This window comes from Macaca mulatta, chromosome 1 (genome assembly GCF_049350105.2).
Source record: "Macaca mulatta isolate MMU2019108-1 chromosome 1, T2T-MMU8v2.0, whole genome shotgun sequence".
NCBI lineage: Eukaryota > Metazoa > Chordata > Mammalia > Primates > Cercopithecidae > Macaca > Macaca mulatta.
In genome coordinates this window covers 91,500,541-91,788,898 of record NC_133406.1, presented here as the reverse complement: position 1 = coordinate 91,788,898, position 288,358 = coordinate 91,500,541, and positions in this window count along the sequence as shown.

The window sequence follows — 288,358 nt, the reverse complement described above, 5'->3', positions numbered from 1 at the left end:
TCTTTCTCTTTGTTATCGCAGGATATTTCCTTTGGCCCTATAGTCTTCAAAGGGATCCGAAATATCTGTTCTCAGATTCCACAGAAATAAGGTTAGCAAAGTGATCCACGAAATACAGATGTAACTCTGTGAGATGAATTAACAGAACACTAAGCAGTTTCTCAGAAAGCTTCTTTCCAGATTTCATCTGAGGATATTTCGTTTTTCACCATAGCCCTCTATGGGCTTCCAAATATCACTTTGCCAATTCCACAAGAACTGTCTTAGCGAAAGGCTTTTTGAGGGGAAAGCTGTAACTCTGTGAGACGATTTCACAGAAAACAAAGAAGTTTCTCAGAAAGCTTCTTTCTCTTTGTTATCGGAGGATATTTCCTTTGGCCCTATAGTCTTCAAAGGGATCCGAAATATCTGTTCCCAGATTCCACAGAAATAAGGCTAGCAAAGAGATACACGAAATACACATGTAACTCTGTGAGATGAATTCACAGAACACTAAGCAGTTTCTCAGAAAGCTTCTTTCCAGATTTCATCTGAGGATATTTCCTTTTTCACCATAGCCCTCTATGGGCTTCCAAATATCACTTTGCCAATTCCACAAGAACTGTCTTAGCGAAAGACTTCTTGAGCGGAAAGCTGTAACTCTGTGAGATGATTTCACAGAACACAAAGAAGTATCTCAGAAAGCTTCTTTCTCTTTGTTATTGGAGGATATTTCCTTCGACCCTATAGTCTTCGAAGGGATCCGAAATATCTGTTCTCTGATTCCACAGAAATAAGGCTAGCAAAGAGATCTACGAAATACAGATGTAAATCTGTGAGATGAATTCACAGAACACTAGGCAGTTTTTCAGAAAACTTCTTTCCAGATTTCATCTCAGGATATTTCCTTTTTCACCATAGCCCTCTATGGGCTTCCAAATATCACTTTGCCAATTCCACAAGAACTGTCTTAGCGAAAGGCTTCTTGAGGGGAAAGCTGTAACTCTGTGAGATGATTTCACAGAACACAAAGAAGTTTCTCAGAAAGCTTCTTTCTCTTTGTTATCGGAGGATATTTCCTTTGGCCCTATAGTCTTCAAAGGGATCCGAAATATCTGTTCTCAGATTCCACAGAAATAAGGCTAGCAAAGAGATACACGAAATACACATGTAACTCTGTGAGATGAATTCACAGAACACTAAGCAGTTTCTCAGAAAGCTTCTTTCCAGATTTCATCTGAGGATATTTCCTTTTTCACCATAGCCCTCTATGGGCTTGCAAATATCACTTTGCCAATTCCACAAGAACTGTCTTAGCGAAAGGCTTCTTGAGGGGAAAGCTGTAAATCTGTGAGATGATTTCACAGAACACAAAGAAGTTTCTCTGAAAGCTTCTTTCTCTTTGTTATTGGAGGATATGTCCTTTGGCCCTATAGTCTTCAAAGGGATCCGAAATATCTGTTCTCTGATTCCACAGAAATAAGGCTAGCAAAGAGATCCACGAAATACAGATGTAACTCTGTGAGATGAATTCACAGAACACTAGGCAGTTTCTCAGAAAGCTTCTTTCCAGATTTCATCTGAGGATATTTCCTTTTTCACTATAGCCTTCTATGGGCTTCCAAATATCACTTTGCCAATTCCACAAGAACTGTCTTAGCGAAAGGCTTCTTGAGGGGAAAGCTGTAACTCTGTGAGATGATTTCACAGAACACAAGGAAGTTTCTCAGAAAGCTTCTTTCTGTTTGTTATCGCAGGATATTTCCTTTAGCCCTATAGTCTTCAAAGGGATCCGAAATATCTGTTCTCAGATTCCACAGAAATAAGGCTAGCAAAGAGATCCACGGAATACAGATGTAACTCTGTGAGATAAATTCACAGAACACTAAGCAGTTTCTCAGAAAGCTTCTTTCCAGATTTCATCTGAGGATATTTCCTTTTTCACCATAGCCCTCTATGGGCTTCCAAATATCACTTTGCCAATTCCACAAGAACTGTCTTAGCGAAAGGCTTCTTGAGGGGAAAGCTGTAAGTCTGTGAGATGATATCACAGAACACAAAGAAGTTTCTCAGAAAGCTTCTTTCTCTTTGTTATCACAGGATATTTCCTTTGGCCCTATAGTCTTCAAAGGGATCCGAAATATCTGTTCTCAGATTCCACAGAAATAAGGCTAGCAAAGAGATCCACGAAATACAGATGTAACTCTGTGAGATGAATTAACAGAACACTAAGCAGTTTCTCAGAAAGCTTCTTTCCAGATTTCATCTGAGGATATTCCCTTTTTCACAATAGCCCTCTATGGGCTTCCAAATATCACTTTGCCAATTCCACAAGAACTGTCTTAGCGAAAGGCTTCTTGAGGGGAAAGCTGTAACTCTGTGAGATGATTTCACAGAACACAAAGAAGTTTCTCAGAAAGCTTCTTTCTCCTTGTTATCGGAGGATATTTCCTTTGGCCCTATAGTCTTGAAAGGGATCCGAAATATCTGTTCTCAGATTCCACAGAAATAAGGCTAGCAAAGACATCCACGAAATACAGAGGTAACTCTGAGAGATGAATTCACAGAACACTAAGCAGTTTCTCAGAAAGCTTCTTTCCAGATTTCATCTGAGGATATTTCCTTTTTCACCATAGCCCTCAATGGGCTTCCAAATATCACTTTGCCAATTCCACAAGAACTGTCTTAGCGAAAGGCTTCTTGAGGGGAAAGCTGTAACTCTGTGAGATGATTTCACAGAACACAAAGAAGTTTCTCAGAAAGCTTCTTTCTCTTTGTTATCGGAGGATATTTCCTTTGGCCCTATAATCTTCAAAGGGATCCGAAATATCTGTTCTCAGATTCCACAAAAATAAGGCTAGCAAAGAGATGCACGAAATACAGATGTAACTCTGTGAGATGAATTCACAGAACACTAAGCAGTTTCTCAGAAAGCTTCTTTCCAGATTTCATCTGAGGATATTTCCTTTTTCACCATAGCCCTCTATGGGCTTCCAAATATCACTTTGCCAATTCCACAAGAACTGTCTTAGCGATAGGCTTCTTGAGGGGAAAGCGTTAACTCTGTGAGATGATTTCACAGAACACAAAGAAGTTTCTCAGAAAGCTTCTTTCTCTTTGTTATCGCAGGATATTTCCTTTGGCCCTATAGTCTTCAAAGGGATCCGAAATATCTGTACTCAGATTCCACAGAAATAAGGCTAGCAAAGAGATCCACGAAATACAGATGTAACTCTGTGAGATGAATTAACAGAACACTAAGCAGTTTCTCAGAAAGCTTCTTTCCAGATTTCATCTGAGGATATTTCCTTTTTCACCGTAGCCCTCTATGGGCTTCCAAATATCACTTTGCCAATTCCACAAGAACTGTCTTAGAGAAAGGCTTCTTGAGAGGAAAGCTGTAATTCTGTGAGATGATTTCACAGAAGACAAAGAAGTTTCTCAGAAAGCTTCTTTCTCTTTTTTATCGCAGGATATTTCCTTTGGCCCTATAGTCTTCAAAGGGATCCGAAATATCTGTACTCAGATTCCACAGAAATAAGGCTAGCAAAGAGATCCACGAAATACAGATGTAACTCTGTGAGATGAATTCACAGAACACTAAGCAGTTTCTCAGAAAGCTTCTTTCCAGATGTCATCTGAGGATATTTCCTTTTTCACCATAGCCCTCTATGGGCTTCCAAATATCACTTTGCCAATTCCACAAGAACTGTCTTAGCGAAAGGCTTCTTGAGGGGAAAGCTGTAAGTCTGTGAGATGATTTCACAGAACACAAAGAAGTTTCTCAGAAAGCTTCTTTCTCTTTGTTATCACAGGATATTTCCTTTGGCCCTATAGTCTTCAAAGGGATCCGAAATATCTGTTCTCAGATTCCACAGAAATAAGGCTAGCAAAGAGATCCACGAAATACAGATGTAACTCTGTGAGATGAATTAACAGAACACTAAGCAGTTTCTCAGAAAGCTTCTTTCCAGATTTCATCTGAGGATATTTCCTTTTTCACCGTAGCCCTCTATGGGGTTCAAAGTATCACTTTGCCAATTCCACAAGAACTGTCTTAGCGAAAGGCTTCTTGAGGGGAAAGCTGTAACTCTGTGAGATGATTTCACAGAACACAAAGAAGTTTCTCAGAAAGCTTCTTTCTCTTTGTTATCGCAGGATATTTCCTTTGGCCCTATAGTCTTCAAAGGGATCCGAAATATCTGTTCTCAGATTCCACAGAAATAAGGCTAGCAAAGAGATCCACGAAATACAGATGTAACTCTGAGAGATGAATTCACAGAACACTAAGCAGTTTCTCAGAAAGCTTCTTTCCAGATTTCATCTGAGGATATTTCCTTTTTCACCATAGCCCTCAATGGGCTTCCAAATATCACTTTGCCAATTCCACAAGAACTGTCTCAGCGAAAGGCTTCTTGAGGGGAAAGCTGTAACTCTGTGAGATGATTTCACAGAACACAAAGAAGTTTCTCAGAAAGCTTCTTTCTCTTTGTTATCGGAGGATATTTCCTTTGGCCCTATAGTCTTCAAAGGGATCCGAAATATCTGTTCTCAGATTCCACAGAAATAAGGCTAGCAAAGAGATCCACGAAATACAGATGTAACTCTGTGAGATGAATTCACAGAACACTAAGCAGTTTCTCAGAAAGCTTCTTTCCAGATTTCATCTGAGGATATTTCCTTTTTCACCGTAGCCCTCTATGGGCTTCCAAATATCACTTTGCCAATTCCACAAGAACTGTCTTAGCGATAGGCTTCTTGAGGGGAAAGCTGTAACTCTGTGAGATGATTTCACAGAACACAAAGAAGTTTCTCAGAAAGCTTCTTTCTCTTTGTTATCGCAGGATATTTCCTTTGGCCCTATAGTCTTCAAAGGGATCCGAAATATCTGTTCTCAGATTCCACAGAAATAAGGCTAGCAAAGAGATCCACGAAATACAGATGTAACTCTCTGAGATGAATTCACAGAACACTAAGCAGTTTCTCAGAAAGCTTCTTTCCAGATTTCATCTGAGGATATTTCCTTTTTCACCATAGCCCTCTATGGGCTTCCAAATATCACTTTGCCAATTCCACAAGAACTGTCTTAGCGAAAGGCTTCTTGAGGGGAAAGCTGTAACTCTGTGAGATGATTTCACAGAACACAAAGAAGTATCTCAGAAAGCTTCTTTCTCTTTGTTATTGGAGGATATTTCCTTCGGCCCTATAGTCTTCGAAGGGATCCGAAATATCTGTTCTCTGATTCCACAGAAATAAGGCTAGCAAAGAGATCCACGAAATACAGATGTAAATCTGTGAGATGAATTCACAGAACACTAGGCAGTTTTTCAGAAAGCTTCTTTCCAGATTTCATCTCAGGATATTTCCTTTTTCACCATAGCCCTCTATGGGCTTCCAAATATCACTTTGCCAATTCCACAAGAACTGTCTTAGCGAAAGTCTTCTTGAGGGGAAAGCTGTAACTCTGTGAGATGATTTCACAGAACACAAAGAAGTTTCTCAGAAAGCTTCTTTCTCTTTGTTATCGCAGGATATTTCCTTTGGCCCTATAGTCTTCAAAGGGATCCGAAATATCTGTTCTCAGATTCCACAGAAATAAGGCTAGCAAAGAGATCCACGAAATACAGATGTAACTCTGAGAGATGAATTAACAGAACACTAAGCAGTTTCTCAGAAAGCTTCTTTCCAGATTTCATCTGAGGATATTTCCTTTTTCACTATAGCCCTCAATGGGCTTCCAAATATCACTTTGCCAATTCCACAAGAACTGTCTTAGCGAAAGGCTTCTTGAGGGGAAAGCTGTAACTCTGTGAGATGATTTCACAGAACACAAAGAAGTTTCTCAGAAAGCTTCTTTCTCTTTGTTATCGGAGGATATTTCCTTTGGCCCTATAGTCTTCAAAGGGATCCGAAATATCTGTTCTCTGATTCCACAGAAATAAGGCTAGCAAAGAGATCACGAAATACAGATGTAACTCTGCGAGATGAATTAACAGAACACTAAGCAGTTTCTCAGAAAGCTTCTTTCCAGATTTCATCTCAGGATATTTCCTTTTTCACCATAGCCCTCTATGGGCTTCCAAATATCACTTTGCCAATTCCACAAGAACTGTCTTAGCGAAAGGCTTCTTGAGGGGAAAGCTGTAACTCTGTGAGATGATTTCACAGAACACAAAGAAGTTTCTCAGCAAGCTTCTTTCTCTTTGTTATCGCAGGATATTTCCTTTGGCCCTATAGTCTTCAAAGGGATCCGAAATATCTGTACTCAGATTCCACAGAAATAAGGCTAGCAAAGAGATCCACGAAATACAGATGTAACTCTGTGAGATGAATTCACAGAACACTAAGCAGTTTCTCAGAAAGCTTCTTTCCAGATTTCATCTGAGGATATTTCCTTTTTCACCGTAGCCCTCTATGGGCTTCCAAATATCACTTTGCCAATTCCACAAGAACTGTCTTAGAGAAAGGCTTCTTGAGAGGAAAGCTGTAATTCTGTGAGATGATTTCACAGAAGACAAAGAAGTTTCTCAGAAAGCTTCTTTCTCTTTGTTATCGCAGGATATTTCCTTTGGCCCTATAGTCTTCAAAGGGATCCGAAATATCTGTACTCAGATTCCACAGAAATAAGGCTAGCAAAGAGATCCACGAAATACAGATGTAACTCTGTGAGATGAATTCACAGAACACTAAGCAGTTTCTCAGAAAGCTTCTTTCCAGATGTCATCTGAGGATATTTCCTTTTTCACCATAGCCCTCTATGGGCTTCCAAATATCACTTTGCCAATTCCACAAGAACTGTCTTAGCGAAAGGCTTCTTGAGGGGAAAGCTGTAACTCTGTGAGATGATTTCACAGAACACAAAGAAGTTTCTCAGAAAGCTTCTTTCTCTTTGTTATCACAGGATATTTCCTTTGGCCCTATAGTCTTCAAAGGGATCCGAAATATCTGTTCTCAGATTCCACAGAAATAAGGCTAGCAAAGAGATCCACGAAATACAGATGTAACTCTGTGAGATGAATTAACAGAACACTAAGCAGTTTCTCAGAAAGCTTCTTTCCAGATTTCATCTGAGGATATTTCCTTTTTCACCGTAGCCCTCTATGGGGTTCCAAGTATCACTTTGCCAATTCCACAAGAACTGTCTTAGCGAAAGGCTTCTTGAGGGGAAAGCTGTAACTCTGTGAGATGATTTCACAGAACACAAAGAAGTTTCTCAGAAAGCTTCTTTCTCTTTGTTATCGCAGGATATTTCCTTTGGCCCTATAGTCTTCAAAGGGATCCGAAATATCTGTTCTCAGATTCCACAGAAATAAGGCTAGCAAAGAGATCCACGAAATACAGATGTAACTCTGAGAGATGAATTCACAGAACACTAAGCAGTTTCTCAGAAAGCTTCTTTCCAGATTTCATCTGAGGATATTTCCTTTTTCACCATAGCCCTCAATGGGCTTCCAAATATCACTTTGCCAATTCCACAAGAACTGTCTCAGCGAAAGGCTTCTTGAGGGGAAAGCTGTAACTCTGTGAGATGATTTCACAGAACACAAAGAAGTTTCTCAGAAAGCTTCTTTCTCTTTGTTATCGGAGGATATTTCCTTTGGCCCTATAGTCTTCAAAGGGATCCGAAATATCTGTTCTCAGATTCCACAGAAATAAGGCTAGCAAAGAGATCCACGAAATACAGATGTAACTCTGTGAGATGAATTCACAGAACACTAAGCAGTTTCTCAGAAAGCTTCTTTCCAGATTTCATCTGAGGATATTTCCTTTTTCACCGTAGCCCTCTATGGGCTTCCAAATATCACTTTGCCAATTCCACAAGAACTGTCTTAGCGATAGGCTTCTTGAGGGGAAAGCTGTAACTCTGTGAGATGATTTCACAGAACACAAAGAAGTTTCTCAGAAAGCTTCTTTCTCTTTGTTATCGCAGGATATTTCCTTTGGCCCTATAGTCTTCAAAGGGATCCGAAATATCTGTTCTCAGATTCCACAGAAATAAGGCTAGCAAAGAGATCCACGAAATACAGATGTAACACTCTGAGATGAATTCACAGAACACTAAGCAGTTTCTCAGAAAGCTTCTTTCCAGATTTCATCTGAGGATATTTCCTTTTTCACCATAGCCCTCTATGGGCTTCCAAATATCACTTTGCCAATTCCACAAGAACTGTCTTAGCGAAAGGCTTCTTGAGCGGAAAGCTGTAACTCTGTGAGATGATTTCACAGAACACAAAGAAGTTTCTCAGAAAGCTTCTTTCTCTTTGTTATCGGAGGATATTTCCTTTGGCCCTATAGTCTTCAAAGGGATCCGAAATATCTGTTCTCTGATTCCACAGAAATAAGGCTAGCAAAGAGATCACGAAATACAGATGTAACTCTGCGAGATGAATTCACAGAACACTCAGCAGTTTCTCAGAAAGCTTCTTTCCAGATTTCATCTCAGGATATTTCCTTTTTCACCATAGCCCTCTATGGGCTTCCAAATATCACTTTGCCAATTCCACAAGAACTGTCTTAGCGAAAGGCTTCTTGAGGGGAAAGCTGTAACTCTGTGAGATGATTTCACAGAACACAAAGAAGTTTCTCAGCAAGCTTCTTTCTCTTTGTTATCGCAGGATATTTCCTTTGGCCCTATAGTCTTCAAAGGGATCCGAAATATCTGTACTCAGATTCCACAGAAATAAGGCTAGCAAAGAGATCCACGAAATACAGATGTAACTCTGTGAGATGAATTAACAGAACACTAAGCAGTTTCTGAGAAAGCTTCTTTCCAGATTTCATCTGAGGATATTCCCTTTCTCACAATAGCCCTCTATGGGCTTCCAAATATCACTTTGCCAATTCCACAAGAACTGTCTTAGCGAAAGGCTTCTTGAGGGGAAAGCTGTAACTCTGTGAGATGATTTCACAGAACACAAAGAAGTTTCTCAGAAAGCTTCTTTCTCCTTGTTATCGGAGGATATTTCCTTTGGCCCTATAGTCTTGAAAGGGATCCGAAATATCTGTTCTCAGATTCCACAGAAATAAGGCTAGCAAAGACATCCACGAAATACAGAGGTAACTCTGAGAGATGAATTCACAGAACACTAAGCAGTTTCTCAGAAAGCTTCTTTCCAGATTTCATCTGAGGATATTTCCTTTTTCACCATAGCCCTCAATGGGCTTCCAAATATCACTTTGCCAATTCCACAAGAACTGTCTTAGCGAAAGGCTTCTTGAGGGGAAAGCTGTAACTCTGTGAGATGATTTCACAGAACACAAAGAAGTTTCTCAGAAAGCTTCTTTCTCTTTGTTATCGGAGGATATTTCCTTTGGCCCTATAGTCTTCAAAGGGATCCGAAATATCTGTTCTCAGATTCCACAAAAATAAGGCTAGCAAAGAGATCCACGACATACAGATGTAACTCTGTGAGATGAATTCACAGAACACTAAGCAGTTTCTCAGAAAGCTTCTTTCCAGATTTCATCTCAGGATATTTCCTTTTTCACCATAGCCCTCTATGGGCTTCCAAATATCACTTTGCCAATTCCACAAGAACTGTCTTAGCGATAGGCTTCTTGAGGGGAAAGCTTTAACTCTGTGAGATGATTTCACAGAACACAAAGAAGTTTCTCAGAAAGCTTCTTTCTCTTTGTTATCGCAGGATATTTCCTTTGGCCCTATAGTCTTCAAAGGGATCCGAAATATCTGTACTCAGATTCCACAGAAATAAGGCTAGCAAAGAGATCCACGAAATACAGATGTAACTCTGTGAGATGAATTCACAGAACACTAAGCAGTTTCTCACAAAGCTTCTTTCCAGATTTCATCTGAGGATATTTCCTTTTTCACCGTAGCCCTCTATGGGCTTCCAAATATCACTTTGCCAATTCCACAAGAACTGTCTTAGAGAAAGGCTTCTTGAGAGGAAAGCTGTAATTCTGTGAGATGATTTCACAGAAGACAAAGAAGTTTCTCAGAAAGCTTCTTTCTCTTTGTTATCGCAGGATATTTCCTTTGGCCCTATAGTCTTCAAAGGGATCCGAAATATCTGTACTCAGATTCCACAGAAATAAGGCTAGCAAAGAGATCCACGAAATACAGATGTAACTCTGTGAGATGAATTCACAGAACACTAAGCAGTTTCTCAGAAAGCTTCTTTCCAGATGTCATCTGAGGATATTTCCTTTTTCACCATAGCCCTCTATGGGCTTCCAAATATCACTTTGCCAATTCCACAAGAACTGTCTTAGCGAAAGGCTTCTTGAGGGGAAAGCTGTAAGTCTGTGAGATGATTTCACAGAACACAAAGAAGTTTCTCAGAAAGCTTCTTTCTCTTTGTTATCACAGGATATTTCCTTTGGCCCTATAGTCTTCAAAGGGATCCGAAATATCTGTTCTCAGATTCCACAGAAATAAGGCTAGCAAAGAGATCCACGAAATACAGATGTAACTCTGTGAGATGAATTAACAGAACACTAAGCAGTTTCTCAGAAAGCTTCTTTCCAAATTTCATCTGAGGATATTTCCTTTTTCACCGTAGCCCTCTATGGGGTTCAAAGTATCACTTTGCCAATTCCACAAGAACTGTCTTAGCGAAAGGCTTCTTGAGGGGAAAGCTGTAACTCTGTGAGATGATTTCACAGAACACAAAGAAGTTTCTCAGAAAGCTTCTTTCTCTTTGTTATCGCAGGATATTTCCTTTGGCCCTATAGTCTTCAAAGGGATCCGAAATATCTGTTCTCAGATTCCACAGAAATAAGGCTAGCAAAGAGATCCACGAAATACAGATGTAACTCTGAGAGATGAATTCACAGAACACTAAGCAGTTTCTCAGAAAGCTTCTTTCCAGATTTCATCTGAGGATATTTCCTTTTTCACCATAGCCCTCAATGGGCTTCCAAATATCACTTTGCCAATTCCACAAGAACTGTCTCAGCGAAAGGCTTCTTGAGGGGAAAGCTGTAACTCTGTGAGATGATTTCACAGAACACAAAGAAGTTTCTCAGAAAGCTTCTTTCTCTTTGTTATCGGAGGATATTTCCTTTGGCCCTATAGTCTTCAAAGGGATCCGAAATATCTGTTCTCAGATTCCACAGAAATAAGGCTAGCAAAGAGATCCACGAAATACAGATGTAACTCTGTGAGATGAATTCACAGAACACTAAGCAGTTTCTCAGAAAGCTTCTTTCCAGATTTCATCTGAGGATATTTCCTTTTTCACCGTAGCCCTCTATGGGCTTCCAAATATCACTTTGCCAATTCCACAAGAACTGTCTTAGCGATAGGCTTCTTGAGGGGAAAGCTGTAACTCTGTGAGATGATTTCACAGAACACAAAGAAGTTTCTCAGAAAGCTTCTTTCTCTTTGTTATCGCAGGATATTTCCTTTGGCCCTATAGTCTTCAAAGTGATCCGAAATATCTGTTCTCAGATTCCACAGAAATAAGGCTAGCAAAGAGATCCACGAAATACAGATGTAACTCTCTGAGATGAATTCACAGATCACTAAGCAGTTTCTCAGAATGCTTCTTTCCAGATTTCATCTGAGGATATTTCCTTTTTCACCATAGCCCTCTATGGGCTTCCAAATATCACTTTGCCAATTCCACAAGAACTGTCTTAGCGAAAGGCTTCTTGAGCGGAAAGCTGTAACTCTGTGAGATGATTTCACAGAACACAAAGAAGTATCTCAGAAACCTTCTTTCTCTTTGTTATTGGAGGATATTTCCTTCGGCCCTATAGTCTTCGAAGGGATCCGAAATATCTGTTCTCTGATTCCACAGAAATAAGGCTAGCAAAGAGATCCACGAAATACAGATGTAAATCTGTGAGATGAATTCACAGAACACTAGGCAGTTTTTCAGAAAGCTTCTTTCCAGATTTCATCTCAGGATATTTCCTTTTTCACCATAGCCCTCTATGGGCTTCCAAATATCACTTTGCCAATTCCACAAGAACTGTCTCAGCGAAAGGCTTCTTGAGGGGAAAGCTGTAACTCTGTGAGATGATTTCACAGAACACAAAGAAGTTTCTCAGAAAGCTTCTTTCTCTTTGTTATAGGAGGATATTTCCTTTGGCCCTATAGTCTTCAAAGGGATCCGAAATATCTGTTCTCAGATTCCACAGAAATAAGGCTAGCAAAGAGATCCACGAAATACAGATGTAACTCTGTGAGATGAATTCACAGAACACTAAGCAGTTTCTCAGAAAGCTTCTTTCCAGATTTCATCTGAGGATATTTCCTTTTTCACCGTAGCCCTCTATGGGCTTCCAAATATCACTTTGCCAATTCCACAAGAACTGTCTTAGCGATAGGCTTCTTGAGGGGAAAGCTGTAACTCTGTGAGATGATTTCAGAGAACACAAAGAAGTTTCTCAGAAAGCTTCTTTCTCTTTGTTATCGCAGGATATTTCCTTTGGCCCTATAGTCTTCAAAGGGATCCGAAATATCTGTTCTCAGATTCCACAGAAATAAGGCTAGCAAAGAGATCCACGAAATACAGATGTAACTCTCTGAGATGAATTCACAGAACACTAAGCAGTTTCTCAGAAAGCTTCTTTCCAGATTTCATCTGAGGATATTTCCTTTTTCACCATAGCCCTCTATGGGCTTCCAAATATCACTTTGCCAATTCCACAAGAACTGTCTTAGCGAAAGGCTTCTTGAGCGGAAAGCTGTAACTCTGTGAGATGATTTCACAGAACACAAAGAAGTATCTCAGAAAGCTTCTTTCTCTTTGTTATTGGAGGATATTTCCTTCGGCCCTATAGTCTTCGAAGGGATCTGAAATATCTGTTCTCTGATTCCACAGAAATAAGGCTAGCAAAGAGATCCACGAAATACAGATGTAAATCTGTGAGATGAATTCACAGAACACTAGGCAGTTTTTCAGAAAGCTTCTTTCCAGATTTCATCTCAGGATATTTCCTTTTTCACCATAGCCCTCTATGGGCTTCCAAATATCACTTTGCCAATTCCACAAGAAATGTCTTAGCGAAAGGCTTCTTGAGGGGAAAGCTGTAACTCTGTGAGATGATTTCACAGAACACAAAGAAGTTTCTCAGAAAGCTTCTTTCTCTTTGTTATCGCAGGATATTTCCTTTGGCCCTATAGTCTTCAAAGGGATCCGAAATATCTGTTCTCAGATTCCACAGAAATAAGGCTAGCAAAGAGATCCACGAAATACAGATGTAACTCTGAGAGATGAATTAACACAACACTAAGCAGTTTCTCAGAAAGCTTCTTTCCAGATTTCATCTGAGGATATTTCCTTTTTCACTATAGCCCTCAATGGGCTTCCAAATATCACTTTGCCAATTCCACAAGAACTGTCTTAGCGAAAGGCTTCTTGAGGGGAAAGCTGTAACTCTGTGAGATGATTTCACAGAATACAAAGAAGTTTCTCAGAAAGCTTCTTTCTCTTTGTTATCGCAGGATATTTCCTTTGGCCCTATAGTCTTCAAAGGGATCCGAAATATCTGTTCTCAGATTCCACAGAAATAAGGCTAGCAAAGAGATCCACGAAATACAGATGTAACTCTGAGAGATGAATTCACAGAACACTAAGCAGTTTCTCAGAAAGCTTCTTTCCAGATTTCATCTGAGGATATTTCCTTTTTCACCATAGCCCTCAATGGGCTTCCAAATATCACTTTGCCAATTCCACAAGAACTGTCTCAGCGAAAGGCTTCTTGAGGGGAAAGCTGTAACTCTGTGAGATGATTTCACAGAACACAAAGAAGTTTCTCAGAAAGCTTCTTTCTCTTTGTTATCGCAGGATATTTCCTTTGGCCCTATAGTCTTCAAAGGGATCCGAAATATCTGTTCTCAGATTCCACAGAAATAAGGCTAGCAAAGAGATCCACGAAATACAGATGTAACTCTCTGAGATGAATTCACAGAACACTAAGCAGTTTCTCAGAAAGCTTCTTTCCAGATTTCATCTGAGGATATTTCCTTTTTCACCATAGCCCTCTATGGGCTTCGAAATATCACTTTGCCAATTCCAGAAGAACTGTCTTAGAGAAAGGCTTCTTGAGGGGAAAGCTGTAACTCTGTGAGATGATTTCACAGAACACAAAGAAGTTTCTCAGAAAGCTTCTTTCTCTTTGTTATGGCAGGATATTTCCTTTGGCCCTATAGTCTTCAAAGGGATCCGAAATATCTGTACTCAGATTCCACAGAAATAAGGCTAGCAAAGAGATCCACGAAATACAGATGTAACTCTGTGAGATTAATTCACAGAACACTAAGCAGTTTCTCAGAAAGCTTCTTTCCAGATTTCATCTGAGGATATTTCCTTTTTCACCATAGCCCTCTATGGGCTTCCAAATATCACTTTGCCAATTCCACAAGAACTGTCTTAGAGAAAGGCTTCTTGAGGGGAAAGCTGTAACTCTGTGAGATGATTTCACAGAACACAAAGAAGTTTCTCAGAAAGCTTCTTTCTCTTTGTTATCACAGGATATTTCCTTTGGCCCTATAGTCTTCAAAGGGATCCGAAATATCTGTTCTCAGATTCCACAGAAATAAGGCTAGCAAAGAGATCCACGAAATACAGATGTAACTCTGTGAGATGAATTCACAGAACACTAAGCAGTTTCTCAGAAAGCTTCTTTCCAGATTTCATCTGAGGATATTTCCTTTTTCACAATAGCCCACTATGGGCTTCCAAATATCACTTTGCCAATTCCACAAGAACTGTCTTAGCGAAAGGCTTCTTGAGGGGAAAGCTGTAACTCTGTGAGATGATTTCACAGAAAACAAAGAAGTTTCTCAGAAAGCTTCTTTCTCTTTGTTATCGGAGGATATTTCCTTTGGCCCTATAGTCTTCATAGGGATCCGAAATATCTTTTCTCAGATTCCACAGAAATAAGGTTAGCAAAGAGATCTACGAAATACAGATGTAACTCTGTGAGATGAATTCACAGAACACTAAGCAGTTTCTCAGAAAGCTTCTTTCCAGATTTCATCTGAGGATATTTCCTTTTTCACCATAGCCCTCTATGGGCTTCCAAATATCACTTTGCCAATTCCACAAGAACTGTCTTAGCGAAAGGCTTCTTGAGGGGAAAGCTGTAACTCTGTGAGATGATTTCACAGAACACAAAGAAGTTTCTCAGAAAGCTTCTTTCTCTTTGTTATCGCAGGATATTTCCTTTGGCCCTATAGTCTTCAAAGGGATCCGAAATATCTGTTCTCAGATTCCACAGATATAAGGCTAGCAAAGATATCCACGAAATACATATGTAACTCTGAGAGATGAATTCACAGAACACTAAGCAGTTTCTCAGAAAGCTTCTTTCCAGATTTCATCTGAGGATATTTCCTTTTTCACCATAGCCCTCTATGGGCTTCCAAATATCACTTTGCCAATTCCACAAGAACTGTCTTAGAGAAAGGCTTCTTGAGGGGAAAGCTCTAACTCTGTGAGATGATTTCACAGAACACAAAGAAGTTTCTCAGAAAGCTTCTTTCTCTTTGTTATCGCAGGATATTTCCTTTGGCCCTATAGTCTTCAAAGGGATCCGAAATATCTGTACTCAGATTCCACAGAAATAAGGCTAGCAAAGAGATCCACGAAATACAGATGTAACTCTGTGAGATGAATTCACAGAACACTAAGCAGTTTCTCAGAAAGCTTCTTTCCAGATTTCATCTGAGGATATTTCCTTTTTCACCATAGCCCTCTATGGGCTTCCAAATATCACTTTGCCAATTCCACAAGAACTGTCTTAGCGAAAGGCTTTTTGAGGGGAAAGCTGTAACTCTGTGAGACGATTTCACAGAAAACAAAGAAGTTTCTCATAAAGCTTCTTTCTCTTTGTTATTGGAGGATATTTCCTTCGGCCCTATAGTCTTCGAAGGGATCCGAAATATCTGTTCTCTGATTCCACAGAAATAAGGCTAGCAAAGAGATCACGAAATACAGATGTAACTCTGCGAGATGAATTCACAGAACACTAAGCAGTTTCTCAGAAAGCTTCTTTCCAGATTTCATCTCAGGATATTTCCTTTTTCACCATAGCCCTCTATGGGCTTCCAAATATCACTTTGCCAATTCCACAAGAACTGTCTTAGCGAAAGGCTTCTTGAGGGGAAAGCTGTAACTCTGTGAGATGATTTCACAGAACACAAAGAAGTTTCTCAGCAAGCTTCTTTCTCTTTGTTATCGCAGGATATTTCCTTTGGCCCTATAGTCTTCAAAGGGATCCGAAATATCTGTACTCAGATTCCACAGAAATAAGGCTAGCAAAGAGATCCACGAAATACAGATGTAACTCTGTGAGATGAATTAACAGAACACTAAGCAGTTTCTCAGAAAGCTTCTTTCAAGATTTCATCTGAGGATATTTCCTTTTTCACCATAGCCCTCTATGGGGTTCCAAATATCACTTTGCCAATTCCACAAGAACTGTCTTAGCGAAAGGCTTCTTGAGGGGAAAGCTGTAACTCTGTGAGATGATTTCACAGAATACAAAGAAGTTTCTCAGAAAGCTTCTTTCTCTTTGTTATCGCAGGATATTTCCTTTGGCCCTATATTCTTCAAAGGGATCCGAAATATCTGTTCTCAGATTCCACAGAAATAAGGCTAGCAAAGAGATCCACGAAATACAGATGTAACTCTGAGAGATGAATTCACAGAACACTAAGCAGTTTCTCAGAAAGCTTCTTTCCAGATTTCATCTGAGGATATTTGTTTTTCACCATAGCCCTCAATGGGCTTCCAAATATCACTTTGCCAATTCCACAAGAACTGTCTCAGCGAAAGGCTTCTTGAGGGGAAAGCTGTAACTCTGTGAGATGATTTCACAGAACACAAAGAAGTTTCTCAGAAAGCTTCTTTCTCTTTGTTATCGCAGGATATTTCCTTTGGCCCTATAGTCTTCAAAGGGATCCGAAATATCTGTTCTCAGATTCCACAGAAATAAGGCTAGCAAAGAGATCCACGAAATACAGATGTAACTCTCTGAGATGAATTAACAGAACACTAAGCAGTTTCTCAGAAAGCTTCTTTCCAGATTTCATCTGAGGATATTTCCTTTTTCACCATAGCCCTCTATGGGCCTCCAAATATCACTTTGCCAATTCCAGAAGAACTGTCTTAGAGAAAGGCTTCTTGAGGGGAAAGCTGTAACTCTGTGAGATGATTTCACAGAACACAAAGAAGTTTCTCAGAAAGCTTCTTTCTCTTTGTTATGGCAGGATATTTCCTTTGGCCCTATAGTCTTCAAAGGGATCCGAAATATCTGTACTCAGATTCCACAGAAATAAGGCTAGCAAAGAGATCCACGAAATACAGATGTAACTCTGTGAGATTAATTCACAGAACACTAAGCAGTTTCTCAGAAAGCTTCTTTCCAGATTTCATCTGAGGATATTTCCTTTTTCACCATAGCCCTCTATGGGCTTCCAAATATCACTTTGCCAATTCCACAAGAACTGTCTTAGCGAAAGGCTTCTTGAGGGGAAAGCTGTAACTCTGTGAGATGATTTCACAGAACACAAAGAAGTTTCTCAGAAAGCTTCTTTCTCTTTGTTATCACAGGATATTTCCTTTGGCCCTATAGTCTTCAAAGGGATCCGAAATATCTGTTCTCAGATTCCACAGAAATAAGGCTAGCAAAGAGATCCACGAAATACAGATGTAACTCTGTGAGATGAATTCACAGAACACTAAGCAGTTTCTCAGAAAGCTTCTTTCCAGATTTCATCTGAGGATATTTCCTTTTTCACCATAGCCCTCTATGGGCTTCCAAATATCACTTTGCCAATTCCACAAGAACTGTCTTAGCGAAAGGCTTTTTGAGGGGAAAGCTGTAACTCTGTGAGACGATTTCACAGAAAACAAAGAAGTTTCTCAGAAAGCTTCTTTCTCTTTGTTATCGGAGGATATTTCCTTTGGCCCTATAGTCTTCAAAGGGATCCGAAATATCTGTTCTCAGATTCCACAGAAATAAGGCTAGCAAAGAGATCCACGAAATACACATGTAACTCTGTGAGATGAATTCACAGAACACTAAGCAGTTTCTCAGAAAGCTTCTTTCCAGATTTCATCTGAGGATATTTCCTTTTTCACCATAGCCCTCTATGGGCTTCCAAATATCACTTTGCCAGTTCCACAAGAACTGTCTTAGCGAAAGGCTTCTTGAGGGGAAAGCTGTAACTCCGTGAGATGATTTCACAGAACACAAAGAAGTTTCTCAGAAAGCTTCTTTCTCTTTGTTATTGGAGGATAATTCCTTCGGCCCTATAGTCTTCAAAGGGATCCGAAATATCTGTTCTCTGATTCCACAGAAATAAGGCTAGCAAAGAGATCCACGAAATACAGATGTAAATCTGTGAGATGAATTCACAGAACACTAGGCAGTTTCTCAGAAAGCTTCTTTCCAGATTTCATCTCGGGATATTTCCTTTTTCACCGTAGCCCTCTATGGGCTTCCAAATATCACTTTGCCAATTCCACAAGAACTGTCTTAGCGATAGGCTTCTTGAGGGGAAAGCTGTAACTCTGTGAGATGATTTCACAGAACACAAAGAAGTTTCTCAGAAAGCTTCTTTCTCTTTGTTATCGCAGGATATTTCCTTTGGCCCTATAGTCTTCAAAGGGATCCGAAATATCTGTTCTCAGATTCCACAGAAATAAGGCTAGCAAAGAGATCCACGAAATACAGATGTAACTCTCTGAGATGAATTCACAGAACACTAAGCAGTTTCTCAGAAAGCTTCTTTCCAGATTTCATCTGAGGATATTTCCTTTTTCACCATAGCCCTCTATGGGCTTCCAAATATCACTTTGCCAATTCCACAAGAACTGTCTTAGCGAAAGGCTTCTTGAGCGGAAAGCTGTAACTCTGTGAGATGATTTCACAGAACACAAAGAAGTATCTCAGAAAGCTTCTTTCTCTTTGTTATTGGAGGATATTTCCTTCGGCCCTATAGTCTTCGAAGGGATCCGAAATATCTGTTCTCTGATTCCACAGAAATAAGGCTAGCAAAGAGATCCACGAAATACAGATGTAAATCTGTGAGATGAATTCACAGAACACTAGGCAGTTTTTCAGAAAGCTTCTTTCCAGATTTCATCTCAGGATATTTCCTTTTTCACCATAGCCCTCTATGGGCTTCCAAATATCACTTTGCCAATTCCACAAGAACTGTCTTAGCGAAAGGCTTCTTGAGGGGAAAGCTGTAACTCTGTGAGATGATTTCACAGAACACAAAGAAGTTTCTCAGAAAGCTTCTTTCTCTTTGTTATCGCAGGATATTTCCTTTGGCCCTATAGTCTTCAAAGGGATCCGAAATATCTGTTCTCAGATTCCACAGAAATAAGGCTAGCAAAGAGATCCACGAAATACAGATGTAACTCTGAGAGATGAATTAACAGAACACTAAGCAGTTTCTCAGAAAGCTTCTTTCCAGATTTCATCTGAGGATATTTCCTTTTTCACTATAGCCCTCAATGGTCTTCCAAATATCCCTTTGCCAATTCCACAAGAACTGTCTTAGCGAAAGGCTTCTTGAGGGGAAAGCTGTAACTCTGTGAGATGATTTCACAGAACACAAAGAAGTTTCTCAGAAAGCTTCTTTCTCTTTGTTATCGGAGGATATTTCCTTTGGCCCTATAGTGTTCAAAGGGATCCGAAATATCTGTTCTCTGATTCCACAGAAATAAGGCTAGCAAAGAGATCACGAAATACAGATGTAACTCTGTGAGATGAATTCACAGAACACTAAGCAGTTTCTCAGAAAGCTTCTTTCCAGATTTCATCTCAGGGTATTTCCTTTTTCACCATAGCCCTCTATGGGCTTCCAAATATCACTTTGCCAATTCCACAAGAACTGTCTTAGCGAAAGGCTTCTTGAGGGGAAAGCTGTAACTCTGTGAGATGATTTCACAGAACACAAAGAAGTTTCTCAGCAAGCTTCTTTCTCTTTGTTATCGCAGGATATTTCCTTTGGCCCTATAGTCTTCAAAGGGATCCGAAATATCTGTACTCAGATTCCACAGAAATAAGGCTAGCAAAGAGATCCACGAAATACAGATGTAACTCTGTGAGATGAATTAACAGAACACTAAGCAGTTTCTCAGAAAGCTTCTTTCAAGATTTCATCTGAGGATATTTCCTTTTTCACCATAGCCCTCTATGGGGTTCCAAATATCACTTTGCCAATTCCACAAGAACTGTCTTAGCGAAAGGCTTCTTGAGGGGAAAGCTGTAACTCTGTGAGATGATTTCACAGAATACAAAGAAGTTTCTCAGAAAGCTTCTTTCTCTTTGTTATCGCAGGATATTTCCTTTGGCCCTATAGTCTTCAAAGGGATCCGAAATATCTGTTCTCAGATTCCACAGAAATAAGGCTAGCAAAGAGATCCACGAAATACAGATGTAACTCTGAGAGATGAATTCACAGAACACTAAGCAGTTTCTCAGAAAGCTTCTTTCCAGATTTCATCTGAGGATATTTCCTTTTTCACCATAGCCCTCAATGGGCTTCCAAATATCACTTTGCCAATTCCACAAGAACTGTCTCAGCGAAAGGCTTCTTGAGGGGAAAGCTGTAACTCTGTGAGATGATTTCACAGAACACAAAGAAGTTTCTCAGAAAGCTTCTTTCTCTTTGTTATCGCAGGATATTTCCTTTGGCCCTATAGTCTTCAAAGGGATCCGAAATATCTGTTCTCAGATTCCACAGAAATAAGGCTAGCAAAGAGATCCACGAAATACAGATGTAACTCTCTGAGATGAATTCACAGAACACTAAGCAGTTTCTCAGAAAGCTTCTTTCCAGATTTCATCTGAGGATATTTCCTTTTTCACCATAGCCCTCTATGGGCTTCGAAATATCACTTTGCCAATTCCAGAAGAACTGTCTTAGAGAAAGGCTTCTTGAGGGGAAAGCTGTAACTCTGTGAGATGATTTCACAGAACACAAAGAAGTTTCTCAGAAAGCTTCTTTCTCTTTGTTATGGCAGGATATTTCCTTTGGCCCTATAGTCTTCAAAGGGATCCGAAATATCTGTACTCAGATTCCACAGAAATAAGGCTAGCAAAGAGATCCACGAAATACAGATGTAACTCTGTGAGATTAATTCACAGAACACTAAGCAGTTTCTCAGAAAGCTTCTTTCCAGATTTCATCTGAGGATATTTCCTTTTTCACCATAGCCCTCTATGGGCTTCCAAATATCACTTTGCCAATTCCACAAGAACTGTCTTAGCGAACGGCTTCTTGAGGGGAAAGCTGTAACTCTGTGAGATGATTTCACAGAACACAAAGAAGTTTCTCAGAAAGCTTCTTTCTCTTTGTTATCACAGGATATTTCCTTTGGCCCTATAGTCTTCAAAGGGATCCGAAATATCTGTTCTCAGATTCCACAGAAATAAGGCTAGCAAAGAGATCCACGAAATACAGATGTAACTCTCTGAGATGAATTCACAGAACACTAAGCAGTTTCTCAGAAAGCTTCTTTCCAGATTTCATCTGAGGATATTTCCTTTTTCACCATAGCCCTCTATGGGCTTCCAAATATCACTTTGCCAATTCCACAAGAACTGTCTTAGCGAAAGGCTTCTTGAGGGGAAAGCTGTAACTCTGTGAGATGATTTCACAGAACACAAAGAAGTTTCTCAGAAAGCTTCTTTCTCTTTGTTATCGGAGGATATTTCCTTTGGCCCTATAGTCTTCATAGGGATCCGAAATATCTTTTCTCAGATTCCACAGAAATAAGGTTAGCAAAGAGATCTACGAAATACAGATGTAACTCTGTGAGATGAATTCACAGAACACTAAGCAGTTTCTCAGAAAGCTTCTTTCCAGATTTCATCTGAGGATATTTCCTTTTTCACCATAGCCCTCTATGGGCTTCCAAATATCACTTTGCCAATTCCACAAGAACTGTCTTAGCGAAAGGCTTCTTGAGGGGAAAGCTGTAACTCTGTGAGATGATTTCACAGAACACAAAGAAGTTTCTCAGAAAGCTTCTTTCTCTTTGTTATCGCAGGATATTTCCTTTGGCCCTATAGTCTTCAAAGGGATCCGAAATATCTGTTCTCAGATTCCACAGATATAAGGCTAGCAAAGATATCCACGAAATACATATGTAACTCTGAGAGATGAATTCACAGAACACTAAGCAGTTTCTCAGAAAGCATCTTTCCAGATTTCATCTGAGGATATTTCCTTTTTCACCATAGCCCTCTATGGGCTTCCAAATATCACTTTGCCAATTCCACAAGAACTGTCTTAGAGAAAGGCTTCTTGAGGGGAAAGCTCTAACTCTGTGAGATGATTTCACAGAACACAAAGAAGTTTCTCAGAAAGCTTCTTTCTCTTTGTTATCGCAGGATATTTCCTTTGGCCCTATAGTCTTCAAAGGGATCCGAAATATCTGTACTCAGATTCCACAGAAATAAGGCTAGCAAAGAGATCCACGAAATACAGATGTAACTCTGTGAGATGAATTCACAGAACACTAAGCAGTTTCTCAGAAAGCTTCTTTCCAGATTTCATCTTCGGATATTTCCTTTTTCACCATAGCCCTCTATGGGCTTCCAAATATCACTTTGCCAATTCCACAAGAACTGTCTTAGCGAAAGGCTTTTTGAGGGGAAAGCTGTAACTCTGTGAGACGATTTCACAGAAAACAAAGAAGGTTCTCAGAAAGCTTCTTTCTCTTTGTTATCGGAGGATATTTCCTTTGGCCCTATAGTCTTCAAAGGGATCCGAAATATCTGTTCTCAGATTCCACAGAAATAAGGCTAGCAAAGAGATCCACGAAATACACATGTAACTCTGTGAGATGAATTCACAGAACACTAAGCAGTTTCTCAGAAAGCTTCTTTCCAGATTTCATCTGAGGATATTTCCTTTTTCACCATAGCCCTCTATGGGCTTCCAAATATCACTTTGCCAGTTCCACAAGAACTGTCTTAGCGAAAGGCTTCTTGAGGGGAAAGCTGTAACTCTGTGAGATGATTTCACAGAACACAAAGAAGTTTCTCAGAAAGCTTCTTTCTCTTTGTTATTGGAGGATAATTCCTTCGGCCCTATAGTCTTCAAAGGGATCCGAAATATCTGTTCTCTGATTCCACAGAAATAAGGCTAGCAAAGAGATCCACGAAATACAGATGTAAATCTGTGAGATGAATTCACAGAACACTAGGCAGTTTCTCAGAAAGCTTCTTTCCAGATTTCATCTCAGGATATTTCCTTTTTCACCATAGCCCTCTACGGGCTTCCAAATATCACTTTGCCAATTCCACAAGAACTGTCTTAGCGAACGGCTTCTTGAGGGGAAAGCTGAACTCTGTGAGATGATTTCACAGAACACAAAGAAGTTTCTCAGAAAGCTTCTTTCTCTTTGTTATCGCAGGATATTTCCTTTGGCCCTATAGTCTTCAAAGGGATCCGAAATATCTGTTCTCAGATTCCACAGAAATAAGGCTAGCAAAGAGATCCACGAAATACAGATGAAACTCTGAGAGATGAATTCACAGAACACTAAGCAGTTTCTCAGAAAGCTTCTTTCCAGATTTCATCTGAGGATATTTCCTTTTTCACCATAGCCCTCAATGGGCTTCCAAATATCACTTTGCCAATTCCACAAGAACTGTCTTAGAGAAAGGCTTCTTGAGGGGAAAGCTGTAACTCTGTGAGATGATTTCACAGAACACAAAGAAGTTTCTCAGAAAGCTTCTTTCTCTTTGTTATCGGAGGATATTTCCTTTGGCCCTATAGTCTTCATAGGGATCCGAAATATCTTTTCTCAGATTCCACAGAAATAAGGTTAGCAAAGAGATCTACGAAATACAGATGTAACTCTGTGAGATAAATTCACAGAACACTAAGCAGTTTCTCAGAATGCTTCTTTCCAGATTTCATCTGAGGATATTTCCTTTTTCACCATAGCCCTCTATGGGCTTCCAAATATCTCTTTGCCAATTACACAAGAACTGTCTTAGCGAAAGGCTTTTTGAGGGGAAAGCTGTAACTCTGTGAGACGATTTCACAGAAAACAAAGAAGTTTCTCAGAAAGCTTCTTTCTCTTTGTTATCGGAGGATATTTCCTTTGGCCCTATAGTCTTCAAAGGGATCCGAAATATCTGTTCTCAGATTCCACAGAAATAAGGCTAGCAAAGAGATACACGAAATACACATGTAACTCTGTGAGATGAATTCACAGAACACTAAGCAGTTTCTCAGAAAGCTTCTTTCCAGATTTCATCTGAGGATATTTCCTTTTTCACCATAGCCCTCTATGGGCTTCCAAATATCACTTTGCCAATTCCACAAGAACTGTCTTAGCGAAAGGCTTCTTGAGGGGAAAGCTGTAAATCTGTGAGATGATTTCACAGAACACAAAGAAGTTTCTCTGAAATCTTCTTTCTCTTTGTTATTGGAGGATATGTCCTTTGGCCCTATAGTCTTCAAAGGGATCCGAAATATCTGTTCTCTGATTCCACAGAAATAAGGCTAGCAAAGAGATCCACGAAATACAGATATAACTCTGTGAGATGAATTCACAGAACACTAGGCAGTTTCTCAGAAAGCTTCTTTCCAGATTTCATCTGAGGATATTTCCTTTTTCACCATAGCCCTCAATGGGCTTCCAAATATCACTTTGCCAATTCCACAAGAACTGTCTCAGCGAAAGGCTTCTTGAGGGGAAAGCTGTAACTCTGTGAGATGATTTCACAGAACACAAAGAAGTTTCTCAGAAAGCTTCTTTCTCTTTGTTATCGCAGGATATTTCCTTTGGCCCTATAGTCTTCAAAGGGATCCGAAATATCTGTTCTCAGATTCCACAGAAATAAGGCTAGCAAAGAGATCCACGAAATACAGATGTAACTCTCTGAGATGAATTCACAGAACACTAAGCAGTTTCTCAGAAAGCTTCTTTCCAGATTTCATCTGAGGATATTTCCTTTTTCACCATAGCCCTCTATGGGCTTCGAAATATCACTTTGCCAATTCCAGAAGAACTGTCTTAGAGAAAGGCTTCTTGAGGGGAAAGCTGTAACTCTGTGAGATGATTTCACAGAACACAAAGAAGTTTCTCAGAAAGCTTCTTTCTCTTTGTTATGGCAGGATATTTCCTTTGGCCCTATAGTCTTCAAAGGGATCCGAAATATCTGTACTCAGATTCCACAGAAATAAGGCTAGCAAAGAGATCCACGAAATACAGATGTAACTCTGTGAGATTAATTCACAGAACACTAAGCAGTTTCTCAGAAAGCTTCTTTCCAGATTTCATCTGAGGATATTTCCTTTTTCACCATAGCCTTCTATGGGCTTCCAAATATCACTTTGCCAATTCCACAAGAACTGTCTTAGCGAAAGGCTTCTTGAGGGGAAAGCTGTAACTCTGTGAGATGATTTCACAGAACACAAAGAAGTTTCTCAGAAAGCTTCTTTCTCTTTGTTATCACAGGATATTTCCTTTGGCCCTATAGTCTTCAAAGGGATCCGAAATATCTGTTCTCAGATTCCACAGAAATAAGGCTAGCAAAGAGATCCACGAAATACAGATGTAACTCTGTGAGATGAATTCACAGAACACTAAGCAGTTTCTCAGAAAGCTTCTTTCCAGATTTCATCTGAGGATATTTCCTTTTTCACCATAGCCCTCTATGGGCTTCCAAATATCACTTTGCCAATTCCACAAGAACTGTCTTAGCGAAAGGCTTCTTGAGGGGAAAGCTGTAACTCTGTGAGATGATTTCACAGAACACAAAGAAGTTTCTCAGAAAGCTTCTTTCTCTTTGTTATCGGAGGATATTTCCTTTGGCCCTATAGTCTTCATAGGGATCCGAAATATCTTTTCTCAGATTCCACAGAAATAAGGTTAGCAAAGAGATCTACGAAATACAGATGTAACTCTGTGAGATGAATTCACAGAACACTAAGCAGTTTCTCAGAAAGCTTCTTTCCAGATTTCATCTGAGGATATTTCCTTTTTCACCATAGCCCTCTATGGGCTTCCAAATATCACTTTGCCAATTCCACAAGAACTGTCTTAGCGAAAGGCTTCTTGAGGGGAAAGCTGTAACTCTGTGAGATGATTTCACAGAACACAAAGAAGTTTCTCAGAAAGCTTCTTTCTCTTTGTTATCGCAGGATATTTCCTTTGGCCCTATAGTCTTCAAAGGGATCCGAAATATCTGTTCTCAGATTCCACAGATATAAGGCTAGCAAAGAGATCCACGAAATACAGATGTAACTCTGAGAGATGAATTCACAGAACACTAAGCAGTTTCTCAGAAAGCTTCTTTCCAGATTTCATCTGAGGATATTTCCTTTTTCACCATAGCCCTCTATGGGCTTCCAAATATCACTTTGCCAATTCCACAAGAACTGTCTTAGAGAAAGGCTTCTTGAGGGGAAAGCTCTAACTCTGTGAGATGATTTCACAGAACACAAAGAAGTTTCTCAGAAAGCTTCTTTCTCTTTGTTATCGCAGGATATTTCCTTTGGCCCTATAGTCTTCAAAGGGATCCGAAATATCTGTACTCAGATTCCACAGAAATAAGGCTGGCAAAGAGATCCACGAAATACAGATGTAACTCTGTGAGATGAATTCACAGAACACTAAGCAGTTTCTCAGAAAGCTTCTTTCCAGATTTCATCTGAGGATATTTCCTTTTTCACCATAGCCCTCTATGGGCTTCCAAATATCACTTTGCCAATTCCACAAGAACTGTCTTAGCGAAAGGCTTTTTGAGGGGAAAGCTGTAACTCTGTGAGACGATTTCACAGAAAACAAAGAAGTTTCTCAGAAAGCTTCTTTCTCTTTGTTATCGGAGGATATTTCCTTTGGCCCTATAGTCTTCAAAGGGATCCAAAATATCTGTTCTCAGATTCCACAGAAATAAGGCTAGCAAAGAGATCCACGAAATACACATGTAACTCTGTGAGATGAATACACAGAACACTAAGCAGTTTCTCAGAAAGCTTCTTTCCAGATTTCATCTGAGGATATTTCCTTTTTCACCATAGCCCTCTATGGGCTTCCAAATATCACTTTGCCAGTTCCACAAGAACTGTCTTAGCGAAAGGCTTCTTGAGGGGAAAGCTGTAACTCTGTGAGATGATTTCACAGAACACAAAGAAGTTTCTCAGAAAGCTTCTTTCTCTTTGTTATTGGAGGATAATTCCTTCGGCCCTATAGTCTTCAAAGGGATCCGAAATATCTGTTCTCTGATTCCACAGAAATAAGGCTAGCAAAGAGATCCACGAAATACAGATGTAAATCTGTGAGATGAATTCACAGAACACTAGGCAGTTTCTCAGAAAGCTTCTTTCCAGATTTCATCTCAGGATATTTCCTTTTTCACCATAGCCCTCTACGGGCTTCCAAATATCACTTTGCCAATTCCACAAGAACTCTCTTAGCGAACGGCTTCTTGAGGGGAAAGCTGAACTCTGTGAGATGATTTCACAGAACACAAAGAAGTTTCTCAGAAAGCTTCTTTCTCTTTGTTATCGCAGGATATTTCCTTTGGCCCTATAGTCTTCAAAGGGATCCGAAATATCTGTTCTCAGATTCCACAGAAATAAGGCTAGCAAAGAGATCCACGAAATACAGATGTAACTCTGAGAGATGAATTCACAGAACACTAAGCAGTTTCTCAGAAAGCTTCTTTCCAGATTTCATCTGAGGATATTTCCTTTTTCACCATAGCCCTCAATGGGCTTCCAAATATCACTTTGCCAATTCCACAAGAACTGTCTTAGAGAAAGGCTTCTTGAGGGGAAAGCTGTAACTCTGTGAGATGATTTCACAGAACACAAAGAAGTTTCTCAGAAAGCTTCTTTCTCTTTGTTATCGGAGGATATTTCCTTTGGCCCTATAGTCTTCATAGGGATCCGAAATATCTTTTCTCAGATTCCACAGAAATAAGGTTAGCAAAGAGATCTACGAAATGCAGATGTAACTCTGTGAGATAAATTCACAGAACACTAAGCAGTTTCTCAGAATGCTTCTTTCCAGATTTCATCTGAGGATATTTCCTTTTTCACCATAGCCCTCTATGGGCTTCCAAATATCTCTTTGCCAATTACACAAGAACTGTCTTAGCGAAAGGCTTTTTGAGGGGAAAGCTGTAACTCTGTGAGACGATTTCACAGAAAACAAAGAAGTTTCTCAGAAAGCTTCTTTCTCTTTGTTATCGGAGGATATTTCCTTTGGCCCTATAGTCTTCAAAGGGATCCGAAATATCTGTTCTCAGATTCCACAGAAATAAGGCTAGCAAAGAGATACACGAAATACACATGTAACTCTGTGAGATGAATTCACAGAACACTAAGCAGTTTCTCAGAAAGCTTCTTTCCAGATTTCATCTCAGGATATTTCCTTTTTCACCATAGCCCTCTATGGGATTCCAAATATCACTTTGCCAATTCCACAAGAACTGTCTTAGCGAAAGGCTTCTTGAGGGGAAAGCTGTAACTCTGTGAGATGATTTCACAGAACACAAAGAAGTTTCTCAGAAAGCTTCTTTCTCTTTGTTATCGCAGGATATTTCCTTTGGCCCTATAGTCTTCAAAGGTATCCGAAATATCTGTACTCAGATTCCACAGAAATAAGGCTAGCAAAGAGATCCACGAAATACAGATGTAACTCTGTGAGATGAATTCACAGAACACTAAGCAGTTTCTCAGAAAGCTTCTTTCCAGATTTCATCTGAGGATATTTCCTTTTTCACCCTAGCCCTCTATGGGCTTCCAAATATCACTTTGCCAATTCCACAAGAACTGTCTTAGCGAAAGGCTTCTTGAGGGGAAAGCTGTAACTCTGTGAGATGATTTCACAGAACACAAAGAAGTTTCTCCGAAAGCCTCTTTCTCTTTGTTATCGGAGGATATTTCCTTTGTCCCTATAGTCTTCATAGGGTTCCGAAATATCTTTTCTCAGATTCCACAGAAATAAGGTTAGCAAAGTGATCCACGAAATACAGATGTAACTCTGTGAGATGAATTCACAGAACACTAAGCAGTTTCTCAGAAAGCTTCTTTCCAGATTTCATCTGAGGATATTTCCTTTTTCACCATAGCCCTCTATGGGCTTCCAAATATCACTTTGCCAATTCCACAAGAACTGTCTTAGCGAAAGGCTTTTTGAGGGGAAAGTTGTAACTCTGTGAGACGATTTCACAGAAAACAAAGAAGTTTCTCAGAAAACTTCTTTCTCTTTGTTATCGGAGGATATTTCATTTGGCCCTATAGTCTTCAAAGGGATCCGAAATATCTGTTCTCAGATTCCACAGAAATAAGGCTAGCAAAGAGATCCACGAAATACACATGTAACTCTGTGAGATGAATTCACAGAACACTAAGCAGTTTCTCAGAAAGCTTCTTTCCAGATTTCATCTGAGGATATTTCCTTTTTCACCATAGCCCTCTATGGGCTTCCAAATATCACTTTGCCAATTCCACAAGAACTGTCTTAGCGAAAGGCTTCTTGAGCGGAAAGCTGTAACTCTGTGAGATGATTTCACAGAACACAAAGAAGTATCTCAGAAAGCTTCTTTCTCTTTGTTATTGGAGGATATTTCCTTAGGCCCTATAGTCTTCGAAGGGATCCGAAATATCTGTTCTCTGATTCCACAGAAATAAGGCTAGCAAGGAGATCCACGAAATACAGATGTAAATCTGTGAGATGAATTCACAGAACACTAGGCAGTTTTTCAGAAAGCTTCTTTCCAGATTTCATCTCAGGATATTTCCTTTTTCACCATAGCCCTCTATGGGCTTCCAAATATCACTTTGCCAATTCCACAAGAACTGTCTTAGCGAAAGGCTTCTTGAGGGGAAAGCTGTAACTTGTGAGATGATTTCACAGAACACAAAGAAGTTTCTCAGAAAGCTTCTTTCTCTTTGTTATCGCAGGATATTTCCTTTGGCCCTATAGTCTTCAAAGGGATCCGAAATATCTGTTCTCAGATTCCACAGAAATAAGGTTAGCAAAGTGATCCATGAAATACAGATGTAACTCTGTGAGATGAATTCACAGAACACTAAGCAGTTTCTCAGAAAGCTTCTTTCCAGATTTCATCTGAGGATATTTCCTTTTTCACCATAGCCCTCTATGGGCTTCCAAATATCACTTTGCCAATTCCACAAGAACTGTCTTAGCGAAAGGCTTTTTGAGGGGAAAGCTGTAACTCTGTGAGACGATTTCACAGAAAACAAAGAAGTTTCTCAGAAAGCTTCTTTCTCTTTGTTATCGGAGGATATTTCCTTTGGCCCTATAGTCTTCAAAGGGATCCGAAATATCTGTTCTCAGATTCCACAGAAATAAGGCTAGCAAAGAGATACACGAAATAAACATGTAACTCTGTGAGATGAATTCACAGAACACAAAGCAGTTTCTCAGAAAGCTTCTTTCCAGATTTCATCTGAGGATATTTCCTTTTTCACCATAGCCCTCTATGGGCTTCCAAATATCACTTTGCCAATTCCACAAGAACTGTCTTAGCGAAAGGCTTCTTGAGCGGAAAGCTGTAACTCTGTGAGTTGATTTCACAGAACACAAAGAAGTATCTCAGAAAGCTTCTTTCTCTTTGTTATTGGAGGATATTTCCTTCGGCCCTATAGTCTTCGAAGGGATCCGAAATATCTGTTCTCTGATTCCACAGAAATAAGGCTAGCAAAGAGATCCACGAAATACAGATGTAAATCTGTGAGATGAATTCACAGAACACTAGGCAGTTTTTCAGAAAGCTTCTTTCCAGATTTCATCTCAGGATATTTCCTTTTTCACCATAGCCCTCTATGGGCTTCCAAATATCACTTTGCCAATTCCACAAGAACTGTCTTAGCGAAAGGCTTCTTGAGGGGAAAGCTGTAACTCTGTGAGATGATTTCACAGAACACAAAGAAGTTTCTCAGAAAGCTTCTTTCTCTTTGTTATCGCAGGATATTTCCTTTGGCCCTATAGTCTTCAAAGGGATCCGAAATATCTGTTCTCAGATTCCACAGAAATAAGGCTAGCAAAGAGATCCACGAAATACACATGTAACTCTGTGAGATGAATTCACAGAACACTAAGCAGTTTCTCAGAAAGCTTCTTTCCAGATTTCATCTGAGGATATTTCCTTTTTCACCATAGCCCTCTATGGGCTTCCAAATATCACTTTGCCAATTCCACAAGAACTGTCTTAGCGAAAGGCTTCTTGAGGGGAAAGCTGTAAATCTGTGAGATGATTTCACAGAACACAAAGAAGTTTCTCTGAAAGCTTCTTTCTCTTTGTTATTGGAGGATATGTCCTTTGGCCCTATAGTCTTCAAAGGGATCCGAAATATCTGTTCTCTGATTCCACAGAAATAAGGCTAGCAAAGAGATCCACGAAATACAGATGTAACTCTGTGAGATGAATTCACAGAACACTAGGCAGTTTCTCAGAAAGCTTCTTTCCAGATTTCATCTGAGGATATTTCCTTTTTCACTATAGCCTTCTATGGGCTTCCAAATATCACTTTGCCAATTCCACAAGAACTGTCTTAGCGAAAGGCTTCTTGAGGGGAAAGCTGTAACTCTGTGAGATGATTTCACAGAACACAAGGAAGTTTCTCAGAAAGCTTCTTTCTCTTTGTTATCGCAGGATATTTCCTTTGGCCCTATAGTCTTCAAAGGGATCCGAAATATATGTTCTCAGATTCCACAGAAATAAGGCTAGCAAAGAGATCCACGAACTACAGATGTAACTCTGTGAGATGAATTCACAGAACACTAAGCAGTTTCTCAGAAAGCTTCTTTCCAGATTTCATCTCAGGATATTTCCTTTTTCACCGTAGCCCTCTATGGGCTTCCAAATATCACTTTGCCAATTCCAGAAGAACTGTCTTAGCGAAAGGCTTCTTGAGGAGAAAGCTGTAACTCTGTGAGATGATTTCACAGAACACAAAGAAGTTTCTCAGAAAGCTTCTTTCTCTTTGTTATCGGAGGATATTTCCTTTGGCCCTATAGTCTTCAAAGGGATCCGAAATATCTGTTCTCAGATTCCACAGAAATAAGGCTAGCAAAGAGATCCACGGAATACAGATGTAACTCTGTGAGATAAATTCACAGAACACTAAGCAGTTTCTCAGAAAGCTTCTTTCCAGATTTCATCTGAGGATATTTCCTTTTTCACCATAGCCCTCTATGGGCTTCCAAATATCACTTTGCCAATTACACAAGAACTGTCTTAGCGAAAGGCTTCTTGAGGGGAAAGCTGTAAGTCTGTGAGATGATATCACAGAACACAAAGAAGTTTCTCAGAAAGCTTCTTTCTCTTTGTTATCACAGGATATTTCCTTTGGCCCTATAGTCTTCAAAGGGATCCGAAATATCTGTTCTCAGATTCCACAGAAATAAGGCTAGCAAAGAGATCCACGAAATACAGATGTAACTCTGTGAGATGAATTAACAGAACACTAAGCAGTTTCTCAGAAAGCTTCTTTCCAGATTTCATCTGAGGATATATCCTTTTTCACTATAGCCCTCTATGGGCTTCCAAATATCACTTTGCCAATTCCACAGGAACTGTCTTAGCGAAAGGCTTCTTGAGGGGAAAGCTGTAAGTCTGTGAGATGATTTCACAGAACACAAAGAAGTTTCTCAGAAAGCTTCTTTCTCTTTGTTATCGGAGGATATTTCCTTTGGCCCTATAGTCTTCAAAGGGATCCGAAATATCTGTTCTCTGATTCCACAGAAATAAGGCTAGCAAAGAGATCCACGAAATACAGATGTAACTCTGTGAGATGAATTCACAGAACACTAGGCAGTTTCTCAGAAAGCTTCTTTCCAGATTTCATCTCAGGATATTTCCTTTTTCACCATAGCCCTCTATGGGCTTCCAAATATCACTTTGCCAATTCCACAAGAACTGTCTTAGCGAAAGGCTTCTTGAGGGGAAAGCTGTAACTCTGTGAGATGATTTCACAGAACACAAAGAAGTTTCTCAGCAAGCTTCTTTCTCTTTGTTATCGCAGGATATTTCCTTTGGCCCTATAGTCTTCAAAGGTATCCGAAATATCTGTACTCAGATTCCACAGAAATAAGGCTAGCAAAGAGATCCACGAAATACAGATGTAACTCTGTGAGATGAATTAACAGAACACTAAGCAGTTTCTCAGAAAGCTTCTTTCCAGATTTCATCTGAGGATATTTCCTTTTTCAACATAGCCCTCTATGGGGTTCCAAATATCACTTTGCCAATTCCACAAGAACTGTCTTAGCGAAAGGCTTCTTGAGGGGAAAGCTGTAACTCTGTGAGATGATTTCACAGAACACAAAGAAGTTTCTCAGAAAGCCTCTTTCTCTTTGTTATCGGAGGATATTTCCTTTGTCCCTATAGTCTTCATAGGGTTCCGAAATATCTTTTCTCAGATTCCACAGAAATAATGTTGGCAAAGTGACCCACGAAATACAGATGTAACTCTGTGAGATGAATTCACAGAACACTAAGCAGTTTCTCAGAAAGCTTCTTTCCAGATTTCATCTGAGGATATTTCCTTTTTCACCATAGCCCTCTATGGGCTTCCAAATATCACTTTGCCAATTACACAAGAACTGTCTTAGCGAAAGGCTTTTTGAGGGGAAAGCTGTAACTCTGTGAGACGATTTCACAGAAAACAAAGAAGTTTCTCAGAAAGCTTCTTTCTCTTTGTTATCGGAGGATATTTCCTTTGGCCCTATAGTCTTCAAAGGGATCCGAAATATCTGTTCTCAGATTCCACAGAAATAAGGCTAGCAAAGAGATACACGAAATACACATGTAACTCTGTGAGATGAATTCACAGAACACTAAGCAGTTTCTCAGAAAGCTTCTTTCCAGATTTCATCTGAGGATATTTCCTTTTTCACCATAGCCCTCTATGGGCTTCCAAATATCACTTTGCCAATTCCACAAGAACTGTCTTAGCGAAAGGCTTCTTGAGCGGAAAGCTGTAACTCTGTGAGATGATTTCACAGAACACAAAGAAGTATCTCAGAAAGCTTCTTTCTCTTTGTTATTGGAGGATATTTCCTTCGGCCCTATAGTCTTCGAAGGGATCCGAAATATCTGTTCTCTGATTCCACAGAAATAAGGCTAGCAAAGAGATCCACGAAATACAGATGTAAATCTGTGAGATGAATTCACAGAACACTAGGCAGTTTTTCAGAAAGCTTCTTTCCAGATTTCATCTCAGGATATTTCCTTTTTCACCATAGCCCTCTATGGGCTTCCAAATATCACTTTGCCAATTCCACAAGAACTGTCTTAGCGAAAGGCTTCTTGAGGGGAAAGCTGTAACTCTGTGAGATGATTTCACAGAACACAAAGAAGTTTCTCAGAAAGCTTCTTTCTCTTTGTTATCGCAGGATATTTCCTTTGGCCCTATAGTCTTCAAAGGGATCCGAAATATCTGTTCTCAGATTCCACAGAAATAAGGCTAGCAAAGAGATCCACGAAATACAGATGTAACTCTGAGAGATGAATTAACAGAACACTAAGCAGTTTCTCAGAAAGCTTCTTTCCAGATTTCATCTGAGGATATTTCCTTTTTCACTATAGCCCTCAATGGGCTTCCAAATATCACTTTGCCAATTCCACAAGAACTGTCTTAGCGAAAGGCTTCTTGAGGGGAAAGCTGTAACTCTGTGAGATGATTTCACAGAACACAAAGAAGTTTCTCTGAAAGCTTCTTTCTCTCTGTTATTGGAGGATATGTCCTTTGGCCCTATAGTCTTCAAAGGGATCCGAAATATCTGTTCTCTGATTCCACAGAAATAAGGCTAGCAAAGAGATCCACGAAATACAGATGTAACTCTGTGAGATGAATTCACAGAACACTAGGCAGTTTCTCAGAAAGCTTCTTTCCAGATTTCATCTGAGGATATTTCCTTTTTCACTATAGCCTTCTATGGGCTTCCGAATATCACTTTGCCAATTCCACAAGAACTGTCTTAGCGAAAGGCTTCTTGAGGGGAAAGCTGTAACTCTGTGAGATGATTTCACAGAACAGAAGGAAGTTTCTCAGAAAGCTTCTTTCTCTTTGTTATCGCAGGATATTTCCTTTGGCCCTATAGTCTTCAAAGGGATCCGAAATATATGTTCTCAGATTCCACAGAAATAAGGCTAGCAAAGAGATCCACGAAATACAGATGTAACTCTGTGAGATGAATTCACAGAACACTAAGCAGTTTCTCAGAAAGCTTCTTTCCAGATTTCATCTCAGGATATTTCCTTTTTCAACATAGCCCTCTATGGGCTTCCAAATATCACTTTGCCAATTCCACAAGAAATGTCTTAGCGAAAGGCTTCTTGAGGAGAAAGCTGTAACTCTGTGAGATGATTTCACAGAACACAAAGAAGTTTCTCAGAAAGCTTCTTTCTCTTTGTTATCGGAGGATATTTCCTTTGGCCCTATAGTCTTCAAAGGGATCCGAAATATCTGTTCTCAGATTCCACAGAAATAAGGCTAGCAAAGAGATCCACGGAATACAGATGTAACTCTGTGAGATAAATTCACAGAACACTAAGCAGTTTCTCAGAAAGCTTCTTTCCAGATTTCATCTGAGGATATTTCCTTTTTCACCATAGCCCTCTATGGGCTTCCAAATATCACTTTGCCAATTCCACAAGAACTGTCTTAGCGAAAGGCTTCTTGAGGGGAAAGCTGTAAGTCTGTGAGATGATATCACAGAACACAAAGAAGTTTCTCAGAAAGCTTCTTTCTCTTTGTTATCACAGGATATTTCCTTTGGCCCTATAGTCTTCAAAGGGATCCGAAATATCTGTTCTCAGATTCCACAGAAATAAGGCTAGCAAAGAGATCCACGAAATACAGATGTAACTCTGTGAGATGAATTAACAGAACACTAAGCAGTTTCTCAGAAAGCTTCTTTCCAGATTTCATCTGAGGATATATCCTTTTTCACTATAGCCCTCTATGGGCTTCCAAATATCACTTTGCCAATTCCACAAGAACTGTCTTAGCGAAAGGCTTCTTGAGGGGAAAGCTGTAAGTCTGTGAGATGATTTCACAGAACACAAAGAAGTTTCTCAGAAAGCTTCTTTCTCTTTGTTATTGGAGGATATTTCCTTTGGCCCTATAGTCTTCAAAGGGATCCGAAATATCTGTTCTCTGATTCCACAGAAATAAGGCTAGCAAAGAGATCCACGAAATACAGATGTAACTCTGTGAGATGAATTCACAGAACACTAGGCAGTTTCTCAGAAAGCTTCTTTCCAGATTTCATCTCAGGATATTTCCTTTTTCACCATAGCCCTCTAAGGGCTTCCAAATATCACTTTGCCAATTCCACAAGAACTGTCTTAGCGAAAGGCTTCTTGAGGGGAAAGCTGTAACTCTGTGAGATGATTTCACAGAACACAAAGAAGTTTCTCAGCAAGCTTCTTTCTCTTTGTTATCGCAGGATATTTCCTTTGGCCCTATAGTCTTCAAAGGTATCCGAAATATCTGTACTCAGATTCCACAGAAATAAGGCTAGCAAAGAGATCCACGAAATACAGATGTAACTCTGTGAGATGAATTAACAGAACACTAAGCAGTTTCTCAGAAAGCTTCTTTCCAGATTTCATCTGAGGATATTTCCTTTTTCACCATAGCCCTCTATGGGCTTCCAAATATCACTTTGCCAATTCCACAAGAACTGTCTTAGCGAAAGGCTTCTTGAGGGGAAAGCTGTAACTCTGTGAGATGATTTCACAGAACACAAAGAAGTTTCTCAGAAAGCCTCTTTCTCTTTGTTATCGGAGGATATTTCCTTTGTCCCTATAGTCTTCATAGGGTTCCGAAATATCTTTTCTCAGATTCCACAGAAATAAGGTTGGCAAAGTGATCCACGAAATACAGATGTAACTCTGTGAGATGAATTCACAGAACACTAAGCAGTTTCTCAGAAAGCTTCTTTCCAGATTTCATCTGAGGATATTTCCTTTTTCACCATAGCCCTCTATGGGCTTCCAAATATCACTTTGCCAATTCCACAAGAACTGTCTTAGCGAAAGGCTTCTTGAGCGGAAAGCTGTAACTCTGTGAGATGATTTCACAGAACACAAAGAAGTATCTCAGAAAGCTTCTTTCTCTTTGTTATTGGAGGATATTTCCTTCGGCCCTATAGTCTTCGAAGGGATCCGAAATATCTGTTCTCTGATTCCACAGAAATAAGGCTAGCAAAGAGATCCACGAAATACAGATGTAAATCTGTGAGATGAATTCACAGAACACTAGGCAGTTTTTCAGAAAGCTTCTTTCCAGATTTCATCTCAGGATATTTCCTTTTTCACCATAGCCCTCTATGGGCTTCCAAATATCACTTTGCCAATTCCACAAGAACTGTCTTAGCGAAAGGCTTCTTGAGGGGAAAGCTGTAACTCTGTGAGATGATTTCACAGAACACAAAGAAGTTTCTCAGAAAGCTTCTTTCTCTTTGTTATCGCAGGATATTTCCTTTGGCCCTATAGTCTTCAAAGGGATCCGAAATATCTGTTCTCAGATTCCACGGAAATAAGGCTAGCAAAGAGATCCACGAAATACAGATGTAACTCTGAGAGATGAATTAACAGAACACTAAGCAGTTTCTCAGAAAGCTTCTTTCCAGATTTCATCTGAGGATATTTCCTTTTTCACTATAGCCCTCAATGGGCTTCCAAATATCACTTTGCCAATTCCACAAGAACTGTCTTAGCGAAAGGCTTCTTGAGGGGAAAGCTGTAACTCTGTGAGATGATTTCACAGAACACAAAGAAGTTTCTCAGAAAGCTTCTTTCTCTTTGTTATCGGAGGATATTTCCTTTGGCCCTATAGTCTTCAAAGGGATCCGAAATATCTGTTCTCTGATTCCACAGAAATAAGGCTAGCAAAGAGATCACGAAATACAGATGTAACTCTGCGAGATGAATTCACAGAACACTAAGCAGTTTCTCAGAAAGCTTCTTTCCAGATTTCATCTCAGGATATTTCCTTTTTCACCGTAGCCCTCTATGGGCTTCCAAATATCACTTTGCCAATTCCACAAGAACTGTCTTAGCGAAAGGCTTCTTGAGGGGAAAGCTGTAACTCTGTGAGATGATTTCACAGAACACAAAGAAGTTTCTCAGCAAGCTTCTTTCTCTTTGTTATCGCAGGATATTTCCTTTGGCCCTATAGTCTTCAAAGGGATCCGAAATATCTGTACTCAGATTCCACAGAAATAAGGCTAGCAAAGAGATCCACGAAATACAGATGTAACTCTGTGAGATGAATTAACAGAACACTAAGCAGTTTCCAGAAAGCTTCTTTCCAGATTTCATCTGAGGATATTCCCTTTCTCACAATAGCCCTCTATGGGCTTCTAAATATCACTTTGCCAATTCCACAAGAACTGTCTTAGCGAAAGGCTTCTTGAGGGGAAAGCTGTAACTCTGTGAGATGATTTCACAGAACACAAAGAAGTTTCTCAGAAAGCTTCTTTCTCCTTGTTATCGGAGGATATTTCCTTTGGCCCTATAGTCTTGAAAGGGATCCGAAATATCTGTTCTCAGATTCCACAGAAATAAGGCTAGCAAAGACATCCACGAAATACAGAGGTAACTCTGAGAGATGAATTCACAGAACACTAAGCAGTTTCTCAGAAAGCTTCTTTCCAGATTTCATCTGAGGATATTTCCTTTTTCACCATAACCCTCAATGGGCTTCCAAATATCACTTTGCCAATTCCACAAGAACTGTATTAGCGAAAGGCTTCTTGAGGGGAAAGCTGTAACTCTGTGAGATGATTTCACAGAACACAAAGAAGTTTCTCAGAAAGCTTCTTTCTCTTTGTTATCGGAGGATATTTCCTTTGGCCCTATAGTATTCAAAGGGATCCGAAATATCTGTTCTCAGATTCCACAGAAATAAGGCTAGCAAAGAGATCCACGAAATACAGATGTAACTCTGTGAGATGAATTCACAGAACACTAAGCAGTTTCTCAGAAAGCTTCTTTCCAGATTTCATCTGAGGATATTTCCTTTTTCACCATAGCCCTCTATGGGTTTCCAAATATCACTTTGCCAATTCCACAAGAACTGTCTTAGCGATAGGCTTCTTGAGGGGAAAGCTTTAACTCTGTGAGATGATTTCACAGAACACAAAGAAGTTTCTCAGAAAGCTTCTTTCTCTTTGTTATCGCAGGATATTTCCTTTGGCCCTATAGTCTTCAAAGGGATCCGAAATATCTGTACTCAGATTCCACAGAAATAAGGCTAGCAAAGAGATCCACGAAATACAGATGTAACTCTGTGAGATGAATTCACAGAACACTAAGCAGTTTCTCAGAAAGCTTCTTTCCAGATTTCATCTGAGGATATTTCCTTTTTCACCGTAGCCCTCTATGGGCTTCCAAATATCACTTTGCCAATTCCACAAGAACTGTCTTAGAGAAAGGCTTCTTGAGAGGAAAGCTGTAACTCTATGAGATGATTTCACAGAAGACAAAGAAGTTTCTCAGAAAGCTTCTTTCTCTTTGTTATCACAGGATATTTCCTTTTGCCCTATAGTCTTCAAAGGGATCCGAAATATCTGTACTCAGATTCCACAGAAATAAGGCTAGCAAAGAGATCCACGAAATACAGATGTAACTCTGTGAGATGAATTCACAGAACACTAAGCAGTTTCTCAGAAAGCTTCTTTCCAGATGTCATCTGAGGATATTTCCTTTTTCACCATAGCCCTCTATGGGCTTCCAAATATCACTTTGCCAATTCCACAAGAACTGTCTTAGAGAAAGGCTTCTTGAGAGGAAAGCTGTAACTCTGTGAGATGAATTAACAGAACACTAAGCAGTTTCTCAGAAAGCTTCTTTCCAGATTTCATCTGAGGATATTTCCTTTTTCACCGTAGCCCTCTAAGGGGTTCCAAGTATCACTTTGCCAATTCCACAAGAACTGTCTTAGCGAAAGGCTTCTTGAGGGGAAAGCTGTAACTCTGTGAGATGATTTCACAGAACACAAAGAAGTTTCTCAGAAAGCTTCTTTCTCTTTGTTATCGCAGGATATTTCCTTTGGCCCTATAGTCTTCAAAGGGATCCGAAATATCTGTTCTCAGATTCCACAGAAATAAGGCTAGCAAAGAGATCCACGAAATACAGATGTAACTCTGAGAGATGAATTCACAGAACACTAAGCAGTTTCTCAGAAAGCTTCTTTCCAGATTTCATCTGAGGATATTTCCTTTTTCACCATAGCCCTCAATGGGCTTCCAAATATCACTTTGCCAATTCCACAAGAACTGTCTTAGCGAAAGGCTTCTTGAGGGGAAAGCTGTAACTCTGTGAGATGATTTCACAGAACACAAAGAAGTTTCTCAGAAAGCTTCTTTCTCTTTGTTATTGGAGGATAATTCCTTCGGCCCTATAGTCTTCAAAGGGATCCGAAATATCTGTTCTCTTATTCCACAGAAATAAGGCTAGCAAAGAGATCCAGGAAATACAGATATAAATCTGTGAGATGAATTCACAGAACACTAGGCAGTTTCTCAGAAAGCTTCTTTCCAGATTTCATCTCAGGATATTTCCTTTTTCACCATAGCCCTCTATGGGCTTCCAAATATCACTTTGCCAATTCCACAAGAACTGTCTTAGCGAAAGGCTTCTTGAGGGGATAGCTGTAACTCTGTGAGATGATTTCGCAGAACACAAAGAAGTTTCTCAGAAAGCTTCTTTCTCTTTGAATCGCAGGATATTTCCTTTGGCCCTATAGTCTTCAAAGGGATCCGAAATATCTGTTCTCATATTCCACAGAAATAAGGCCAGCAAAGAGATCCACGAAATACAGATGTAACTCTGAGAGATGAATTCACAGAACACTAAGCAGTTTCTCAGAAAGCTTCTTTCCAGATTTCATCTGAGCATATTTCCTTTTTCACCATAGCCCTCTATGGGCTTCCAAATATCACTTTGCCAATTCCACAAGAACTGTCTTAGCGAAAGGCTTCTTGAGGGGAAAGCTGTAACTCTGTGAGATGATTTCACAGAACACAAAGAAGTTTCTCAGAAAGCTTCTTTCTCTTTGTTATCGCAGGATATTTCCTTTGGCCCTATAGTCTTCAAAAGGATCCGAAATATCTGTACTCAGATTCCACAGAAATAAGGCTAGCAAAGAGATCCACGAAATACAGATGTAACTCTGTGAGATGAATTCCCAGAACACTAAGCAGTTTCTCAGAAAGCTTCTTTCCAGATTTCATCTGAGGATATTTCCTTTTTCACCATAGCCCTCTATGGGCTTCCAAATATCACTTTGCCAATTCCACAAGAACTGTCTTAGAGAAAGGCTTCTTGAGGGGAAAGCTGTAACTCTGTGAGATGATTTCACAGAACACAAAGAAGTTTCTCAGAAAGCTTCTTTCTCTTTGTTATTGGAGGATATTTCCTTTGGCCCTATAGTCTTCGTTGGGATCCGAAATATCTTTTCTCAGATTCCACAGAAATAAGGCTAGCAAAGAGATCCACGAAATACACATGTAACTCTGTGAGATGAATTCACAGAACACTAAGCAGTTTCTCAGAAAGCTTCTTTCCAGATTTCATCTGAGGATATTTCCTTTTTCACCATAGCCCTCTATGGGCTTCCAAATACCTCTTTGCCAATTACACAAGAACTGTCTTAGCGAAAGGCTTCTTGAGGGGAAAGCTGTAACTCTGTGAGATGATTTCACAGAACACAAAGAAGTTTCTCAGAAAGCTTCTTTCTCTTTGTTATCGGAGGATATTTCCTTTGGCCCTATAGTCTTCAAAGGGATCCGAAATATCTGTTCTCAGATTCCACAGAAGTAAGGCTAGCAAAGAGATTCACGAAATACAGATGTAACTCTGTGAGATGAATTCACAGAACACTAAGCAGTTTCTCAGAAAGCTTCTTTCCAGATTTCATCTGAGGATATTTCCTTTTTCACCATAGCCCTCTATGGGCTTCCAAATATCACTTTGCCAATTCCACAAGAACTGTCTTAGCGAAAGGCTTCTTGAGGGGAAAGCTGTAACTCTGTGAGATGATTTCACAGAACACAAAGAAGTTTCTCAGAAAGCTTCTTTCTCTTTGTTATTGGAGGATATTTCCTTTGGCCCTATAGTCTTCAAAGGGAATCGAAATATCTGTTCTCTGATTCCACAGAAATAAGGCTAGCAAAGAGATCCATGAAATACAGATGTAACTCTGTGAGATGAATTCACAGAACACTAGGCAGTTTCTCAGAAAGCTTCTTTCCAGATTTCATCTGAGGATATTTCCTTTTTCACCATAGCCCTCTATGGGCTTCCAAATATCACTTTGCCAATTCCACAAGAACTGTCTTAGCGAAAGGCTTCTTGAGGGGAAAGCTGTAACTCTGTGAGATGATTTCACAGAACACAAAGAAGTTTCTCAGAAAGCTTCTTTCTCTTTGTTATCGGAGGATATTTCCTTTGGCCCTATAGTCTTCAAAGGGATCCGAAATATCTGTTCTCAGATTCCACAGAAATAAGGCTAGCAAGGAGATCCACGAAATACACATGTAACTCTGTGAGATGAATTCACAGAACACTAAGCAGTTTCTCCGAAAGCTTCTTTCCAGATTTCATCTGAGGATATTTCCTTTTTCACCATAGCCCTCTAAGGGCTTCAAAATATCTCTTTGCAAGTTCCACAAGAACTGTCTTAGCGAAAGGCTTCTTGAGGTGAAAGCTGTAACTCTGTGAGATGATTTCACAGAACACAAAGAAGTTTCTCCGAAAGCTTCTTTCTCTTTGTTATCGCAGGATATTTCCTTTGGCCCTATAGTCTTCAAAGGGATCCGAAATATCTGTTCTCAGATTCCACAGAAATAAGGCTAGCAAAGAGATCCACGAAATACAGATGTAATTCTGTGAGATGAATTCACAGAACACTAAGCAGTTTCTCAGAAAGCTTCTTTCCAGATTTCATCTGAGGATATTTCCTTTTAAACCATAGCCCTCTATGGGCTTCCAAATATCACTTTGCCAATTCCACAAGAACTGTCTTAGCGAAAGGCTTCTTGAGGGGATAGCTGTAACTCTGTGAGATGATTTCGCAGAACACAAAGAAGTTTCTCAGAAAGCTTCTTTCTCTTTGAATCGCAGGATATTTCCTTTGGCCCTATAGTCTTCAAAGGGATCCGAAATATCTGTTCTCATATTCCACAGAAATAAGGCCAGCAAAGAGATCCACGAAATACAGATGTAACTCTGAGAGATGAATTCACAGAACACTAAGCAGTTTCTCAGAAAGCTTCTTTCCAGATTTCATCTGAGCATATTTCCTTTTTCACCATAGCCCTCTATGGGCTTCCAAATATCACTTTGCCAATTCCACAAGAACTGTCTTAGCGAAAGGCTTCTTGAGGGGAAAGCTGTAACTCTGTGAGATGATTTCACAGAACACAAAGAAGTTTCTCAGAAAGCTTCTTTCTCTTTGTTATCGCAGGATATTTCCTTTGGCCCTATAGTCTTCAAAAGGATCCGAAATATCTGTACTCAGATTCCACAGAAATAAGGCTAGCAAAGAGATCCACGAAATACAGATGTAACTCTGTGAGATGAATTCCCAGAACACTAAGCAGTTTCTCAGAAAGCTTCTTTCCAGATTTCATCTGAGGATATTTCCTTTTTCACCATAGCCCTCTATGGGCTTCCAAATATCACTTTGCCAATTCCACAAGAACTGTCTTAGAGAAAGGCTTCTTGAGGGGAAAGCTGTAACTCTGTGAGATGATTTCACAGAACACAAAGAAGTTTCTCAGAAAGCTTCTTTCTCTTTGTTATTGGAGGATATTTCCTTTGGCCCTATAGTCTTCGTTGGGATCCGAAATATCTTTTCTCAGATTCCACAGAAATAAGGCTAGCAAAGAGATCCACGAAATACACATGTAACTCTGTGAGATGAATTCACAGAACACTAAGCAGTTTCTCAGAAAGCTTCTTTCCAGATTTCATCTGAGGATATTTCCTTTTTCACCATAGCCCTCTATGGGCTTCCAAATACCTCTTTGCCAATTACACAAGAACTGTCTTAGCGAAAGGCTTCTTGAGGGGAAAGCTGTAACTCTGTGAGATGATTTCACAGAACACAAAGAAGTTTCTCAGAAAGCTTCTTTCTCTTTGTTATCGGAGGATATTTCCTTTGGCCCTATAGTCTTCAAAGGGATCCGAAATATCTGTTCTCAGATTCCACAGAAGTAAGGCTAGCAAAGAGATTCACGAAATACAGATGTAACTCTGTGAGATGAATTCACAGAACACTAAGCAGTTTCTCAGAAAGCTTCTTTCCAGATTTCATCTGAGGATATTTCCTTTTTCCCCATAGCCCTCTATGGGCTTCCAAATATCACTTTGCCAATTCCACAAGAACTGTCTTAGCGAAAGGCTTCTTGAGGGGAAAGCTGTAACTCTGTGAGATGATTTCACAGAACACAAAGAAGTTTCTCAGAAAGCTTCTTTCTCTTTGTTATTGGAGGATATTTCCTTTGGCCCTATAGTCTTCAAAGGGAATCGAAATATCTGTTCTCTGATTCCACAGAAATAAGGCTAGCAAAGAGATCCATGAAATACAGATGTAACTCTGTGAGATGAATTCACAGAACACTAGGCAGTTTCTCAGAAAGCTTCTTTCCAGATTTCATCTGAGGATATTTCCTTTTTCACCATAGCCCTCTATGGGCTTCCAAATATCACTTTGCCAATTCCACAAGAACTGTCTTAGCGAAAGGCTTCTTGAGGGGAAAGCTGTAACTCTGTGAGATGATTTCACAGAACACAAAGAAGTTTCTCAGAAAGCTTCTTTCTCTTTGTTATCGGAGGATATTTCCTTTGGCCCTATAGTCTTCAAAGGGATCCGAAATATCTGTTCTCAGATTCCACAGAAATAAGGCTAGCAAGGAGATCCACGAAATACACATGTAACTCTGTGAGATGAATTCACAGAACACTAAGCAGTTTCTCCGAAAGCTTCTTTCCAGATTTCATCTGAGGATATTTCCTTTTTCACCATAGCCCTCTAAGGGCTTCAAAATATCTCTTTGCAAGTTCCACAAGAACTGTCTTAGCGAAAGGCTTCTTGAGGTGAAAGCTGTAACTCTGTGAGATGATTTCACAGAACACAAAGAAGTTTCTCCGAAAGCTTCTTTCTCTTTGTTATCGCAGGATATTTCCTTTGGCCCTATAGTCTTCAAAGGGATCCGAAATATCTGTTCTCAGATTCCACAGAAATAAGGCTAGCAAAGAGATCCACGAAATACAGATGTAATTCTGTGAGATGAATTCACAGAACACTAAGCAGTTTCTCAGAAAGCTTCTTTCCAGATTTCATCTGAGGATATTTCCTTTTAAACCATAGCCCTCTATGGGCTTCCAAATATCACTTTGCCAATTCCACAAGAACTGTCTTAGCGAAAGGCTTCTTGAGGGGAAAGCTGTAACTCTGTGAGATGATTTCACAGAACACAGAGAAGTTTCTCAGAAAGCTTCTTTCTCTTTGTTATCGGAGGATATTTCCTTTGGCCCTATAATCTTCAAAGGGATCCGAAATATCTGTTCTCAGATTCCACAGAAATAAGGCTAGCAAAGAGATCCACGAAATACAGATGTAACTCTGTGAGATGAATTAACAGAACACTAAGCAGTTTCTCAGAAAGCTTCTTTCCAGATTTCATCTGAGGATATTTCCTTTTTCACCATAGCCCTCTAGGGGCTTCCAAATATCACTTTGCCAATTCCACAAGAACTGTCTTAGCGAAAGGCTTCTGGAGGGGAAAGCTGTAACTCTGTGAGATGATTTCACAGAACACAAAGAAGTTTCTCAGAAAGCTTCTTTCTCTTTGTTATCGGAGGATATTTCCTTTGGCCCTATAGTCTTCAAAGGGATCCGAAATATCTGTTCTCAGATTCCACAGAAATAAGGCTATCAAAGAGATCCACGAAATACCCATGTAACTCTGTGAGATGAATTCCCAGAACACTAAGCAGTTTCTCAGAAAGCTTCTTTCCAGATTTCATCTGAGGATATTTCCTTTTTCACCATAGCCCTCTATGGGCTTCCAAATATCACTTTGCCAATTACACAAGAACTGTCTTAGCGAAAGGCTTGTTGAGGGGAAAGCTGTAACTCTGTGAGATGATTTCACAGAACACAAAGAAGTTTCTCAGAAAGCTTCTTTCTCTTTGTTATCGCAGGATATTTCCTTTGGCCCTATAGTCTTCAACGGGATCCGAAATATCTGTTCTCAGATTCCACAGAAATAAGGCTAGCAAAGAGATCCACGAAATACAGATGTAACTCTGTGAGATGAATTCACAGAACACTAAGCAGTTTTTCAGAAAGCTTCTTTCCAGATTTCATCTGAGGATATTTCCTTTTTCACCATAGCCCTCTATGGGCTTGCAAATATCACTTTGCCAATTCCACAAGAACTGTCTTAGCCGAAGGCTTCCTGAGGGGAAAGCTGTAACTCTGTGAGATGATTTCACAGAACACAAAGAAGTTTCTCAGAAAGCTTCTTTCTCTTTGTTATCGCAGGATATTTCCTTTGGCCCTGTAGTCTTCAAAGGGATCCGAAATATCTGTTCTCAGATTCCACAGAAATAAGGCTAGCAAAGAGATCCACGAAATACAGATGTAACTCTGTGAGATGAATTAACAGAACACTAAGCAGTTTCTCAGAAAGCTTCTTTCCAGATTTCATCTGAGGATATTTCCTTTTTCACCATAGCCCTCTATGGGCTTCCAAATATCACTTTGCCGATTCCACAAGAACTGTCTTAGCGAAAGGCTTCTTGAGGGGAAAGCTGTAACTCTGTGAGATGATTTCACAGAACACAAAGAAGTTTCTCAGAAAGCTTCTTTCTCTTTGTTATCGGAGGATATTTCCTTTCGCCCTATAGTCTTCAAAGGGATCCGAAATATCTGTTCTCAGATTCCACAGAAATAAGGCTAGCAAAGAGATCCACGAAATACAGATGTAACTCTGTGAGATGAATTCACAGAACACTAAGCCGTTTCTCAGAAAGATTCTTTCCAGATTTCATCTGAGGATATTTCCTTTTTCACCATAGCCCTCTATGGGCTTCCAAATATCACTTTGCCAATTCCACAAGAACTGTCTTAGCGAAAGGCTTCTTGAGGGGAAAGCTGTAACTCTGTGAGATGATTTCACAGAACACATAGAAGTTTCTCAGAAAGCTTCTTTCTCTTTGTTATCGCAGGAAATTTCCTTTGGCCCTATAGTCTTCAAAGGGAGCCGAAATATCTGTTCTCAGATTCCACAGAAATAAGGCTAGCAAAGAGATTCACTAAATACAGATGTAACTCTGTGAGTTGAATTAACAGAACACTAAGCAGTTTCTCAGAAAACTTCTTTCCAGATTTCATCTTCGGATATTTCCTTTTTCACCATAGCCCTCTATGGGCTTCCAAATATCACTTTGCCAATTCCACAAGAACTGTCTTAGCGAAAGGCTTCTTGAGGGGAAAGCTGTAACTCTGTGAGATGATTTCACAGAACACAAAGAAGTTTCTCAGAAAGCTTCTTTCTCTTTGTTATCGGAGGATATTTCCTTTGGCCCTATAGTCTTCAAAGGGATCCGAAATATCTGTTCTCAGATTCCACAGAAATAAGGCTAGCAAAGAGATCCACGAAATACAGATGTAACTCTGTGAGATGAATTCACAGAACACTAAGCAGTTTCTCAGAAAGCTTCTTTCCAGATGTCATCTGAGGATATTTCCTTTTTCACCATAGCCCTCTATGGGCTTCCAAATATCACTTTGCCAATTCCACAAGAACTGTCTTAGCGAAAGGCTTCTTGAGGGGAAAGCTGTAAGTCTGTGAGATGATTTCACAGAACACAAAGAAGTTTCTCAGAAAGCTTCTTTCTCTTTGTTATCACAGGATATTTCCTTTGGCCCTATAGTCTTCAAAGGGATCCGAAATATCTGTTCTCAGATTCCACAGAAATAAGGCTAGCAAAGAGATCCACGAAATACAGATGTAACTCTGTGAGATGAATTAACAGAACACTAAGCAGTTTCTCAGAAAGCTTCTTTCCAGATTTCATCTGAGGATATTTCCTTTTTCACCGTAGCCCTCTATGGGGTTCCAAGTATCACTTTGCCAATTCCACAAGAACTGTCTTAGCGAAAGGCTTCTTGAGGGGAAAGCTGTAACTCTGTGAGATGATTTCACAGAACACAAAGAAGTTTCTCAGAAAGCTTCTTTCTCTTTGTTATCGCAGGATATTTCCTTTGGCCCTATAGTCTTCAAAGGGATCCGAAATATCTGTTCTCAGATTCCACAGAAATAAGGCTAGCAAAGAGATCCACGAAATACAGATGTAACTCTGAGAGATGAATTCACAGAACACTAAGCAGTTTCTCAGAAAGCTTCTTTCCAGATTTCATCTGAGGATATTTCCTTTTTCACCATAGCCCTCAATGGGCTTCCAAATATCACTTTGCCAATTCCACAAGAACTGTCTTAGCGAAAGGCTTCTTGAGGGGAAAGCTGTAACTCTGTGAGATGATTTCACAGAACACAAAGAAGTTTCTCAGAAAGCTTCTTTCTCTTTGTTATTGGAGGATAATTCCTTCGGCCCTATAGTCTTCAAAGGGATCCGAAATATCTGTTCTCTTATTCCACAGAAATAAGGCTAGCAAAGAGATCCACGAAATACAGATGTAAATCTGTGAGATGAATTCACAGAACACTAGGCAGTTTCTCAGAAAGCTTCTTTCCAGATTTCATCTCAGGATATTTCCTTTTTCACCATAGCCCTCTATGGGCTTCCAAATATCACTTTGCCAATTCCACAAGAACTGTCTTAGCGAAAGGCTTCTTGAGGGGATAGCTGTAACTCTGTGAGATGATTTCGCAGAACACAAAGAAGTTTCTCAGAAAGCTTCTTTCTCTTTGTTATCGCAGGATATTTCCTTTGGCCCTATAGTCTTCAAAGGGATCCGAAATATCTGTTCTCATATTCCACAGAAATAAGGCCAGCAAAGAGATCCACGAAATACAGATGTAACTCTTAGAGATGAATTCACAGAACACTAAGCAGTTTCTCAGAAAGCTTCTTTCCAGATTTCATCTGAGCATATTTCCTTTTTCACCATAGCCCTCTATGGGCTTCCAAATATCACTTTGCCAATTCCACAAGAACTGTCTTAGCGAAAGGCTTCTTGAGGGGAAAGCTGTAACTCTGTGAGATGATTTCACAGAACACAAAGAAGTTTCTCAGAAAGCTTCTTTCTCTTTGTTATCGCAGGATATTTCCTTTGGCCCTATAGTCTTCAAAAGGATCCGAAATATCTGTACTCAGATTCCACAGAAATAAGGATAGCAAAGAGATCCACGAAATACAGATGTAACTCTGTGAGATGAATTCACAGAACACTAAGCAGTTTCTCAGAAAGCTTCTTTCCAGATTTCATCTGAGGATATTTCCTTTTTCACCATAGCCCTCTATGGGCTTCCAAATATCACTTTGCCAATTCCACAAGAACTGTCTTAGAGAAAGGCTTCTTGAGGGGAAAGCTGTAACTCTGTGAGATGATTTCACAGAACACAAAGAAGTTTCTCAGAAAGCTTCTTTCTCTTTGTTATTGGAGGATATTTCCTTTGGCCCTATAGTCTTCGTTGGGATCCGAAATATCTTTTCTCAGATTCCACAGAAATAAGGCTAGCAAAGAGATCCACGAAATACACATGTAACTCTGTGAGATGAATTCACAGAACACTAAGCAGTTTCTCAGAAAGCTTCTTTCCAGATTTCATCTGAGGATATTTCCTTTTTCACCATAGCCCTCTATGGGCTTCCAAATATCTCTTTGCCAATTACACAAGAACTGTCTTAGCGAAAGGCTTCTTGAGGGGAAAGCTGTAACTCTGTGAGATGATTTCACAGAACACAAAGAAGTTTCTCAGAAAGCTTCTTTCTCTTTGTTATCGGAGGATATTTCCTTTGGCCCTATAGTCTTCAAAGGGATCCGAAATATCTGTTCTCAGATTCCACAGAAATAAGGCTAGCAAGGAGATCCACGAAATACACATGTAACTCTGTGAGATGAATTCACAGAACACTAAGCAGTTTCTCCGAAAGCTTCTTTCCAGATTTCATCTGAGGATATTTCATTTTTCACCATAGCCCTCTAAGGGCTTCAAAATATCTCTTTGCAAGTTCCACAAGAACTGTATTAGCGAAAGGCTTCTTGAGGTGAAAGCTGTAACTCTGTGAGATGATTTCACAGAACACAAAGAAGTTTCTCCGAAAGCTTCTTTCTCTTTGTTATCGCAGGATATTTCCTTTGGCCCTATAGTCTTCAAAGGGATCCGAAATATCTGTTCTCAGATTCCACAGAAATAAGGCTAGCAAAGAGATCCACGAAATACAGATGTAATTCTGTGAGATGAATTCACAGAACACTAAGCAGTTTCTCAGAAAGCTTCTTTCCAGATTTCATCTGAGGATATTTCCTTTTAAACCATAGCCCTCTATGGGCTTCCAAATATCACTTTGCCAATTCCACAAGAACTGTCTTAGCGAAAGGCTTCTTGAGGGGAAAGCTGTAACTCTGTGAGATGATTTCACAGAACACAGAGAAGTTTCTCAGAAAGCTTCTTTCTCTTTGTTATCGGAGGATATTTCCTTTGGCCCTATAATCTTCAAAGGGATCCGAAATATCTGTTCTCAGATTCCACAGAAATAAGGCTAGCAAAGAGATCCACGAAATACAGATGTAACTCTGTGAGATGAATTAACAGAACACTAAGCAGTTTCTCAGAAAGCTTCTTTCCAGATTTCATCCGAGGATATTTCCTTTTTCACCATAGCCCTCTAGGGGCTTCCAAATATCACTTTGCCAATTCCACAAGAACTGTCTTAGCGAAAGGCTTCTGGAGGGGAAAGCTGTAACTCTGTGAGATGATTTCACAGAACACAAAGAAGTTTCTCAGAAAGCTTCTTTCTCTTTGTTATCGGAGGATATTTCCTTTGGCCCTATAGTCTTCAAAGGGATCCGAAATATCTGTTCTCAGATTCCACAGAAATAAGGCTATCAAAGAGATCCACGAAATACCCATGTAACTCTGTGAGATGAATTCACAGAACACTAAGCAGTTTCTCAGAAAGTTTCTTTCCAGATTTCATCTGAGGATATTTCCTTTTTCACCATAGCCCTCTATGGGCTTCCAAATATCACTTTGCCAATTACACAAGAACTGTCTTAGCGAAAGGCTTGTTGAGGGGAAAGCTGTAACTCTGTGAGATGATTTCACAGAACGCAAAGAAGTTTCTCAGAAAGCTTCTTTCTCTTTGTTATCGCAGGATATTTCCTTTGGCCCTATAGTCTTCAACGGGATCCGAAATATCTGTTCTCAGATTCCACAGAAATAAGGCTAGCAAAGAGATCCACGAAATACAGATGTAACTCTGTGAGATGAATTCACAGAACACTAAGCAGTTTTTCAGAAAGCTTCTTTCCAGATTTCATCTGAGGATATTTCCTTTTTCACCATAGCCCTCTATGGGCTTGCAAATATCACTTTGCCAATTCCACAAGAACTGTCTTAGCCGAAGGCTTCCTGAGGGGAAAGCTGTAACTCTGTGAGATGATTTCACAGAACACAAAGAAGTTTCTCAGAAAGCTTCTTTCTCTTTGTTATCGCAGGATATTTCCTTTGGCCCTATAGTCTTCAAAGGGATCCGAAATATCTGTTCTCAGATTCCACAGAAATAAGGCTAGCAAAGAGATCCACGAAATACAGATGTAACTCTGTGAGATGAATTAACAGAACACTAAGCAGTTTCTCAGAAAGCTTCTTTCCAGATTTCATCTGAGGATATTTCCTTTTTCACCATAGCCCTCTATGGGCTTCCAAATATCACTTTGCCAATTCCACAAGAACTGTCTTAGCGAAAGGCTTCTTGAGGGGAAAGCTCTAACTCTGTGAGATGATTTCACAGAACACATAGAAGTTTCTCAGAAAGCTTCTTTCTCTTTGTTATCGCAGGAAATTTCCTTTGGCCCTATAGTCTTCAAAGGGAGCCGAAATATCTGTTCTCAGATTCCACAGAAATAAGGCTAGCAAAGAGATTCACTAAATACAGATGTAACTCTGTGAGTTGAATTAACAGAACACTAAGCAGTTTCTCAGAAAACTTCTTTCCAGATTTCATCTTCGGATATTTCCTTTTTCACCATAGCCCTCTATGGGCTTCCAAATATCACTTTGCCAATTCCACAAGAACTGTCTTAGCGAAAGGCTTCTTGAGGGGAAAGCTGTAACTCTGTGAGATGATTTCACAGAACACAAAGAAGTTTCTCAGAAAGCTTCTTTCTCTTTGTTATCGGAGGATATTTCCTTTGGCCCTATAGTCTTCAAAGGGATCCGAAATATCTGTTCTCAGATTCCACAGAAATAAGGCTAGCAAAGAGATCCACGAAATACAGATGTAACTCTGTGAGATGAATTCACAGAACACTAAGCAGTTTCTCAGAAAGCTTCTTTCCAGATGTCATCTGAGGATATTTCCTTTTTCACCATAGCCCTCTATGGGCTTCCAAATATCACTTTGCCAATTCCACAAGAACTGTCTTAGCGAAAGGCTTCTTGAGGGGAAAGCTGTAAGTCTGTGAGATGATTTCACAGAACACAAAGAAGTTTCTCAGAAAGCTTCTTTCTCTTTGTTATCACAGGATATTTCCTTTGGCCCTATAGTCTTCAAAGGGATCCGAAATATCTGTTCTCAGATTCCACAGAAATAAGGCTAGCAAAGAGATCCACGAAATACAGATGTAACTCTGTGAGATGAATTCACAGAACACTAAGCAGTTTCTCAGAAAGCTTCTTTCCAGATTTCATCTGAGGATATTTCCTTTTTCACCGTAGCCCTCTATGGGGTTCCAAGTATCACTTTGCCAATTCCACAAGAACTGTCTTAGCGAAAGGCTTCTTGAGGGGAAAGCTGTAACTCTGTGAGATGATTTCACAGAACACAAAGAAGTTTCTCAGAAAGCTTCTTTCTCTTTGTTATCGCAGGATATTTCCTTTGGCCCTATAGTCTTCAAAGGGATCCGAAATATCTGTTCTCAGATTCCACAGAAATAAGGCTAGCAAAGAGATCCACGAAATACAGATGTAACTCTGAGAGATGAATTCACAGAACACTAAGCAGTTTCTCAGAAAGCTTCTTTCCAGATTTCATCTGAGGATATTTCCTTTTTCACCATAGCCCTCAATGGGCTTCCAAATATCACTTTGCCAATTCCACAAGAACTGTCTTAGCGAAAGGCTTCTTGAGGGGAAAGCTGTAACTCTGTGAGATGATTTCACAGAACACAAAGAAGTTTCTCAGAAAGCTTCTTTCTCTTTGTTATTGGAGGATAATTCCTTCGGCCCTATAGTCTTCAAAGGGATCCGAAATATCTGTTCTCTTATTCCACAGAAATAAGGCTAGCAAAGAGATCCACGAAATACAGATGTAAATCTGTGAGATGAATTCACAGAACACTAGGCAGTTTCTCAGAAAGCTTCTTTCCAGATTTCATCTCAGGATATTTCCTTTTTCACCATAGCCCTCTATGGGCTTCCAAATATCACTTTGCCAATTCCACAAGAACTGTCTTAGCGAAAGGCTTCTTGAGGGGATAGCTGTAACTCTGTGAGATGATTTCGCAGAACACAAAGAAGTTTCTCAGAAAGCTTCTTTCTCTTTGTTATCGCAGGATATTTCCTTTGGCCCTATACTCTTCAAAAGGATCCGAAATATCTGTACTCAGATTCCACAGAAATAAGGCTAGCAAAGAGATCCACGAAATACAGATGTAACTCTGTGAGATGAATTCACAGAACACTAAGCAGTTTCTCAGAAAGCTTCTTTCCAGATTTCATCTGAGGATATTTCGTTTTTCACCATAGCCCTCTATGGGCTTCCAAATATCACTTTGCCAATTCCACAAGAACTGTCTTAGAGAAAGGCTTCTTGAGGGGAAAGCTGTAACTCTGTGAGATGATTTCACAGAACACAAAGAAGTTTCTCAGAAAGCTTCTTTCTCTTTGTTATTGGAGGATATTTCCTTCGGCCCTATAGTCTTCGTTGGGATCCGAAATATCTTTTCTCAGATTCCACAGAAATAAGGCTAGCAAAGAGATCCACGAAATACACATGTAACTCTGTGAGATGAATTCACAGAACACTAAGCAGTTTCTCAGAAAGCTTCTTTCCAGATTTCATCTGAGGATATTTCCTTTTTCACCATAGCCCTCTAAGGGCTTCAAAATATCTCTTTGCCAATTACACAAGAACTGTCTTAGCGAAAGGCTTCTTGAGGGGAAAGCTGTAACTCTGTGAGATGATTTCACAGAACACAAAGAAGTTTCTCAGAAAGCTTCTTTCTCTTTGTTATCGGAGGATATTTCCTTTGGCCCTATAGTCTTCAAAGGGATCCGAAATATCTGTTCTCAGATTCCACAGAAGTAAGGCTAGCAAAGAGATTCACGAAATACACATGTAACTCTGTGAGATGAATTCACAGAACACTAAGCAGTTTCTCAGAAAGCTTCTTTCCAGATTTCATCTGAGGATATTTCCTTTTTCACCATAGCCCTCTATGGGCTTCCAAATATCACTTTGCCAATTCCACAAGAACTGTCTTAGCGAAAGGCTTCTTGAGGGGAAAGCTGTAACTCTGTGAGATGATTTCACAGAACACAAAGAAGTTTCTCAGAAAGCTTCTTTCTCTTTGTTATTGGAGGATATTTCCTTTGGCCCTATAGTCTTCAAAGGGAATCGAAATATCTGTTCTCTGATTCCACAGAAATAAGGCTAGCAAAGAGATCCATGAAATACAGATGTAACTCTGTGAGATGAATTCACAGAACACTAGGCAGTTTCTCAGAAAGCTTCTTTCCAGATTTCATCTGAGGATATTTCCTTTTTCACCATAGCCCTCTATGGGCTTCCAAATATCACTTTGCCAATTCCACAAGAACTGTCTTAGCGAAAGGCTTCTTGAGGGGAAAGCTGTAACTCTGTGAGATGATTTCACAGAACACAAAGAAGTTTCTCAGAAAGCTTCTTTCTCTTTGTTATCGGAGGATATTTCCTTTGGCCCTATAGTCTTCAAAGGGATCCGAAATATCTGTTCTCAGATTCCACAGAAATAAGGCTAGCAAGGAGATCCACGAAATACACATGTAACTCTGTGAGATGAATTCACAGAACACTAAGCAGTTTCTCCGAAAGCTTCTTTCCAGATTTCATCTGAGGATATTTCCTTTTTCACCATAGCCCTCTAAGGGCTTCAAAATATCTCTTTGCAAGTTCCACAAGAACTGTCTTAGCGAAAGGCTTCTTGAGGTGAAAGCTGTAACTCTGTGAGATGATTTCACAGAACACAAAGAAGTTTCTCCGAAAGCTTCTTTCTCTTTGTTATCGCAGGATATTTCCTTTGGCCCTATAGTCTTCAAAGGGATCCGAAATATCTGTTCTCAGATTCCACAGAAATAAGGCTAGCAAAGAGATCCACGAAATACAGATGTAATTCTGTGAGATGAATTCACAGAACACTAAGCAGTTTCTCAGAAAGCTTCTTTCCAGATTTCATCTGAGGATATTTCCTTTTAAACCATAGCCCTCTATGGGCTTCCAAATATCACTTTGCCAATTCCACAAGAACTGTCTTAGCGAAAGGCTTCTTGAGGGGAAAGCTGTAACTCTGTGAGATGATTTCACAGAACACAGAGAAGTTTCTCAGAAAGCTTCTTTCTCTTTGTTATCGGAGGATATTTCCTTTGGCCCTATAATCTTCAAAGGGATCCGAAATATCTGTTCTCAGATTCCTCAGAAAGAAGGCTAGCAAAGAGATCCACGAAATACAGATGTAACTCTGTGAGATGAATTAAGAGAACACTAAGCAGTTTCTCAGAAAGCTTCTTTCCAGATTTCATCTGAGGATATTTCCTTTTTCACCATAGCCCTCTAGGGGCTTCCAAATATCACTTTGCCAATTCCACAAGAACTGTCTTAGCGAAAGGCTTCTGGAGGGGAAAGCTGTAACTCTGTGAGATGATTTCACAGAACACAAAGAAGTTTCTCAGAAAGCTTCTTTCTCTTTGTTATCGGAGGATATTTCCTTTGGCCCTATAGTCTTCAAAGGGATCCGAAATATCTGTTCTCAGATTCCACAGAAATAAGGCTATCAAAGAGATCCACGAAATACCCATGTAACTCTGTGAGATGAATTCACAGAACACTAAGCAGTTTCTCAGAAAGCTTCTTTCCAGATTTCATCTGAGGATATTTCCTTTTTCACCATAGCCCTCTATGGGCTTCCAAATATCACTTTGCCAATTACACAAGAACTGTCTTAGCGAAAGGCTTTTTGAGGGGAAAGCTGTAACTCTGTGAGATGATTTCACAGAACACAAAGAAGTTTCTCAGAAAGCTTCTTTCTCTTTGTTATCGCAGGATATTTCCTTTGGCCCTATAGTCTTCAACGGGATCCGAAATATCTGTTCTCAGATTCCACAGAAATAAGGCTAGCAAAGAGATCCACGAAATACAGATGTAACTCTGTGAGATGAATTCACAGAACACTAAGCAGTTTCTCAGAAAGCTTCTTTCCAGATTTCATCTGAGGATATTTCCTTTTTCACCATAGCCCTCTATGGGCTTGCAAATATCACTTTGCCAATTCCACAAGAACTGTCTTAGCCGAAGGCTTCTTGAGGGGAAAGCTGTAACTCTGTGAGATGATTTCACAGAACACAAAGAAGTTTCTCAGAAAGCTTCTTTCTCTTTGTTATCGCAGGATATTTCCTTTGGCCCTATAGTCTTCAAAGGGATCCGAAATATCTGTTCTCAGATTCCACAGAAATAAGGCTAGCAAAGAGATCCACGAAATACAGATGTAACTCTGTGAGATGAATTAACAGAACACTAAGCAGTTTCTCAGAAAGCTTCTTTCCAGATTTCATCTGAGGATATTTCCTTTTTCACCATAGCCCTCTATGGGCTTCCAAATATCACTTTGACAATTCCACAAGAACTGTCTTAGCGAAAGGCTTCTTGAGGGGAAAGCTCTAACTCTGTGAGATGATTTCACAGAACACAAAGAAGTTTCTCAGAAAGCTTCTTTCTCTTTGTTATCGGAGGATATTTCCTTTCGCCCTATAGTCTTCAAAGGGATCCGAAATATCTGTTCTCAGATTCCACAGAAATAAGGCTAGCAAAGAGATCCACGAAATACAGATGTAACTCTGTGAGAGAGTTACAGAACACTAAGCCGTTTCTCAGAAAGCTTCTTTCCAGATTTCATCTGAGGATATTTCCTTTTTCACCATAGCCCTCTATGGGCTTCCAAATATCACTTTGCCAATTCCACAAGAACTGTCTTAGCGAAAGGCTTCTTGAGGGGAAAGCTGTAACTCTGTGAGATGATTTCACAGAACACATAGAAGTTTCTCAGAAAGCTTCTTTCTCTTTGTTATCGCAGGAAATTTCCTTTGGCCCTATAGTCTTCAAAGGGAGCCGAAATATCTGTTCTCAGATTCCACAGAAATAAGGCTAGCAAAGAGATTCACTAAATACAGATGTAACTCTGTGAGTTGAATTAACAGAACACTAAGCAGTTTCTCAGAAAACTTCTTTCCAGATTTCATCTTCGGATATTTCCTTTTTCACCATAGCCCTCTATGGGCTTCCAAATATCACTTTGCCAATTCCACAAGAACTGTCTTAGCGAAAGGCTTCTTGAGGGGAAAGCTGTAACTCTGTGAGATGATTTCACAGAACACAAAGAAGTTTCTCAGAAAGCTTCTTTCTCTTTGTTATCGGAGGATATTTCCTTTGGCCCTATAGTCTTCAAAGGGATCCGAAATATCTGTTCTCAGATTCCACAGAAATAAGGCTAGCAAAGAGATCCACGAAATACAGATGTAACTCTGTGAGATGAATTCACAGAACACTAAGCACTTTCTCAGAAAGCTTCTTTCCAGATTTCATCTGAGGATATTTCCTTTTTCACCATAGCCCTCTATGGGCTTCCAAATATCACTTTGCCAATTCCACAAGAAATGTCTTAGCGAAAGGCTTCTTGAGGGGAAAGCTGTAACTCTGTGAGATGATTTCACAGAACACAAAGAAGTTTCTCAGAAAGCTTCTTTCTCTTTGTTATCGCAGGATATTTCCTTTGGCCCTATAGTCTTCAAAGGGATCCGAAATATCTGTTCTCAGATTCCACAGAAATAAGGCTAGCAAAGAGATCCACGAAATACAGATGTAACTCTGTGAGATGAATTCACAGAACACTAAGCAGTTACTCAGAAACCTTCTTTCCAGATTTCATCTGAGGATATTTCCTTTTTCACCATAGCCCTCTATGGGCTTCCAAATATCACTTTGCCAATTCCACAAGAACTGTCTTAGCGAAAGGCTTCTTGAGGGGAAAGCTGTAACTCTGTGAGATGATTTCACAGAACACATAGAAGTTTCTCAGAAAGCTTCTTTCTCTTTGTTATCGCAGGAAATTTCCTTTGGCCCTATAGTCTTCAAAGGGAGCCGAAATATCTGTTCTCAGATTCCACAGAAATAAGGCTAGTAAAGAGATCCACGAAATACAGATGTAACTCTGTGAGATGAATTAACAGAACACTAAGCAGTTTCTCAGAAAGCTTCTTTCCAGATTTCATCTGAGGATATTTCCTTTTTCACCGTAGCCCTCTATGGGGTTCCAAGTATCACTTTGCCAATTCCACAAGAACTGTCTTAGCGAAAGGCTTCTTGAGGGGAAAGCTGTAACTCTGTGAGATGATTTCACAGAACACAAAGAAGTTTCTCAGAAAGCTTCTTTCTCTTTGTTATCGCAGGATATTTCCTTTGGCCCTATAGTCTTCAAAGGGATCCGAAATATCTGTTCTCAGATTCCACAGAAATAAGGCTAGCAAAGAGATCCACGAAATACAGATGTAACTCTGAGAGATGAATTCACAGAACACTAAGCAGTTTCTCAGAAAGCTTCTTTCCAGATTTCATCTGAGGATATTTCCTTTTTCACCATAGCCCTCAATGGGCTTCCAAATATCACTTTGCCAATTCCACAAGAACTGTCTCAGCGAAAGGCTTCTTGAGGGGAAAGCTGTAACTCTGTGAGATGATTTCACAGAACACAAAGAAGTTTCTCAGAAAGCTTCTTTCTCTTTGTTATCGGAGGATATTTCCTTTGGCCCTATAGTCTTCAAAGGGATCCGAAATATCTGTTCTCAGATTCCACAGAAATAAGGCTAGCAAAGAGATCCACGAAATACAGATGTAACTCTGTGAGATGAATTAACAGAACACTAAGCAGTTTCTCAGAAAGCTTCTTTCCAGATTTCATCTGAGGATATTTCCTTTTTCACCATAGCCCTCTATGGGCTTCCAAATATCACTTTGCCAATTCCACAAGAACTGTCTTAGAGAAAGGCTTCTTGAGGGGAAAGCTGTAACTCTGTGAGATGATTTCACAGAACACAAAGAAGTTTCTCAGAAAGCTTCTTTCTCTTTGTTATCGCAGGATATTTCCTTTGGCCCTATAGTCTTCAAAGGGATCCGAAATATCTGTACTCAGATTCCACAGAAATAAGGCTAGCAAAGAGATCCACGAAATACAGATGTAACTCTGTGAGATGAATTCACAGAACACTAAGCAGTTTCTCAGAAAGCTTCTTTCCAGATTTTATCTGAGGATATTTCCTTATTCACCATAGCCCTCTATGGGCTTCCAAATATCACTTTGCCAATTCCACAAGAACTGTCTTAGCGAAAGGCTTCTTGAGGGGAAAGCTGTAACTCTGTGAGATGATTTCACAGAACACAAAGAAGTTTCTCAGAAAGCTTCTTTCTCTTTGTTATCACAGGATATTTCCTTTGGCCCTATAGTCTTCAAAGGGATCCGAAATATCTGTTCTCAGATTCCACAGAAATAAGGCTAGCAAAGAGATCCACGAAATACAGATGTAACTCTGTGAGATGAATTAACAGAACACTAAGCAGTTTCTCAGAAAGCTTCTTTCCTGATTTCATCTGAGGATATTTCCTTTTTCACCATAGCCCTCTATGGGCTTCCAAATATCACTTTGCCAATTCCACAAGAACTGTCTTAGCGAAAGGCTTCTTGAGGGGAAAGCTGTAACTCTGTGAGATGATTTCACAGAACACAAAGAAGTTTCTCAGAAAGCTTCTTTCTCTTTGTTATCGGAGGATATTTCCTTTGGCCCTATAGTCTTCATAGGGATCCGAAATATCTTTTCTCAGATTCCACAGAAATAAGGTTAGCAAAGAGATCTACGAAATACAGATGTAACTCTGTGAGATGAATTCACAGAACACTAAGCAGTTTCTCAGAAAGCTTCTTTCCAGATTTCATCTGAGGATATTTCCTTTTTCACCATAGCCCTCTATGGGCTTCCAAATATCACTTTGCCAATTCCACAAGAACTGTCTTAGCGAAAGGCTTCTTGAGGGGAAAGCTGTAACTCTGTGAGATGATTTCACAGAACACAAAGAAGTTTCTCAGAAAGCTTCTTTCTCTTTGTTATCGCAGGATATTTCCTTTGGCCCTATAGTCTTCAAAGGGATCCGAAATATCTGTTCTCAGATTCCACAGATATAAGGCTAGCAAAGATATCCACGAAATACAGATGTAACTCTGAGAGATGAATTCACAGAACACTAAGCAGTTTCTCAGAAAGCTTCTTTCCAGATTTCATCTGAGGATATTTCCTTTTTCACCATAGCCCTCTATGGGCTTCCAAATATCACTTTGCCAATTCCAGAAGAACTGTCTTAGCGAAAGGCTTTTTGAGGGGAAAGCTGTAACTCTGTGAGACGATTTCACAGAAAACAAAGAAGTTTCTCAGAAAGCTTCTTTCTCTTTGTTATCGGAGGATATTTCCTTTGGCCCTATAGTCTTCAAAGGGATCCGAAATATCTGTTCTCAGATTCCACAGAAATAAGGCTAGCAAAGAGATCCACGAAATACACATGTAACTCTGTGAGATGAATTCACAGAACACTAAGCAGTTTCTCAGAAAGCTTCTTTCCAGATTTCATCTGAGGATATTTCCTTTTTCACCATAGCCCTCTATGGGCTTCCAAATATCACTTTGCCAATTCCACAAGAACTGTCTTAGCGAAAGGCTTCTTGAGGGGAAAGCTGTAACTCTGTGAGATGATTTCACAGAACACAAAGAAGTTTCTCAGAAAGCTTCTTTCTCTTTGTTATTGGAGGATAATTCCTTCGGCCCTATTGTCTTCAAAGGGATCCGAAATATCTGTTCTCTGATTCCACAGAAATAAGGCTAGCAAAGAGATCCACGAAATACAGATGTAAATCTGTGAGTTGAATTCACAGAACACTAGGCAGTTTCTCAGAAAGCTTCTTTCCAGATTTCATCTCAGGATATTTCCTTTTTCACCATAGCCCTCTACGGGCTTCCAAATATCACTTTGCCAATTCCACAAGAACTGTCTTAGCGAACGGCTTCTTGAGGGGAAAGCTGTAACTCTGTGAGATGATTTCACAGAACACAAAGAAGTTTCTCAGAAAGCTTCTTTCTCTTTGTTATCGCAGGATATTTCCTTTGGCCCTATAGTCTTCATAGGGATCCGAAATATCTGTTCTCAGATTCCACAGAAATAAGGCTAGCAAAGAGATCCACGAAATACAGATGTAACTCTGAGAGATGAATTCACAGAACACTAAGCAGTTTCTCAGAAAGCTTCTTTCCAGATTTCATCTGAGGATATTTCCTTTTTCACCATAGCCCTCGTTGGGCTTCCAAATATCACTTTGCCAATTCCACAAGAACTGTCTTAGAGAAAGGCTTCTTGAGGGGAAAGCTGTAACTCTGTGAGATGATTTCACAGAACACAAAGAAGTTTCTCAGAAAGCTTCTTTCTCTTTGTTATCGGAGGATATTTCCTTTGGCCCTATAGTCATCATTGGGATCCGAAATATCTGTTCTCAGATTCCACAGAAATAAGGTTAGCAAAAAGATCTACGAAATACAGATGTAACTCTGTGAGATAAATTCACAGAACACTAAGCAGTTTCTCAGAATGCTTCTTTCCAGATTTCATCTGAGGATATTTCCTTTTTCACCATAGCCCTCTATGGGCTTCCAAATATCTCTTTGCCAATTACACAAGAACTGTCTTAGCGAAAGGCTTTTTGAGGGGAAAGCTGTAACTCTGTGAGACGATTTCACAGAAAACAAAGAAGTTTCTCAGAAAGCTTCTTTCTCTTTGTTATCGGAGGATATTTCCTTTGGCCCTATAGTCTTCAAAGGGATCCGAAATATCTGTTCTCAGATTCCACAGAAATAAGGCTAGCAAAGAGATACACGAAATACACATGTAACTCAGTGAGATGAATTCACAGAACACTAAGCAGTTTCTCAGAAAGCTTCTTTCCAGATTTCATCTGAGGATATTTCCTTTTTCACCATAGCCCTCTATGGGCTTCCAAATATCACTTTGCCAATTCCACAAGAACTGTCTTAGCGAAAGGCTTCTTGAGGGGAAAGCTGTAACTCTGTGAGATGATTTCACAGAACACAAAGAAGTTTCTCAGAAAGCTTCTTTCTCTTTGTTATTGGAGGATAATTCCTTCGGCCCTACAGTCTTCAAAGGGATCCGAAATATCTGTTCTCTGATTCCACAGAAATAAGGCTAGCAAAGAGATCCACGAAATACAGATGTAAATCTGTGAGATGAATTCACAGAACACTAGGCAGTTTCTCAGAAAGCTTCTTTCCAGATTTCATCTCAGGATATTTCCTTTTTCACCATAGCCCTCTATGGGCTTCCAAATATCACTTTGCCAATTCCACAAGAACTGTCTTAGCGAAAGGCTTCTTGAGGGGAAAGCTGTAACTCTGTGAGATGATTTCGCAGAACACAAAGAAGTTTCTCAGAAAGCTTCTTTCTCTTTGTTATCCCAGGATATTTCCTTTGGCCCTATAGTCTTCAAAGGGATCCGAAATATCTGTTCTCATATTCCACAGAAATAAGGCCAGCAAAGAGATCCACGAAATACAGATGTAACTCTGAGAGATGAATTCACAGAACACTAAGCAGTTTCTCAGAAAGCTTCTTTCCAGATTTCATCTGAGCATATTTCCTTTTTCACCATAGCCCTCTATGGGCTTCCAAATATCACTTTGCCAATTCCACAAGAACTGTCTTAGCGAAAGGCTTCTTGAGGGGAAAGCTGTAACTCTGTGAGATGATTTCACAGAACACAAAGAAGTTTCTCAGAAAGCTTCTTTCTCTTTGTTATCGCAGGATATTTCCTTTGGCCCTATAGTCTTCAAAAGGATCCGAAATATCTGTACTCAGATTCCACAGAAATAAGGCTAGCAAAGAGATCCACGAAATACAGATGTAACTCTGTGAGATGAATTCACAGAACACTAAGCAGTTTCTCAGAAAGCTTCTTTCCAGATTTCATCTGAGGATATTTCCTTTTTCACCATAGCCCTCTATGGACTTCCAAATATCACTTTGCCAATTCCACAAGAACTGTCTTAGAGAAAGGCTTCTTGAGGGGAAAGCTGTAACTCTGTGAGATGATTTCACAGAACACAAAGAAGTTTCTCAGAAAGCTTCTTTCTCTTTGTTATCGCAGGATATTTCCTTTGGCCCTAAGTCTTCAAAGGGATCCGAAATATCTGTTCTCAGATTCCACAGAAATAAGGCTAGCAAAGAGATCCACGAAATACAGATGTAACTCTGTGAGATGAATTCACAGAACACTAAGCAGTTTCTCAGAAAGCTTCTTTCCAGATTTCATCTGAGGATATTTCCTTTTTCACCATAGCCCTCTATGGGCTTCCAAATATCAGTTTGCCAATTCCACAAGAACTGTCTTAGCGAAAGGCTTCTTGAGGGGAAAGCTGTAACTCTGTGAGATGATTTCACAGAACACAAAGAAGTTTCTCAGAAAGCTTCTTTCTCTTTGTTATTGGAGGATATTTCCTTTGGCCCTATAGTCTTCGTAGGGATCCGAAATATCTTTTCTCAGATTCCACAGAAATAAGGCTAGCAAAGAGATCCACGAAATACACATGTAACTCTGTGAGATGAATTCACAGAACACTAAGCAGTTTCTCAGAAAGCTTCTTTCCAGATTTCATCTGAGGATATTTCCTTTTTCACCATAGCCCTCTATGGGCTTCCAAATATCTCTTTGCCAATTACACAAGAACTGTCTTAGCGAAAGGCTTCTTGAGGGGAAAGCTGTAACTCTGTGAGATGATTTCACAGAACACAAAGAAGTTTCTCAGAAAGCTTCTTTCTCTTTGTTATCGGAGGATATTTCCTTTGGCCCTATAGTCTTCAAAGGGATCCGAAATATCTGTTCTCAGATTCCACAGAAGTAAGGCTAGCAAAGAGATTCACGAAATACAGATGTAACTCTGTGAGATGAATTCACAGAACACTAAGCAGTTTCTCAGAAAGCTTCTTTCCAGATTTCATCTGAGGATATTTCCTTTTTCACCATAGCCCTCTATGGGCTTCCAAATATCACTTTGCCAATTCCACAAGAACTGTCTTAGCGAAAGGCTTCTTGAGGGGAAAGCTGTAACTCTGTGAGATGATTTCACAGAACACAAAGAAGTTTCTCAGAAAGCTTCTTTCTCTTTGTTATTGGAGGATATTTCCTTTGGCCCTATAGTCTTCAAAGGGAATCGAAATATCTGTTCTCTGATTCCACAGAAATAAGGCTAGCAAAGAGATCCATGAAATACAGATGTAACTCTGTGAGATGAATTCACAGAACACTAGGCAGTTTCTCAGAAAGCTTCTTTCCAGATTTCATCTGAGGATATTTCCTTTTTCACCATAGCCCTCTATGGGCTTCCAAATATCACTTTGCCAATTCCACAAGAACTGTCTTAGCGAAAGGCTTCTTGAGGGGAAAGCTGTAACTCTGTGAGATGATTTCACAGAACACAAAGAAGTTTCTCAGAAAGCTTCTTTCTCTTTGTTATCGGAGGATATTTCCTTTGGCCCTATAGTCTTCAAAGGGATCCGAAATATCTGTTCTCAGATTCCACAGAAATAAGGCTAGCAAGGAGATCCACGAAATACACATGTAACTCTGTGAGATGAATTCACAGAACACTAAGCAGTTTCTCCGAAAGCTTCTTTCCAGATTTCATCTGAGGATATTTCCATTTTCACCATAGCCCTCTAAGGGCTTCAAAATATCTCTTTGCAAGTTCCACAAGAACTGTCTTAGCGAAAGGCTTCTTGAGGTGAAAGCTGTAACTCTGTGAGATGATTTCACAGAACACAAAGAAGTTTCTCCGAAAGCTTCTTTCTCTTTGTTATCGCAGGATATTTCCTTTGGCCCTATAGTCTTCAAAGGGATCCGAAATATCTGTTCTCAGATTCCACAGAAATAAGGCTAGCAAAGAGATCCACGAAATACAGATGTAATTCTGTGAGATGAATTCACAGAACACTAAGCAGTTTCTCAGAAAGCTTCTTTCCAGATTTCATCTGAGGATATTTCCTTTTAAACCATAGCCCTCTATGGGCTTCCAAATATCACTTTGCCAATTCCACAAGAACTGTCTTAGCGAAAGGCTTCTTGAGGGGAAAGCTGTAACTCTGTGAGATGATTTCACAGAACACAGAGAAGTTTCTCAGAAAGCTTCTTTCTCTTTGTTATCGGAGGATATTTCCTTTGGCCCTATAGTCTTCAAAGGGATCCGAAATATCTGTTCTCAGATTCCACAGAAAGAAGGCTAGCAAAGAGATCCACGAAATACAGATGTAACTCTGTGAGATGAATTAAGAGAACACTAAGCAGTTTCTCAGAAAGCTTCTTTCCAGATTTCATCTGAGGATATTTCCTTTTTCACCATAGCCCTCTAGGGGCTTCCAAATATCACTTTGCCAATTCCACAAGAACTGTCTTAGCGAAAGGCTTCTGGAGGGGAAAGCTGTAACTCTGTGAGATGATTTCACAGAACACAAAGAAGTTTCTCAGAAAGCTTCTTTCTCTTTGTTATCGGAGGATATTTCCTTTGGCCCTATAGTCTTCAAAGGGATCCGAAATATCTGTTCTCAGATTCCAAAGAAATAAGGCTATCAAAGAGATCCACGAAATACCCATGTAACTCTGTGAGATGAATTCACAGAACACTAAGCAGTTTCTCAGAAAGCTTCTTTCCAGATTTCATCTGAGGATATTTCCTTTTTCACCATAGCCCTCTATGGGCTTCCAAATATCACTTTGCCAATTACAGAAGAACTGTCTTAGCGAAAGGCTTTTTGAGGGGAAAGCTGTAACTCTGTGAGATGATTTCACAGAACACAAAGAAGTTTCTCAGAAAGCTTCTTTCTCTTTGTTATCGCAGGATATTTCCTTTGGCCCTATAGTCTTCAACGGGATCCGAAATATCTGTTCTCAGATTCCACAGAAATAAGGCTAGCAAAGAGATCCACGAAATACAGATGTAACTCTGTGAGATGAATTCACAGAACACTAAGCAGTTTCTCAGAAAGCTTCTTTCCAGATTTCATCTGAGGATATTTCCTTTTTCACCATAGCCCTCTATGGGCTTGCAAATATCACTTTGCCAATTCTACAAGAACTGTCTTAGCGAAAGGCTTCTTGAGGGGAAAGCTCTAACTCTGTGAGATGATTTCACAGAACACAAAGAAGTTTCTCAGAAAGCTTCTTTCTCTTTGTTATCGGACTATATTTCCTTTGGCCCTATAGTCTTCAAAGGGATCCGAAATATCTGTTCTCAGATTCCACAGAAATAAGGCTAGCAAAGAGATCCACGAAATACAGATGTAACTCTGTGAGATGAATTAACAGAACACTAAGCAGTTTCTCAGAAAGCTTCTTTCCAGATTTCATCTGAGGATATTTCCTTTTTCACCATAGCCCTCTATGGGCTTCCAAATATCACTTTGCCAATTCCACAAGAACTGTCTTAGCGAAAGGCTTCTTGAGGGGAAAGCTCTAACTCTGTGAGATGATTTCACAGAACACAAAGAAGTTTCTCAGAAAGCTTCTTTCTCTTTGTTATCGGACTATATTTCCTTTGGCCCTATAGTCTTCAAAGGGATCCGAAATATCTGTTCTCAGATTCCACAGAAATAAGGCTAGCAAAGAGATCCACGAAATACAGATGTAACTCTGTGAGATGAATTCACAGAACACTAAGCAGTTACTCAGAAAGCTTCTTTCCAGATTTCATCTGAGGATATTTCCTTTTTCACCATAGCCCTCTAAGGGTTTCCAAATATCACTTTGCCAATTCCACAAGAACTGTCTTAGCGAAAGGCTTCTTGAGGGGAAAGCTGTAACTCTGTGAGATGATTTCACAGAACACATAGAAGTTTCTCAGAAAGCTTCTTTCTCTTTGTTATCGCAGGAAATTTCCTTTGGCCCTATAGTCTTCAAAGGGAGCCGAAATATCTGTTCTCAGATTCCACAGAAATAAGGCTAGCAAAGAGATTCACTAAATACAGATGTAACTCTGTGAGTTGAATTAACAGAACACTAAGCAGTTTCTCAGAAAACTTCTTTCCAGATTTCATCTTCGGATATTTCCTTTTTCACCATAGCCCTCTATGGGCTTCCAAATATCACTTTGCCAATTCCACAAGAACTGTCTTAGCGAAAGGCTTCTTGAGGGGAAAGCTGTAACTCTGTGAGATGATTTCACAGAACACAAAGAAGTTTCTCAGAAAGCTTCTTTCTCTTTGTTATCGGAGGATATTTCCTTTGGCCCTATAGTCTTCAAAGGGATCCGAAATATCTGTTCTCAGATTCCACAGAAATAAGGCTAGCAAAGAGATCCACGAAATACAGATGTAACTCTGTGAGATGAATTCACAGAACACTAAGCACTTTCTCAGAAAGCTTCTTTCCAGATTTCATCTGAGGATATTTCCTTTTTCACCATAGCCCTCTATGGGCTTCCAAATATCACTTTGCCAATTCCACAAGAAATGTCTTAGCGAAAGGCTTCTTGAGGGGAAAGCTGTAACTCTGTGAGATGATTTCACAGAACACAAAGAAGTTTCTCTGAAAGCTTCTTTCTCTCTGTTATTGGAGGATATGTCCTTTGGCCCTATAGTCTTCAAAGGGATCCGAAATATCTGTTCTCTGATTCCACAGAAATAAGGCTAGCAAAGAGATCCACGAAATACAGATGTAACTCTGTGAGATGAATTCACAGAACACTAGGCAGTTTCTCAGAAAGCTTCTTTCCAGATTTCATCTGAGGATATTTCCTTTTTCACTATAGCCTTCTATGGGCTTCCAAATATCACTTTGCCAATTCCACAAGAACTGTCTTAGCGAAAGGCTTCTTGAGGGGAAAGCTGTAACTCTGTGAGATGATTTCACAGAACAGAAGGAAGTTTCTCAGAAAGCTTCTTTCTCTTTGTTATCGCAGGATATTTCCTTTGGCCCTATAGTCTTCAAAGGGATCCGAAATATATGTTCTCAGATTCCACAGAAATAAGGCTAGCAAAGAGATCCACGAAATACAGATGTAACTCTGTGAGATGAATTCACAGAACACTAAGCAGTTTCTCAGAAAGCTTCTTTCCAGATTTCATCTCAGGATATTTCCTTTTTCAACATAGCCCTCTATGGGCTTCCAAATATCACTTTGCCAATTCCAGAAGAACTGTCTTAGCGAAAGGCTTCTTGAGGAGAAAGCTGTAACTCTGTGAGATGATTTCACAGAACACAAAGAAGTTTCTCAGAAAGCTTCTTTCTCTTTGTTATCGGAGGATATTTCCTTTGGCCCTATAGTCTTCAAAGGGATCCGAAATATCTGTTCTCAGATTCCACAGAAATAAGGCTAGCAAAGAGATCCACGGAATACAGATGTAACTCTGTGAGATAAATTCACAGAACACTAAGCAGTTTCTCAGAAAGCTTCTTTCCAGATTTCATCTGAGGATATATCCTTTTTCACCATAGCCCTCTATGGGCTTCCAAATATCACTTTGCCAATTCCACAAGAACTGTCTTAGCGAAAGGCTTCTTGAGGGGAAAGCTGTAAGTCTGTGAGATGATATCACAGAACACAAAGAAGTTTCTCAGAAAGCTTCTTTCTCTTTGTTATCACAGGATATTTCCTTTGGCCCTATAGTCTTCAAAGGGATCCGAAATATCTGTTCTCAGATTCCACAGAAATAAGGCTAGCAAAGAGATCCACGAAATACAGATGTAACTCTGTGAGATGAATTAACAGAACACTAAGCAGTTTCTCAGAAAGCTTCTTTCCAGATTTCATCTGAGGATATATCCTTTTTCACTATAGCCCTCTATGGGCTTCCAAATATCACTTTGCCAATTCCACAAGAACTGTCTTAGCGAAAGGCTTCTTGAGGGGAAAGCTGTAAGTCTGTGAGATGATTTCACAGAACACAAAGAAGTTTCTCAGAAAGCTTCTTTCTCTTTGTTATCGGAGGATATTTCCTTTGGCCCTATAGTCTTCAAAGGGATCCGAAATATCTGTTCTCTGATTCCACAGAAATAAGGCTAGCAAAGAGATCCACGAAATACAGATGTAACTCTGTGAGATGAATTCACAGAACACTAGGCAGTTTCTCAGAAAGCTTCTTTCCAGATTTCATCTCAGGATATTTCCTTTTTCACCATAGCCCTCTAAGGGCTTCCAAATATCACTTTGCCAATTCCACAAGAACTGTCTTAGCGAAAGGCTTCTTGAGGGGAAAGCTGTAACTCTGTGAGATGATTTCACAGAACACAGAGAAGTTTCTCAGCAAGCTTCTTTCTCTTTGTTATCGCAGGATATTTCCTTTGGCCCTATAGTCTTCAAATGTATCCGAAATATCTGTACTCAGATTCCACAGAAATAAGGCTAGCAAAGAGATCCACGAAATACAGATGTAACTCTGTGAGATGAATTAACAGAACACTAAGCAGTTTCTCAGAAAGCTTCTTTCCAGATTTCATCTGAGGATATTTCCTTTTTCACCATAGCCCTCTATGGGCTTCCAAATATCACTTTGCCAATTCCACAAGAACTGTCTTAGCGAAAGGCTTCTTGAGGGGAAAGCTGTAACTCTGTGAGATGATTTCACAGAACACAAAGAAGTTTCTCAGAAAGCCTCTTTCTCTTTGTTATCGGAGGATATTTCCTTTGTCCCTATAGTCTTCATAGGGTTCCGAAATATCTTTTCTCAGATTCCACAGAAATAAGGTTGGCAAAGTGATCCACGAAATACAGATGTAACTCTGTGAGATGAATTCACAGAACACTAAGCAGTTTCTCAGAAAGCTTCTTTCCAGATTTCATCTGAGGATATTTCCTTTTTCACCATAGCCCTCTATGGGCTTCCAAATATCACTTTGCCAATTCCACAAGAACTGTCTTAGCGAAAGGCTTCTTGAGCGGAAAGCTGTAACTCTGTGAGATGATTTCACAGAACACAAAGAAGTATCTCAGAAAGCTTCTTTCTCTTTGTTATTGGAGGATATTTCCTTCGGCCCTATAGTCTTCGAAGGGATCCGAAATATCTGTTCTCTGATTCCACAGAAATAAGGCTAGCAAAGAGATCCACGAAATACAGATGTAAATCTGTGAGATGAATTCACAGAACACTAGGCAGTTTTTCAGAAAGCTTCTTTCCAGATTTCATCTCAGGATATTTCCTTTTTCACCATAGCCCTCTATGGGCTTCCAAATATCACTTTGCCAATTCCACAAGAACTGTCTTAGCGAAAGGCTTCTTGAGGGGAAAGCTGTAACTCTGTGAGATGATTTCACAGAACACAAAGAAGTTTCTCAGAAAGCTTCTTTCTCTTTGTTATCGCAGGATATTTCCTTTGGCCCTATAGTCTTCAAAGGGATCCGAAATATCTGTTCTCAGATTCCACGGAAATAAGGCTAGCAAAGAGATCCACGAAATACAGATGTAACTCTGAGAGATGAATTAACAGAACACTAAGCAGTTTCTCAGAAAGCTTCTTTCCAGATTTCATCTGAGGATATTTCCTTTTTCACTATAGCCCTCAAAGGGCTTCCAAATATCACTTTGCCAATTCCACAAGAACTGTCTTAGCGAAAGGCTTCTTGAGGGGAAAGCTGTAACTCTGTGAGATGATTTCACAGAACACAAAGAAGTTTCTCAGAAAGCTTCTTTCTCTTTGTTATCGGAGGATATTTCCTTTGGCCCTATAGTCTTCAAAGGGATCCGAAATATCTGTTCTCTGATTCCACAGAAATAAGGCTAGCAAAGAGATCACGAAATACAGATGTAACTCTGCGAGATGAATTCACAGAACACTAAGCAGTTTCTCAGAAAGCTTCTTTCCAGATTTCATCTCAGGATATTTCCTTTTTCACCGTAGCCCTCTATGGGCTTCCAAATATCACTTTGCCAATTCCACAAGAACTGTCTTAGCGAAAGGCTTCTTGAGGGGAAAGCTGTAACTCTGTGAGATGATTTCACAGAACACAAAGAAGTTTCTCAGCAAGCTTCTTTCTCTTTGTTATCGCAGGATATTTCCTTTGGCCCTATAGTCTTCAAAGGGATCCGAAATATCTGTACTCAGATTCCACAGAAATAAGGCTAGCAAAGAGATCCACGAAATACAGATGTAACTCTGTGAGATGAATTAACAGAACACTAAGCAGTTTCTCAGAAAGCTTCTTTCCAGATTTCATCTGAGGATACTCCCTTTTTCACAATAGCCCTCTATGGGCTTCTAAATATCACTTTGCCAATTCCACAAGAACTGTTTTAGCGAAAGGCTTCTTGAGGGGAAAGCTGTAACTCTGTGAGATGATTTCACAGAACACAAAGAAGTTTCTCAGAAAGCTTCTTTCTCCTTGTTATCGGAGGATATTTCCTTTGGCCCTATAGTCTTGAAAGGGATCCGAAATATCTGTTCTCAGATTCCACAGAAATAAGGCTAGCAAAGACATCCACGAAATACAGAGGTAACTCTGAGAGATGAATTCACAGAAAACTAAGCAGTTTCTCAGAAAGCTTCTTTCCAGATTTCATCTGAGGATATTTCCTTTTTCACCATAACCCTCAATGGGCTTCCAAATATCACTTTGCCAATTCCACAAGAACTGTATTAGCGAAAGGCTTCTTGAGGGGAAAGCTGTAACTCTGTGAGATGATTTCACAGAACACAAAGAAGTTTCTCAGAAAGCTTCTTTCTCTTTGTTATCGGAGGATATTTCCTTTGGCCCTATAGTATTCAAAGGGATCCGAAATATCTGTTCTCAGATTCCACAGAAATAAGGCTAGCAAAGAGATCCACGAAATACAGATGTAACTCTGTGAGATGAATTCACAGAACACTAAGCAGTTTCTCAGAAAGCTTCTTTCCAGATTTCATCTGAGGATATTTCCTTTTTCACCATAGCCCTCTATGGGCTTCCAAATATCACTTTGCCAATTCCACAAGAACTGTCTTAGCGATAGGCTTCTTGAGGGGAAAGCTTTAACTCTGTGAGATGATTTCACAGAACACAAAGAAGTTTCTCAGAAAGCTTCTTTCTCTTTGTTATCGCAGGATATTTCCTTTGGCCCTATAGTCTTCAAAGGGATCCGAAATATCTGTTCTCAGATTCCACAGAAATAAGGCTAGCAAAGAGATCCACGAAATACAGATGTAACTCTGTGAGATGAATTCACAGAACACTAAGCAGTTTCTCAGAAAGCTTCTTTCCAGATTTCATCTGAGGATATTTCCTTTTTCACCGTAGCCCTCTATGGGCTTCCAAATATCACTTTGCCAATTCCACAAGAACTGTCTTAGAGAAAGGCTTCTTGAGAGGAAAGCTGTAACTCTATGAGATGATTTCACAGAAGACAAAGAAGTTTCTCAGAAAGCTTCTTTCTCTTTGTTATCACAGGATATTTCCTTTTGCCCTATAGTCTTCAAAGGGATCCGAAATATCTGTACTCAGATTCCACAGAAATAAGGCTAGCAAAGAGATCCACGAAATACAGATGTAACTCTGTGAGATGAATTCACAGAACACTAAGCAGTTTCTCAGAAAGCTTCTTTCCAGATGTCATCTGAGGATATTTCCTTTTTCACCATAGCCCTCTATGGGCTTCCAAATATCACTTTGCCAATTCCACAAGAACTGTCTTAGAGAAAGGCTTCTTGAGAGGAAAGCTGTAACTCTGTGAGATGAATTAACAGAACACTAAGCAGTTTCTCAGAAAGCTTCTTTCCAGATTTCATCTGAGGATATTTCCTTTTTCACCGTAGCCCTCTAAGGGGTTCCAAGTATCACTTTGCAAATTCCACAAGAACTGTCTTAGCGAAAGGCTTCTTGAGGGGAAAGCTGTAACTCTGTGAGATGATTTCACAGAACACAAAGAAGTTTCTCAGAAAGCTTCTTTCTCTTTGTTATCGCAGGATATTTCCTTTGGCCCTATAGTCTTCAAAGGGATCCGAAATATCTGTTCTCAGATTCCACAGAAATAAGGCTAGCAAAGAGATCCACGAAATACAGATGTAATTCTGAGAGATGAATTCACAGAACACTAAGCAGTTTCTCAGAAAGCTTCTTTCCAGATTTCATCTGAGGATATTTCCTTTTTCACCATAGCCCTCAATGGGCTTCCAAATATCACTTTGCCAATTCCACAAGAACTGTCTTAGCGAAAGGCTTCTTGAGGGGAAAGCTGTAACTCTGTGAGATGATTTCACAGAACACAAAGAAGTTTCTCAGAAAGCTTCTTTCTCTTTGTTATTGGAGGATAATTCCTTCGGCCCTATAGTCTTCAAAGGGATCCGAAATATCTGTTCTCTTATTCCACAGAAATAAGGCTAGCAAAGAGATCCACGAAATACAGATATAAATCTGTGAGATGAATTCACAGAACACTAGGCAGTTTCTCAGAAAGCTTCTTTCCAGATTTCATCTCAGGATATTTCCTTTTTCACCATAGCCCTCTATGGGCTTCCAAATATCACTTTGCCAATTCCACAAGAACTGTCTTAGCGAAAGGCTTCTTGAGGGGATAGCTGTAACTCTGTGAGATGATTTCGCAGAACACAAAGAAGTTTCTCAGAAAGCTTCTTTCTCTTTGAATCGCAGGATATTTCCTTTGGCCCTATAGTCTTCAAAGGGATCCGAAATATCTGTTCTCATATTCCACAGAAATAAGGCCAGCAAAGAGATCCACGAAATACAGATGTAACTCTGAGAGATGAATTCACAGAACACTAAGCAGTTTCTCAGAAAGCTTCTTTCCAGATTTCATCTGAGCATATTTCCTTTTTCACCATAGCCCTCTATGGGCTTCCAAATATCACTTTGCCAATTCCACAAGAACTGTCTTAGCGAAAGGCTTCTTGAGGGGAAAGCTGTAACTCTGTGAGATGATTTCACAGAACACAAAGAAGTTTCTCAGAAAGCTTCTTTCTCTTTGTTATCGCAGGATATTTCCTTTGGCCCTATAGTCTTCAAAAGGATCCGAAATATCTGTACTCAGATTCCACAGAAATAAGGCTAGCAAAGAGATCCACGAAATACAGATGTAACTCTGTGAGATGAATTCACAGAACACTAAGCAGTTTCTCAGAAAGCTTCTTTCCAGATTTCATCTGAGGATATTTCCTTTTTCACCATAGCCCTCTATGGGCTTCCAAATATCACTTTGCCAATTCCACAAGAACTGTCTTAGAGAAAGGCTTCTTGAGGGGAAAGCTGTAACTCTGTGAGATGATTTCACAGAACACAAAGAAGTTTCTCAGAAAGCTTCTTTCTCTTTGTTATTGGAGGATATTTCCTTTGGCCCTATAGTCTTCGTTGGGATCCGAAATATCTTTTCTCAGATTCCACAGAAATAAGGCTAGCAAAGAGATCCACGAAATACACATGTAACTCTGTGAGATGAATTCACAGAACACTAAGCAGTTTCTCAGAAAGCTTCTTTCCAGATTTCATCTGAGGATATTTCCTTTTTCACCATAGCCCTCTATGGGCTTCCAAATATCTCTTTGCCAATTACACAAGAACTGTCTTAGCGAAAGGCTTCTTGAGGGGAAAGCTGTAACTCTGTGAGATGATTTCACAGAACACAAAGAAGTTTCTCAGAAAGCTTCTTTCTCTTTGTTATCGGAGGATATTTCCTTTGGCCCTATAGTCTTCAAAGGGATCCGAAATATCTGTTCTCAGATTCCACAGAAGTAAGGCTAGCAAAGAGATTCACGAAATACAGATGTAACTCTGTGAGATGAATTCACAGAACACTAAGCAGTTTCTCAGAAAGCTTCTTTCCAGATTTCATCTGAGGATATTTCCTTTTTCACCATAGCCCTCTATGGGCTTCCAAATATCACTTTGCCAATTCCACAAGAACTGTCTTAGCGAAAGGCTTCTTGAGGGGAAAGCTGTAACTCTGTGAGATGATTTCACAGAACACAAAGAAGTTTCTCAGAAAGCTTCTTTCTCTTTGTTATTGGAGGATATTTCCTTTGGCCCTATAGTCTTCAAAGGGAATCGAAATATCTGTTCTCTGATTCCACAGAAATAAGGCTAGCAAAGAGATCCATGAAATACAGATGTAACTCTGTGAGATGAATTCACAGAACACTAGGCAGTTTCTCAGAAAGCTTCTTTCCAGATTTCATCTGAGGATATTATCTTTTTCACCATAGCCCTCTATGGGCTTCCAAATATCACTTTGCCAATTCCACAAGAACTGTCTTAGCGAAAGGCTTCTTGAGGGGAAAGCTGTAACTCTGTGAGATGATTTCACAGAACACAAAGAAGTTTCTCAGAAAGCTTCTTTCTCTTTGTTATCGGAGGATATTTCCTTTGGCCCTATAGTCTTCAAAGGGATCCGAAATATCTGTTCTCAGATTCCACAGAAATAAGGCTAGCAAGGAGATCCACGAAATACACATGTAACTCTGTGAGATGAATTCACAGAACACTAAGCAGTTTCTCCGAAAGCTTCTTTCCAGATTTCATCTGAGGATATTTCCTTTTTCACCATAGCCCTCTAAGGGCTTCAAAATATCTCTTTGCAAGTTCCACAAGAACTGTCTTAGCGAAAGGCTTCTTGAGGTGAAAGCTGTAACTCTGTGAGATGATTTCACAGAACACAAAGAAGTTTCTCCGAAAGCTTCTTTCTCTTTGTTATCGCAGGATATTTCCTTTGGCCCTATAGTCTTCAAAGGGATCCGAAATATCTGTTCTCAGATTCCACAGAAATAAGGCTAGCAAAGAGATCCACGAAATACAGATGTAATTCTGTGAGATGAATTCACAGAACACTAAGCAGTTTCTCGGAAAGCTTCTTTCCAGATTTCATCTGAGGATATTTCCTTTTAAACCATAGCCCTCTATGGGCTTCCAAATATCTCTTTGCCAATTCCACAAGAACTGTCTTAGCGAAAGGCTTCTTGAGGGGAAAGCTGTAACTCTGTGAGATGATTTCACAGAACACAGAGAAGTTTCTCAGAAAGCTTCTTTCTCTTTGTTATCGGAGGATATTTCCTTTGGCCCTATAATCTTCAAAGGGATCCGAAATATCTGTTCTCAGATTCCACAGAAATAAGGCTAGCAAAGAGATCCACGAAATACAGATGTAACTCTGTGAGATGAATTAACAGAACACTAAGCAGTTTCTCAGAAAGCTTCTTTCCAGATTTCATCTGAGGATATTTCCTTTTTCACCATAGCCCTCTAGGGGCTTCCAAATATCACTTTGCCAATTCCACAAGAACTGTCTTAGCGAAAGGCTTCTGGAGGGGAAAGCTGTAACTCTGTGAGATGATTTCACAGAACACAAAGAAGTTTCTCAGAAAGCTTCTTTCTCTTTGTTATCGGAGGATATTTCCTTTGGCCCTATAGTCTTCAAAGGGATCCGAAATATCTGTTCTCAGATTCCACAGAAATAAGGCTATCAAAGAGATCCACGAAATACCCATGTAACTCTGTGAGATGAATTCACAGAACACTAAGCAGTTTCTCAGAAAGCTTCTTTCCAGATTTCATCTGAGGATATTTCCTTTTTCACCATAGCCCTCTATGGGCTTCCAAATATCACTTTGCCAATTACACAAGAACTGTCTTAGCGAAAGGCTTGTTGAGGGGAAAGCTGTAACTCTGTGAGATGATTTCACAGAACACAAAGAAGTTTCTCAGAAAGCTTCTTTCTCTTTGTTATCGCAGGATATTTCCTTTGGCCCTATAGTCTTCAACGGGATCCGAAATATCTGTTCTCAGATTCCACAGAAATAAGGCTAGCAAAGAGATCCACGAAATACAGATGTAACTCTGTGAGATGAATTCACAGAACACTAAGCAGTTTTTCAGAAAGCTTCTTTCCAGATTTCATCTGAGGATATTTCCTTTTTCACCATAGCCCTCTATGGGCTTGCAAATATCACTTTGCCAATTCCACAAGAACTGTCTTAGCCGAAGGCTTCCTGAGGGGAAAGCTGTAACTCTGTGAGATGATTTCACAGAACACAAAGAAGTTTCTCAGAAAGCTTCTTTCTCTTTGTTATCGCACGATATTTCCTTTGGCCCTGTAGTCTTCAAAGGGATCCGAAATATCTGTTCTCAGATTCCACAGAAATAAGGCTAGCAAAGAGATCCACGAAATACAGATGTAACTCTGTGAGATGAATTAACAGAACACTAAGCAGTTTCTCAGAAAGCTTCTTTCCAGATTTCATCTGAGGATATTTCCTTTTTCACCATAGCCCTCTATGGGCTTCCAAATATCACTTTGCCGATTCCACAAGAACTGTCTTAGCGAAAGGCTTCTTGAGGGGAAAGCTGTAACTCTGTGAGATGATTTCACAGAACACAAAGAAGTTTCTCAGAAAGCTTCTTTCTCTTTGTTATCGCAGGATATTTCCTTTCGCCCTATAGTCTTCAAAGGGATCCGAAATATCTGTTCTCAGATTCCACAGAAATAAGGCTAGCAAAGAGATCCACGAAATACACATGTAACTCTGTGAGATGAATTCACAGAACACTAAGCCGTTTCTCAGAAAGCTTCTTTCCAGATTTCATCTGAGGATATTTCCTTTTTCACCATAGCCCTCTAAGGGCTTCCAAATATCACTTTGCCAATTCCACAAGAACTGTCTTAGCGAAAGGCTTCTTGAGGGGAAAGCTGTAACTCTGTGAGATGATTTCACAGAACACATAGAAGTTTCTCAGAAAGCTTCTTTCTCTTTGTTATCGCAGGAAATTTCCTTTGGCCCTATAGTCTTCAAAGGGAGCCGAAATATCTGTTCTCAGATTCCACAGAAATAAGGCTAGCAAAGAGATTCACTAAATACAGATGTAACTCTGTGAGTTGAATTAACAGAACACTAAGCAGTTTCTCAGAAAACTTCTTTCCAGATTTCATCTTCGGATATTTCCTTTTTCACCATAGCCCTCTATGGGCTTCCAAATATCACTTTGCCAATTCCACAAGAACTGTCTTAGCGAAAGGCTTCTTGAGGGGAAAGCTGTAACTCTGTGAGATGATTTCACAGAACACAAAGAAGTTTCTCAGAAAGCTTCTTTCTCTTTGTTATCGGAGGATATTTCCTTTGGCCCTATAGTCTTCAAAGGGATCCGAAATATCTGTTCTCAGATTCCACAGAAATAAGGCTAGCAAAGAGATCCACGAAATACAGATGTAACTCTGTGAGATGAATTCACAGAACACTAAGCAGTTTCTCAGAAAGCTTCTTTCCAGATGTCATCTGAGGATATTTCCTTTTTCACCATAGCCCTCTATGGGCTTCCAAATATCACTTTGCCAATTCCACAAGAACTGTCTTAGCGAAAGGCTTCTTGAGGGGAAAGCTGAAACTCTGTGAGATGATTTCACAGAACACAAAGAAGTTTCTCAGAAAGCTTCTTTCTCTTTGTTATCACAGGATATTTCCTTTGGCCCTATAGTCTTCAAAGGGATCCGAAATATCTGTTCTCAGATTCCACAGAAATAAGGCTAGCAAAGAGATCCACGAAATACAGATGTAACTCTGTGAGATGAATTAACAGAACACTAAGCAGTTTCTCAGAAAGCTTCTTTCCAGATTTCATCTGAGGATATTTCCTTTTTCACCGTAGCCCTCTATGGGGTTCCAAGTATCACTTTGCCAATTCCACAAGAACTGTCTTAGCGAAAGGCTTCTTGAGGGGAAAGCTGTAACTCTGTGAGATGATTTCACAGAACACAAAGAAGTTTCTCAGAAAGCTTCTTTCTCTTTGTTATCGCAGGATATTTCCTTTGGCCCTATAGTCTTCAAAGGGATCCGAAATATCTGTTCTCAGATTCCACAGAAATAAGGCTAGCAAAGAGATCCACGAAATACAGATGTAACTCTGAGAGATGAATTCACAGAACACTAAGCAGTTTCTCAGAAAGCTTCTTTCCAGATTTCATCTGAGGATATTTCCTTTTTCACCATAGCCCTCAATGGGCTTCCAAATATCACTTTGCCAATTCCACAAGAACTGTCTTAGCGAAAGGCTTCTTGAGGGGAAAGCTGTAACTCTGTGAGATGATTTCACAGAACACAAAGAAGTTTCTCAGAAAGCTTCTTTCTCTTTGTTATTGGAGGATAATTCCTTCGGCCCTATAGTCTTCAAAGGGATCCGAAATATCTGTTCTCTTATTCCACAGAAATAAGGCTAGCAAAGAGATCCACGAAATACAGATGTAAATCTGTGAGATGAATTCACAGAACACTAGGCAGTTTCTCAGAAAGCTTCTTTCCAGATTTCATCTCAGGATATTTCCTTTTTCACCATAGCCCTCTATGGGCTTCCAAATATCACTTTGCCAATTCCACAAGAACTGTCTTAGCGAAAGGCTTCTTGAGGGGATAGCTGTAACTCTGTGAGATGATTTCGCAGAACACAAAGAAGTTTCTCAGAAAGCTTCTTTCTCTTTGTTATCGCAGGATATTTCCTTTGGCCCTATAGTCTTCAAAGGGATCCGAAATATCTGTTCTCATATTCCACAGAAATAAGGCCAGCAAAGAGATCCACGAAATACAGATGTAACTCTTAGAGATGAATTCACAGAACACTAAGCAGTTTCTCAGAAAGCTTCTTTCCAGATTTCATCTGAGCATATTTCCTTTTTCACCATAGCCCTCTATGGGCTTCCAAATATCACTTTGCCAATTCCACAAGAACTGTCTTAGCGAAAGGCTTCTTGAGGGGAAAGCTGTAACTCTGTGAGATGATTTCACAGAACACAAAGAAGTTTCTCAGAAAGCTTCTTTCTCTTTGTTATCGCAGGATATTTCCTTTGGCCCAATAGTCTTCAAAAGGATCCGAAATATCTGTACTCAGATTCCACAGAAATAAGGGTAGCAAAGAGATCCACGAAATACAGATGTAACTCTGTGAGATGAATTCACAGAACACTAAGCAGTTTCTCAGAAAGCTTCTTTCCAGATTTCATCTGAGGATATTTCCTTTTTCACCATAGCCCTCTATGGGCTTCCAAATATCACTTTGCCAATTCCACAAGAACTGTCTTAGAGAAAAGCTTCTTGAGGGGAAAGCTGTAACTCTGTGAGATGATTTCACAGAACACAAAGAAGTTTCTCAGAAAGCTTCTTTCTCTTTGTTATTGGAGGATATTTCCTTTGGCCCTATAGTCTTCGTTGGGATCCGAAATATCTTTTCTCAGATTCCACAGAAATAAGGCTAGCAAAGAGATCCACGAAATACACATGTAACTCTGTGAGATGAATTCACAGAACACTAAGCAGTTTCTCAGAAAGCTTCTTTCCAGATTTCATCTGAGGATATTTCCTTTTTCACCATAGCCCTCTATGGGCTTCCAAATATCTCTTTGCCAATTACACAAGAACTGTCTTAGCGAAAGGCTTCTTGAGGGGAAAGCTGTAACTCTGTGAGATGATTTCACAGAACACAAAGAAGTTTCTCAGAAAGCTTCTTTCTCTTTGTTATCGGAGGATATTTCCTTTGGCCCTATAGTCTTCAAAGGGATCCGAAATATCTGTTCTCAGATTCCACAGAAGTAAGGCTAGCAAAGAGATTCACGAAATACACATGTAACTCTGTGAGATGAATTCACAGAACACTAAGCAGTTTCTCAGAAAGCTTCTTTCCAGATTTCATCTGAGGATATTTCCTTTTTCACCATAGCCCTCTATGGGCTTCCAAATATCACTTTCCAATTCCACAAGAACTGTCTTAGCGAAAGGCTTGTTGAGGGGAAAGCTGTAACTCTGTGAGATGATTTCACAGAACACAAAGAAGTTTCTCAGAAAGCTTCTTTCTCTTTGTTATTGGAGGATATTTCCTTTGGCCCTATAGTCTTCAAAGGGAATCGAAATATCTGTTCTCAGATTCCACAGAAATAAGGCTAGCAAAGAGATCCATGAAATACAGATGTAACTCTGTGAGATGAATTCACAGAACACTAGGCAGTTTCTCAGAAAGCTTCTTTCCAGATTTCATCTGAGGATATTTCCTTTTTCACCATAGCCCTCTATGGGCTTCCAAATATCACTTTGCCAATTCCACAAGAACTGTCTTAGCGAAAGGCTTCTTGAGGGGAAAGCTGTAACTCTGTGAGATGATTTCACAGAACACAAAGAAGTTTCTCAGAAAGCTTCTTTCTCTTTGTTATCGGAGGATATTTCCTTTGGCCCTATAGTCTTCAAAGGGATCCGAAATATCTGTTCTCAGATTCCACAGAAATAAGGCTAGCAAGGAGATCCACGAAATACACATGTAACTCTGTGAGATGAATTCACAGAACACTAAGCAGTTTCTCCGAAAGCTTCTTTCCAGATTTCATCTGAGGATATTTCCTTTTTCACCATAGCCCTCTAAGGGCTTCAAAATATCTCTTTGCAAGTTCCACAAGAACTGTCTTAGCGAAAGGCTTCTTGAGGTGAAAGCTGTAACTCTGTGAGATGATTTCACAGAACACAAAGAAGTTTCTCAGAAAGCTTCTTTCTCTTTGTTATCGCAGGATATTTCCTTTGGCCCTATAGTCTTCAAAGGGATCCGAAATATCTGTTCTCAGATTCCACAGAAATAAGGCTAGCAAAGAGATCCACGAAATACAGATGTAATTCTGTGAGATGAATTCACAGAACACTAAGCAGTTTCTCAGAAAGCTTCTTTCCAGATTTCATCTGAGGATATTTCCTTTTAAACCATAGCCCCCTATGGGCTTCCAAATATCACTTTGCCAATTCCACAAGAACTGTCTTAGCGAAAGGCTTCTTGAGGGGAAAGCTGTAACTCTGTGAGATGATTTCACAGAACACAAAGAAGTATCTCAGAAAGCTTCTTTCTCTTTGTTATTGGAGGATATTTCCTTTGGCCCTATAGTCTTCAAAGGGAATCGAAATATCTGTTCTCTGATTCCACAGAAATAAGGCTAGCAAAGAGATCCATGAAATACAGATGTAACTCTGTGAGATGAATTCACAGAACACTAGGCAGTTTCTCAGAAAGCTTCTTTCCAGATTTCATCTGAGGATATTTCCTTTTTCACCATAGCCCTCTATGGGCTTCCAAATATCACTTTGCCAATTCCACAAGAACTGTCTTAGCGAAAGGCTTCTTGAGGGGAAAGCTGTAACTCTGTGAGATGATTTCACAGAACACAAAGAAGTTTCTCAGAAAGCTTCTTTCTCTTTGTTATCGGAGGATATTTCCTTTGGCCCTATAGTCTTCAAAGGGATCCGAAATATCTGTTCTCAGATTCCACAGAAATAAGGCTAGCAAGGAGATCCACGAAATACACATGTAACTCTGTGAGATGAATTCACAGAACACTAAGCAGTTTCTCCGAAAGCTTCTTTCCAGATTTCATCTGAGGATATTTCCTTTTTCACCATAGCCCTCTAAGGGCTTCAAAATATCTCTTTGCAAGTTCCACAAGAACTGTCTTAGCGAAAGGCTTCTTGAGGTGAAAGCTGTAACTCTGTGAGATGATTTCACAGAACACAAAGAAGTATCTCCGAAAGCTTCTTTCCCTTTGTTATCGCAGGATATTTCCTTTGGCCCTATAGTCTTCAAAGGGATCCGAAATATCTGTTCTCAGATTCCACAGAAATAAGGCTAGCAAAGAGATCCACGAAATACAGATGTAATTCTGTGAGATGAATTCACAGAACACTAAGCAGTTTCTCAGAAAGCTTCTTTCCAGATTTCATCTGAGGATATTTCCTTTTAAACCATAGCCCTCTATGGGCTTCCAAATATCACTTTGCCAATTCCACAGGAACTGTCTTAGCGAAAGGCTTCTTGAGGGGAAAGCTGTAACTCTGTGAGATGATTTCACAGAACACAGAGAAGTTTCTCAGAAAGCTTCTTTCTCTTTGTTATCGGAGGATATTTCCTTTGGCCCTATAATCTTCAAAGGGATCCGAAATATCTGTTCTCAGATTCCACAGAAATAAGGCTAGCAAAGAGATCCACGAAATACAGATGTAACTCTGTGAGATGAATTAACAGAACACTAAGCAATTTCTCAGAAAGCTTCTTTCCAGATTTCATCTGAGGATATTTCCTTTTTCACCATAGCCCTCTAGGGGCTTCCAAATATCACTTTGCCAATTCCACAAGAACTGTCTTAGCGAAAGGCTTCTGGAGGGGAAAGCTGTAACTCTGTGAGATGATTTCACAGAACACAAAGAAGTTTCTCAGAAAGCTTCTTTCTCTTTGTTATCGGAGGATATTTCCTTTGGCCCTATAGTCTTCAAAGGTATCCGAAATATCTGTTCTCAGATTCCACAGAAATAAGGCTATCAAAGAGATCCACGAAATACCCATGTAACTCTGTGAGATGAATTCACAGAACACTAAGCAGTTTCTCAGAAAGCTTCTTTCCAGATTTCATCTGAGGATATTTCCTTTTTCACCATAGCCCTCTATGGGCTTCCAAATATCACTTTGCCAATTACACAAGAACTGTCTTAGCGAAAGGCTTGTTGAGGGGAAAGCTGTAACTCTGTGAGATGATTTCACAGAACACAAAGAAGTTTCTCAGAAAGCTTCTTTCTCTTTGTTATCGCAGGATATTTCCTTTGGCCCTATAGTCTTCAACGGGATCCGAAATATCTGTTCTCAGATTCCACAGAAATAAGGCTAGCAAAGAGATCCACGAAATACAGATGTAACTCTGTGAGATGAATTCACAGAACACTAAGCAGTTTTTCAGAAAGCTTCTTTCCAGATTTCATCTGAGGATATTTCCTTTTTCACCATAGCCCTCTAAGGGCTTGCAAATATCACTTTGCCAATTCCACAAGAACTGTCTTAGCCGAAGGCTTCCTGAGGGGAAAGCTGTAACTCTGTGAGATGATTTCACAGAACACAAAGAAGTTTCTCAGAAAGCTTCTTTCTCTTTGTTATCGCAGGATATTTCCTTTGGCCCTATAGTCTTCAAAGGGATCCGAAATATCTGTTCTCAGATTCCACAGAAATAAGGCTAGCAAAGAGATCCACGAAATACAGATGTAACTCTGTGAGATGAATTAACAGAACACTAAGCAGTTTCTCAGAAAGCTTCTTTCCAGATTTCATCTGAGGATATTTCCTTTTTCACCATAGCCCTCTATGGGCTTCCAAATATCACTTTGCCAATTCCACAAGAACTGTCTTAGCGAAAGGCTTCTTGAGGGGAAAGCTCTAACTCTGTGAGATGATTTCACAGAACACATAGAAGTTTCTCAGAAAGCTTCTTTCTCTTTGTTATCGCAGGAAATTTCCTTTGGCCCTATAGTCTTCAAAGGGAGCCGAAATATCTGTTCTCAGATTCCACAGAAATAAGGCTAGCAAAGAGATTCACTAAATACAGATGTAACTCTGTGAGTTGAATTAACAGAACACTAAGCAGTTTCTCAGAAAACTTCTTTCCAGATTTCATCTTCGGATATTTCCTTTTTCACCATAGCCCTCTATGGGCTTCCAAATATCACTTTGCCAATTCCACAAGAACTGTCTTAGCGAAAGGCTTCTTGAGGGGAAAGCTGTAACTCTGTGAGATGATTTCACAGAACACAAAGAAGTTTCTCAGAAAGCTTCTTTCTCTTTGTTATCGGAGGATATTTCCTTTGGCCCTATAATCTTCAAAGGGATCCGAAATATCTGTTCTCAGATTCCACAGAAATAAGGCTAGCAAAGAGATCCACGAAATACAGATGTAACTCTGTGAGATGAATTCACAGAACACTAAGCAGTTTCTCAGAAAGCTTCTTTCCAGATGTCATCTGAGGATATTTCCTTTTTCACCATAGCCCTCTATGGGCTTCCAAATATCACTTTGCCAATTCCACAAGAACTGTCTTAGCGAAAGGCTTCTTGAGGGGAAAGCTGTAAGTCTGTGAGATGATTTCACAGAACACAAAGAAGTTTCTCAGAAAGCTTCTTTCTCTTTGTTATCACAGGATATTTCCTTTGGCCCTATAGTCTTCAAAGGGATCCGAAATATCTGTTCTCAGATTCCACAGAAATAAAGCTAGCAAAGAGATCCACGAAATACAGATGTAACTCTGTGAGATGAATTCACAGAACACTAAGCAGTCTCTCAGAAAGCTTCTTTCCAGATTTCATCTGAGGATATTTCCTTTTTCACCGTAGCCCTCTATGGGGTTCCAAGTATCACTTTGCCAATTCCACAAGAACTGTCTTAGCGAAAGGCTTCTTGAGGGGAAAGCTGTAACTCTGTGAGATGATTTCACAGAACACAAAGAAGTTTCTCAGAAAGCTTCTTTCTCTTTGTTATCGCAGGATATTTCCTTTGGCCCTATAGTCTTCAAAGGGATCCGAAATATCTGTTCTCAGATTCCACAGAAATAAGGCTAGCAAAGAGATCCACGAAATACAGATGTAACTCTGAGAGATGAATTCACAGAACACTAAGCAGTTTCTCAGAAAGCTTCTTTCCAGATTTCATCTGAGGATATTTCCTTTTTCACCATAGCCCTCAATGGGCTTCCAAATATCACTTTGCCAATTCCACAAGAACTGTCTTAGCGAAAGGCTTCTTGAGGGGAAAGCTGTAACTCTGTGAGATGATTTCACAGAACACAAAGAAGTTTCTCAGAAAGCTTCTTTCTCTTTGTTATTGGAGGATAATTCCTTCGGCCCTATAGTCTTCAAAGGGATCCGAAATATCTGTTCTCTTATTCCACAGAAATAAGGCTAGCAAAGAGATCCACGAAATACAGATGTAAATCTGTGAGATGAATTCACAGAACACTAGGCAGTTTCTCAGAAAGCTTCTTTCCAGATTTCATCTCAGGATATTTCCTTTTTCACCATAGCCCTCTATGGGCTTCCAAATATCACTTTGCCAATTCCACAAGAACTGTCTTAGCGAAAGGCTTCTTGAGGGGATAGCTGTAACTCTGTGAGATGATTTCGCAGAACACAAAGAAGTTTCTCAGAAAGCTTCTTTCTCTTTGTTATCGCAGGATATTTCCTTTGGCCCTATAGTCTTCAAAGGGATCCGAAATATCTGTTCTCATATTCCACAGAAATAAGGCCAGCAAAGAGATCCACGAAATACAGATGTAACTCTTAGAGATGAATTCACAGAACACTAAGCAGTTTCTCAAAAAGCTTCTTTCCAGATTTCATCTGAGCATATTTCCTTTTTCACCATAGCCCTCTATGGGCTTCCAAATATCACTTTGCCAATTCCACAAGAACTGTCTTAGCGAAAGGCTTCTTGAGGGGAAAGCTGTAACTCTGTGAGATGATTTCACAGAACACAAAGAAGTTTCTCAGAAAGCTTCTTTCTCTTTGTTATCGCAGGATATTTCCTTTGGCCCTATACTCTTCAAAAGGATCCGAAATATCTGTACTCAGATTCCACAGAAATAAGGCTAGCAAAGAGATCCACGAAATACAGATGTAACTCTGTGAGATGAATTCACAGAACACTAAGCAGTTTCTCAGAAAGCTTCTTTCCAGATTTCATCTGAGGATATTTCCTTTTTCACCATAGCCCTCTATGGGCTTCCAAATATCACTTTGCCAATTCCACAAGAACTGTCTTAGAGAAAGGCTTCTTGAGGGGAAAGCTGTAACTCTGTGAGATGATTTCACAGAACACAAAGAAGTTTCTCAGAAAGCTTCTTTCTCTTTGTTATTGGAGGATATTTCCTTTGGCCCTATAGTCTTCGTTGGGATCCGAAATATCTTTTCTCAGATTCCACAGAAATAAGGCTAGCAAAGAGATCCACGAAATACACATGTAACTCTGTGAGATGAATTCACAGAACACTAAGCAGTTTCTCAGAAAGCTTCTTTCCAGATTTCATCTGTGGATATTTCCTTTTTCACCATAGCCCTCTATGGGCTTCCAAATATCTCTTTGCCAATTACACAAGAACTGTCTTAGCGAAAGGCTTCTTGAGGGGAAAGCTGTAACTCTGTGAGATGATTTCACAGAACACAAAGAAGTTTCTCAGAAAGCTTCTTTCTCTTTGTTATCGGAGGATATTTCCTTTGGCCCTATAGTCTTCAAAGGGATCCGAAATATCTGTTCTCAGATTCCACAGAAGTAAGGCTAGCAAAGAGATTCACGAAATACACATGTAACTCTGTGAGATGAATTCACAGAACACTAAGCAGTTTCTCAGAAAGCTTCTTTCCAGATTTCATCTGAGGATATTTCCTTTTTCACCATAGCCCTCTATGGGCTTCCAAATATCACTTTGCCAATTCCACAAGAACTGTCTTAGCGAAAGGCTTCTTGAGGGGAAAGCTGTAACTCTGTGAGATGATTTCACAGAACACAAAGAAGTTTCTCAGAAAGCTTCTTTCTCTTTGTTATTGGAGGATATTTCCTTTGGCCCTATAGTCTTCAAAGGGAATCGAAATATCTGTTCTCTGATTCCACAGAAATAAGGCTAGCAAAGAGATCCATGAAATACAGATGTAACTCTGTGAGATGAATTCACAGAACACTAGGCAATTTCTCAGAAAGCTTCTTTCCAGATTTCATCTGAGGATATTTCCTTTTTCACCATAGCCCTCTATGGGCTTCCAAATATCACTTTGCCAATTCCACAAGAACTGTCTTAGCGAAAGGCTTCTTGAGGGGAAAGCTGTAACTCTGTGAGATGATTTCACAGAACACAAAGAAGTTTCTCAGAAAGCTTCTTTCTCTTTGTTATCGGAGGATATTTCCTTTGGCCCTATAGTCTTCAAAGGGATCCGAAATATCTGTTCTCAGATTCCACAGAAATAAGGCTAGCAAGGAGATCCACGAAATACACATGTAACTCTGTGAGATGAATTCACAGAACACTAAGCAGTTTCTCCGAAAGCTTCTTTCCAGATTTCATCTGAGGATATTTCCTTTTTCACCATAGCCCTCTAAGGGCTTCAAAATATCTCTTTGCAAGTTCCACAAGAACTGTCTTAGCGAAAGGCTTCTTGAGGTGAAAGCTGTAACTCTGTGAGATGATTTCACAGAACACAAAGAAGTTTCTCCGAAAGCTTCTTTCTCTTTGTTATCGCAGGATATTTCCTTTGGCCCTATAGTCTTCAAAGGGATCCGAAATATCTGTTCTCAGATTCCACAGAAATAAGGCTAGCAAAGAGATCCACGAAATACAGATGTAATTCTGTGAGATGAATTCACAGAACACTAAGCAGTTTCTCAGAAAGCTTCTTTCCAGATTTCATCTGAGGATATTTCCTTTTAAACCATAGCCCTCTATGGGCTTCCAAATATCACTTTGCCAATTCCACAAGAACTGTCTTAGCGAAAGGCTTCTTGAGGGGAAAGCTGTAACTCTGTGAGATGATTTCACAGAACACAGAGAAGTTTCTCAGAAAGCTTCTTTCTCTTTGTTATCGGAGGATATTTCCTTTGGCCCTATAATCTTCAAAGGGATCCGAAATATCTGTTCTCAGATTCCACAGAAAGAAGGCTAGCAAAGAGATCCACGAAATACAGATGTAACTCTGTGAGATGAATTAAGAGAACACTAAGCAGTTTCTCAGAAAGCTTCTTTCCAGATTTCATCTGAGGATATTTCCTTTTTCACCATAGCCCTCTAGGGGCTTCCAAATATCACTTTGCCAATTCCACAAGAACTGTCTTAGCGAAAGGCTTCTGGAGGGGAAAGCTGTAACTCTGTGAGATGATTTCACAGAACACAAAGAAGTTTCTCAGAAAGCTTCTTTCTCTTTGTTATCTGAGGATATTTCCTTTGGCCCTATAGTCTTCAAAGGGATCCGAAATATCTGTTCTCAGATTCCACAGAAATAAGGCTATCAAAGAGATCCACGAAATACCCATGTAACTCTGTGAGATGAATTCACAGAACACTAAGCAGTTTCTCAGAAAGCTTCTTTCCAGATTTCATCTGAGGATATTTCCTTTTTCACCATAGCCCTCTATGGGCTTCCAAATATCACTTTGCCAATTACACAAGAACTGTCTTAGCGAAAGGCTTTTTGAGGGGAAAGCTGTAACTCTGTGAGATGATTTCACAGAACACAAAGAAGTTTCTCAGAAAGCTTCTTTCTCTTTGTTATCGCAGGATATTTCCTTTGGCCCTATAGTCTTCAACGGGATCCGAAATATCTGTTCTCAGATTCCACAGAAATAAGGCTAGCAAAGAGATCCACGAAATACAGATGTAACTCTGTGAGATGAATTCACAGAACACTAAGCAGTTTCTCAGAAAGCTTCTTTCCAGATTTCATCTGAGGATATTTCCTTTTTCACCATAGCCCTCTATGGGCTTGCAAATATCACTTTGCCAATTCCACAAGAACTGTCTTAGCCGAAGGCTTCTTGAGGGGAAAGCTGTAACTCTGTGAGATGATTTCACAGAACACAAAGAAGTTTCTCAGAAAGCTTCTTTCTCTTTGTTATCGCAGGATATTTCCTTTGGCCCTATAGTCTTCAAAGGGATCCGAAATATCTGTTCTCAGATTCCACAGAAATAAGGCTAGCAAAGAGATCCACGAAATACAGATGTAACTCTGTGAGATGAATTAACAGAACACTAAGCAGTTTCTCAGAAAGCTTCTTTCCAGATTTCATCTGAGGATATTTCCTTTTTCACCATAGCCCTCTATGGGCTTCCAAATATCACTTTGACAATTCCACAAGAACTGTCTTAGCGAAAGGCTTCTTGAGGGGAAAGCTCTAACTCTGTGAGATGATTTCACAGAACACAAAGAAGTTTCTCAGAAAGCTTCTTTCTCTTTGTTATCGGAGGATATTTCCTTTCGCCCTATAGTCTTCAAAGGGATCCGAAATATCTGTTCTCAGATTCCACAGAAATAAGGCTAGCAAAGAGATCCACGAAATACAGATGTAACTCTGTGAGAGAGTTACAGAACACTAAGCCGTTTCTCAGAAAGCTTCTTTCCAGATTTCATCTGAGGATATTTCCTTTTTCACCATAGCCCTCTATGGGCTTCCAAATATCACTTTGCCAATTCCACAAGAACTGTCTTAGCGAAAGGCTTCTTGAGGGGAAAGCTGTAACTCTGTGAGATGATTTCACAGAACACATAGAAGTTTCTCAGAAAGCTTCTTTCTCTTTGTTATCGCAGGAAATTTCCTTTGGCCCTATAGTCTTCAAAGGGAGCCGAAATATCTGTTGTCAGATTCCACAGAAATAAGGCTAGCAAAGAGATTCACTAAATACAGATGTAACTCTGTGAGTTGAATTAACAGAACACTAAGCAGTTTCTCAGAAAACTTCTTTCCAGATTTCATCTTCGGATATTTCCTTTTTCACCATAGCCCTCTATGGGCTTCCAAATATCACTTTGCCAATTCCACAAGAACTGTCTTAGCGAAAGGCTTCTTGAGGGGAAAGCTGTAACTCTGTGAGATGATTTCACAGAACACAAAGAAGTTTCTCAGAAAGCTTCTTTCTCTTTGTTATCGGAGGATATTTCCTTTGGCCCTATAGTCTCCAAAGGGATCCGAAATATCTGTTCTCAGATTCCACAGAAATAAGGCTAGCAAAGAGATCCACGAAATACAGATGTAACTCTGTGAGATGAATTCACAGAACACTAAGCACTTTCTCAGAAAGCTTCTTTCCAGATTTCATCTGAGGATATTTCCTTTTTCACCATAGCCCTCTATGGGCTTCCAAATATCACTTTGCCAATTCCACAAGAAATGTCTTAGCGAAAGGCTTCTTGAGGGGAAAGCTGTAACTCTGTGAGATGATTTCACAGAACACAAAGAAGTTTCTCAGAAAGCTTCTTTCTCTTTGTTATCGCAGGATATTTCCTTTGGCCCTATAGTCTTCAAAGGGATCCGAAATATCTGTTCTCAGATTCCACAGAAATAAGGCTAGCAAAGAGATCCACGAAATACAGATGTAACTCTGTGAGATGAATTCACAGAACACTAAGCAGTTACTCAGAAAGCTTCTTTCCAGATTTCATCTGAGGATATTTCCTTTTTCACCATAGCCCTCTATGGGCTTCCAAATATCACTTTGCCAATTCCACAAGAACTGTCTTAGCGAAAGGCTTCTTGAGGGGAAAGCTGTAACTCTGTGAGATGATTTCACAGAACACATAGAAGTTTCTCAGAAAGCTTCTTTCTCTTTGTTATCGCAGGAAATTTCCTTTGGCCCTATAGTCTTCAAAGGGAGCCGAAATATCTGTTCTCAGATTCCACAGAAATAAGGCTAGCAAAGAGATCCACGAAATACAGATGTAACTCTGTGAGATGAATTAACAGAACACTAAGCAGTTTCTCAGAAAGCTTCTTTCCAGATTTCATCTGAGGATATTTCCTTTTTCACCGTAGCCCTCTATGGGGTTCCAAGTATCACTTTGCCAATTCCACAAGAACTGTCTTAGCGAAAGGCTTCTTGAGGGGAAAGCTGTAACTCTGTGAGATGATTTCACAGAACACAAAGAAGTTTCTCAGAAAGCTTCTTTCTCTTTGTTATCGCAGGATATTTCCTTTGGCCCTATAGTCTTCAAAGGGATCCGAAATATCTGTTCTCAGATTCCACAGAAATAAGGCTAGCAAAGAGATCCACGAAATACAGATGTAACTCTGAGAGATGAATTCACAGAACACTAAGCAGTTTCTCAGAAAGCTTCTTTCCAGATTTCATCTGAGGATATTTCCTTTTTCACCATAGCCCTCAATGGGCTTCCAAATATCACTTTGCCAATTCCACAAGAACTGTCTCAGCGAAAGGCTTCTTGAGGGGAAAGCTGTAACTCTGTGTGATGATTTCACAGAACACAAAGAAGTTTCTCAGAAAGCTTCTTTCTCTTTGTTATCGGAGGATATTTCCTTTGGCCCTATAGTCTTCAAAGGGATCCGAAATATCTGTTCTCAGATTCCACAGAAATAAGGCTAGCAAAGAGATCCACGAAATACAGATGTAACTCTGTGAGATGAATTAACAGAACACTAAGCAGTTTCTCAGAAAGCTTCTTTCCAGATTTCATCTGAGGATATTTCCTTTTTCACCATAGCCCTCTATGGGCTTCCAAATATCACTTTGCCAATTCCACAAGAACTGTCTTAGAGAAAGGCTTCTTGAGGGGAAAGCTGTAACTCTGTGAGATGATTTCACAGAACACAAAGAAGTTTCTCAGAAAGCTTCTTTCTCTTTGTTATCGCAGGATATTTCCTTTGGCCCTATAGTCTTCAAAGGGATCCGAAATATCTGTACTCAGATTCCACAGAAATAAGGCTAGCAAAGAGATCCACGAAATACAGATGTAACTCTGTGAGATGAATTCACAGAACACTAAGCAGTTTCTCAGAAAGCTTCTTTCCAGATTTCATCTGAGGATATTTCCTTATTCACCATAGCCCTCTATGGGCTTCCAAATATCACTTTGCCAATTCCACAAGAACTGTCTTAGCGAAAGGCTTCTTGAGGGGAAAGCTGTAACTCTGTGAGATGATTTCACAGAACACAAAGAAGTTTCTCAGAAAGCTTCTTTCTCTTTGTTATCACAGGATATTTCCTTTGGCCCTATAGTCTTCAAAGGGATCCGAAATATCTGTTCTCAGATTCCACAGAAATAAGGCTAGCAAAGAGATCCACGAAATACAGATGTAACTCTGTGAGATGAATTAACAGAACACTAAGCAGTTTCTCAGAAAGCTTCTTTCCAGATTTCATCTGAGGATATTTCCTTTTTCACCATAGCCCTCTATGGGCTTCCAAATATCACTTTGCCAATTCCACAAGAACTGTCTTAGCGAAAGGCTTCTTGAGGGGAAAGCTGTAACTCTGTGAGATGATTTCACAGAACACAAAGAAGTTTCTCAGAAAGCTTCTTTCTCTTTGTTATCGGAGGATATTTCCTTTGGCCCTATAGTCTTCATAGGGATCCGAAATATCTTTTCGCAGATTCCACAGAAATAAGGTTAGCAAAGAGATCTACGAAATACAGATGTAACTCTGTGAGATGAATTCACAGAACACTAAGCAGTTTCTCAGAAAGCTTCTTTCCAGATTTCATCTGAGGATATTTCCTTTTTCACCATAGCCCTCTATGGGCTTCCAAATATCACTTTGCCAATTCCACAAGAACTGTCTTAGCGAAAGGCTTCTTGAGGGGAAAGCTGTAACTCTGTGAGATGATTTCACAGAACACAAGGAAGTTTCTCAGAAAGCTTCTTTCTCTTTGTTATCGCAGGATATTTCCTTTGGCCCTATAGTCTTCAAAGGGATCCGAAATATCTGTTCTCAGATTCCACAGATATAAGGCTAGCAAAGATATCCACGAAATACAGATGTAACTCTGAGAGATGAATTCACAGAACACTAAGCAGTTTCTCAGAAAGCTTCTTTCCAGATTTCATCTGAGGATATTTCCTTTTTCACCATAGCCCTCTATGGGCTTCCAAATATCACTTTGCCAATTCCAGAAGAACTGTCTTAGCGAAAGGCTTTTTGAGGGGAAAGCTGTAACTCTGTGAGACGATTTCACAGAAAACAAAGAAGTTTCTCAGAAAGCTTCTTTCTCTTTGTTATCGGAGGATATTTCCTTTGGCCCTATAGTCTTCAAAGGGATCCGAAATATCTGTTCTCAGATTCCACAGAAATAAGGCTAGCAAAGAGATCCACGAAATACACATGTAACTCTGTGAGATGAATTCACAGAACACTAAGCAGTTTCTCAGAAAGCTTCTTTCCAGATTTCATCTGAGGATATTTCCTTTTTCACCATAGCCCTCTATGGGCTTCCAAATATCACTTTGCCAATTCCACAAGAACTGTCTTAGCGAAAGGCTTCTTGAGGGGAAAGCTGTAACTCTGTGAGATGATTTCACAGAACACAAAGAAGTTTCTCAGAAAGCTTCTTTCTCTTTGTTATTGGAGGATAATTCCTTCGGCCCTATTGTCTTCAAAGGGATCCGAAATATCTGTTCTCTGATTCCACAGAAATAAGGCTAGCAAAGAGATCCACGAAATACAGATGTAAATCTGTGAGATGAATTCACAGAACACTAGGCAGTTTCTCAGAAAGCTTCTTTCCAGATTTCATCTCAGGATATTTCCTTTTTCACCATAGCCCTCTACGGGCTTCCAAATATCACTTTGCCAATTCCACAAGAACTGTCTTAGCGAACGGCTTCTTGAGGGGAAAGCTGTAACTCTGTGAGATGATTTCACAGAACACAAAGAAGTTTCTCAGAAAGCTTCTTTCTCTTTGTTATCGCAGGATATTTCCTTTGGCCCTATAGTCTTCATAGGGATCCGAAATATCTGTTCTCAGATTCCACAGAAATAAGGCTAGCAAAGAGATCCACGAAATACAGATGTAACTCTGAGAGATGAATTCACAGAACACTAAGCAGTTTCTCAGAAAGCTTCTTTCCAGATTTCATCTGAGGATATTTCCTTTTTCACCATAGCCCTCGTTGGGCTTCCAAATATCACTTTGCCAATTCCACAAGAACTGTCTTAGAGAAAGGCTTCTTGAGGGGAAAGCTGTAACTCTGTGAGATGATTTCACAGAACACAAAGAAGTTTCTCAGAAAGCTTCCTTCTCTTTGTTATCGGAGGATATTTCCTTTGGCCCTATAGTCATCATAGGGATCCGAAATATCTGTTCTCAGATTCCACAGAAATAAGGTTAGCAAAAAGATCTACGAAATACAGATGTAACTCTGTGAGATAAATTCACAGAACACTAAGCAGTTTCTCAGAATGCTTCTTTCCAGATTTCATCTGAGGATATTTCCTTTTTCACCATAGCCCTCTATGGGCTTCCAAATATCTCTTTGCCAATTACACAAGAACTGTCTTAGCGAAAGGCTTTTTGAGGGGAAAGCTGTAACTCTGTGAGACGATTTCACAGAAAACAAAGAAGTTTCTCAGAAAGCTTCTTTCTCTTTGTTATCGGAGGATATTTCCTTTGGCCCTATAGTCTTCAAAGGGATCCGAAATATCTGTTCTCAGATTCCACAGAAATAAGGCTAGCAAAGAGATACACGAAATACACATGTAACTCAGTGAGATGAATTCACAGAACACTAAGCAGTTTCTCAGAAAGCTTCTTTCCAGATTTCATCTGAGGATATTTCCTTTTTCACCATAGCCCTCTATGGGCTTCCAAATATCACTTTGCCAATTCCACAAGAACTGTCTTAGCGAAAGGCTTCTTGAGGGGAAAGCTGTAACTCTGTGAGATGATTTCACAGAACACAAAGAAGTTTCTCAGAAAGCTTCTTTCTCTTTGTTATTGGAGGATAATTCCTTCGGCCCTACAGTCTTCAAAGGGATCCGAAATATCTGTTCTCTGATTCCACAGAAATAAGGCTAGCAAAGAGATCCACGAAATACAGATGTAAATCTGTGAGATGAATTCACAGAACACTAGGCAGTTTCTCAGAAAGCTTCTTTCCAGATTTCATCTCAGGATATTTCCTTTTTCACCATAGCCCTCTATGGGCTTCCAAATATCACTTTGCCAATTCCACAAGAACTGTCTTAGCGAAAGGCTTCTTGAGGGGAAAGCTGTAACTCTGTGAGATGATTTCGCAGAACACAAAGAAGTTTCTCAGAAAGCTTCTTTCTCTTTGTTATCCCAGGATATTTCCTTTGGCCCTATAGTCTTCAAAGGGATCCGAAATATCTGTTCTCATATTCCACAGAAATAAGGCCAGCAAAGAGATCCACGAAATACAGATGTAACTCTGACAGATGAATTCACAGAACACTAAGCAGTTTCTCAGAAAGCTTCTTTCCAGATTTCATCTGAGCATATTTCCTTTTTCACCATAGCCCTCTATGGGCTTCCAAATATCACTTTGCCAATTCCACAAGAACTGTCTTAGCGAAAGGCTTCTTGAGGGGAAAGCTGTAACTCTGTGAGATGATTTCACAGAACACAAAGAAGTTTCTCAGAAAGCTTCTTTCTCTTTGTTATCGCAGGATATTTCCTTTGGCCCTATAGTCTTCAAAAGGATCCGAAATATCTGTACTCAGATTCCACAGAAATAAGGCTAGCAAAGAGATCCACGAAATACAGATGTAACTCTGTGAGATGAATTCACAGAACACTAAGCAGTTTCTCAGAAAGCTTCTTTCCAGATTTCATCTGAGGATATTTCCTTTTTCACCATAGCCCTCTATGGACTTCCAAATATAACTTTGCCAATTCCACAAGAACTGTCTTAGAGAAAGGCTTCTTGAGGGGAAAGCTGTAACTCTGTGAGATGATTTCACAGAACACAAAGAAGTTTCTCAGAAAGCTTCTTTCTCTTTGTTATCGCAGGATATTTCCTTTGGCCCTAAGTCTTCAAAGGGATCCGAAATATCTCTACTCAGATTCCACAGAAATAAGGCTAGCAAAGAGATCCACGAAATACAGATGTAACTCTGTGAGATGAATTCACAGAACACTAAGCAGTTTCTCAGAAAGCTTCTTTCCAGTTTTCATCTGAGGATATTTCCTTTTTCACCATAGCCCTCTATGGGCTTCCAAATATCAGTTTGCCAATTCCACAAGAACTGTCTTAGCGAAAGGCTTCTTGAGGTGAAAGCTGTAACTCTGTGAGATGATTTCACAGAACACAAAGAAGTTTCTCAGAAAGCTTCTTTCTCTTTGTTATTGGAGGATATTTCCTTTGGCCCTATAGTCTTCGTAGGGATCCGAAATATCTTTTCTCAGATTCCACAGAAATAAGGCTAGCAAAGAGATCCACGAAATACACATGTAACTCTGTGAGATGAATTCACAGAACACTAAGCAGTTTCTCAGAAAGCTTCTTTCCAGATTTCATCTGAGGATATTTCCTTTTTCACCATAGCCCTCTATGGGCTTCCAAATATCACTTTGCCAATTCCACAAGAACTGTCTTAGCGAAAGGCTTCTTGAGGGGAAAGCTGTAACTCTGTGAGATGATTTCACAGAACACAAAGAAGTTTCTCAGAAAGCTTCTTTCTCTTTGTTATTGGAGGATAATTCCTTCGGCCCTATTGTCTTCAAAGGGATCCGAAATATCTGTTCTCTGATTCCACAGAAATAAGGCTAGCAAAGAGATCCACGAAATACAGATGTAAATCTGTGAGATGAATTCACAGAACACTAGGCAGTTTCTCAGAAAGCTTCTTTCCAAATTTCATCTCAGGATATTTCCTTTTTCACCATAGCCCTCTACGGGCTTCCAAATATCACTTTGCCAATTCCACAAGAACTGTCTTAGCGAACGGCTTCTTGAGGGGAAAGCTGTAACTCTGTGAGATGATTTCACAGAACACAAAGAAGTTTCTCAGAAAGCTTCTTTCTCTTTGTTATCGCAGGATATTTCCTTTGGCCCTATAGTCTTCATAGGGATCCGAAATATCTGTTCTCAGATTCCACAGAAATAAGGCTAGCAAAGAGATCCACGAAATACAGATGTAACTCTGAGAGATGAATTCACAGAACACTAAGCAGTTTCTCAGAAAGCTTCTTTCCAGATTTCATCTGAGGATATTTCCTTTTTCACCATAGCCCTCGTTGGGCTTCCAAATATCACTTTGCCAATTCCACAAGAACTGTCTTAGAGAAAGGCTTCTTGAGGGGAAAGCTGTAACTCTGTGAGATGATTTCACAGAACACAAAGAAGTTTCTCAGAAAGCTTCTTTCTCTTTGTTATCGGAGGATATTTCCTTTGGCCCTATAGTCATCATAGGGATCCGAAATATCTGTTCTCAGATTCCACAGAAATAAGGTTAGCAAAAAGATCTACGAAATACAGATGTAACTCTGTGAGATAAATTCACAGAACACTAAGCAGTTTCTCAGAAAGCTTCTTTCCAGATTTCATCTGAGGATATTTCCTTTTTCACCATAGCCCTCTATGGGCTTCCAAATATCTCTTTGCCAATTACACAAGAACTGTCTTAGCGAAAGGCTTTTTGAGGGGAAAGCTGTAACTCTGTGAGACGATTTCACAGAAAACAAAGAAGTTTCTCAGAAAGCTTCTTTCTCTTTGTTATCGGAGGATATTTCCTTTGGCCCTATAGTCTTCAAAGGGATCCGAAATATCTGTTCTCTGATTCCACAGAAATAAGGCTAGCAAAGAGATCCACGAAATACAGATGTAAATCTGTGAGATGAATTCACAGAACACTAGGCAGTTTCTCAGAAAGCTTCTTTCCAGATTTCATCTCAGGATATTTCCTTTTTCACCATAGCCCTCTATGGGCTTCCAAATATCACTTTGCCAATTCCACAAGAACTGTCTTAGCGAAAGGCTTCTTGAGGGGAAAGCTGTAACTCTGTGAGATGATTTCGCAGAACACAAAGAAGTTTCTCAGAAAGCTTCTTTCTCTTTGTTATCCCAGGATATTTCCTTTGGCCCTATAGTCTTCAAAGGGATCCGAAATATCTGTTCTCATATTCCACAGAAATAAGGCCAGCAAAGAGATCCACGAAATACAGATGTAACTCTGAGAGATGAATTCACAGAACACTAAGCAGTTTCTCAGAAAGCTTCTTTCCAGATTTCATCTGAGCATATTTCCTTTTTCACCATAGCCCTCTATGGGCTTCCAAATATCACTTTGCCAATTCCACAAGAACTGTCTTAGCGAAAGGCTTCTTGAGGGGAAAGCTGTAACTCTGTGAGATGATTTCACAGAACACAAAGAAGTTTCTCAGAAAGCTTCTTTCTCTTTGTTATCGCAGGATATTTCCTTTGGCCCTATAGTCTTCAAAAGGATCCGAAATATCTGTACTCAGATTCCACAGAAATAAGGCTAGCAAAGAGATCCACGAAATACAGATGTAACTCTGTGAGATGAATTCACAGAACACTAAGCAGTTTCTCAGAAAGCTTCTTTCCAGATTTCATCTGAGGATATTTCCTTTTTCACCATAGCCCTCTATGGACTTCCAAATATCACTTTGCCAATTCCACAAGAACTGTCTTAGAGAAAGGCTTCTTGAGGGGAAAGCTGTAACTCTGTGAGATGATTTCACAGAACACAAAGAAGTTTCTCAGAAAGCTTCTTTCTCTTTGTTATCGCAGGATATTTCCTTTGGCCCTAAGTCTTCAAAGGGATCCGAAATATCTCTACTCAGATTCCACAGAAATAAGGCTAGCAAAGAGATCCACGAAATACAGATGTAACTCTGTGAGATGAATTCACAGAACACTAAGCAGTTTCTCAGAAAGCTTCTTTCCAGATTTCATCTGAGGATATTTCCTTTTTCACCATAGCCCTCTATGGGCTTCCAAATATCAGTTTGCCAATTCCACAAGAACTGTCTTAGCGAAAGGCTTCTTGAGATGAAAGCTGTAACTCTGTGAGATGATTTCACAGAACACAAAGAAGTTTCTCAGAAAGCTTCTTTCTCTTTGTTATTGGAGGATATTTCCTTTGGCCCTATAGTCTTCGTAGGGATCCGAAATATCTTTTCTCAGATTCCACAGAAATAAGGCTAGCAAAGAGATCCACGAAATACACATGTAACTCTGTGAGATGAATTCACAGAACACTAAGCAGTTTCTCAGAAAGCTTCTTTCCAGATTTCATCTGAGGATATTTCCTTTTTCACCATAGCCCTCTATGGGCTTCCAAATATCTCTTTGCCAATTACACAAGAACTGTCTTAGCGAAAGGCTTCTTGAGGGGAAAGCTGTAACTCTGTGAGATGATTTCACAGAACACAAAGAAGTTTCTCAGAAAGCTTCTTTCTCTTTGTTATCGGAGGATATTTCCTTTGGCCCTATAGTCTTCAAAGGGATCCGAAATATCTGTTCTCAGATTCCACAGAAGTAAGGCTAGCAAAGAGATTCACGAAATACAGATGTAACTCTGTGAGATGAATTCACAGAACACTAAGCAGTTTCTCAGAAAGCTTCTTTCCAGATTTCATCTGAGGATATTTCCTTTTTCACCATAGCCCTCTATGGGCTTCCAAATATCACTTTGCCAATTCCACAAGAACTGTCTTAGCGAAAGGCTTCTTGAGGGGAAAGCTGTAACTCTGTGAGATGATTTCACAGAACACAAAGAAGTTTCTCAGAAAGCTTCTTTCTCTTTGTTATTGGAGGATATTTCCTTTGGCCCTATAGTCTTCAAAGGGAATCGAAATATCTGTTCTCTGATTCCACAGAAATAAGGCTAGCAAAGAGATCCATGAAATACAGATGTAACTCTGTGAGATGAATTCACAGAACACTAGGCAGTTTCTCAGAAAGCTTCTTTCCAGATTTCATCTGAGGATATTTCCTTTTTCACCATAGCCCTCTATGGGCTTCCAAATATCACTTTGCCAATTCCACAAGAACTGTCTTAGCGAAAGGCTTCTTGAGGGGAAAGCTGTAACTCTGTGAGATGATTTCACAGAACACAAAGAAGTTTCTCAGAAAGCTTCTTTCTCTTTGTTATCGGAGGATATTTCCTTTGGCCCTATAGTCTTCAAAGGGATCCGAAATATCTGTTCTCAGATTCCACAGAAATAAGGCTAGCAAGGAGATCCACGAAATACACATGTAACTCTGTGAGATGAATTCACAGAACACTAAGCAGTTTCTCAGAAAGCTTCTTTCCAGATTTCATCTGAGGATATTTCCTTTTTCACCATAGCCCTCTAAGGGCTTCAAAATATCTCTTTGCAAGTTCCACAAGAACTGTCTTAGCGAAAGGCTTCTTGAGGTGAAAGCTGTAACTCTGTGAGATGATTTCACAGAACACAAAGAAGTTTCTCCGAAAGCTTCTTTCTCTTTGTTATCGCAGGATATTTCCTTTGGCCCTATAGTCTTCAAAGGGATCCGAAATATCTGTTCTCAGATTCCACAGAAATAAGGCTAGCAAAGAGATCCACGAAATACAGATGTAATTCTGTGAGATGAATTCACAGAACACTAAGCAGTTTCTCAGAAAGCTTCTTTCCAGATTTCATCTGAGGATATTTCCTTTTAAACCATAGCCCTCTATGGGCTTCCAAATATCACTTTGCCAATTCCACAAGAACTGTCTTAGCGAAAGGCTTCTTGAGGGGAAAGCTGTAACTCTGTGAGATGATTTCACAGAACACAAAGAAGTTTCTCAGAAAGCTTCTTTCTCTTTGTTATCGGAGGATATTTCCTTTGGCCCTATAGTCTTCAAAGGGATCCGAAATATCTGTTCTCAGATTCCACAGAAATAAGGCTAGCAAAGAGATCCACGAAATACAGATGTAACTCTGTGAGATGAATTCACAGAACACTAAGCACTTTCTCAGAAAGCTTCTTTCCAGATTTCATCTGAGGATATTTCCTTTTTCACCATAGCCCTCTATGGGCTTCCAAATATCACTTTGCCAATTCCACAAGAAATGTCTTAGCGAAAGGCTTCTTGAGGGGAAAGCTGTAACTCTGTGAGATGATTTCACAGAACACAAAGAAGTTTCTCAGAAAGCTTCTTTCTCTTTGTTATCGCAGGATATTTCCTTTGGCCCTATAGTCTTCAAACGGAGCCGAAATATCTGTTCTCAGATTCCACAGAAATAAGGCTAGCAAAGAGATTCACGAAATACAGATGTAAATCTGTGAGTTGAATTAACAGAACACTAAGCAGTTTCTCAGAAAGCTTCTTTCCAGATTTCATGTTCGGATATTTCCTTTTTCACCATAGCCCTCTATGGGCTTCCAAATATCACTTTGCCAATTCCACAAGAACTGTCTTAGCGAAAGGCTTCTTGAGGGGAAAGCTGTAACTCTGTGAGATGATTTCACAGAACACAAAGAAGTTTCTCAGAAAGCTTCTTTCTCTTTGTTATCGCAGGATATTTCCTTTGGCCCTATAGTCTTCAAAGGGAGCCGAAATATCTGTTCTCAGATTCCACAGAAATAAGGCTAGCAAAGAGATTCACGAAATACAGATGTAAATCTGTGAGTTGAATTAACAGAACACTAAGCAGTTTCTCAGAAAGCTTCTTTCCAGATTTCATGTTCGGATATTTCCTTTTTCACCATAGCCCTCTATGGGCTTCCAAATATCACTTTGCCAATTCCACAAGAACTGTCTTAGCGAAAGGCTTCTTGAGGGGAAAGCTGTAACTCTGTGAGATGATTTCACAGAACACAAAGAAGTTTCTCAGAAAGCTTCTTTCTCTTTGTTATCGCAGGATATTTCCTTTGGCCCTATAGTCTTCAAAGGGAGCCGAAATATCTGTTCTCAGATTCCACAGAAATAAGGCTAGCAAAGAGATCCACGAAATACACATGTAACTCTGTGAGATGAATACACAGAACACTAAGCAGTTTCTCAGAAAGCTTCTTTCCAGATTTCATCTGAGGATATTTCCTTTTTCACCATAGCCCTCTATGGGCTTCCAAATATCACTTTGCCAATTCCACAAGAACTGTCTTAGCGAAAGGCTTCTTGAGGGGAAAGCTGTAACTCTGTGAGATGATTTCACAGAACACAAAGAAGTTTCTCAGAAAGCTTCTTTCTCTTTGTTATCGGAGGATATTTCCTTTGGCCCTATAGTCTTCAAAGGGATCCGAAATATCTGTTCTCAGATTCCACAGAAATAAGGCTAGCAAAGAGATCCACGAAATACAGATGTAACTCTGTGAGATGAATTCACAGAACACTAAGCAGTTTCTCAGAAAGCTTCTTTCCAGATTTCATCTGAGGATATTTCCTTTTTCACCATAGCCCTCTATGGGCTTCCAAATATCACTTTGACAATTCCACAAGAACTGTCTTAGCGAAAGGCTTCTTGAGGGGAAAGCTGTAACTCTGTGAGATGATTTCACAGAACACAAAGAAGTTTCTCAGAAAGCTTCTTTCTCTTTGTTATCGCAGGAAATTTCCTTTGGCCCAATAGTCTTCAAAGGGAGCCGAAATATCTGTTCTCAGATTTCACAGAAATAAGGCTAGCAAAGAGATTCACGAAATACAGATGCAACTCTGTGAGTTGAATTAACAGAACACTAAGCAGTTTCTCAGAAAGCTTCTTTCCAGATTTCATCTGAGGATATTTCCTTTTTCACCATAGCCCTCTATGGGCTTCCAAATATCACTTTGCCAATTCCACAAGAACTGTCTTAGCGAAAGGCTTCTTGAGGGGAAAGCTGTAACTCTGTGAGATGATTTCACAGAACACAAAGAAGTTTCTCAGAAAGCTTCTTTCTCTTTGTTATCGCAGGATATTTCCTATGGCCCTATAGTCTTCAACGGGATCCGAAATATCTGTTCTCAGATTCCACAGAAATAAGGCTAGCAAAGAGATCCACGAAATACAGATGTAACTCCGTGAGATGAATTCACAGAACACTAAGCAGTTACTCAGAAAGCTTCTTTCCAGATTTCATCTGAGGATATTTCCTTTTTCACCATAGCCCTCTATGGGCTTCCAAATATCACTTTGCCAATTCCACAAGAACTGTCTTAGCGAAAGGCTTCTTGAGGGGAAAGCTGTAACTCTGTGAGATGATTTCACAGAACACATAGAAGTTTCTCAGAAAGCTTCTTTCTCTTTGTTATCGCAGGAAATTTCCTTTGGCCCTATAGTCTTCAAAGGGAGCCGAAATATCTGTTCTCAGATTCCACAGAAATAAGGCTAGCAAAGAGATTCACGAAATACAGATGTAACTCTGTGAGTTGAATTAACAGAACACTAAGCAGTTTCTCAGAAAACTTCTTTCCAGATTTCATCTTCGGATATTTCCTTTTTCACCATAGCCCTCTATGGGCTTCCAAATATCACTTTGCCAATTCCACAAGAACTGTCTTAGCGAAAGGCTTCTTGAGGGGAAAGCTGTAACTCTGTGAGATGATTTCACAGAACACAAAGAAGTTTCTCAGAAAGCTTCTTTCTCTTTGTTATCGGAGGATATTTCCTTTGGCCCTATAGTCTTCAAAGGGATCCGAAATATCTGTTCTCAGATTCCACAGAAATAAGGCTAGCAAAGAGATCCACGAAATACACATGTAACTCTGTGAGATGAATTCACAGAACACTAAGCAGTTTCTCAGAAAGCTTCTTTCCAGATTTCATCTGAGGATATTTCCTTTTTCACCATAGCCCTCTATGGGCTTCCAAATATCACTTTGCCAATTCCACAAGAAATGTCTTAGCGAAAGGCTTCTTGAGGGGAAAGCTGTAACTCTGTGAGATGATTTCACAGAACACAAAGAAGTTTCTCAGAAAGCTTCTTTCTCTTTGTTATCGCAGGATATTTCCTTTGGCCCTATAGTCTTCAAAGGGAGAAGAAATATCTGTTCTCAGATTCCACAGAAATAAGGCTAGCAAAGAGATCCACGAAATACACATGTAACCCTGTGAGATGAATACACAGAACACTAAGCAGTTTCTCAGAAAGCTTCTTTCCAGATTTCATCTTCGGATATTTCCTTTTTCACCATAGCCCTCTATGGGCTTCGAAATATCACTTTGCCAATTCCACAAGAACTGTCTTAGCGAAAGGCTTCTTGAGGGGAAAGCTGTAACTCTGTGAGATGATTTCACAGAACACAAAGAAGTTTCTCAGAAAGCTTCTTTCTCTTTGTTATCGGAGGATATTTCCTTTGGCCCTATAGTCTTCAAAGGGATCCGAAATATCTGTTCTCAGATTCCACAGAAATAAGGCTAGCAAAGAGATCCACGAAATACAGATGTAACTCTGTGAGATGAATTAACAGAACACTAAGCAGTTTCTCAGAAAGCTTCTTTCCAGATTTCATCTGAGGATATTTCCTTTTTCACCATAGCCCTCTATGGGCTTCCAAATATCACTTTGCCAATTCCACAAGAACTGTCTTAGCGAAAGGCTTCTTGAGGGGAAAGCTCTAACTCTGTGAGATGATTTCACAGAACACAAAGAAGTTTCTCAGAAAGCTTCTTTCTCTTTGTTATCGGAGGATATTTCCTTTGGCCCTATAGTCTTCAAAGGGATCCGAAATATCTGTTCTCAGATTCCACAGAAATAAGGCTAGCAAAGAGATCCACGAAATACAGATGTAACTCTGTGAGATGAATTCACAGAACACTAAGCAGTTACTCAGAAAGCTTCTTTCCAGATTTCATCTGAGGATATTTCCTTTTTCACCATAGCCCTCTATGGGCTTCCAAATATCACTTTGCCAATTCCACAAGAACTGTCTTAGCGAAAGGCTTCTTGAGGGGAAAGCTGTAACTCTGTGAGATGATTTCACAGAACACATAGAAGTTTCTCAGAAAGCTTCTTTCTCTTTGTTATCGCAGGAAATTTCCTTTGGCCCTATAGTCTTCAAAGGGAGCCGAAATATCTGTTCTCAGATTCCACAGAAATAAGGCTAGCAAAGAGATTCACGAAATACAGATGTAACTCTGTGAGTTGAATTAACAGAACACTAAGCAGTTTCTCAGAAAACTTCTTTCCAGATTTCATCTTCGGATATTTCCTTTTTCACCATAGCCCTCTATGGGCTTCCAAATATCACTTTGCCAATTCCACAAGAACTGTCTTAGCGAAAGGCTTCTTGAGGGGAAAGCTGTAACTCTGTGAGATGATTTCACAGAACACAAAGAAGTTTCTCAGAAAGCTTCTTTCTCTTTGTTATCGGAGGATATTTCCTTTGGCCCTATAGTCTTCAAAGGGATCCGAAATATCTGTTCTCAGATTCCACAGAAATAAGGCTAGCAAAGAGATCCAAGAAATACACATGTAACTCTGTGAGATGAATTCACAGAACACTAAGCAGTTTCTCAGAAAGCTTCTTTCCAGATTTCATCTGAGGATATTTCCTTTTTCACCATAGCCCTCTATGGGCTTCCAAATATCACTTTGCCAATTCCACAAGAAATGTCTTAGCGAAAGGCTTCTTGAGGGGAAAGCTGTAACTCTGTGAGATGATTTCACAGAACACAAAGAAGTTTCTCAGAAAGCTTCTTTCTCTTTGTTATCGCAGGATATTTCCTTTCGCCCTATAGTCTTCAAAGGGAGCAGAAATATCTGTTCTCAGATTCCACAGAAATAAGGCTAGCAAAGAGATCCACGAAATACACATGTAACTCTGTGAGATGAATACACAGAACACTAAGCAGTTTCTCAGAAAGCTTCTTTCCAGATTTCATCTGAGGATATTTCCTTTTTCACCATAGCCCTCTATGGGCTTCGAAATATCACTTTGCCAATTCCACAAGAACTGTCTTAGCGAAAGGCTTCTTGAGGGGAAAGCTGTAACTCTGTGAGATGATTTCACAGAACACAAAGAAGTTTCTCAGAAAGCTTCTTTCTCTTTGTTATCGGAGGATATTTCCTTTGGCCCTATAGTCTTCAAAGGGATCCGAAATATCTGTTCTCAGATTCCACAGAAATAAGGCTAGCAAAGAGATCCACGAAATACAGATGTAACTCTGTGAGATGAATTCACAGAACACTAAGCAGTTTCTCAGAAAGCTTCTTTCCAGATTTCATCTGAGGATATTTCCTTTTTCACCATAGCCCTCTATGGGCTTCCAAATATCACTTTGCCAATTCCACAAGAACTGTCTTAGCGAAAGGCTTCTTGAGGGGAAAGCTGTAACTCTGTGAGATGATTTCACAGAACACAAAGAAGTTTCTCAGAAAGCTTCTTTCTCTTTGTTATCGCAGGAAATTTCCTTTGGCCCAATAGTCTTCAAAGGGATCCGAAATATCTGTTCTCAGATTCCACAGAAATAAGGTTAGCAAAGAGATCCACGAAATACACATGTAACTCAGTGAGATGAATTAACAGAACACTAAGCAGTTTCTCAGAAAGCTTCTTTCCAGATTTCATCTGAGGATATTTCCTTTTTCACCATAGCCCTCTATGGGCTTGCAAATATCACTTTGCCAATTCCACAAGAACTGTCTTAGCCGAAGGCTTCTTGAGGGGAAAGCTGTAACTCTGTGAGATGATTTCACAGAACACAAAGAAGTTTCTCCGAAAGCTTCTTTCTCTTTGTTATCGCAGGATATTTCCTTTGGCCCTATAGTCTTCAAAGGGATCCGAAATATCTGTTCTCAGATTCCACAGAAATAAGGCTAGCAAAGAGATCCACGAAATACAGATGTAACTCTGTGAGATGAATTAACAGAACACTAAGCAGTTTCTCAGAAAGCTTCTTTCCAGATTTCATCTGAGGATATTTCCTTTTTCACCATAGCCCTCTATGGGCTTCCAAATATCACTTTGCCAATTCCACAAGAACTGTCTTAGCGAAAAGCTTCTTCAGGGGAAAGCTATAACTCTGTGAGATGATTTCACAGAACACAAAGAAGTTTCTCAGAAAGCTTCTTTCTCTTTGTTATCGCAGGATATTTCCTTTGGCCCTACAGTCTTCAAAGGGATCCGAAATATCTGTTCTCAGATTCCACAGAAATAAGGCTAGCAAAGAGATCCACGAAATACAGATGTAACTCTGTGAGATGAATTCACAGAACACTAAGCAGTTTCTCAGAAAGCTTCTTTCCAGATTTCATCTGAGGATATTTCCTTTTTCACCATAGCCCTCTATGGGCTTCCAAATATCACTTTGCCAATTCCACAAGAACTGTCTTAGCGAAAGGCTTCTTGAGGGGAAAGCTGAAACTCTGTGAGAGGATTTCACAGAACACATAGAAGTTTCTCAGAAAGCTTCTTTCTCTTTGTTATAGCAGGAAATTTCCTTTGGCCCTATAGTCTTCAAAGGGAGCCGAAATATCTGTTCTCAGATTCCACAGAAATAAGGCTAGCAAAGAGATTCACGAAATACAGATGTAACTCTGTGAGTTGAATTAAAAGAACACTAAGCAGTTTCTCAGAAAACTTCTTTCCAGATTTCATCTTCGGATATTTCCTTTTTCACCATAGCCCTCTATGGGCTTCCAAATATCACTTTGCCAATTCCACAAGAACTGTCTTAGCGAAAGGCTTCCTGAGGGGAAAGCTGTAACTCTGTGAGATGATTTCACAGAACACAAAGAAGTTTCTCAGAAAGCTTCTTTCTCTTTGTTATCGCAGGATATTTCCTTTGGCCCTATAGTCTTCAAAGGGATCCGAAATATCTGTTCTCAGATTCCACAGAAATAAGGCTAGCAAAGAGATCCACGAAATACAGATGTAACTCTGTGAGATGAATACACAGAACACTAAGCAGTTTCTCAGAAAGCTTCTTTCCAGATTTCATCTGAGGTTATTTCCTTTTTCACCATAGCCCTCTATGGGCTTCCAAATATCACTTTGCCAATTCCACAAGAACTGTCTTAGCGAAAGGCTTCTTGAGGGGAAAGCTGTAACTCTGTGAGATGATTTCAGAGAACACAAAGAAGTTTCTCAGAAAGCTTCTTTCTCTTTGTTATCGCAGGAAATTTCCTTTGGCCCTATAGTCTTCAAAGGGAGCCGAAATATCTGTTCTCAGATTCCACAGAAAAAAGGCTAGCAAAGAGATACACGAAATACAGATGTAACTCTGTGAGTTGAATTAACAGAACACTAAGCAGTTTCTCAGAAAACTTCTTTCCAGATTTCATCTGAGGATATTTCCTTTTTCACCATAGCCCTCTATGGGCTTCCAAATATCAGTTTGCCAATTCCACAAGAACTGTCTTAGCGAAAGGCTTCTTGAGGGGAAAGCTGTAACTCTGTGAGATGATTTCACAGAACACAAAGAAGTTTCTCCGAAAGCTTCTTTCTCTTTGTTATCGCAGGATATTTCCTTTGGCCCCATAGTCTTCAAAGGGATCCGAAATATCTGTTCTCAGATTCCACAGAAATAAGGCTAGCAAAGAGATCCACGAAATACAGATGTAACTCTGTGAGATGAATTAACAGAACACTAAGCAGTTTCTCAGAAGGCTTCTTTCCACATTTCATCTGAGGATATTTCCTTTTTCACCATAGCACTCTATGGGCTTCCAAATATCACTTTGCCAATTCCACAAGAACTGTCTTAGCGAAAGGCTTCTTGAGGGGAAAGCTGTAACTCTGTGAGATGATTTCACAGAACACAAAGAAGTTTCTCAGAAAGCTTCTTTCTCTTTGTTATCGGAGGATATTTCCTTTGGCCCTATAGTCTTCAAAGGGATCCGAAATATCTGTTCTAAGATTCCACAGAAATAAGGCTAGCAAAGAGATCCACGAAATACAGATGTAACTCTGTGAGATGAATTCACAGAACACTAAGCAGTTTCTCAGAAAGCTTCTTTCCAGATTTCATCTGAGGATATTTACTTTTTCACCATAGCCCTCTATGGGCTTCCAAATATCACTTTGCCAATTCCACAAGAACTGTCTTAGCGAAAGGCTTCTTGAGGGGAAAGCTGTAACTCTGTGAGATGATTTCACAGAACACAAAGAAGTTTCTCAGAAAGCTTCTTTCTCTTTGTTATCGCAGGAAATTTCCTTTGGCCCTATAGTATTCAAAGGGAGCCGAAATATCTGTTCTCAGATTCCACAGAAATAAGGCTACAAAGAGATTCACGAAATACAGATGTAATTCTGTGAGTTGAATTAACAGAACACTAAGCAGTTTCTCAGAAAGCTTCTTTCTTGATTTCATCTTCGGATATTTCATTTTTCACCATAGCCCTCTATGGGCTTCAAAATATCACTTTGCCAATTCCACAAGAACTGTCTTAGCGAAAGGCTTCTTGAGAGGAAAGCTGTAACTCTGTGAGATGATTTCACAGAACACAAAGAAGTTTCTCAGAAAGCTTCTTTCTCTTTGTTATCGGAGGATATTTCCTTTGGCCCTATAGTCTTCAAAGGGATCCGAAATATCTGTTCTCAGATTCCACAGAAATAAGGCTAGCAAAGAGATCCACGAAATACAGATTTAACTCTGTGAGATGAATTAACAGAACACTAAGCAGTTTCTCAGAAAGCTTCTTTCCAGATTTCATCTGAGGATATTTCCTTTTTCACCATAGCCCTCTATGGGCTTCCAAATATCACTTTGCCAATTCCACAAGAACTGTCTTAGCGAAAGGCTTCTTGAGGGGAAAGCTGTAACTCTGTGAGATGATTTCACAGAACACAAAGAAGTTTCTCAGAAAGCTTCTTTCTCTTTGTTATCGGAGGATATTTCCTTTGGCCCTATAGTCTTCAAAGGGATCCGAAATATCTGTTCTCAGATTCCACAGAAATAAGGCCATCAAAGAGATCCACGAAATACAGATGTAACTCTGTGAGATGAATTCACAGAACACTAAGCAGTTACTCAGAAAGCTTCTTTCCAGATTTCATCTGAGGATATTTCCTTTTTCACCATAGCCCTCTATGGGCTTCCAAATATCACTTTGCCAATTCCACAAGAACTGTCTTAGGGAAAGGCTTCTTGAGGGGAAAGCTGTAACTCTGTGAGATGATTTCACAGAACACATAGAAGTTTCTCAGAAAGCTTCTTTCTCTTTGTTATCGCAGGAAATTTCCTTTGGCCCTATAGTCTTCAAAGGGAGCCGAAATATCTGTTCTCAGATTCCACAGAAATAAGGCTAGCAAAGAGATTCACGAAATACAGATGTAACTCTGTGAGTTGAATTAACAGAACACTAAGCAGTTTCTCAGAAAACTTCTTTCCAGATTTCATCTTCGGATATTTCCTTTTTCACCATAGCCCTCTATGGGCTTCCAAATATCACTTTGCCAATTCCACAAGAACTGTCTTAGCGAAAGGCTTCTTGAGGGGAAAGCTGTAACTCTGTGAGATGATTTCACAGAACACAAAGAAGTTTCTCAGAAAGCTTCTTTCTCTTTGTTATCGGAGGATATTTCCTTTGGCCCTATAGTCTTCAAAGGGATCCGAAATATCTGTTCTCAGATTCCACAGAAATAAGGCTAGCAAAGAGATCCACGAAATACACATGTAACTCTGTGAGATGAATTCACAGAACACTAAGCAGTTTCTCAGAAAGCTTCTTTCCAGATTTCATCTGAGGATATTTCCTTTTTCACCATAGCCCTCTATGGGCTTCCAAATATCACTTTGCCAATTCCACAAGAAATGTCTTAGCGAAAGGCTTCTTGAGGGGAAAGCTGTAACTCTGTGAGATGATTTCACAGAACACAAAGAAGTTTCTCAGAAAGCTTCTTTCTCTTTGTTATCGCAGGATATTTCCTTTCGCCCTATAGTCTTCAAAGGGAGCAGAAATATCTGTTCTCAGATTCCACAGAAATAAGGTTAGCAAAGAGATCCACGAAATACACATGTAACTCAGTGAGATGAATTAACAAAACACTAAGCAGTTTCTCAGAAAGCTTCTTTCCAGATTTCATCTGAGGATATTTCCTTTTTCACCATAGCCCTCTATGGGCTTGCAAATATCACTTTGCCAATTCCACAAGAACTGTCTTAGCCGAAGGCTTCTTGAGGGGAAAGCTGTAACTCTGTGAGATGATTTCACAGAACACAAAGAAGTTTCTCCGAAAGCTTCTTTCTCTTTGTTATCGCAGGATATTTCCTTTGGCCCTATAGTCTTCAAAGGGATCCGAAATATCTGTTCTCAGATTCCACAGAAATAAGGCTAGCAAAGAGATCCACGAAATACAGATGTAACTCTGTGAGATGAATTAACAGAACACTAAGCAGTTTCTCAGAAAGCTTCTTTCCAGATTTCATCTGAGGATATTTCCTTTTTCACCATAGCCCTCTATGGGCTTCCAAATATCACTTTGCCAATTCCACAAGAACTGTCTTAGCGAAAAGCTTCTTCAGGGGAAAGCTGTAACTCTGTGAGATGATTTCACAGAACACAAAGAAGTTTCTCAGAAAGCTTCTTTCTCTTTGTTATCGCAGGATATTTCCTTTGGCCCTACAGTCTTCAAAGGGATCCGAAATATCTGTTCTCAGATTCCACAGAAATAAGGCTAGCAAAGAGATCCACGAAATACAGATGTAACTCTGTGAGATGAATTCACAGAACACTAAGCAGTTTCTCAGAAAGCTTCTTTCCAGATTTCATCTGAGGATATTTCCTTTTTCACCATAGCCCTCTATGGGCTTCCAAATATCACTTTGCCAATTCCACAAGAACTGTCTTAGCGAAAGGCTTCTTGAGGGGAAAGCTGAAACTCTGTGAGAGGATTTCACAGAACACATAGAAGTTTCTCAGAAAGCTTCTTTCTCTTTGTTATAGCAGGAAATTTCCTTTGGCCCTATAGTCTTCAAAGGGAGCCGAAATATCTGTTCTCAGATTCCACAGAAATAAGGCTAGCAAAGAGATTCACGAAATACAGATGTAACTCTGTGAGTTGAATTAAAAGAACACTAAGCAGTTTCTCAGAAAACTTCTTTCCAGATTTCATCTTCGGATATTTCCTTTTTCACCATAGCCCTCTATGGGCTTCCAAATATCACTTTGCCAATTCCACAAGAACTGTCTTAGCGAAAGGCTTCTTGAGGGGAAAGCTGTAACTCTGTGAGATGATTTCACAGAACACAAAGAAGTTTCTCAGAAAGCTTCTTTCTCTTTGTTATCGCAGGATATTTCCTTTGGCCCTATAGTCTTCAAAGGGATCCGAAATATCTGTTCTCAGATTCCACAGAAATAAGGCTAGCAAAGAGATCCACGAAATACAGATGTAACTCTGTGAGATGAATACACAGAACACTAAGCAGTTTCTCAGAAAGCTTCTTTCCAGATTTCATCTGAGGTTATTTCCTTTTTCACCATAGCCCTCTATGGGCTTCCAAATATCACTTTGCCAATTCCACAAGAACTGTCTTAGCGAAAGGCTTCTTGAGGGGAAAGCTGTAACTCTGTGAGATGATTTCAGAGAACACAAAGAAGTTTCTCAGAAAGCTTCTTTCTCTTTGTTATCGCAGGAAATTTCCTTTGGCCCTATAGTCTTCAAAGGGAGCCGAAATATCTGTTCTCAGATTCCACAGAAAAAAGGCTAGCAAAGAGATACACGAAATACAGATGTAACTCTGTGAGTTGAATTAACAGAACACTAAGCAGTTTCTCAGAAAACTTCTTTCCAGATTTCATCTGAGGATATTTCCTTTTTCACCATAGCCCTCTATGGGCTTCCAAATATCAGTTTGCCAATTCCACAAGAACTGTCTTAGCGAAAGGCTTCTTGAGGGGAAAGCTGTAACTCTGTGAGATGATTTCACAGAACACAAAGAAGTTTCTCCGAAAGCTTCTTTCTCTTTGTTATCGCAGGATATTTCCTTTGGCCCCATAGTCTTCAAAGGGATCCGAAATATCTGTTCTCAGATTCCACAGAAATAAGGCTAGCAAAGAGATCCACGAAATACAGATGTAACTCTGTGAGATGAATTAACAGAACACTAAGCAGTTTCTCAGAAAGCTTCTTTCCAGATTTCATCTGAGGATATTTCCTTTTTCACCATAGCACTCTATGGGCTTCCAAATATCACTTTGCCAATTCCACAAGAACTGTCTTAGCGAAAGGCTTCTTGAGGGGAAAGCTGTAACTCTGTGAGATGATTTCACAGAACACAAAGAAGTTTCTCAGAAAGCTTCTTTCTCTTTGTTATCGGAGGATATTTCCTTTGGCCCTATAGTCTTCAAAGGGAGCCGAAATATCTGTTCTCAGATTCCACAGAAATAAGGCTAGCAAAGAGATTCACGAAATACAGATGTAATTCTGTGAGTTGAATTAACAGAACACTAAGCAGTTTCTCAGAAAGCTTCTTTCCAGATTTCATCTTCGGATATTTCATTTTTCACCATAGCCCTCTATGGGCTTCAAAATATCACTTTGCCAATTCCACAAGAACTGTCTTAGCGAAAGGCTTCTTGAGAGGAAAGCTGTAACTCTGTGAGATGATTTCACAGAACACAAAGAAGTTTCTCAGAAAGCTTCTTTCTCTTTGTTATCGGAGGATATTTCCTTTGGCCCTATAGTCTTCAAAGGGATCCGAAATATCTGTTCTCAGATTCCACAGAAATAAGGCTAGCAAAGAGATCCACGAAATACAGATGTAACTCTGTGAGATGAATTAACAGAACACTAAGCAGTTTCTCAGAAAGCTTCTTTCCAGATTTCATCTGAGGATATTTCCTTTTTCACCATAGCCCTCTATGGGCTTCCAAATATCACTTTGCCAATTCCACAAGAACTGTCTTAGCGAAAGGCTTCTTGAGGGGAAAGCTGTAACTCTGTGAGATGATTTCACAGAACACAAAGAAGTTTCTCAGAAAGCTTCTTTCTCTTTGTTATCGGAGGATATTTCCTTTGGCCCTATAGTCTTCAAAGGGATCCGAAATATCTGTTCTCAGATTCCACAGAAATAAGGCCATCAAAGAGATCCACGAAATACACATGTAACTCAGTGAGATGAATTAACAGAACACTAAGCAGTTTCTCAGAAAGCTTCTTTCCAGATTTCATCTGAGGATATTTCCTTTTTCACCATAGCCCTCTATGGGCTTGCAAATATCACTTTGCCAATTCCACAAGAACTGTCTTAGCCGAAGGCTTCTTGAGGGGAAAGCTGTAACTCTGTGAGATGATTTCACAGAACACAAAGAAGTTTCTCAGAAAGCTTCTTTCTCTTTGTTATCGCAGGATATTTCCTTTGGCCCTATAGTCTTCAAAGGGATCCGAAATATCTGTTCTCAGATTCCACAGAAATAAGGCTAGCAAAGAGATCCACGAAATACACATGTAACACTGTGAGATGAATTAACAGAACACTATGCAGTTTCTCAGAAAGCTTCTTTCCAGATTTCATCTGAGGATATTTCCTTTTTCACCATAGCCCTCTATGGGCTTCCAAATATCACTTTGCCAATTCCACAAGAACTGTCTTAGCGAAAGGCTTCTTGAGGGGAAAGCTGTAACTCTGTGAGATGATTTCACAGAACACAAAGAAGTTTCTCAGAAAGCTTCTTTCTCTTTGTTATCGGAGGATATTTCCTTTGGCCCTATAGTCTTCAAAGGGATCCGAAATATCTGTTCTCAGATTCCACAGAAATAAGGCTAGCAAAGATATCCATGAAATACAGATGTAACTCTGTGAGATGAATTCACAGAACACTAAGCAGTTTCTCAGAAAGCTTCTTTCCAGATTTCATCTGAGGATATTTCCTTTTTCACCATAGCCCTCTATGGGCTTCCAAATATCACTTTGCCAATTCCACAAGAACTGTCTTAGAGAAAGGCTTCTTGAGGGGAAAGCTGAAACTCTGTGAGAGGATTTCACAGAACATATAGAAGTTTCTCAGAAAGCTTCTTTCTCTTTGTTATCGCAGGAAATTTCCTTTGGCCCTATAGTCTTCAAAGGGAGCCGAAATATCTGTTCTCAGATTCCACAGAAATAAGGCTAGCAAAGAGATACACGAAATACAGATGTAACTCTGTGAGTTGAATTAACAGAACACTAAGCAGTTTCTCAGAAAACTTCTTTCCAGATTTCATCTTCGGATATTTCCTTTTTCACCATAGCCCTCTATGGGCTTCCAAATATCACTTTGCCAATTCCACAAGAACTGTCTTAGCGAAAGCCTTCTTGAGGGGAAAGCTGTAACTCTGTGAGATGATTTCACAGAACACAAAGAAGTTTCTCAGAAAGCTTCTTTCTCTTTGTTAACGGAGGATATTTCCTTTGGCCCTATAGTCTTCAAAGGGATCCGAAATATCTGTTCTCAGATTCCACAGAAATAAGGCTAGCAAAGAGATCCACGAAATACACATGTAACTCTGTGAGATGAATTCACAGAACACTAAGCAGTTTCTCAGAAAGCTTCTTTCCAGATTTCATCTGAGGATATTTCCTTTTTCACCATAGCCCTCTATGGGCTTCCAAATATCACTTTGCCAATTCCACAAGAACTGTCTTAGCGAAAGGCTTCTTGAGGGGAAAGCTGTAACTCTGTGAGATGATTTCACAGAACACAAAGAAGTTTCTCCGAAAGCTTCTTTCTCTTTGTTATCGCAGGATATTTCCTTTGGCCCCGTAGTCTTCAAAGGGAGCCGAAATATCTGTTCTCAGATTCCACAGAAATAAGGCTAGCAAAGAGATCCACGAAATACAGATGTAACTCTGTGAGATGAATTAACAGAACACTAAGCAGTTTCTCAGAAAGCTTCTTTCCAGATTTCATCTGAGGATATTTCCTTTTTCACCATAGCCCTCTATGGGCTTCCAAATATCACTTTGCCAATTCCACAAGAACTGTCTTAGCGAAAGGCTTCTTGAGGGGAAAGCTGTAACTCTGTGAGATGATTTCACAGAACACAAAGAAGTTTCTCAGAAAGCTTCTTTCTCTTTGTTATCGCAGGATATTTCCTTTGGCCCTATAGTCTTCAAAGGGATCCGAAATATCTGTTCTCAGATTCCACAGAAATAAGGCTAGCAAAGAGATCCACGAAATACACATGTAACTCAGTGAGATGAATTAACAGAACACTAAGCAGTTTCTCAGAAAACTTCTTTCCAGATTTCATCTGAGGATATTTCCTTTTTCACCATAGCCCTCTATGGGCTTGCAAATATCACTTTGCCAATTCCACAAGAACTGTCTTAGCCGAAGGCTTCTTGAGGGGAAAGCTGTAACTCTGTGAGATGATTTCACAGAACACAAAGAAGTTTCTCCGAAAGCTTCTTTCTCTTTGTTATCGGAGGATATTTCCTTTGGCCCTACAGTCTTCAAAGGGATCCGAAATATCTGTTCTCAGATTCCACAGAAATAAGGCTAGCAAAGAGATCCACGAAATACAGATGTAACTCTGTGAGATGAATTAACAGAACACTAAGCAGTTTCTCAGAAAGCTTCTTTCCAGATTTCATCTAAGGATATTTCCTTTTTCACCATAGCCCTCTATGGGCTTCCAAATATCACTTTGCCAATTCCACAAGAACTGTCTTAGCGAAAAGCTTCTTCAGGGGAAAGCTGTAACTCTGTGAGATGATTTCACAGAACACAAAGAAGTTTCTCAGAAAGCTTCTTTCTCTTTGTTATCGCAGGATATTTCCTTTGGCCCTATAGTCTTCAAAGGGATCCGAAATATCTGTTCTCAGATTCCACAGAAATAAGGCTAGCAAAGAGATCCACGAAATACAGATGTAACTCTGTGAGATGAATTCACAGAACACTAAGCAGTTTCTCAGAAAGCTTCTTTCCAGATTTCATCTGAGGATATTTCCTTTTTCACCATAGCCCTCTATGGGCTTCCAAATATCACTTTGCCAATTCCACAAGAACTGTCTTAGCGAAAGGCTTCTTGAGGGGAAAGCTGAAACTCTGTGAGAGGATTTCACAGAACATATAGAAGTTTCTCAGAAAGCTTCTTTCTCTTTGTTATAGCAGGAAATTTCCTTTGGCCCTATAGTCTTCAAAGGGGGCCGAAATATCTGTTCTCAGATTCCTCAGAAATAAGGCTAGCAAAGAGATTCACGAAATACAGATGTAACTCTGTGAGTTGAATTAACAGAACACTAAGCAGTTTCTCAGAAAACTTCTTTCCAGATTTCATCTTCGGATATTTCCTTTTTCACCATAGCCCTCTATGGGCTTGCAAATATCACTTTGCCAATTCCACAAGAACTGTCTTAGCGAAAGGCTTCTTGAGGGGAAAGATGTAACTCTGTGAGATGATTTCACAGAACACAAAGAAGTTTCTCAGAAAGCTTCTTTCTCTTTGTTATCGCAGGATACTTCCTTTAGCCCTATAGTCTTCAAAGGGATCCGAAATATCTGTTCTCAGATTCCACAGAAATAAGGCTAGCAAAGAGATCCACGAAATACACATGTAACCCAGTGAGATGAATTAACAGAACACTAAGCAGTTTCTCAGAAAGCTTCTTTCCAGATTTCATCTGAGGATATTTCCTTTTTCACCATAGCCCTCTATGGGCTTGCAAATATCACTTTGCCAATTCCACAAGAACTGTCTTAGCCGAAGGCTTCTTGAGGGGAAAGCTGTAACTCTGTGAGATGATTTCACAGAACACAAAGAAGTTTCTCCGAAAGCTTCTTTCTCTTTGTTATCGCAGGATATTTCCTTTGGCCCTATAGTCTTCAAAGGGATCCGAAATATCTGTTCTCAGATTCCACAGAAATAAGGCAAGCAAAGAGATCCACGAAATACAGATGTAACTCTGTGAGATGAATTAACAGAACACTAAGCAGTTTCTCAGAAAGCTTCTTTCCAGATTTCATCTGAGGATATTTCCTTTTTCACCATAGCCCTCTATGGGCTTCCAAATATCACTTTGCCAATTCCACAAGAACTGTCTTAGCGAAAGGCTTCTTGAGGGGAAAGCTGTAACTCTGTGAGATGATTTCACAGAACACAAAGAAGTTTCTCAGAAAGCTTCTTTCTCTTTGTTATCGCAGGATATTTCCTTTGGCCCTATAGTCTTCAAAGGGATCCGAAATATCTGTTCTCAGATTCCACAGAAATAAGGCTAGCAAAGAGATCCACGAAATACAGATGTAACTCTGTGAGATGAATACACAGAACACTAAGCAGTTTCTCAGAAAGCTTCTTTCCAGATTTCATCTGAGGTTATTTCCTTTTTCACCATAGCCCTCTATGGGCTTCCAAATATCACTTTGCCAATTCCACAAGAACTGTCTTAGCGAAAGGCTTCTTGAGGGGAAAGCTGTAACTCTGTGAGATGATTTCACAGAACACAAAGAAGTTTCTCAGAAAGCTTCTTTCTCTTTGTTATCGCAGGAAATTTCCTTTGGCCCTATAGTCTTCAAAGGGAGCCGAAATATCTGTTCTCAGATTCCACAGAAATAAGGCTAGCAAAGAGATACACGAAATACAGATATAACTCTGTGAGTTGAATTAACAGAACACTAAGCAGTTTCTCAGAAAACTTCTTTCCAGATTTCATCTTCGGATATTTCCTTTTTCACCATAGCCCTCTATGGGCTTCCAAATATCAGTTTGCCAATTCCGCAAGAACTGTCTTAGCGAAAGGATTCTTGAGGGGAAAGCTGTAACTCTGTGAGATGATTTCACAGAACACAAAGAAGTTTCTCCGAAAGCTTCTTTCTCTTTGTTATCGCAGGATATTTCCTTTGGCCCCATAGTCTTCAAAGGGATCCGAAATATCTGTTCTCAGATTCCACAGAAATAAGGCTAGCAAAGAGATCCACGAAATACAGATGTAACTCTGTGAGATGAATTCACAGAACACTAAGCAGTTTCTCAGAAAGCTTCTTTCCAGATTTCATCTGAGGATATTTCCTTTTTCACCATAGCCCTCTATGGGCTTCCAAATATCACTTTGCCAATTCCACAAGAACTGTCTTAGCGAAAGGCTTCTTGAGGGGAAAGCTGTAACTCTGTGAGATGATTTCACAGAACACAAAGAAGTTTCTCAGAAAGCTTCTTTCTCTTTGTTATCGCAGGAAATTTCCTTTGGCCCAATAGTCTTCAAAGGGATCCGAAATATCTGTTCTCAGATTTCACAGAAATAAGGCTAGCAAAGAGATTCACGAAATACAGATGTAACTCTGTGAGTTGAATTAACAGAACACTAAGCAGTTTCTCAGAAAGCTTCTTTCCAGATTTCATCTTCGGATATTTCCTTTTTCACCATAGCCCTCTATGGGCTTCCAAATATCACTTTGCCAATTCCACAAGAACTGTCTTAGCGAAAGGCTTCTTGAGGGGAAAGCTGTAACTCTGTGAGATGATTTCACAGAACACAAAGAAGTTTCTCAGAAAGCTTCTTTCTCTTTGTTATCGGAGGATATTTCCTTTGGCCCTATAGTCTTCAAAGGGATCCGAAATATCTGTTCTCAGATTCCACAGAAATAAGGCTAGCAAAGAGATCCACGAAATACAGATGTAACTCTGTGAGATGAATTCACAGAACACTAAGCACTTTCTCAGAAAGCTTCTTTCCAGATTTCATCTGAGGATATTTCCTTTTTCACCATAGCCCTCTATGGGCTTCCAAATATCACTTTGCCAATTCCACAAGAAATGTCTTAGCGAAAGGCTTCTTGAGGGGAAAGCTGTAACTCTGTGAGATGATTTCACAGAACACAAAGAAGTTTCTCAGAAAGCTTCTTTCTCTTTGTTATCGCAGGATATTTCCTTTGGCCCTATAGTCTTCAAAGGGAGCCGAAATATCTGTTCTCAGATTCCACAGAAATAAGGCTAGCAAAGAGATTCACGAAATACAGATGTAAATCTGTGAGTTGAATTAACAGAACACTAAGCAGTTTCTCAGAAAGCTTCTTTCCAGATTTCATCTGAGGATACTTACTTTTTCACCATAGCCCTCTATGGGCTTCCAAATATCACTTTGCCAATTCCACAAGAACTGTCTTAGCGAAAGGCTTCTTGAGGGGAAAGCTGTAACTCTGTGAGATGATTTCACAGAACACAAAGAAGTTTCTCAGAAAGCTTCTTTCTCTTTGTTATCGCAGGATATTTCCTTTGGCCCTATAGTCTTCAAAGGGAGCCGAAATATCTGTTCTCAGATTCCACAGAAATAAGGCTAGCAAAGAGATCCACGAAATACACATGTATCTCTGTGAGAAGAATACACAGAACACTAAGCAGTTTCTCAGAAAGCTTCTTTCCAGATTTCATCTGAGGATATTTCCTTTTTCACCATAGCCCTCTATGGGCTTCCAAATATCACTTTGCCAATTCCACAAGAACTGTCTTAGCGAAAGGCTTCTTGAGGGGAAAGCTGTAAGTCTGTGAGATGATTTCACAGAACACAAAGAAGTTTCTCAGAAAGCTTCTTTCTCTTTGTTATCGGAGGATATTTCCTTTGGCCCTATAGTCTTCAAAGGGATCCGAAATATCTGTTCTCAGATTCCACAGAAATAAGGCTAGCAAAGAGATCCACGAAATACAGATGTAACTCTGTGAGATGAATTCACAGAACACTAAGCAGTTTCTCAGAAAGCTTCTTTCCAGATTTCATCTGAGGATATTTCCTTTTTCACCATAGCCCTCTATGGGCTTCCAAATATCACTTTGCCAATTCCACAAGAACTGTCTTAGCGAAAGGCTTCTTGAGGGGAAAGCTGTAACTCTGTGAGATGATTTCACAGAACACAAAGAAGTTTCTCAGAAAGCTTCTTTCTCTTTGCTATCGCAGGATATTTCCTTTGGCCCTATAGTCTTCAAAGGGATCCGAAATATCTGTTCTCAGATTCCACAGAAATAAGGCTAGCAAAGAGATCCACGAAATACACATGTAACTCTGTGAGATGAATTCACAGAACACTAAGCAGTTTCTCAGAAAGCTTCTTTCCAGATTTCATCTGAGGATATTTCCTTTTTCACCATAGCCCTCTATGGGCTTCCAAATATCACTTTGCCAATTCCACAAGAACTGTCTTAGCGAAAGGCTTCTTGAGGGGAAAGCTGTAACTCTGTGAGATGATTTCACAGAACACAAAGAAGTTTCTCAGAAAGCTTCTTTCTCTTTGTTATCGCAGGATATTTCCTTTGGCCCTATAGTCTTCAAAGGGATCCGAAATATCTGTTGTCAGATTCCACAGAAATAAGGCTAGGAAAGAGATCCACGAAATACACATGTAACTCAGTGAGATGAATTAACAGAACACTAAGCAGTTTCTCAGAAAGCTTCTTTCCAGATTTCATCTGAGGATATTTCCTTTTTCACCATAGCCCTCTATGGGCTTGCAAATATCACTTTGCCAATTCCACAAGAACTGTCTTAGCCGAAGGCTTCTTGAGGGGAAAGCTGTATCTCTGTGAGATGATTTCACAGAACACAAAGAAGTTTCTCCGAAAGCTTCTTTCTCTTTGTTATCGCAGGATATTTCCTTTGGCCCTATAGTCTTCAAAGGGATCCGAAATATCTGTTCTCAGATTCCACAGAAATAAGGCTAGCAAAGAGATCCACGAAATACAGATGTAACTCTGTGAGATGAATTCACAGAACACTAAGCAGTTTCTCAGAAAGCTTCTTTCCAGATTTCATCTGAGGATATTTCCTTTTTCACCATAGCCCTCTATGGGCTTCCAAATATCACTTTGCCAATTCCACAAGAACTGTCTTAGCGAAAAGCTTCTTCAGGGGAAAGCTGTAACTCTGTGAGATGATTTCACAGAACACAAAGAAGTTTCTCAGAAAGCTTCTTTCTCTTTGTTATCGCAGGATATTTCCTTTGGCCCTATAGTCTTCAAAGGGATCCGAAATATCTGTTCTCAGATTCCACAGAAATAAGGCTAGCAAAGAGATCCACGAAATACAGATGTAACTCTGTGAGATGAATTCACAGAACACTAAGCAGTTTCTCCGAAAGCTTCTTTCCAGATTTCATCTGAGGATATTTCCTTTTTCACCATAGCCCTCTATGGGCTTCCAAATATCACTTTGCCAATTCCACAAGAACTGTCTTAGCGAAAGGCTTCTTGAGGGGAAAGCTGAAACTCTGTGAGAGGATTTCACAGAACACATAGAAGTTTCTCAGAAAGCTTCTTTCTCTTTGTTATAGCAGGAAATTTCCTTTGGCCCTATAGTCTTCAAAGGGAGCCGAAATATCTGTTCTCAGATTCCACAGAAATAAGGCTAGCAAAGAGATTCACGAAATACAGATGTAACTCTGTGAGTTGAATTAACAGAACACTAAGCAGTTTCTCAGAAAGCTTCTTTCCAGATTTCATCTGAGGATATTTCCTTTTTCTCCATAGCCCTCTATGGGCTTCCAAATATCACTTTGCCAATTCCACAAGAACTGTCTTAGCGAAAGGCTTCTTGAGGGGAAAGCTGTAACTCTGTGAGATGATTTCACAGAACACAAAGAAGTTTCTCAGAAAGCTTCTTTCTCTTTGTTATCGCAGGATATTTCCTTTGGCCCTATAGTCTTCAAAGGGATCCGAAATATCTGTTCTCAGATTCCACAGAAATAAGGCTAGCAAAGAGATCCACGAAATACAGATGTAACTCTGTGAGATGAATTCACAGAACACTAAGCAGTTTCTCAGAAAGCTTCTTTCCAGATTTCATCTTCGGATATTTCCTTTTTCATCATAGCCCTCTATGGGCTTCCAAATATCACTTTGCCAATTCCACAAGAACTGTCTTAGCGAAAGGCTTCTTGAGGGGAAAGCTGTAACTCTGTGAGATGATTTCACAGAACACAAAGAAGTTTCTCCGAAAGCTTCTTTCTCTTTGTTATCGCAGGATATTTCCTTTGGCCCCATAGTCTTCAAAGGGATCCGAAATATCTGTTCTCAGATTCCACAGAAATAAGGCTAGCAAAGAGATCCAGGAAATACAGATGTAACTCTGTGAGATGAATTAACAGAACACTAAGCAGTTTCTCAGAAAGCTTCTTTCCAGATTTCATCTGAGGATATTTCCTTTTTCACCATAGCCCTCTATGGGCTTCCAAATATCACTTTGCCAATTCCACAAGAACTGTCTTAGCGAAAGGCTTCTTGAGGGGAAAGCTGTAACTCTGTGAGATGATTTCACAGAACACAAAGAAGTTTCTCAGAAAGCTTCTTTCTCTTTGTTATCGGAGGATATTTCCTTTGGCCCTATAGTCTTCAAAGGGATCCGAAATATCTGTTCTAAGATTCCACAGAAATAAGGCTAGCAAAGAGATCCACGAAATACAGATGTAACTCTGTGAGATGAATTAACAGAACACTAAGCAGTTTCTCAGAAAGCTTCTTTCCAGATTTCATCTGAGGATATTTACTTTTTCACCATAGCCCTCTATGGGCTTCCAAATATCACTTTGCCAATTCCACAAGAACTGTCTTAGCGAAAGGCTTCTTGAGGGGAAAGCTGTAACTCTGTGAGATGATTTCACAGAACACAAAGAAGTTTCTCAGAAAGCTTCTTTCTCTTTGTTATCGCAGGATATTTCCTTTGGCCCTATAGTCTTCAAAGGGAGCCGAAATATCTGTTCTCAGATTCCACAGAAATAAGGCTAGCAAAGAGATTCACGAAATACAGATGTAATTCTGTGAGTTGAATTAACAGAACACTAAGCAGTTTCTCAGAAAGCTTCTTACCAGATTTCATCTGAGGATATTTCCTTTTTCACCATAGCCCTCTATGGGCTTCCAAATATCACTTTGCCAATTCCACAAGAACTGTCTTAGCGAAAGGCTTCTTGAGGGGAAAGCTGTAACTCTGTGAGATGATTTCACAGAACACAAAGAAGTTTCTCAGAAAGCTTCTTTCTCTTTGTTATCAGAGGATATTTCCTTTGGCCCTATAGTCTTCAAAGGGATCCGAAATATCTGTTCTCAGATTCCACAGAAATAAGGCTAGCAAAGAGATCCACGAAATACAGATGTAACTCTGTGGGATGAATTAACAGAACACTAAGCAGTTTCTCAGAAAGCTTCTTTCCAGATTTCATCTGAGGATATTTCCTTTTTCACCGTAGCCCTCTATGGGCTTCCAAATATCACTTTGCCAATTCCACAAGAACTGTCTTATCGAAAGGCTTCTTGATGGGAAAGCTGTAACTCTGTGAGATGATTTCACAGAACACAAAGAAGTTTCTCAGAAAGCTTCTTTCTCTTTGTTATCGGAGGATATTTCCTTTGGCCCTATAGTCTTCAAAGGGATCCGAAATATCTGTTCTCAGATTCCACAGAAATAAGGCCATCAAAGAGATCCACGAAATACACATGTAACTCAGTGAGATGAATTAACAGAACACTAAGCAGTTTCTCAGAAAGCTTCTTTCCAGATTTCATCTGAGGATATTTCCTTTTTCACCATAGCCCTCCATGGGCTTGCAAATATCACTTTGCCAATTCCACAAGAACTGTCTTAGCCGAAGGCTTCTTGAGGGGAAAGCTGTAACTCTGTGAGATGATTTCACAGAACACAAAGAAGTTTCTCGGAAAGCTTCTTTCTCTTTGTTATCGCAGGATATTTCCTTTGGCCCTATAGTCTTCAAAGGGATCCGAAATATCTGTTCTCAGATTCCACAGAAATAAGGCTAGCAAAGAGATCCACGAAATACAGATGTAACTCTGTGAGATGAATTCACAGAACACTAAGCAGTTTCTCAGAAAGCTTCTTTCCAGATTTCATCTGAGGATATTTCCTTTTTCACCATAGCCCTCTATGGGCTTCCAAATATCAGTTTGCCAATTCCACAAGAACTGTCTTAGCGAAAGGCTTCTTGAGGGGAAAGCTGTAACTCTGTGAGATGATTTCACAGAACACAAAGAAGTTTCTCAGAAAGCTTCTTTCTCTTTGTTATCGGAGGATATTTCCTTTGGCCCTATAGTCTTCAAAGGGATCCGAAATATCTGTTCTCAGATTCCACAGAAATAAGGCTAGCAAAGATATCCACGAAATACAGATGTAACTCTGTGAGATGAATTCACAGAACACTAAGCAGTTTCGCAGAAAGCTTCTTTCCAGGTTTCATCTGAGGATATTTCCTTTTTCACCATAGCCCTCTATGGGCTTCCAAATATCACTTTGCCAATTCCACAAGAACTGTCTTAGAGAAAGGCTTCTTGAGGGGAAAGCTGAAACTTTGTGAGAGGATTTCACAGAACACATAGAAGTTTCTCAGAAAGCTTCTTTCTCTTTGTTATCGCAGGAAATTTCCTTTGGCCCTATAGTCTTCAAAGGGAGCCGAAATATCTGTTCTCAGATTCCACAGAAATAAGGCTAGCAAAGAGATACACGAAATACAGATGTAACTCTGTGAGTTGAATTAACAGAACACTAAGCAGTTTCTCAGAAAACTTCTTTCCAGATTTCATCTTCGGATATTTCCTTTTTTACCATAGCCCTCTATGGGCTTCCAAATATCACTTTGCCAATTCCACAAGAACTGTCTTAGCGAAAGGCTTCTTGAGGGGAAAGCTGTAACTCTGTGAGATGATTTCACAGAACACAAAGAAGTTTCTCGGAAAGCTTCTTTCTCTTTGTTAACGGAGGATATTTCCTTTGGCCCTATAGTCTTCAAAGGGATCCGAAATATCTGTTCTCAGATTCCACAGAAATAAGGCTAGCAAAGAGATCCACGAAATACAGCTGTAACTCTGTGAGATGAATTCACAGAACACTAAGCAGTTTCTCAGAAAGCTTCTTTCCAGATTTCATCTGAGGATATTTCCTTTTTCACCATAGCCCTCTATGGGCTTCCAAATATCACTTTGCCAATTCCACAAGAACTGTCTTAGCGAAAGGCTTCTTGAGGGGAAAGCTGTAACTCTGTGAGATGATTTCACAGAACACAAAGAAGTTTCTCCGAAAGCTTCTTTCTCTTTGTTATCGCAGGATATTTCCTTTGGCCCCATAGTCTTCAAAGGGATCCGAAATATCTGTTCTCAGATTCCACAGAAATAAGGCTAGCAAAGAGATCCACGAAATACAGATGTAACTCTGAGAGATGAATTAACAGAACACTAAGCAGTTTCTCAGAAAGCTTCTTTCCAGATTTCATCTGAGGATATTTCCTTTTTCACCATAGCCCTCTATGGGCTTCCAAATATCACTTTGCCAATTCCACAAGAACTGTCTTAGCGAAAGGCTTCTTGAGGGGAAAGCTGTAACTCTGTGAGATGATTTCACAGAACACAAAGAAGTTTCTCAGAAAGCTTCTTTCTCTTTGTTATCGCAGGAAATTTCCTTTGGCCCAATAGTCTTCAAAGGGAGCCGAAATATCTGTTCTCAGATTTCACAGAAATAAGGCTAGCAAAGAGATCCACGAAATACAGATGTAACTCTGTGAGATGAATTAACAGAACACTAAGCAGTTTCTCAGAAAGCTTCTTTCCAGATTTCATCTGAGGATATTTCCTTTTTCACCATAGCCCTCTATGGGCTTCCAAATATCACTTTGCCAATTCCACAAGAACTGTCTTAGCGAAAGGCTTCTTGAGGGGAAAGCTCTAACTCTGTGAGATGATTTCACAGAACAGAAAGAAGTTTCTCAGAAAGCTTCTTTCTCTTTGTTATCGGAGGATATTTCCTTTGGCCCTATAGTCTTCAAAGGGATCCGAAATATCTGTTCTCAGATTCCACAGAAATAAGGCTAGCAAAGAGATCCACGAAATACAGATGTAACTCTGTGAGATGAATTCACAGAACACTAAGCAGTTACTCAGAAAGCTTCTTTCCAGATTTCATCTGAGGATATTTCCTTTTTCACCATAGCCCTCTATGGGCTTCCAAATATCACTTTGCCAATTCCACAAGAACTGTCTTAGCGAAAGGCTTCTTGAGGGGAAAGCTGTAACTCTGTGAGATGATTTCACAGAACACATAGAAGTTTCTCAGAAAGCTTCTTTCTCTTTGTTATCGCAGGAAATTTCCTTTGGCCCTATAGTCTTCAAAGGGAGCCGAAATATCTGTTCTCAGATTCCACAGAAATAAGGCTACCAAAGAGATTCACGAAATACAGATGTAACTCTGTGAGTTGAATTAACAGAACACTAAGCAGTTTCTCAGAAAACTTCTTTCCAGATTTCATCTTCGGATATTTCCTTTTTCACCATAGCCCTCTATGGGCTTCCAAATATCACTTTGCCAATTCCACAAGAACTGTCTTAGCGAAAGGCTTCTTGAGGGGAAAGCTGTAACTCTGTGAGATGATTTCACAGAACACAAAGAAGTTTCTCAGAAAGCTTCTTTCTCTTTGTTATCGGAGGATATTTCCTTTGGCCCTATAGTCTTCAAAGGGATCCGAAATATCTGTTCTCAGATTCCACAGAAATAAGGCTAGCAAAGAGATCCACGAAATACAGATGTAACTCTGTGAGATGAATTCACAGAACACTAAGCACTTTCTCAGAAAGCTTCTTTCCAGATTTCATCTGAGGATATTTCCTTTTTCACCATAGCCCTCTATGGGCTTCCAAATATCACTTTGCCAATTCCACAAGAACTGTCTTAGCGAAAGGCTTCTTGAGGGGAAAGCTCTAACTCTGTGAGATGATTTCACAGAACACAAAGAAGTTTCTCAGAAAGCTTCTTTCTCTTTGTTATCGGAGGATATTTCCTTTGGCCCTATAGTCTTCAAAGGGATCCGAAATATCTGTTCTCAGATTCCACAGAAATAAGGCTAGCAAAGAGATCCACGAAATACAGATGTAACTCTGTGAGATGAATTCACAGAACACTAAGCAGTTTCTCAGAAAGCTTCTTTCCAGATTTCATCTGAGGATATTTCCTTTTTCACCATAGCCCTCTATGGGCTTCCAAATATCACTTTGCCAATTCCACAAGAACTGTCTTAGCGAAAGGCTTCTTGAGGGGAAAGCTGTAACTCTGTGAGATGATTTCACAGAACACAAAGAAGTTTCTCAGAAAGCTTCTTTCTCTTTGTTATCGCAGGAAATTTCCTTTGGCCCAATAGTCTTCAAAGGGAGCCGAAATATCTGTTCTCAGATTTCACAGAAATAAGGCTAGCAAAGAGATTCACGAAATACAGATGTAACTCTGTGAGTTGAATTAACAGAACACTAAGCAGTTTCTCAGAAAGCTTCTTTCCAGATTTCATCTTCGGATATTTCCTTTTTCACCATAGCCCTCTATGGGCTTCCAAATATCACTTTGCCAATTCCACAAGAACTGTCTTAGCGAAAGGCTTCTTGAGGGGAAAGCTGTAACTCTGTGAGATGATTTCACAGAACACAAAGAAGTTTCTCAGAAAGCTTCTTTCTCTTTGTTATCGGAGGATATTTCCTTTGGCCCTATAGTCTTCAAAGGGATCCGAAATATCTGTTCTCAGATTCCACAGAAATAAGGCTAGCAAAGAGATCCACGAAATACAGATGTAACTCTGTGAGATGAATTCACAGAACACTAAGCACTTTCTCAGAAAGCTTCTTTCCAGATTTCATCTGAGGATATTTCCTTTTTCACCATAGCCCTCTATGGGCTTCCAAATATCACTTTGCCAATTCCACAAGAACTGTCTTAGCGAAAGGCTTCTTGAGGGGAAAGCTGTAACTCTGTGAGATGATTTCACAGAACACAAAGAAGTTTCTCCGAAAGCTTCTTTCTCTTTGTTATCGGAGGATATTTCCTTTGGCCCTATAGTCTTCAAAGGGATCCGAAATATCTGTTCTCAGATTCCACAGAAATAAGGCTAGCAAAGAGATCCACGAAATACAGATGTAACTCTATGAGATGAATTCACAGAACACTAAGCAGTTTCTCAGAAAGCTTCTTTCCAGATTTCATCTGAGGATATTTCCTTTTTCACCATAGCCCTCTATGGGCTTGCAAATATCACTTTGCCAATTCCACAAGAACTGTCTTAGCGAAAGGCTTCTTGAGGGGAAAGCTGTAACTCTGTGAGATGATTTCACAGAACACATAGAAGTTTCTCAGAAAGCTTCTTTCTCTTTGTTATCGCAGGAAATTTCCTTTGGCCCTATAGTCTTCAAAGGGAGCCGAAATATCTGTTCTCAGATTCCACAGAAATAAGGCTAGCAAAGAGATTCACGAAATACAGATGTAACTCTGTGAGTTGAATTAACAGAACACTAAGCAGTTTCTCAGAAAACTTCTTTCCAGATTTCATCTTCGGATATTTCCTTTTTCACCATAGCCCTCTATGGGCTTCCAAATATCACTTTGCCAATTCCACAAGAACTGTCTTAGCGAAAGGCTTCTTGAGGGGAAAGCTGTAACTCTGTGAGATGATTTCACAGAACACAAAGAAGTTTCTCAGAAAGCTTCTTTCTCTTTGTTATCGGAGGATATTTCCTTTGGCCCTATAGTCTTCAAAGGGATCCGAAATATCTGTTCTCAGATTCCACAGAAATAAGGCTAGCAAAGAGATCCACGAAATACAGATGTAACTCTGTGAGATGAATTCACAGAACACTAAGCACTTTCTCAGAAAGCTTCTTTCCAGATTTCATCTGAGGATATTTCCTTTTTCACCATAGCCCTCTATGGGCTTCCAAATATCACTTTGCCAATTCCCCAAGAAATGTCTTAGCGAAAGGCTTCTTGAGGGGAAAGCTGTAACTCTGTGAGATGATTTCACAGAACACAAAGAAGTTTCTCAGAAAGCTTCTTTCTCTTTGTTATCGCAGGAAATTTCCTTTGGCCCTATAGTCTTCAAAGGGAGCCGAAATATCTGTTCTCAGATTCCACAGAAATAAGGCTAGCAAAGAGATTCACGAAATACAGATGTAAATCTGTGAGTTGAATTAACAGAACACTAAGCAGTTTCTCAGAAAGCTTCTTTCCAGATTTCATGTTCGGATATTTCCTTTTTCACCATAGCCCTCTATGGGCTTCCAAATATCACTTTGCCAATTCCACAAGAACTGTCTTAGCGAAAGGCTTCTTGAGGGGAAAGCTGTAACTCTGTGAGATGATTTCACAGAACACAAAGAAGTTTCTCAGAAAGCTTCTTTCTCTTTGTTATCGCAGGATATTTCCTTTGGCCCTATAGTCTTCAAAGGGATCCGAAATATCTGTTCTCAGATTCCACAGAAATAAGGCTAGCAAAGAGATCCACGAAATACACATGTAACTCTGTGAGATGAATACACAGAACACTAAGCAGTTTCTCAGAAAGCTTCTTTCCAGATTTCATCTGAGGATATTTCCTTTTTCACCATAGCCCTCTATGGGCTTCCAAATATCACTTTGCCAATTCCACAAGAACTGTCTTAGCGAAAGGCTTCTTGAGGGGAGAGCTGTAACTCTGTGAGATGATTTCACAGAACACAAAGAAGTTTCTCAGAAAGCTTCTTTCTCTTTGTTATCGGAGGATATTTCCTTTGGCCCTATAGTCTTCAAAGGGATCCGAAATATCTGTTCTCAGATTCCACAGAAATAAGGCTAGCAAAGAGATCCACGAAATACAGATGTAACTCTGTGAGATGAATTCACAGAACACTAAGCAGTTTCTCAGAAAGCTTCTTTCCAGATTTCATCTGAGGATATTTCCTTTTTCACCATAGCCCTCTATGGGCTTCCAAATATCACTTTGCCAATTCCACAAGAACTGTCTTAGCGAAAGGCTTCTTGAGGGGAAAGCTGTAACTCTGTGAGATGATTTCACAGAACACAAAGAAGTTTCTCAGAAAGCTTCTTTCTCTTTGTTATCGCAGGAAATTTCCTTTTGCCCAATAGTCTTCAAAGGGAGCCTAAATATCTGTTCTCAGATTTCACAGAAATAAGGCTAGCAAAGAGATTCACGAAATACAGATGTAACTCTGTGAGTTGAATTAACAGAACACTAAGCAGTTTCTCAGAAAGCTTCTTTCCAGATTTCATCTTCGGATATTTCCTTTTTCACCATAGCCCTCTATGGGCTTCCAAATATCACTTTGCCAATTCCACAAGAACTGTCTTAGCGAAAGGCTTCTTGAGGGGAAAGCTGTAACTCTGTGAGATGATTTCACAGAACACAAAGAAGTTTCTCAGAAAGCTTCTTTCTCTTTGTTATCGGAGGATATTTCCTTTGGCCCTATAGTCTTCAAAGGGATCCGAAATATCTGTTCTCAGATTCCACAGAAATAAGGCTAGCAAAGAGATCCACGAAATACAGATGTAACTCTGTGAGATGAATTCACAGAACACTAAGCACTTTCTCAGAAAGCTTCTTTCCAGATTTCATCTGAGGATATTTCCTTTTTCACCATAGCCCTCTATGGGCTTCCAAATATCACTTTGCCAATTCCACAAGAAATGTCTTAGCGAAAGGCTTCTTGAGGGGAAAGCTGTAACTCTGTGAGATGATTTCACAGAACACAAAGAAGTTTCTCAGAAAGCTTCTTTCTCTTTGTTATCGCAGGATATTTCCTTTGGCCCTATAGTCTTCAAAGGGAGCCGAAATATCTGTTCTCAGATTCCACAGAAATAAGGCTAGCAAAGAGATTCACGAAATACAGATGTAAATCTGTGAGTTGAATTAACAGAACACTAAGCAGTTTCTCAGAAAGCTTCTTTCCAGATTTCATGTTCGGATATTTCCTTTTTCACCATAGCCCTCTATGGGCTTCCAAATATCACTTTGCCAATTCCACAAGAACTGTCTTAGCGAAAGGCTTCTTGAGGGGAAAGCTGTAACTCTGTGAGATGATTTCACAGAACACAAAGAAGTTTCTCAGAAAGCTTCTTTCTCTTTGTTATCGCAGGAAATTTCCTTTGGCCCAATAGTCTTCAAAGGGAGCCGAAATATCTGTTCTCAGATTTCACAGAAATAAGGCTAGCAAAGAGATTCACGAAATACAGATGTAACTCTGTGAGTTGAATTAACAGAACACTAAGCAGTTTCTCAGAAAGCTTCTTTCCAGATTTCATCTGAGGATATTTCCTTTTTCACCATAGCCCTCTATGGGCTTCCAAATATCACTTTGCCAATTCCACAAGAACTGTCTTAGCGAAAGGCTTCTTGAGGGGAAAGCTCTAACTCTGTGAGATGATTTCACAGAACACAAAGAAGTTTCTCAGAAAGCTTCTTTCTCTTTGTTATCGGAGGATATTTCCTTTGGCCCTATAGTCTTAAAAGGGATCCGAAATATCTGTTCTCAGATTCCACAGAAATAAGGCTAGCAAAGAGATCCAGGAAATACAGATGTAACTCTGTGAGATGAATTCACAGAACAATAAGCAGTTTCTCAGAAAGCTTCTTTCCAGATTTCATCTGAGGATATTTCCTTTTTCACCATAGCCCTCTATGGGCTTCCAAATATCACTTTGCCAATTCCACAAGAACTGTCTTAGCGAAAGGCTTCTTGAGGGGAAAGCTGTAACTCTGTGAGATGATTTCACAGAACACAAAGAAGTTTCTCAGAAAGCTTCTTTCTCTTTCTTATCGCAGGATATTTCCTTTGGCCCTATAGTCTTCAAAGGGATCCGAAATATCTGTTCTCAGATTCCACAGAAATAAGGCTAGCAAAGAGATCCACGAAATACACATGTAACTCAGTGAGATGAATTAACAGAACACTAAGCAGTTTCTCAGAAAGCTTCTTTCCAGATTTCATCTGAGGATATTTCCTTTTTCACCATAGCCCTCTATGGGCTTGCAAATATCACTTTGCCAATTCCACAAGAACTGTCTTAGCCGAAGGCTTCTTGAGGGGAAAGCTGTAACTCTGTGAGATGATTTCACAGAACACAAAGAAGTTTCTCCAAAAGCTTCTTTCTCTTTGTTATCGCAGGATATTTCCTTTGGCCCTATGGTCTTCAAAGGGATCCGAAATATCTGTTCTCAGATTCCACAGAAATAAGGCTAGCAAAGAGATCCACGAAATACAGATTTAACTCTGTGAGATGAATTAACAGAACACTAAGCAGTTTCTCAGAAAGCTTCTTTCCAGATTTCATCTGAGGATATTTCCTTTTTCACCATAGCCCTCTATGGGCTTCCAAATATCACTTTGCCAATTCCACAAGAACTGTCTTAGCGAAAAGCTTCTTCAGGGGAAAGCTGTAACTCTGTGAGATGATTTCACAGAACACAAAGAAGTTTCTCAGAAAGCTTCTTTCTCTTTGTTATCGGAGGATATTTCCTTTGGCCCTATAGTCTTCAAAGGGATCGAAATATCTGTTCTCAGATTCCACAGAAATAAGGCTAGCAAAGAGATCCACGAAATACAGATGTAACTCTGTGAGATGAATTCAAAGAACACTAAGCAGTTTCTCAGAAAGCTTCTTTCCAGATTTCATCTGAGGATATTTCCTTTTTCACCATAGCCCTCTATGGGCTTCCAAATATCACTTTGCCAATTCCACAAGAACTGTCTTAGCGAAAGGCTTCTTGAGCGGAAAGCTGAAACTCTGTGAGAGGATTTCACAGAACACATAGAAGTTTCTCAGAAAGCTTCTTTCTCTTTGTTATCGCAGGAAATTTCCTTTGGCCCTATAGTCTCAAAGGGAGCCGAAATATCTGTTCTCAGATTCCACAGAAATAAGGCTAGCAAAGAGATTCACGAAATACAGATGTAACTCTGTGAGTTGAATTAACAGAACACTAAGCAGTTTCTCAGAAAACTTCTTTCCAGATTTCATCTTCGGATATTTCCTTTTTCACCATAGCCCTCTATGGGCTTCCAAATATTACTTTGCCAATTCCACAAGAACTGTCTTAGCGAAAGGCTTCTTGAGGGGAAAGCTGTAACTCTGTGAGATGATTTCACAGAACACAAAGAAGTTTCTCAGAAAGCTTCTTTCTCTTTGTTATCGCAGGATATTTCCTTTGGCCCTATAGTCTTCAAAGGGATCCGAAATATCTGTTCTCAGATTCCACAGAAATAAGGCTAGCAAAGAGATCCACGAAATACAGATGTAACTCTGTGAGATGAATTCACAGAACACTAAGCAGTTTCTCAGAAAGCTTCTTTCCAGATTTCATTTGAGGATATTTCCTTTTTCACCGTAGCCCTCTATCGGCTTCCAAATATCACTTTGCCAATTCCACAAGAACTGTCTTAGCGAAAGGCTTCTTGAGGGGAAAGCTGTAACTCTGTGAGATGATTTCACAGAACACAAAGAAGTTTCTCAGAAAGCTTCTTTCTCTTTGTTATCGGAGGATATTTCCTTTGGCCCTATAGTCTTCAAAGGGATCCGAAATATCTGTTCTCAGATTCCACAGAAATAAGGCTAGCAAAGAGATCCACGAAATACAGATGTAACTCTGTGAGATGAATTCACAGAACACTAAGCAGTTTCTCAGAAAGCTTCTTTCCAGATTTCATCTGAGGATATTTCCTTTTTCACCATAGCCCTCTATGGGCTTCCAAATATCACTTTGCCAATTCCACAAGAACTGTCTTAGCGAAAGGCTTCTTGAGGGGAAAGCTGTAACTCTGTGAGATGATTTCACAGAACACAAAGAAGTTTCTCAGAAAGCTTCTTTCTCTTTGTTATCGCAGGAAATTTCCTTTGGCCCAATAGTCTTCAAAGGGAGCCTAAATATCTGTTCTCAGATTTCACAGAAATAAGGCTAGCAAAGAGATTCACGAAATACAGATGTAACTCTGTGAGTTGAATTAACAGAACACTAAGCAGTTTCTCAGAAAGCTTCTTTCCAGATTTCATCTTCGGATATTTCCTTTTTCACCATAGCCCTCTATGGGCTTCCAAATATCACTTTGCCAATTCCACAAGAACTGTCTTAGCGAAAGGCTTCTTGAGGGGAAAGCTGTAACTCTGTGAGATGATTTCACAGAACACAAAGAAGTTTCTCAGAAAGCTTCTTTCTCTTTGTTATCGGAGGATATTTCCTTTGGCCCTATAGTCTTCAAAGGGATCCGAAATATCTGTTCTCAGATTCCACAGAAATAAGGCTAGCAAAGAGATCCACGAAATACAGATGTAACTCTGTGAGATGAATTCACAGAACACTAAGCACTTTCTCAGAAAGCTTCTTTCCAGATTTCATCTGAGGATATTTCCTTTTTCACCATAGCCCTCTATGGGCTTCCAAATATCACTTTGCCAATTCCACAAGAAATGTCTTAGCGAAAGGCTTCTTGAGGGGAAAGCTGTAACTCTGTGAGATGATTTCACAGAACACAAAGAAGTTTCTCAGAAAGCTTCTTTCTCTTTGTTATCGCAGGATATTTCCTTTGGCCCTATAGTCTTCAAAGGGAGCCGAAATATCTGTTCTCAGATTCCACAGAAATAAGGCTAGCAAAGAGATTCACGAAATACAGATGTAAATCTGTGAGTTGAATTAACAGAACACTAAGCAGTTTCTCAGAAAGCTTCTTTCCAGATTTCATGTTCGGATATTTCCTTTTTCACCATAGCCCTCTATGGGCTTCCAAATATCACTTTGCCAATTCCACAAGAACTGTCTTAGCGAAAGGCTTCTTGAGGGGAAAGCTGTAACTCTGTGAGATGATTTCACAGAACACAAAGAAGTTTCTCAGAAAGCTTCTTTCTCTTTGTTATCGCAGGAAATTTCCTTTGGCCCAATAGTCTTCAAAGGGAGCCGAAATATCTGTTCTCAGATTTCACAGAAATAAGGCTAGCAAAGAGATTCACGAAATACAGATGTAACTCTGTGAGTTGAATTAACAGAACACTAAGCAGTTTCTCAGAAAGCTTCTTTCCAGATTTCATCTGAGGATATTTCCTTTTTCACCATAGCCCTCTATGGGCTTCCAAATATCACTTTGCCAATTCCACAAGGACTGTCTTAGCGAAAGGCTTCTTGAGGGGAAAGCTCTAACTCTGTGAGATGATTTCACAGAACACAAAGAAGTTTCTCAGAAAGCTTCTTTCTCTTTGTTATCGGAGGATATTTCCTTTGGCCCTATAGTCTTAAAAGGGATCCGAAATATCTGTTCTCAGATTCCACAGAAATAAGGCTAGCAAAGAGATCCAGGAAATACAGATGTAACTCTGTGAGATGAATTCACAGAACAATAAGCAGTTTCTCAGAAAGCTTCTTTCCAGATTTCATCTGAGGATATTTCCTTTTTCACCATAGCCCTCTATGGGCTTCCAAATATCACTTTGCCAATTCCACAAGAACTGTCTTAGCGAAAGGCTTCTTGAGGGGAAAGCTGTAACTCTGTGAGATGATTTCACAGAACACAAAGAAGTTTCTCAGAAAGCTTCTTTCTCTTTCTTATCGCAGGATATTTCCTTTGGCCCTATAGTCTTCAAAGGGATCCGAAATATCTGTTCTCAGATTCCACAGAAATAAGGCTAGCAAAGAGATCCACGAAATACACATGTAACTCAGTGAGATGAATTAACAGAACACTAAGCAGTTTCTCAGAAAGCTTCTTTCCAGATTTCATCTGAGGATATTTCCTTTTTCACCATAGCCCTCTATGGGCTTGCAAATATCACTTTGCCAATTCCACAAGAACTGTCTTAGCCGAAGGCTTCTTGAGGGGAAAGCTGTAACTCTGTGAGATGATTTCACAGAACACAAAGAAGTTTCTCCAAAAGCTTCTTTCTCTTTGTTATCGCAGGATATTTCCTTTGGCCCTATGGTCTTCAAAGGGATCCGAAATATCTGTTCTCAGATTCCACAGAAATAAGGCTAGCAAAGAGATCCACGAAATACAGATTTAACTCTGTGAGATGAATTAACAGAACACTAAGCAGTTTCTCAGAAAGCTTCTTTCCAGATTTCATCTGAGGATATTTCCTTTTTCACCATAGCCCTCTATGGGCTTCCAAATATCACTTTGCCAATTCCACAAGAACTGTCTTAGCGAAAAGCTTCTTCAGGGGAAAGCTGTAACTCTGTGAGATGATTTCACAGAACACAAAGAAGTTTCTCAGAAAGCTTCTTTCTCTTTGTTATCGGAGGATATTTCCTTTGGCCCTATAGTCTTCAAAGGGATCGAAATATCTGTTCTCAGATTCCACAGAAATAAGGCTAGCAAAGAGATCCACGAAATACAGATGTAACTCTGTGAGATGAATTCAAAGAACACTAAGCAGTTTCTCAGAAAGCTTCTTTCCAGATTTCATCTGAGGATATTTCCTTTTTCACCATAGCCCTCTATGGGCTTCCAAATATCACTTTGCCAATTCCACAAGAACTGTCTTAGCGAAAGGCTTCTTGAGCGGAAAGCTGAAACTCTGTGAGAGGATTTCACAGAACACATAGAAGTTTCTCAGAAAGCTTCTTTCTCTTTGTTATCGCAGGAAATTTCCTTTGGCCCTATAGTCTCAAAGGGAGCCGAAATATCTGTTCTCAGATTCCACAGAAATAAGGCTAGCAAAGAGATTCACGAAATACAGATGTAACTCTGTGAGTTGAATTAACAGAACACTAAGCAGTTTCTCAGAAAACTTCTTTCCAGATTTCATCTTCGGATATTTCCTTTTTCACCATAGCCCTCTATGGGCTTCCAAATATCACTTTGCCAATTCCACAAGAACTGTCTTAGCGAAAGGCTTCTTGAGGGGAAAGCTGTAACTCTGTGAGATGATTTCACAGAACACAAAGAAGTTTCTCAGAAAGCTTCTTTCTCTTTGTTATCGCAGGATATTTCCTTTGGCCCTATAGTCTTCAAAGGGATCCGAAATATCTGTTCTCAGATTCCACAGAAATAAGGCTAGCAAAGAGATCCACGAAATACAGATGTAACTCTGTGAGATGAATTCACAGAACACTAAGCAGTTTCTCAGAAAGCTTCTTTCCAGATTTCATTTGAGGATATTTCCTTTTTCACCGTAGCCCTCTATCGGCTTCCAAATATCACTTTGCCAATTCCACAAGAACTGTCTTAGCGAAAGGCTTCTTGAGGGGAAAGCTGTAACTCTGTGAGATGATTTCACAGAACACATAGAAGTTTCTCAGAAAGCTTCTTTCTCTTTGTTATCGCAGGAAATTTCCTTTGGCCTCATAGTCTTCAAAGTGAGCCGAAATATCTGTTCTCAGATTCCACAGAAATAAGGCTAGAAAAGAGATCCACGAAATACAGATGTAACTCTGTGAGATGAATTCACAGAACACTAAGCAGTTTCTCAGAAAGCTTCTTTCCAGATTTCATCTGAGGATATTTCCTTTTTCACCATAGCCCTCTATGGGCTTCCAAATATCACTTTGCCAATTCCACAAGAACTGTCTTAGCGAAAGGCTTCTTGAGGGGAAAGCTGTAACTCTGTGAGATGATTTTACAGAACAGAAAGAAGTTTCTCAGAAAGCTTCTTTCTCTTTCTTATCGGAGGATATTTCCTTTGGCCCTATAGTCTTCAAAGGGATCCGAAATATCTGTTCTCAGATTCCAGAGAAATAAGGCTAGCAAAGAGATCCACGAAATACAGATGTAACTCTGTGAGATGAATTCACAGAACACTAAGCAGTTTCTCAGAAAGATTCTTTCCAGATTTCATCTGAGGATACTTACTTTTTCACCATACCCCTCTATGGGCTTCCAAATATCACTTTGCCAATTCCACAAGAACTGTCTTAGCGAAAGGCTTCTTGAGGGGAAAGCTGTAACTCTGTGAGATGATTTCACAGAACACAAAGAAGTTTCTCAGAAAGCTTCTTTCTCTTTGTTATCGGAGGATATTTCCTTTGGCCCTATAGTCTTCAAAGGGATCCGAAATATCTGTTCTGAGATTCCACAGAAATAAGGCTAGCAAAGAGATCCACGAAATACAGATGTAACTCTGTGAGATGAATTCACAGAACACTAAGCAGTTTCTCAGAAAGCTTCTTTCCAGATTTCATCTGAGGATATTTCCTTTTTCACCATAGCCCTCTATGGGCTTCCAAATATCACTTTGCCAATTCCACAAGAACTGTCTTAGCGAAAGGCTTCTTGAGGGGAAAGCTGTAACTCTGTGAGATGATTTCACAGAACACAAAGAAGTTTCTCAGAAAGCTTCTTTCTCTTTGTTATCGGAGGATATTTCCTTTGGCCCTATAGTCTTCAAAAGGATCCGAAATATCTGTTCTCAGATTCCACAGAAATAAGGGTAGCAAAGAGATCCACGAAATACAGATGTAACTCTGTGAGATGAATTCACAGAACACTAAGCAGTTTCTCAGAAAGCTTCTTTCCAGATTTCATCTGAGGATATTTCCTTTTTCACCATAGCCCTCTATGGGCTTCCAAATATCACTTTGCCAATTCCACAAGAACTGTCTTAGCGAAAGGCTTCTTGAGGGGAAAGCTGTAACTCTGTGAGATGATTTCACAGAACACAAAGAAGTTTCTCAGAAAGCTTCTTTCTCTTTGTTATCGGAGGATATTTCCTTTGGCCCTATAGTCTTCAAAGGGATCCGAAATATCTGTTCTCAGATTCCACAGAAATAAGGATAGCAAAGAGATCCACGAAATACACATGTAACTCTGTGAGATGAATTCACAGAACACTAAGCAGTTTCTCCGAAAGCTTCTTTCCAGATTTCATCTGAGGATATTTCCTTTTTCACCATAGCCCTCTAAGGGCTTCAAAATATCTCTTTGCAAGTTCCACAAAACTATCTTAGCGAAAGGCTTCTTGAGGTGAAAGCTGTAACTCTGTGAGATGATTTCACAGAACACAAAGAAGTTTCTCCGAAAGCTTCTTTCTCTTTGTTATCGGAGGATATTTCCTTTGGCCCTGTAGTCTTCAAAGGGATCCGAAATATCTGTTCTCAGATTCCACAGAAATAAGGCTAGCAAAGAGATCCACGAAATACAGATGTAACTCTGTGAGTTGAATTAACAGAACACTAAGCAGTTTCTCAGAAAACTTCTTTCCAGATTTCATCTGAGGATATTTCCTTTTTCACCGTAGCCCTCTATGGGCTTCCAAATATCACTTTGCCAATTCCACAAGAACTGTCTTAGCGAAAGGCTTCTTGAGGGGAAAGCTGTAACACTGTGAGATGATTTCACAGAACACAAAGAAGTTTCTCAGAAAGCTTCTTTCTCTTTGTTATCGGAGGATATTTCCTTTGGCCCTATAGTCTTAAAAGGGATCCGAAATATCTGTTCTCAGATTCCACAGAAATAAGGCTAGCAAAGAGATCCAGGAAATACAGATGTAACTCTGTGAGATGAATTCACAGAACAATAAGCAGTTTCTCAGAAAGCTTCTTTCCAGATTTCATCTGAGGATATTTCCTTTTTCACCATAGCCCTCTATGGGCTTCCAAATATCACTTTGCCAATTCCACAAGAACTGTCTTAGCGAAAGGCTTCTTGAGGGGAAAGCTGTAACTCTGTGAGATGATTTCACAGAACACAAATAAGTTTCTCAGAAAGCTTCTTTCTCTTTGTTATCGCAGGATATTTCTTTTGGCCCCATAGTCTTCAAAGGGATCCGAAATATCTGTTCTCAGATTCCACAGAAATAAGGCTAGCAAAGAGATCCACGAAATACAGATGTAACTCTGTGAGATGAATTCACAGAACACTAAGCAGTTTCTCAGAAACCTTCTTTCCAGATTTCATCTGAGGATATTTCCTTTTTCACCATAGCCCTCTATGGGCTTCCAAATATCACTTTGCCAATTCCACAAGAACTGTCTTAGCGAAAGGCTTCTTGAGGGGAAAGCTGTAACTCTGTGAGATGATTCCACAGAACACAAAGAAGTTTCTCCGAAAGCTTCTTTCTCTTTGTTATCGCAGGATATTTCCTTTGGCCCCATAGTCTTCAAAGGGATCCGAAATATCTGTTCTCAGATTCCACAGAAATAAGGCTAGCAAAGAGATCCACGAAATACAGATGTAACTCTGTGAGATGAATTCACAGAACACTAAGCAGTTTCTCAGAAATCTTCTTTCCAGATTTCATCTGAGGATATTTCCTTTTTCACCATAGCCCTCTATGGGCTTCCAAATATCACTTTGCCAATTCCAGAAGAACTGTCTTAGCGAAAGGCTTCTTGAGGGGAAAGCTGTAACTCTGTGAGATGATTTCACAGAACAGAAAGAAGTTTCTCAGAAAGCTTCTTTCTCTTTGTTATCGGAGGATATTTCCTTTGGCCCTATAGTCTTCAAAGGGATCCGAAATATCTGTTCTCAGATTCCACAGAAATAAGGCTAGCAAAGAGATCCACGAAATACAGATGTAACTCTGTGAGATGAATTCACAGAACACTAAGCAGTTTCTCAGAAAGCTTCTTTCCAGATTTCATCTGAGGATATTTCCTTTTTCACCATAGCCCTCTATGGGCTTCCAAATATCACTTTGCCAATTCCACAAGAACTGTCTTAGCGAAAGGCTTCTTGAGGGGAAAGCTGTAACTCTGTGAGATGATTTCACAGACACAAAGAAGTTTCTCAGAAAGCTTCTTTCTCTTTGTTATCGCAGGATATTTCCTTTGGCCCTATAGTCTTCAAAGGGGGCGGAAATATCTGTTCTCAGATTCCACTGAAATAAGGCTAGCAAAGAGATTCACGAAATACAGATGTAATTCTGTGAGTTGAATTAACAGAACACTAAGCAGTTTCTCAGAAAGCTTCTTTCCAGATTTCATCTTCGGATAATTCATTTTTCACCATAGCCCTCTATGGGCTTCCAAATATCACTTTGCCAATTCCACAAGAACTGTCTTAGCGAAAGGCTTCTTGAGGGCAAAGCTGTAACTCTGTGAGATGATTTCACAGAACACAAAGAAGTTTCTCAGAAAGCTTCTTTCTCTTTGTTATCGGAGGATATTTCCTTTGGCCCTATAGTCTTCAAAGGGATCCGAAATATCTGTTCTGAGATTCCACAGAAATAAGGCTAGCAAAGAGATCCACGAAATACAGATGTAACTCTGTGAGATGAATTAACAGAACACTAAGCAGTTTCTCAGAAAGCTTCTTTCCAGATTTCATCTGAGGATATTTCCTTTTTCACCATAGCCCTCTATGGGCTTCCAAATATCACTTTGCCAATTCCACAAGAACTGTCTTAGCGAAAGGCTTCTTGAGGGGAAAGCTGTAACTCTGTGAGATGATTTCACAGAACACAAAGAAGTTTCTCCGAAAGCTTCTTTCTCTTTGTTATCGGAGGATATTTCCTTTGGCCCTATAGTCTTCAAAGGGATCCGAAATATCTGTTCTTAGATTCCACAGAAATAAGGCTATCAAAGAGATCCACGAAATACACATGTAACTCAGTGAGATGAATTAACAGAACACTAAGCAGTTTCTCAGAAAGCTTCTTTCCAGATTTCATCTGAGGATATTTCCTTTTTCACCATAGCCCTCTATGGGCTTGCAAATATCACTTTGCCAATTCCACAAGAACTGTCTTAGCCGAAGGCTTCTTGAGGGGAAAGCTGTAACTCTGTGAGATGATATCACAGAACACAAAGAAGTTTCTCAGAAAGCTTCTTTCTCTTTGTTATCGCAGGATATTTCCTTTGGCCCTATAGTCTTCAAAGGGATCCGAAATATCTGTTCTCAGATTCCACAGAAATAAGGCTAGCAAAGAGATCCACGAAATACAGATGTAACTCTGTGAGATGAATTCACAGAACACTAAGCAGTTTCTCAGAAAGCTTCTTTCCAGATTTCATTTGAGGATATTTCCTTTTTCACCATAGCCCTCTATGGGCTTCCAAATATCACTTTGCCAATTCCACAAGAACTGTCTTAGCGAAAGGCTTCTTGAGGGGAAAGCTGTAACTCTGTGAGATGATTTCACAGAACACAAAGAAATTTCTCAGAAAGCTTCTTTCTCTTTGTTATCGGAGGATATTTCCTTTGGCCCTATAGTCTTCAAAGGGATCCGAAATATCTGTTCTCAGATTCCACAGAAATAAGGCTAGCAAAGAGATCCACGAAATACAGATGTAACTCTGTGAGATGAATTCACAGAACACTAAGCAGTTTCTCAGAAAGCTTCTTTCCAGATTTCATCTGAGGATATTTCCTTTTTCACCATAGCCCTCTAGGGGTTCCAAATATCACTTTGCCAATTCCACAAGAACTGTCTTAGCGAAAGGCTTCTTGAGGGGAAAGCTGTAACTCTGTGAGATGATTTCACAGAACACATAGAAGTTTCTCAGAAAGCTTCTTTCTCTTTGTTATCGCAGGAAATTTCCTTTGGCCCTATAGTCTTCAAAGGGAGCCGAAATATCTGTTCTCAGATTCCACAGAAATAAGGCTAGCAAAGAGATCCACGAAATACAGATGTAACTCTGTGAGATGAATTCACAGAACACTAAGCAGTTTCTCAGAAAGCTTCTTTCCAGATTTCATCTGAGGATATTTCCTTTTTCACCATAGCCCTCTATGGGCTTCCAATTATCACTTTGCCAATTCCACAAGAACTGTCTTAGCGAAAGGCTTCTTGAGGGGAAAGCTGTAACTCTGTGAGATGATTTCACAGAACACAAAGAAGTTTCTCAGAAAGCTTCTTTCTCTTTGTTATCGCAGGATATTTCCTTTGGCCCTATAGTCTTCAAAGGGGGCCGAAATATCTGTTCTCAGATTCCACTGAAATAAGGCTAGCAAAGAGATTCACGAAATACAGATGTAATTCTGTGAGATGAATTAACAGAACACTAAGCAGTTTCTCAGAAAGCTTCTTTCCAGATTTCATCTTCGGATATTTCATTTTTCACCATAGCCCTCTATGGGCTTCCAAATATCACTTTGCCAATTCCACAAGAACTGTCTTAGCGAAAGGCTTCTTGAGGGGAAAGTTGTAACTCTGTGAGATGATTTCACAGAACACAAAGAAGTTTCTCAGAAAGCTTCTTTCTCTTTGTTATCGGAGGATATTTCCTTTGGCCCTATAGTCTTCAAAGGGATCAGAAATATCTGTTCTTAGATTCCACAGAAATAAGGCTATCAAAGAGATCCACGAAATACACATGTAACTCAGTGAGATGAATTAACAGAACACTAAGCAGTTTCTCAGAAAGCTTCTTTCCAGATTTCATCTGAGGATATTTCCTTTTTCACCATAGCCCTCTATGGGCTTGCAAATATCACTTTGCCAATTCCACAAGAACTATCTTAGCCGAAGGCTTCTTGAGGGGAAAGCTGTAACTCTGTGAGATGATTTCACAGAACACAAAGAAGTTTCTCAGAAAGCTTCTTTCTCTTTGTTATCGCAGGATATTTCCTTTGGCCCTATAGTCTTCAAAGGGATCCGAAATATCTGTTCTCAGATTCCACAGAAATAAGGCTAGCAAAGAGATCCACGAAATACAGATGTAACTCTGTGAGATGAATTAACAGAACACTAAGCAGTTTCTCAGAAAGCTTCTTTCCAGATTTCATTTGAGGATATTTCCTTTTTCACCATAGCCCTCTATGGGCTTCCAAATATCACTTTGCCAATTCCACAAGAACTGTCTTAGCGAAAGGCTTCTTGAGGGGAAAGCTGTAACTCTGTGAGATGATTTCACAGAACACAAAGAAGTTTCTCAGAAAGCTTCTTTCTCTTTGTTATCCGAGGATATTTCCTTTGGCCCTATAGTCTTCAAAGGGATCCGAAATATCTGTTCTCAGATTCCACAGAAATAAGGCTAGCAAAGAGATCCACGAAATACAGATGTAACTCTGTGAGATGAATTCACAGAACACTAAGCAGTTTCTCAGAAAGCTTCTTTCCAGATTTCATCTGAGAATATTTCCTTTTTCACCATAGCCCTCTATGGGCTTCCAAATATCACTTTGCCAATTCCACAAGAACTGTCTTAGCGAAAGGCTTCTTGAGGGGAAAGCTGTAACTCTGTGAGATAATTTCACGGAACACATAGAAGTTTCTCAGAAAGCTTCTTTCTCTTTGTTATCGCAGGAAATTTCCTTTGGCCCTATACTCTTCAAAGGGAGCCGAAATATCTGTTCTCAGATTCCACAGAAATAAGGCTAGAAAAGAGATTCACGAAATACAGATGTAACTCTGTGAGTTGAATTAACAGAACACTAAGCAGTTTCTCAGAAAACTTCTTTCCAGATTTCATCTTCGGATATTTCCTTTTTCACCATAGCCCTCTATGGGCTTCCAAATATCACTTTGCCAATTCCACAAGAACTGTCTTAGCGAAAGGCTTCTTGAGGGGAAAGCTGTAACTCTGTGAGATGATTTCACAGAACACAAAGAAGTTTCTCAGAAAGCTTCTTTCTCTTTGTTATCGGAGGATATTTCCTTTGGCCCTATAGTCTTCAAAGGGATCCGAAATATCTATTCTCTGATTCCACAGAAATAAGGCTAGCAAAGAGATCCACGAAATACAGATGTAACTCTGTGAGATGAATTAACAGAACACTAAGCAGTTTCTCAGAAAGCTTCTTTCCAGATTTCATCTGAGGATATTTCCTTTTTCACCATAGCCCTCTAAGGGCTTCCAAATATCACTTTGCCAATTCCACAAGAACTGTCTTAGCGAAAGGCTTCTTGAGGGGAAAGCTGTAACTCTGTGAGATGATTTCACAGAACACAAAGAAGTTTCTCCGAAAGCTTCTTTCTCTTTGTTATCGCAGGATATATGCTTTGGCCTCATAGTCTTCAAAGGGATCCGAAATATCTGTTCTCAGATTCCACAGAAATAAGGGTAGCAAAGAGATCCACGAAATACAGATATAACTCTGTGAGATGAATTCACAGAACACTAAGCAGTTTCTCAGAAAGCTTCTTTCCAGATTTCATCTGAGGATATTTCCTTTTTCACCATAGCACTCTATGGGCTTCCAAATATCACTTTGCCAATTCCACAAGAACTGTCTTAGCGAAAGGCTTCTTGAGGGGAAAGCTGTAACTCTGTGAGATGATTTCACAGAACAGAAAGAAGTTTCTCAGAAAGCTTCTTTCTCTTTGTTATCGGAGGATATTTCCTTTGGCCCTATAGTCTTCAAAGGGATCCGAAATATCTGTTCTCAGATTCCACAGAAATAAGGCTAGCAAAGAGATCCACGAAATACAGATGTAACTCTGTGAGATGAATTCACAGAACACTAAGCAGTTTCTCAGAAAGCTTCTTTCCAGATTTCATCTGAGGATATTTCCTTTTTCACCATAGCCCTCTATGGGCTTCCAAATATCACTTTGCCAATTCCACAAGAACTGTCTTAGCGAAAGGCTTCTTGAGGGGAAAGTTGTAACTCTGTGAGATGATTTCACAGAACACAAAGAAGTTTCTCAGAAAGCTTCTTTCTCTTTGTTATCGGAGGATATTTCCTTTGGCCCTATAGTCTTCAAAGGGATCCGAAATATCTGTTCTTAGATTCCACAGAAATAAGGCTATCAAAGAGATCCACGAAATACACATGTAACTCAGTGAGATGAATTAACAGAACACTAAGCAGTTTCTCAGAAAGCTTCTTTCCAGATTTCATCTGAGGATATTTCCTTTTTCACCATAGCCCTCTATGGGCTTGCAAATATCACTTTGCCAATTCCACAAGAACTATCTTAGCCGAAGGCTTCTTGAGGGGAAAGCTGTAACTCTGTGAGATGATTTCACAGAACACAAAGAAGTTTCTCAGAAAGCTTCTTTCTCTTTGTTATCGCAGGATATTTCCTTTGGCCCTATAGTCTTCAAAGGGATCCGAAATATCTGTTCTCAGATTCCACAGAAATAAGGCTAGCAAAGAGATCCACGAAATACAGATGTAACTCTGTGAGATGAATTCACAGAACACTAAGCAGTTTCTCAGAAAGCTTCTTTCCAGATTTCATCTGAGGATATTTCCTTTTTCACCATAGCCCTCTATGGGCTTCCAAATATCACTTTGACAATTCCACAAGAACTGTCTTAGCGAAAGGCTTCTTGAGGGGAAAGCTGTAACTCTGTGAGATGATTTCACAGAACACAAAGAAGTTTCTCAGAAAGCTTCTTTCTCTTTGTTATCGCAGGAAATTTCCTTTGGCCCTATAGTCTTCAAAGGGAGCCGAAATATCTGTTCTCAGATTCCACAGAAATAAGGCTAGAAAAGAGATTCACGAAATACAGATGTAACTCTGTGAGTTGAATTAACAGAACACTAAGCAGTTTCTCAGAAAACTTCTTTCCAGATTTCATCTTCGGATATTTCCTTTTTCACCATAGCCCTCTATGGGCTTCCAAATATCACTTTGACAATTCCACAAGAACTGTCTTAGCGAAAGGCTTCTTGAGGGGAAAGCTGTAACTCTGTGAGATGATTTCACAGAACACAAAGAAGTTTCTCAGAAAGCTTCTTTCTCTTTGTTATCGGAGGATATTTCCTTTGGCCCTATAGTCTTCAAAGGGATCCGAAATATCTGTTCTCTGATTCCACAGAAATAAGGCTAGCAAAGAGATCCACGAAATACAGATGTAACTCTGTGAGATGAATTAACAGAACACTAAGCAGTTTCTCAGAAAGCTTCTTTCCAGATTTCATCTGAGGATATTTCCTTTTTCACCATAGCCCTCTATGGGCTTCCAAATATCACTTTGCCAATTCCACAAGAACTGTCTTAGCGAAAGGCTTCTTGAGGGGAAAGCTGAAACTCTGTGAGATGATTTCACAGAACAGAAAGAAGTTTCTCAGAAAGCTTCTTTCTCTTTGTTATCGGAGGATATTTCCTTTGGCCCTATAGTCTTCAAAGGGATCCGAAATATCTGTTCTCAGATTCCACAGAAATAAGGCTAGCAAAGAGATCCACGAAATACAGATGTAACTCTGTGAGATGAATTCACAGAACACTAAGCAGTTTCTCAGAAATCTTCTTTCCAGATTTCATCTGAGGATATTTCCTTTTTCACCATAGCCCTCTATGGGATTCCAAATATCACTTTGCCAATTCCAGAAGAACTGTCTTAGCGAAAGGCTTCTTGAGGGGAAAGCTGTAACTCTGTGAGATGATTTCACAGAACACAAAGAAGTTTCTCCGAAAGCTTCTTTCTCTTTGTTATCGCAGGATATATCCTTTGGCCTCATAGTCTTCAAAGGGATCCGAAATATCTGTTCTCAGATTCCACAGAAATAAGGCTAGCAAAGAGATCCACGAAATACACATGTAACTCTGTGAGATGAATTCACAGAACACTAGGCAGTTTCTCAGAAAGCTTCTTTCCAGATTTCATCTGAGGATATTTCCTTTTTCACCATAGCCCTCTATGGGCTTCCAAATATCACTTTGCCAATTCCACAAGAACTGTCTTAGCGAAAGGCTTCTTGAGGGGAAAGCTGTAACTCTGTGAGATGATTTCACAGAACACAAAGAAGTTTCTCAGAAAGCTTCTTTCTCTTTGTTATCGCAGGATATTTCCTTTGGCCCTATACTCTTCAAAGGGGGCGGAAATATCTGTTCTCAGATTCCACTGAAATAAGGCTAGCAAAGAGATTCACGAAATACAGATGTAATTCTGTGAGTTGAATTAACAGAACACTAAGCAGTTTCTCAGAAAGCTTCTTTCCAGATTTCATCTGAGGATATTTCATTTTTCACCATAGCCCTCTATGGGCTTCCAAATATCACTTTGCCAATTCCACAAGAACTGTCTTAGCGAAAGGCTTCTTGAGGGCAAAGCTGTAACTCTGTGAGATGATTTCACAGAACACAAAGAAGTTTCTCAGAAAGCTTCTTTCTCTTTGTTATCGGAGGATATTTCCTTTGGCCCTATAGTCTTCAAAGGGATCCGAAATATCTGTTCTCAGATTCCACAGAAATAAGGCTAGCAAAGAGATCCACGAAATACAGATGTAACTCTGTGAGATGAATTCACAGAACACTAAGCAGTTTCTCAGAAAGCTTCTTTCCAGATTTCATCTGAGGATATTTCCTTTTTCACCATAGCCCTCTAGGGGTTCCAAATATCACTTTGCCAATTCCACAAGAACTGTCTTAGCGAAAGGCTTCTTGAGGGGAAAGCTGTAACTCTGTGAGATGATTTCACAGAACACATAGAAGTTTCTCAGAAAGCTTCTTTCTCTTTGTTATCGCAGGAAATTTCCTTTGGCCCTATAGTCTTCAAAGGGAGCCGAAATATCTGTTCTCAGATTCCACAGAAATAAGGCTAGCAAAGAGATCCACGAAATACAGATGTAACTCTGTGAGATGAATTCACAGAACACTAAGCAGTTTCTCAGAAAGCTTCTTTCCAGATTTCATCTGAGGATATTTCCTTTTTCACCATAGCCCTCTATGGGCTTCCAAATATCACTTTGCCAATTCCACAAGAACTGTCTTAGCGAAAGGCTTCTTGAGGGGAAAGCTGTAACTCTGTGAGATGATTTCACAGAACACAAAGAAGTTTCTCAGAAAGCTTCTTTCTCTTTGTTATCGCAGGATATTTCCTTTGGCCCTATAGTCTTCAAAGGGATCCGAAATATCTGTTCTCAGATTCCACAGAAATAAGGCTAGCAAAGAGATCCACGAAATACAGATGTAACTCTGTGAGATGAATTCACAGAACACTAAGCAGTTTCTCAGAAAGCTTCTTTCCAGATTTCATCTGAGGATATTTCCTTTTTCACCATAGCCCTCTATGGGCTTCCAAATATCACTTTGACAATTCCACAAGAACTGTCTTAGCGAAAGGCTTCTTGAGGGGAAAGCTGTAACTCTGTGAGATGATTTCACAGAACACAAAGAAGTTTCTCAGAAAGCTTCTTTCTCTTTGTTATCGCAGGAAATTTCCTTTGGCCCTATAGTCTTCAAAGGGAGCCGAAATATCTGTTCTCAGATTCCACAGAAATAAGGCTAGAAAAGAGATTCACGAAATACAGATGTAACTCTGTGAGTTGAATTAACAGAACACTAAGCAGTTTCTCAGAAAACTTCTTTCCAGATTTCATCTTCGGATATTTCCTTTTTCACCATAGCCCTCTATGGGCTTCCAAATATCACTTTGACAATTCCACAAGAACTGTCTTAGCGAAAGGCTTCTTGAGGGGAAAGCTGTAACTCTGTGAGATGATTTCACAGAACACAAAGAAGTTTCTCAGAAAGCTTCTTTCTCTTTGTTATCGGAGGATATTTCCTTTGGCCCTATAGTCTTCAAAGGGATCCGAAATATCTGTTCTCTGATTCCACAGAAATAAGGCTAGCAAAGAGATCCACGAAATACAGATGTAACTCTGTGAGATGAATTAACAGAACACTAAGCAGTTTCTCAGAAAGCTTCTTTCCAGATTTCATCTGAGGATATTTCCTTTTTCACCATAGCCCTCTATGGGCTTCCAAATATCACTTTGCCAATTCCACAAGAACTGTCTTAGCGAAAGGCTTCTTGAGGGGAAAGCTGAAACTCTGTGAGATGATTTCACAGAACAGAAAGAAGTTTCTCAGAAAGCTTCTTTCTCTTTGTTATCGGAGGATATTTCCTTTGGCCCTATAGTCTTCAAAGGGATCCGAAATATCTGTTCTCAGATTCCACAGAAATAAGGCTAGCAAAGAGATCCACGAAATACAGATGTAACTCTGTGAGATGAATTCACAGAACACTAAGCAGTTTCTCAGAAATCTTCTTTCCAGATTTCATCTGAGGATATTTCCTTTTTCACCATAGCCCTCTATGGGATTCCAAATATCACTTTGCCAATTCCAGAAGAACTGTCTTAGCGAAAGGCTTCTTGAGGGGAAAGCTGTAACTCTGTGAGATGATTTCACAGAACACAAAGAAGTTTCTCCGAAAGCTTCTTTCTCTTTGTTATCGCAGGATATATCCTTTGGCCTCATAGTCTTCAAAGGGATCCGAAATATCTGTTCTCAGATTCCACAGAAATAAGGCTAGCAAAGAGATCCACGAAATACACATGTAACTCTGTGAGATGAATTCACAGAACACTAGGCAGTTTCTCAGAAAGCTTCTTTCCAGATTTCATCTGAGGATATTTCCTTTTTCACCATAGCCCTCTATGGGCTTCCAAATATCACTTTGCCAATTCCACAAGAACTGTCTTAGCGAAAGGCTTCTTGAGGGGAAAGCTGTAACTCTGTGAGATGATTTCACAGAACACAAAGAAGTTTCTCAGAAAGCTTCTTTCTCTTTGTTATCGCAGGATATTTCCTTTGGCCCTATACTCTTCAAAGGGGGCGGAAATATCTGTTCTCAGATTCCACTGAAATAAGGCTAGCAAAGAGATTCACGAAATACAGATGTAATTCTGTGAGTTGAATTAACAGAACACTAAGCAGTTTCTCAGAAAGCTTCTTTCCAGATTTCATCTGAGGATATTTCATTTTTCACCATAGCCCTCTATGGGCTTCCAAATATCACTTTGCCAATTCCACAAGAACTGTCTTAGCGAAAGGCTTCTTGAGGGCAAAGCTGTAACTCTGTGAGATGATTTCACAGAACACAAAGAAGTTTCTCAGAAAGCTTCTTTCTCTTTGTTATCGGAGGATATTTCCTTTGGCCCTATAGTCTTCAAAGGGATCCGAAATATCTGTTCTCAGATTCCACAGAAATAAGGCTAGCAAAGAGATCCACGAAATACAGATGTAACTCTGTGAGATGAATTCACAGAACACTAAGCAGTTTCTCAGAAAGCTTCTTTCCAGATTTCATCTGAGGATATTTCCTTTTTCACCATAGCCCTCTAGGGGTTCCAAATATCACTTTGCCAATTCCACAAGAACTGTCTTAGCGAAAGGCTTCTTGAGGGGAAAGCTGTAACTCTGTGAGATGATTTCACAGAACACATAGAAGTTTCTCAGAAAGCTTCTTTCTCTTTGTTATCGCAGGAAATTTCCTTTGGCCCTATAGTCTTCAAAGGGAGCCGAAATATCTGTTCTCAGATTCCACAGAAATAAGGCTAGCAAAGAGATCCACGAAATACAGATGTAACTCTGTGAGATGAATTCACAGAACACTAAGCAGTTTCTCAGAAAGCTTCTTTCCAGATTTCATCTGAGGATATTTCCTTTTTCACCATAGCCCTCTATGGGCTTCCAAATATCACTTTGCCAATTCCACAAGAACTGTCTTAGCGAAAGGCTTCTTGAGGGGAAAGCTGTAACTCTGTGAGATGATTTCACAGAACACAAAGAAGTTTCTCAGAAAGCTTCTTTCTCTTTGTTATCGCAGGATATTTCCTTTGGCCCTATAGTCTTCAAAGGGGGCCGAAATATCTGTTCTCAGATTCCACTGAAATAAGGCTAGCAAAGAGATTCACGAAATACAGATGTAATTCTGTGAGATGAATTAACAGAACACTAAGCAGTTTCTCAGAAAGCTTCTTTCCAGATTTCATCTTCGGATATTTCCTTTTTCACCATAGCCCTCTATGGGCTTCCAAATATCACTTTGCCAATTCCACAAGAACTGTCTTAGCGAAAGGCTTCTTGAGGGGAAAGTTGTAACTCTGTGAGATGATTTCACAGAACACAAAGAAGTTTCTCAGAAAGCTTCTTTCTCTTTGTTATCGGAGGATATTTCCTTTGGCCCTATAGTCTTCAAAGGGATCCGAAATATCTGTTCTTAGATTCCACAGAAATAAGGCTATCAAAGAGATCCACGAAATACACATGTAACTCAGTGAGATGAATTAACAGAACACTAAGCAGTTTCTCAGAAAGCTTCTTTCCAGATTTCATCTGAGGATATTTCCTTTTTCACCATAGCCCTCTATGGGCTTGCAAATATCACTTTGCCAATTCCACAAGAACTATCTTAGCCGAAGGCTTCTTGAGGGGAAAGCTGTAACTCTGTGAGATGATTTCACAGAACACAAAGAAGTTTCTCAGAAAGCTTCTTTCTCTTTGTTATCGCAGGATATTTCCTTTGGCCCTATAGTCTTCAAAGGGATCCGAAATATCTGTTCTCAGATTCCACAGAAATAAGGCTAGCAAAGAGATCCACGAAATACAGATGTAACTCTGTGAGATGAATTAACAGAACAATAAGCAGTTTCTCAGACAGCTTCTTTCCAGATTTCATTTGAGGATATTTCCTTTTTCACCATAGCCCTCTATGGGCTTCCAAATATCACTTTGCCAATTCCACAAGAACTGTCTTAGCGAAAGGCTTCTTGAGGGGAAAGCTGTAACTCTGTGAGATGATTTCACAGAACACAAAGAAGTTTCTCAGAAAGCTTCTTTCTCTTTGTTATCGGCGGATATTTCCTTTGGCCCTATAGTCTTCAAAGGGATCCGAAATATCTGTTCTCAGATTCCACAGAAATAAGGCTAGCAAAGAGATCCACGAAATACAGATGTAACTCTGTGAGATGAATTCACAGAACACTAAGCAGTTTCTCAGAAAGCTTCTTTCCAGATTTCATCTGAGGATATTTCCTTTTTCACCATAGCCCTCTATGGGCTTCCAAATATCACTTTGCCAATTCCACAAGAACTGTCTTAGCGAAAGGCTTCTTGAGGGGAAAGCTGTAACTCTGTGAGATGATTTCACAGAACACATAGAAGTTTCTCAGAAAGCTTCTTTCTCTTTGTTATCGCAGGAAATTTCCTTTGGCCCTATAGTCTTCAAAGGGAGCCGAAATATCTGATCTCAGATTCCACAGAAATAAGGCTAGAAAAGAGATTCACGAAATACAGATGTAACTCTGTGAGTTGAATTAACAGAACACTAAGCAGTTTCTCAGAAAACTTCTTTCCAGATTTCATCTTCGTATATTTCCTTTTTCACCATAGCCCTCTATGGGCTTCCAAATATCACTTTGCCAATTCCACAAGAACTGTCTTAGCGAAAGGCTTCTTGAGGGGAAAGCTGTAACTCTGTGAGATGATTTCACAGAACACAAAGAAGTTTCTCAGAAAGCTTCTTTCTCTTTGTTATCGGAGGATATTTCCTTTGGCCCTATAGTCTTCAAAGGGATCCGAAATATCTGTTCTCAGATTCCACAGAAATAAGGCTAGCAAAGAGATCCACGAAATACAGATGTAACTCTGTGAGATGAATTCACAGAACACTAAGCAGTTTCTCAGAAAGCTTCTTTCCAGATTTCATCTGAGGATATTTCCTTTTTCACCATAGCCCTCTAAGGGCTTCAAAATATCTCTTTCCATGTTCCACAAGAACTATCTTAGCGAAAGGCTTCTTGAGGGGAAAGCTGTAACTCTGTGAGATGATTTCACAGAACACAAAGAAGTTTCTCAGAAAGCTTCTTTCTCTTTGTTATCGCAGGATATTTCCTTTGGCCCTATAGTCTTCAAAGGGATCCGAAATATCTATTCTCTGATTCCACAGAAATAAGGCTAGCAAAGAGATCCACGAAATACAGATGTAACTCTGTGAGATGAATTAACAGAACACTAAGCAGTTTCTCAGAAAGCTTCTTTCCAGATTTCATCTGAGGATATTTCCTTTTTCACCATAGCCCTCTATGGGCTTCCAAATATCACTTTGCCAATTCCACAAGAACTGTCTTAGCGAAAGGCTTCTTGAGGGGAAAGCTGAAACTCTGTGAGATGATTTCACAGAACAGAAAGAAGTTTCTCAGAAAGCTTCTTTCTCTTTGTTATCGGAGGATATTTCCTTTGGCCCTATAGTCTTCAAAGGGATCCGAAATATCTGTTCTCAGATTCCACAGAAATAAGGCTAGCAAAGAGATCCACGAAATACACATGTAACTCTGTGAGATGAATTCACAGAACACTAAGCAGTTTCTCAGAAATCTTCTTTCCAGACTTCATCTGAGGATATTTCCTTTTTCACCATAGCCCTCTATGGGATTCCAAATATCACTTTGCCAATTCCAGAAGAACTGTCTTAGCGAAAGGCTTCTTGAGGGGAAAGCTATAACTCTGTGAGATGATTTCACAGAACACAAAGAAGTTTCTCCGAAAGCTTCTTTCTCTTTGTTATCGCAGGATATATCCTTTGGCCTCATAGTCTTCAAAGGGATCCGAAATATCTGTTCTCAGATTCCACAGAAATAAGGGTAGCAAAGAGATCCACGAAATACAGATGTAACTCTGTGAGATGAATTCACAGAACACTAAGCAGTTTCTCAGAAAGCTTCTTTCCAGATTTCATCTGAGGATATTTCCTTTTTCACCATAGCCCTCTATGGGCTTCCAAATATCACTTTGCCAATTCCACAAGAACTGTCTTAGCGAAAGGCTTCTTGAGGGGAAAGCTGTAACTCTGTGAGATGATTTCACAGAACAGAAAGAAGTTTCTCAGAAAGCTTCTTTCTCTTTGTTATCGGAGGATATTTCCTTTGGCCCTATAGTCTTCAAAGGGATCCGAAATATCTGTTCTCAGATTCCACAGAAATAAGGCTAGCAAAGAGATCCACGAAATACAGATGTAACTCTGTGAGATGAATTCACAGAACACTAAGCAGTTTCTCAGAAAGCTTCTTTCCAGATTTCATCTGAGGATATTTCCTTTTTCACTATAGCCCTCTATGGGCTTCCAAATATCACTTTGCCAATTCCACAAGAACTGTCTTAGAGAAAGGCTTCTTGAGGGGAAAGCTGTAACTCTGTGAGATGATTTCACAGAACACAAAGAAGTTTCTCAGAAAGCTTCTTTCTCTTTGTTATCGCAGGATATTTCCTTTGGCCCTATAGTCTTCAAAGGGGGCGGAAATATCTGTTCTCAGATTCCACTGAAATAAGGCTAGCAAAGAGATTCACGAAATACAGATGTAATTCTGTGAGTTGAATTAACAGAACACTAAGCAGTTTCTCAGAAAGCTTCTTTCCAGATTTCATCTTCGGATATTTCATTTTTCACCATAGCCCTCTATGGGCTTCCAAATATCACTTTGCCAATTCCACAAGAACTGTCTTAGCGAAAGGCTTCTTGAGGGCAAAGCTGTAACTCTGTGAGATGATTTCACAGAACACAAAGAAGTTTCTCAGAAAGCTTCTTTCTCTTTGTTATCGGAGGATATTTCCTTTGGCCCTATAGTCTTCAAAGGGATCCGAAATATCTGTTCTCAGATTCCACAGAAATAAGGCTAGCAAAGAGATCCACGAAATACAGATGTAACTCTGTGAGATGAATTAACAGAACACTAAGCAGTTTCTCAGAAAGCTTCTTTCCAGATTTCATCTGAGGATATTTCCTTTTTCACCATAGCCCTCTATGGGCTTCCAAATATCACTTTGCCAATTCCACAAGAACTGTCTTAGCGAAAGGCTTCTTGAGGGGAAAGCTGTAACTCTGTGAGATGATTTCACAGAACACAAAGAAGTTTCTCAGAAAGCTTCTTTCTCTTTGTTATCGGAGGATATTTCCTTTGGCCCTATAGTCTTCAAAGGGATCCGAAATATCTGTTCTCAGATTCCACAGAAATAAGGCTAGCAAAGAGATCAACGAAATACAGATGTAACTCTGTGAGATGAATTCACAGAACACTAAGCAGTTTCTCAGAAAGCTTCTTTCCAGATTTCATCTGAGGATATTTCCTTTTTCACCATAGCCCTCTAAGGGCTTCCAAATATCACTTTGCCAATTCCACAAGAACTGTCTTAGCGAAAGGCTTCTTGAGGGGAAAGCTGTAACTCTGTGAGATGATTTCACAGAACACAAAGAAGTTTCTCAGAAAGCTTCTTTCTCTTTGTTATCGCAGGATATTTCCTTTGGCCCTATAGTCTTCAAAGGGGCGGAAATATCTGTTCTCAGATTCCACTGAAATAAGGCTAGCAAAGAGATCCACGAAATACAGATGTAACTCTGTGAGATGAATTAACAGAACACTAAGCAGTTTCTCAGAAAGCTTCTTTCCAGATTTCATCTTCGGATATTTCCTTTTTCACCATAGCCCTCTATGGGCTTCCAAATATCACTTTGCCAATTCCACAAGAACTGTCTTAGCGAAAGGCTTCTTGAGGGGAAAGCTGTAACTCTGTGAGATGATTTCACAGAACAGAAAGAAGTTTCTCAGAAAGCTTCTTTCTCTTTGTTATCGGAGGATATTTCCTTTGGCCCTATAGTCTTCAAAGGGATCCGAAATATCTGTTCTCAGATTCCACAGAAATAAGGCTAGCAAAGAGATCCACGAAATACAGATGTAACTCTGTGAGATGAATTCACAGAACACTAAGCAGTTTCTCAGAAAGCTTCTTTCCAGATTTCATCTGAGGATATTTCCTTTTTCACCATAGCCCTCTATGGGCTTCCAAATATCACTTTGCCAATTCCACAAGAACTGTCTTAGCGAAAGGCTTCTTGAGGGGAAAGTTGTAACTCTGTGAGATGATTTCACAGAACACAAAGAAGTTTCTCAGAAAGCTTCTTTCTCTTTGTTATCGGAGGATATTTCCTTTGGCCCTATAGTCTTCAAAGGGATCCGAAATATCTGTTCTTAGATTCCACAGAAATAAGGCTATCAAAGAGATCCACGAAATACACATGTAACTCAGTGAGATGAATTAACAGAACACTAAGCAGTTTCTCAGAAAGCTTCTTTCCAGATTTCATCTGAGGATATTTCCTTTTTCACCATAGCCCTCTATGGGCTTGCAAATATCACTTTGCCAATTCCACAAGAACTATCTTAGCCGAAGGCTTCTTGAGGGGAAAGCTGTAACTCTGTGAGATGATTTCACAGAACACAAAGAAGTTTCTCAGAAAGCTTCTTTCTCTTTGTTATCGCAGGATATTTCCTTTGGCCCTATAGTCTTCAAAGGGATCCGAAATATCTGTTCTCAGATTCCACAGAAATAAGGCTAGCAAAGAGATCCACGAAATACAGATGTAACTCTGTGAGATGAATTCACAGAACACTAAGCAGTTTCTCAGAAAGCTTCTTTCCAGATTTCATCTGAGGATATTTCCTTTTTCACCATAGCCCTCTATGGGCTTCCAAATATCACTTTGCCAATTCCACAAGAACTGTCTTAGCGAAAGGCTTCTTGAGGGGAAAGCTGTAACTCTGTGAGATGATTTCACAGAACACAAAGAAGTTTCTCAGAAAGCTTCTTTCTCTTTGTTATCGCAGTAAATTTCCTTTGGCCCTATAGTCTTCAAAGGGAGCCGAAATATCTGTTCTCAGATTCCACAGAAATAAGGCTAGAAAAGAGATTCACGAAATACAGATGTAACTCTGTGAGTTGAATTAACAGAACACTAAGCAGTTTCTCAGAAAACTTCTTTCCAGATTTCATCTTCGGATATTTCCTTTTTCACCATAGCCCTCTATGGGCTTCCAAATATCACTTTGCCAATTCCACAAGAACTGTCTTAGCGAAAGGCTTCTTGAGGGGAAAGCTGAAACTCTGTGAGATGATTTCACAGAACAGAAAGAAGTTTCTCAGAAAGCTTCTTTCTCTTTGTTATCGCAGGATATTTCCTTTGGCCCTATAGTCTTCAAAGGGATCCGAAATATCTGTTCTCAGATTCCACAGAAATAAGGCTAGCAAAGAGATCCACGAAATACAGATGTAACTCTGTGAGATGAATTCACAGAACACTAAGCAGTTTCTCAGAAATCTTCTTTCCAGATTTCATCTGAGGATATTTCCTTTTTCACCATAGCCCTCTATGGGATTCCAAATATCACTTTGCCAATTCCAGAAGAACTGTCTTAGCGAAAGGCTTCTTGAGGGGAAAGCTGTAACTCTGTGAGATGATTTCACAGAACACAAAGAAGTTTCTCCGAAAGCTTCTTTCTCTTTGTTATCGCAGGATATATCCTTTGGCCTCATAGTCTTCAAAGGGATCCGAAATATCTGTTCTCAGATTCCACAGAAATAAGGCTAGCAAAGAGATCCACGAAATACACATGTAACTCTGTGAGATGAATTCACAGAACACTAGGCAGTTTCTCAGAAAGCTTCTTTCCAGATTTCATCTGAGGATATTTCCTTTTTCACCATAGCCCTCTATGGGCTTCCAAATATCACTTTGCCAATTCCACAAGAACTGTCTTAGCGAAAGGCTTCTTGAGGGGAAAGCTGTAACTCTGTGAGATGATTTCACAGAACACAAAGAAGTTTCTCAGAAAGCTTCTTTCTCTTTGTTATCGCAGGATATTTCCTTTGGCCCTATACTCTTCAAAGGGGGCGGAAATATCTGTTCTCAGATTCCACTGAAATAAGGCTAGCAAAGAGATTCACGAAATACAGATGTAATTCTGTGAGTTGAATTAACAGAACACTAAGCAGTTTCTCAGAAAGCTTCTTTCCAGATTTCATCTTCGGATATTTCATTTTTCACCATAGCCCTCTATGGGCTTCCAAATATCACTTTGCCAATTCCACAAGAACTGTCTTAGCGAAAGGCTTCTTGAGGGCAAAGCTGTAACTCTGTGAGATGATTTCACAGAACACAAAGAAGTTTCTCAGAAAGCTTCTTTCTCTTTGTTATCGGAGGATATTTCCTTTGGCCCTATAGTCTTCAAAGGGATCCGAAATATCTGTTCTCAGATTCCACAGAAATAAGGCTAGCAAAGAGATCCACGAAATACAGATGTAACTCTGTGAGATGAATTCACAGAACACTAAGCAGTTTCTCAGAAAGCTTCTTTCCAGATTTCATCTGAGGATATTTCCTTTTTCACCATAGCCCTCTAGGGGTTCCAAATATCACTTTGCCAATTCCACAAGAACTGTCTTAGCGAAAGGCTTCTTGAGGGGAAAGCTGTAACTCTGTGAGATGATTTCACAGAACACATAGAAGTTTCTCAGAAAGCTTCTTTCTCTTTGTTATCGCAGGAAATTTCCTTTGGCCCTATAGTCTTCAAAGGGAGCCGAAATATCTGTTCTCAGATTCCACAGAAATAAGGCTAGCAAAGAGATCCACGAAATACAGATGTAACTCTGTGAGATGAATTCACAGAACACTAAGCAGTTTCTCAGAAAGCTTCTTTCCAGATTTCATCTGAGGATATTTCCTTTTTCACCATAGCCCTCTATGGGCTTCCAAATATCACTTTGCCAATTCCACAAGAACTGTCTTAGCGAAAGGCTTCTTGAGGGGAAAGCTGTAACTCTGTGAGATGATTTCACAGAACACAAAGAAGTTTCTCAGAAAGCTTCTTTCTCTTTGTTATCGCAGGATATTTCCTTTGGCCCTATAGTCTTCAAAGGGGGCCGAAATATCTGTTCTCAGATTCCACTGAAATAAGGCTAGCAAAGAGATTCACGAAATACAGATGTAATTCTGTGAGATGAATTAACAGAACACTAAGCAGTTTCTCAGAAAGCTTCTTTCCAGATTTCATCTTCGGATATTTCATTTTTCACCATAGCCCTCTATGGGCTTCCAAATATCACTTTGCCAATTCCACAAGAACTGTCTTAGCGAAAGGCTTCTTGAGGGGAAAGTTGTAACTCTGTGAGATGATTTCACAGAACACAAAGAAGTTTCTCAGAAAGCTTCTTTCTCTTTGTTATCGGAGGATATTTCCTTTGGCCCTATAGTCTTCAAAGGGATCCGAAATATCTGTTCTTAGATTCCACAGAAATAAGGCTATCAAAGAGATCCACGAAATACACATGTAACTCAGTGAGATGAATTAACAGAACACTAAGCAGTTTCTCAGAAAGCTTCTTTCCAGATTTCATCTGAGGATATTTCCTTTTTCACCATAGCCCTCTATGGGCTTGCAAATATCACTTTGCCAATTCCACAAGAACTATCTTAGCCGAAGGCTTCTTGAGGGGAAAGCTGTAACTCTGTGAGATGATTTCACAGAACACAAAGAAGTTTCTCAGAAAGCTTCTTTCTCTTTGTTATCGCAGGATATTTCCTTTGGCCCTATAGTCTTCAAAGGGATCCGAAATATCTGTTCTCAGATTCCACAGAAATAAGGCTAGCAAAGAGATCCACGAAATACAGATGTAACTCTGTGAGATGAATTAACAGAACAATAAGCAGTTTCTCAGAAAGCTTCTTTCCAGATTTCATTTGAGGATATTTCCTTTTTCACCATAGCCCTCTATGGGCTTCCAAATATCACTTTGCCAATTCCACAAGAACTGTCTTAGCGAAAGGCTTCTTGAGGGGAAAGCTGTAACTCTGTGAGATGATTTCACAGAACACAAAGAAGTTTCTCAGAAAGCTTCTTTCTCTTTGTTATCGGCGGATATTTCCTTTGGCCCTATAGTCTTCAAAGGGATCCGAAATATCTGTTCTCAGATTCCACAGAAATAAGGCTAGCAAAGAGATCCACGAAATACAGATGTAACTCTGTGAGATGAATTCACAGAACACTAAGCAGTTTCTCAGAAAGCTTCTTTCCAGATTTCATCTGAGGATATTTAATTTTCACCATAGCCCTCTATGGGCTTCCAAATATCACTTTGCCAATTCCACAAGAACTGTCTTAGCGAAAGGCTTCTTGAGGGGAAAGCTGTAACTCTGTGAGATGATTTCACAGAACACATAGAAGTTTCTCAGAAAGCTTCTTTCTCTTTGTTATCGCAGGAAATTTCCTTTGGCCCTATATTCTTCAAAGGGAGCCGAAATATCTGTTCTCAGATTCCACAGAAATAAGGCTAGAAAAGAGATTCACGAAATACAGATGTAACTCTGTGAGTTGAATTAACAGAACACTAAGCAGTTTCTCAGAAAACTTCTTTCCAGATTTCATCTTCGTATATTTCCTTTTTCACCATAGCCCTCTATGGGCTTCCAAATATCACTTTGCCAATTCCACAAGAACTGTCTTAGCGAAAGGCTTCTTGAGGGGAAAGCTGTAACTCTGTGAGATGATTTCACAGAACACAAAGAAGTTTCTCAGAAAGCTTCTTTCTCTTTGTTATCGGAGGATATTTCCTTTGGCCCTATAGTCTTCAAAGGGATCCGAAATATCTGTTCTCAGATTCCACAGAAATAAGGCTAGCAAAGAGATCCACGAAATACACATGTAACTCTGTGAGATGAATTCACAGAACACTAAGCAGTTTCTCCGAAAGCTTCTTTCCAGATTTCATCAGAGGATATTTCCTTTTTCACCATAGCCCTCTAAGGGCTTCAAAATATCTCTTTCCATGTTCCACAAGAACTATCTTAGCGAAAGGCTTCTTGAGGGGAAAGCTGTAACTCTGTGAGATGATTTCACAGAACACAAAGAAGTTTCTCAGAAAGCTTCTTTCTCTTTGTTATCGCAGGATATTTCCTTTGGCCCTATAGTCTTCAAAGGGATCCGAAATATCTATTCTCTGATTCCACAGAAATAAGGCTAGCAAAGAGATCCACGAAATACAGATGTAACTCTGTGAGATGAATTAACAGAACACTAAGCAGTTTCTCAGAAAGCTTCTTTCCAGATTTCATCTGAGGATATTTCCTTTTTCACCATAGCCCTCTATGGGCTTCCAAATATCACTTTGCCAATTCCACAAGAACTGTCTTAGCGAAAGGCTTCTTGAGGGGAAAGCTGAAACTCTGTGAGATGATTTCACAGAACAGAAAGAAGTTTCTCAGAAAGCTTCTTTCTCTTTGTTATCGGAGGATATTTCCTTTGGCCCTATAGTCTTCAAAGGGATCCGAAATATCTGTTCTCAGATTCCACAGAAATAAGGCTAGCAAAGAGATCCACGAAATACAGATGTAACTCTGTGAGATGAATTCACAGAACACTAAGCAGTTTCTCAGAAATCTTCTTTCCAGATTTCATCTGAGGATATTTCCTTTTTCACCATAGCCCTCTATGGGATTCCAAATATCACTTTGCCAATTCCAGAAGAACTGTCTTAGCGAAAGGCTTCTTGAGGGGAAAGCTGTAACTCTGTGAGATGATTTCACAGAACACAAAGAAGTTTCTCCGAAAGCTTCTTTCTCTTTGTTATCGCAGGATATATCCTTTGGCCTCATAGTCTTCAAAGGGATCCGAAATATCTGTTCTCAGATTCCACAGAAATAAGGGTAGCAAAGAGATCCACGAAATACAGATGTAACTCTGTGAGATGAATTCACAGAACACTAAGCAGTTTCTCAGAAAGCTTCTTTCCAGATTTCATCTGAGGATATTTCCTTTTTCACCATAGCCCTCTATGGGCTTCCAAATATCACTTTGTCAATTCCACAAGAACTGTCTTAGCGAAAGGCTTCTTGAGGGGAAAGCTGTAACTCTGTGAGATGATTTCACAGAACAGAAAGAAGTTTCTCAGAAAGCTTCTTTCTCTTTGTTATCGGAGGATATTTCCTTTGGCCCTATAGTCTTCAAAGGGATCCGAAATATCTGTTCTCAGATTCCACAGAAATAAGGCTAGCAAAGAGATCCACGAAATACAGATGTAACTCTGTGAGATGAATTCACAGAACACTAAGCAGTTTCTCAGAAAGCTTCTTTCCAGATTTCATCTGAGGATATTTCCTTTTTCACTATAGCCCTCTATGGGCTTCCAAATATCACTTTGCCAATTCCACAAGAACTGTCTTAGCGAAAGGCTTCTTGAGGGGAAAGCTGTAACTCTGTGAGATGATTTCACAGAACACAAAGAAGTTTCTCAGAAAGCTTCTTTCTCTTTGTTATCGCAGGATATTTCCTTTGGCCCTATAGTCTTCAAAGGGGGCGGAAATATCTGTTCTCAGATTCCACTGAAATAAGGCTAGCAAAGAGATTCACGAAATACAGATGTAATTCTGTGAGTTGAATTAACAGAACACTAAGCAGTTTCTCAGAAAGCTTCTTTCCAGATTTCATCTGAGGATATTTCATTTTTCACCGTAGCCCTCTATGGGCTTCCAAATATCACTTTGCCAATTCCACAAGAACTGTCTTAGCGAAAGGCTTCTTGAGGGCAAAGCTGTAACTCTGTGAGATGATTTCACAGAACACAAAGAAGTTTCTCAGAAAGCTTCTTTCTCTTTGTTATCGGAGGATATTTCCTTTGGCCCTATAGTCTTCAAAGGGATCCGAAATATCTGTTCTCAGATTCCACAGAAATAAGGCTAGCAAAGAGATCCACGAAATACAGATGTAACTCTGTGAGATGAATTAACAGAACACTAAGCAGTTTCTCAGAAAGCTTCTTTCCAGATTTCATCTGAGGATATTTCCTTTTTCACCATAGCCCTCTATGGGCTTCCAAATATCACTTTGCCAATTCCACAAGAACTGTCTTAGCGAAAGGCTTCTTGAGGGGAAAGCTGTAACTCTGTGAGATGATTTCACAGAACACAAAGAAGTTTCTCAGAAAGCTTCTTTCTCTTTGTTATCGGAGGATATTTCCTTTGGCCCTATAGTCTTCAAAGGGATCCGAAATATCTGTTCTCAGATTCCACAGAAATAAGGCTAGCAAAGAGATCCACGAAATACAGATGTAACTCTGTGAGATGAATTCACAGAACACTAAGCAGTTTCTCAGAAAGCTTCTTTCCAGATTTCATCTGAGGATATTTCCTTTTTCACCATAGCCCTCTAAGGGCTTCCAAATATCACTTTGCCAATTCCACAAGAACTGTCTTAGCGAAAGGCTTCTTGAGGGGAAAGCTGTAACTCAGTGAGATGATTTCACAGAACACAAAGAAGTTTCTCAGAAAGCTTCTTTCTCTTTGTTATCGCAGGATATTTCCTTTGGCCCTATAGTCTTCAAAGGGGGCGGAAATATCTGTTCTCAGATTCCACTGAAATAAGGCTAGCAAAGAGATTCACGAAATACAGATGTAATTCTGTGAGTTGAATTAACAGAACACTAAGCAGTTTCTCAGAAAGCTTCTTTCCAGATTTCATCTTCGGATATTTCATTTTTCACCATAGCCCTCTATGGGCATCCAAATATCACTTTGCCAATTCCAAAAGAACTGTCTTAGCGAAAGGCTTCTTGAGGGGAAAGCTGTAACTCTGTGAGATGATTTCACAGAACACAAAGAAGTTTCTCAGAAAGCTTCTTTCTCTTTGTTATCGGAGGATATTTCCTTTGGCCCTATAGTCTTCAAAGGGATCCGAAATATCTGTTCTCAGATTCCACAGAAATAAGGCTAGCAAAGAGATCCACGAAATACAGATGTAACTCTGTGAGATGAATTCACAGAACACTAAGCAGTTTCTCAGAAAGCTTCTTTCCAGATTTCATCTGAGGATATTTCCTTTTTCACCATAGCCCTCTATGGGCTTGCAAATATCACTTTGCCAATTCCACAAGAACTGTCTTAGCCGAAGGCTTCTTGAGGGGAAAGCTGTAACTCTGTGAGATGATTTCACAGAACACAAAGAAGTTTCTCAGAAAGCTTCTTTCTCTTTGTTATCGCAGGATATTTCCTTTGGCCCTATAGTCTTCAAAGGGATCCGAAATATCTGTTCTCAGATTCCACAGAAATAAGGCTAGCAAAGAGATCCACGAAATACAGATGTAACTCTGTGAGATGAATTCACAGAACACTAAGCAGTTTCTCAGAAAGCTTCTTTCCAGATTTCATCTGAGGATATTTCCTTTTTCACCATAGCCCTCTATGGGCTTCCAAATATCACTTTGCCAATTCCACAAGAACTGTCTTAGCGAAAGGCTTCCTGAGGGGAAAGCTGTAACTCTGTGAGATGATTTTACAGAACAGAAAGAAGTTTCTCAGAAAGCTTCTTTCTCTTTCTTATCGGAGGATATTTCCTTTGGCCCTATAGTCTTCAAAGGTATCCGAAATATCTGTTCTCAGATTCCACAGAAATAAGGCTAGCAAAGAGATCCACGAAATACAGATGTAACTCTGTGAGATGAATTAACAGAACACTAAGCAGTTTCTCAGAAAGCTTCTTTCCAGATTTCATCTGAGGATACTTACTTTTTCACCATAGCCCTCTATGGGCTTCCAAATATCACTTTGCCAATTCCACAAGAACTGTCTTAGCGAAAGGCTTCTTGAGGGGAAAGCTGTAACTCTGTGAGATGATTTCACAGAACACAAAGAAGTTTCTCAGAAAGCTTCTTTCTCTTTGTTATCGGAGGATATTTTCTTTGGCCCTATAGTCTTCAAAGGGATCCGAAATATCTGTTCTCAGATTCCACAGAAATAAGGCTAGCAAAGAGATCCACGAAATACAGATGTAACTCTGTGAGATGAATTCACAGAACACTAAGCAGTTTCTCAGAAAGCTTCTTTCCAGATTTCATCTGAGGATATTTCCTTTTTCACCATAGCCCTCTATGGGCTTCCAAATATCACTTTGCCAATTCCACAAGAACTGTCTTAGCGAAAGGCTTCTTGAGGGGAAAGCTGTAACTCTGTGAGATGATTTCACAGAACACAAAGAAGTTTCTCAGAAAGCTTCTTTCTCTTTGTTATCGGAGGATATTTCCTTTGGCCCTATAGTCTTCAAAAGGATCCGAAATATCTGTTCTCAGATTCCACAGAAATAAGGCTAGCAAAGAGATCCACGAAATACAGATGTAACTCTGTGAGATGAATTAACAGAACACTAAGCAGTTTCTCAGAAAGCTTCTTTCCAGATTTCATCTGAGGATATTTCCTTTTTCACCATAGCCCTCTATGGGCTTCCAAATATCACTTTGCCAATTCCACAAGAACTGTCTTAGCGAAAGGCTTCTTGAGGGGAAAGCTGTAACTCTGTGAGATGATTTCACAGAACACAAAGAAGTTTCTCAGAAAGTTTCTTTCTCTTTGTTATCGGAGGATATTTCCTTTGGCCCTATAGTCTTCAAAGGGATCCGAAATATCTGTTCTCAGATTCCACAGAAATAAGGATAGCAAAGAGATCCACGAAATACACATGTAACTCTGTGAGATGAATTCACAGAACACTAAGCAGTTTCTCCGAAAGCTTCTTTCCAGATTTCATCTGAGGATATTTCCTTTTTCACCGTAGCCCTCTAAGGGCTTCAAAATATCTCTTTGCAAGTTCCACAAGAACTATCTTAGCGAAAGGCTTCTTGAGGTGAAAGCTGTAACTCTGTGAGATGATTTCACAGAACACAAAGAAGTTTCTCAGAAAGCTTCTTTCTCTTTGTTATCGGAGGATATTTCCTTTGGCCCTGTAGTCTTCAAAGGGATCCGAAATATCTGTTCTCAGATTCCACAGAAATAAGGCTAGCAAAGAGATCCACGAAATACAGATGTAACTCTGTGAGTTGAATTAACAGAACACTAAGCAGTTTCTCAGAAAACTTCTTTCCAGATTTCATCTGAGGATATTTCCTTTTTCACCATAGCCCTCTATGGGCTTCCAAATATCACTTTGCCAATTCCACAAGAACTGTCTTAGCGAAAGGCTTCTTGAGGGGAAAGCTGTAACTCTGTGAGATGATTTCACAGAACACAAAGAAGTTTCTCAGAAAGCTTCTTTCTCTTTGTTATCGGAGGATATTTCCTTTGGCCCTATAGTCTTAAAAGGGATCCGAAATATCTGTTCTCAGATTCCACAGAAATAAGGCTAGCAAAGAGATCCAGGAAATACAGATGTAACTCTGTGAGATGAATTCACAGAACAATAAGCAGTTTCTCAGAAAGCTTCTTTCCAGATTTCATCTGAGGATATTTCCTTTTTCACCATAGCCCTCTATGGGCTTCCAAATATCACTTTGCCAATTCCACAAGAACTGTCTTAGCGAAAGGCTTCTTGAGGGGAAAGCTGTAACTCTGTGAGATGATTTCACAGAACACAAAGAAGTTTCTCAGAAAGCTTCTTTCTCTTTGTTATCGCAGGATATTTCCTTTGGCCCCATAGTCTTCAAAGGGATCCGAAATATCTGTTCTCAGATTCCACAGAAATAAGGCTAGCAAAGAGATCCACGAAATACAGATGTAACTCTGTGAGATGAATTCACAGAACACTAAGCAGTTTCTCAGAAACCTTCTTTCCAGATTTCATCTGAGGATATTTCCTTTTTCACCATAGCCCTCTATGGGCTTCCAAATATCACTTTGCCAATTCCACAAGAACTGTCTTAGCGAAAGGCTTCTTGAGGGGAAAGCTGTAACTCTGTGAGATGATTCCACAGAACACAAAGAAGTTTCTCAGAAAGCTTCTTTCTCTTTGTTATCGCAGGATATTTCCTTTGGCCCCATAGTCTTCAAAGGGATCCGAAATATCTGTTCTCAGATTCCACAGAAATAAGGCTAGCAAAGAGATCCACGAAATACAGATGTAACTCTGTGAGTTGAATTCACAGAACACTAAGCAGTTTCTCAGAAATCTTCTTTCCAGATTTCATCTGAGGATATTTCCTTTTTCACCATAGCCCTCTATGGGCTTCCAAATATCACTTTGCCAATTCCACAAGAACTGTCTTAGCGAAAGGCTTCTTGAGGGGAAAGCTGTAACTCTGTGAGATGATTTCACAGAACACAAAGAAGTTTCTCAGAAAGCTTCTTTCTCTTTGTTATCGCAGGATATTTCCTTTGGCCCTATAGTCTTCAAAGGGATCCGAAATATCTGTTCTCAGATTCCACAGAAATAAGGCTAGCAAAGAGATCAACGAAATACAGATGTAACTCTGTGAGATGAATTCACAGAACACTAAGCAGTTTCTCAGAAAGCTTCTTTCCAGATTTCATCTGAGGATATTTCCTTTTTCACCATAGCCCTCTATGGGCTTCCAAATATCACTTTGCCAATTCCACAAGAACTGTCTTAGCGAAAGGCTTCTTGAGGGGAAAGCTGTAACTCTGTGAGATGATTTCACAGAACACAAAGAAGTTTCTCAGAAAGCTTCTTTCTCTTTGTTATCGCAGGATATTTCCTTTGGCCCTATAGTCTTCAAAGGGGGCGGAAATATCTGTTCTCAGATTCCACTGAAATAAGGCTAGCAAAGAGATTCACGAAATACAGATGTAATTCTGTGAGTTGAATTAACAGAACACTAAGCAGTTTCTCAGAAAGCTTCTTTCCAGATTTCATCTTCGGATATTTCATTTTTCACCATAGCCCTCTATGGGCTTCCAAATATCACTTTGCCAATTCCACAAGAACTGTCTTAGCGAAAGGCTTCTTGAGGGGAAAGCTGTAACTCTGTGAGATGATTTCACAGAACACAAAGAAGTTTCTCAGAAAGCTTCTTTCTCTTTGTTATCGGAGGATATTTCCTTTGGCCCTATAGTCTTAAAAGGGATCCGAAATATCTGTTCTCAGATTCCACAGAAATAAGGCTAGCAAAGAGATCCACGAAATACAGATGTAACTCTGTGAGATGAATTCACAGAACACTAAGCAGTTTCTCAGAAAGCTTCTTTCCAGATTTCATCTAAGGATATTTCCTTTTTCACCATAGCCCTCTAAGGGCTTCCAAATATCACTTTGCCAATTCCACAAGAACTGTCTTAGCGAAAGGCTTCTTGAGGGGAAAGCTGTAACTCTGTGAGATGATTTCACAGAACACATAGAAGTTTCTCAGAAAGCTTCTTTCTCTTTGTTATCGCAGGAAATTTCCTTTGGCCCTATAGTCTTCAAAGGGAGCCGAAATATCTGTTCTCAGATTCCACAGAAATAAGGCTAGCAAAGAGATCCACGAAATACACATGTAACTCTGTGAGATGAATTCACAGAACACAAAGCAGTTTCTCAGAAAGCTTCTTTCCAGATTTCATCTGAGGATATTTCCTTTTTCACCATAGCCCTCTATGGGCTTCCAAATATCACTTTGCCAATTCCACAAGAACTGTCTTAGCGAAAGGCTTCTTGAGGGGAAAGCTGTAACTCTGTGAGATGATTTCACAGAACACAAAGAAGTTTCTCAGAAAGCTTCTTTCTCTTTGTTATCGGAGGATATTTCCTTTGGCCCTATAGTCTTCAAAGGGATCCGAAATATCTGTTCTTAGATTCCACAGAAATAAGGCTATCAAGGAGATCCACGAAATACACATGTAACTCTGTGGGATGAATTAACAGAACACTAAGCAGTTTCTCAGAAAGCTTCTTTCCAGATTTCATCTGAGGATATTTCCTTTTTCACCATAGCCCTCTAGGGGTTGCAAATATCACTTTGCCAATTCCACAAGAACTGTCTTAGCCGAAGGCTTCTTGAGGGGAAAGCTGTAACTCTGTGAGATGATTTCACAGAACACAAAGAAGTTTCTCAGAAAGCTTCTTTCTCTTTGTTATCGGAGGATATTTCCTTTGGCCCTGTAGTCTTCAAAGGGATCCGAAATATCTGTTCTCAGATTCCACAGAAATAAGGCTAGCAAAGAGATCCACGAAATACAGATGTAACTCTGTGAGATGAATTCACAGAACACTAAGCAGTTTCTCAGAAATCTTCTTTCCAGATTTCATCTGAGGATATTTCCTTTTTCACCATAGCCCTCTATGGGCTTCCAAATATCACTTTGCCAATTCCACAAGAACTGTCTTAGCGAAAGGCTTCTTGAGGGGAAAGCTGTAACTCTGTGAGATGATTTCACAGAACACAAAGAAGTTTCTCCGAAAGCTTCTTTCTCTTTGTTATCGCAGGATATATCCTTTGGCCTCATAGTCTTCAAAGGAATCCGAAATATCTGTTCTCAGATTCCACAGAAATAAGGCTAGCAAAGAGATCCACGAAATACAGATGTAACTCTGTGAGATGAATTCACAGAACACTAAGCAGTTTCTCAGAAAGCTTCTTTCCAGATTTCATCTTCGGATATTTCCTTTTTCACCATAGCCCTCTATGGGCTTCCAAATATCACTTTGCCAATTCCACAAGAACTGTCTTAGCGAAAGGCTTCTTGAGGGGAAAGCTGTAACTCTGTGAGATGATTTCACAGAACAGAAAGAAGTTTCTCAGAAAGCTTCTTTCTCTTTGTTATCGGAGGATATTTCCTTTGGCCCTATAGTCTTCAAAGGGATCCGAAATATCTGTTCTCAGATTCCACAGAAATAAGGCTAGCAAAGAGATCCACGAAATACAGATGTAACTCTGTGAGATGAATTCACAGAACACTAAGCAGTTTCTCAGAAACCTTCTTTCCAGATTTCATCTGAGGATATTTCCTTTTTCACCATAGCCCTCTATGGGCTTCCAAATATCACTTTGCCAATTCCACAAGAACTGTCTTAGCGAAAGGCTTCTTGAGGGGAAAGCTGTAACTCTGTGAGATGATTTCACAGAACACAAAGAAGTTTCTCAGAAAGCTTCTTTCTCTTTGTTATCGCAGGATATTTCCTTTGGCCCTATAGTCTTCAAAGGGGGCGGAAATATCTGTTCTCAGATTCCACTGAAATAAGGCTAGCAAAGAGATTCACGAAATACCGATGTAATTCTGTGAGTTGAATTAACAGAACACTAAGCAGTTTCTCAGAAAGCTTCTTTCCAGATTTCATCTTCGGATATTTCATTTTTCACCATAGCCCTCTATGGGCTTCCAAATATCACTTTGCCAATTCCACAAGAACTGTCTTAGCGAAAGGCTTCTTGAGGGCAAAGCTGTAACTCTGTGAGATGATTTCACAGAACACAAAGAAGTTTCTCAGAAAGCTTCTTTCTCTTTGTTATCGGAGGATATTTCCTTTGGCCCTATAGTCTTCAAAGGGATCCGAAATATCTGTTCTCAGATTCCACAGAAATAAGGATAGCAAAGAGATCCACGAAATACACATGTAACTCTGTGAGATGAATTCACAGAACACTAAGCAGTTTCTCCGAAAGCTTCTTTCCAGATTTCATCTGAGGATATTTCCTTTTTCACCATAGCCCTCTAAGGGCTTCAAAATATCTCTTTGTAAGTTCCACAAGAACTATCTTAGCGAAAGGCTTCTTGAGGTGAAAGCTGTAACTCTGTGAGATGATTTCACAGAACACAAAGAAGTTTCTCCGAAAGCTTCTTTCTCTTTTTTATCGGAGGATATTTCCTTTGGCCCTGTAGTCTTCAAAGGGATCCGAAATATCTGTTCTCAGATTCCACAGAAATAAGGCTAGCAAAGAGATCCACGAAATACAGATGTAACTCTGTGAGTTGAATTAACAGAACACTAAGCAGTTTCTCAGAAAACTTCTTTCCAGATTTCATCTGAGGATATTTCCTTTTTCACCATAGCCCTCTATGAGCTTCCAAATATCACTTTGCCAATTCCACAAGAACTGTCTTAGCGAAAGGCTTCTTGAGGGGAAAGCTGTAACTCTGTGAGATGATTTCACAGAACACAAAGAAGTTTCTCAGAAAGCTTCTTTCTCTTTGTTATCGCAGGATATTTCCTTTGGCCCCATAGTCTTCAAAGGGATCCGAAATATCTGTTCTCAGATTCCACAGAAATAAGGCTAGCAAAGAGATCCACGAAATACAGATGTAACTCTGTGAGTTGAATTCACAGAACACTAAGCAGTTTCTCAGAAACCTTCTTTCCAGATTTCATCTGAGGATATTTCCTTTTTCACCATAGCCCTCTATGGGCTTCCAAATATCACTTTGCCAATTCCACAAGAACTGTCTTAGCGAAAGGCTTCTTGAGGGGAAAGCTGTAACTCTGTGAGATGATTCCACAGAACACAAAGAAGTTTCTCAGAAAGCTTCTTTCTCTTTGTTATCGCAGGATATTTCCTTTGGCCCCCTAGTCTTCAAAGGGATCCGAAATATCTGTTCTCAGATTCCACAGAAATAAGGCTACCAAAGAGATCCACGAAATACAGATGTAACTCTGTGAGATGAATTCACAGAACACTAAGCAGTTTCTCAGAAATCTTCTTTCCAGATTTCATCTGAGGATATTTCCTTTTTCACCATAGCCCTCTATGGGCTTCCAAATATCACTTTGCCAATTCCACAAGAACTGTCTTAGCGAAAGGCTTCTTGAGGGGAAAGCTGTAACTCTGTGAGATGATTTCACAGAACACAAAGAAGTTTCTCAGAAAGCTTCTTTCTCTTTGTTATCGCAGGATATTTCCTTTGGCCCTATAGTCTTCAAAGGGATCCGAAATATCTGTTCTCAGATTCCACAGAAATAAGGCTAGCAAAGAGATCAACGAAATACAGATGTAACTCTGTGAGATGAATTCACAGAACACTAAGCAGTTTCTCAGAAAGCTTCTTTCCAGATTTCATCTGAGGATATTTCCTTTTTCACCATAGCCCTCTATGGGCTTCCAAATATCACTTTGCCAATTCCACAAGAACTGTCTTAGCGAAAGGCTTCTTGAGGGGAAAGCTGTAACTCTGTGAGATGATTTCACAGAACACAAAGAAGTTTCTCAGAAAGCTTCTTTCTCTTTGTTATCGCAGGATATTTCCTTTGGCCCTATAGTCTTCAAAGGGGGCGGAAATATCTGTTCTCAGATTCCACTGAAATAAGGCTAGCAAAGAGATTCACGAAATACAGATGTAATTCTGTGAGTTGAATTAACAGAACACTAAGCAGTTTCTCAGAAAGCTTCTTTCCAGATTTCATCTTCGGATATTTCATTTTTCACCATAGCCCTCTATGGGCTTCCAAATATCACTTTGCCAATTCCACAAGAACTGTCTTAGCGAAAGGCTTCTTGAGGGGAAAGCTGTAACTCTGTGAGATGATTTCACAGAACACAAAGAAGTTTCTCAGAAAGCTTCTTTCTCTTTGTTATCGGAGGATATTTCCTTTGGCCCTATAGTCTTCAAAGGGATCCGAAATATCTGTTCTCAGATTCCACAGAAATAAGGCTAGCAAAGAGATCCACGAAATACAGATGTAACTCTGTGAGATGAATTAACAGAACACTAAGCAGTTTCTCAGAAAGCTTCTTTCCAGATTTCATCTGAGGATATTTCCTTTTTCACCATAGCCCTCTAAGGGCTTCCAAATATCACTTTGCCAATTCCACAAGAACTGTCTTAGCGAAAGGCTTCTTGAGGGGAAAGCTGTAACTCTGTGAGATGATTTCACAGAACACATAGAAGTTTCTCAGAAAGCTTCTTTCTCTTTGTTATCGCAGGAAATTTCCTTTGGCCCTATAGTCTTCAAAGGGAGCCGAAATATCTGTTCTCAGATTCCACAGAAATAAGGCTAGCAAAGAGATCCACGAAATACAGATGTAACTCTGTGAGATGAATTCACAGAACACAAAGCAGTTTCTCAGAAAGCTTCTTTCCAGATTTCATCTGAGGATATTTCCTTTTTCACCATAGCCCTCTATGGGCTTCCAAATATCACTTTGCCAATTCCACAAGAACCGTCTTAGCGAAAGGCTTCTTGAGGGGAAAGCTGTAACTCTGTGAGATGATTTCACAGAACACAAAGAAGTTTCTCAGAAAGCTTCTTTCTCTTTGTTATCGGAGGATATTTCCTTTGGCCCTATAGTCTTCAAAGGGATCCGAAATATCTGTTCTTAGATTCCACAGAAATAAGGCTATCAAAGAGATCCACGAAATACACATGTAACTCTGTGGGATGAATTAACAGAACACTAAGCAGTTTCTCAGAAAGCTTCTTTCCAGATTTCATCTGAGGATATTTCCTTTTTCACCATAGCCCTCTAGGGGTTGCAAATATCACTTTGCCAATTCCACAAGAACTGTCTTAGCCGAAGGCTTCTTGAGGGGAAAGCTGTAACTCTGTGAGATGATTTCACAGAACACAAAGAAGTTTCTCAGAAAGCTTCTTTCTCTTTGTTATCGGAGGATATTTCCTTTGGCCCTGTAGTCTTCAAAGGGATCCGAAATATCTGTTCTCAGATTCCACAGAAATAAGGCTAGCAAAGAGATCCACGAAATACAGATGTAACTCTGTGAGATGAATTCACAGAACACTAAGCAGTTTATCAGAAAGCTTCTTTCCAGATTTCATCTGAGGATATTTCCTTTTTCACCATAGCCCTCTAAGGGCTTCAAAATATCTCTTTGCAAGTTCCACAAGAACTATCTTAGCGAAAGGCTTCTTGAGGTGAAAGCTGTAACTCAGTGAGATGATTTCACAGAACACAAAGAAGTTTCTCCGAAAGCTTCTTTCTCTTTGTTATCGGAGGATATTTCCTTTGGCCCTGTAGTCTTCAAAGGGATCCGAAATATCTGTTCTCAGATTCCACAGAAATAAGGCTAGCAAAGAGATCCACGAAATACAGATGTAACTCTGTGAGTTGAATTAACAGAACACTAAGCAGTTTCTCAGAAAACTTCTTTCCAGATTTCATCTGAGGATATTTCCTTTTTCACCATAGCCCTCTATGAGCTTCCAAATATCACTTTGCCAATTCCACAAGAACTGTCTTAGCGAAAGGCTTCTTGAGGGGAAAGCTGTAACTCTGTGAGATGATTTCACAGAACACAAAGAAGTTTCTCAGAAAGCTTCTTTCTCTTTGTTATCGCAGGATATTTCCTTTGGCCCCATAGTCTTCAAAGGGATCCGAAATATCTGTTCTCAGATTCCACAGAAATAAGGCTAGCAAAGAGATCCACGAAATACAGATGTAACTCTGTGAGTTGAATTCACAGAACAATAAGCAGTTTCTCAGAAAACTTCTTTCCAGATTTCATCTGAGGATATTTCCTTTTTCACCATAGCCCTCTATGGGCTTGCAAATATCACTTTGCCAATTCCACAAGAACTGTCTTAGCCGAAGGCTTCTTGAGGGGAAAGCTGTAACTCTGTGAGATGATTTCACAGAACACAAAGAAGTTTCTCAGAAAGCTTCTTTCTCTTTGTTATCGCAGGATATTTCCTTTGGCCCTATAGTCTTCAAAGGGATCCGAAATATCTGTTCTCAGATTCCACAGAAATAAGGCTAGCAAAGAGATCCACGAAATACATATGTAACTCTGTGAGATGAATTAACAGAACACTAAGCAGTTTCTCAGAAAGCTTCCTTCCAGATTTCATTTGAGGATATTTCCTTTTTCACCGTAGCCCTCTATCGGCTTCCAAATATCACTTTGCCAATTCCACAAGAACTGTCTTAGCGAAAGGCTTCTTGAGGGGAAAGCTGTAACTCTGTGAGATGATTTCACAGAACACATAGAAGTTTCTCAGAAAGCTTCTTTCTCTTTGTTATCGCAGGATATTTCCTTTGGCCCTATAGTCTTCAAAGGGGGCGGAAATATCTGTTCTCAGATTCCACTGAAATAAGGCTAGCAAAGAGATTCACGAAATACCGATGTAATTCTGTGAGTTGAATTAACAGAACACTAAGCAGTTTCTCAGAAAGCTTCTTTCCAGATTTCATCTTCGGATACTTCATTTTTCACCATAGCCCTCTATGGGCTTCCAAATATCACTTTGCCAATTCCACAAGAACTGTCTTAGCGAAAGGCTTCTTGAGGGGAAAGCTGTAACTCTGTGAGATGATTTCACAGAACACAAAGAAGTTTCTCAGAAAGCTTCTTTCTCTTTGTTATCGCAGGATATTTCCTTTGGCCCCATAGTCTTCAAAGGGATCCGAAATATGTGTTCTCAGATTCCACAGAAATAAGGCTAGCAAAGAGATCCACGAAATACAGATGTAACTCTGTGAGTTGAATTCACAGAACAATAAGCAGTTTCTCAGAAAACTTCTTTCCAGATTTCATCTGAGGATATTTCCTTTTTCACCATAGCCCTCTATGGGCTTCCAAATATCACTTTGCCAATTCCACAAGAACTGTCTTAGCGAAAGGCTTCTTGAGGGGAAAGCTGTAACTCTGTGAGATGATTTCACAGAACACAAAGAAGTTTCTCAGAAAGCTTCTTTCTCTTTGTTATCGCAGGATATTTCCTTTGGCCCCATAGTCTTCAAAGGAATCCGAAATATCTGTTCTCAGATTCCACAGAAATAAGGCTAGCAAAGAGATCCACGAAATACAGATGTAACTCTGTGAGATGAATTCACAGAACACTAAGCAGTTTCTCAGAAATCTTCTTTCCAGATTTCATCTGAGGATATTTCCTTTTTCACCATAGCCCTCTATGGGCTTCCAAATATCACTTTGCCAATTCCACAAGAACTGTCTTAGCGAAAGGCTTCTTGAGGGGAAAGCTGTAACTCTGTGAGATGATTTCACAGAACACAAAGAAGTTTCTCAGAAAGCTTCTTTCTCTTTGTTATCGGAGGATATTTCCTTTGGCCCTATAGTCTTCAAAGGGATCCGAAATATCTGTTCTTAGATTCCACAGAAATAAGGCTATCAAAGAGATCCACGAAATACACATGTAACTCAGTGAGATGAATTAACAGAACACTAAGCAGTTTCTCAGAAAGCTTCTTTCCAGATTTCATCTGAGGATATTTCCTTTTTCACCATAGCCCTCTATGGGCTTGCAAATATCACTTTGCCAATTCCACAAGAACTGTCTTAGCCGAAGGCTTCTTGAGGGCAAAGCTGTAACTCTGTGAGATGATTTCACAGAACACAAAGAAGTTTCTCAGAAAGCTTCTTTCTCTTTGTTATCGCAGGATATTTCCTTTGGCCCTATAGTCTTCAAAGGGATCCGAAATATCTGTTCTCAGATTCCACAGAAATAAGGCTAGCAAAGAGATCCACGAAATACATATGTAACTCTGTGAGATGAATTAACAGAACACTAAGCAGTTTCTCAGAAAGCTTCTTTCCAGATTTCATTTGAGGATATTTCCTTTTTCACCGTAGCCCTCTATCGGCTTCCAAATATCACTTTGCCAATTCCACAAGAACTGTCTTAGCGAAAGGCTTCTTGAGGGGAAAGCTGTAACTCTGTGAGATGATTTCACAGAACACATAGAAGTTTCTCAGAAAGCTTCTTTCTCTTTGTTATCGCAGGATATTTCCTTTGGCCCTATAGTCTTCAAAGGGGGCGGAAATATCTGTTCTCAGATTCCACTGAAATAAGGCTAGCAAAGAGATTCACGAAATACCGATGTAATTCTGTGAGTTGAATTAACAGAACACTAAGCAGTTTCTCAGAAAGCTTCTTTCCAGATTTCATCTTCGGATATTTCATTTTTCACCATAGCCCTCTATGGGCTTCCAAATATCACTTTGCCAATTCCACAAGAACTGTCTTAGCGAAAGGCTTCTTGAGGGGAAAGCTGTAACTCTGTGAGATGATTTCACAGAACACAAAGAAGTTTCTCAGAAAGCTTCTTTCTCTTTGTTATCGCAGGATATTTCCTTTGGCCCCATAGTCTTCAAAGGGATCCGAAATATCTGTTCTCAGATTCCACAGAAATAAGGCTAGCAAAGAGATCCACGAAATACAGATGTAACTCTGTGAGTTGAATTCACAGAACAATAAGCAGTTTCTCAGAAAACTTCTTTCCAGATTTCATCTGAGGATATTTCCTTTTTCACCATAGCCCTCTATGGGCTTCCAAATATCACTTTGCCAATTCCACAAGAACTGTCTTAGCGAAAGGCTTCTTGAGGGGAAAGCTGTAACTCTGTGAGATGATTTCACAGAACACAAAGAAGTTTCTCAGAAAGCTTCTTTCTCTTTGTTATCGCAGGATATTTCCTTTGGCCCCATAGTCTTCAAAGGGATCCGAAATATCTGTTCTCAGATTCCACAGAAATAAGGCTAGCAAAGAGATCCACGAAATACAGATGTAACTCTGTGAGATGAATTCACAGAACACTAAGCAGTTTCTCAGAAACCTTCTTTCCAGATTTCATCTGAGGATATTTCCTTTTTCACCATAGCCCTCTATGGGCTTCCAAATATCACTTTGCCAATTCCACAAGAACTGTCTTAGCGAAAGGCTTCTTGAGGGGAAAGCTGTAACTCTGTGAGATGATTCCACAGAACACAAAGAAGTTTCTCAGAAAGCTTCTTTCTCTTTGTTATCGCAGGATATTTCCTTTGGCCCCATAGTCTTCAAAGGGATCCGAAATATCTGTTCTCAGATTCCACAGAAATAAGGCTAGCAAAGAGATCCACGAAATACAGATGTAACTCTGTGAGATGAATTCACAGAACACTAAGCAGTTTCTCAGAAAACTTCTTTCCAGATTTCATATGAGGATATTTCCTTTTTCACCATAGCCCTCTATGGGCTTCCAAATATCACTTTGCCAATTCCACAAGAACTGTCTTAGCGAAAGGCTTCTGGAGGGGAAAGCTGTAACTCTGTGAGATGATTTCACAGAACACAAAGAAGTTTCTCAGAAAGCTTCTTTCTCTTTGTTATCGCAGGATATATCCTTTGGCCTCATAGTCTTCAAAGGAATCCGAAATATCTGTTCTCAGATTCCACAGAAATAAGGCTAGCAAAGAGATCCACGAAATACAGATGTAACTCTGTGAGATGAATTCACAGAACACTAAGCAGTTTCTCAGAAAGCTTCTTTCCAGATTTCATCTTCGGATATTTCCTTTTTCACCATAGCCCTCTATGGGCTTCCAAATATCACTTTGCCAATTCCACAAGAACTGTCTTAGCGAAAGGCTTCTTGAGGGGAAAGCTGTAACTCTGTGAGATGATTTCACAGAACAGAAAGAAGTTTCTCAGAAAGCTTCTTTCTCTTTCTTATCGGAGGATATTTCCTTTGGCCCTATAGTCTTCAAAGGGATCCGAAATATCTGTTCTCAGATTCCACAGAAATAAGGCTAGCAAAGAGATCCACGAAATACAGATGTAACTCTGTGAGATGAATTCACAGAACACTAAGCAGTTTCTCAGAAAGCTTCTTTCCAGATTTCATCTGAGGATATTTCCTTTTTCACCATAGCCCTCTATGGGCTTCCAAATACCACTTTGCCAATTCCAGAAGAACTGTCTTAGCGAAAGGCTTCTTGACGGGAAAGCTGTAACTCTGTGAGATGATTTCACAGAACACAAAGAAGTTTCTCAGAAAGCTTCTTTCTCTTTGTTATCGCAGGATATTTCCTTTGGCCCTATAGTCTTCAAAGGGGGCGGAAATATCTGTTCTCAGATTCCACTGAAATAAGGCTAGCAAAGAGATTCACGAAATACCGATGTAATTCTGTGAGTTGAATTAACAGAACACTAAGCAGTTTCTCAGAAAGCTTCTTTCCAGATTTCATCTTCGGATATTTCATTTTTCACCATAGCCCTCTATGGGCTTCCAAATATCACTTTGCCAATTCCACAAGAACTGTCTTTGCGAAAGGCTTCTTGAGGGGAAAGCTGTAACTCTGTGAGATGATTTCACAGAACACAAAGAAGTTTCTCAGAAAGCTTCTTTCTCTTTGTTATCGGAGGATATTTCCTTTGGCCCTATACTCTTCAAAGGGATCCGAAATATCTGTTCTCAGATTCCACAGAAATAAGGATAGCAAAGAGATCCACGAAATACACATGTAACTCTGTGAGATGAATTCACAGAACACTAAGCAGTTTCTCCGAAAGCTTCTTTCCAGATTTCATCTGAGGATATTTCCTTTTTCACCATAGCCCTCTAAGGGCTTCAAAATATCTCTTTGCAAGTTCCACAAGAACTATCTTAGCGAAAGGCTTCTTGAGGTGAAAGCTGTAACTCTGTGAGATGATTTCACAGAACACAAAGAAGTTTCTCCGAAAGCTTCTTTCTCTTTGTTATCGGAGGATATTTCCTTTGGCCCTGTAGTCTTCAAAGGGATCCGAAATATCTGTTCTCAGATTCCACAGAAATAAGGCTAGCAAAGAGATCCACGAAATACAGATGTAACTCTGTGAGTTGAATTAACAGAACACTAAGCAGTTTCTCAGAAAACTTCTTTCCAGATTTCATCTGAGGATATTTCCTTTTTCACCATAGCCCTCTATGAGCTTCCAAATATCACTTTGCCAATTCCACAAGAACTGTCTTAGCGAAAGGCTTCTTGAGGGGAAAGCTGTATCTCTGTGAGATGATTTCACAGAACACAAAGAAGTTTCTCAGAAAGCTTCTTTCTCTTTGTTATCGCAGGATATTTCCTTTGGCCCCATAGTCTTCAAAGGGATTCGAAATATCTGTTCTCAGATTCCACAGAAGTAAGGCTAGCAAAGAGATCCACGAAATACAGATGTAACTCTGTGAGTTGAATTCACAGAACAATAAGCAGTTTCTCAGAAAACTTCTTTCCAGATTTCATCTGAGGATATTTCCTTTTTCACCATAGCCCTCTATGGGCTTCCAAATATCACTTTGCCAATTCCACAAGAACTGTCTTAGCGAAAGGCTTCTTGAGGGGAAAGCTGTAACTCTGTGAGATGATTTCACAGAACACAAAGAAGTTTCTCAGAAAGCTTCTTTCTCTTTGTTATCGCAGGATATTTCCTTTGGCCCCATAGTCTTCAAAGGGATCCGAAATATCTGTTCTCAGATTCCACAGAAATAAGGCTAGCAAAGAGATCCACGAAATACAGATGTAACTCTGTGAGATGAATTCACAGAACACTAAGCAGTTTCTCAGAAATCTTCTTTCCAGATTTCATCTGAGGATATTTCCTTTTTCACCATAGCCCTCTATGGGCTTCCAAATATCACTTTGCCAATTCCACAAGAACTGTCTTAGCGAAAGGCTTCTTGAGGGGAAAGCTGTAACTCTGTGAGATGATTTCACAGAACACAAAGAAGTTTCTCAGAAAGCTTCTTTCTCTTTGTTATCGGAGGATATTTCCTTTGGCCCTATAGTCTTCAAAGGGATCCGAAATATCTGTTCTCAGATTCCACAGAAATAAGGCTAGCAAAGAGATCCACGAAATACAGATGTAACTCTGTGAGATGAATTCACAGAACACTAAGCAGTTTCTCAGAAAGCTTCTTTCCAGATTTCATCTGAGGATATTTCCTTTTTCACCATAGCCCTCTAAGGGCTTCCAAATATCACTTTGCCAATTCCACAAGAACTGTCTTAGCGAAAGGCTTCTTGAGGGGAAAGCTGTAACTCTGTGAGATGATTTCACAGAACACATAGAAGTTTCTCAGAAAGCTTCTTTCTCTTTGTTATCGCAGGAAATTTCCTTTGGCCCTATAGTCTTCAAAGGGAGCCGAAATATCTGTTCTCAGATTCCACAGAAATAAGGCTAGCAAAGAGATCCACGAAATACAGATGTAACTCTGTGAGATGAATTCACAGAACACAAAGCAGTTTCTCAGAAAGCTTCTTTCCAGATTTCATCTGAGGATATTTCCTTTTTCACCATAGCCCTCTATGGGCTTCCAAATATCACTTTGCCAATTCCACAAGAACCGTCTTAGCGAAAGGCTTCTTGAGGGGAAAGCTGTAACTCTGTGAGATGATTTCACAGAACACAAAGAAGTTTCTCAGAAAGCTTCTTTCTCTTTGTTATCGGAGGATATTTCCTTTGGCCCTGTAGTCTTCAAAGGGATCCGAAATATCTGTTCTTAGATTCCACAGAAATAAGGCTATCAAAGAGATCCACGAAATACACATGTAACTCTGTGGGATGAATTAACAGAACACTAAGCAGTTTCTCAGAAAGCTTCTTTCCAGATTTCATCTGAGGATATTTCCTTTTTCACCATAGCCCTCTAGGGGTTGCAAATATCACTTTGCCAATTCCACAAGAACTGTCTTAGCCGAAGGCTTCTTGAGGGGAAAGCTGTAACTCTGTGAGATGATTTCACAGAACACAAAGAAGTTTCTCAGAAAGCTTCTTTCTCTTTGTTATCGGAGGATATTTCCTTTGGCCCTGTAGTCTTCAAAGGGATCCGAAATATCTGTTCTCAGATTCCACAGAAATAAGGCTAGCAAAGAGATCCACGAAATACAGATGTAACTCTGTGAGATGAATTCACAGAACACTAAGCAGTTTCTCAGAAATCTTCTTTCCAGATTTCATCTGAGGATATTTCCTTTTTCACCATAGCCCTCTATGGGCTTCCAAATATCACTTTGCCAATTCCACAAGAACTGTCTTAGCGAAAGGCTTCTTGAGGGGAAAGCTGTAACTCTGTGAGATGATTTCACAGAACACAAAGAAGTTTCTCCGAAAGCTTCTTTCTCTTTGTTATCGCAGGATATATCCTTTGGCCTCATAGTCTTCAAAGGAATCCGAAATATCTGTTCTCAGATTCCACAGAAATAAGGCTAGCAAAGAGATCCACGAAATACAGATGTAACTCTGTGAGATGAATTCACAGAACACTAAGCAGTTTCTCAGAAAGCTTCTTTCCAGATTTCATCTGAGGATATTTCCTTTTTCACCATAGCCCTCTATGGGCTTCCAAATATCACTTTGCCAATTCCACAAGAACTGTCTTAGCGAAAGGCTTCTTGAGGGGAAAGCTGTAACTCTGTGAGATGATTTCACAGAACAGAAAGAAGTTTCTCAGAAAGCTTCTTTCTCTTTGTTATCGGAGGATATTTCCTTTGGCCCTATAGTCTTCAAAGGGATCCGAAATATCTGTTCTCAGATTCCACAGAAATAAGGCTAGCAAAGAGATCCACGAAATACAGATGTAACTCTGTGAGATGAATTCACAGAACACTAAGCAGTTTCTCAGAAAGCTTCTTTCCAGATTTCATCTGAGGATATTTCCTTTTTCACCATAGCCCTCTATGGGCTTCCAAATATCACTTTGCCAATTCCACAAGAACTGTCTTAGCGAAAGGCTTCTTGAGGGGAAAGCTGTAACTCTGTGAGATGATTTCACAGAACACAAAGAAGTTTCTCAGAAAGCTTCTTTCTCTTTGTTATCGCAGGATATTTCCTTTGGCCCTATAGTCTTCAAAGGGGGCGGAAATATCTGTTCTCAGATTCCACTGAAATAAGGCTAGCAAAGAGATTCACGAAATACCGATGTAATTCTGTGAGTTGAATTAACAGAACACTAAGCAGTTTCTCAGAAAGCTTCTTTCCAGATTTCATCTGAGGATATTTCCTTTTTCACCATAGCCCTCTATGGGCTTCCAAATATCACTTTGCCAATTCCACAAGAACTGTCTTAGCGAAAGGCTTCTTGAGGGCAAAGCTGTAACTCTGTGAGATGATTTCACAGAACACAAAGAAGTTTCTCAGAAAGCTTCTTTCTCTTTGTTATCGGAGGATATTTCCTTTGGCCCTATAGTCTTCAAAGGGATCCGAAATATCTGTTCTCAGATTCCACAGAAATAAGGATAGCAAAGAGATCCACGAAATACACATGTAACTCTGTGAGATGAATTCACAGAACACTAAGCAGTTTCTCCGAAAGCTTCTTTCCAGATTTCATCTGAGGATATTTCCTTTTTCACCATAGCCCTCTAAGGGCTTCAAAATATCTCTTTGCAAGTTCCACAAGAACTATCTTAGCGAAAGGCTTCTTGAGGTGAAAGCTGTAACTCTGTGAGATGATTTCACAGAACACAAAGAAGTTTCTCCGAAAGCTTCTTTCTCTTTGTTATCGGAGGATATTTCCTTTGGCCCTGTAGTCTTCAAAGGGATCCGAAATATCTGTTCTCAGATTCCACAGAAATAAGGCTAGCAAAGAGATCCACGAAATACAGATGTAACTCTGTGAGTTGAATTAACAGAACACTAAGCAGTTTCTCAGAAAACTTCTTTCCAGATTTCATCTGAGGATATTTCCTTTTTCACCATAGCCCTCTATGAGCTTCCAAATATCACTTTGCCAATTCCACAAGAACTGTCTTAGCGAAAGGCTTCTTGAGGGGAAAGCTGTAACTCTGTGAGATGATTTCACAGAACACAAAGAAGTTTCTCAGAAAGCTTCTTTCTCTTTGTTATCGCAGGATATTTCCTTTGGCCCCATAGTCTTCAAAGGGATCCGAAATATCTGTTCTCAGATTCCACAGAAATAAGGCTAGCAAAGAGATCCACGAAATACAGATGTAACTCTGTGAGTTGAATTCACAGAACAATAAGCAGTTTCTCAGAAAACTTCTTTCCAGATTTCATCTGAGGATATTTCCTTTTTCACCATAGCCCTCTATGGGCTTCCAAATATCACTTTGCCAATTCCACAAGAACTGTCTTAGCGAAAGGCTTCTTGAGGGCAAAGCTGTAACTCTGTGAGATGATTTCACAGAACACAAAGAAGTTTCTCAGAAAGCTTCTTTCTCTTTGTTATCGCAGGATATTTCCTTTGGCCCCATAGTCTTCAAAGGGATCCGAAATATCTGTTCTCAGATTCCACAGAAATAAGGCTAGCAAAGAGATCCACGAAATACAGATGTAACTCTGTGAGATGAATTCACAGAACACTAAGCAGTTTCTCAGAAATCTTCTTTCCAGATTTCATCTGAGGATATTTCCTTTTTCACCATAGCCCTCTATGGGCTTCCAAATATCACTTTGCCAATTCCACAAGAACTGTCTTAGCGAAAGGCTTCTTGAGGGGAAAGCTGTAACTCTGTGAGATGATTTCACAGAACACAAAGAAGTTTCTCAGAAAGCTTCTTTCTCTTTGTTATCGCAGGATATTTCCTTTGGCCCTATAGTCTTCAAAGGGATCCGAAATATCTGTTCTCAGATTCCACAGAAATAAGGCTAGCAAAGAGATCAACGAAATACAGATGTAACTCTGTGAGATGAATTCACAGAACACTAAGCAGTTTCTCAGAAAGCTTCTTTCCAGATTTCATCTGAGGATATTTCCTTTTTCACCATAGCCCTCTATGGGCTTCCAAATATCACTTTGCCAATTCCACAAGAACTGTCTTAGCGAAAGGCTTCTTGAGGGGAAAGCTGTAACTCTGTGAGATGATTTCACAGAACACAAAGAAGTTTCTCAGAAAGCTTCTTTCTCTTTGTTATCGCAGGATATTTCCTTTGGCCCTATAGTCTTCAAAGGGGGCGGAAATATCTGTTCTCAGATTCCACTGAAATAAGGCTAGCAAAGAGATTCACGAAATACAGATGTAATTCTGTGAGTTGAATTAACAGAACACTAAGCAGTTTCTCAGAAAGCTTCTTTCCAGATTTCATCTTCGGATATTTCATTTTTCACCATAGCCCTCTATGGGCTTCCAAATATCACTTTGCCAATTCCACAAGAACTGTCTTAGCGAAAGGCCTCTTGAGGGGAAAGCTGTAACTCTGTGAGATGATTTCACAGAACACAAAGAAGTTTCTCAGAAAGCTTCTTTCTCTTTGTTATCGGAGGATATTTCCTTTGGCCCTATAGTCTTCAAAGGGATCCGAAATATCTGTTCTCAGATTCCACAGAAATAAGGCTAGCAAAGAGATCCACGAAATACAGATGTAACTCTGTGAGATGAATTCACAGAACACTAAGCAGTTTCTCAGAAAGCTTCTTTCCAGATTTCATCTGAGGATATTTCCTTTTTCACCATAGCCCTCTAAGGGCTTCCAAATATCACTTTGCCAATTCCACAAGAACTGTCTTAGCGAAAGGCTTCTTGAGGGGAAAGCTGTAACTCTGTGAGATGATTTCACAGAACACATAGAAGTTTCTCAGAAAGCTTCTTTCTCTTTGTTATCGCAGGAAATTTCCTTTGGCCCTATAGTCTTCAAAGGGAGCCGAAATATCTGTTCTCAGATTCCACAGAAATAAGGCTAGCAAAGAGATCCACGAAATACACATGTAACTCTGTGAGATGAATTCACAGAACACAAAGCAGTTTCTCAGAAAGCTTCTTTCCAGATTTCATCTGAGGATATTTCCTTTTTCACCATAGCCCTCTATGGGCTTCCAAATATCACTTTGCCAATTCCACAAGAACTGTCTTAGCGAAAGGCTTCTTGAGGGGAAAGCTGTAACTCTGTGAGATGATTTCACAGAACACAAAGAAGTTTCTCAGAAAGCTTCTTTCTCTTTGTTATCGGAGGATATTTCCTTTGGCCCTATAGTCTTCAAAGGGATCCGAAATATCTGTTCTTAGATTCCACAGAAATAAGGCTATCAAAGAGATCCACGAAATACACATGTAACTCTGTGGGATGAATTAACAGAACACTAAGCAGTTTCTCAGAAAGCTTCTTTCCAGATTTCATCTGAGGATATTTCCTTTTTCACCATAGCCCTCTAGGGGTTGCAAATATCACTTTGCCAATTCCACAAGAACTGTCTTAGCCGAAGGCTTCTTGAGGGGAAAGCTGTAACTCTGTGAGATGATTTCACAGAACACAAAGAAGTTTCTCAGAAAGCTTCTTTCTCTTTGTTATCGGAGGATATTTCCTTTGGCCCTGTAGTCTTCAAAGGGATCCGAAATATCTGTTCTCAGATTCCACAGAAATAAGGCTAGCAAAGAGATCCACGAAATACAGATGTAACTCTGTGAGATGAATTCACAGAACACTAAGCAGTTTCTCAGAAATCTTCTTTCCAGATTTCATCTGAGGATATTTCCTTTTTCACCATAGCCCTCTATGGGCTTCCAAATATCACTTTGCCAATTCCACAAGAACTGTCTTAGCGAAAGGCTTCTTGAGGGGAAAGCTGTAACTCTGTGAGATGATTTCACAGAACACAAAGAAGTTTCTCAGAAAGCTTCTTTCTCTTTGTTATCGGAGGATATTTCCTTTGGCCCTATAGTCTTCAAAGGGATCCGAAATATCTGTTCTCAGATTCCACAGAAATAAGGCTAGCAAAGAGATCCACGAAATAGAGATGTAACTCTGTGAGATGAATTCACAGAACACTAAGCAGTTTCTCAGAAACCTTCTTTCCAGATTTCATCTGAGGATATTTCCTTTTTCACCATAGCCCTCTATGGGCTTCCAAATATCACTTTGCCAATTCCACAAGAACTGTCTTAGCGAAAGGCTTCTTGAGGGGAAAGCTGTAACTCTGTGAGATGATTTCACAGAACACAAAGAAGTTTCTCAGAAAGCTTCTTTCTCTTTGTTATCGCAGGATATTTCCTTTGGCCCTATAGTCTTCAAAGGGGGCGGAAATATCTGTTCTCAGATTCCACTGAAATAAGGCTAGCAAAGAGATTCACGAAATACCGATGTAATTCTGTGAGTTGAATTAACAGAACACTAAGCAGTTTCTCAGAAAGCTTCTTTCCAGATTTCATCTTCGGATATTTCATTTTTCACCATAGCCCTCTATGGGCTTCCAAATATCACTTTGCCAATTCCACAAGAACTGTCTTAGCGAAAGGCTTCTTGAGGGCAAAGCTGTAACTCTGTGAGATGATTTCACAGAACACAAAGAAGTTTCTCAGAAAGCTTCTTTCTCTTTGTTATCGGAGGATATTTCCTTTGGCCCTATAGTCTTCAAAGGGATCCGAAATATCTGTTCTCAGATTCCACAGAAATAAGGATAGCAAAGAGATCCACGAAATACACATGTAACTCTGTGAGATGAATTCACAGAACACTAAGCAGTTTCTCCGAAAGCTTCTTTCCAGATTTCATCTGAGGATATTTCCTTTTTCACCATAGCCCTCTAAGGGCTTCAAAATAACTCTTTGCAAGTTCCACAAGAACTATCTTAGCGAAAGGCTTCTTGAGGTGAAAGCTGTAACTCTGTGAGATGATTTCACAGAACACAAAGAAGTTTCTCCGAAAGCTTCTTTCTCTTTGTTATCGGAGGATATTTCCTTTGGCCCTGTAGTCTTCAAAGGGATCCGAAATATCTGTTCTCAGATTCCACAGAAATAAGGCTAGCAAAGAGATCCACGAAATACAGATGTAACTCTGTGAGTTGAATTAACAGAACACTAAGCAGTTTCTCAGAAAACTTCTTTCCAGATTTCATCTGAGGATATTTCCTTTTTCACCATAGCCCTCTATGAGCTTCCAAATATCACTTTGCCAATTCCACAAGAACTGTCTTAGCGAAAGGCTTCTTGAGGGGAAAGCTGTAACTCTGTGAGATGATTTCACAGAACACAAAGAAGTTTCTCAGAAAGCTTCTTTCTCTTTGTTATCGCAGGATATTTCCTTTGGCCCCATAGTCTTCAAAGTGATCCGAAATATCTGTTCTCAGATTCCACAGAAATAAGGCTAGCGAAGAGATCCACGAAATACAGATGTAACTCTGTGAGTTGAATTCACAGAACACTAAGCAGTTTCTCAGAAACCTTCTTTCCAGATTTCATCTGAGGATATTTCCTTTTTCACCATAGCCCTCTATGGGCTTCCAAATATCACTTTGCCAATTCCACAAGAACTGTCTTAGCGAAAGGCTTCTTGAGGGGAAAGCTGTAACTCTGTGAGATGATTCCACAGAACACAAAGAAGTTTCTCAGAAAGCTTCTTTCTCTTTGTTATCGCAGGATATTTCCTTTGGCCCCATAGTCTTCAAAGGGATCCGAAATATCTGTTCTCAGATTCCACAGAAATAAGGCTAGCAAAGAGATCCACGAAATACAGATGTAACTCTGTGAGATGAATTCACAGAACACTAAGCAGTTTCTCAGAAATCTTCTTTCCAGATTTCATCTGAGGATATTTCCTTTTTCACCATAGCCCTCTATGGGCTTCCAAATATCACTTTGCCAATTCCACAAGAACTGTCTTAGCGAAAGGCTTCTTGAGGGGAAAGCTGTAACTCTGTGAGATGATTTCACAGAACACAAAGAAGTTTCTCAGAAAGCTTCTTTCTCTTTGTTATCGCAGGATATTTCCTTTGGCCCTATAGTCTTCAAAGGGGGCGGAAATATCTGTTCTCAGATTCCACTGAAATAAGGCTAGCAAAGAGATTCACGAAATACAGATGTAATTCTGTGAGTTGAATTAACAGAACATTAAGCAGTTTCTCAGAAAGCTTCTTTCCAGATTTCATCTTCGGATATTTCATTTTTCACCATAGCCCTCTATGGGCTTCCAAATATCACTTTGCCAATTCCACAAGAACTGTCTTAGCGAAAGGCTTCTTGAGGGGAAAGCTGTAACTCTGTGAGATGATTTCACAGAACACAAAGAAGTTTCTCAGAAAGCTTCTTTCTCTTTGTTATCGGAGGATATTTCCTTTGGCCCTATAGTCTTCAAAGGGATCCGAAATATCTGTTCTCAGATTCCACAGAAATAAGGCTAGCAAAGAGATCCACGAAATACAGATGTAACTCTGTGAGATGAATTCACAGAACACTAAGCAGTTTCTCAGAAAGCTTCTTTCCAGATTTCATCTGAGGATATTTCCTTTTTCACCATAGCCCTCTAAGGGCTTCCAAATATCACTTTGCCAATTCCACAAGAACTGTCTTAGCGAAAGGCTTCTTGAGGGGAAAGCTGTAACTCTGTGAGATGATTTCACAGAACACATAGAAGTTTCTCAGAAAGCTTCTTTCTCTTTGTTATCGCAGGAAATTTCCTTTGGCCCTATAGTCTTCAAAGGGAGCCGAAATATCTGTTCTCAGATTCCACAGAAATAAGGCTAGCAAAGAGATCCACGAAATACAGATGTAACTCTGTGAGATGAATTCACAGAACACAAAGCAGTTTCTCAGAAAGCTTCTTTCCAGATTTCATCTGAGGATATTTCCTTTTTCACCATAGCCCTCTATGGGCTTCCAAATATCACTTTGCCAATTCCACAAGAACCGTCTTAGCGAAAGGCTTCTTGAGGGGAAAGCTGTAACTCTGTGAGATGATTTCACAGAACACAAAGAAGTTTCTCAGAAAGCTTCTTTCTCTTTGTTATCGGAGGATATTTCCTTTGGCCCTATAGTCTTCAAAGGGATCCGAAATATCTGTTCTTAGATTCCACAGAAATAAGGCTATCAAAGAGATCCACGAAATACACATGTAACTCTGTGGGATGAATTAACAGAACACTAAGCAGTTTCTCAGAAAGCTTCTTTCCAGATTTCATCTGAGGATATTTCCTTTTTCACCATAGCCCTCTAGGGGTTGCAAATATCACTTTGCCAATTCCACAAGAACTGTCTTAGCCGAAGGCTTCTTGAGGGGAAAGCTGTAACTCTGTGAGATGATTTCACAGAACACAAAGAAGTTTCTCAGAAAGCTTCTTTCTCTTTGTTATCGGAGGATATTTCCTTTGGCCCTGTAGTCTTCAAAGGGATCCGAAATATCTGTTCTCAGATTCCACAGAAATAAGGCTAGCAAAGAGATCCACGAAATACAGATGTAACTCTGTGAGATGAATTCACAGAACACTAAGCAGTTTATCAGAAATCTTCTTTCCAGATTTCATCTGAGGATATTTCCTTTTTCACCATAGCCCTCTATGGGCTTCCAAATATCACTTTGCCAATTCCACAAGAACTGTCTTAGCGAAAGGCTTCTTGAGGGGAAAGCTGTAACTCTGTGAGATGATTTCACAGAACACAAAGAAGTTTCTCCGAAAGCTTCTTTCTCTTTGTTATCGCAGGATATATCCTTTGGCCTCATAGTCTTCAAAGGAATCCGAAATATCTGTTCTCAGATTCCACAGAAATAAGGCTAGCAAAGAGATCCACGAAATACAGATGTAACTCTGTGAGATGAATTCACAGAACACTAAGCAGTTTCTCAGAAAGCTTCTTTCCAGATTTCATCTTCGGATATTTCCTTTTTCACCATAGCCCTCTATGGGCTTCCAAATATCACTTTGCCAATTCCACAAGAACTGTCTTAGCGAAAGGCTTCTTGAGGGGAAAGCTGTAACTCTGTGAGATGATTTCACAGAACAGAAAGAAGTTTCTCAGAAAGCTTCTTTCTCTTTGTTATCGGAGGATATTTCCTTTGGCCCTATAGTCTTCAAAGGGATCCGAAATATCTGTTCTCAGATTCCACAGAAATAAGGCTAGCAAAGAGATCCACGAAATACAGATGTAACTCTGTGAGATGAATTCACAGAACACTAAGCAGTTTCTCAGAAAGCTTCTTTCCAGATTTCATCTGAGGATATTTCCTTTTTCACCATAGCCCTCTATGGGCTTCCAAATATCACTTTGCCAATTCCACAAGAACTGTCTTAGCGAAAGGCTTCTTGAGGGGAAAGCTGTAACTCTGTGAGATGATTTCACAGAACACAAAGAAGTTTCTCAGAAAGCTTCTTTCTCTTTGTTATCGCAGGATATTTCCTTTGGCCCTATAGTCTTCAAAGGGGGCGGAAATATCTGTTCTCAGATTCCACTGAAATAAGGCTAGCAAAGAGATTCACGAAATACCGATGTAATTCTGTGAGTTGAATTAACAGAACACTAAGCAGTTTCTCAGAAAGCTTCTTTCCAGATTTCATCTTCGGATATTTCATTTTTCACCATAGCCCTCTATGGGCTTCCAAATATCACTTTGCCAATTCCACAAGAACTGTCTTAGCGAAAGGCTTCTTGAGGGCAAAGCTGTAACTCTGTGAGATGATTTCACAGAACACAAAGAAGTTTCTCAGAAAGCTTCTTTCTCTTTGTTATCGGAGGATATTTCCTTTGGCCCTATAGTCTTCAAAGGGATCCGAAATATCTGTTCTCAGATTCCACAGAAATAAGGATAGCAAAGAGATCCACGAAATACACATGTAACTCTGTGAGATGAATTCACAGAACACTAAGCAGTTTCTCCGAAAGCTTCTTTCCAGATTTCATCTGAGGATATTTCCTTTTTCACCATAGCCCTCTAAGGGCTTCAAAATATCTCTTTGCAAGTTCCACAAGAACTATCTTCGCGAAAGGCTTCTTGAGGTGAAAGCTGTAACTCTGTGAGATGATTTCACAGAACACAAAGAAGTTTCTCCGAAAGCTTCTTTCTCTTTGTTATCGGAGGATATTTCCTTTGGCCCTGTAGTCTTCAAAGGGATCCGAAATATCTGTTCTCAGATTCCACAGAAATAAGGCTAGCAAAGAGATCCACGAAATACAGATGTAACTCTGTGAGTTGAATTAACAGAACACTAAGCAGTTTCTCAGAAAACTTCTTTCCAGATTTCATCTGAGGATATTTCCTTTTTCACCATAGCCCTCTATGAGCTTCCAAATATCACTTTGCCAATTCCACAAGAACTGTCTTAGCGAAAGGCTTCTTGAGGGGAAAGCTGTAACTCTGTGAGATGATTTCACAGAACACAAAGAAGTTTCTCAGAAAGCTTCTTTCTCTTTGTTATCGCAGGATATTTCCTTTGGCCCCATAGTCTTCAAAGGGATCCGAAATATCTGTTCTCAGATTCCACAGAAATAAGGCTAGCAAAGAGATCCACGAAATACAGATGTAACTCTGTGAGTTGAATTCACAGAACAATAAGCAGTTTCTCAGAAAACTTCTTTCCAGATTTCATCTGAGGATATTTCCTTTTTCACCATAGCCCTCTATGGGCTTCCAAATATCACTTTGCCAATTCCACAAGAACTGTCTTAGCGAAAGGCTTCTTGAGGGGAAAGCTGTAACTCTGTGAGATGATTTCACAGAACACAAAGAAGTTTCTCAGAAAGCTTCTTTCTCTTTGTTATCGCAGGATATTTCCTTTGGCCCCATAGTCTTCAAAGGGATCCGAAATATCTGTTCTCAGATTCCACAGAAATAAGGCTAGCAAAGAGATCCACGAAATACAGATGTAACTCTGTGAGATGAATTCACAGAACACTAAGCAGTTTCTCAGAAACCTTCTTTCCAGATTTCATCTGAGGATATTTCCTTTTTCACCATAGCCCTCTATGGGCTTCCAAATATCACTTTGCCAATTCCACAAGAACTGTCTTAGCGAAAGGCTTCTTGAGGGGAAAGCTGTAACTCTGTGAGATGATTCCACAGAACACAAAGAAGTTTCTCAGAAAGCTTCTTTCTCTTTGTTATCGCAGGATATTTCCTTTGGCCCCATAGTCTTCAAAGGGATCCGAAATATCTGTTCTCAGATTCCACAGAAATAAGGCTAGCAAAGAGATCCACGAAATACAGATGTAACTCTGTGAGATGAATTCACAGAACACTAAGCAGTTTCTCAGAAATCTTCTTTCCAGATTTCATCTGAGGATATTTCCTTTTTCACCATAGCCCTCTATGGGCTTCCAAATATCACTTTGCCAATTCCACAAGAACTGTCTTAGCGAAAGGCTTCTTGAGGGCAAAGCTGTAACTCTGTGAGATGATTTCACAGAACACAAAGAAGTTTCTCAGAAAGCTTCTTTCTCTTTGTTATCGGAGGATATTTCCTTTGGCCCTATAGTCTTCAAAGGGATCCGAAATATCTGTTCTCAGATTCCACAGAAATAAGGCTAGCAAAGAGATCCACGAAATACAGATGTAACTCTGTGAGATGAATTCACAGAACACTAAGCAGTTTCTCAGAAAGCTTCTTTCCAGATTTCATCTGAGGATATTTCCTTTTTCACCATAGCCCTCTATGGGCTTCCAAATATCACTTTGCCAATTCCAGAAGAACTGTCTTAGCGAAAGGCTTCTTGAGGGGAAAGCTGTAACTCTGTGAGATGATTTCACAGAACACAAAGAAGTTTCTCAGAAAGCTTCTTTCTCTTTGTTATCGCAGGATATTTCCTTTGGCCCTATAGTCTTCAAAGGGGGCGGAAATATCTGTTCTCAGATTCCACTGAAATAAGGCTAGCAAAGAGATTCACGAAATACCGATGTAATTCTGTGAGTTGAATTAACAGAACACTAAGCAGTTTCTCAGAAAGCTTCTTTCCAGATTTCATCTTCGGATATTTCATTTTTCACCATAGCCCTCTATGGGCTTCCAAATATCACTTTGCCAATTCCACAAGAACTGTCTTAGCGAAAGGCTTCTTGAGGGCAAAGCTGTAACTCTGTGAGATGATTTCACAGAACAGAAAGAAGTTTCTCAGAAAGCTTCTTTCTCTTTGTTATCGGAGGATATTTCCTTTGGCCCTATAGTCTTCAAAGGGATCCGAAATATCTGTTCTCAGATTCCACAGAAATAAGGCTAGCAAAGAGATCCACGAAATACAGATGTAACTCTGTGAGATGAATTCACAGAACACTAAGCAGTTTCTCAGAAAGCTTCTTTCCAGATTTCATCTGAGGATATTTCCTTTTTCACCATAGCCCTCTATGGGCTTCCAAATATCACTTTGCCAATTCCACAAGAACTGTCTTAGCGAAAGGCTTCTTGAGGGGAAAGCTGTAACTCTGTGAGATGATTTCACAGAACACAAAGAAGTTTCTCCGAAAGCTTCTTTCTCTTTGTTATCGGAGGATATTTCCTTTGGCCCTATAGTCTTCAAAGGGATCCGAAATATCTGTTCTTAGATTCCACAGAAATAAGGCTATCAAAGAGATCCACGAAATACACATGTAACTCAGTGAGATGAATTAACAGAACACTAAGCAGTTTCTCAGAAAGCTTCTTTCCAGATTTCATCTGAGGATATTTCCTTTTTCACCATAGCCCTCTATGGGCTTGCAAATATCACTTTGCCAATTCCACAAGAACTGTCTTAGCCGAAGGCTTCTTGAGGGGAAAGCTGTAACTCTGTGAGATGATTTCACAGAACACAAAGAAGTTTCTCAGAAAGCTTCTTTCTCTTTGTTATCGCAGGATATTTCCTTTGGCCCTATAGTCTTCAAAGGGATCCGAAATATCTGTTCTCAGATTCCACAGAAATAAGGCTAGCAAAGAGATCCACGAAATACATATGTAACTCTGTGAGATGAATTAACAGAACACTAAGCAGTTTCTCAGAAAGCTTCTTTCCAGATTTCATTTGAGGATATTTTCTTTTTCACCGTAGCCCTCTATCGGCTTCCAAATATCACTTTGCCAATTCCACAAGAACTGTCTTAGCGAAAGGCTTCTTGAGGGGAAAGCTGTAACTCTGTGAGATGATTTCACAGAACACATAGAAGTTTCTCAGAAAGCTTCTTTCTCTTTGTTATCGCAGGATATTTCCTTTGGCCCTATAGTCTTCAAAGGGGGCGGAAATATCTTTTCTCAGATTCCACTGAAATAAGGCTAGCAAAGAGATTCACGAAATACCGATGTAATTCTGTGAGTTGAATTAACAGAACACTAAGCAGTTTCTCAGAAAGCTTCTTTCCAGATTTCATCTTCGGATATTTCATTTTTCACCATAGCCCTCTATGGGCTTCCAAATATCACTTTGCCAATTCCACAAGAACTGTCTTAGCGAAAGGCTTCTTGAGGGCAAAGCTGTAACTCTGTGAGATGATTTCACAGAACACAAAGAAGTTTCTCAGAAAGCTTCTTTCTCTTTGTTATCGGAGGATATTTCCTTTGGCCCTATAGTCTTCAAAGGGATCCGAAATATCTGTTCTCAGATTCCACAGAAATAAGGATAGCAAAGAGATCCACGAAATACACATGTAACTCTGTGAGATGAATTCACAGAACACTAAGCAGTTTCTCAGAAAGCTTCTTTCCAGATTTCATCTTCGGATATTTCCTTTTTCATCATAGCCCTCTATGGGCTTCCAAATATCACTTTGCCAATTCCACAAGAACTGTCTTAGCGAAAGGCTTCTTGAGGGGAAAGCTGTAACTCTGTGAGATGATTTCACAGAACACAAAGAAGTTTCTCCGAAAGCTTCTTTCTCTTTGTTATCGCAGGATATATCCTTTGGCCTCATAGTCTTCAAAGGAATCCGAAATATCTGTTCTCAGATTCCACAGAAATAAGGCTAGCAAAGAGATCCACGAAATACAGATGTAACTCTGTGAGATGAATTCACAGAACACTAAGCAGTTTCTCAGAAAGCTTCTTTCCAGATTTCATCTTCGGATATTTGCTTTTTCACCATAGCCCTCTATGGGCTTCCAAATATCACTTTGCCAATTCCACAAGAACTGTCTTAGCGAAAGGCTTCTTGAGGGGAAAGCTGTAACTCTGTGAGATGATTTCACAGAACAGAAAGAAGTTTCTCAGAAAGCTTCTTTCTCTTTGTTATCGGAGGATATTTCCTTTGGCCCTATAGTCTTCAAAGGGATCCGAAATATCTGTTCTCAGATTCCACAGAAATAAGGCTAGCAAAGAGATCCACGAAATACAGATGTAACTCTGTGAGATGAATTAACAGAACACTAAGCAGTTTCTCAGAAAGCTTCTTTCCAGATTTCATCTGAGGATATTTCCTTTTTCACCATAGCCCTCTGTGGGCTTGCAAATATCACTTTGCCAATTCCACAAGAACTGTCTTAGCCGAAGGCTTCTTGAGGGCAAAGCTGTAACTCTGTGAGATGATTTCACAGAACACAAAGAAGTTTCTCAGAAAGCTTCTTTCTCTTTGTTATCGCAGGATATTTCCTTTGGCCCTATAGTCTTCAAAGGGATCCGAAATATCTGTTCTCAGATTCCACAGAAATAAGGCTAGCAAAGAGATCCACGAAATACATATGTAACTCTGTGAGATGAATTAACAGAACACTAAGCAGTTTCTCAGAAAGCTTCTTTCCAGATTTCATTTGAGGATATTTCCTTTTTCACCATAGCCCCCTATCGGCTTCCAAATATCACTTTGCCAATTCCACAAGAACTGTCTTAGCGAAAGGCTTCTTGAGGGGAAAGCTGTAACTCTGTGAGATGATTTCACAGAACACATAGAAGTTTCTCAGAAAGCTTCTTTCTCTTTGTTATAGCAGGAAATTTCCTTTGGCCCTATAGTCTTCAAAGGGAGCCGAAATATCTGTTCTCAGATTCCACAGAAATAAGGCTAGCAAAGAGATCCACGAAATACAGATGTAACTCTGTGAGATGAATTCACAGAACACTAAGCAGTTTCTCAGAAAGCTTCTTTCCAGATTTCATCTGAGGATATTTCCTTTTTCACCATAGCCCTCTATGGGCTTCCAAATATCACTTTGCCAATTCCACAAGAACTGTCTTAGCGAAAGGCTTCTTGAGGGGAAAGCTGTAACTCTGTGAGATGATTTTACAGAACAGAAAGAAGTTTCTCAGAAAGCTTCTTTCTCTTTCTTATCGGAGGATATTTCCTTTGGCCCTATAGTCTTCAAAGGGATCCGAAATATCTGTTCTCAGATTCCACAGAAATAAGGCTAGCAAAGAGATCCACGAAATACAGATGTAACTCTGTGAGATGAATTCACAGAACACTAAGCAGTTTCTCAGAAAGATTCTTTCCAGATTTCATCTGAGGATACTTACATTTTCACCATAGCCCTCTATGGGCTTCCAAATATCACTTTGCCAATTCCACAAGAACTGTCTTAGCGAAAGGCTTCTTGAGGGGAAAGCTGTAACTCTGTGAGATGATTTCACAGAACACATAGAAGTTTCTCAGAAAGCTTCTTTCTCTTTGTTATCGGAGGATATTTCCTTTGGCCCTATAGTCTTCAAAGGGATCCGAAATATCTGTTCTGAGATTCCACAGAAATAAGGCTAGCAAAGAGATCCACGAAATACAGATGTAACTCTGTGAGATGAATTCACAGAACACTAAGCAGTTTCTCAGAAAGCTTCTTTCCAGATTTCATCTGAGGATATTTCCTTTTTCACCATAGCCCTCTATGGGCTTCCAAATATCACTTTGCCAATTCCACAAGAACTGTCTTAGCGAAAGGCTTCTTGAGGGGAAAGCTGTAACTCTGTGAGATGATTTCACAGAACACAAAGAAGTTTCTCACAAAGCTTCTTTCTCTTTGTTATCGGAGGATATTTCCTTTGGCCCTATAGTCTTCAAAAGGATCCGAAATATCTGTTCTCAGATTCCACAGAAATAAGGCTAGCAAAGAGATCCACGAAATACAGATGTAACTCTGTGAGATGAATTAACAGAACACTAAGCACTTTCTCAGAAAGCTTCTTTCCAGATTTCATCTGAGGATATTTCCTTTTTCACCATAGCCCTCTATGGGCTTCCAAATATCACTTTGCCAATTCCACAAGAACTGTCTTAGCGAAAGGCTTCTTGAGGGGAAAGCTGTAACTCTGTGAGATGATTTCACAGAACACAAAGAAGTTTCTCAGAAAGCTTCTTTCTCTTTGTTATCGGAGGATATTTCCTTTGGCCCTATAGTCTTCAAAGGGATCCGAAATATCTGTTCTCAGATTCCACAGAAATAAGGATAGCAAAGAAATCCACGAAATACACATGTAACTCTGTGAGATGAATTCACAGAACACTAAGCAGTTTCTCAGAAAGCTTCTTTCCAGATTTCATCTGAGGATATTTCCTTTTTCACCATAGCCCTCTAAGGGCTTCAAAATATCTCTTTGCAAGTTCCACAAGAACTATCTTAGCGAAAGGCTTCTTGAGGTGAAAGCTGTAACTCTGTGAGATGATTTCACAGAACACAAAGAAGTTTCTCCGAAAGCTTCTTTCTCTTTGTTATCGGAGGATATTTCCTTTGGCCCTGTAGTCTTCAAAGGGATCCGAAATATCTGTTCTCAGATTCCACAGAAATAAGGCTAGCAAAGAGATCCACGAAATACAGATGTAACTCTGTGAGTTGAATTAACAGAACACTAAGCAGTTTCTCAGAAAACTTCTTTCCAGATTTCATCTGAGGATATTTCCTTTTTCACCATAGCCCTCTATGGGCTTCCAAATATCACTTTGCCAATTCCACAAGAACTGTCTTAGCGAAAGGCTTCTTGAGGGGAAAGCTGTAACTCTGTGAGATGATTTCACAGAACACAAAGAAGTTTCTCAGAAAGCTTCTTTCTCTTTGTTATCGCAGGATATTTCCTTTGGCCCCATAGTCTTCAAAGGGATCCGAAATATCTGTTCTCAGATTCCACAGAAATAAGGCTAGCAAAGAGATCCACGAAATACAGATGTAACTCTGTGAGATGAATTCACAGAACACTAAGCAGTTTCTCAGAAAGCTTCTTTCCAGATTTCATCTGAGGATATTTCCTTTTTCACCATAGCCCTCTATGGGCTTCCAAATATCACTTTGCCAATTCCAAAAGAACTGTCTTAGCGAAAGGCTTCTTGAGGGGAAAGCTGTAACTCTGTGAGATGATTCCACAGAACACAAAGAAGTTTCTCAGAAAGCTTCTTTCTCTTTGTTATCGCAGGATATTTCCTTTGGCCCCATAGTCTTCAAAGGGATCCGAAATATCTGTTCTCAGATTCCACAGAAATAAGGCTAGCAAAGAGATCCACGAAATACAGATGTAACTCTGTGAGATGAATTCACAGAACACTAAGCAGTTTCTCAGAAATCTTCTTTCCAGATTTCATCTGAGGATATTTCCTTTTTCACCATAGCCCTCTATGGGCTTCCAAATATCACTTTGCCAATTCCAGAAGAACTGTCTTAGCGAAAGGCTTCTTGAGGGGAAAGCTGTAACTCTGTGAGATGATTTCACAGAACACAAAGAAGTTTCTCCGAAAGCTTCTTTCCCTTTGTTATCGCAGGATATATCCTTTGGCCTCATAGTCTTCAAAGGGATCCGAAATATCTGTTCTCAGATTCCACAGAAATAAGGCTAGCAAAGAGATCCACGAAATACAGATGTAACTCTGTGAGATGAATTCACAGAACACTAAGCAGTTTCTCAGAAAGCTTCTTTCCAGATTTCATCTGAGGATATTTCCTTTTTCACCATAGCCCTCTATGGGCTTCCAAATATCACTTTGCCAATTCCACAAGAACTGTCTTAGCGAAAGGCTTCTTGAGGGGAAAGCTGTAACTCTGTGAGATGATTTCACAGAACAGAAAGAAGTTTCTCAGAAAGCTTCTTTCTCTTTGTTATAGGGAGATATTTCCTTTGGCCCTATAGTCTTCAAAGGGATCCGAAATATCTGTTCTCAGATTCCACAGAAATAAGGCTAGCAAAGAGATCCACGAAATACAGATGTAACTCTGTGAGATGAATTCACAGAACACTAAGCAGTTTCTCAGAAAGCTTCTTTCCAGATTTCATCTGAGGATATTTCCTTTTTCACCATAGCCCTCTATGGGCTTCCAAATATCACTTTGCCAATTCCACAAGAACTGTCTTAGCGAAAGGCTTCTTGAGGGGAAAGCTGTAACTCTGTGAGATGATTTCACAGAACACAAAGAAGTTTCTCAGAAAGCTTCTTTCTCTTTGTTATCGCAGGATATTTCCTTTGAACCTATAGTCTTCAAAGGGGGCGGAAATATCTGTGCTCAGATTCCACTGAAATAAGGCTAGCAAAGAGATTCACGAAATACAGATGTAATTCTGTGAGTTGAATTAACAGAACACTAAGCAGTTTCTCAGAAAGCTTCTTTCCAGATTTCATCTTCGGATATTTCATTTTTCACCATAGCCCTCTATGGGCTTCCAAATATCACTTTGCCAATTCCACAAGAACTGTCTTAGCGAAAGGCTTCTTGAGGGCAAAGCTGTAACTCTGTGAGATGATTTCACAGAACACAAAGAAGTTTCTCAGAAAGCTTCTTTCTCTTTGTTATCAGAGGATATTTCCTTTGGCCCTATACTCTTCAAAGGGATCCGAAATATCTGTTCTCAGATTCCACAGAAATAAGGCTAGCAAAGAGATCCACGAAATACAGATGTAACTCTGTGAGATGAATTAACAGAACACTAAGCAGTTTCTCAGAAAGCTTCTTTCCAGATTTCATCTGAGGATATTTCCTTTTTCACCATAGCCCTCTATGGGCTTCCAAATATCACTTTGCCAATTCCACAAGAACTGTCTTAGCGAAAGGCTTCTTGAGGGGAAAGCTGAAACTCTGTGAGATGATTTCACAGAACACAAAGAAGTTTCTCAGAAAGCTTCTTTCTCTTTGTTATCGGAGGATATTTCCTTTGGCCCTATAGTCTTCAAAGGGATCCGAAATATCTGTTCTTAGATTCCACAGAAATAAGGCTATCAAAGAGATCCACGAAATACACATGTAACTCAGTGAGATGAATTAACAGAACACTAAGCAGTTTCTCAGAAAGCTTCTTTCCAGATTTCATCTGAGGATATTTCCTTTTTCACCATAGCCCTCTATGGGCTTGCAAATATCACTTTGCCAATTCCACAAGAACTGTCTTAGCCGAAGGCTTCTTGAGGGGAAAGCTGTAACTCTGTGAGATGATTTCACAGAACACAAAGAAGTTTCTCAGAAAGCTTCTTTCTCTTTGTTATCGCAGGATATTTCCTTTGGCCCTATAGTCTTCAAAGTTGGCCGAAATATCTGTTCTCAGATTCCACTGAAATAAGGCTAGCAAAGAGATTCACGAAATACAGATGTAATTCTGTGAGATGAATTAACAGAACACTAAGCAGTTTCTCAGAAAGCTTCTTTCCAGATTTCATCTGAGGATATTTCCTTTTTCACCATAGCCCTCTATGGGCTTCCAAATATCACTTTGCCAATTCCACAAGAACTGTCTTAGCGAAAGGCTTCTTGAGGGGAAAGCTGTAAGTCTGTGAGATGATTTCACAGAACACAAAGAAGTTTCTCAGAAAGCTTCTTTCTCTTTGTTATCGGAGGATATTTCCTTTGGCCCTATAGTCTTCAAAAGGATCCGAAATATCTGTTCTCAGATTCCACAGAAATAAGGCTAGCAAAGAGATCCACGAAATACAGATGTAACTCTGTGAGATGAATTAACAGAACACTAAGCAGTTTCTCAGAAAGCTTCTTTCCAGATTTCATCTGAGGATATTTCCTTTTTCACCATAGCCCTCTATGGGCTTCCAAATATCACTTTGCCAATTCCACAAGAACTGTCTTAGCGAAAGACTTCTTGAGGGGAAAGCTGTAACTCTGTGAGATGATTTCACAGAACACAAAGAAGTTTCTCAGAAAGCTTCTTTCTCTTTGTTATCGGAGGATATTTCCTTTGGCCCTATAGTCTTCAAAGGGATCCGAAATATCTGTTCTCAGATTCCACAGAAATAAGGATAGCAAAGAAATCCACGAAATACACATGTAACTCTGTGAGATGAATTCACAGAACACTAAGCAGTTTCTCCGAAAGCTTCTTTCCAGATTTCATCTGAGGATATTTCCTTTTTCACCATAGCCCTCTAAGGGCTTCAAAATATCTCTTTGCAAGTTCCACAAGAACTATCTTAGCGAAAGGCTTCTTGAGGTGAAAGCTGTAACTCTGTGAGATGATTTCACAGAACACAAAGAAGTTTCTCCGAAAGCTTCTTTCTCTTTGTTATCGGAGGATATTTCCTTTGGCCCTGTAGTCTTCAAAGGGATCCGAAATATCTGTTCTCAGATTCCACAGAAATAAGGCTAGCAAAGAGATCCACGAAATACAGATGTAACTCTGTGAGTTGAATTAACAGAACACTAAGCAGTTTCTCAGAAAACTTCTTTCTAGATTTCATCTGAGGATATTTCCTTTTTCACCATAGCCCTCTATGGGCTTCCATATATCACTTTGCCAATTCCACAAGAACTGTCTTAGCGAAAGGCTTCTTGAGGGGAAAGCTGTAACACTGTGAGATGATTTCACAGAACACAAAGAAGTTTCTCAGAAAGCTTCTTTCTCTTTGTTATCGGAGGATATTTCCTTTGGCCCTATAGTCTTAAAAGGGATCCGAAATATCTGTTCTCAGATTCCACAGAAATAAGGCTAGCAAAGAGATCCAGGAAATACAGATGTAACTCTGTGAGATGAATTCACAGAACAATAAGCAGTTTCTCAGAAAGCTTCTTTCCAGATTTCATCTGAGGATATTTCCTTTTTCACCATAGCCCTCTATGGGCTTCCAAATATCACTTTGCCAATTCCACAAGAACTGTCTTAGCGAAAGGCTTCTTGAGGGGAAAGCTGTAACTCTGTGAGATGATTTCACAGAACACAAAGAAGTTTCTCAGAAAGCTTCTTTCTCTTTGTTATCGCAGGATATTTCCTTTGGCCCCATAGTCTTCAAAGGGATCCGAAATATCTGTTCTCAGATTCCACAGAAATAAGGCTAGCAAAGAGATCCACGAAATACAGATGTAACTCTGTGAGATGAATTCACAGAACACTAAGCAGTTTCTCAGAAACCTTCTTTCCAGATTTCATCTGAGGATATTTCCTTTTTCACCATAGCCCTCTATGGGCTTCCAAATATCACTTTGCCAATTCCACAAGAACTGTCTTAGCGAAAGGCTTCTTGAGGGGAAAGCTGTAACTCTGTGAGATGATTCCACAGAACACAAAGAAGTTTCTCAGAAAGCTTCTTTCTCTTTGTTATCGCAGGATATTTCCTTTGGCCCCATAGTCTTCAAAGGGATCCGAAATATCTGTTCTCAGATTCCACAGAAATAAGGCTAGCAAGGAGATCCAAGAAATACAGATGTAACTCTGTGAGATGAATTAACAGAACACTAAGCAGTTTCTCAGAAAGCTTCTTTCCAGATTTCATCTGAGGATATTTCCTTTTTCACCATAGCCCTCTATGGGCTTCCAAATATCACTTTGCCAATTCCAGAAGAACTGTCTTAGCGAAAGGCTTCTTGAGGGGAAAGCTGTAACTCTGTGAGATGATTTCACAGAACACAAAGAAGTTTCTCCGAAAGCTTCTTTCCCTTTGTTATCGCAGGATATATCCTTTGGCCTCATAGTCTTCAAAGGGATCCGAAATATCTGTTCTCAGATTCCACAGAAATAAGGCTAGCAAAGAGATCCACGAAATACAGATGTAACTCTGTGAGATGAATTCACAGAACACTAAGCAGTTTCTCCGAAAGCTTCTTTCCAGATTTCATCTGAGGATATTTCCTTTTTCACCATAGCCCTCTAAGGGCTTCAAAATATCTCTTTGCAAGTTCCACAAGAACTATCTTAGCGAAAGGCTTCTTGAGGTGAAAGCTGTAACTCTGTGAGATGATTTCACAGAACACAAAGAAGTTTCTCCGAAAGCTTCTTTCTCTTTGTTATCGGAGGATATTTCCTTTGGCCCTGTAGTCTTCAAAGGGATCCGAAATATCTGTTCTCAGATTCCACAGAAATAAGGCTAGCAAAGAGATCCACGAAATACAGATGTAACTCTGTGAGTTGAATTAACAGAACACTAAGCAGTTTCTCAGAAAACTTCTTTCTAGATTTCATCTGAGGATATTTCCTTTTTCACCATAGCCCTCTATGGGCTTCCATATATCACTTTGCCAATTCCACAAGAACTGTCTTAGCGAAAGGCTTCTTGAGGGGAAAGCTGTAACACTGTGAGATGATTTCACAGAACACAAAGAAGTTTCTCAGAAAGCTTCTTTCTCTTTGTTATCGGAGGATATTTCCTTTGGCCCTATAGTCTTAAAAGGGATCCGAAATATCTGTTCTCAGATTCCACAGAAATAAGGCTAGCAAAGAGATCCAGGAAATACAGATGTAACTCTGTGAGATGAATTCACAGAACAATAAGCAGTTTCTCAGAAAGCTTCTTTCCAGATTTCATCTGAGGATATTTCCTTTTTCACCATAGCCCTCTATGGGCTTCCAAATATCACTTTGCCAATTCCACAAGAACTGTCTTAGCGAAAGGCTTCTTGAGGGGAAAGCTGTAACTCTGTGAGATGATTTCACAGAACACAAAGAAGTTTCTCAGAAAGCTTCTTTCTCTTTGTTATCGCAGGATATTTCCTTTGGCCCCATAGTCTTCAAAGGGATCCGAAATATCTGTTCTCAGATTCCACAGAAATAAGGCTAGCAAAGAGATCCACGAAATACAGATGTAACTCTGTGAGATGAATTCACAGAACACTAAGCAGTTTCTCAGAAACCTTCTTTCCAGATTTCATCTGAGGATATTTCCTTTTTCACCATAGCCCTCTATGGGCTTCCAAATATCACTTTGCCAATTCCACAAGAACTGTCTTAGCGAAAGGCTTCTTGAGGGGAAAGCTGTAACTCTGTGAGATGATTCCACAGAACACAAAGAAGTTTCTCAGAAAGCTTCTTTCTCTTTGTTATCGCAGGATATTTCCTTTGGCCCCATAGTCTTCAAAGGGATCCGAAATATCTGTTCTCAGATTCCACAGAAATAAGGCTAGCAAGGAGATCCAAGAAATACAGATGTAACTCTGTGAGATGAATTAACAGAACACTAAGCAGTTTCTCAGAAAGCTTCTTTCCAGATTTCATCTGAGGATATTTCCTTTTTCACCATAGCCCTCTATGGGCTTCCAAATATCACTTTGCCAATTCCAGAAGAACTGTCTTAGCGAAAGGCTTCTTGAGGGGAAAGCTGTAACTCTGTGAGATGATTTCACAGAACACAAAGAAGTTTCTCCGAAAGCTTCTTTCCCTTTGTTATCGCAGGATATATCCTTTGGCCTCATAGTCTTCAAAGGGATCCGAAATATCTGTTCTCAGATTCCACAGAAATAAGGCTAGCAAAGAGATCCACGAAATACAGATGTAACTCTGTGAGATGAATTCACAGAACACTAAGCAGTTTCTCAGAAAGCTTCTTTCCAGATTTCATCTGAGGATATTTCCTTTTTCACCTTTGCCCTCTATGGGCTTCCAAATATCACTTTGCCAATTCCACAAGAACTGTCTTAGCGAAAGGCTTCTTGAGGGGAAAGCTGTAACTCTGTGAGATGATTTCACAGAACACAAAGAAGTTTCTCAGAAAGCTTCTTTCTCTTTGTTATGGGGAGATATTTCCTTTGGCCCTATAGTCTTCAAAGGGATCCGAAATATCTGTTCTCAGATTCCACAGAAATAAGGCTAGCAAAGAGATCCACGAAATACAGATGTAACTCTGTGAGATGAATTCACAGAACACTAAGCAGTTTCTCAGAAAGCTTCTTTCCAGATTTCATCTGAGGATATTTCCTTTTTCACCATAGCCCTCTATGGGCTTCCAAATATCACTTTGCCAATTCCACAAGAACTGTCTAAGCGAAAGGCTTCTTGAGGGGAAAGCTGTAACTCTGTGAGATGATTTCACAGAACACAAAGAAGTTTCTCAGAAAGCTTCTTTCTCTTTGTTTTCGCAGGATATTTCCTTTGGCCCTATAGTCTTCAAAGGGGGCGGAAATATCTGTTCTCAGATTCCACTGAAATAAGGCTAGCAAAGAGATTCACGAAATACAGATGTAATTCTGTGAGTTCAATTAACAGAACACTAAGCAGTTTCTCAGAAAGCTTCTTTCCAGATTTCATCTTCGGATATTTCATTTTTCACCATAGCCCTCTATGGGCTTCCAAATATCACTTTGCCAATTCCACAAGAACTGTCTTAGCGAAAGGCTTCTTGAGGGCAAAGCTGTAACTCTGTGAGATGATTTCACAGAACACAAAGAAGTTTCTCAGAAAGCTTCTTTCTCTTTGTTATCGGAGGATATTTCCTTTGGCCCTATACTCTTCAAAGGGATCCGAAATATCTGTTCTCAGATTCCACAGAAATAAGGCTAGCAAAGATATCCACGAAATACAGATGTAACTCTGTGAGATGAATTAACACAACACTAAGCAGTTTCTCAGAAAGCTTCTTTCCAGATTTCATCTGAGGATATTTCCTTTTTCACCATAGCCCTCTCTGGGCTTCCAAATATCACTTTGCCAATTCCACAAGAACTGTCTTAGCGAAAGGCTTCTTGAGGGGAAAGCTGTAACTCTGTGAGATGATTTCACTGAACACAAAGAAGTTTCTCAGAAAGCTTCTTTCTCTTTGTTATCGGAGGATATTTCCTTTGGTCCTATAGTCTTCAAAGGGTTTCCGAAATATCTGTTCTTAGATTCCACAGAAATAAGGCTATCAAAGAGATCCACGAAATACCCATGTAACTCAGTGAGATGAATTAACAGAACACTAAGCAGTTTCTCAGAAAGCTTCTTTCCAGATTTCATTTGAGGATATTTCCTTTTTCACCATAGCCCTCTAGGGGCTTCCAAATATCACTTTGCCAATTCCACAAGAACTGTCTTAGCGAAAGGCTTCTTGAGGGGAAAGCTGTAACTCTGTGAGATGATTTTACAGAACAGAAAGAAGTTTCTCAGAAAGCTTCTTTCTCTTTCTTATCGGAGGATATTTCCTTTGGCCCTATAGTCTTCAAACGGATCCGAAATATCTGTTCTCAGATTCCACAGAAATAAGGCTAGCAAAGAGATCCACGAAATACAGATGTAACTCTGTGAGATGAATTCACAGAACACTAAGCAGTTTCTCAGAAAGCTTCTTTCCAGATTTCATCTGAGGATACTTACTTTTTCACCATAGCCCTCTATGGGCTTCCAAATATCACTTTGCCAATTCCACAAGAACTGTCTTAGCGAAAGGCTTCTTGAGGGGAAAGCTGTAACTCTGTGAGATGATTTCACAGAACACAAAGAAGTTTCTCAGAAAGCTTCTTTCTCTTTGTTATCGGAGGATATTTCCTTTGGCCCTATAGTCTTCAAAGGGATCCGAAATATCTGTTCTGAGATTCCACAGAAATAAGGCTAGCAAAGAGATCCACGAAATACAGATGTAACTCTGTGAGATGAATTCACAGAACACTAAGCAGTTTCTCAGAAAGCTTCTTTCCAGATTTCATCTGAGGATATTTCCTTTTTCACCATAGCCCGCTATGGGCTTCCAAATATCACATTGCCAATTCCACAAGAACTGTCTTAGCGAAAGGCTTCTTGAGGGGAAAGCTGTAACTCTGTGAGATGATTTCACAGAACACAAAGAAGTTTCTCAGAAAGCTTCTTTCTCTTTGTTATCGGAGGATATTTCCTTTGGCCCTATAGTCTTCAAAAGGATCCGAAATATCTGTTCTCAGATTCCACAGAAATAAGGCTAGCAAAGAGATCCACGAAATACAGATGTAACTCTGTGAGATGAATTCACAGAACACTAAGCAGTTTCTCAGAAAGCTTCTTTCCAGATTTCATCTGAGGATATTTCCTTTTTCACCATAGCCCTCTATGGGCTTCCAAATATCACTTTGCCAATTCCACAAGAACTGTCTTAGCGAAAGGCTTCTTGAGGGGAAAGCTGTAACTCTGTGAGATGATTTCACAGAACACAAAGAAGTTTCTCAGAAAGCTTCTTTCTCTTTGTTATCGGAGGATATTTCCTTTGGCCCTATAGTCTTCAAAGGGATCCGAAATATCTGTTCTCAGATTCCACAGAAATAAGGATAGCAAAGAGATCCACGAAATACACATGTAACTCTGTGAGATGAATTCACAGAACACTAAGCAGTTTCTCCGAAAGCTTCTTTCCAGATTTCATCTGAGGATATTTCCTTTTTCACCGTAGCCCTCTAAGGGCTTCAAAATATCTCTTTGCAAGTTCCACAAGAACTATCTTAGCGAAAGGCTTCTTGAGGTGAAAGCTGTAACTCTGTGAGATGATTTCACAGAACACAAAGAAGTTTCTCCGAAAGCTTCTTTCTCTTTGTTATCGGAGGATATTTCCTTTGGCCCTGTAGTCTTCAAAGGGATCCGAAATATCTGTTCTCAGATTCCACAGAAATAAGGCTAGCAAAGAGATCCACGAAATACAGATGTAACTCTGTGAGTTGAATTAACAGAACACTAAGCAGTTTCTCAGAAAACTTCTTTCCAGATTTCATCTGAGGATATTTCCTTTTTCACCATAGCCCTCTATGGGCTTCCAAATATCACTTTGCCAATTCCACATGAACTGTCTTAGCGAAAGGCTTCTTGAGGGGAAAGCTGTAACACTGTGAGATGATTTCACAGAACACAAAGAAGTTTCTCAGAAAGCTTCTTTCTCTTTGTTATCGGAGGATATTTCCTTTGGCCCTATAGTCTTAAAAGGGATCCGAAATATCTGTTCTCAGATTCCACAGAAATAAGGCTAGCAAAGAGATCCAGGAAATACAGATGTAACTCTGTGAGATGAATTCACAGAACAATAAGCAGTTTCTCAGAAAGCTTCTTTCCAGATTTCATCTGAGGATATTTCCTTTTTCACCATAGCCCTCTAGGGGCTTCCAAATATCACTTTGCCAATTCCACAAGAACTGTCTTAGCGAAAGGCTTCTTGAGGGGAAAGCTGTAACTCTGTGAGATGATTTCACAGAACACAAAGAAGTTTCTCAGAAAGCTTCTTTCTCTTTGTTATCGCAGGATATTTCCTTTGGCCCCATAGTCTTCAAAGGGATCCGAAATATCTGTTCTCAGATTCCACAGAAATAAGGCTAGCAAAGAGATCCACGAAATACAGATGTAACTCTGTGAGATGAATTCACAGAACACTAAGCAGTTTCTCAGAAATCTTCTTTCCAGATTTCATCTGAGGATATTTCCTTTTTCACCATAGCCCTCTATGGGATTCCAAATATCACTTTGCCAATTCCAGAAGAACTGTCTTAGCGAAAGGCTTCTTGAGGGGAAAGCTGTAACTCTGTGAGATGATTTCACAGAACACAAAGAAGTTTCTCCGAAAGCTTCTTTCTCTTTGTTATCGCAGGATATATCATTTGGCCTCATAGTCTTCAAAGGGATCCGAAATATCTGTTCTCAGATTCCACAGAAATAAGGCTAGCAAAGAGATCCACGAAATACAGATGTAACTCTGTGAGATGAATTCACAGAACACTAAGCAGTTTCTCAGAAAGCTTCTTTCCAGATTTCATCTTCGGATATTTCCTTTTTCACCATAGCCCTCTATGGGCTTCCAAATATCACTTTGCCAATTCCACAAGAACTGTCTTAGCGAAAGGCTTCTTGAGGGGAAAGCTGTAACTCTGTGAGATGATTTCACAGAACAGAAAGAAGTTTCTCAGAAAGCTTCTTTCTCTTTGTTATCGGAGGATATTTCCTTTGGCCCTATAGTCTTCAAAGGGATCCGAAATATCTGTTCTCAGATTCCACAGAAATAAGGCTAGCAAAGAGATCCACGAAATACAGATGTAACTCTGTGAGATGAATTCACAGAACACTAAGCAGTTTCTCAGAAAGCTTCTTTCCAGATTTCATCTGAGGATATTTCCTTTTTCACCATAGCCCTCTATGGGCTTCCAAATATCACTTTGCCAATTCCACAAGAACTGTCTTAGCGAAAGGCTTCTTGAGGGGAAAGCTGTAACTCTGTGAGATGATTTCACAGAACACAAAGAAGTTTCTCAGAAAGCTTCTTTCTCTTTGTTATCGCAGGATATTTCCTTTGGCCCTATAGTCTTCAAAGGGGGCGAAAATATCTGTTCTCAGATTCCACTGAAATAAGGCTAGCAAAGAGATTCACGAAATACAGATGTAATTCTGTGAGTTGAATTAACAGAACACTAAGCAGTTTCTCAGAAAGCTTCTTTCCAGATTTCATCTTCGGATATTTCATTTTTCACCATAGCCCTCTATGGGCTTCCAAATATCACTTTGCCAATTCCACAAGAACTGTCTTAGCGAAAGGCTTCTTGAGGGCAAAGCTGTAACTCTGTGAGATGATTTCACAGAACACAAAGAAGTTTCTCAGAAAGCTTCTTTCTCTTTGTTATCGCAGGAAATTTCCTTTGGCCCTATAGTCTTCAAAGGGAGCCGAAATATCTGTTCTCAGATTCCACAGAAATAAGGCTAGCAAAGAGATCCACGAAATACAGATGTAACTCTGTGAGATGAATTCACAGAACACTAAGCAGTTTCTCAGAAAGCTTCTTTCCAGATTTCATCTGAGGATATTTCCTTTTTCACCATAGCCCTCTATGGGCTTCCAAATATCACTTTGCCAATTCCACAAGAACTGTCTTAGCGAAAGGCTTCTTGAGGGGAAAGCTGTAACTCTGTGAGATGATTTCACAGAACACAAAGAAGTTTCTCAGAAAGCTTCTTTCTCTTTGTTATCGGAGGATATTTCCTTTGGCCCTATAGTCTTCAAAGGGATCCGAAATATCTGTTCTCAGATTCCACAGAAATAAGGCTAGCAAAGAGATCCACGAAATACAGATGTAACTCTGTGAGATGAATTCACAGAACACTAAGCAGTTTCTCAGAAAGCTTCTTTCCAGATTTCATCTGAGGATATATCCTTTTTCACCATAGCCCTCTATGGGCTTCCAAATATCACTTTGCCAATTCCACAAGAACTGTCTTAGCGAAAGGCTTCTTGAGGGGAAAGCTGTAACTCTGTGAGATGATTTCACAGAACACATAGAAGTTTCTCAGAAAGCTTCTTTCTCTTTGTTGTCGCAGGAAATTTCCTTTGGCCCTATAGTCTTCAAAGGGAGCCGAAATATCTGTTCTCAGATTCCACAGAAATAAGGCTAGAAAAGAGATTCACGAAATACAGATGTAACTCTGTGAGTTGAATTAACAGAACACTAAGCAGTTTCTCAGCAAACTTCTTTCCAGATTTCATCTTCGGATATTTCCTTTTTCACCATAGCCCTCTATGGGCTTCCAAATATCACTTTGCCAATTCCACAAGAACTGTCTTAGCGAAAGGCTTCTTGAGGGGAAAGCTGTAACTCTGTGAGATGATTTCACAGAACACAAAGAAGTTTCTCCGAAAGCTTCTTTCTCTTTGTTATCGCAGGATATATCCTTTGGCCTCATAGTCTTCAAAGGGATCCGAAATATCTGTTCTCAGATTCCACAGAAATAAGGCTAGCAAAGAGATCCACGAAATACAGATGTAACTCTGTGAGATGAATTCACAGAACACTAAGCAGTTTCTCAGAAAGCTTCTTTCCAGATTTCATCTGAGGATATTTCCTTTTTCACCATAGCCCTCTATGGGCTTCCAAATATCACTTTGCCAATTCCACAAGAACTGTCTTAGCGAAAGGCTTCTTGAGGGGAAAGCTGTAACTCTGTGAGATGATTTCACAGAACAGAAAGAAGTTTCTCAGAAAGCTGCTTTCTCTTTGTTATCGGAGGATATTTCCTTTGGCCCTATAGTCTTCAAAGGGATCCGAAATATCTGTTCTCAGATTCCACAGAAATAAGGCTAGCAAAGAGATCCACGAAATACAGATGTAACTCTGTGAGATGAATTCACATAACACTAAGCAGTTTCTCAGAAAGCTTCTTTCCAGATTTCATCTGAGGATATTTCCTTTTTCACCATAGCCCTCTATGGGCTTCCAAATATCACTTTGCCAATTCCACAAGAACTGTCTTAGCGAAAGGCTTCTTGAGGGGAAAGCTGTAACTCTGTGAGATGATTTCACAGAACACAAAGAAGTTTCTCAGAAAGCTTCTTTCTCTTTGTTATCGGAGGATATTTCCTTTGGCCCTATAGTCTTCAAAGGGATCCGAAATATCTGTTCTTAGATTCCACAGAAATAAGGCTATCAAAGAGATCCACGAAATACACATGTAACTCAGTGAGATGAATTCACAGAACACTAAGCAGTTTCTCAGAAAGCTTCTTTCCAGATTTCATCTGAGGATATTTCCTTTTTCACCATAGCCCTCTATGGGCTTGCAAATATCACTTTGCCAATTCCACAAGAACTGTCTTAGCCGAAGGCTTCTTGAGGGGAAAGCTGTAACTCTGTGAGATGATTTCACAGAACACAAAGAAGTTTCTCAGAAAGCTTCTTTCTCTTTGTTATCGCAGGATATTTCCTTTGGCCCTATAGTCTTCAAAGGGATCCGAAATATCTGTTCTCAGATTCCACAGAAATAAGGCTAGCAAAGAGATCCACGAAATACATATGTAACTCTGTGAGATGAATTAACAGAACACTAAGCAGTTTCTCAGAAAGCTTCTTTCCAGATTTCATTTGAGGATATTTCCTTTTTCACCGTAGCCCTCTATCGGCTTCCAAATATCACTTTGCCAATTCCACAAGAACTGTCTTAGCGAAAGGCTTCTTGAGGGGAAAGCTGTAACTCTGTGAGATGATTTCACAGAACACATAGAAGTTTCTCAGAAAGCTTCTTTCTCTTTGTTATCGCAGGAAATTTCCTTTGGCCCTATAGTCTTCAAAGGGAGCCGAAATATCTGTTCTCAGATTCCACAGAAATAAGGCTAGCAAAGAGATCCACGAAATACAGATGTAACTCTGTGAGATGAATTCACAGAACACTAAGCGGTTTCTCAGAAAGCTTCTTTCCAGATTTCATCTGAGGATATTTCCTTTTTCACCATAGCCCTCTATGGGCTTCCAAATATCACTTTGCCAATTCCACAAGAACTGTCTTAGCGAAAGGCTTCTTGAGGGGAAAGCTGTAACTCTGTGAGATGATTTTACAGAACAGAAAGAAGTTTCTCAGAAAGCTTCTTTCTCTTTCTTATCGGAGGATATTTCCTTTGGCCCTATAGTCTTCAAAGGGATCCGAAATATCTGTTCTCAGATTCCACAGAAATAAGGCTAGCAAAGAGATCCACGAAATACAGATGTAACTCTGTGAGATGAATTCACAGAACACTAAGCAGTTTCTCAGAAAGATTCTTTCCAGATTTCATCTGAGGATACTTACTTTTTCACCATAGCCCTCTATGGGCTTCCAAATATCACTTTGCCAATTCCACAAGAACTGTCTTAGCGAAAGGCTTCTTGAGGGGAAAGCTGTTAACTCTGTGAGATGATTTCACAGAACCCAAAGAAGTTTCTCAGAAAGCTTCTTTCTCTTTGTTATCGGAGGATATTTCCTTTGGCCCTATAGTCTTCAAAGGGATCCGAAATATCTGTTCTGAGATTCCACAGAAATAAGGCTAGCAAAGAGATCCACGAAATACAGATGTAACTCTGTGAGATGAATTCACAGAACACTAAGCAGTTTCTCAGAAAGCTTCTTTCCAGATTTCATCTGAGGATATTTCCTTTTTCACCGTAGCCCTCTATGGGCTTCCAAATATCACTTTGCCAATTCCACAAGAACTGTCTTAGCGAAAGGCTTCTTGAGGGGAAAGCTGTAACTCTGTGAGATGATTTCACAGAACACAAAGAAGTTTCTCAGAAAGCTTCTTTCTCTTTGTTATCGGAGGATATTTCCTTTGGCCCTATAGTCTTCAAAGGGATCCGAAATATCTGTTCTCAGATTCCACAGAAATAAGGATAGCAAAGAGATCCACGAAATACACATGTAACTCTGTGAGATGAATTCACAGAACACTAAGCAGTTTCTCCGAAAGCTTCTTTCCAGATTTCATCTGAGGATATTTCCTTTTTCACCATAGCCCTCTATGGGCTTCCAAATATCACTTTGCCAATTCCACAAGAACTGTCTTAGCGAAAGGCTTCTTGAGGGGAAAGCTGTAACTCTGTGAGATGATTTCACAGAACACAAAGAAGTTTCTCAGAAAGCTTCTTTCTCTTTGTTATCGGAGGATATTTCCTTTGGCCCTATAGTCTTCAAAGGGATCCGAAATATCTGTTCTCAGATTCCACAGAAATAAGGATAGCAAAGAGATCCACGAAATACACATGTAACTCTGTGAGATGAATTCACAGAACACTAAGCAGTTTCTCCGAAAGCTTCTTTCCAGATTTCATCTGAGGATATTTCCTTTTTCACCATAGCCCTCTAAGGGCTTCAAAATATCTCTTTGCAAGTTCCACAAGAACTATCTTAGCGAAAGGCTTCTTGAGGTGAAAGCTGTAACTCTGTGAGATGATTTCACAGAACACAAAGAAGTTTCTCCGAAAGCTTCTTTCTCTTTGTTATCGGAGGATATTTCCTTTGGCCCTGTAGTCTTCAAAGGGATCCGAAATATCTGTTCTCAGATTCCACAGAAATAAGGCTAGCAAAGAGATCCACGAAATACAGATGTAACTCTGTGAGTTGAATTAACAGAACACTAAGCAGTTTCTCAGAAAACTTCTTTCCAGATTTCATCTGAGGATATTTCCTTTTTCACCATAGCCCTCTATGGGCTTCCAAATATCACTTTGCCAATTCCACAAGAACTGTCTTAGCAAAAGGCTTCTTGAGGGGAAAGCTGTAACACTGTGAGATGATTTCACAGACCACAAAGAAGTTTCTCAGAAAGCTTCTTTCTCTTTGTTATCGGAGGATATTTCCTTTGGCCCTATAGTCTTAAAAGGGATCCGAAATATCTGTTCTCAGATTCCACAGAAATAAGGCTAGCAAAGAGATCCAGGAAATACAGATGTAACTCTGTGAGATGAATTCACAGAACAATAAGCAGTTTCTCAGAAAGCTTCTTTCCAGATTTCATCTGAGGATATTTCCTTTTTCACCATAGCCCTCTATGGGCTTCCAAATATCACTTTGCCAATTCCACAAGAACTGTCTTAGCGAAAGGCTTCTTGAGGGGAAAGCTGTAACTCTGTGAGATGATTTCACAGAACACAAAGAAGTTTCTCAGAAAGCTTCTTTCTCTTTGTTATCGCAGGATATTTCCTTTGGCCCCATAGTCTTCAAAGGGATCCGAAATATCTGTTCTCAGATTCCACAGAAATAAGGCTAGCAAAGAGATCCACGAAATACAGATGTAACTCTGTGAGATGAATTCACAGAACACTAAGCAGTTTCTCAGAAATCTTCTTTCCAGATTTCATCTGAGGATATTTCCTTTTTCACCATAGCCCTCTATGGGATTCCAAATATCACTTTGCCAATTCCAGAAGAACTGTCTTAGCGAAAGGCTTCTTGAGGGGAAAGCTGTAACTCTGTGAGATGATTTCACAGAACACAAAGAAGTTTCTCCGAAAGCTTCTTTCTCTTTGTTATCGCAGGATATATCATTTGGCCTCATAGTCTTCAAAGGGATCCGAAATATCTGTTCTCAGATTCCACAGAAATAAGGCTAGCAAAGAGATCCACGAAATACATATGTAACTCTGTGAGATGAATTCACAGAACACTAAGCAGTTTCTCAGAAAGCTTCTTTCCAGATTTCATCTTCGGATATTTCCTTTTTCACCATAGCCCTCTATGGGCTTCCAAATATCACTTTGCCAATTCCACAAGAACTGTCTTAGCGAAAGGCTTCTTGAGGGGAAAGCTGTAACTCTGTGAGATGATTTCACAGAACAGAAAGAAGTTTCTCAGAAAGCTTCTTTCTCTTTGTTATCGGAGGATATTTCCTTTGGCCCTATAGTCTTCAAAGGGATCCGAAATATCTGTTCTCAGATTCCACAGAAATAAGGCTAGCAAAGAGATCCACGAAATACAGATGTAACTCTGTGAGATGAATTCACAGAACACTAAGCAGTTTCTCAGAAAACTTCTTTCCAGATTTCATCTGAGGATATTTCCTTTTTCACCATAGCCCTCTATGGGCTTCCAAATATCACTTTGCCAATTCCACAAGAACTGTCTTAGCGAAAGGCTTCTTGAGGGGAAAGCTGTAACTCTGTGAGATGATTTCACAGAACACAAAGAAGTTTCTCAGAAAGCTTCTTTCTCTTTGTTATCGCAGGATATTTCCTTTGGCCCTATTGTCTTCAAAGGGGGCGGAAATATCTGTTCTCAGATTCCACTGAAATAAGGCTAGCAAAGAGATTCACGAAATACAGATGTAATTCTGTGAGTTGAATTAACAGAACACTAAGCAGTTTCTCAGAAAGCTTCTTTCCAGATTTCATCTTCGGATATTTCATTTTTCACCATAGCCCTCTATGGGCTTCCAAATATCACTTTGCCAATTCCACAAGAACTGTCTTAGCGAAAGGCTTCTTGAGGGCAAAGCTGTAACTCTGTGAGATGATTTCACAGAACACATAGAAGTTTCTCCGAAAGCTTCTTTCTCTTTGTTATCGCAGGAAATTTCCTTTGGCCCTATAGTCTTCAAAGGGAGCCGAAATATCTGTTCTCAGATTCCACAGAAATAAGGCTAGCAAAGAGATCCACGAAATACAGATGTAACTCTGTGAGATGAATTCACAGAACACTAAGCAGTTTCTCAGAAAGCTTCTTTCCAGATTTCATCTGAGGATATTTCCTTTTTCACCATAGCCCTCTATGCGCTTCCAAATATCACTTTGCCAATTCCACAAGAACTGTCTTAGCGAAAGGCTTCTTGAGGGGAAAGCTGTAACTCTGTGAGATGATTTCACAGAACACAAAGAAGTTTCTCAGAAAGCTTCTTTCTCTTTGTTATCGCAGGATATTTCCTTTGGCCCTATAGTCTTCAAAGGGGGCCGAAATATCTGTTCTCAGATTCCACTGAAATAAGGCTAGCAAAGAGATTCACGAAATACAGATGTAATTCTGTGAGATGAATTAACAGAACACTAAGCAGTTTCTCAGAAAGCTTCTTTCCAGATTTCATCTTCGGATATTTCATTTTTCACCATAGCCCTCTATGGGCCTCCAAATATCACTTTGCCAATTCCACAAGAACTGTCTTAGCGAAAGGCTTCTTGAGGGGAAAGTTGTAACTCTGTGAGATGATTTCACAGAACACAAAGAAGTTTCTCAGAAAGCTTCTTTCTCTTTGTTATCGGAGGATATTTCCTTTGGCCCTATAGTCTTCAAAGGGATCCGAAATATCTGTTCTTAGATTCCACAGAAATAAGGCTATCAAAGAGATCCACGAAATACACATGTAACTCAGTGAGATGAATTAACAGAACACTAAGCAGTTTCTCAGAAACCTTCTTTCCAGATTTCATCTGAGGATATTTCCTTTTTCACCATAGCCCTCTATGGGCTTGCAAATATCACTTTGCCAATTCCACAAGAACTATCTTAGCCGAAGGCTTCTTGAGGGGAAAGCTGTAACTCTGTGAGATGATTTCACAGAACACAAAGAAGTTTCTCAGAAAGCTTCTTTCTATTTGTTATCGCAGGATATTTCCTTTGGCCCTATAGTCTTCAAAGGGATCCGAAATATCTGTTCTCAGATTCCACAGAAATAAGGCTAGCAAAGAGATCCACGAAATACAGATGTAACTCTGTGAGATGAATTCACAGAACACTAAGCAGTTTCTCAGAAAGCTTCTTTCCAGATTTCATTTGAGGATATTTCCTTTTTCACCATAGCCCTCTATGGGCTTCCAAATATCACTTTGCCAATTCCACAAGAACTGTCTTAGCGAAAGGCTTCTTGAGGGGAAAGCTGTAACTCTGTGAGATGATTTCACAGAACACAAAGAAGTTTCTCAGAAAGCTTCTTTCTCTTTGTTATCGGAGGATATTTCCTATGGCCCTATAGTCTTCAAAGGGATCCGAAATATCTGTTCTCAGATACCACAGAAATAAGGCTAGCAAAGAGATCCACGAAATACAGATGTAACTCTGTGAGATGAATTAACAGAACACTAAGCAGTTTCTCAGAAAGCTTCTTTCCAGATTTCATCTGAGGATATTTCCTTTTTCACCATAGCCCTCTAGGGGTTCCAAATATCACTTTGCCAATTCCACAAGAACTGTCTTAGCGAAAGGCTTCTTGAGGGGAAAGCTGTAACTCTGTGAGATGATTTCACAGAACACATAGAAGTTTCTCAGAAAGCTTCTTTCTCTTTGTTATCGCAGGAAATTTCCTTTGGCCCTATAGTCTTCAAAGGGAGCCGAAATATCTGTTCTCAGATTCCACAGAAATAAGGCTAGCAAAGAGATCCACGAAATACAGATGTAACTCTGTGAGATGAATTCACAGAACACTAAGCAGTTTCTCAGAAAGCTTCTTTCCAGATTTCATCTGAGGATATTTCCTTTTTCACCATAGCCCTCTATGGGCTTCCAAATATCACTTTGCCAATTCCACAAGAACTGTCTTAGCGAAAGGCTTCTTGAGGGGAAAGCTGTAACTCTGTGAGATGATTTCACAGAACACAAAGAAGTTTCTCAGAAAGCTTCTTTCTCTTTGTTATCGCAGGATATTTCCTTTGGCCCTATAGTCTTCAAAGGGGGCCGAAATATCTGTTCTCAGATTCCACTGAAATAAGGCTAGCAAAGAGATTGACGAAATACAGATGTAATTCTGTGAGATGAATTAAAAGAACACTAAGCAGTTTCTCAGAAAGCTTCTTTCCAGATTTCATCTTCGGATATTTCATTTTTCACCATAGCCCTCTATGGGCTTCCAAATATCACTTTGCCAATTCCACAAGAACTGTCTTAGCGAAAGGCTTCTTGAGGGGAAAGTTGTAACTCTGTGAGATGATTTCACAGAACACAAAGAAGTTTCTCAGAAAGCTTCTTTCTCTTTGTTATCGCAGGATATTTCCTTTGGCCCTATTGTCTTCAAAGGGGGCGGAAATATCTGTTCTCAGATTCCACTGAAATAAGGCTAGCAAAGAGATTCACGAAATACAGATGTAATTCTGTGAGTTGAATTAACAGAACACTAAGCAGTTTCTCAGAAAGCTTCTTTCCAGATTTCATCTTCGGATATTTCATTTTTCACCATAGCCCTCTATGGGCTTCCAAATATCACTTTGCCAATTCCACAAGAACTGTCTTAGCGAAAGGCTTCTTGAGGGCAAAGCTGTAACTCTGTGAGATGATTTCACAGAACACATAGAAGTTTCTCCGAAAGCTTCTTTCTCTTTGTTATCGCAGGAAATTTCCTTTGGCCCTATAGTCTTCAAAGGGAGCCGAAATATCTGTTCTCAGATTCCACAGAAATAAGGCTAGCAAAGAGATCCACGAAATACAGATGTAACTCTGTGAGATGAATTCACAGAACACTAAGCAGTTTCTCAGAAAGCTTCTTTCCAGATTTCATCTTCGGATATTTCCTTTTTCACCATAGCCCTCTATGGGCTTCCAAATATCACTTTGCCAATTCCACAAGAACTGTCTTAGCGAAAGGCTTCTTGAGGGGAAAGCTGTAACTCTGTGAGATGATTTCACAGAACAGAAAGAAGTTTCTCAGAAAGCTTCTTTCTCTTTGTTATCGGAGGATATTTCCTTTGGCCCTATAGTCTTCAAAGGGATCCGAAATATCTGTTCTCAGATTCCACAGAAATAAGGCTAGCAAAGAGATCCACGAAATACAGATGTAACTCTGTGAGATGAATTCACAGAACACTAAGCAGTTTCTCAGAAAACTTCTTTCCAGATTTCATCTGAGGATATTTCCTTTTTCACCATAGCCCTCTATGGGCTTCCAAATATCACTTTGCCAATTCCACAAGAACTGTCTTAGCGAAAGGCTTCTTGAGGGGAAAGCTGTAACTCTGTGAGATGATTTCACAGAACACAAAGAAGTTTCTCAGAAAGCTTCTTTCTCTTTGTTATCGCAGGATATTTCCTTTGGCCCTATTGTCTTCAAAGGGGGCGGAAATATCTGTTCTCAGATTCCACTGAAATAAGGCTAGCAAAGAGATTCACGAAATACAGATGTAATTCTGTGAGTTGAATTAACAGAACACTAAGCAGTTTCTCAGAAAGCTTCTTTCCAGATTTCATCTTCGGATATTTCATTTTTCACCATAGCCCTCTATGGGCTTCCAAATATCACTTTGCCAATTCCACAAGAACTGTCTTAGCGAAAGGCTTCTTGAGGGCAAAGCTGTAACTCTGTGAGATGATTTCACAGAACACATAGAAGTTTCTCCGAAAGCTTCTTTCTCTTTGTTATCGCAGGAAATTTCCTTTGGCCCTATAGTCTTCAAAGGGAGCCGAAATATCTGTTCTCAGATTCCACAGAAATAAGGCTAGCAAAGAGATCCACGAAATACAGATGTAACTCTGTGAGATGAATTCACAGAACACTAAGCAGTTTCTCAGAAAGCTTCTTTCCAGATTTCATCTGAGGATATTTCCTTTTTCACCATAGCCCTCTATGCGCTTCCAAATATCACTTTGCCAATTCCACAAGAACTGTCTTAGCGAAAGGCTTCTTGAGGGGAAAGCTGTAACTCTGTGAGATGATTTCACAGAACACAAAGAAGTTTCTCAGAAAGCTTCTTTCTCTTTGTTATCGCAGGATATTTCCTTTGGCCCTATAGTCTTCAAAGGGGGCCGAAATATCTGTTCTCAGATTCCACTGAAATAAGGCTAGCAAAGAGATTCACGAAATACAGATGTAATTCTGTGAGATGAATTAACAGAACACTAAGCAGTTTCTCAGAAAGCTTCTTTCCAGATTTCATCTTCGGATATTTCATTTTTCACCATAGCCCTCTATGGGCCTCCAAATATCACTTTGCCAATTCCACAAGAACTGTCTTAGCGAAAGGCTTCTTGAGGGGAAAGTTGTAACTCTGTGAGATGATTTCACAGAACACAAAGAAGTTTCTCAGAAAGCTTCTTTCTCTTTGTTATCGGAGGATATTTCCTTTGGCCCTATAGTCTTCAAAGGGATCCGAAATATCTGTTCTTAGATTCCACAGAAATAAGGCTATCAAAGAGATCCACGAAATACACATGTAACTCAGTGAGATGAATTAACAGAACACTAAGCAGTTTCTCAGAAACCTTCTTTCCAGATTTCATCTGAGGATATTTCCTTTTTCACCATAGCCCTCTATGGGCTTGCAAATATCACTTTGCCAATTCCACAAGAACTATCTTAGCCGAAGGCTTCTTGAGGGGAAAGCTGTAACTCTGTGAGATGATTTCACAGAACACAAAGAAGTTTCTCAGAAAGCTTCTTTCTATTTGTTATCGCAGGATATTTCCTTTGGCCCTATAGTCTTCAAAGGGATCCGAAATATCTGTTCTCAGATTCCACAGAAATAAGGCTAGCAAAGAGATCCACGAAATACAGATGTAACTCTGTGAGATGAATTCACAGAACACTAAGCAGTTTCTCAGAAAGCTTCTTTCCAGATTTCATTTGAGGATATTTCCTTTTTCACCATAGCCCTCTATGGGCTTCCAAATATCACTTTGCCAATTCCACAAGAACTGTCTTAGCGAAAGGCTTCTTGAGGGGAAAGCTGTAACTCTGTGAGATGATTTCACAGAACACAAAGAAGTTTCTCAGAAAGCTTCTTTCTCTTTGTTATCGGAGGATATTTCCTATGGCCCTATAGTCTTCAAAGGGATCCGAAATATCTGTTCTCAGATACCACAGAAATAAGGCTAGCAAAGAGATCCACGAAATACAGATGTAACTCTGTGAGATGAATTAACAGAACACTAAGCAGTTTCTCAGAAAGCTTCTTTCCAGATTTCATCTGAGGATATTTCCTTTTTCACCATAGCCCTCTAGGGGTTCCAAATATCACTTTGCCAATTCCACAAGAACTGTCTTAGCGAAAGGCTTCTTGAGGGGAAAGCTGTAACTCTGTGAGATGATTTCACAGAACACATAGAAGTTTCTCAGAAAGCTTCTTTCTCTTTGTTATCGCAGGAAATTTCCTTTGGCCCTATAGTCTTCAAAGGGAGCCGAAATATCTGTTCTCAGATTCCACAGAAATAAGGCTAGCAAAGAGATCCACGAAATACAGATGTAACTCTGTGAGATGAATTCACAGAACACTAAGCAGTTTCTCAGAAAGCTTCTTTCCAGATTTCATCTGAGGATATTTCCTTTTTCACCATAGCCCTCTATGGGCTTCCAAATATCACTTTGCCAATTCCACAAGAACTGTCTTAGCGAAAGGCTTCTTGAGGGGAAAGCTGTAACTCTGTGAGATGATTTCACAGAACACAAAGAAGTTTCTCAGAAAGCTTCTTTCTCTTTGTTATCGCAGGATATTTCCTTTGGCCCTATAGTCTTCAAAGGGGGCCGAAATATCTGTTCTCAGATTCCACTGAAATAAGGCTAGCAAAGAGATTGACGAAATACAGATGTAATTCTGTGAGATGAATTAAAAGAACACTAAGCAGTTTCTCAGAAAGCTTCTTTCCAGATTTCATCTTCGGATATTTCATTTTTCACCATAGCCCTCTATGGGCTTCCAAATATCACTTTGCCAATTCCACAAGAACTGTCTTAGCGAAAGGCTTCTTGAGGGGAAAGTTGTAACTCTGTGAGATGATTTCACAGAACACAAAGAAGTTTCTCAGAAAGCTTCTTTCTCTTTGTTATCGCAGGATATTTCCTTTGGCCCTATTGTCTTCAAAGGGGGCGGAAATATCTGTTCTCAGATTCCACTGAAATAAGGCTAGCAAAGAGATTCACGAAATACAGATGTAATTCTGTGAGTTGAATTAACAGAACACTAAGCAGTTTCTCAGAAAGCTTCTTTCCAGATTTCATCTTCGGATATTTCATTTTTCACCATAGCCCTCTATGGGCTTCCAAATATCACTTTGCCAATTCCACAAGAACTGTCTTAGCGAAAGGCTTCTTGAGGGCAAAGCTGTAACTCTGTGAGATGATTTCACAGAACACATAGAAGTTTCTCCGAAAGCTTCTTTCTCTTTGTTATCGCAGGAAATTTCCTTTGGCCCTATAGTCTTCAAAGGGAGCCGAAATATCTGTTCTCAGATTCCACAGAAATAAGGCTAGCAAAGAGATCCACGAAATACAGATGTAACTCTGTGAGATGAATTCACAGAACACTAAGCAGTTTCTCAGAAAGCTTCTTTCCAGATTTCATCTGAGGATATTTCCTTTTTCACCATAGCCCTCTATGCGCTTCCAAATATCACTTTGCCAATTCCACAAGAACTGTCTTAGCGAAAGGCTTCTTGAGGGGAAAGCTGTAACTCTGTGAGATGATTTCACAGAACACAAAGAAGTTTCTCAGAAAGCTTCTTTCTCTTTGTTATCGCAGGATATTTCCTTTGGCCCTATAGTCTTCAAAGGGGGCCGAAATATCTGTTCTCAGATTCCACTGAAATAAGGCTAGCAAAGAGATTCACGAAATACAGATGTAATTCTGTGAGATGAATTAACAGAACACTAAGCAGTTTCTCAGAAAGCTTCTTTCCAGATTTCATCTTCGGATATTTCATTTTTCACCATAGCCCTCTATGGGCCTCCAAATATCACTTTGCCAATTCCACAAGAACTGTCTTAGCGAAAGGCTTCTTGAGGGGAAAGTTGTAACTCTGTGAGATGATTTCACAGAACACAAAGAAGTTTCTCAGAAAGCTTCTTTCTCTTTGTTATCGGAGGATATTTCCTTTGGCCCTATAGTCTTCAAAGGGATCCGAAATATCTGTTCTTAGATTCCACAGAAATAAGGCTATCAAAGAGATCCACGAAATACACATGTAACTCAGTGAGATGAATTAACAGAACACTAAGCAGTTTCTCAGAAACCTTCTTTCCAGATTTCATCTGAGGATATTTCCTTTTTCACCATAGCCCTCTATGGGCTTGCAAATATCACTTTGCCAATTCCACAAGAACTATCTTAGCCGAAGGCTTCTTGAGGGGAAAGCTGTAACTCTGTGAGATGATTTCACAGAACACAAAGAAGTTTCTCAGAAAGCTTCTTTCTATTTGTTATCGCAGGATATTTCCTTTGGCCCTATAGTCTTCAAAGGGATCCGAAATATCTGTTCTCAGATTCCACAGAAATAAGGCTAGCAAAGAGATCCACGAAATACAGATGTAACTCTGTGAGATGAATTCACAGAACACTAAGCAGTTTCTCAGAAAGCTTCTTTCCAGATTTCATCTGAGGATATTTCCTTTTTCACCATAGCCCTCTATGGGCTTCCAAATATCACTTTGCCAATTCCACAAGAACTGTCTTAGCGAAAGGCTTCTTGAGGGGAAAGCTGTAACTCTGTGAGATGATTTCACAGAACACAAAGAAGTTTCTCAGAAAGCTTCTTTCTCTTTGTTATCGCAGGATATTTCCTTTGGCCCTATAGTCTTCAAAGGGGGCCGAAATATCTGTTCTCAGATTCCACTGAAATAAGGCTAGCAAAGAGATTGACGAAATACAGATGTAATTCTGTGAGATGAATTAAAAGAACACTAAGCAGTTTCTCAGAAAGCTTCTTTCCAGATTTCATCTTCGGATATTTCATTTTTCACCATAGCCCTCTATGGGCTTCCAAATATCACTTTGCCAATTCCACAAGAACTGTCTTAGCGAAAGGCTTCTTGAGGGGAAAGTTGTAACTCTGTGAGATGATTTCACAGAACACAAAGAAGTTTCTCAGAAAGCTTCTTTCTCTTTGTTATCGCAGGATATTTCCTTTGGCCCTATTGTCTTCAAAGGGGGCGGAAATATCTGTTCTCAGATTCCACTGAAATAAGGCTAGCAAAGAGATTCACGAAATACAGATGTAATTCTGTGAGTTGAATTAACAGAACACTAAGCAGTTTCTCAGAAAGCTTCTTTCCAGATTTCATCTTCGGATATTTCATTTTTCACCATAGCCCTCTATGGGCTTCCAAATATCACTTTGCCAATTCCACAAGAACTGTCTTAGCGAAAGGCTTCTTGAGGGCAAAGCTGTAACTCTGTGAGATGATTTCACAGAACACATAGAAGTTTCTCCGAAAGCTTCTTTCTCTTTGTTATCGCAGGAAATTTCCTTTGGCCCTATAGTCTTCAAAGGGAGCCGAAATATCTGTTCTCAGATTCCACAGAAATAAGGCTAGCAAAGAGATCCACGAAATACAGATGTAACTCTGTGAGATGAATTCACAGAACACTAAGCAGTTTCTCAGAAAGCTTCTTTCCAGATTTCATCTGAGGATATTTCCTTTTTCACCATAGCCCTCTATGCGCTTCCAAATATCACTTTGCCAATTCCACAAGAACTGTCTTAGCGAAAGGCTTCTTGAGGGGAAAGCTGTAACTCTGTGAGATGATTTCACAGAACACAAAGAAGTTTCTCAGAAAGCTTCTTTCTCTTTGTTATCGCAGGATATTTCCTTTGGCCCTATAGTCTTCAAAGGGGGCCGAAATATCTGTTCTCAGATTCCACTGAAATAAGGCTAGCAAAGAGATTCACGAAATACAGATGTAATTCTGTGAGATGAATTAACAGAACACTAAGCAGTTTCTCAGAAAGCTTCTTTCCAGATTTCATCTTCGGATATTTCATTTTTCACCATAGCCCTCTATGGGCCTCCAAATATCACTTTGCCAATTCCACAAGAACTGTCTTAGCGAAAGGCTTCTTGAGGGGAAAGTTGTAACTCTGTGAGATGATTTCACAGAACACAAAGAAGTTTCTCAGAAAGCTTCTTTCTCTTTGTTATCGGAGGATATTTCCTTTGGCCCTATAGTCTTCAAAGGGATCCGAAATATCTGTTCTTAGATTCCACAGAAATAAGGCTATCAAAGAGATCCACGAAATACACATGTAACTCAGTGAGATGAATTAACAGAACACTAAGCAGTTTCTCAGAAACCTTCTTTCCAGATTTCATCTGAGGATATTTCCTTTTTCACCATAGCCCTCTATGGGCTTGCAAATATCACTTTGCCAATTCCACAAGAACTATCTTAGCCGAAGGCTTCTTGAGGGGAAAGCTGTAACTCTGTGAGATGATTTCACAGAACACAAAGAAGTTTCTCAGAAAGCTTCTTTCTATTTGTTATCGCAGGATATTTCCTTTGGCCCTATAGTCTTCAAAGGGATCCGAAATATCTGTTCTCAGATTCCACAGAAATAAGGCTAGCAAAGAGATCCACGAAATACAGATGTAACTCTGTGAGATGAATTCACAGAACACTAAGCAGTTTCTCAGAAAGCTTCTTTCCAGATTTCATTTGAGGATATTTCCTTTTTCACCATAGCCCTCTATGGGCTTCCAAATATCACTTTGCCAATTCCACAAGAACTGTCTTAGCGAAAGGCTTCTTGAGGGGAAAGCTGTAACTCTGTGAGATGATTTCACAGAACACAAAGAAGTTTCTCAGAAAGCTTCTTTCTCTTTGTTATCGGAGGATATTTCCTATGGCCCTATAGTCTTCAAAGGGATCCGAAATATCTGTTCTCAGATACCACAGAAATAAGGCTAGCAAAGAGATCCACGAAATACAGATGTAACTCTGTGAGATGAATTAACAGAACACTAAGCAGTTTCTCAGAAAGCTTCTTTCCAGATTTCATCTGAGGATATTTCCTTTTTCACCATAGCCCTCTAGGGGTTCCAAATATCACTTTGCCAATTCCACAAGAACTGTCTTAGCGAAAGGCTTCTTGAGGGGAAAGCTGTAACTCTGTGAGATGATTTCACAGAACACATAGAAGTTTCTCAGAAAGCTTCTTTCTCTTTGTTATCGCAGGAAATTTCCTTTGGCCCTATAGTCTTCAAAGGGAGCCGAAATATCTGTTCTCAGATTCCACAGAAATAAGGCTAGCAAAGAGATCCACGAAATACAGATGTAACTCTGTGAGATGAATTCACAGAACACTAAGCAGTTTCTCAGAAAGCTTCTTTCCAGATTTCATCTGAGGATATTTCCTTTTTCACCATAGCCCTCTATGGGCTTCCAAATATCACTTTGCCAATTCCACAAGAACTGTCTTAGCGAAAGGCTTCTTGAGGGGAAAGCTGTAACTCTGTGAGATGATTTCACAGAACACAAAGAAGTTTCTCAGAAAGCTTCTTTCTCTTTGTTATCGCAGGATATTTCCTTTGGCCCTATAGTCTTCAAAGGGGGCCGAAATATCTGTTCTCAGATTCCACTGAAATAAGGCTAGCAAAGAGATTGACGAAATACAGATGTAATTCTGTGAGATGAATTAAAAGAACACTAAGCAGTTTCTCAGAAAGCTTCTTTCCAGATTTCATCTTCGGATATTTCATTTTTCACCATAGCCCTCTATGGGCTTCCAAATATCACTTTGCCAATTCCACAAGAACTGTCTTAGCGAAAGGCTTCTTGAGGGGAAAGTTGTAACTCTGTGAGATGATTTCACAGAACACAAAGAAGTTTCTCAGAAAGCTTCTTTCTCTTTGTTATCGGAGGATATTTCCTTTGGCCCTGTAGTCTTCAAAGGGATCCGAAATATCTGTTCTTAGATTCCACAGAAATAAGGCTATCAAAGAGATCCACGAAATACACATGTAACTCAGTGAGATGAATTAACAGAACACTAAGCAGTTTCTCAGAAAACTTCTTTCCAGATTTCATCTTCGGATATTTCCTTTTTCACCATAGCCCTCTATGGGCTTCCAAATATCACTTTGCCAATTCCACAAGAACTGTCTTAGCGAAAGGCTTCTTGAGGGGAAAGCTGTAACTCTGTGAGATGATTTCACAGAACACAAAGAAGTTTCTCAGAAAGCTTCTTTCTCTTTGTTATCGCAGGATATTTCCTTTGGCCCTATAGTCTTCAAAGGGATCCGAAATATCTATTCTCTGATTCCACAGAAATAAGGCTAGCAAAGAGATCCACGAAATACAGATGTAACTCTGTGAGATGAATTAACAGAACACTAAGCAGTTTCTCAGAAAGCTTCTTTCCAGATTTCATCTGAGGATATTTCCTTTTTCACCATAGCCCTCTATGGGCTTCCAAATATCACTTTGCCAATTCCACAAGAACTGTCTTAGCGAAAGGCTTCTTGAGGGGAAAGCTGAAACTCTGTGAGATGATTTCACAGAACAGAAAGAAGTTTCTCAGAAAGCTTCTTTCTCTTTGTTATCGGAGGATATTTCCTTTGGCCCTATAGTCTTCAAAGGGATCCGAAATATCTGTTCTCAGATTCCACAGAAATAAGGCTAGCAAAGAGATCCACGAAATACAGATGTAACTCTGTGAGATGAATTCACAGAACACTAAGCAGTTTCTCAGAAATCTTCTTTCCAGATTTCATCTGAGGATATTTCCTTTTTCACCATAGCCCTCTATGGGATTCCAAATATCACTTTGCCAATTCCACAAGAACTGTCTTAGCGAAAGGCTTCTTGAGGGGAAAGCTGTAACTCTGTGAGATGATTTCACAGAACACAAAGAAGTTTCTCTGAAAGCTTCTTTCTCTTTGTTATCGCAGGATATATCCTTTGGCCTCATAGTCTTCAAAGGGATCCGAAATATCTGTTCTCAGATTCCACAGAAATAAGGCTAGCAAAGAGATCCACGAAATACAGATGTAACTCTGTGAGATGAATTAACAGAACACTAAGCAGTTTCTCAGAAAGCTTCTTTCCAGATTTCATCTGAGGATATTTCCTTTTTCACCATAGCCCTCTATGGGCTTCCAAATATCACTTTGCCAATTCCACAAGAACTGTCTTAGCGAAAGGCTTCTTGAGGGGAAAGCTGTAACTCTGTGAGATGATTTCACAGAACACAAAGAAGTTTCTCAGAAAGCTTCTTTCTCTTTGTTATCGGAGGATATTTCCTTTGGCCCTATAGTCTTCAAAGGGATCCGAAATATCTGTTCTCAGATTCCACAGAAATAAGGCTAGCAAAGAGATCCACGATATACCGATGTAACTCTGTGAGATGAATTCACAGAACACTAAGCAGTTTCTCAGAAAGCTTCTTTCCAGATTTCATCTGAGGATATTTCCTTTCTCACCATAGCCCTCTATGGGCTTCCAAATATCACTTTGCCATTTTCACAAGAACTGTCTTAGCGAAAGGCTTCTTGAGGGGAAAGCTGTAACTCTGTGAGATGATTTCACAGAACACAAAGAAGTTTCTCAGAAAGCTTCTTTCTCTTTGTTATCGCAGGATATTTCCTTTGGCCCTATAGTCTTCAAAGGGGGCCGAAATATCTGTTCTCAGATTCCACTGAAATAAGGCTAGCAAAGAGATTCACGAAATACAGATGTAATTCTGTGAGATGAATTAACAGAACACTAAGCAGTTTCTCAGAAAGCTTCTTTCCAGATTTCATCTTCGGATATTTCATTTTTCACCATAGCCCTCTATGGGCTTCCAAATATCACTTTGCCAATTCCACAAGAACTGTCTTAGCGAAAGGCTTCTTGAGGGGAAAGTTGTAACTCTGTGAGATGATTTCACAGAACACAAAGAAGTTTCTCAGAAAGCTTCTTTCTCTTTGTTATCGGAGGATATTTCCTTTGGCCCTATAGTCTTCAAAGGGATCCGAAATATCTGTTCTTAGATTCCACAGAAATAAGGCTATCAAAGAGATCCACGAAATACACATGTAACTCAGTGAGATGAATTAACAGAACACTAAGCAGTTTCTCAGAAAGCTTCTTTCCAGATTTCATCTGAGGATATTTCCTTTTTCACCATAGCCCTCTATGGGCTTGCAAATATCACTTTGCCAATTCCACAAGAACTATCTTAGCCGAAGGCTTCTTGAGGGGAAAGCTGTAACTCTGTGAGATGATTTCGCAGAACACAAAGAAGTTTCTCAGAAAGCTTCTTTCTCTTTGTTATCGGAGGATATTTCCTTTGGCCCTATAGTCTTCAAAGGGATCCGAAATATCTGTTCTCAGATTCCACAGAAATAAGGATAGCAAAGAGATCCACGAAATACAGATGTATCTCTGTGAGATGAATTCACAGAACACTAAGCAGTTTCTCAGAAAGCTTCTTTCCAGATTTCATCTGAGGATATTTCCTTTTTCACCATAGCCCTCTATGGGCTTCCAAATATCACTTTGCCAATTCCACAAGAACTGTCTTAGCGAAAGGCTTCTTGAGGGGAAAGCTGTAACTCTGTGAGATGATTTCACAGAACACAAAGAAGTTTCTCAGAAAGCTTCTTTCTCTTTGTTATCGGAGGATATTTCCTTTGGCCCTATAGTCTTCAAAGGGATCCGAAATATCTGTTCTTAGATTCCACAGAAATAAGGCTATCAAAGAGATCCACGAAATACACATGTAACTCAGTGAGATGAATTAACAGAACACTAAGCAGTTTCTCAGAAAGCTTCTTTCCAGATTTCATCTGAGGATATTTCCTTTTTCACCATAGCCCTCTATGGGCTTGCAAATATCACTTTGCCAATTCCACAAGAACTGTCTTAGCCGAAGGCTTCTTGAGGGGAAAGCTGTAACTCTGTGAGATGATTTCACAGAACACAAAGAAGTTTCTCAGAAAGCTTCTTTCTCTTTGTTATCGCAGGATATTTCCTTTGGCCCTATAGTCTTCAAAGGGATCCGAAATATCTGTTCTCAGATTCCACAGAAATAAGGCTAGCAAAGAGATCCACGAAATACATATGTAACTCTGTGAGATGAATTAACAGAACACTAAGCAGTTTCTCAGAAAGCTTCTTTCCAGATTTCACTTGAGGATATTTCCTTTTTCACCATAGCCCTCTATGGGCTTCCAAATATCACTTTGCCAATTCCACAAGAACTGTCTTAGCGAAAGGCTTCTTGAGGGGAAAGCTGTAACTCTGTGAGATGATTTCACAGAACACAAAGAAGTTTCTCAGAAAGCTTCTTTCTCTTTGTTATCGGAGGATATTTCCTTTGGCCCTATAGTCTTCAAAGGGATCCGAAATATCTGTTCTCAGATTCCACAGAAATAAGGCTAGCAAAGAGATCCACGAAATACAGATGTAACTCTGTGAGATGAATTCACAGAACACTAAGCAGTTTCTCAGAAAGCTTCTTTCCAGGTTTCATCTGAGGATATTTCCTTTTTCACCATAGCCCTCTAGGGGTTCCAAATATCACTTTGCCAATTCCACAAGAACTGTCTTAGCGAAAGGCTTCTTGAGGGGAAAGCTGTAACTCTGTGAGATGATTTCACAGAACACATAGAAGTTTCTCAGAAAGCTTCTTTCTCTTTGTTATCGCAGGAAATTTCCTTTGGCCCTATAGTCTTCAAAGGGAGCCGAAATATCTGTTCTCAGATTCCACAGAAATAAGGCTAGCAAAGAGATCCACGAAATACAGATGTAACTCTGTGAGATGAATTCACAGAACACTAAGCAGTTTCTCAGAAAGCTTCTTTCCAGATTTCATCTGAGGATATTTCCTTTTTCACCATAGCCCTCTATGGGCTTCCAAATATCACTTTGCCAATTCCACAAGAACTGTCTTAGCGAAAGGCTTCTTGAGGGGAAAGCTGTAACTCTGTGAGATGATTTCACAGAACACAAAGAAGTTTCTCAGAAAGCTTCTTTCTCTTTGTTATCGCAGGATATTTCCTTTGGCCCTATAGTCTTCAAAGGGGGCCGAAATATCTGTTCTCAGATTCCACTGAAATAAGGCTAGCAAAGAGATTCACGAAATACAGATGTAATTCTGTGAGATGAATTAAAAGAACACTAAGCAGTTTCTCAGAAAGCTTCTTTCCAGATTTCATCTTCGGATATTTCATTTTTCACCATAGCCCTCTATGGGCTTCCAAATATCACTTTGCCAATTCCACAAGAACTGTCTTAGCGAAAGGCTTCTTGAGGGGAAAGTTGTAACTCTGTGAGATGATTTCACAGAACACAAAGAAGTTTCTCAGAAAGCTTCTTTCTCTTTGTTATCGGAGGATATTTCCTTTGGCCCTATAGTCTTCAAAGGGATCCGAAATATCTGTTCTTAGATTCCACAGAAATAAGGCTATCAAAGAGATCCACGAAATACACATGTAACTCAGTGAGATGAATTAACAGAACACTAAGCAGTTTCTCAGAAAACTTCTTTCCAGATTTCATCTGAGGATATTTCCTTTTTCACCATAGCCCTCTATGGGCTTCCAAATATCACTTTGCCAATTCCACAAGAACTGTCTTAGCGAAAGGCTTCTTGAGGGGAAAGCTGTAACTCTGTGAGATGATTTCACAGAACACAAAGAAGTTTCTCAGAAAGCTTCTTTCTCTTTGTTATCGCAGGATATTTCCTTTGGCCCTATAGTCTTCAAAGGGATCCGAAATATCTATTCTCTGATTCCACAGAAATAAGGCTAGCAAAGAGATCCACGAAATACAGATGTAACTCTGTGAGATGAATTAACAGAACACTAAGCAGTTTCTCAGAAAGCTTCTTTCCAGATTTCATCTGAGGATATTTCCTTTTTCACCATAGCCCTCTATGGGCTTCCAAATATCACTTTGCCAATTCCACAAGAACTGTCTTAGCGAAAGGCTTCTTGAGGGGAAAGCTGAAACTCTGTGAGATGATTTCACAGAACAGAAAGAAGTTTCTCAGAAAGCTTCTTTCTCTTTGTTATCGGAGGATATTTCCTTTGGCCCTATAGTCTTCAAAGGGATCCGAAATATCTGTTCTCAGATTCCACAGAAATAAGGCTAGCAAGGAGATCCACGAAATACAGATGTAACTCTGTGAGATGAATTCACAGAACACTAAGCAGTTTCTCAGAAATCTTCTTTCCAGATTTCATCTGAGGATATTTCCTTTTTCACCATAGCCCTCTATGGGATTCCAAATATCACTTTGCCAATTCCAGAAGAACTGTCTTAGCGAAAGGCTTCTTGAGGGGAAAGCTGTAACTCTGTGAGATGATTTCACAGAACACAAAGAAGTTTCTCCGAAAGCTTCTTTCTCTTTGTTATCGCAGGATATATCCTTTGGCCTCATAGTCTTCAAAGGGATCCGAAATATCTGTTCTCAGATTCCACAGAAATAAGGCTAGCAAAGAGATCCACGAAATACAGATGTAACTCTGTGAGATGAATTAACAGAACACTAAGCAGTTTCTCAGAAAGCTTCTTTCCAGATTTCATCTGAGGATATTTCCTTTTTCACCATAGCCCTCTATGGGCTTCCAAATATCACTTTGCCAATTCCACAAGAACTGTCTTAGCGAAAGGCTTCTTGAGGGGAAAGCTGTAACTCTGTGAGATGATTTCACAGAACACAAAGAAGTTTCTCAGAAAGCTTCTTTCTCTTTGTTATCGGAGGATATTTCCTTTGGCCCTATAGTCTTCAAAGGGATCCGAAATATCTGTTCTCAGATTCCACAGAAATAAGGCTAGCAAAGAGATCCACGAAATACCGATGTAACTCTGTGAGATGAATTCACAGAACACTAAGCAGTTTCTCAGAAAGCTTCTTTCCAGATTTCATCTGAGGATATTTCCTTTTTCACCATAGCCCTCTATGGGCTTCCAAATATCACTTTGCCAATTCCACAAGAACTGTCTTAGCGAAAGGCTTCTTGAGGGGAAAGCTGTAACTCTGTGAGATGATTTCACAGAACACAAAGAAGTTTCTCAGAAAGCTTCTTTCTCTTTGTTATCGCAGGAGATTTCCTTTGGCCCTATAGTCTTCTAAGGGGGCGGAAATATCTGTTCTCAGATTCCACTGAAATAAGGCTAGCAAAGAGATTCACGAAATACAGATGTAATTCTGTGAGTTGAATTAACAGAACACTAAGCAGTTTCTCAGAAAGCTTCTTTCCAGATTTCATCTTCGGATATTTCATTTTTCACCATAGCCCTCTATGGGCTTCCAAATATCACTTTGCCAATTCCACAAGAACTGTCTTAGCGAAAGGCTTCTTGAGGGCAAAGCTGTAACTCTGTGAGATGATTTCACAGAACACAAAGAAGTTTCTCAGAAAGCTTCTTTCTCTTTGTTATCGGAGGATATTTCCTTTGGCCCTATAGTCTTCAAAGGGATCCGAAATATCTGTTCTCAGATTCCACAGAAATAAGGCTAGCAAAGAGATCCACGAAATACAGATGTAACTCTGTGAGATGAATTCACAGAACACTAAGCAGTTTCTCAGAAAGCTTCTTTCCAGATTTCATCTGAGGATATTTCCTTTTTCACCATAGCCCTCTAGGGGTTCCAAATATCACTTTGCCAATTCCACAAGAACTGTCTTAGCGAAAGGCTTCTTGAGGGGAAAGCTGTAACTCTGTGAGATGATTTCACAGAACACATAGAAGTTTCTCAGAAAGCTTCTTTCTCTTTGTTATCGCAGGAAATTTCCTTTGGCCCTATAGTCTTCAAAGGGAGCCGAAATATCTGTTCTCAGATTCCACAGAAATAAGGCTAGCAAAGAGATCCACGAAATACAGATGTAACTCTGTGAGATGAATTCACAGAACACTAAGCAGTTTCTCAGAAAGCTTCTTTCCAGATTTCATCTGAGGATATTTCCTTTTTCACCATAGCCCTCTATGGGCTTTCAAATATCACTTTGCCAATTCCACAAGAACTGTCTTAGCGAAAGGCTTCTTGAGGGGAAAGCTGTAACTCTGTGAGATGATTTCACAGAACACAAAGAAGTTTCTCAGAAAGCTTCTTTCTCTTTGTTATCGCAGGATATTTCCTTTGGCCCTATAGTCTTCAAAGGGGGCCGAAATATCTGTTCTCAGATTCCACTGAAATAAGGCTAGCAAAGAGATTCACGAAATACAGGTGTAATTCTGTGAGATGAATTAACAGAACACTAAGCAGTTTCTCAGAAAGCTTCTTTCCAGATTTCATCTTCGGATATTTCATTTTTCACCATAGCCCTCTATGGGCTTCCAAATATCACTTTGCCAATTCCACAAGAACTGTCTTAGCGAAAGACTTCTTGAGGGGAAAGTTGTAACTCTGTGAGATGATTTCACAGAACACAAAGAAGTTTCTCAGAAAGCTTCTTTCTCTTTGTTATCGGAGGATATTTCCTTTGGCCCTATAGTCTTCAAAGGGATCCGAAATATCTGTTCTTAGATTCCACAGAAATAAGGCTATCAAAGAGATCCACGAAATACACATGTAACTCAGTGAGATGAATTAACAGAACACTAAGCAGTTTCTCAGAAAGCTTCTTTCCAGATTTCATCTGAGGATATTTCCTTTTTCACCATAGCCCTCTATGGGCTTGCAAATATCACTTTGCCAATTCCACAAGAACTATCTTAGCCGAAGGCTTCTTGAGGGGAAAGCTGTAACTCTGTGAAATGATTTCACAGAACACAAAGAAGTTTCTCAGAAAGCTTCTTTCTCTTTGTTATCGCAGGATATTTCCTTTGGCCCTATAGTCTTCAAAGGGATCCGAAATATCTGTTCTCAGATTCCACAGAAATAAGGCTAGCAAAGAGATCCACGAAATACAGATGTAACTCTGTGAGATGAATTAACAGAACACTAAGCAGTTTCTCAGAAAGCTTCTTTCCAGATTTCATTTGAGGATATTTCCTTTTTCACCATAGCCCTCTATGGGCTTCCAAATATCACTTTGCCAATTCCACAAGAACTGTCTTAGCGAAAGGCTTCTTGAGGGGAAAGCTGTAACTCTGTGAGATGATTTCACAGAACACAAAGAAGTTTCTCAGAAAGCTTCTTTCTCTTTGTTATCGGAGGATATTTCCTTTGGCCCTATAGTCTTCAAAGGGATCCGAAATATCTGTTCTCAGATTCCACAGAAATAAGGCTAGCAAAGAGATCCACGAAATACAGATGTAACTCTGTGAGATGAATTCACAGAACACTAAGCAGTTTCTCAGAAAGCTTCTTTCCAGATTTCATCTGAGGATATTTCCTTTTTCACCATAGCCCTCTATGGGCTTCCAAATATCACTTTGCCAATTCCACAAGAACTGTCTTAGCGAAAGGCTTCTTGAGGGGAAAGCTGTAACTCTGTGAGATGATTTCACAGAACACATAGAAGTTTCTCAGAAAGCTTCTTTCTCTTTGTTATCGCAGGAAATTTCCTTTGGCCCTATAGTCTTCAAAGGGAGCCGAAATATCTGTTCTCAGATTCCACAGAAATAAGGCTAGAAAAGAGATTCACGAAATACAGATGTAACTCTGTGAGTTGAATTAACAGAACACTAAGCAGTTTCTCAGAAAACTTCTTTCCGGATTTCATCTTCGGATATTTCCTTTTTCACCATAGCCCTCTATGGGCTTCCAAATATCACTTTGCCAATTCCACAAGAACTGTCTTAGCGAAAGGCTTCTTGAGGGGAAAGCTGTAACTCTGTGAGATGATTTCACAGAACACAAAGAAGTTTCTCAGAAAGCTTCTTTCTCTTTGTTATCGGAGGATATTTCCTTTGGCCCTATAGTCTTCAAAGGGATCCGAAATATCTGTTCTCAGATTCCACAGAAATAAGGCTAGCAGAGAGATCCACGAAATACACATGTAACTCTGTGAGATGAATTCACAGAACAGTAAGCAGTTTCTCCGAAAGCTTCTTTCCAGATTTCATCAGAGGATATTTCCTTTTTCACCATAGCCCTCTAAGGGCTTCAAAATATCTCTTTGCAAGTTCCACAAGAACTATCTTAGCGAAAGGCTTCTTGAGGTGAAAGCTGTAACTCTGTGAGATGATTTCACAGAACACAAAGAAGTTTCTCCGAAAGCTTCTTTCTCTTTGTTATCGCAGGATATTTCCTTTGGCCCTATAGTCTTCAAAGGGATCCGAAATATCTATTCTCTGATTCCACAGAAATAAGGCTAGCAAAGAGATCCACGAAATACAGATGTAACTCTGTGAGATGAATTCTCAAACACTAAGCAGTTTCTCAGAAATCTTCTTTCCAGATTTCATCTGAGGATATTTCCTTTTTCACCATAGCCCTCTATGGGATTCCAAATATCACTTTGCCAATTCCAGAAGAACTGTCTTAGCGAAAGGCTTCTTGAGGGGAAAGCTGTAACTCTGTGAGATGATTTCACAGAACACAAAGAAGTTTCTCCGAAAGCTTCTTTCTCTTTGTTATCGCAGGATATATCCTTTGGCCTCATAGTCTTCAAAGGGATCCGAAATATCTGTTCTCAGATTCCACAGAAATAAGGCTAGCAAAGAGATCCACGAAATACAGATGTAACTCTGTGAGATGAATTCACAGAACACTAAGCAGTTTCTCAGAAAGCTTCTTTCCAGATTTCATCTGAGGATATTTCCTTTTTCACCATAGCCCTCTATGGGCTTCCAAATATCACTTTGCCAATTCCACAAGAACTGTCTTAGCGAAAGGCTTCTTGAGGGGAAAGCTGTAACTCTGTGAGATGATTTCACAGAACAGAAAGAAGTTTCTCAGAAAGCTTCTTTCTCTTTGTTATCGGAGGATATTTCCTTTGGCCCTATACTCTTCAAAGGGATCCGAAATATCTGTTCTCAGATTCCACAGAAATAAGGCTAGCAAAGAGATCCACGAAATACAGATGTAACTCTGTGAGATGAATTCACAGAACACTAAGCAGTTTCTCAGAAAGCTTCTTTCCAGATTTCATCTGAGGATATTTCCTTTTTCACCATAGCCCTCTATGGGCTTCCAAATATCACTTTGCCAATTCCACAAGAACTGTCTTAGCGAAAGGCTTCTTGAGGGGAAAGCTGTAACTCTGTGAGATGATTTCACAGAACACAAAGAAGTTTCTCAGAAAGCTTCTTTCTCTTTGTTATCGGAGGATATTTCCTTTGGCCCTATAGTCTTCAAAGGGATCCGAAATATCTGTTCTTAGATTCCACAGAAATAAGGCTATCAAAGAGATCCACGAAATACACATGTAACTCAGTGAGATGAATTAACAGAACACTAAGCAGTTTCTCAGAAAGCTTCTTTCCAGATTTCATCTGAGGATATTTCCTTTTTCACCATAGCCCTCTATGGGCTTGCAAATATCACTTTGCCAATTCCACAAGAACTGTCTTAGCCGAAGGCTTCTTGAGGGGAAAGCTGTAACTCTGTGAGATGATTTCACAGAACACAAAGAAGTTTCTCAGAAAGCTTCTTTCTCTTTGTTATCGCAGGATATTTCCTTTGGCCCTATAGTCTTCAAAGGGATCCGAAATATCTGTTCTCAGATTCCACAGAAATAAGGCTAGCAAAGAGATCCACGAAATACATATGTAACTCTGTGAGATGAATTAACAGAACACTAAGCAGTTTCTCAGAAAGCTTCTTTCCAGATTTCATTTGAGGATATTTCCTTTTTCACCGTAGCCCTCTATCGGCTTCCAAATATCACTTTGCCAATTCCACAAGAACTGTCTTAGCGAAAGGCTTCTTGAGGGGAAAGCTGTAACTCTGTGAGATGATTTCACAGAACACATAGAAGTTTCTCAGAAAGCTTCTTTCTCTTTGTTATCGCAGGAAATTTCCTTTGGCCCTATAGTCTTCAAAGGGAGCCGAAATATCTGTTCTCAGATTCCACAGAAATAAGGCTAGCAAAGAGATCCACGAAATACAGATGTAACTCTGTGAGATGAATTAACAGAACAATAAGCAGTTTCTCAGAAAGCTTCTTTCCAGATTTCATCTGAGGATATTTCCTTTTTCACCATAGCCCTCTATGGGCTTCCAAATATCACTTTGCCAATTCCACAAGAACTGTCTTAGCGAAAGGCTTCTTGAGGGGAAAGCTGTAACTCTGTGAGATGATTTTACAGAACAGAAAGAAGTTTCTCAGAAAGCTTCTTTCTCTTTCTTATCGGAGGATATTTCCTTTGGCCCTATAGTCTTCAAAGGGATCCGAAATATCTGTTCTCAGATTCCACAGAAATAAGGCTAGCAAAGAGATCCACGAAATACAGATGTAACTCTGTGAGATGAATTCACAGAACACTAAGCAGTTTCTCAGAAAGATTCTTTCCAGATTTCATCTGAGGATACTTACTTTTTCACCATAGCCCTCTATGGGCTTCCAAATATCACTTTGCCAATTCCACAAGAACTGTCTTAGCCAAAGGCTTCTTGAGGGGAAAGCTGTAACTCTGTGAGATGATTTCACAGAACACAAAGAAGTTTCTCAGAAAGCTTCTTTCTCTTTGTTATCGGAGGATATTTCCTTTGGCCCTATAGTCTTCAAAGGGATCCGAAATATCTGTTCTGAGATTCCACAGAAATAAGGCTAGCAAAGAGATCCACGAAATACAGATGTAACTCTGTGAGATGAATTCACAGAACACTAAGCAGTTTCTCAGAAAGCTTCTTTCCAGATTTCACTTGAGGATATTTCCTTTTTCACCATAGCCCTCTATGGGCTTCCAAATATCACTTTGCCAATTCCACAAGAACTGTCTTAGCGAAAGGCTTCTTGAGGGGAAAGCTGTAACTCTGTGAGATGATTTAACAGAACACAAAGAAGTTTCTCAGAAAGCTTCTTTCTCTTTGTTATCGGAGGATATTTCCTTTGGCCCTATAGTCTTCAAAGGGATCCGAAATATCTGTTCTCAGATTCCACAGAAATAAGGCTAGCAAAGAGATACACGAAATACAGATGTAACTCTGTGAGATGAATTAACAGAACACTAAGCAGTTTCTCAGAAAGCTTCTTTCCAGATTTCATCTGAGGATATTTCCTTTTTCACCATAGCCCTCTAGGGGTTCCAAATATCACTTTGCCAATTCCACAAGAACTGTCTTAGCGAAAGGCTTCTTGAGGGGAAAGCTGTAACTCTGTGAGATGATTTCACAGAACACATAGAAGTTTCTCAGAAAGCTTCTTTCTCTTTGTTATCGCAGGAAATTTCCTTTGGCCCTATAGTCTTCAAAGGGAGCCGAAATATCTGTTCTCAGATTCCACAGAAATAAGGCTAGCAAAGAGATCCACGAAATACAGATGTAACTCTGTGAGATGAATTAACAGAACACTAAGCAGTTTCTCAGAAAGCTTCTTTCCAGATTTCATCTGAGGATATTTCCTTTTTCACCATAGCCCTCTATGGGCTTCCAAATATCACTTTGCCAATTCCACAAGAACTGTCTTAGCGAAAGGCTTCTTGAGGGGAAAGCTGTAACTCTGTGAGATGATTTCACAGAACACAAAGAAGTTTCTCAGAAAGCTTCTTTCTCTTTGTTATCGCAGGATATTTCCTTTGGCCCTATAGTCTTCAAAGGGGGCCGAAATATCTGTTCTCAGATTCCACTGAAATAAGGCTAGCAAAGAGATTCACGAAATACAGATGTAATTCTGTGAGATGAATTAAAAGAACACTAAGCAGTTTCTCAGAAAGCTTCTTTCCAGATTTCATCTTCGGATATTTCATTTTTCACCATAGCCCTCTATGGGCTTCCAAATATCACTTTGCCAATTCCACAAGAACTGTCTTAGCGAAAGGCTTCTTGAGGGGAAAGTTGTAACTCTGTGAGATGATTTCACAGAACACAAAGAAGTTTCTCAGAAAGCTTCTTTCTCTTTGTTATCGGAGGATATTTCCTTTGGCCCTATAGTCTTCAAAGGGATCCGAAATATCTGTTCTTAGATTCCACAGAAATAAGGCTATCAAAGAGATCCACGAAATACACATGTAACTCAGTGAGATGAATTAACAGAACACTAAGCAGTTTCTCAGAAAACTTCTTTCCAGATTTCATCTTCGGATATTTCCTTTTTCACCATAGCCCTCTATGGGCTTCCAAATATCACTTTGCCAATTCCACAAGAACTGTCTTAGCGAAAGGCTTCTTGAGGGGAAAGCTGTAACTCTGTGAGATGATTTCACAGAACACAAAGAACTTTCTCAGAAAGCTTCTTTCTCTTTGTTATCGCAGGATATTTCCTTTGGCCCTATAGTCTTCAAAGGGATCCGAAATATCTATTCTCTGATTCCACAGAAATAAGGCTAGCAAAGAGATCCACGAAATACAGATGTAACTCTGTGAGATGAATTAACAGAACACTAGGCAGTTTCTCAGAAAGCTTCTTTCCAGATTTCATCTGAGGATATTTCCTTTTTCACCATAGCCCTCTATGGGCTTCCAAATATCACTTTGCCAATTCCACAAGAACTGTCTTAGCGAAAGGCTTCTTGAGGGGAAAGCTGAAACTCTGTGAGATGATTTCACAGAACAGAAAGAAGTTTCTCAGAAAGCTTCTTTCTCTTTGTTATCGGAGGATATTTCCTTTGGCCCTATAGTCTTCAAAGGGATCAGAAATATCTGTTCTCAGATTCCACAGAAATAAGGCTAGCAAAGAGATCCACGAAATACAGATGTAACTCTGTGAGATGAATTCACAGAACACTAAGCAGTTTCTCAGAAATCTTCTTTCCAGATTTCATCTGAGGATATTTCCTTTTTCACCATAGCCCTCTATGGGATTCCAAATATCACTTTGCCAATTCCAGAAGAACTGTCTAAGCGAAAGGCTTCTTGAGGGGAAAGCTGTAACTCTGTGAGATGATTTCACAGAACACAAAGAAGTTTCTCCGAAAGCTTCTTTCTCTTTGTTATCGCAGGATATATCCTTTGGCCTCATAGTCTTCAAAGGGATCCGAAATATCTGTTCTCAGATTCCACAGAAATAAGGCTAGCAAAGAGATCCACGAAATACAGATGTAACTCTGTGAGATGAATTAACAGAACACTAAGCAGTTTCTCAGAAAGCTTCTTTCCAGATTTCATCTGAGGATATTTCCTTTTTCACCATAGCCCTCTATGGGCTTCCAAATATCACTTTGCCAATTCCACAAGAACTGTCTTAGCGAAAGGCTTCTTGAGGGGAAAGCTGTAACTCTGTGAGATGATTTCACAGAACACAAAGAAGTTTCTCAGAAAGCTTCTTTCTCTTTGTTATCGGAGGATATTTCCTTTGGCCCTATAGTCTTCAAAGGGATCCGAAATATCTGTTCTCAGATTCCACAGAAATAAGGCTAGCAAAGAGATCCACGAAATACCGATGTAACTCTGTGAGATGAATTCACAGAACACTAAGCAGTTTCTCAGAAAGCTTCTTTCCAGATTTCATCTGAGGATATTTCCTTTTTCACCATAGCCCTCTATGGGCTTCCAAATATCACTTTGCCAATTCCACAAGAACTGTCTTAGCGAAAGGCTTCTTGAGGGGAAAGCTGTAACTCTGTGAGATGATTTCACAGAACACAAAGAAGTTTCTCAGAAAGCTTCTTTCTCTTTGTTATCGCAGGAGATTTCCTTTGGCCCTATAGTCTTCTAAGGGGGCGGAAATATCTGTTCTCAGATTCCACTGAAATAAGGCTAGCAAAGAGATTCACGAAATACAGATGTAATTCTGTGAGTTGAATTAACAGAACACTAAGCAGTTTCTCAGAAAGCTTCTTTCCAGATTTCATCTTCGGATATTTCATTTTTCACCATAGCCCTCTATGGGCTTCCAAATATCACTTTGCCAATTCCACAAGAACTGTCTTAGCGAAAGGCTTCTTGAGGGCAAAGCTGTAACTCTGTGAGATGATTTCACAGAACACAAAGAAGTTTCTCAGAAAGCTTCTTTCTCTTTGTTATCGGAGGATATTTCCTTTGGCCCTATAGTCTTCAAAGGGATCCGAAATATCTGTTCTCAGATTCCACAGAAATAAGGCTAGCAAAGAGATCCACGAAATACAGATGTAACTCTGTGAGATGAATTCACAGAACACTAAGCAGTTTCTCAGAAAGCTTCTTTCCAGATTTCATCTGAGGATATTTCCTTTTTCACCATAGCCCTCTAGGGGTTCCAAATATCACTTTGCCAATTCCTCAAGAACTGTCTTAGCAAAAGGCTTCTTGAGGGGAAAGCTGTAACTCTGTGAGATGATTTCACAGAACACATAGAAGTTTCTCAGAAAGCTTCTTTCTCTTTGTTATCGCAGGAAATTTCCTTTGGCCCTATAGTCTTCAAAGGGAGCCGAAATATCTGTTCTCAGATTCCACAGAAATAAGGCTAGCAAAGAGATCCACGAAATACAGATGTAACTCTGTGAGATGAATTCACAGAACACTAAGCAGTTTCTCAGAAAGCTTCTTTCCAGATTTCATCTGAGGATATTTCCTTTTTCACCATAGCCCTCTATGGGCTTCCAAATATCACTTTGCCAATTCCACAAGAACTGTCTTAGCGAAAGGCTTCTTGAGGGGAAAGCTGTAACTCTGTGAGATGATTTCACAGAACACAAAGAAGTTTCTCAGAAAGCTTCTTTCTCTTTGTTATCGCAGGATATTTCCTTTGGCCCTATAGTCTTCAAAGGGGGCCGAAATATCTGTTCTCAGATTCCACTGAAATAAGGCTAGCAAAGAGATCCACGAAATACAGATGTAACTCTGTGAGATGAATTAACAGAACACTAAGCAGTTTCTCAGAAAGCTTCTTTCCAGATTTCATCTTCGGATATTTCATTTTTCACCATAGCCCTCTATGGGCTTCCAAATATCACTTTGCCAATTCCACAAGAACTGTCTTAGCGAAAGGCTTCTTGAGGGGAAAGTTGTAACTCTGTGAGATGATTTCACAGAACACAAAGAAGTTTCTCAGAAAGCTTCTTTCTCTTTGTTATCGGAGGATATTTCCTTTGGCCCTATAGTCTTCAAAGGGATCCGAAATATCTGTTCTTAGATTCCACAGAAATAAGGCTATCAAAGAGATCCACGAAATACACATGTAACTCAGTGAGATGAATTAACAGAACACTAAGCAGTTTCTCAGAAAGCTTCTTTCCAGATTTCATCTGAGGATATTTCCTTTTTCACCATAGCCCTCTATGGGCTTGCAAATATCACTTTGCCAATTCCACAAGAACTATCTTAGCCGAAGGCTTCTTGAGGGGAAAGCTGTAACTCTGTGAGATGATTTCACAGAACACAAAGAAGTTTCTCAGAAAGCTTCTTTCTCTTTGTTATCGCAGGATATTTCCTTTGGCCCTATAGTCTTCAAAGGGATCCGAAATATCTGTTCTCAGATTCCACAGAAATAAGGCTAGCAAAGAGATCCACGAAATACAGATGTAACTCTGTGAGATGAATTAACAGAACACTAAGCAGTTTCTCAGAAAGCTTCTTTCCAGATTTCATTTGAGGATATTTCCTTTTTCACCATAGCCCTCTATGGGCTTCCAAATATCACTTTGCCAATTCCACAAGAACTGTCTTAGCGAAAGGCTTCTTGAGGGGAAAGCTGTAACTCTGTGAGATGATTTCACAGAACACAAAGAAGTTTCTCAGAAAGCTTCTTTCTCTTTGTTATCGGAGGATATTTCCTTTGGCCCTATAGTCTTCAAAGGGATCCGAAATATCTGTTCTCAGATTCCACAGAAATAAGGCTAGCAAAGAGATCCACGAAATACAGATGTAACTCTGTGAGATGAATTCACAGAACACTAAGCAGTTTCTCAAAAAGCTTCTTTCCAGATTTCATCTGAGGATATTTCCTTTTTCACCATAGCCCTCTATGGGCTTCCAAATATCACTTTGCCAATTCCACAAGAACTGTCTTAGCGAAAGGCTTCTTGAGGGGAAAGCTGTAACTCTGTGAGATGATTTCACAGAACACATAGAAGTTTCTCAGAAAGCTTCTTTCTCTTTGTTATCGCAGGAAATTTCCTTTGGCCCTGTAGTCTTCAAAGGGAGCCGAAATATCTGTTCTCAGATTCCACAGAAATAAGGCTAGAAAAGAGATTCACGAAATACAGAGGTAACTCTGTGAGTTGAATTAACAGAACACTAAGCAGTTTCTCAGAAAACTTCTTTCCAGATTTCATCTTCGGATATTTCCTTTTTCACCATAGCCCTCTATGGGCTTCCAAATATCACTTTGCCAATTCCACAAGAACTGTCTTAGCGAAAGGCTTCTTGAGGGGAAAGCTGTAACTCTGTGAGATGATTTCACAGAACACAAAGAAGTTTCTCAGAAAGCTTCTTTCTCTTTGTTATCGGAGGATATTTCCTTTGGCCCTATAGTCTTCAAAGGGATCCGAAATATCTGTTCTCAGATTCCACAGAAATAAGGCTAGCAAAGAGATCCACGAAATACACATGTAACTCTGTGAGATGAATTCACAGAACAGTAAGCAGTTTCTCCGAAAGCTTCTTTCCAGATTTCATCAGAGGATATTTCCTTTTTCACCATAGCCCTCTAAGGGCTTCAAAATATCTCTTTGCAAGTTCCACAAGAACTATCTTAGCGAAAGGCTTCTTGAGGTGAAAGCTGTAACTCTGTGAGATGATTTCACAGAACACAAAGAAGTTTCTCCGAAAGCTTCTTTCTCTTTGTTATCGCAGGATATTTCCTTTGGCCCTATAGTCTTCAAAGGGATCCGAAATATCTATTCTCTGATTCCACAGAAATAAGGCTAGCAAAGAGATCCACGAAATACAGATGTAACTCTGTGAGATGAATTAACAGAACACTAAGCAGTTTCTCAGAAAGCTTCTTTCCAGATTTCATCTGAGGATATTTCCTTTTTCACCATAGCCCTCTATGGGCTTCCAAATATCACTTTGCCAATTCCACAAGAACTGTCTTAGCGAAAGGCTTCTTGAGGGGAAAGCTGAAACTCTGTGAGATGATTTCACAGAACAGAAAGAAGTTTCTCAGAAAGCTTCTTTCTCTTTGTTATCGGAGGATATTTCCTTTGGCCCTATAGTCTTCAAAGGGATCCGAAATATCTGTTCTCAGATTCCACAGAAATAAGGCTAGCAAAGAGATCCACGAAATACAGATGTAACTCTGTGAGATGAATTCTCAGAACACTAAGCAGTTTCTCAGAAATCTTCTTTCCAGATTTCATCTGAGGATATTTCCTTTTTCACCATAGCCCTCTATGGGATTCCAAATATCACTTTGCCAATTCCAGAAGAACTGTCTTAGCGAAAGGCTTCTTGAGGGGAAAGCTGTAACTCTGTGAGATGATTTCACAGAACACAAAGAAGTTTCTCCGAAAGCTTCTTTCTCTTTGTTATCGCAGGATATATCCTTTGGCCTCATAGTCTTCAAAGGGATCTGAAATATCTGTTCTCAGATTCCACAGAAATAAGGCTAGCAAAGAGATCCACGAAATACAGATGTAACTCTGTGAGATGAATTCACAGAACACTAAGCAGTTTCTCAGAAAGCTTCTTTCCAGATTTCATCTGAGGATATTTCCTTTTTCACCATAGCCCTCTATGGGCTTCCAAATATCACTTTGCCAATTCCACAAGAACTGTCTTAGCGAAAGGCTTCTTGAGGGGAAAGCTGTAACTCTGTGAGATGATTTCACAGAACAGAAAGAAGTTTCTCAGAAAGCTTCTTTCTCTTTGTTATCGGAGGATATTTCCTTTGGCCCTATAGTCTTCAAAGGGATCCGAAATATCTGTTCTCAGATTCCACAGAAATAAGGCTAGCAAAGAGATCCACGAAATACAGATGTAACTCTGTGAGATGAATTCACAGAACACTAAGCAGTTTCTCAGAAAGCTTCTTTCCAGATTTCATCTGAGGATATTTCCTTTTTCACCATACCCCTCTATGGGCTTCCAAATATCACTTTGCCAATTCCACAAGAACTGTCTTAGCGAAAGGCTTCTTGAGGGGAAAGCTGTAACTCTGTGAGATGATTTCACAGAACACAAAGAAGTTTCTCAGAAAGCTTCTTTCTCTTTGTTATCGGAGGATATTTCCTTTGGCCCTATAGTCTTCAAAGGGATCCGAAATATCTGTTCTTAGATTCCACAGAAATAAGGCTATCAAAGAGATCCACGAAATACACATGTAACTCAGTGAGATGAATTAACAGAACACTAAGCAGTTTCTCAGAAAGCCTCTTTCCAGATTTCATCTGAGGATATTTCCTTTTTCACCATAGCCCTCTATGGGCTTGCAAATATCACTTTGCCAATTCCACAAGAACTGTCTTAGCCGAAGGCTTCTTGAGGGGAAAGCTGTAACTCTGTGAGATGATTTCACAGAACACAAAGAAGTTTCTCAGAAAGCTTCTTTCTCTTTGTTATCGCAGGATATTTCCTTTGGCCCTATAGTCTTCAAAGGGATCCGAAATATCTGTTCTCAGATTCCACAGAAATAAGGCTAGCAAAGAGATCCACGAAATACATATGTAACTCTGTGAGATGAATTAACAGAACACTAAGCAGTTTCTCAGAAAGCTTCTTTCCAGATTTCATTTGAGGATATTTCCTTTTTCACCGTAGCCCTCTATCGGCTTCCAAATATCACTTTGCCAATTCCACAAGAACTGTCTTAGCGAAAGGCTTCTTGAGGGGAAAGCTGTAACTCTGTGAGATGATTTCACAGAACACATAGAGGTTTCTCAGAAAGCTTCTTTCTCTTTGTTATCGCAGGAAATTTCCTTTGGCCCTATAGTCTTCAAAGGGAGCCGAAATATCTGTTCTCAGATTCCACAGAAATAAGGCTAGCAAAGAGATCCACGAAATACAGATGTAACTCTGTGAGATGAATTAACAGAACACTAAGCAGTTTCTCAGAAAGCTTCTTTCCAGATTTCATCTGAGGATATTTCCTTTTTCACCATAGCCCTCTATGGGCTTCCAAATATCACTTTGCCAATTCCACAAGAACTGTCTTAGCGAAAGGCTTCTTGAGGGGAAAGCTGTAACTCTGTGAGATGATTTCACAGAACAGAAAGAAGTTTCTCAGAAAGCTTCTTTCTCTTTCTTATCGGAGGATATTTCCTTTGGCCCTATAGTCTTCAAAGGGATCCGAAATATCTGTTCTCAGATTCCACAGAAATAAGGCTAGCAAAGAGATCCACGAAATACAGATGTAACTCTGTGAGATGAATTCACAGAACACTAAGCAGTTTCTCAGAAAGATTCTTTCCAGATTTCATCTGAGGATACTTACTTTTTCACCATAGCCCTCTATGGGCTTCCAAATATCACTTTGCCAATTCCACAAGAACTGTCTTAGCGAAAGGCTTCTTGAGGGGAAAGCTGTAACTCTGTGAGATGATTTCACAGAACACAAAGAAGTTTCTCAGAAAGCTTCTTTCTCTTTGTTATCGGAGGATATTTCCTTTGGCCCTATAGTCTTCAAAGGGATCCGAAATATCTGTTCTGAGATTCCACAGAAATAAGGCTAGCAAAGAGATCCACGAAATACAGATGTAACTCTGTGAGATGAATTCACAGAACACTAAGCAGTTTCTCAGAAAGCTTCTTTCCAGATTTCATCTGAGGATATTTCCTTTTTCACCATAGCCCTCTATGGGCTTCCAAATATCACTTTGCCAATTCCACAAGAACTGTCTTAGCGAAAGGCTTCTTGAGGGGAAAGCTGTAACTCTGTGAGATGATTTCACAGAACACAAAGAAGTTTCTCAGAAAGCTTCTTTCTCTTTTTTATCGGAGGATATTTCCTTTGGCCCTATAGTCTTCAAAAGGATCCGAAATATCTGTTCTCAGATTCCACAGAAATAAGGCTAGCAAAGAGATCCACGAAATACAGATGTAACTCTGTGAGATGAATTAACAGAACACTAAGCAGTTTCTCAGAAAGCTTCTTTCCAGATTTCATCTGAGGATATTTCCGTTTTCACCATAGCCCTCTATGGGCTTCCAAATATCACTTTGCCAATTCCACAAGAACTGTCTTAGCGAAAGGCTTCTTGAGGGGAAAGCTGTAACTCTGTGAGATGATTTCACAGAACACAAAGAAGTTTCTCAGAAAGCTTCTTTCTCTTTGTTATCGGAGGATATTTCCTTTGGCCCTATAGTCTTCAAAGGGATCCGAAATATCTGTTCTCAGATTCCACAGAAATAAGGATAGCAAAGAGATCCACGAAATACACATGTAACTCTGTGAGATGAATTCACAGAACACTAAGCAGTTTCTCCGAAAGCTTCTTTCCAGATTTCATCTGAGGATATTTCCTTTTTCACCATAGCCCTCTAAGGGCTTCAAAATATCTCTTTGCAAGTTCCACAAGAACTATCTTAGCGAAAGGCTTCTTGAGGTGAAAGCTGTAACTCTGTGAGATGATTTCACAGAACACAAAGAAGTTTCTCCGAAAGCTTCTTTCTCTTTGTTATCGGAGGATATTTCCTTTGGCCCTGTAGTCTTCAAAGGGATCCGAAATATCTGTTCTCAGATTCCACAGAAATAAGGCTAGCAAAGAGATCCACGAAATACAGATGTAACTCTGTGAGTTGAATTAACAGAACACTAAGCAGTTTCTCAGAAAACTTCTTTCCAGATTTCATCTGAGGATATTTCCTTTTTCACCATAGCCCTCTATGGGCTTCCAAATATCACTTTGCCAATTCCACAAGAACTGTCTTAGCGAAAGGCTTCTTGAGGGGAAAGCTGTAACTCTGTGAGATGATTTCACAGAACACAAAGAAGTTTCTCAGAAAGCTTCTTTCTCTTTGTTATCGGAGGATATTTCCTTTGGCCCTATAGTCTTCAAAGGGATCCGAAATATCTATTCTCTGATTCCACAGAAATAAGGCTAGCAAAGAGATCCACGAAATACAGATGTAACTCTGTGAGATGAATTAAGAGAACACTAAGCAGTTTCTCAGAAAGCTTCTTTCCAGATTTCATCTGAGGATATTTCCTTTTTCACCATAGCCCTCTATGGGCTTCCAAATATCACTTTGCCAATTCCACAAGAACTGTCTTAGCGAAAGGCTTCTTGAGGGGAAAGCTGTAACTCTGTGAGATGATTTCACAGAACAGAAAGAAGTTTCTCAGAAAGCTTCTTTCTCTTTGTTATCGGAGGATATTTCCTTTGGCCCTATAGTCTTCAAAGGGATCCGAAATATCTGTTCTCAGATTCCACAGAAATAAGGCTAGCAAAGAGATCCACGAAATACAGATGTAACTCTGTGAGATGAATTCACAGAACACTAAGCAGTTTCTCAGAAATCTTCTTTCCAGATTTCATCTGAGGATATTTCCTTTTTCACCATAGCCCTCTATGGGATTCCAAATATCACTTTGCCAATTCCAGAAGAACTGTCTTAGCGAAAGGCTTCTTGAGGGGTAAGCTGTAACTCTGTGAGATGATTTCACAGAACACAAAGAAGTTTCTCCGAAAGCTTCTTTCTCTTTGTTATCGCAGGATATATCCTTTGGCCTCATAGTCTTCAAAGGGATCCGAAATATCTGTTCTCAGATTCCACAGAAATAAGGCTAGCAAAGAGATCCACGAAATACAGATGTAACTCTGTGAGATGAATTCACAGAACACTAAGCAGTTTCTCAGAAAGCTTCTTTCCAGATTTCATCTGAGGATATTTCCTTTTTCACCATAGCCCTCTATGGGCTTCCAAATATCACTTTGCCAATTCCACAAGAACTGTCTTAGCGAAAGGCTTCTTGAGGGGAAAGCTGTAACTCTGTGAGATGATTTCACAGAACAGAAAGAAGTTTCTCAGAAAGCTTCTTTCTCTTTGTTATCGGAGGATATTTCCTTTGGCCCTATAGTCTTCAAAGGGATCCGAAATATCTGTTCTCAGATTCCACAGAAATAAGGCTAGCAAAGAGATCCACGAAATACAGATGTAACTCTGTGAGATGAATTCACAGAACACTAAGCAGTTTCTCAGAAAGCTTCTTTCCAGATTTCATCTGAGGATATTTCCTTTTTCACCATACCCCTCTATGGGCTTCCAAATATCACTTTGCCAATTCCACAAGAACTGTCTTAGCGAAAGGCTTCTTGAGGGGAAAGCTGTAACTCTGTGAGATGATTTCACAGAACACAAAGAAGTTTCTCAGAAAGCTTCTTTCTCTTTGTTATCGGAGGATATTTCCTTTGGCCCTATAGTCTTCAAAGGGATCCGAAATATCTGTTCTTAGATTCCACAGAAATAAGGCTATCAAAGAGATCCACGAAATACACATGTAACTCAGTGAGATGAATTAACAGAACACTAAGCAGTTTCTCAGAAAGCCTCTTTCCAGATTTCATCTGAGGATATTTCCTTTTTCACCATAGCCCTCTATGGGCTTGCAAATATCACTTTGCCAATTCCACAAGAACTGTCTTAGCCGAAGGCTTCTTGAGGGGAAAGCTGTAACTCTGTGAGATGATTTCACAGAACACAAAGAAGTTTCTCAGAAAGCTTCTTTCTCTTTGTTATCGCAGGATATTTCCTTTGGCCCTATAGTCTTCAAAGGGATCCGAAATATCTGTTCTCAGATTCCACAGAAATAAGGCTAGCAAAGAGATCCACGAAATACATATGTAACTCTGTGAGATGAATTAACAGAACACTAAGCAGTTTCTCAGAAAGCTTCTTTCCAGATTTCATTTGAGGATATTTCCTTTTTCACCGTAGCCCTCTATCGGCTTCCAAATATCACTTTGCCAATTCCACAAGAACTGTCTTAGCGAAAGGCTTCTTGAGGGGAAAGCTGTAACTCTGTGAGATGATTTCACAGAACACATAGAAGTTTCTCAGAAAGCTTCTTTCTCTTTGTTATCGCAGGAAATTTCCTTTGGCCCTATAGTCTTCAAAGGGAGCCGAAATATCTGTTCTCAGATTCCACAGAAATAAGGCTAGCAAAGAGATCCACGAAATACAGATGTAACTCTGTGAGATGAATTAACAGAACACTAAGCAGTTTCTCAGAAAGCTTCTTTCCAGATTTCATCTGAGGATATTTCCTTTTTCACCATAGCCCTCTATGGGCTTCCAAATATCACTTTGCCAATTCCACAAGAACTGTCTTAGCGAAAGGCTTCTTGAGGGGAAAGCTGTAACTCTGTGAGATGATTTTACAGAACAGAAAGAAGTTTCTCAGAAAGCTTCTTTCTCTTTCTTATCGGAGGATATTTCCTTTGGCCCTATAGTCTTCAAAGGGATCCGAAATATCTGTTCTCAGATTCCACAGAAATAAGGCTAGCAAAGAGATCCACGAAATACAGATGTAACTCTGTGAGATGAATTCACAGAACACTAAGCAGTTTCTCAGAAAGATTCTTTCCAGATTTCATCTGAGGATACTTACTTTTTCACCATAGCCCTCTATGGGCTTCCAAATATCACTTTGCCAATTCCACAAGAACTGTCTTAACGAAAGGCTTCTTGAGGGGAAAGCTGTAACTCTGTGAGATGATTTCACAGAACACAAAGAAGTTTCTCAGAAAGCTTCTTTCTCTTTGTTATCGGAGGATATTTCCTTTGGCCCTATAGTCTTCAAAGGGATCCGAAATATCTGTTCTGAGATTCCACAGAAATAAGGCTAGCAAAGAGATCCACGAAATACAGATGTAACTCTGTGAGATGAATTCACAGAACACTAAGCAGTTTCTCAGAAAGCTTCTTTCCAGATTTCATCTGATGATATTTCCTTTTTCACCATAGCCCTCTATGGGCTTCCAAATATCACTTTGCCAATTCCACAAGAACTGTCTTAGCGAAAGGCTTCTTGAGGGGAAAGCTGTAACTCTGTGAGATGATTTCACAGAACACAAAGAAGTTTCTCAGAAAGCTTCTTTCTCTTTTTTATCGGAGGATATTTCCTTTGGCCCTATAGTCTTCAAAAGGATCCGAAATATCTGTTCTCAGATTCCACAGAAATAAGGCTAGCAAAGAGATCCACGAAATACAGATGTAACTCTGTGAGATGAATTAACAGAACACTAAGCAGTTTCTCAGAAAGCTTCTTTCCAGATTTCATCTGAGGATATTTCCTTTTTCACCATAGCCCTCTATGGGCTTCCAAATATCACTTTGCCAATTCCACAAGAACTGTCTTAGCGAAAGGCTTCTTGAGGGGAAAGCTGTAACTCTGTGAGATGATTTCACAGAACACAAAGAAGTTTCTCAGAAAGCTTCTTTCTCTTTGTTATCGGAGGATATTTCCTTTGGCCCTATAGTCTTCAAAGGGATCCGAAATATCTGTTCTCAGATTCCACAGAAATAAGGATAGCAAAGAGATCCACGAAATACACATGTAACTCTGTGAGATGAATTCACAGAACACTAAGCAGTTTCTCCGAAAGCTTCTTTCCAGATTTCATCTGAGGATATTTCCTTTTTCACCATAGCCCTCTAAGGGCTTCAAAATATCTCTTTGCAAGTTCCACAAGAACTATCTTAGCGAAAGGCTTCTTGAGGTGAAAGCTGTAACTCTGTGAGATGATTTCACAGAACACAAAGAAGTTTCTCCGAAAGCTTCTTTCTCTTTGTTATCGGAGGATATTTCCTTTGGCCCTGTAGTCTTCAAAGGGATCCGAAATATCTGTTCTCAGATTCCACAGAAATAAGGCTAGCAAAGAGATCCACGAAATACAGATGTAACTCTGTGAGTTGAATTAACAGAACACTAAGCAGTTTCTCAGAAAACTTCTTTCCAGATTTCATCTGAGGATATTTCCTTTTTCACCATAGCCCTCTATGGGCTTCCAAATATCACTTTGCCAATTCCACAAGAACTGTCTTAGCGAAAGGCTTCTTGAGGGGAAAGCTGTAACTCTGTGAGATGATTTCACAGAACACAAAGAAGTTTCTCAGAAAGCTTCTTTCTCTTTGTTATCGGAGGATATTTCCTTTGGCCCTATAGTCTTCAAAGGGATCCGAAAATCTATTCTCTGATTCCACAGAAATAAGGCTAGCAAAGAGATCCACGAAATACAGATGTAACTCTGTGAGATGAATTAAGAGAACACTAAGCAGTTTCTCAGAAAGCTTCTTTCCAGATTTCATCTGAGGATATTTCCTTTTTCACCATAGCCCTCTATGGGCTTCCAAATATCACTTTGCCAATTCCACAAGAACTGTCTTAGCGAAAGGCTTCTTGAGGGGAAAGCTGTAACTCTGTGAGATGATTTCACAGAACAGAAAGAAGTTTCTCAGAAAGCTTCTTTCTCTTTGTTATCGGAGGATATTTCCTTTGGCCCTATAGTCTTCAAAGGGATCCGAAATATCTGTTCTCAGATTCCACAGAAATAAGGCTAGCAAAGAGATCCACGAAATACAGATGTAACTCTGTGAGATGAATTCACAGAACACTAAGCAGTTTCTCAGAAATCTTCTTTCCAGATTTCATCTGAGGATATTTCCTTTTTCACCCGTAGCCCTCTATGGGATTCCAAATATCACTTTGCCAATTCCAGAAGAACTGTCTTAGCGAAAGGCTTCTTGAGGGGTAAGCTGTAACTCTGTGAGATGATTTCACAGAACACAAAGAAGTTTCTCCGAAAGCTTCTTTCTCTTTGTTATCGCAGGATATATCCTTTGGCCTCATAGTCTTCAAAGGGATCCGAAATATCTGTTCTCAGATTCCACAGAAATAAGGCTAGCAAAGAGATCCACGAAATACAGATGTAACTCTGTGAGATGAATTCACAGAACACTAAGCAGTTTCTCAGAAAGCTTCTTTCCAGATTTCATCTGAGGATATTTCCTTTTTCACCATAGCCCTCTATGGGCTTCCAAATATCACTTTGCCAATTCCACAAGAACTGTCTTAGCGAAAGGCTTCTTGAGGGGAAAGCTGTAACTCTGTGAGATGATTTCACAGAACAGAAAGAAGTTTCTCAGAAAGCTTCTTTCTCTTTGTTATCGGAGGATATTTCCTTTGGCCCTATAGTCTTCAATGGGATCCGAAATATCTGTTCTCAGATTCCACAGAAATAAGGCTAGCAAAGAGATCCACGAAATACAGATGTAACTCTGTGAGATGAATTCACAGAACACTAAGCAGTTTCTCAGAAAGCTTCTTTCCAGATTTCATCTGAGGATATTTCCTTTTTCACCGTACCCCTCTATGGGCTTCCAAATATCACTTTGCCAATTCCACAAGAACTGTCTTAGCGAAAGGCTTCTTGAGGGGAAAGCTGTAACTCTGTGAGATGATTTCACAGAACACAAAGAAGTTTCTCAGAAAGCTTCTTTCTCTTTGTTATCGGAGGATATTTCCTTTGGCCCTATAGTCTTCAAAGGGATCCGAAATATCTGTTCTTAGATTCCACAGAAATAAGGCTATCAAAGAGATCCACGAAATACACATGTAACTCAGTGAGATGAATTAACAGAACACTAAGCAGTTTCTCAGAAAGCTTCTTTCCAGATTTCATCTGAGGATATTTCCTTTTTCACCGTAGCCCTCTATGGGCTTGCAAATATCACTTTGCCAATTCCACAAGAACTGTCTTAGCCGAAGGCTTCTTGAGGGGAAAGCTGTAACTCTGTGAGATGATTTCACAGAACACAAAGAAGTTTCTCAGAAAGCTTCTTTCTATTTGTTATCGCAGGATATTTCCTTTGGCCCTATAGTCTTCAAAGGGATCCGAAATATCTGTTCTCAGATTCCACAGAAATAAGGCTAGCAAAGAGATCCACGAAATACATATGTAACTCTGTGAGATGAATTAACAGAACACTAAGCAGTTTCTCAGAAAGCTTCTTTCCAGATTTCATTTGAGGATATTTCCTTTTTCACCGTAGCCCTCTATCGGCTTCCAAATATCACTTTGCCAATTCCACAAGAACTGTCTTAGCGAAAGGCTTCTTGAGGGCAAAGCTGTAACTCTGTGAGATGATTTCACAGAACACAAAGAAGTTTCTCAGAAAGCTTCTTTCTCTTTGTTATCGGAGGATATTTCCTTTGGCCCTATAGTCTTCAAAGGGATCCGAAATATCTGTTCTCAGATTCCACAGAAATAAGGCTAGCAAAGAGATCCACGAAATACAGATGTAACTCTGTGAGATGAATTCACAGAACACTAAGCAGTTTCTCAGAAAGCTTCTTTCCAGATTTCATCTGAGGATATTTCCTTTTTCACCATAGCCCTCTAGGGGTTCCAAATATCACTTTGCCAATTCCACAAGAACTGTCTTAGCGAAAGGCTTCTTGAGGGGAAAGCTGTAACTCTGTGAGATGATTTCACAGAACACATAGAAGTTTCTCAGAAAGCTTCTTTCTCTTTGTTATCGCAGGAAATTTTCTTTGGCCCTATAGTCTTCAAAGGGAGCCGAAATATCTGTTCTCAGATTCCACAGAAATAAGGCTAGCAAAGAGATCCACGAAATACAGATGTAACTCTGTGAGATGAATTCACAGAACACTAAGCAGTTTCTCAGAAAGCTTCTTTCCAGATTTCATCTGAGGATATTTCCTTTTTCACCATAGCCCTCTATGGGCTTCCAAATATCACTTTGCCAATTCCACAAGAACTGTCTTAGCGAAAGGCTTCTTGAGGGGAAAGCTGTAACTCTGTGAGATGATTTCACAGAACACAAAGAAGTTTCTCAGAAAGCTTCTTTCTCTTTGTTATCGCAGGATATTTCCTTTGGCCCTATAGTCTTCAAAGGGGGCCGAAATATCTGTTCTCAGATTCCACTGAAATAAGGCTAGCAAAGAGATTCACGAAATACAGATGTAATTCTGTGAGATGAATTAACAGAACACTAAGCAGTTTCTCAGAAAGCTTCTTTCCAGATTTCATCTTCGGATATTTCATTTTTCACCATAGCCCTCTATGGGCTTCCAAATATCACTTTGCCAATTCCACAAGAACTGTCTTAGCGAAAGGCTTCTTGAGGGGAAAGTTGTAACTCTGTGAGATGATTTCACAGAACACAAAGAAGTTTCTCAGAAAGCTTCTTTCTCTTTGTTATCGGAGGATATTTCCTTTGGCCCTATAGTCTTCAAAGGGATCCGAAATATCTGTTCTTAGATTCCACAGAAATAAGGCTATCAAAGAGATCCACGAAATACACATGTAACTCAGTGAGATGAATTAACAGAACACTAAGCAGTTTCTCAGAAAGCTTCTTTCCAGATTTCATCTGAGGATATTTCCTTTTTCACCATAGCCCTCTATGGGCTTGCAAATATCACTTTGCCAATTCCACAAGAACTATCTTAGCCGAAGGCTTCTTGAGGGGAAAGCTGTAACTCTGTGAGATGATTTCACAGAACACAAAGAAGTTTCTCAGAAAGCTTCTTTCTCTTTGTTATCGCAGGATATTTCCTTTGGCCCTATAGTCTTCAAAGGGATCCGAAATATCTGTTCTCAGATTCCACAGAAATAAGGCTAGCAAAGAGATCCACGAAATACAGATGTAACTCTGTGAGATGAATTAACAGAACAATAAGCAGTTTCTCAGAAAGCTTCTTTCCAGATTTCATTTGAGGATATTTCCTTTTTCACCATAGCCCTCTATGGGCTTCCAAATATCACTTTGCCAATTCCACAAGAACTGTCTTAGCGAAAGGCTTCTTGAGGGGAAAGCTGTAACTCTGTGAGATGATTTCACAGAACACAAAGAAGTTTCTCAGAAAGCTTCTTTCTCTTTGTTATCGCAGGATATTTCCTTTGACCCTATAGTCTTCAAAGGGGGCGGAAATATCTGTTCTCAGATTCCACTGAAATAAGGCTAGCAAAGAGATTCACGAAATACAGATGTAATTCTGTGAGTTGAATTAACAGAACACTAAGCAGTTTCTCAGAAAGCTTCTTTCCAGATTTCATCTTCGGATATTTCATTTTTCACCATAGCCCTCTATGGGCTTCCAAATATCACTTTGCCAATTCCACAAGAACTGTCTTAGCGAAAGGCTTCTTGAGGGCAAAGCTGTAACTCTGTGAGATGATTTCACAGAACACAAAGAAGTTTCTCAGAAAGCTTCTTTCTCTTTGTTATCGGAGGATATTTCCTTTGGCCCTATAGTCTTCAAAGGGATCCGAAATATCTGTTCTCAGATTCCACAGAAATAAGGCTAGCAAAGAGATCCACGAAATACAGATGTAACTCTGTGAGATGAATTCACAGAACACTAAGCAGTTTCTCAGAAAGCTTCTTTCCAGATTTCATCTGAGGATATTTCCTTTTTCACCATAGCCCTCTAGGGGTTCCAAATATCACTTTGCCAATTCCACAAGAACTGTCTTAGCGAAAGGCTTCTTGAGGGGAAAGCTGTAACTCTGTGAGATGATTTCACAGAACACATAGAAGTTTCTCAGAAAGCTTCTTTCTCTTTGTTATCGCAGGAAATTTTCTTTGGCCCTATAGTCTTCAAAGGGAGCCGAAATATCTGTTCTCAGATTCCACAGAAATAAGGCTAGCAAAGAGATCCACGAAATACAGATGTAACTCTGTGAGATGAATTCACAGAACACTAAGCAGTTTCTCAGAAAGCTTCTTTCCAGATTTCATCTGAGGATATTTCCTTTCTCACCATAGCCCTCTATGGGCTTCCAAATATCACTTTGCCAATTCCACAAGAACTGTCTTAGCGAAAGGCTTCTTGAGGGGAAAGCTGTAACTCTGTGAGATGATTTCACAGAACACAAAGAAGTTTCTCAGAAAGCTTCTTTCTCTTTGTTATCGCAGGATATTTCCTTTGGCCCTATAGTCTTCAAAGGGGGCCGAAATATCTGTTCTCAGATTCCACTGAAATAAGGCTAGCAAAGAGATTCACGAAATACAAATGTAATTCTGTGAGATGAATTAACAGAACACTAAGCAGTTTCTCAGAAAGCTTCTTTCCAGATTTCATCTTCGGATATTTCATTTTTCACCATAGCCCTCTATGGGCTTCCAAATATCACTTTGCCAATTCCACAAGAACTGTCTTAGCGAAAGGCTTCTTGAGGGGAAAGTTGTAACTCTGTGAGATGATTTCACAGAACACAAAGAAGTTTCTCAGAAAGCTTCTTTCTCTTTGTTATCGGAGGATATTTCCTTTGGCCCTATAGTCTTCAAAGGGATCCGAAATATCTGTTCTTAGATTCCACAGAAATAAGGCTATCAAAGAGATCCACGAAATACACATGTAACTCAGTGAGATGAATTAACAGAACACTAAGCAGTTTCTCAGAAAGCTTCTTTCCAGATTTCATCTGAGGATATTTCCTTTTTCACCATAGCCCTCTATGGGCTTGCAAATATGACTTTGCCAATTCCACAAGAACTATCTTAGCCGAAGGCTTCTTGAGGGGAAAGCTGTAACTCTGTGAGATGATTTCACAGAACACAAAGAAGTTTCTCAGAAAGCTTCTTTCTCTTTGTTATCGCAGGATATTTCCTTTGGCCCTATAGTCTTCAAAGGGATCCGAAATATCTGTTCTCAGATTCCACAGAAATAAGGCTAGCAAAGAGATCCACGAAATACAGATGTAACTCTGTGAGATGAATTAACAGAACAATAAGCAGTTTCTCAGAAAGCTTCTTTCCAGATTTCATTTGAGGATATTTCCTTTTTCACCATAGCCCTCTATGGGCTTCCAAATATCACTTTGCCAATTCCCCAAGAACTGTCTTAGCGAAAGGCTTCTTGAGGGGAAAGCTGTAACTCTGTGAGATGATTTCACAGAACACAAAGAAGTTTCTCAGAAAGCTTCTTTCTCTTTGTTATCGGCGGATATTTCCTTTGGCCCTATAGTCTTCAAAGGGATCCGAAATATCTGTTCTCAGATTCCACAGAAATAAGGCTAGCAAAGAGATCCACGAAATACAGATGTAACTCTGTGAGATGAATTCACAGAACACTAAGCAGTTTCTCAGAAAGCTTCTTTCCAGATTTCATCTGAGGATATTTCCTTTTTCACCATAGCTCTCTATGGGCTTCCAAATATCACTTTGCCAATTCCACAAGAACTGTCTTAGCGAAAGGCTTCTTGAGGGGAAAGCTGTAACTCTGTGAGATGATTTCACAGAACACATAGAAGTTTCTCAGAAAGCTTCTTTCTCTTTGTTATCGCAGGAAATTTCCTTTGGCCCTATAGTCTTCAAAGGGAGCCGAAATATCTGTTCTCAGATTCCACAGAAATAAGGCTAGAAAAGAGATTCACGAAATACAGATGTAACTCTGTGAGTTGAATTAACAGAACACTAAGCAGTTTCTCAGAAAACTTCTTTCCAGATTTCATCTTCGTATATTTCCTTTTTCACCATAGCCCTCTATGGGCTTCCAAATATCACTTTGCCAATTCCACAAGAACTGTCTTAGCGAAAGGCTTCTTGAGGGGAAAGCTGTAACTCTGTGAGATGATTTCACAGAACACAAAGAAGTTTCTCAGAAAGCTTCTTTCTCTTTGTTATCGCAGGATATTTCCTTTGGCCCTATAGTCTTCAAAGGGATCCGAAATATCTGTTCTCAGATTCCACAGAAATAAGGCTAGCAAAGAGATCCACGAAATACACATGTAACTCTGTGAGATGAATTCACAGAACACTAAGCAGTTTCTCCGAAAGCTTCTTTCCAGATTTCATCAGAGGATATTTCCTTTTTCACCATAGCCCTCTAAGGGCTTCAAAATATCTCTTTGCATGTTCCACAAGAACTATCTTAGCGAAAGGCTTCTTGAGGGGAAAGCTGTAACTCTGTGAGATGATTTCACAGAACCCAAAGAAGTTTCTCCGAAAGCTTCTTTCTCTTTGTTATCGCAGGATATTTCCTTTGGCCCTATAGTCTTCAAAGGGATCCGAAATATCTATTCTCTGATTCCACAGAAATAAGGCTAGCAAAGAGATCCACGAAATACAGATATAACTCTGTGAGATGAATTAACAGAACACTAAGCAGTTTCTCAGAAAGCTTCTTTCCAGATTTCATCTGAGGATATTTCCTTTTTCACCATAGCCCTCTATGGGCTTCCAAATATCACTTTGCCAATTCCACAAGAACTGTCTTAGCGAAAGGCTTCTTGAGGGGAAAGCTGAAACTCTGTGAGATGATTTCACAGAACAGAAAGAAGTTTCTCAGAAAGCTTCTTTCTCTTTGATATCGGAGGATATTTCCTTTGGCCCTATAGTCTTCAAAGGGATCCGAAATATCTGTTCTCAGATTCCACAGAAATAAGGCTAGCAAAGAGATCCACGAAATACAGATGTAACTCTGTGAGATGAATTCACAGAACACTAAGCAGTTTCTCAGAAATCTTCTTTCCAGATTTCATCTGAGGATATTTCCTTTTTCACCATAGCCCTCTATGGGATTCCAAATATCACTTTGCCAATTCCACAAGAACTGTCTTAGCGAAAGGCTTCTTGAGGGGAAAGCTGTAACTCTATGAGATGATTTCACAGAACACAAAGAAGTTTCTCCGAAAGCTTCTTTCTCTTTGTTATCGCAGGATATATCCTTTGGCCTCATAGTCTTCAAAGGGATCCGAAATATCTGTTCTCAGATTCCACAGAAATAAGGGTAGCAAAGAGATCCACGAAATACAGATGTAACTCTGTGAGATGAATTCACAGAACACTAAGCAGTTTCTCAGAAAGCTTCTTTCCAGATTTCATCTGAGGATATTTCCTTTTTCACCATAGCCCTCTATGGGCTTCCAAATATCACTTTGCCAATTCCACAAGAACTGTCTTAGCGAAAGGCTTCTTGAGGGGAAAGCTGTAACTCTGTGAGATGATTTCACAGAACAGAAAGAAGTTTCTCAGAAAGCTTCTTTCTCTTTGTTATCGGAGGATATTTCCTTTGGCCCTATATTCTTCAAAGGGATCCGAAATATCTGTTCTCATATTCCACAGAAATAAGGCTATCAAAGAGATCCACGAAATACAGATGTAACTCTGTGAGATGAATTCACAGAACACTAAGCAGTTTCTCAGAAAGCTTCTTTCCAGATTTCATCTGAGGATATTTCCTTTTTCACCATAGCCCTCTATGGGCTTCCAAATATCACTTTGCCAATTCCACAAGAACTGTCTTAGCGAAAGGCTTCTTGAGGGGAAAGCTGTAACTCTGTGAGATGATTTCACAGAACACAAAGAAGTTTCTCAGAAAGCTTCTTTCTCTTTGTTATCGCAGGATATTTCCTTTGGCCCTATAGTCTTCAAAGGGGGCGGAAATATCTGTTCTCAGATTCCACTGAAATAAGGCTAGCAAAGAGATTCACGAAATACAGATGTAATTCTGTGAGTTGAATTAACAGAACACTAAGCAGTTTCTCAGAAAGCTTCTTTCCAGATTTCATCTTCGGATATTTCATTTTTCACCATAGCCCTCTATGGGCTTCCAAATATCACTTTGCCAATTCCACAAGAACTGTCTTAGCGAAAGGCTTCTTGAGGGCAAAGCTGTAACTCTGTGAGATGATTTCACAGAACACAAAGAAGTTTCTCAGAAAGCTTCTTTCTCTTTGTTATCGGAGGATATTTCCTTTGGCCCTATAGTCTTCAAAGGGATCCGAAATATCTGTTCTCAGATTCCACAGAAATAAGGCTAGCAAAGAGATCCACGAAATACAGATGTAACTCTGTGAGATGAATTAACAGAACACTAAGCAGTTTCTCAGAAAGCTTCTTTCCAGATTTCATCTGAGGATATTTCCTTTTTCACCATAGCCCTCTATGGGCTTCCAAATATCACTTTGCCAATTCCACAAGAACTGTCTTAGCGAAAGGCTTCTTGAGGGGAAAGCTGTAACTCTGTGAGATGATTTCACAGAACACAAAGAAGTTTCTCAGAAAGCTTCTTTCTCTTTGTTATCGGAGGATATTTCCTTTGGCCCTATAGTCTTCAAAGGGATCCGAAATATCTGTTCTCAGATTCCACAGAAATAAGGCTAGCAAAGAGATCCACGAAATACAGATGTAACTCTGTGAGATGAATTCACAGAACACTAAGCAGTTTCTCAGAAAGCTTCTTTCCAGATTTCATCTGAGGATATTTCCTTTTTCACCATAGCCCTCTATGGGCTTCCAAATATCACTTTGCCAATTCCACAAGAACTGTCTTAGCGAAAGGCTTCTTGAGGGGAAAGCTGTAACTCTGTGAGATGATTTCACAGAACACAAAGAAGTTTCTCAGAAAGCTTCTTTCTCTTTGTTATCGCAGGATATTTCCTTTGGCCCTATAGTCTTCAAAGGGGGCGGAAATATCTGTTCTCAGATTCCACTGAAATAAGGCTAGCAAAGAGATTCACGAAATACAGATGTAATTCTGTGAGTTGAATTAACAGAACACTAAGCAGTTTCTCAGAAAGCTTCTTTCCAGATTTCATCTTCGGATATTTCATTTTTCACCATAGCCCTCTATGGGCTTCCAAATATCACTTTGCCAATTCCACAAGAACTGTCTTAGCGAAAGGCTTCTTGACGGGAAAGCTGTAACTCTGTGAGATGATTTCACAGAACACAAAGAAGTTTCTCAGAAAGCTTCTTTCTCTTTGTTATCGGAGGATATTTCCTTTGGCCCTATAGTCTTCAAAGGGATCCGAAATATCTGTTCTCAGATTCCACAGAAATAAGGCTAGCAAAGAGATCCACGAAATACAGATGTAACTCTGTGAGATGAATTCACAGAACACTAAGCAGTTTCTCAGAAAGCTTCTTTCCAGATTTCATCTGAGGATATTTCCTTTTTCACCATAGCCCTCTAAGGGCTTCCAAATATCACTTTGCCAATTCCACAAGAACTGTCTTAGCGAAAGGCTTCTTGAGGGGAAAGCTGTAACTCTGTGAGATGATTTCACAGAACACATAGAAGTTTCTCAGAAAGCTTCTTTCTCTTTGTTATCGCAGGAAATTTCCTTTGGCCCTATAGTCTTCAGAGGGAGCCGAAATATCTGTTATCAGATTCCAGAGAAATAAGGCTAGCAAAGAGATCCAAGAAATACAGATGTAACTCTGTGAGATGAATTCACAGAACACTAAGCAGTTTCTCAGAAAGCTTCTTTCCAGATTTCATCTGAGGATATTTCCTTTTTCACCATAGCCCTCTATGGGCTTCCAAATATCACTTTGCCAATTCCACAAGAACTGTCTTAGCGAAAGGCTTCTTGAGGGGAAAGCTGTAACTCTGTGAGATGATTTCACAGAACACAAAGAAGTTTCTCAGAAAGCTTCTTTCTCTTTGTTATCGGAGGATATTTCCTTTGGCCCTATAGTCTTCAAAGGGATCCGAAATATCTGTTCTTAGATTCCACAGAAATAAGGCTATCAAAGAGATCCACGAAATACACATGTAACTCTGTGGGATGAATTAACAGAACACTAAGCAGTTTCTCAGAAAGCTTCTTTCCAGATTTCATCTGAGGATATTTCCTTTTTCACCATAGCCCTCTGTGGGCTTGCAAATATCACTTTGCCAATTCCACAAGAACTGTCTTAGCCGAAGGCTTCTTGAGGGGAAAGCTGTAACTCTGTGAGATGATTTCACAGAACACAAAGAAGTTTCTCAGAAAGCTTCTTTCTCTTTGTTATCGCAGGATATTTCCTTTGGCCCTATAGTCTTCAAAGGGATCCGAAATATCTGTTCTCAGATTCCACAGAAATAAGGCTCGCAAAGAGATCCACGAAATACAGATGTAACTCTGTGAGATGAATTCACAGAACACTAAGCAGTTTCTCAGAAAGCTTCTTTCCAGATTTCATCGGAGGATATTTCCTTTTTCACCATAGCCCTCTATGGGCTTCCAAATATCACTTTGCCAATTCCACAAGAACTGTCTTAGCGAAAGGCTTCTTGAGGGGAAAGCTGTAACTCTGTGAGATGATTTCACAGAACACAAAGAAGTTTCTCAGAAAGCTTCTTTCTCTTTGTTATCGGAGGATATTTCCTTTGGCCCTATAGTCTTAAAAGGGATCCGAAATATCTGTTCTCAGATTCCACAGAAATAAGGCTAGCAAAGAGATCCAGGAAATACAGATGTAACTCTGTGAGATGAATTCACAGAACAATAAGCAGTTTCTCAGAAAGCTTCTTTCCAGATTTCATCTGAGGATATTTCCTTTTTCACCATAGCCCTCTATGGGCTTCCAAATATCACTTTGCCAATTCCACAAGAACTGTCTTAGCGAAAGGCTTCTTGAGGGGAAAGCTGTAACTCTGTGAGATGATTTCACAGAACACAAAGAAGTTTCTCAGAAAGCTTCTTTCTCTTTGTTATCGCAGGATATTTCCTTTGGCCCCATAGTCTTCAAAGGGATCCGAAATATCTGTTCTCAGATTCCACAGAAATAAGGCTAGCAAAGAGATCCACGAAATACAGATGTAACTCTGTGAGATGAATTCACAGAACACTAAGCAGTTTCTCAGAAACCTTCTTTCCAGATTTCATCTGAGGATATTTCCTTTTTCACCATAGCCCTCTATGGGCTTCCAAATATCACTTTGCCAATTCCACAAGAACTGTCTTAGCGAAAGGCTTCTTGAGGGGAAAGCTGTAACTCTGTGAGATGATTCCACAGAACACAAAGAAGTTTCTCAGAAAGCTTCTTTCTCTTTGTTATCGCAGGATATTTCCTTTGGCCCCATAGTCTTCAAAGGGATCCGAAATATCTGTTCTCAGATTCCACAGAAATAAGGCTAGCAAAGAGATCCACGAAATACAGATGTAACTCTGTGAGATGAATTCACAGAACACTAAGCAGTTTCTCAGAAATCTTCTTTCCAGATTTCATCTGAGGATATTTCCTTTTTCACCATAGCCCTCTATGGGCTTCCAAATATCACTTTGCCAATTCCACAAGAACTGTCTTAGCGAAAGGCTTCTTGAGGGGAAAGCTGTAACTCTGTGAGATGATTTCACAGAACACAAAGAAGTTTCTCCGAAAGCTTCTTTCTCTTTGTTATCGCAGGATATATCCTTTGGCCTCATAGTCTTCAAAGGAATCCGAAATATCTGTTCTCAGATTCCACAGAAATAAGGCTAGCAAAGAGATCCACGAAATACAGATGTAACTCTGTGAGATGAATTCACAGAACACTAAGCAGTTTCTCAGAAAGCTTCTTTCCAGATTTCATCTTCGGATATTTCCTTTTTCACCATAGCCCTCTATGGGCTTCCAAATATCACTTTGCCAATTCCACAAGAACTGTCTTAGCGAAAGGCTTCTTGAGGGGAAAGCTGTAACTCTGTGAGATGATTTCACAGAACAGAAAGAAGTTTCTCAGAAAGCTTCTTTCTCTTTGTTATCGCAGGATATTTCCTTTGCCCTATAGTCTTCAAAGGGATCCGAAATATCTGTTCTCAGATTCCACAGAAATAAGGCTAGCAAAGAGATCCACGAAATACAGATGTAACTCTGTGAGATGAATTCACAGAACACTAAGCAGTTTCTCAGAAAGCTTCTTTCCAGATTTCATCTGAGGATATTTCCTTTTTCACCATAGCCCTCTATGGGCTTCCAAATATCACTTTGCCAATTCCACAAGAACTGTCTTAGCGAAAGGCTTCTTGAGGGGAAAGCTGTAACTCTGTGAGATGATTTCACAGAACACAAAGAAGTTTCTCAGAAAGCTTCTTTCTCTTTGTTATCGCAGGATATTTCCTTTGGCCCTATAGTCTTCAAAGGGGGCGGAAATATCTGTTCTCAGATTCCACTGAAATAAGGCTAGCAAAGAGATTCACGAAATACCGATGTAATTCTGTGAGTTGAATTAACAGAACACTAAGCAGTTTCTCAGAAAGCTTCTTTCCAGATTTCATCTGAGTATATTTCCTTTTTCACCATAGCCCTCTATGGGCTTCCAAATATCACTTTGCCAATTCCACAAGAACTGTCTTAGCGAAAGGCTTCGTGAGGGCAAAGCTGTAACTCTGTGAGATGATTTCACAGAACACAAAGAAGTTTCTCAGAAAGCTTCTTTCTCTTTGTTATCGGAGGATATTTCCTTTGGCCCTATAGTCTTCAAAGGGATCCGAAATATCTGTTCTCAGATTCCACAGAAATAAGGATAGCAAAGAGATCCACGAAATACACATGTAACTCTGTGAGATGAATTCACAGAACACTAAGCAGTTTCTCAGAAAGCTTCTTTCCAGATTTCATCTGAGGATATTTCCTTTTTCACCATAGCCCTCTAAGGGCTTCAAAATATCTCTTTGCAAGTTCCACAAGAACTATCTTAGCGAAAGGCTTCTTGAGGTGAAAGCTGTAACTCTGTGAGATGATTTCACAGAACACAAAGAAGTTTCTCCGAAAGCTTCTTTCTCTTTGTTATCGGAGGATATTTCCTTTGGCCCTGTAGTCTTCAAAGGGATCCGAAATATCTGTTCTCAGATTCCACAGAAATAAGGCTAGCAAAGAGATCCACGAAATACAGATGTAACTCTGTGAGTTGAATTAACAGAACACTAAGCAGTTTCTCAGAAAACTTCTTTCCAGATTTCATCTGAGGATATTTCCTTTTTCACCATAGCCCTCTATGGGCTTCCAAATATCACTTTGCCAATTCCACAAGAACTGTCTTAGCGAAAGGCTTCTTGAGGGGAAAGCTGTAACTCTGTGAGATGATTTCACAGAACACAAAGAAGTTTCTCAGAAAGCTTCTTTCTCTTTGTTATCGCAGGATATTTCCTTTGGCCCCATAGTCTTCAAAGGGATCCGAAATATCTGTTCTCAGATTCCACAGAAATAAGGCTAGCAAAGAGATCCAGGAAATACAGATGTAACTCTGTGAGATGAATTCACAGAACAATAAGCAGTTTCTCAGAAAGCTTCTTTCCAGATTTTATCTGAGGATATTTCCTTTTTCACCATAGCCCTCTATGGGCTTCCAAATATCACTTTGCCAATTCCACAAGAACTGTCTTAGCGAAAGGCTTCTTGAGGGGAAACCTGTAACTCTGTGAGATGATTTCACAGAACACAAAGAAGTTTCTCAGGAAGCTTCTTTCTCTTTGTTATCGCAGGATATTTCCTTTGGCCCCATAGTCTTCAAAGGGATCCGAAATATCTGTTCTCAGATTCCACAGAAATAAGGCTAGCAAAGAGATCCACGAAATACAGATGTAACTCTGTGAGATGAATTCACAGAACACTAAGCAGTTTCTCAGAAAGCTTCTTTCCAGATTTCATCTGAGGATATTTCCTTTTTCACCATAGCCCTCTATGGGCTTCCAAATATCACTTTGCCAATTCCACAAGAACTGTCTTAGCGAAAGGCTTCTTGAGGGGAAAGCTGTAACTCTGTGAGATGATTTCACAGAACACAAAGAAGTTTCTCAGAAAGCTTCTTTCTCTTTGTTATCGCATGATATTTCCTTTGGCCCCATAGTCTTCAAAGGGATCCGAAATATCTGTTCTCAGATTCCACAGAAATAAGGCTAGCAAAGAGATCCACGAAATACAGATGTAACTCTGTGAGATGAATTCACAGAACACTAAGCAGTTTCTCAGAAATCTTCTTTCCAGATTTCATCTGAGGATATTTCCTTTTTCACCATAGCCCTCTATGGGCTTCCAAATATCACTTTGCCAATTCCACAAGAACTGTCTTAGCGAAAGGCTTCTTGAGGGGAAAGCTGTAACTCTGTGAGATGATTTCACAGAACACAAAGAAGTTTCTCCGAAAGCTTCTTTCTCTTTGTTATCGCAGGATATATCCTTTGGCCTCATAGTCTTCAAAGGAATCCGAAATATCTGTTCTCAGATTCCACAGAAATAAGGCTAGCAAAGAGATCCACGAAATACAGATGTAACTCTGTGAGATGAATTCACAGAACACTAAGCAGTTTCTCAGAAAGCTTCTTTCCAGATTTCATCTTCGGATATTTCCTTTTTCACCATAGCCCTCTATGGGCTTCCAAATATCACTTTGCCAATTCCACAAGAACTGTCTTAGCGAAAGGCTTGTTGAGGGGAAAGCTGTAACTCTGTGAGATGATTTCACAGAACAGAAAGAAGTTTCTCAGAAAGCTTCTTTCTCTTTCTTATCGGAGGATATTTCCTTTGGCCCTATAGTCTTCAAAGGGATCCGAAATATCTGTTCTCAGATTCCACAGAAATAAGGCTAGCAAAGAGATCCACGAAATACAGATGTAACTCTGTGAGATGAATTCACAGAACACTAAGCAGTTTCTCAGAAAGCTTCTTTCCAGATTTCATCTGAGGATATTTCCTTTTTCACCATAGCCCTCTATGGGCTTCCAAATATCACTTTGCCAATTCCACAAGAACTGTCTTAGCAAAAGGCTTCTTGAGGGGAAAGCTGTAACTCTGTGAGATGATTTCACAGAACACAAAGAAGTTTCTCAGAAAGCTTCTTTCTCTTTGTTATCGCAGGATATTTCCTTTGGCCCTATAGTCTTCAAAGGGGGCGGAAATATCTGTTCTCAGATTCCACTGAAATAAGGCTAGCAAAGAGATTCACGAAATACCGATGTAATTCTGTGAGTTGAATTAACAGAACACTAAGCAGTTTCTCAGAAAGCTTCTTTCCAGATTTCATCTTCGGATATTTCATTTTTCACCATAGCCCTCTATGGGCTTCCAAATATCACTTTGCCAATTCCACAAGAACTGTCTTAGCGAAAGGCTTCTTGAGGGCAAAGCTGTAACTCTGTGAGATGATTTCACAGAACACAAAGAAGTTTCTCAGAAAGCTTCTTTCTCTTTGTTATCGGAGGATATTTCCTTTGGCCCTATACTCTTCAAAGGGATCCGAAATATCTGTTCTCAGATTCCACAGAAATAAGGCTAGCAAAGAGATCCACGAAATACAGATGTAACTCTGTGAGATGAATTCACAGAACACTAAGCAGTTTCTCAGAAAGCTTCTTTCCAGATTTCATCTGAGGATATTTCCTTTTTCACCATAGCCCTCTATGGGCTTCCAAATATCACTTTGCCAATTCCACAAGAACTGTCTTAGCGAAAGGCTTCTTGAGGGGAAAGCTGTAACTCTGTGAGATGATTTCACAGAACACAAAGAAGTTTCTCAGAAAGCTTCTTTCTCTTTGTTATCGGAGGATATTTCCTTTGGCCCTATAGTCTTCAAAGGGATCCGAAATATCTGTTCTTAGATTCCACAGAAATAAGGCTATCAAAGAGATCCACGAAACACACATGTAACTCAGTGAGATGAATTAACAGAACACTAAGCAGTTTCTCAGAAAGCTTCTTTCCAGATTTCATCTGAGGATATTTCCTTTTTCACCATAGCCCTCTATGGGCTTGCAAATATCACTTTGCCAATTCCACAAGAACTGTCTTAGCCGAAGGCTTCTTGAGGGCAAAGCTGTAACTCTGTGAGATGATTTCACAGAACACAAAGAAGTTTCTCAGAAAGCTTCTTTCTCTTTGTTATCGCAGGATATTTCCTTTGGCCCTATAGTCTTCAAAGGGATCCGAAATATCTGTTCTCAGATTCCACAGAAATAAGGCTAGCAAAGAGATCCACGAAATACATATGTAACTCTGTGAGATGAATTAACAGAACACTAAGCAGTTTCTCAGAAAGCTTCTTTCCAGATTTCATTTGAGGATATTTCCTTTTTCACCGTAGCCCTCTATCGGCTTCCAAATATCACTTTGCCAATTCCACAAGAACTGTCTTAGCGAAAGGCTTCTTGAGGGGAAAGCTGTAACTCTGTGAGATGATTTCACAGAACACATAGAAGTTTCTCAGAAAGCTTCTTTCTCTTTGTTATCGCAGGAAATTTCCTTTGGCCCTATAGTCTTCAAAGGGAGCCGAAATATCTGTTCTCAGATTCCACAGAAATAAGGCTAGCAAAGAGATCCACGAAATACAGATGTAACTCTGTGAGATGAATTCACAGAACACTAAGCAGTTTCTCAGAAAGCTTCTTTCCAGATTTCATCTGAGGATATTTCCTTTTTCACCATAGCCCTCTATGGGCTTCCAAATATCACTTTGCCAATTCCACAAGAACTGTCTTAGCGAAAGGCTTCTTGAGGGGAAAGCTGTAACTCTGTGAGATGATTTTACAGAACAGAAAGAAGTTTCTCAGAAAGCTTCTTTCTGTTTCTTTTCGGAGGATATTTCCTTTGGCCCTATAGTCTTCAAAGGGATCCGAAATATCTGTTCTCAGATTCCACAGAAATAAGGCTAGCAAAGAGATCCACGAAATACAGATGTAACTCTGTGAGATGAATTCACAGAACACTAAGCAGTTTCTCAGAAAGATTCTTTCCAGATTTCATCTGAGGATACTTACATTTTCACCATACCCCTCTATGGGCTTCCAAATATCACTTTGCCAATTCCACAAGAACTGTCTTAGCGAAAGGCTTCTTGAGGGGAAAGCTGTAACTCTGTGAGATGATTTCACAGAACACAAAGAAGTTTCTCAGAAAGCTTCTTTCTCTTTGTTATCGGAGGATATTTCCTTTGGCCCTATAGTCTTCAAAGGGATCCGAAATATCTGTTCTGAGATTCCACAGAAATAAGGCTAGCAAAGAGATCCACGAAATACAGATGTAACTCTGTGAGATGAATTCACAGAACACTAAGCAGTTTCTCAGAAAGCTTCTTTCCAGATTTCATCTGAGGATATTTCCTTTTTCACCATAGCCCTCTATGGGCTTCCAAATATCACTTTGCCAATTCCACAAGAACTGTCTTAGCGAAAGGCTTCTTGAGGGGAAAGCTGTAACTCTGTGAGATGATTTCACAGAACAGAAAGAAGTTTCTCAGAAAGCTTCTTTCTCTTTGTTATCGGAGGATATTTCCTTTGGCCCCATAGTCTTCAAAAGGATCCGAAATATCTGTTCTCAGATTCCACAGAAATAAGGCTAGCAAAGAGATCCACGAAATACAGATGTAACTCTGTGAGATGAATTAACAGAACACTAAGCAGTTTCTCAGAAAGCTTCTTTCCAGATTTCATCTGAGGATATTTCCTTTTTCACCATAGCCCTCTATGGGCTTCCAAATATCACTTTGCCAATTCCACAAGAACTGTCTTAGCGAAAGGCTTCTTGAGGGGAAAGCTGTAACTCTGTGAGATGATTTCACAGAACACAAAGAAGTTTCTCAGAAAGCTTCTTTCTCTTTGTTATCGGAGGATATTTCCTTTGGCCCTATAGTCTTCAAAGGGATCCGAAATATCTGTTCTCAGATTCCACAGAAATAAGGATAGCAAAGAAATCCACGAAATACACATGTAACTCTGTGAGATGAATTCACAGAACACTAAGCAGTTTCTCCGAAAGCTTCTTTCCAGATTTCATCTGAGGATATTTCCTTTTTCACCATAGCCCTCTAAGGGCTTCAAAATATCTCTTTGCAAGTTCCACAAGAACTATCTTAGCGAAAGGCTTCTTGAGGTGAAAGCTGTAACTCTGTGAGACGATTTCACAGAACACAAAGAAGTTTCTCCGAAAGCTTCTTTCTCTTTGTTATCGGAGGATATTTCCTTTGGCCCTGTAGTCTTCAAAGGGATCCGAAATATCTGTTCTCAGATTCCACAGAAATAAGGCTAGCAAAGAGATCCACGAAATACAGATGTAACTCTGTGAGTTGAATTAACAGAACACTAAGCAGTTTCTCAGAAAACTTCTTTCCAGATTTCATCTGAGGATATTTCCTTTTTCACCATAGCCCTCTATGGGCTTCCAAATATCACTTTGCCAATTCCACAAGAACTGTCTTAGCGAAAGGCTTCTTGAGGGGAAAGCTGTAACACTGTGAGATGATTTCACAGAACACAAAGAAGTTTCTCAGAAAGCTTCTTTCTCTTTGTTATCGGAGGATATTTCCTTTGGCCCTATAGTCTTAAAAGGGATCCGAAATATCTGTTCTCAGGTTCCACAGAAATAAGGCTAGCAAAGAGATCCAGGAAATACAGATGTAACTCTGTGAGATGAATTCACAGAACAATAAGCAGTTTCTCAGAAAGCTTCTTTCCAGATTTCATCTGAGTTTATTTCCTTTTTAACCATAGCCCTCTATGGGCTTCCAAATATCACTTTGCCAATTCCACAAGAACTGTCTTAGCAAAAGGCTTCTTGAGGGGAAAGCTGTAACTCTGTGAGATGATTTCACAGAACACAAAGAAGTTTCTCAGAAAGCTTCTTTCTCTTTGTTATCGCAGGATATTTCCTTTGGCCCCATAGTCTTCAAAGGGATCCGAAATATCTGTTCTCAGATTCCACAGAAATAAGGCTAGCAAAGAGATCCACGAAATACAGATGTAACTCTGTGAGATGACTTCACAGAACACTAAGCAGTTTCTCAGAAAGCTTCTTTCCAGATTTCATCTGAGGATATTTCCTTTTTCACCATAGCCCTCTATGGGCTTCCAAATATCACTTTGCCAATTCCACAAGAACTGTCTTAGCGAAAGGCTTCTTGAGGGGAAAGCTGTAACTCTGTGTGATGATTCCACAGAACACAAAGAAGTTTCTCAGAAAGCTTCTTTCTCTTTGTTATCGCAGGATATTTCCTTTGGCCCCATAGTCTTCAAAGGGATCCGAAATATCTGTTCTCAGATTCCACAGAAATAAGGCTAGCAAAGAGATCCACGAAATACAGATGTAACTCTGTGAGATGAATTCACAGAACACTAAGCAGTTTCTCAGAAAACTTCTTTCCAGATTTCATCTGAGGATATTTCCTTTTTCACCATAGCCCTCTATGGGCTTCCAAATATCACTTTGCCAATTCCAGAAGAACTGTCTTAGCGAAAGGCTTCTTGAGGGGAAAGCTGTAACTCTGTGAGATGATTTCACAGAACACAAAGAAGTTTCTCCGAAAGCTTCTTTCCCTTTGTTATCGCAGGATATATCCTTTGGCCTCATAGTCTTCAAAGGAATCCGAAATATCTGTTCTCAGATTCCACAGAAATAAGGCTAGCAAAGAGATCCACGAAATACAGATGTAACTCTGTGAGATGAATTCACAGAACACTAAGCAGTTTCTCAGAAAGCTTCTTTCCAGATTTCATCTGAGGATATTTCCTTTTTCACCATTGCCCTCTATGGGCTTCCAAATATCACTTTGCCAATTCCACAAGAACTGTCTTAGCGAAAGGCTTCTTGAGGGGAAAGCTGTAACTCTGTGAGATGATTTCACAGAACAGAAAGAAGTTTCTCAGAAAGCTTCTTTCTCTTTGTTATCGGGAGATATTTCCTTTGGCCCTATAGTCTTCAAAGGGATCCGAAATATCTGTTCTCAGATTCCACAGAAATAAGGCTAGCAAAGAGATCCACGAAATACAGATGTAACTCTGTGAGATGAATTCACAGAACACTAAGCAGTTTCTCAGAAAGCTTCTTTCCAGATTTCATCTGAGGATATTTCCTTTTTCACCATAGCCCTCTATGGGCTTCCAAATATCACTTTGCCAATTCCACAAGAACTGTCTTAGCGAAAGGCTTCTTGAGGGGAAAGCTGTAACTCTGTGAGATGATTTCACAGAACACAAAGAAGTTTCTCAGAAAGCTTCTTTCTCTTTGTTATCGCAGGATATTTCCTTTGGCCCTATAGTCTTCAAAGGGGGCGGAAATATCTGTTCTCAGATTCCACTGAAATAAGGCTAGCAAAGAGATTCACGAAATACAGATGTAATTCTGTGAGTTGAATTAACAGAACACTAAGCAGTTTCTCAGAAAGCTTCTTTCCAGATTTCATCTTCGGATATTTCATTTTTCACCATAGCCCTCTACGGGCTTCCAAATATCACTTTGCCAATTCCACAAGAACTGTCTTAGCGAAAGGCTTCTTGAGGGCAAAGCTGTAACTCTGTGAGATGATTTCACAGAACACAAAGAAGTTTCTCAGAAAGCTTCTTTCTCTTTGTTATCGGAGGATATTTCCTTTGGCCCTATACTCTTCAAAGGGATCCGAAATATCTGTTCTCAGATTCCACAGAAATAAGGCTAGCAAAGAGATCCACGAAATACAGATGTAACTCTGTGAGATGCATTCACAGAACACTAAGCAGTTTCTCAGAAAGCTTCTTTCCAGATTTCATCTGAGGATATTTCCTTTTTCACCATAGCCCTCTATGGGCTTGCAAATATCACTTTGCCAATTCCACAAGAACTGTCTTAGCCGAAGGCTTCTTGAGGGGAAAGCTGTAACTCTGTGAGATGATTTCACAGAACACAAAGAAGTTTCTCAGAAAGCTTCTTTCTCTTTGTTATCGCAGGATATTTCCTTTGGCCCTATAGTCTTCAAAGGGGGCCGAAATATCTGTTCTCAGATTCCACTGAAATAAGGCTAGCAAAGAGATTCACGAAATACAGATGTAATTCTGTGAGATGAATTAACAGAACACTAAGCAGTTTCTCAGAAAGCTTCTTTCCAGATTTCATCTTCGGATATTTCATTTTTCACCATAGCCCTCTATGGGCTTCCAAATATCACTTTGCCAATTCCACAAGAACTGTCTTAGCGAAAGGCTTCTTGAGGGGAAAGCTGTAACTCTGTGAGATGATTTCACAGAACACAAAGAAGTTTCTCAGAAAGCTTCTTTCTCTTTGTTATCGGAGGATATTTCCTTTGGCCCTATAGTCTTCAAAAGGATCCGAAATATCTGTTCTCAGATTCCACAGAAATAAGGCTAGCAAAGAGATCCACGAAATACAGATGTAACTCTGTGAGATGAACTAACAGAACACTAAGCAGTTTCTCAGAAAGCTTCTTTCCAGATTTCATCTGAGGATATTTCCTTTTTCACCATAGCCCTCTATGGGCTTCCAAATATCACTTTGCCAATTCCACAAGAACTGTCTTAGCGAAAGGCTTCTTGAGGGGAAAGCTGTAACTCTGTGAGATGATTTCACAGAACACAAAGAAGTTTCTCAGAAAGCTTCTTTCTCTTTGTTATCGGAGGATATTTCCTTTGGCCCTATAGTCTTCAAAGGGATCCGAAATATCTGTTCTCAGATTCCACAGAAATAAGGATAGCAAAGAAATCCACGAAATACACATGTAACTCTGTGAGATGAATTCACAGAACACTAAGCAGTTTCTCCGAAAGCTTCTTTCCAGATTTCATCTGAGGATATTTCCTTTTTCACCATAGCCCTCTAAGGGCTTCAAAATATCTCTTTGCAAGTTCCACAAGAACTATCTTAGCGAAAGGCTTCTTGAGGTGAAAGCTGTAACTCTGTGAGATGATTTCACAGAACACAAAGAAGTTTCTCCGAAAGCTTCTTTCTCTTTGTTATCGGAGGATATTTCCTTTGGCCCTGTAGTCTTCAAAGGGATCCGAAATATCTGTTTTCAGATTCCACAGAAATAAGGCTAGCAAAGAGATCCACGAAATACAGATGTAACTCTGTGAGTTGAATTAACAGAACACTAAGCAGTTTCTCAGAAAACTTCTTCCCAGATTTCATCTGAGGATATTTCCTTTTTCACCATAGCCCTCTAGGGGCTTCCAAATATCACTTTGCCAATTCCACAAGAACTGTCTTAGCGAAAGGCTTCTTGATGGGAAAGCTGTAACACTGTGAGATGATTTCACAGAACACAAAGAAGTTTCTCAGAAAGCTTCTTTCTCTTTGTTATCGGAGGATATTTCCTTTGGCCCTATAGTCTTAAAAGGGATCCGAAATATCTGTTCTCAGATTCCACAGAAATAAGGCTAGCAAAGAGATCCAGGAAATACCGATGTAACTCTGTGAGACGAATTCACAGAACAATAAGCAGTTTCTCAGAAAGCTTCTTTCCAGATTTCATCTGAGGATATTTCCTTTTTCACCATAGCCCTCTATGGGCTTCCAAATATCACTTTGCCAATTCCACAAGAACTGTCTTAGCGAAAGGCTTCTTGAGGGGAAAGCTGTAACTCTGTGAGATGATTTCACAGAACACAAAGAAGTTTCTCAGAAAGCTTCTTTCTCTTTGTTATCGCAGGATATTTCCTTTGGCCCCATAGTCTTCAAAGGGATCCGAAATATCTGTTCTCAGATTCCACAGAAATAAGGCTAGCAAAGAGATCCACGAAATACAGATGTAACTCTGTGAGATGAATTCACAGAACACTAAGCAGTTTCTCAGAAACCTTCTTTCCAGATTTCATCTGAGGATATTTCCTTTTTCACCATAGCCCTCTATGGGCTTCCAAATATCACTTTGCCAATTCCACAAGAACTGTCTTAGCGAAAGGCTTCTTGAGGGGAAAGCTGTAACTCTGTGAGATGATTCCACAGAACACAAAGAAGTTTCTCAGAAAGCTTCTTTCTCTTTGTTATCGCAGGATATTTCCTTTGGCCCCATAGTCTTCAAAGGGATCCGAAATATCTGTTCTCAGATTACACAGAAATAAGGCTAGCAAAGAGATCCACGAAATACAGATGTAACTCTGTGAGATGAATTCACAGAACACTAAGCAGTTTCTCAGAAATCTTCTTTCCAGATTTCATCTGAGGATATTTCCTTTTTCACCATAGCCCTCTATGGGCTTCCAAATATCACTTTGCCAATTCCAGAAGAACTGTCTTAGCGAAAGGCTTCTTGAGGGGAAAGCTGTAACTCTGTGAGATGATTTCACAGAACACAAAGAAGTTTCTCCGAAAGCTTCTTTCCCTTTGTTATCGCAGGATATATCCTTTGGCCTCATAGTCTTCAAAGGGATCCGAAATATCTGTTCTCAGATTCCACAGAAATAAGGCTAGCAAAGAGATCCACGAAATACAGATGTAACTCTGTGAGATGAATTCACAAAATACTAAGCAGTTTCTCAGAAAGCTTCTTTCCAGATTTCATCTGAGGATATTTCCTTTTTCACCATTGCCCTCTATGGGCTTCCAAATATCACTTTGCCAATTCCACAAGAACTGTCTTAGCGAAAGGCTTCTTGAGTGGAAAGCTGTAACTCTGTGAGATGATTTCACAGAACAGAAAGAAGTTTCTCAGAAAGCTTCTTTCTCTTTGTTATCGGGAGATATTTCCTTTGGCCCTATAGTCTTCAAAGGGATCCGAAATATCTGTTCTCAGATTCCACAGAAATAAGGCTAGCAAAGAGATCCACGAAATACAGATGTAACTCTATGAGATGAATTCACAGAACACTAAGCAGTTTCTCAGAAAGCTTCTTTCCAGATTTAATCTGAGGATATTTCCTTTTTCACCATAGCCCTCTATGGGCTTCCAAATATCACTTTGCCAATTCCACAAGAACTGTCTTAGCGAAAGGCTTCTTGAGGGGAAAGCTGTAACTCTGTGAGATGATTTCACAGAACACAAAGAAGTTTCTCAGAAAGCTTCTTTCTCTTTGTTATCGCAGGATATTTCCTTTGGCCCTATAGTCTTCAAAGGGGGCGGAAATATCTGTTCTCAGATTCCACTGAAATAAGGCTAGCAAAGAGATTCACGAAATACAGATGTAATTCGGTGAGTTGAATTAACAGAACACTAAGCAGTTTCTCAGAAAGCTTCTTTCCAGATTTCATCTTCGGATATTTCATTTTTCACCATAGCCCTCTATGGGCTTCCAAATATCACTTTGCCAATTCCACAAGAACTGTCTTAGCGAAAGGCTTCTTGAGGGCAAAGCTGTAACTCTGTGAGATGATTTCACAGAACACAAAGAAGTTTCTCAGAAAGCATCTTTCTCTTTGTTATCGGAGGATATTTCCTTTGGCCCTATACTCTTCAAAGGGATCCGAAATATCTGTTCTCAGATTCCACAGAAATAAGGCTAGCAAAGAGATCCACGAAATACAGATGTAACTCTGTGAGATGAATTAACACAACACTAAGCAGTTTCTCAGAAAGCTTCTTTCCAGATTTCATCTGAGGATATTTCCTTTTTCACCATAGCCCTCTATGGGCTTCCAAATATCACTTTGCCAATTCCACAAGAACTGTCTTAGCGAAAGGCTTCTTGAGGGGAAAGCTGTAACTCTGTGAGATGATTTCACAGAACACAAAGAAGTTTCTCAGAAAGCTTCTTTCTCTTTGTTATCGGAGGATATTTCCTTTGGCCCTATAGTCTTCAAAGGGATCCGAAATATCTGTTCTTAGATTCCACAGAAATAAGGCTATCAAAGAGATCCACGAAATACACATGTAACTCAGTGAGATGAATTAACAGAACACTAAGCAGTTTCTCAGAAAGCTTCTTTCCAGATTTCATCTTCGGATATTTCCTTTTTCACCATAGCCCTCTATGGGCTTGCAAATATCACTTTGCCAATTCCACAAGAACTGTCTTAGCCGAAGGCTTCTTGAGGGGAAAGCTGTAACTCTGTGAGATGATTTCACAGAACACAAAGAAGTTTCTCAGAAAGCTTCTTTCTCTTTGTTATCGCAGGATATTTCCTTTGACCCTATAGTCTTCAAAGGGGGCCGAAATATCTGTTCTCAGATTCCACTGAAATAAGGCTAGCAAAGAGATTCACGAAATACAGATGTAATTCTGTGAGATGAATTAACAGAACACTAAGCAGTTTCTCAGAAAGCTTCTTTCCAGATTTCATCTTCGGATATTTCATTTTTCACCATAGCCCTCTATGGGCTTCCAAATATCACTTTGCCAATTCCACAAGAACTGTCTTAGCGAAAGGCTTCTTGAGGGGAATGTTGTAACTCTGTGAGATGATTTCACAGAACACAAAGAAGTTTCTCAGAAAGCTTCTTTCTCTTTGTTATCGGAGGATATTTCCTTTGGCCCTATAGTCTTCAAAGGGATCCGAAATATCTGTTCTTAGATTCCACAGAAATAAGGCTATCAAAGAGATCCACGAAATACACATGTAACTCAGTGAGATGAATTAACAGAACACTAAGCAGTTTCTCAGAAAGCTTCTTTCCAGATTTCATCTGAGGATATTTCCTTTTTCACCATAGCCCTCTAAGGGCTTGCAAATATCACTTTGCCAATTCCACAAGAACTATCTTAGCCGAAGGCTTCTTGAGGGGAAAGCTGTAACTCTGTGAGATGATTTCACAGAACACAAAGAAGTTTCTCAGAAAGCTTCTTTCTCTTTGTTATCGCAGGATATTTCCTTTGGCCCTATAGTCTTCAAAGGGATCCGAAATATCTGTTCTCAGATTCCACAGAAATAAGGCTAGCAAAGAGATCCACGAAATATAGATGTAACTCTGTGAGATGAATTAACAGAACACTAAGCAGTTTCTCAGAAAGCTTCTTTCCAGATTTCATTTGAGGATATTTCCTTTTTCACCATAGCCCTCTATGGGCTTCCAAATATCACTTTTCCAATTCCACAAGAACTGTCTTAGCGAAAGGCTTCTTGAGGGGAAAGCTGTAACTCTGTGAGATGATTTCACAGAACACAAAGAAGTTTCTCAGAAAGCTTCTTTCTCTTTGTTATCGGAGGATATTTCCTTTGGCCCTATAGTCTTCAAAGGGATCCGAAATATCTGTTCTCAGATTCCACAGAAATAAGGCTAGCAAAGAGATCCACGAAATACAGATGTAACTCTGTGAGATGAATTCACAGAACACTAAGCAGTTTCTCAGAAAGCTTCTTTCCAGATTTCATCTGAGGATATTTCCTTTTTCACCATAGCCCTCTATGGGCTTCCAAATATCACTTTGCCAATTCCACAAGAACTGTCTTAGCGAAAGGCTTCTTGAGGGGAAAGCTGTAACTCTGTGAGATGATTTCACAGAACACATAGAAGTTTCTCAGAAAGCTTCTTTCTCTTTGTTATCGGAGGATATTTCCTTTGGCCCTATAGTCTTCAAAGGGAGCCGAAATATCTGTTCTCAGATTCCACAGAAATAAGGCTAGAAAAGAGATTCACGAAATACAGATGTAACTCTGTGAGTTGAATTAACAGAACACTAAGCAGTTTCTCAGAAAACTTCTTTCCAGATTTCATCTTCGGATATTTCATTTTTCACCATAGCCCTCTATGGGCTTCCAAATATCACTTTGCCAATTCCACAAGAACTGTCTTAGCGAAAGGCTTCTTGAGGGGAAAGCTGTAACTCTGTGAGATGATTTCACAGAACACAAAGAAGTTTCTCAGAAAGCTTCTTTCTCTTTGTTATCGGAGGATATTTCCTTTGGCCCTATAGTCTTCAAAGGGATCCGAAATATCTATTCTCTGATTCCACAGAAATAAGGCTAGCAAAGAGATCTACGAAATACAGATGTAACTCTGTGAGATGAATTAACAGAACACTAAGCAGTTTCTCAGAAAGCTTCTTTCCAGATTTCATCTGAGGATATTTCCTTTTTCACCATAGCCCTCTATGGGCTTCCAAATATCACTTTGCCAATTCCACAAGAACTGTCTTAGCGAAAGGCTTCTTGAGGGGAAAGCTGAAACTCTGTGAGATGATTTCACAGAACAGAAAGAAGTTTCTCAGAAAGCTTCTTTCTCTTTGTTATCGGAGGATATTTCCTTTGGCCCTATAGTCTTCAAAGGGATCCGAAATATCTGTTCTCAGATTCCACAGAAATAAGGCTAGCAAAGAGATCCACGAAATACAGATGTAACTCTGTGTGATGAATTCACAGAACACTAAGCAGTTTCTCAGAAATCTTCTTTCCAGATTTCATCTGAGGATATTTCCTTTTTCACCATAGCCCTCTATGGGATTCCAAATATCACTTTGCCAATTCCAGAAGAACTGTCTTAGCGAAAGGCTTCTTGAGGGGAAAGCTGTAACTCTGTGAGATGATTTCACAGAACACAAAGAAGTTTCTCCGAAAGCTTCTTTCTCTTTGTTATCGCAGGATATATCCTTTGGCCTCATAGTCTTCAAAGGGATCCGAAATATCTGTTCTCAGATTCCACAGAAATAAGGCTAGCAAAGAGATGCACGAAATACAGATGTAACTCTGTGAGATGAATTCACAGAACACTAAGCAGTTTCTCAGAAAGCTTCTTTCCAGATTTCATCTGAGGATATTTCCTTTTTCACCATCGCCCTCTATGGGCTTCCAAATATCACTTTGCCAATTCCACAAGAACTGTCTTAGCGAAAGGCTTCTTGAGGGGAAAGCTGTAACTCTGTGAGATGATTTCACAGAACAGAAAGAAGTTTCTCAGAAAGCTTCTTTCTCTTTGTTATCGGAGGATATTTCCTTTGGCCCTATAGTCTTCAAAGGGATCCGAAATATCTGTTCTCAGATTCCACAGAAATAAGGCTAGCAAAGAGATCCACGAAATACAGATGTAACTCTGTGAGATGAATTCACAGAACACTAAGCAGTTTCTCAGAAAGCTTCTTTCCAGATTTCATCTGAGGATATTTCCTTTTTCACCATAGCCCTCTATGGGCTTCCAAATATCACTTTGCCAATTCCACAAGAACTGTCTTAGCGAAAGGCTTCTTGAGGGGAAAGCTGTAACTCTGTGAGATGATTTCACAGAACACAAAGAAGTTTCTCAGAAAGCTTCTTTCTCTTTGTTATCGCAGGATATTTCCTTTGGCCCTATAGTCTTCAAAGGGGGCGGAAATATCTGTTCTCAGATTCCACTGAAATAAGGCTAGCAAAGAGATTCACGAAATACAGATGTAATTCTGTGAGTTGAATTAACAGAACACTAAGCAGTTTCTCAGAAAGCTTCTTTCCAGATTTCATCTTCGGATATTTCATTTTTCACCATAGCCCTCTATGGGCTTCCAAATATCACTTTGCCAATTCCACAAGAACTGTCTTAGCGAAAGGCTTCTTGAGGGCAACGCTGTAACTCTGTGAGATGATTTCACAGAACACATAGAAGTTTCTCAGAAAGCTTCTTTCTCTTTGTTATCGCAGGAAATTTCCTTTGGCCCTATAGTCTTCAAAGGGAGCCGAAATATCTGTTCTCAGATTCCACAGAAATAAGGCTAGCAAAGAGATCCACGAAATACAGATGTAACTCTGTGAGATGAATTCACAGAACACTAAGCAGTTTCTCAGAAAGCTTCTTTCCAGATTTCATCTGAGGATATTTCCTTTTTCACCATAGCCCTCTATGGGCTTCCAAATATCACTTTGCCAATTCCACAAGAACTGTCTTAGCGAAAGGCTTCTTGAGGGGAAAGCTGTAACTCTGTGAGATGATTTCACAGAACACAAAGAAGTTTCTCAGAAAGCTTCTTTCTCTTTGTTATCGCAGGATATTTCCTTTGGCCCTATAGTCTTCAAAGGGGGCCGAAATATCTGTTCTCAGATTCCACTGAAATAAGGCTAGCAAAGAGATTCACGAAATACAGATGTGATTCTGTGAGATGAATTAACAGAACACTAAGCAGTTTCTCAGAAAGCTTCTTTCCAGATTTCATCTTCGGATATTTCATTTTTCACCATAGCCCTCTATGGGCTTCCAAATATCACTTTGCCAATTCCACAAGAACTGTCTTAGCGAAAGGCTTCTTGAGGGGAAAGTTGTAACTCTGTGAGATGATTTCACAGAACACAAAGAAGTTTCTCAGAAAGCTTCTTTCTCTTTGTTATCAGAGGATATTTCCTTTGGCCCTATAGTCTTCAAAGGGATCCGAAATATCTGTTCTTAGATTCCACAGAAATAAGGCTATCAAAGAGATCCACGAAATACACATGTAACTCAGTGAGATGAATTAACAGAACACTAAGCAGTTTCTCAGAAAGCTTCTTTCCAGATTTCATCTGAGGATATTTCCTTTTTCACCATAGCCCTCTATGGGCTTGCAAATATCACTTTGCCAATTCCACAAGAACTATCTTAGCCGAAGGCTTCTTGAGGGGAAAGCTGTAACTCTGTGAGATGATTTCACAGAACACAAAGAAGTTTCTCAGAAAGCTTCTTTCTCTTTGTTATCGCAGGATATTTCCTTTGGCCCTATAGTCTTCAAAGGGATCCGAAATATCTGTTCTCAGATTCCACAGAAATAAGGCTAGCAAAGAGATCCACGAAATACAGATGTAACTCTGTGAGATGAATTAACAGAACACTAAGCAGTTTCTCAGAAAGCTTCTTTCCAGATTTCATTTGAGGATATTTCCTTTTTCACCATAGCCCTCTATGGGCTTCCAAATATCACTTTGCCAATTCCACAAGAACTGTCTTAGCGAAAGGCTTCTTGAGGGGAAAGCTGTAACTCTGTGAGATGATTTCACAGAACACAAAGAAGTTTCTCAGAAAGCTTCTTTCTCTTTGTTATCGGAGGATATTTCCTTTGGCCCTATAGTCTTCAAAGGGATCCGAAATATCTGTTCTCAGATTCCACAGAAATAAGGCTAGCAAAGAGATCCACGAAATACAGATGTAACTCTGTGAGATGAATTCACAGAACACTAAGCAGTTTCTCAGAAAGCTTCTTTCCAGATTTCATCTGAGGATATTTCCTTTTTCACCATAGCCCTCTATGGGCTTCCAAATATCACTTTGCCAATTCCACAAGAACTGTCTTAGCGAAAGGCTTCTTGAGGGGAAAGCTGTAACTCTGTGAGATGATTTCACAGAACACATAGAAGTTTCTCAGAAAGCTTCTTTCTCTTTGTTATCGCAGGAAATTTCCTTTGGCCCTATAGTCTTCAAAGGGAGCCGAAATATCTGTTCTCAGATTCCACAGAAATAAGGCTAGAAAAGAGATACACGAAATACAGATGTAACTCTGTGAGTTGAATTAACAGAACACTAAGCAGTTTCTCAGAAAGCTTCTTTCCAGATTTCATCTTCGGATATTTCCTTTTTCACCATAGCCCTCTATGGGCTTCCAAATATCACTTTGCCAATTCCACAAGAACTGTCTTAGCGAAAGGCTTCTTGAGGGGAAAGCTGTAACTCTGTGAGATGATTTCACAGAACACAAAGAAGTTTCTCAGAAAGCTTCTTTCTCTTTGTTATCGGAGGATATTTCCTTTGGCCCTATAGTCTTCAAAGGGATCCGAAATATCTGTTCTCAGATTCCACAGAAATAAGGCTAGCAAAGAGATCCACGAAATACACATGTAACTCTGTGAGATGAATTCACAGAACACTAAGCAGTTTCTCCGAAAGCTTCTTTCCAGATTTCATCAGAGGATATTTCCTTTTTCACCATAGCCCTCTAAGGGCTTCAAAATATCTCTTTGCAAGTTCCACAAGAACTATCTTAGCGAAAGGCTTCTTCAGGGGAAAGCTGTAACTCTGTGAGATGATTTCACAGAACACAAAGAAGTTTCTCCGAAAGCTTCTTTCTCTTTGTTATCGCAGGATATTTCCTTTGGCCCTATAGTCTTCAAAGGGATCCGAAATATCTATTCTCTGATTCCACAGAAATAAGGCTAGCAAAGAGATCCACGAAATACAGATGTAACTCTGTGAGATGAATTAACAGAACACTAAGCAGTTTCTCAGAAAGCTTCTTTCCAGATTTCATCTGAGGATATTTCCTTTTTCACCATAGCCCTCTATGGGATTCCAAATATCACTTTGCCAATTCCAGAAGAACTGTCTTAGCGAAAGGCTTCTTGAGGGGAAAGCTGTAACTCTGTGAGATGATTTCACAGAACACAAAGAAGTTTCTCCGAAAGCTTCTTTCTCTTTGTTATCGCAGGATATATCCTTTGGCCTCATAGTCTTCAAAGGGATCCGAAATATCTGTTCTCAGAATCCACAGAAATAAGGCTAGCAAAGAGATCCACGAAATACAGATGTAACTCTGTGAGATGAATTCACAGAACACTAAGCAGTTTCTCAGAAAGCTTCTTTCCAGATTTCATCTGAGGATATTTCCTTTTTCACCTTAGCCCTCTATGGGCTTCCAAATATCACTTTGCCAATTCCACAAGAACTGTCTTAGCGAAAGGCTTCTTGAGGGGAAAGCTGTAACTCTGTGAGATGATTTCACAGAACAGAAAGAAGTTTCTCAGGAAGCTTCTTTCTCTTTGTTATCGGAGGATATTTCCTTTGGCCCTATAGTCTTCAAAGGGATCCGAAATATCTGTTCTCAGATTCCACAGAAATAAGGCTAGCAAAGAGATCCACGAAATACAGATGTAACTCTGTGAGATGAATTCACAGAACACTAAGCAGTTTCTCAGAAAGCTTCTTTCCAGATTTCATCTGAGGATATTTCCTTTTTCACCTTAGCCCTCTATGGGCTTCCAAATATCACTTTGCCAATTCCACAAGAACTGTCTTAGCGAAAGGCTTCTTGAGGGGAAAGCTGTAACTCTGTGAGATGATTTCACAGAACAGAAAGAAGTTTCTCAGGAAGCTTCTTTCTCTTTGTTATCGGAGGATATTTCCTTTGGCCCTATAGTCTTCAAAGGGATCCGAAATATCTGTTCTCAGATTCCACAGAAATAAGGCTAGCAAAGAGATCCACGAAATACAGATGTAACTCTGTGAGATGAATTCACAGAACACTAAGCAGTTTCTCAGAAAGCTTCTTTCCAGATTTCATCTGAGGATATTTCCTTTTTCACCATAGCCCTCTATTGGCTTCCAAATATCACTTTGCCAATTCCACAAGAACTGTCTTAGCGAAAGGCTTCTTGAGGGGAAAGCTGTAACTCTGTGAGATGATTTCACAGAACACAAAGAAGTTTCTCAGAAAGCTTCTTTCTCTTTGTTATCGGAGGATATTTCCTTTGGCCCTATAGTCTTCAAAGGGATCCGAAATATCTGTTCTTAGATTCCACAGAAATAAGGCTATCAAAGAGATCCACGAAATCCACATGTAACTCAGTGAGATGAATTAACAGAACACTAAGCAGTTTCTCAGAAAGCTTCTTTCCAGATTTCATCTGAGGATATTTCCTTTTTCACCATAGCCCTCTATGGGCTTGCAAATATCACTTTGCCAATTCCAGAAGAACTGTCTTAGCCGAAGGCTTCTTGAGGGGAAAGCTGTAACTCTGTGAGATGATTTCACAGAACACAAAGAAGTTTCTCAGAAAGCTTCTTTCTCTTTGTTATCGCAGGATATTTCCTTTGGCCCTATAGTCTTCAAAGGGATCCGAAATATCTGTTCTCAGATTCCACAGAAATAAGGCTAGCAAAGAGATCCACGAAATACATATGTAACTCTGTGAGATGAATTAACAGAACACTAAGCAGTTTCTCAGAAAGCTTCTTTCCAGATTTCATTTGAGGATATTTCCTTTTTCACCGTAGACCTCTATCGGCTTCCAAATATCACTTTGCCAATTCCACAAGAACTGTCTTAGCGAAAGGCTTCTTGAGGGGAAAGCTGTAACTCTGTGAGATGATTTCACAGAACACATAGAAGTTTCTCAGAAAGCTTCTTTCTCTTTGTTATCGCAGGAAATTTCCTTTGGCCCTATAGTCTTCAAAGGGAGCCGAAATATCTGTTCTCAGATTCCACAGAAATAAGGCTAGCAAAGAGATCCACGAAATACAGATGTAACGCTGTGAGATGAATTCACAGAACACTAAGCAGTTTCTCAGAAAGCTTCTTTCCAGATTTCATCTGAGGATATTTCTTTTTTCACCATAGCCCTCTATGGGCTTCCAAATATCACTTTGCCAATTCCACAAGAACTGTCTTAGCGAAAGGCTTCTTGAGGGGAAAGCTGTAACTCTGTGAGACGATTTTACAGAACAGAAAGTAGTTTCTCAGAAAGCTTCTTTCTCTTTCTTATCGGAGGATATTTCCTTTGGCCCTATAGTCTTCAAAGGGATCCGAAATATCTGTTCTCAGATTCCACAGAAATAAGGCTAGCAAAGAGATCCACGAAATACAGATGTAACTCTGTGAGATGAATTCACAGAACACTAAGCAGTTTCTCAGAAAGATTCTTTCCAGATTTCATCTGAGGATACTTACTTTTTCACCATAGCCCTCTATGGGCTTCCAAATATCACTTTGCCAATTCCACAAGAACTGTCTTAGCGAAAGGCTTCTTGAGGGG